At 39.8% G+C, this 288,358-nt stretch overlaps 2 protein-coding genes across 2 annotated transcripts; one reads left to right on the top strand and one right to left on the bottom strand.

Annotated features, from left to right (window-relative positions):
• Positions 1 to 88,758: 88,758 nt before the first annotated feature.
• Positions 88,759 to 96,071, bottom strand: RFC3 (replication factor C subunit 3). Its single transcript, XM_066313166.1, has 9 exons — positions 95,948 to 96,071; positions 94,672 to 94,809; positions 94,077 to 94,144; positions 93,344 to 93,441; positions 92,884 to 93,065; positions 92,510 to 92,646; positions 92,285 to 92,383; positions 91,210 to 91,279; positions 88,759 to 89,930 (listed from the first exon to the last, which is right to left on the bottom strand). The coding sequence occupies exons 1-9, from the start codon at positions 96,032 to 96,034 to the stop codon at positions 89,739 to 89,741; spliced, it is 1,071 nt and encodes a 356-aa protein (XP_066169263.1). The 5' UTR covers positions 96,035 to 96,071; the 3' UTR covers positions 88,759 to 89,738.
• A 38,901-nt stretch (positions 96,072 to 134,972) lies between these two features.
• On the top strand, positions 134,973 to 259,818 carry LOC136375022 (uncharacterized). Its single transcript, XM_066340380.1, has 6 exons — positions 134,973 to 135,144; positions 179,336 to 180,248; positions 209,369 to 209,515; positions 213,925 to 214,059; positions 258,555 to 258,588; positions 259,787 to 259,818. Exons 2-6 carry the CDS (start codon positions 179,493 to 179,495, stop codon positions 259,816 to 259,818), a joined length of 1,104 nt encoding a protein of 367 aa, XP_066196477.1. The 5' UTR covers positions 134,973 to 135,144; positions 179,336 to 179,492.
• The last annotated feature ends 28,540 nt before the right edge of the window (positions 259,819 to 288,358 follow it).

Here is a 288,358-nt window from a genome sequence, read left to right as displayed (position 1 = left end):
CTGGGCCATCACTGGGCTACAGCATCAACTAAACAGAAAACATCAGACAGTATTTTGGTGCAATGAATTTAGGTAATTTACTGGTCTCATTGGTTACATCTACGCTGGTTACATCTACACCACACATCTAAATAAAACAGATACCCACTGTCTGCCTGAGTGTAAAAGATGTGGCACAGCTCATGGTGCTGGAAGGCCAGGAAATGAGCTCCAGGACTGGTGGTACTAGCTGGGTTTTACTCACACTGCCACTCTGCCACAAAGTGTGTCAACCATACCCTGTCTTGCCCCAAATGGTGGTTCAAAGACATAAGAATAATTCTTTCGGTGGTTTCATCTTTCTTTCTTTCTTCTTTCTTTCTTTCTTTCTTTCTTTCTTTCTTTCTTTCTTTCTTTCTTTTCTTTCTTTCTTTCTTTCTTTCTTTCTTTCTTTCTTTCTTTCTTTCTTTCTTTCTTTCTTTCTTTCTTTCTCTCTCTCTCTCTCTCTCTCTCTTTTTCCTTCTTTCCTTCTTTCTTTCTGTCTATAAACGGCTCAGACTGGAGGAAATTTTGTCATAAATGGAAACTCTAAAAGGATGGCTCAGGTATGCCAGAGTTCAGTGACAACCAGATGGGTGGGTTTAGATTGAAACTTTGGGGAATTTCAGCATGTAATTTTTTTCCCTAGGGTCAAATCTCTTTGCACAATTTTCATATTACTTGAAACAGAAACTATCTTGTAGATGAAGAAAGGTAATATTTAAAATTAACATGGGGAAAAATGTACTAGAAGGACACAGAATCTGAGTAAAGGCATAGTGAAAGAAGAAACTGAGCAAAAAGGTTTAAGAAGAGAAAGGCAGAATTAGGATGGAGTGGAAGAAAATGAGAAGAATTATAATTAAAAATAAACTCATGCCACTTCCCATGCTGAAAGCTCACAGCTACTAAGTTGGTCAGCACCTTACAATTCTGCCAGGGTATTACAGAAACAGCATTTGAAGTTACCATAATGTGTTTTATGTGTTTCATAATCACTTTTGTTAATAGGAAGATGCAAGATTTCATCTGTACTGAGCTTTAGTACTTTACCACTGAAACCTAATTAGTAAATCTTGGAAGGAAAGGAAAGCAAGCTGATGCTTTTCTCAGCAAGCTTCTATGTACAGTCAGGATTAAATGTCAGATAAAGCCTCTGCTTTATTAATTTTCACTTTACTCTGAAACAAAATATATGAACCATGCAATTATTTCAAAATCCTACCAGCATTAAACTCTCCCCATCTCTTACTTCTTCCTCATCATATTTTCACCCCTAGCAGTAGAGAACAGTCTCTCCTGCTAACCTGCAATAAACTCTGCTTATAGCTGCCTTCAAAGGAAGTCCACTGAAACTTAAAAATAAATGAGACAAGACTAAGATTAATAAAATAGGCAAGGATAATTGTTCAGTTTTTTATGACCCAAATTCAATCCATTAAGGGAAGAGTATAAGACTCCCTTCTAGTTAAATTGACTGAAACATTCTGCAACAAGGGAGAATAATAAAGCACAATTAAAAGTGAAAGTGACCTGGAGCTTTAAATACCCAAGAACCATGGTAATGGAACAAGAAGGCCATTTAAAGGTCAGCAGCTTATAAACAATGTCCTCAGAGCAATTTCTCAAGAAGAAAATAATTTCAGATGGACCAACTGAGTAATTTTTTAAAAAAAAAGGCTTCTCCCATCCTGAAGGAGGGCAAGCAAAATTAAATGCCTACTACAAGGCTCTGACAGCCATTGTTTCATGTCTCATGTTCAAGAAGAGCTATTCCAGCTGGCGTTGAGCGGGATCATCTGGCAGGGTAAATCTCACAATGCCATGCTTACAGAGTCATGCATTTCCCAAAACATTTGTTCCTTTGGAGAGGACATGTGGGCTGCAGTCCATGAACTCTGCCTGCACAGCTGGCAGGGGTTACCTGAGCACCTGCAGTGCTGCAGAGCAAGGGGAAAAGAAAATGCTGATGCTCACAGTTCTCTGTGGGCAATGTGGGAAGCTGTGTCCCTCAACCCCTTGGGTTCTCTGGCACATTTTCTGTGGCCTTTCATGCACACACACCTCCCAGCACATCCTGGGGACTGGCACCTGCTGCCAAACTGGACAAGGAGTGAGTGTCCTGGCACTGCTGTGGAAGTTTCCGGTTCTTCCTTGCCAAGATCAGTTGTCCTGCATGCACTGGTCTATGACTTTGGAAATTTGCCCCTATGAGGGAAAATACAGAAATCAATCTAGAAATCTAATTTAATTTCTCATATTTATAGAGATCCCACAAGCTCAAAAGGAAAAAATACAATTCTTCTACACTTGGAGCCTATTTTCTCCCTTCATTTTTCAGACTTGAAGGTAGAACCCCATTCTAGCAGGGTCTATATACCAGAGCTGGAAACAAAGGTTACATCAAAAAAATATTAATTGATTGTGTAGGAAAATAATGCTATTAATATGAGCATACATTACAAGTCTGTCAAAAATATAAAGGTAGAAAAATATTTTTCATCCAAGGCAAGCATATTGAATACAGCAGTCCAGCAACAGCTACGTTGCGTCAGCACCTATGCAAAAACTACTAGGAAGGACTTGAAGGATCCAGCAAGTTATTCTGCATTACTTAAATCCATATCCCGGAGAAAAACTGGTGATCTTACACATTTACTTAGCCTGTGTTATATGTCAGTCATCAGGGAACACCCCTCATAACCCCGGGTCCAGAAGAAAAGTCAGCAAGATACTAGGCACAAGGTAGTATCACATGTAAGGTGTATTTTGTGTTTCATGCAGCTTCGTCAAAACTGACACAAACCTGTCGTTTCAAAAACCATGCAGTGGCAGAGAAGAATTATACTTAGGCTTTTGGTGAATTCTTTGCAGATGTGTCTTAATTCAGGAGTTAGCATAATAGTAATGCTGCCCTACACAGCACAGGTTTCACTGACTACTTATGGGCATTTAATATTTCATTAGTTCTTTTTCTGAATGCCTTTCCTCTGCTGTGTTCATTCTGTACTTTTTTCTCCATCTGCCCTCTTGCCTCCTTTTGCACACCACATGTTCACTGAATATTTTACTCCCTGTTCCTTTCATGTTCTCTTTTATACAAGCAACACATCAACTGAATGATTTGAATCTTGTTCCCTTTGTGTTCAGGTTAGTCAAAAAATTAGCTGGAAGACATCAGCCGCTTTGCTGTAACTGTGTGTTGTCTGTAAAGTAACATGAAACAGCACATTGCATAGTGCTATGTCAAGAAAAATAGTCTCTACCCTCTGCATTTTCTGCTGGTGCAGTTCATTTACAGCAGGCTGGCCATGTGCCCACTATGCACAGACAGAGCCTGCAGAGTCATAGGAACAGCTGATCAAACACAACTGAGATAAATTCAACCCAGTACATTTTCCATTGTCTATAAAAGAAATTTGGGGTTTATAGATTTTGTCTACATCTCTCTTCTGAGCCATAGGTATAAAAATAAGGCAGGAAACTGGACAGATTTTCTTCCCTCAAGACTGTAAAATCACTCAATAAACCACTTCCTATAATAAAAGCCTTAAAATGATGGTTGAAACCGTGGCTCCACTGGAGTCAATAGTAAAGCTCCCATTCACATCAGGAGCAAGTGACTCTTGCGCTAATGAAAGCCCTTTAACGGTATTGGGTATGCTTCAAAATGACTCCATATAATAACTTGCTATAAAAAAACTTGTTTTTCTCCAGATAAGGTCTCACATTCTTTCAGTAATAATAAATTTTTTAAAATACTGATTTCTCACATCAATGGAAGACAGTCAATATATAAATGCCTGTTAACACTGAGCAGCGGTTTAAAAAAGGTCTTCTAAAGACAGCATGGGAATGAAGCTGTAGGTTGAATGTTATATAGGCCAATTGGAATGGTCAAGGCTGTTTTAAGTCTCTGCTGGAAGCTGGTATATCTAGTACCAAAGTAAATGCTAAAAGCATTATTGGCCAAGATGGACTCACACTGACATCTGGCAAATTTGTACAAAACTAGGAGGAATTTGCAGTCTTCGTTTGTGTCTAACATTTTGATTTAGACTAACCAAAGCATACATGGTAAGCACCCAGATAGAAAAAAAAAATTCCAGTGTATTGCCTGCAAAATGCCAGCACAAAAGGATTTTAGAGAGAGAAATTCACATTGTCAGCTGTCAGTTCAAAGTGCGGATAAATCCTGGCATGTAATTGCAGCATTAGTCATGCTGGCTAACAAAGGCACCACGGAGCAGGTGGGGGACCAACAGTGGAGAGCAGAGAGGTCATCAGCTGTCTGAGGCACCAGCTTTCCTCACCAGACTCCAGCATGTGCTCGGCCAGCAGGATGAGGAGCCCAAGCTGGAGCTCTGCGTTGGCTGATTCCCTCTCTGTGCCCCACCACTGGCTTGTCCAGGGCTGGCTGCCAGCCCTGCTCCCCACACAGGCAACTGTGCATGGGCTCAGGTCCTCCTGCACCGCTTCTCCACCACAGAGGAGACAAATGTGAGCCTTCACTTTGAAGCTCTGTGTCAGTGCTCCCTTGGGCTTGGAACACGATGGAAGAGGAACAAAGGAAAAAAGCTTTTCCAAGACAGCCACGTGTCTGAGATGGGCTGATTCTGAATTCAGGCTTTGGGTTAACAAATGTGTGCCACTACAAAGGCATGTAGTGGGATGAAACTCACTTCTCCACTTTCAGAAAACTCTTCTTATAAAACAGGCCCTACACTTTTGTTTATTTTCATTAAGTGAGTAACTAATCTTGAATCTGGAAATATAGTCCTCCTAATGATTCCATCAGATTGTAGAGAGTAGAGGGGGAAGATTATTTCTGATAGCGACTGTCATTGTTTGCACCTATGATGATCAGAATTGCAAATGTGAAACTATGGGAATAACCCATGAAGTGATGTGCCGGATTTGCCATCACCTAAAGACGTTAAATCAAGTATGGAAAATGTTTGAAAAGCATTTTCTAGCTCAATCAGAGAGCAAGTCTGTGCCATGGGCCTGCATTGTACAGCTGAAGCATATGATGGCAACAGTTCTTGTAGGTATTAAAAGTCATGAGTATTTAAATATGCTTTGCCAGAGTGGCTTGGATTTCTTTCCATTCCAAGATTTTGGGGCTTTTCAGCATTCATATTTGTCAGCTTGCAGAGTAACATCAAAAACAAAGGTAAAAAGCCCAGCCTTTCAGGATATAAATAGATTAATGGTTTCCAGAGGGAAATCTACCTAAAAGACCCAGGCTGATTCTGAGCCATTCCAGAAGGATGCCATTAGACAAAGCCTTCCCCAAATCCCACTGCTAAGGGCATTTGAGGTGGAAAGAGGTATTGGCCCCAAGACAGACACTCAAAACACATGACCTAGGAGGGTAAAAAGTTCAGAAGAGTTTTGTAAGGAGCTAAAGGCATCTGAGGAGAATAGCTGTTTTAAAATATAGAATAAAGTCAGGAAGACTGAGGAAACTGTCTCTTTCAAATCTTGGAGAGAGCTGATATTGATGGAGAAAGTGCTTCCATGGGCCTAAGTAGAGCACCCAGCATTGCAAGTAACATAACAAAACTTCAACATTGCTCAGGTGTCCTCTTGTCACTGAGCACTCCCTGTGCACAGGAGGAGCCATGACAATTTTTCCATCTCAAATTGCAAATTCCATCTGGAAGCAATGATTTTTTTATTATTATTTAATTTCTGTCTAGTCACCAAGATCATATTGTTATAAAGACAGAGAGATTCTCCAGAGTTACAAATAAACACCTCTGCACAGAGGTAGATCCACAGGTCTCTCTGCTGGAACATGATTCAGGAATAGGATGATAGGCCAGCAGAATCTCAATCTTGCAAAGAAGTGTTCCAGGGATTCTCACTGAATCCACATAAATCCTGCAAAACCATGACATGACTCCTAAACAGGGTCTTTACTTTCCTTTAATACCTAGCACAGCAGTGGTCCTGAGACACTTGTGAGGCACTGCTACAGCAGAATTCAGTAGCACACACGAAGTAATATGAGGTAATTGACATGAGTAATCAATAAAATGTTGTCCCAAATTGTAAAGCTTTTGGTCAGATTTTCATTCTTCCAACGTGCTAATGATCAGCCAGTCTCTCCAACCATCCCAAAACCACACTGGCAAAATACTGGATCTTCCCTGTCTGTGGGCAGGGAGGAGGAGTTTGGGAAGGTCATTACTGAAAAGCCTGACATGTACAGAGAGCAGCCTGAAATTTTGGACTTGATTACTCGTGTCAGACCCCTTTGGAGTCCCATAAAGAACACATAAAACCTGACATTTCTGGGGTGATGTAGAGGGGGAAGGAAAAGCAGTAAAATGAGGAGAGAAAAAAGGAGAGGCAGTAAAAGCGATTTTCCATGGTAATGTGATTAAAAAAGAGCAGGAAGAGAAGGGCTGTGCTCCGAAGGGTTTTGAGAAAAAGAGGTTCAAATACCATGAATGAGGAGACATCATGGGCTCTCCCACGCTTTGGAGCCAAGCAGCAAAGCAGGTAAGAGGATTCAGACCAAAGAGAAAAGTAGCATCTGGGAAAGAAAGAATAAGGAAAGCTGAGGAAGTGGAGATGGGGACCAGCAAGAAGGAAATAGTATTTTCCCTTGGCAACCAGTGAATCCTTCTTACAGTTAACAGACAATATTCCCTTCCCTTGACAAAGCTGGTACATTCTCTGGAGGCTGATAGCATTTCAGCAGTGAGATGCCCCATGTACCAGGGCAGTTTGGTGCACAAACAAGCAATGGATTTGTTTACACATTTCTCTAGTCCATTGACAAAAACCAGTATGGTTGCAGCAAGACTGCTCCCCTGACTGCCTCACAGTAACCCACCAGTGGTCTGTGGGGTGCTCTGGGGCACAGACCAATACACTGGAAGGGGAACCACACCTCCACTGCCTATGGATTCGTGAGAGATCCAGGCGAGGGCCAGTCAGGTGCGTGGATTTCTGTGCATGTAGGTACAACAGCTGCCTTGAATACACCTGGCATTTAAATGCACAGGAGTGAAGTTGCTTGTAGTCTCTCTGGAGGCAGTTCTGCATCTGTCCACCAGTTTACCATAAGCTCACCATAGACCCTGTAATTTCCCAGCATCTTGACAAAAACATCTTGTTTCCTCCTCTGAAGAATGCAGCAATATAATTAATAGTGAGAGCTACCCCACAACTGTATACATTCTCTCATGTTCTCAGCCAAGCAAATCTTTCATTTTGTCGGGTAATTTCTTTTTAATGTGGTGGTTGCTATTATTTCTTGATAGTGATAAAAGACCTGAAGCAAAATTCTTTTCAGAGAATTCAAGAGGAAAAAAAATCTTTGTTGGTGAAAGGAGTACATTTAATGCATGCAGAAGGTGTTAATTAAAAATCCTTATAGCTGACACTATAGCCCTAAAAATCATGAATATTTTGAGTCTTAAATGTCTCAGTTATCATCATAGAACATGTTTGCCATGGCACCCATTTCTTTGGCCTGAGGCATTACTATAAAATTAAAAATGGGCATTTTTGAGCTGGTAAGCTTTGATCTAACTGAGTATGTGGTAGGATCAAATCATAATATGCCCATGATTTGCTGCTCTCATTCCTCCCTTCTGGTAAGGGTTTGTCGACAGATACTGATGTACTCTTATAACCTACTGCTGTTTTACAAAGTAAGCTGATTTTTGTAACTCATTTTTGTGGGTTAGCTTAACAACCCATGCCCCACCCCACTCCCCCCTAAAAAAAAAAAAAAAAAAAAACAACACCCCACCTGAAATTTCCATATGAACTCAAGGGCAGAGGAAGATTTCCAGTTGTTACAATTCAGTAGGTATGACATTTACCTCTCTGTGTTTTTCTGCAGCTGGCTTAGTGCACATCACACTGTGCAGAATTGAAAATCAATTAATTCCAGAAAAAAAAATCTTTTTATACACTCTCTTCCATGGATCCAATTTCTCATCTGTTCAGGGAATTCTTTTGGCATGAACAGAGGTAAAACTGATGAATATTAAATCTCTGCAATCTTAAAGAGAGTAGTGCTTACTCAAGATTCAGTGAAATACAGATGTGTATATACATCTACCTAGATATATACATTTTACATACATATGAAGACATGATTAATGCATAGGGGTTTTGCTAATTTGTAGACAGAAGCTCTTAATAAAATAATATTTTTTTATCCTTTGAGATGTCAGAAAAAAATCACTTCTGCAAATGAGAAGTGGCATCAGTCATCAGAGGAAGGAGTGTATAGAATGTGAAACAGCAAAGCAATTGAACATGAAAAGTTTGGCATAGAAAAGAAGGGTGAGTAATTTAAACCCACTCAGGAACAGGTGGGACTTGTTCATAAACCAGTTAAGAAAAAAAATTGTTCAATTACTCCTCTCTGGTAAATAACAAATTACCATAGTAACTCCATTTTCAGACAACATATGCATATATTTTGTTACGGAAAAGCTTGAGTCAAAACTGCATTTTACTATCATACCATGACTTCTTCCTTAATTTCAAGATCAAAATTCTGTAAGGAACCTTCAGCTCCTTATTTGCATACACTGCTTTACCCATGACCCAAAAAGAACACCTTAAAATTGACTGTATTGTTCAATCCATGCTTAAAATATATTCTGCCTCTTTGTTGAGACTGTTAGATTGAGCCAATTCAGCCAATAGCTTTTATGATAGGGAGAGTAGCTATCATTTTGGGGGTGGATTCCAAGCGATTTTTTAAAATCAGATGAGGTTTTTTTCATCACTTGCAAATTACCTGAGGCATATGCTTATATGTAAATGTATATTTAACTTTATAATTATATATCTGTGTGGTGATGGTGGCTAGAAATTTTTAAGTATTTTTGTTTTCAAGGTGGCAGGTTTTCAATTGATTTAACTGAGTGACCACAGAGAATAAAAATCTTTGCATAGAGCCCAGACAGAGCAGAAGTCCCAAACCCCACTGCTCCCCTGCAGCGGTGCACTCCACCTCCAAATCCTGGTCCAGACTTTGCAAATGAAACATTCATCAGGAACAATCCATCTGCAGCACGCAACCGTCGCTTTTGTGATTAGTTGGTTTGTGATTAGTCATTCTTTAGAAGCAACTTAAAGGCAGCCAGTGTCGGTGCCTCCAGAGCTGGACTAGAAAACAAATACATAAGGGTTATGCAACTTCAATTAGGTAACATCATTTTAACATCCTGAATCTTTAAAATATGTATGATTTGGATCTTGCACCCTGAACAGTTACTGGTTTTGTGTGGACTCATACTGAGGGTCATCTCACCTGTTCGGATTAACCTGTCCAGGCTAAAAGTAGTCTTCACTTGGTCTTCACACTTGGAGAGATGATCAGAATCTGCTGTTGTTGACAGTTTTCCATGCTGTAATCAGCAACAAATCAGACTTTACTCAATGTTCCCATAGCCATCTGTTGCTCCATGATGGCAATTTAAGTCTGGATTCTTCTATTTATGTTTATACAATTCAGATGGCAAAAATTATCAGAATGGGCAGCAGCATAACAAACACCAACACTTTCAATTTGAAAATTATCTTAGATTCATTTCTGATTTTATAAAAATATGCCAGAAGATTGGCCCAATAAAGATAAGACATGTATACAGTTGTAAGCTCTGGTACCCCATCCTGGTTTTTTCTAAACATTAAAGGAAGAAGATGAAGTAGAAAATATAGGCACTTAGATCTTAACTAGTCTCATCTCGTAGTTCATTTGAAGTCATTTTTGCATGAAGAGATGCTCTGAAGCAAACCACTCAATCATCAATAGATGCAGTGAAACAAATCTCTTCTCATTCCATTGGAAATATGCAAACAGTAATACATCTCTTGCCTGAAGAATAATTCCCTGTTCATAGCATGGTAATTTGTCTCACTGAATTATCTTGCTTTACTTATTCATTCTAGAGGATTTTAAAGGAAAAAGGAAAAAAGGGGAGGAAAGGGGGACAGAAGGAATGAAAAAAATAGCAAACCACTCATCAACAGTGCAAACACAATTAAAAGTTCACCTGCTTCCAGTGACTCAAAACAATAGAGCTGCAAAACTTTTTTCAGATCACTCTGTGTGGGCTGCATCTATAGCAGAATTTTAGTCTGTAGCAATTGTGCAGTTTTGAAAGTTGTCCTGGTTGTCCCCACCTGCAGGACCCCGGGACATGGAGGTGAGTGGAGTCACTGTGTAGAAGCTGTGCCCCTCGCAGTGGAGCTGAACTGTCAGATGCCTTTCAGGGCAGCACCCAAGGCACACTAGCCACTCTGAGGTGCTCAGTCAAAGCAGGAAGGCTAGGACTAGGCCAGGGAAGGCCTCTTGGAATGCAGATAAGCACCTAGTCCACAGCCTCAGCTCCTTGTCTTTTCAGATCCATTCCTCTTGGGTTGCATCACTTACTTATACAGATACAGGTTCTGCCACAGATCTTTGCTTTAAAAGACTTTCTTGCATGGCGTGATTATGTCAGGAGGATTTTATTGATATGTTTGGTTTCATTACCTCCTCCTACCTTTTCATCTTTGTATTCAGGTAAGAAATATAATTCTGCACAGGTATAAAGTTATCATATCCTCACCATAAACTGAGTGACATGATAACTTGTCTTGTCAGATAGTTTTACAGCGCTATGCATCAGCTGAAAGGCTGAGAACGAAGCAAATAGTCCAAGGGTTTTTTTATATCTCCCCTAAAGCCACGAGGAGATGTAACTACTAGTGATGTGAAATGACACTACATTTTGTTTGGGAAAATTTTGCCAAGTTGCTTTAGCCCACGATGGCAGCTATTATGTAAGTTGCAATAACATCTTCTCTTTTAAATTCTTCATTTTCTCCTTTTTCATGAGGAACAAAAGTACTTTGAGCTCAGTTAGTTCTCCCTTTAGATAATGAGAACAGAGCAAAGTGCTTGAATCAGCACATGAAACTTCCTGAGAAAAAGATATAAGAGCTTGTCTTATAACAGCCCCTCCCAACATCAGATAGATGTCTGAAGCACGCAGAGATGGAGTAAAAACACAGTACTAGCAGCTGGAAATGGGACAAAGCTGAAGGTGAGGAATCCTTCCTTGCAACATTTCTTTTTTAGCTTTGAATTTTCAACTCTGAAATTTGTGACCTTTGTTGAAATGACTGTCACACAGCCACAAAGCTTCTCTTCTGTCCAGGGCAGTCATCCTTTGGGCCTCAACTTCCTGTATCTCCCATGGGCAGAACAGCAGCAGTGCAAAGCTGTTTTTTTCCCTCACCTCAGAGCAACATCTAGTCTGTATGGGTACCACAATACAGCTGCTCTGTGCTGTACTCAAGATTATCACTAGCCATGTTAGTGTGAGAGACATGAAGATGGAAGTGCAGAGTAATGGAGGTGGTTGCTCTTTCTTGCCTCATTTTTGTGGGCATTCTTGAATGCTCCTTGGTTGAGAAGTTCCTCAGTTTTATTAAAGCCAGTGTTTCATTGCAATCCATGAAGAACTTTTCTCATGATTCCTTATAATATGTAGCTGCTGAGTTATGTTGCTCAGGAAAGAGGAAAGTCAACAGACACTTCAAGCTTCATAAATTTTTTTTGAAAACTGAATGATGAGACAGACCAAGGAGAAGTGCTGCTTCAGACACAATTTTCAACTTTTTTAAGCTGAAAATCACCATGTCTTTGCAGAACATCACTCATTTGCATTAGCAACCAAATAGAATTTAACCTAAACTTCAAAGAGTCATTTATTAATTCTATTTTTTGACATCCGTATTGATTCTACTTTTCCCACATTTTCACTTAGTAGCATATGTAGAAATGTGTGCATTTTGAGAAAATTTTTTAATGGATTTCATCTTTGGACCAAGTTTTGATGTCTTCTGGACCTCTCAGTCCTGAGGGCAGCAGGTTGTTAAACCCTCTTCATTGCCACTACAATCTTCTGTCGGAGACTGATCTTTATTCTGCTCAGAGACTATAAACAGTCAGGCTGCTGTAGGTTTTATGCTCACAACTGCTTTCTTTAACCTCAGCTGAGAAATCTCCAGTACCTCAAAAGAAACTACACTTTCGTTTCTTTTCTTTGTTCCAAACATTAGCTTCATTTTTAAACCCTTTCATTACAGTGACAGTAGCCTCCTTGATAAAGCTCTTTGTGGGAGGGATCCCACAAGGCCAGCTCTGTCAGTTTGGCTTTCCTGACTTGGTTTTCCTTCCTTCATCTATGTCAAAGACTAGCTTTCACACTCACAACTTATTTTGTTCTGTAGCTCCTTACAGAATGTGAAATTTCACCTAAAGGATAGCACAGCTGAGAGAGGGAGGAGCCAAACACCCTCCAAAAAGTAAGAGGATTTTCAAAACTACACACTGATTTTTCCAGTTATACTGGCACATTATTAATCAAAATTCAAATGGAAATTTTTTATCTTGCCCCAACATCTGTAGAACAGCACAAGCTTTCTCATCCTCTGCATTTCAAGAGCATTTATGGAATTCCGTGTCTGTCAGCCACCCTTGGAAATTGCCAGCCAATCTAAATAACAGCTATGCAGATATCTTAAATTCTGATTTTGCTTCATTGATTCTATTTTGCTAGTACAACAAAATGGCACTGTGTAATTTTAGTCTTTTCTTCATTCATAATTGCCCTTTTGATTTTGAAAATAATGCTTCTCACTGACTGCAATGTGAGCTGCATTCAGTTTGCTATGTTATCTAAATCTGAGCAAATATTATAAAGCTCACGCAGTTCCTCTGAGGGACAGAATGTTCTCATTTCTTCAGTTACTCACATTTGAATATAATGTTTACAAAGACTTTTGCACTTGTCCTTCTTTCTTATAATTGTAAACCTTAAGATTAGCACTGCTGTTTAAAATAAGATACGTTTGAGTCAACAAGTCTTTCTAAACTTAATTTTCTTTACTGAAGGTTACTCTTTTTGTTTATTCTAGCTTTCATTCAGACATTTTAAAATGTTCTTGCTGATTGAGGTCCAATTTGTCACAGAGGTCCTGGCCTAATTTTGACTGTTAAGACACTACAACTACTGAAAACATCATTCAAAGGGGCATGTATTTCACTAAACTCAGCAGAAATCTCCCCATTACATGGGGTGGACAAGCTGGGTCTCCATCCCGCCACCACTCAAGCGTAAATATTCTCTTTGAGACTTCTGCTAGCAGCTCCACCCTCACGTCTGCACCAAGGCTGGCTGTGCCAGAGTTGGCCATGAGGAGGGACTTGACAGGGTTCCAGTGCCAGCTTGGGATGGCTTTCCAGATTTTGCCAGCCAGGAAGCTGTATTATACTTATATACATATAAATATAGCAAGGTAAACGTTTTGGTCAATATTTAGAACTTCCATTTTAACCCTTGAGGTTGTAAATTTCTACCCTTGGTTTAGAATGGACATGGTGATGCTTTCCTGTTTTCCAGCAGGGCATTGCTGACCAAGGCCACTGTTGGCTGGAGAAATAGGACAGCAGACAGCACTGTTCCCAGGCTCACAGCCATATTCCCTGGTACCCAAGGGACACAGGCACACCTTCTCTCTTCATGGGTACTGCCCCACAATCTGTTTTACACTGCTCTGGAGGAACAAAAGCTCTTCTCTTTGAGCCCTGTTTTCTGTTTTTCGTGTGCACACCGACATATGTGTGTGTTTTTATAATCGAGATTAATTAGAGGAATGTGGCAAGTCTTGACGGCAAAAGGTAACCATAAAAAGAAAAAGTACAAATTATAGAATGCTTTCAAAAGCACACAATGTGAAGTAGGACACTGACAATTCGATGGCTGAAAATAAAGAAACACAGGCATTTTATTTAACCAGTAGGGTATTTAGTGTCACAAACCAAAGGGAAATCCAAGTGCAGAATAAATAAGATATACCAAGTAGGTTAAGAATATGGGTTTATAGCACACTTCTAAGTAGGAAAGATGTATCTATGTACATTTGAATCTGGATGCATGCATAAACAGAATGTCTATTTTTTTACACCCAAGGGTACAGTTCTGAAATGTCTTAATGAATCATTTATAGTAAATTGGTCATAAGAAACTTCATACTTGAAGTCCAGCCTCAAGTAAAGAGTGTTTTTGTCAAGACTTGAAATGCTGTGTGGCAGCCATGCCTGGCCTGAACGAGGGCATCCTTTTCTTTCTCTTTAATGAATTGGGCTGCCCTGCTCTTTATGCAGAGCAAGTACAGCCAGTCTGAGGCACGTTTAAGTAAAACCATTCCAGCAGTTATTTGCCTCAGATGAAAGAAAGTCAGGCCAGCCCTCAATGTCTTATTGGGGTTTGTGGCTGTATATCCTTTTTAAGTTCCCCAAAAGTTATGTTCTCATTAAAATGTCACCTTACAATAATTCTCTAATGTACTGGCTTCTGCCTTCATTAGCTGTTGAACTAAAGCTAGTAATGGAAAAACAGATTACCCTGAATTTACGATGGGCTAATTCCATTCCTTCTAGCCACAAAGATAAATCGTCCTTTGTTTACAACTGAAAGACCAGTAATTTTTAGCAGAATGAAGAATAGATGGGAAAATACAGTTTTAACTCTTGGCACAGATTGTTTTGAAGCCCCGAAGCAACAGTGTGATCAACAAGCAAACCATACAATCAAGCCCTGGTAATGACCAATGAGTGGCGCTTTCAAATTGCCCTTTTTTTGGTCAGTTGATTATCCCACCATTTACTTCTAAAAATGGGATTTGACCCATGAGGGGTTCTCTGACGTAAAGATATTGTTAAAGCAAAAATGAAATCCAAATCAAACAAACAAAAAAACTTAGGAGAGATAGTAATAGGAACTATTATAAAGTCAGGAGTTAACTAAAAGTTACCAGATCACAAAGAAAATTTCCACAGATCATCTTTGGGGCAAATAGTAATTCTATAATTGTGACTGTTTTATCCTGCCTTACAGCACATACAGAAAAAAGCAATGAATAAGGTTGTTATGCAATGTCCCTTCCTGAGTTAGTGTAGCATAGGAAAAGATCCCACCTTCGTAGGTATAGGAAGGAAGCAGGGATTCATTATCATGTGTTAGACAAGTAATGGTGAACACAGATTTGTAAGAATAGGCAGGAAGATTGTATGTGAATAAAATAATTCTAAAATACATTTAGAAGCTTTTCCTAAGGGCTTTTTTATGTACCTTTAATTCTGTAGAAGGTAGATGAAAAATATGTTAAAATGATCAGGTTTTAAAGTAACAGTTTTATTTTTTCTGCAGATTAGTTTCTATACATATACAAATCTAATTACCTATACCTTTCTTTCTGTTTTTATTTTCCATCAGCACTGATTTATCTGTTCTATTTCTACCAACTGGTAAAAGAATAGATAAGAAGTTAAAAAAAAAAAAAAAAAAAAAAAAAGGAAAAAAAAAAAAAGAATCTGTTGGGACAGAAGTAAGTTCCCTGAGGGACAAAATGAAATGAAAATTTTAGCTCATCAAATAAGTACCATGTCAGCCTCATATAAGGGATAGCATTTTCATTTGAGTGGTTCAAGGAAAGCAACCCTCAAAAACTGTTAATGGTCCTTTTGCTTTCCAAGGAAAAGAATGCTGTAGCTGAAGTACAGATTAAACTATTAATGTGGAAAACTTTTTATTCTTTTTGTCTGCTTAAAAAAAGAAAACCAGAAGTGAATGCTTTTAATCTTTTCTCTCTCTTTTTTTTTTTTTTTTTTTTTTCCATCTCATGTTCTGTTTGGGTTATGACCTGGACTATGGGATTCTTACAGGATTTATTGCCTTGTTTACGAAGACACTAGAAGAATAAGTGAATACACTGATAAAAGCTTTGCTAATATAAGACACAATCTTATTTAGAATATCGACAGAAATTAGTTAATTTTAAAAACATCTTGCAAGCATCTTTGTCTTAGCTTCAATAACCTAAGAATCCCATTCTTACTCTGGAGGAGATGCCAAGTATTTTCCTGCTCACTACATTCAGAAATAGGTTTAGTTTTGCCCAGAAAGCAAAGTTTATCAGAGAGATATTTGGTTTATGTCTCAGCTTATATGTGCTGCAAACTCTCTTCCTCCAAACTGCAAAACAACTGATATCTGCGTTTTATTTGATAAAGTCTCCCTGAAGGAGTCTCTCAGTAATCTACAGCTGAGACACTGGGAAAATATCTTTCTTTCTTCAACCATTTGGTTCTTTTACTTATTTAAAGCCTAACTCCTTCTGGGTATTTTGCTCTTCAAATATACACTGAGATCTTTCCTTGTACATGGTTTAAGGAGATAATCGCTGTTGTCAGCTGTGCCACTTTTATTTGGCTCACAGATAATTTGTGTTTTTCCTGAATTTCCTAAACTCTTTGGCTGAAGCAATTAAATAAGAGTTTGGAGAGGCTAGGTTCTTAGCTCTTGTGCTTAGGGGAAGAAAGTTTTAAAACTTGAACATTCAAACAAATACAGAGAATACCTTTGAAATAAATAACAAATACCCAGTACTTCTAAAAGAGTAAGATTTTAAATCCTCTCATTACTCACTATTATCAAAAATGCTGCAGTAGTAAACATAAATGATAATAAAACATTTGCTTAAAATGATCCCTCATTAGAAAACAATAGAGCTACTGATTCAACAATGAAATTAAATGAAAAACTAATAACCCATGTGCCCACACAAATGTCTTATTTCTCTGGCTTCAATTTTCCTTCCATGAGAAAATCTTGGTTCTCATTGTCTTCCATGTCTTTTTGCTGACAATTGTGTGGGTCTGTCTCTATAAATGATTGTAACAGCCCTCATCCATCAGTCACTATACAATTTTCATTTAACAAAGCTGGTTTGTCCTAACATGTATAAAATATGCTCTAAAGGTGTTTTCCAATCTCCTCTCCCACAAATTTAGAAGAAAAGTGTTGTCCTACTCACAAGACTATTTCAAGATCTGCCTCTTATGTTTCTCTGTTTCCCTCAGTGTGTTTCCACCCTTTGAAATGTCTATGAAGATCACTCATTAGAAAATTTCCTCAAGATAATCCACTTCTGATGCTGAGGTCGCTTGCCCTGCTAAGCAACCAGTTACAGCCTGTTACACCTAATGGCAGCTGTAGCTTGGTCTCCCCAAGAGCTATGTGCCTGAGTGCCATTCAGAATGCACCCAAAACTCCCTCCTTCAGCCCTCTCACACAGACTTTCTCAGTGATTTTGAAGCTTTAATTTCCTCTAGCCCGTAATGAAGGGGTCTTTAAGAGTACTTAAAAACTGTTGGGCAGGCTGCAGAAGGCACACATCTGATTTCTTTCACTGGCAGATGCTCTCCTTCTTCCCTTCTGAGAAATCCTCAGCTGCCTAATCAGGGCAACTTGAACTTGAACTTGTCTGTCATTTGTCAGGATCTAGCCTTTTAGTCCAAACACCTTTTCCAGTGACAATGCAAAGGTTTTTTTCTGATGATTTCAGCTAATGCTGCATCAGGATGTTGAAAATCTGTATGTTAAACCTGCTTCTAACTTAAATCTTTCACTACAGGACAAGTCTTCTTCCTGAAGAAAAAAGATGAATCATTATAAACAGTTTCAAATTACTGAGTGACACAACACACACAATAGAAGCAGCAGAAAGCAGGGACAAGAACATTATTAAGATCGTGACAAAAGGGAAAATTAGAATGAAGACTTTAAAAATGTTCATTAACTTTTTTAAAAAAAGTAAATTTTGCGACATACTTGGTGGTTTTGAACTTGTTGTTTAAGGAACTTACTATTGATGCTCTCCACAGTTCATTTGTTCCAGCATCCTGGTGGTGTGGCAAAAGGGATAATGAAAAAAAAATGTAAAAAACAACTTAAAGCACAGAACAAACACGGCAAACAGAGGGAAGCAGGTAGGCAGTATTTTACCAGCTGTATGCTATCACAGATGTGCTCTCCAAAGGGCCCCAGTGCTTTGCTGGCCCAGCAGGCCAGGAGTAAGGAGGCTCAGGGCTGGCCTCTGCAGCTCCACAGAGCAGGTCTTCCTGGTCACAGTGTTATCCATGTCCACCTGCTCCTGATGGCCCTGACCAGTCTTACCTGGTGAGCTGATCATTCCCAACTAGCACAATCAGTGTCCTAAAATTTCTCCTTTTTCATAACCTTCCCACGCTGTTTTTCCTCTTGAAAACCCCACTACTTCTGACCTTATCTCAACAATCCTACTTCTGTCAGTAATTTTATTTTTCTTATCTCCATACAGACTTTCTCACATCTCTTTCAGACTTGTCTGTGTGGAGGTTATGCAGCTGTGCTGCATCAGAGCTGAGACTTGGGTCCAAATACATGGTCAGAGACACCCTGGGTGGCAGGAGAGAGCTTACAACTGGGTCTGCAGAGGGGATTGGTTAAAAACAACCATAATACATCCCTAAACATATCAATATAAGTTTCTATTATCCACACACCCCAAAAATAAAGTTCCCTCTGAGTTATAAATATCTTACTCATGTAAACTAGAAAGTTAAAGCAGATTTTACAAGGCAAGCAACCTATGGCTAGGACAGGCCATCTGATTTTTCACACTAAAGGGGTATATCAAACACTCATCTAGCATCCCTAGGCACTCATAATTCCTAACCTACTCAGAGCTTTAGGGCCACAGCATCTGGAAGACCAGACTTAAAATGACAGAAAAGCTTTGAAGGTCATGCAGGATAATTTACCTAAGCTTTGAGTATTTGATAGATGAGAGGGCTGTTACTCACTGGAAATGTTAGGAGGCATTACAAGAACAAGTGAGAAACAGAAATTTATGGGTTCATAAATTTTAATGTCAGAAGAATCATCTAATCTGACCTGCATACCATAGGCAATGAAATCCCACCAAGTAATTGCCACGTGAAGCTCATCAATTTGGGGCTAAAGCAGCACTTATCTCCTCATAGTAACAATTATCATTGAGCATGAGGTAACTACTTTTTAAGAGCAGGAGAGAGAAGAGAAAGAAATTTTCTAGTGCAATTCTATCCACCCCCTTTTTCTCTACATGCCATGCCTGTTGGAAATCTTCAGAAAGCTGTACTGCAGTAAGATAACAGAGGATCAATGAGAAGTAGCTATGCAGTTTGCACATGACATTGCACCTCTTCAGTATCTAGAAACTGTAGAGAAGAGGATAATAAATTATTTTTATGCAGCAAACAAGAAACAGGGAGTTAAAATAACCACAAAGAAAACCAAAGACGACACAAAGCATTTACACACAAGAAAAATACTCTCAGTGAATGGAATGTAATAACAAAGCTGCAGCACACATTTACTTTCAGTAGCTTTGCACATTAGAAAATGACGAATATGAAAAAGAATTATAACAATAACCTTGGATACATGGAGTTTCCTTCTGAAAGGAAGTTATGGGAAACAAAAAAGCACTTCCTTTGCTTTACAGGCTCGGTAGGTATTGTGACCTACATCAGAGCAGGAACGGTGGACAATAACAGCAGTCATTGTCCACTGTTATAGTAACAATTGATTTGAGTATAAATGAAGGAAGTTGGTACATAAACAAGGAGCAAAGGAACTCTTACTTCACATGGATTTGTCTTGCAAGTGGCCAAGTGACACTTCACCCCTGCTCACCTCAAGAACAAGAGCTTCTCCATACACTACAACCCCCCCATTTTACACACAGCCTCTCCAGTGCCCCAGGGCTGCCCCATAGTGCACCGACTGCCCATCCTGGCCCACTGCAGGGAAGCTGATAACCAGAACTGAGGCATCACCAAATCCTCTGCTTTTTTCACTTAGAAGCAGAATCAATGAAATCAATGTGTTCTCTAATCAGCCTCTGATTATTAAATTTTTTTTAAGACTTCATAGTCTTTGAGGCCTCTGCTTAAATTGATTAAAAAGGGAAAAAGAGCTTGAAGAGGTGGAGGAGAACAGTGAGATAAAACAGTTTTATTGACTTTATTTCTCATGAGCTCAGACTAAAAAACTAAAATATGTAATGTATTCATTAGGGGAAAACAGAGGAAAAAAAACACCACCATCATAGGACTAAATCCTGACATGTAGGCTTAATATTTTTGCAAATAAAGTATGAAAGTCCCTTTTAAATGAGTCATCGGGATATCAACCATCTATCAATCAGAATGATTTGAGAATCTCAGTGGTATTCATTTTTTTGTTTGTTTGTTTTAATTCTATGTGTGAGGTTGGAAATCAAATCTACACATTTTGGTCAGAAAGGTGTTTGTGGCTGTCTCATAAAGGAAGAACATATTTCTAGGTGTTTCATGAGAAGAACAATATACAGTGATCAGTACAAAGGATGATACAAAATGTACCCATCTAGCAAGTGAATATCTAAGTTAAGGCTTGAGATAAATAAATGTAAAACTAGATTAATTAAATAAATGCAATGGCAAAAGCAGCTTCTATCAGAAGAAAATTATTAGCAGACAAATATGCATGTAATTTTTATTTCAAGTTCCTTATTTCCTTTAACTATAAATACCACAGAATCTCTTAGCATACACACTTACATGAGTAAGTGTTTAGGTAAATAACACTTCTATAAATATAACAAATGTTTCTATAAATGCAACTGCATCCTGATGAAGAATAATTATTTTTCTATTTTCTTGGATCTCTCAGCAATAGATACTTGAATAAGTGTGAGACAGCATCATTCTAATAAATTACTGTAGGACATGAAGCCAGAGAGATGCAAAGGAGACAGTTCCTGAATTATTTATCATTGCCACTGCTACAGTTTGTTTGCAAAAAAAATAATGTTTTAGTGCCACTTGGGACATAGGACAGAGTTTTTGCCCTCTGTCTTGGGGGAATTTGACTACTAGCAGCAGGCCCAGGACCTGTTTCAGTGATAAACCTTTGACAAGCCTTCCAGTGATCTCCTATCTGGGTGTAAAAGGACACCCAGTCTGCCTATGGAGCTCTTTTCAGAGCAGTATTTCATACCTTAAGCTTCTCTTCTAGAATCAGTTCTTGGGTAACTGCTGCTTTCTTTACAGAGAAATTGTGAATAGAGAACTTCTTCCCTGTCCAGTTCTCTGTTTTCAGTGTCCCAACAGGAGTGAAAACTCCCATCCCCCTAATGCTGAACTTCAGCAGCTTCAGTTTTATATCTTGCACTGGAGTTGTTCACTCTCACTTTCCGCTGCATTCGGTGGAGAGAAGCACTTTAGTAGTTTCTTGACCTATTTTAGGCATCAACTTCAAGTTTGAAACAATAAGTTTAAAAAAATATGCCTCTCAGGGTTGATTCTAGTTGGTTGTTGCTTGTTTGCTTGGTTTTTATCCTTGGAGGTGGGTACAGGTTGTACTTATGGCACTTGGTTACTCTAATTTTAGATATTGAATTTAAGGTTGAAATCACTTCTGCCCAAGCAGTATCAGTGTGCTCTGAACTGAGGTACATAAACTTTTGATTGCACTCAGAGATGTCTAGGAGGAAAAGGCACATTTTATAGATGTATTTATTGCAGGCAGCTACACTAGTGCAGAAGCTGTGCTGGTCCAGGCAGAAGGAAGAGGTGATCTGAGGACACACAACATGCCAGCGGCTGCAGGTATGGTATGCATGATTCCACTGACACTGAAGCTGATGCCTTGATGGAATAACTACTGAAGGCTGCAGGAAGCTGCCAGGATTCATACATATGCATCAGGAATCCTACTGAAATATGGGAGAGCCGGAGTTGACTTCAGTCCAAGTCATTGGGTGACAATGACAATCTTTTTCTGTCTTCCATGTGTAGAAAAAAAAAATGATTAATGTGTAGAAAAATGATTAGCTATTGTTTTCTTGTTTTGTATACCTTACTTCTAAAATTCCTTTGCTTTACACGTGTAGACACAAAAACCCGCTACTGAATTTTCTGTTGAGATTCCCAACCAAACTAAAATGGATTAGACTTATCAATGACAAAGAGAAAGCAGGCTGTGATGGGGAGAGAAGCAGCTTGGAAGAACCGAAAGACTTTTCCATTGTCTTGTGAAGAGATATGCATCACCTTGAGAAGCAGCTCATCTGTGAGCTGAAGGGAACACAGTTCGAAACTAAAAAGGTGTGCAAGGCAGCTGTAAAGTCTGCTATTATTTCTCCTCCTTGTACTTGTCCTAAACAGAGTACTTGGGTTCTTAGCCCTGCATTTCAGACTGGTAAGCTCGTTTTCCTAAGAGGTAAAAGTTTGCCTGGTAGACTGGCAGCTTCAAAGGAGATCCTTCAGAGATGCTGCTGAAGGTAAGGTGCTGGTGGAGTTCTGGCTGTCTCCCATGAGGAAGCACCTAGCCCCCAGCTAGGAGCACCAAGAGAGCCCCTGCTCTGCTCCCCTGAGCTGCCAAGCCAGAGGGCAATGGGGCCAAGAGCATGCCACAGGCAGGGTGGCAGGGCTGCCCTTGGCAAGCAGCAGTGACTGAGGAGCGAGCGCAGCTGACTAAACTCACTGAGTAAACCCACAGGAAACTCACCACACACAGCAGCAGGAGAGGAGCAACTCTCAGGTTATGTACACGGCCTTGTATTTTCCTGTAGGTAACTGAGAAAACCCAAGGTCTCTTTTGCTAGCTGCTGCACACGTATGAGTGCAAAGACGGCCATTGGCAGGAGATCCTAAAGCATATCTGTACAATGAAAGCGGAGATGTGAATTCTGAAGTCAAGATAAATATGTTTCGCTGACTGATCCTTTCTATTCATGGCTCTGCCTTTGTGCTTACTTTTCATAACAGGAGCAAGAGGAGGGTGCAGCAGATTACGTGTGCGTGCTTTTGGGGGAAGCAAGTGGCTGATAGATAACAATCCTCTGATTCCTTAATTCTGTTCACTAGCCTCCTCCCTCCCACAGCGCTCCTGCAAAAACGTCCTTTATTTCTTTTTTTACCACTAGATGGTAGTAACAGGTAGAGACTTGCTTTTTAAATTTTTTCCCCCTCTCTTTCTCACTCCCCTTTGTTTACTGTCTGTAGATTAGCTTTAGGACTCTGGTCCTAGTAAAAGGTTTATTGTTTTCTCTGAATGACCAAATGATTATACAGATATTAAGGATTTGAAATGTTTTCAAAATAACCATTTTCTTCCTTTTTAACACCCCTGCTTCCCACACATCCTTGCTGAATCCAGTGTGGGGTCAGATCAGAGTCAACAACCATTATGGTCATAAACAAGCCTAACTTGCCTACAAAATCCCTCTGAAGACTTTCCTATGTACAATTAATTACACTCAGCATTTTCAGTAATTGCTTCTTTATGGGTAGTAAGGGGCACCAGCAGCTGTTCTGTGGCTCCACAGCGGCCCTGTGCTCTCCTTTAGTCTGCCTTGCCTTTCTTTCCCAACTTCCCGGGCTTGGGTGGGAAGAAGCACCCCCAGCCCTGGCAGTTCTGCAGAGGGATTGCCTGACATCTGGCTGAGACAAGGACAGAGCCAGGAAAAGCGGCAGATACATTTCCTGACATTGTCAGCCTTGGAAAATTCTTAGGAGGGAAGTTACTTGACTCCAAATCATCTCTTTTGATTTCTATATAGGACACATTTTTACTCTGCAGATGCAGCCAACAATTATTAAAACATTGTCTTAAATTAGTGCAAGCTGTGCCAAAACCTCTCTAAGAGTTCATCAGTGTCTTCTGTATCAAAGCTGTTTTCGACAACCATATTAGAAAGGAAAGAAAATACAATCAGTGCAGCTGTCATTTGATAATGTCAAATATTATCCTTGGCTACTGATAAAGTAACACAAAAGCATCATTTAGCAAGTGCTTGATGACTAAAGTATGGGTTTTCAGACTGCATTCCCTCCACAGGAATTTATTATAAATGGATCAGTACAAATTAAGGACCACACATAATGAGTACTTTATATACCCTCTCTGTCCCCCGGGTACATGCTCTTACACAGTTTACTGCATTTATGAGACCCCAAGGAGGACCCTTATGTTAAAGGGCAGGTCAATTTACTGAGAGCTATATTTACTTTTTAAAAGGAAGGCACCAAACCACAATAATGATAACTGAAGGAAGAGCCATCCTTTCATTTTTGTGAGAAATAAGCCTTCTGTAATTTTCTCAATAAGCCTATCTCACAAATACCTATTTCTACACAGATAAAAGTGCCTCTTTAGCAGACTGCTTAAGACTAAGTTCTGAAGGGTATTTTCATCCTTTTTTACATAAAACACAAACCAAAGTAAAACAAAAAACACATAACACAAACACAAAAAACACGTAAAACACAAACTCAAGCAAAACAAAACAGGAAACACATATTCCTACATCTATTAATATTAGTCTGGATTAAAACTTTCATTTTCCCTATAGCTACCTTTGCTTTTGTAGGGTAATACATTAATCTTTCCTCTTCCATGCTGACTTCTTTCTGCCTCTTCTCCCTTTCTGCCACAGCAGAGGAACACTTGAAAAAATAATTAAAACTAAGAAGCAGATCCTCAGGTGCTGAAAATCAAAATTGCTCCAATGAACTTGAGTTAGATAAATTTTTATTAGCTGCAAAATTGGCCCCACAGGATTTTAATTGCACTTCAACATCTGATGTACCTTTTGATAGCAAAAGTAGGCAGTCCTAAGCAACTCTTTAATTTTCACTGGAGAAAGGTTTAACGTTCAGTAAAGCATTTTTCAACTAGAATTTCTCCTTTCAATTCATAAGTACATGCATAATCTGCTCTGTAACTTCAATACTTCATATTCATTTCCAGGTACCTGGTCCAATTATAAAATGTTCATAGAAACGATTGCATTAATAAAGAAAACCTCTATCAGAAGAGAAATATGTTCTTATAGTTAAATCATTTGTGCTGTCATCAGGCATTTTGGAGAGAAGGAAAAGCTTCCTGCTCTCTCATGGGCCTTTTGTGTGTTCTTGCAACAAGCCACCTAGCAACTGTTCCTCCAGCCTGACCACAGGCCCTCAGCAAAACCCCCAAATTGAGAATGCTGCAGCCCTCCAGTGTGCTCTGTGCTCATGTGAGGTATCTCCTTCTGCACATGAAAGGCAGCGTGGACCCCCAGCAATGACAGCTCAAAAAAATTAGTTGGTTAAATACCTAAGGTTAGTTGTGGGTATTACTATTCACAAATATTTTAAGCCAATACTGCAGTCCCACTCTTGCCCTGCCTCCTAGCACTCATCAGCACCAGTGCTTCCCCTTCTCATGTCCCTGTACAAGCAGGCAGGATCTGCCTGATGAAAAGAACTGTGGATGGGCTTGGACTAAAACTGAGGTTGCAAAAATCAAGGATTCCTACCACTCAGACCTTCTGTCCATTCTACCTAGCACGTGGGCACCTACCTATTTGTCTTACCATGTGAGCCTGTGGAATAGATCACAGACAAGACACAGAGTATGAGAGGTGTGGTGAGGTCTGCCTGTTTATGGACCCCCACTTTTTTTTCTCATCCAAAACAGGGAGATCTCATCCATACTGCTTACTGGGATGAGCCTCCTGAGCCATGGCCAAGCACAGTGTTAAATGATGCTGGCAAAAGTTAGGTGGGGTAGCCTAGTCTGAGCCTGTTCAGTTTATTAGTCTAGACAGAAAAGGAAAAATATCTCCTAATGGTGCATCAGTGCCAGGTTCATGAAATGGAGACAGGAATACCTAATTCATCTGAAAATACGTTGCTTGTCTAATTAGCGTTGTACAGCCTCTAATACCACCAGGGCATCACCGGACAAAAAATAAGAGCCACAAAAATGTAAAATATTCTCCCACATCTCCCAAGATATTGTGTTTTAACTCAGCTCAGTAGAAATTTGGTTTTGTAACAACACTGTGTTTTACAGTTGGGGTTGTAGTTTCAGCCTCATCTGTCCCTGTATCCTGGGTTGGACTGTCCCTACATGGACACAGCATTGGCTCTCTTCTCACTGCCAGCTCACCACTGCAATGAGCCTGCTCTCTTACCTGCCCAGGACAGGGGACACTACAGGCAATTCAACCTCCAGGCAGTCTAACATTGCAGAAACCTGCAGATTTTGTGCTCAACTATAAAAATATTAAATGTGAAATTGTTTCTGAATCCATGTTTTTAAGAACATTTTTTCCCATGGTGCATATCTGTATATTTTACTTCTTGTCCCAAAGTGGATGGAATTTCCAAATTTTGTTCAGTTCTTGCTGCAGCTTCTGGCTCCTGCTATAATAAAAGCAAAGCAATTACAATAAAGTAAAAATAGCTTTTAACAAACTGTTGCGTAGATGCCTTGTACAATATATCAACAGGCTTAGTATTTTAAAATGAAGCTTTATTTTTCCAGAACACAGGAGATTTCCTCAAATAAAATGGCTAGTTCCAGCTAGTTATGTTACATTTTGTGTGTGCTATGTATTTTTTTTTTCTTTGCCTAACTCATGACAGGACTTCCAATGTGTAGCACATGGTGCATTCTGCCCTCAGCTACTCTGGTGCAACCAGATTGATTTCAGGGACTGTGCTTGAGCTCTGAATTCTGTTCCCACAGCTGCATGTTTGCACACTGCAATCAGACTTGCTCTCTCTTACACTCCTTTGGGACACAATTTCAAGAATGAATCAAGAGGCTTGGAAAGTGCAGTCCTGGTTGTTGTTCCACAATAGCTTCCTCCTGACAATAGCAATAACTAATCTGTGCTTTTTACTCTCACTGACATCATGATCACTTCTAAGTTTGCCTTTGTTGTGTTGGGGTTTTTTCTTTATGAGAGAGAACTGTGGAGAGCAAAGAACATTTTAAGAAATAAAATTTCAGGAAAAGTTACTACACCATGCTGTGTTATTGCACATGGTGCTTCAAAATTGGTAGCTACACAATGTCTTGGGATCAGGTTGCTGTGCTGTTTGCTAATGATTTTGCAATATAGAAAGCACTGCTTAAAGGGTAATGGAGATAGCGAATGAGTGTGTTCTTGAGAGCAAAACTCAGATCATATGGCATATGAGAAGGTGTACTTCCTAAGAGGCTAGACTGGCTATAGCTTTGTGATTCACAGAATTGTCCCAGCTGTAAATTAGAGACTAGGGCCATCCCATTTTGGATATCAGCAGTGGAAGCAGATACCTCAATTGAAGAATCAGACTATCCTGAAACTACAACTGAAATCTTGTCTCAATTCCAAACAAATAGTGTTTACTCTGGTGCACAAGTTGATGTCTGTGCACTGCTGGAACAGGATAAACCACAGGAGCACAGGTAAGGGTATAATCAGTTTGGTACTGGCCAGTGATCAGCTGGAACTTTGCAATAAGATCTTATCATGGGGGATCATGATGGATGGGATAAGGTATATAACCTAAAGTCTGTGAAATTAAACTTTTTGGTTGTCATGGATATGGCTAGAATTTTCCCTGAGGAAGGAGGAGCCAAAAATGCCAGAGGCAAAAGATATTTCACCTTATGTCTGCAAGGTATTTGGTCTTCTAAGTGGGAAGCAAAGGCAAAACATATAATGCCAGAGTATTGAGGAAGCCTGGCATTTATAGGATGGGACAAATAGGAACTAATTTTCATCTTGATGTTGCTGTTATTAATGAGGTATTAGTGTCAACAGCTGTTCTGGAGGACTGACTTTAGCTCTATATGTCTCATGACCAGAAATTTAGGCTAAATACAAAGCAGTTTGCATAATACAGTGGCTTGCACATTTAGTGGGTTAAATGTTTGCATTTACACAGCAGACATTAACCAAAAGAGCATTTGGATACCACTGTGACAAATATCATCCAGACTGTGGAACTCTGCAATAGAACTGCAGGGGTAAATTTAAGCACTTTTATAAGAAAGTATCTAGGGAGAATCAAAAGGTCTTTCATGTCGTCACACACCCAGAAAACTGTGGCATCAATACTGAGACAGGTTCAGAGCTAGCACAGAGGAGATCACATCCTCCTCCAAAAGCAATACTACAACAGCTTGATAATGGGGGGAGAAATTCAGAAAAGTATACAATATATTATTGGTTAAGTGGAACGGGAGTTCTAATACATTCATAAAAAAATAAACTAAAAAAAGAGGAATTCCATATGTTCTGTTCTATAATGTATTGGTGAGTTGTTTTGTAAACGTTTTGTAAATAAACCTGTACTGCATGAATGCTATGAAAGCACAGGGAAAGAGCAGTCACAGGATGGGTAGGAAGGGCTGCTATTAATATTTGAGGAATAAAGTATATTTTCTGAATTTCAGGTCTCAGCCTTGCCTTTTGTCTTGATCTTTCAATGTGGAGGGGACAGTAATAGTCAATTTCATTCAGTATCTGTGTCTGAGAGTTGTATGAGGCATCCCATGTGAAGTCTGGGTGACTTTTATGTTTTGAAACTTAGTTTTTACATTCTCATACTCTTTATCTTATTCATTTATTTAATGATAGCTTCAAAATCATTACTGTGGAGATGAAAACACATAATCAAGGGCAGATGAGCCCTATAAGTAAGGAAACATAAGGATTTGAAAAATATTCATATGCCAGTAATGGATATTATACTCTCTTTCCTATCTCTTACTGCCTGTGGAAAAATTATTGTGGAGAAAGAAAAGGACTTCTTAAGATATTCAGATTAATCTATTTGCACTGAGCTCAGTAGTGTCCAGAGCTGATGACTGAGGCATTATTTCAGGAATTACCTTCTGTGATCAGACAAAAGGAGACTAATCCTACATCAATAATGGGGGAATTAATAGTGGCAGAATGTCCCTTACACACCCCACCTTTCTCCAAACTTCTCAGTTTTTCTGCTGGCACAGGTTTTCTTTAGTGTATGCATAATGGCTTATGCCTCATTTTTTCTTTCAGATCATGACTGTTCCCAGAATATTTAAATCAGAACATTTTAAGCTTAATATTAGCCAAGCAAGAAATACCAGACCCCTGGAATCCCCTCTCTGGGAGCAGTCAAAATGAAGAAGACTGGCTATAGCTACTCCCTGAACAATTTGGCACTTATCACCATTCCACATTATTTTAGCTGACATGGTCTTAAAACCTGGTCAGTGCTTTTACAGCAAAGGCATAAACCTCAGCAATGACTGATGTATGCACTCTCTGAAATCAATTATCTAAAAAATCCTACTCAGGCTATGAAAATAATTCTGTAATCATGGTAAAGATTGCAAAAGTCTGCTTAGGAAACAGGCAGGCAGGATTGAATGTTGAGGGGTTTTTTTTCTCTCTCTGCCCATCATTTTGAAAATATGAGATCAGAAGGATGTAACTGGAAGTAGCAGACAGAAAATTAATTTTGAAAAATCACTTCATATTCTCTGCTCTTAACTTAAACTAAGTACACTCCAGAAGTATTCTGTTTCTTGTAGCAGTAAATGCATTGGAGAAAGCCCAGAAAATTATTCCCAAATACATTTCTATTTGCATTGTATGGGCTTAAAGGTAGTAATAAATAGGATAGATGGTCTTAATGAATTGTAGATGTATTTCAAGTCCACGCATTCACCTGCCTGGGCACTAATGTCATTCCCAGACCTATCCCTATGTAAGATTTCCATTTATTTAAAGTCATCTATTATATCAGCTTTTTTATTATGTCTGAGTCTCATTGATTGCAGCTGATCCATGATAGCCCTACTCAGAACCTGGGATTCCTCCTTGAGATTATCTCCTTGTCTGTGTTAAATAACACTTTTGAAAAGTGGAGGTGGGGAGAGAAAAAGCCTATGTGCTGTGAGTGTTGAGTAGGGCACGTTGCAAAAACCCAAACTGTGAATTCTGTGCCCACACTAGAGCATTTGTATTCCACAGGCTTGAACTACACACAGTGCTTGACTGCAATTCTGGGTGTACTTTCCTGGATAAATTCTTCACAGGCCAGTAAAGAGTTTTTAAACTGTCATAGCAGGGATAAGCTGTGTCTAGTTTGTGGTTCAAATGGTGAATAGGGTTTTCTCTCTGAAACCCTGCTGAAATCGAAGAATCAGAAAACTGGTGGATAGAACAAAAAAAGGAATAGAATGTAAATTCAGGAAGTCTAAAAAATAGCAGTGGTGACCTGTTTGCACCACGACCACGTACCTGCTGGCCAATAAGAACTTGTTGATGATCTTTAGTAGTAACACCGGGATAAAGCAGCTGATTATGGATGCACCTAGTTGCAACCATGTCCAGAAAGAGGAGGAGAGGAAGGGCATCTTCATGAGCCTGAGCACAGAGATAACCCATTTTGCTATCATCTAAAACCACTCATCCAGAGAAAAAGCCCAAGCACTACTACCAATGGGCCCAGTCTTGCTCACAGAGGTATCCTCAGCAGCTCAAATTATCACCAAATCTGACCTGCTGGATTATCAGTGAACTTTTCTATTTCTTGCATGAAGCTCATAATACAAATTTTAATGATCGTCAAGACTATTTGCAATGCAAAACTTGTTGGAATTCTGGAGACTTAGATTTTAGGATTTTAGTATATATATATATATACATAGGATTTTAGTATATATATATATGTATATATACATGCAAGTAATGATGGAGGACTTTGGGTGTTGTCTGGGTTCTTCTTCTTCACCTTCTTCCTTCTTCTTCATGGGTTTGTGCGGTTTTCTGTAAGTGGCTGATGCAGTCCACATCGCAGAATTCTAGTAGCTAATTATTGTGTTTAAAATAAAAAATAATTTAGGTGACATTTCATAATTGGATGGATTGTCCTTGAAAAGACCTGGTAGAGATAGAGAAGTACTCCATTTTACCTCATTTCTCTAACTTGCTCATTAGAGCTCACAGCTTGTGAATCTGTAAAGAGGTAAGAAATACTAAACAGACAAGTCCAAACATGAACTTCGGCTCCTGTGTATTAATCTAGATCCTGGCAGGAAAAAAGAAGCCTAAACTATCTCACAAACTATCAGCTAAATGGAGTACAATTAAGATTATCAGTGACACAGAAAAAAACAGCAACTGATGTGGTAAAACACTTAAAAGTTCCTGATTTGCTTAACTAATAAATGATTTGCAAAAAGAAAAAAAAATAAGCAAGAGAAGCTACACATAAAACCTGAAGTTAAAAAGTTGAAAAATGAAGAAAAGGGTGTTTCCAATGTAAGATAGACACAATTGCCAAGGAAAATAGAACATTGTGATGTAGGACATGTCCACAGCACAAGAAGAGATCACAGAAGACCATGTAAGAAAGGTTTCTGTGCAGGAAAGGGTAGAGAGGCCACAGCACATGGAGGTCAGGCCTGCATGCATGAAAGCTGATAAATGGTAATTCAGTTTAAGGGTTGCACACCATGTGTTTGATTAACTGAGACATGCAGAGAAGCAAGGCGAAAAAGTGAGGTCAAAGGTGAATGAGATCTTGGGGCATGTCTGAGACTATCTTTCATTGTCTTTTGATACGAGAGAACAGTGGATTATGATCGCCTTTAGGAAGGCGGGAGGTTGAGAACTGAGAATAGAACGTCTTACTGAATTAAGACTTCCATGAAGGAAGCAAAGGCAACAGACCAAGGAAAGCAGGCAGTGTTTTAAATTCCTCACTAGCAACTCCAGAAGGAGGTGGTCCTATGAAACAAAAGGGTTTTAGTTTGATAATGTCACACTGGAAGCCTGTAGGAATAAAACTTAAATCTCTTAATGGTATGAGGATATCATAACCACAAAATGATCCATCTTCCGCTATATTCCACAGCTGCATCACCACAAACTACTGTGAATAATTTAGGAAGCACTTTGACACTGGTCTCATTAATAGGACATATAATCAAGGAGATGTTTAAATAATGACGTAGAAAAGGCAGAAGAACTCAATAACTATCTAATTCATAAGAAGTCAAAGAAGCACTTCCCAGCCCATCCCTGGTAGAGAGGGATGTTTAACTGAGTGCCTCTGAGGTGTGGACAATAGAGAACAAATGGGTTAGGTTAATTTTTAATAAATATCAAATTACTAAGGAAATTTGGGAAAACCAAACAGTGCTAATATTAAGTCAATGCTCAAAAAAGGATAGTGCACTGGCTGATAAGGCTTTCAGCATGGAGCCAGCCTGGGCCCAATAACAGAAAAACTAGTGAAAGGTTGAATCTATAGCAAGAGATAGGAAAATAATTTTAGGATGTTAAAACATTCTGGTCAAACTAATCTCATTTTTTTTGTACTACAAATTTGTTTGATAAATGATGTGTGGCAGACGTTTGTAAGGTATTTGCCTTAGAATCACATGACAATCTGATTAAACAAGTAGTTCTGAAAGCTAACAAACCTGGCTTTCTAGGGAATTGTGTCTCTCTTGGTTAATTGACTGTTCAACAGTATTACACTTAGATTTTCTGTTTACTCTGCATAAATCAACACAGGGCTATTATTTCTTGCTGCAGGGTATTTCAAAATGACAAACATTCTGTCATCTGTAACTACAGAAACTACCCAATGGATTCAAAAATTATTGAGTGATATTTGAACTCTAGTAATATTTTCCTACACGTATCAACTTTTATGAAACATATTTATCTTTAGGATATTTATCTTTCAGCAAATGTGCTTGAAAATTACAAACAACCTTAAAAAATATTGGGAGAGGGTGAAAGCAGAAATAAGCACCTTGCTTCCATGGGAGTAAGAGTACCATGAGCACTGCAAACTCCAAATCAACAACAGTCAGAAACTATCTGACATATTTCAGAAAGCAGTGATCAGTAAAAAAAGCATAAACTAATACCAGTGTTTCAAAAGAAACCTCTTAGATGTGAGTATTAGAAAATAGCCAGCTATTCAACATGTTGAAAAAGAGTAACAAGCGTAGGGAAGCCATGGAAGACATGTATAAGGTGGACCATAAAAAATACCTTTTAAGAAAACCTAGTTCAAGCTCCAAAAGCTTGGAACAAGAATGCGATCAGTAGCATGGAACTGAGAGGTGTACCTTGTAAAAGCAAATAACTTGGCTTTAGAGATGACTGTCCAGAAGGGAAGGGGACTCATCCTATTTTGGGTAATACTGGAAGAAAATGTTTTATATCTACACAAGGAAGGACCAACAAGCTTTTAAACCAGACACAGCTAACAGCCTACACCATATGTCTGTGTTTAAACTGGGCTCCCAAAGTGCTTGTCTTAGGAAAGAAAAAGCTTCAGAAGTCAGCAAATGCCCCTGAAATCCAAAATTTTTAGCTTTCTCCCAGCAATGTTGGGACAGGGTCTGTTCTTTGACATGGATTGCCATGCTCTAGCCATGGCCATACTATTTGGCTGTTTTAACTGCAAGGCAGCATAGCCATATACAACCTCCTTCTCTGGCAAGGTCTCCAACTCAAGAGTCAGCTAAACCCTGGATGCCCAAACCATCTCAGGAATTGCTCCAGCCTTGTAACTGAGGGCATATAGGGCTATATCTTTGCATTTTTGTTCTTTCTCAGTGACTCAGAATCTGCCATGGTGAGCTCTGTGCAGAGCTCTGTGTACAGACAGTTCTGTGCAGTAATTTACCCCCCTAGAAATGCTGTACCCATACTGCAAACAGCTTTTTCTTTGAAAAGCCAGTCACCATGGAACAGGGTTCTCTAAAGCCTTTGATGATGTCTCTCTTGGCATGCTCTGCAGCCCATGGCTCCCATGCTGACTGTATCAATCCCTGAATCACCTGCAGCATCCCCACCACTCCCACTGTTCTCCATGCTCACACACAGGGCTTTCTACAATGAAAGCCAGAGTGTGCTGAGACTTTTCACTCCAAATTCTGTAGGATGCAAAGCGTGAAAGGTTTAGCCCAGAGGGGCAAAGTTTACCTCAAAGCATCCTAATTTCCAAGTGCTTTATTGAGAAATGTGGGATTTTTCCCAATTAAGTCTAAGAAAAAAATCTCACATGTCGCAATTTCTTAGATAATGACTTATTGCAGAACATTACATGCTACATGTTCCTCATCATGGCAGAAATCTCTGTGTACTTCTGTATCATGCATTTTCTGGAATCTAGAGTTCATTCATATAATATTTCACAGATCTTATTTCCAATCCTGAAATAAGTACTAAATTCTATCCAACTTTTTGTGCTTGCATCTTCGTAGCTAATGGAATCCTGAAATATCATCTAATCAATAGTCACTTATTTAATATATTCACAGGAGTAGAGTGCCATAAAAATGGAAGATTTTTGCTTTTATCCATTTAATATAATTTACTATCTGTGTATAATGTACGTTATTAAAGCACCATAATCTTAAATCTGATTCTTCAGCAGACCAATGAAAGGTATATCTACATTCCAGAATGATGTCTCTGACAATTTCAATTTTTCAGCAGTTTTCATTGCAATGTGAGTGTTGTTCAGATGAAGGTTGCATAAAATGGCTTTTTCACCTTCTCATCTTCTTTCCATCTAGAAAATATGTTAACAAGGTTTTCTTTAAAAATACTGTTTCATATTTGAGAATAAGTATATCATACTTCAGCTGAAAAAGTAAAACTTACAAAAACAACATCTGATAAACAACTGAAGATCATCCTTTACATGGTTAAATAAATAATTCTAGCATAGTATTCTAGCAAATGTTAGCATATCTGTCACCTTTCATCTATCCTATGATCATCAGTCACATTATCAGCAAATTTTATGGCCCCCTAATCCTTTAGCATAAAATCCAATTAGAGTATTCGTTATTAGGCATCTGATAACATGAGTGGGTTTAGGGGGATAACTGTCAAAATATCTGTTAGAATTTATAGTAGTGGGTAAAATTTACTGCCTTTCTCATGTTCCACAACTTCTTTGAAATCAGACAAAATCCTCTATGTATTTTAGGAGCCAGAATTTGCTTATATTCTCTTTAGGCATTGTAGTGTAGGCATTAGTACTATTGCTGTGACTCTCCCAAAACCTTAACAATCACTAACACCACCAGAACACTAAGTCACTAATGTACTCCAAATTAATGGGGTTTATTGAAACAAAAAATTGTTATAAAAAACCATCAGATTTCCTCCTGTTACGGCAAATACGACATGAGGAAATCTTATCATCCTATTTATTCTATAGACAAGGTTTCAAATTCATCTCACCTGTTTAATTAACAGGAGCTGGAAAATTCACTAGTAGCTTCAGTTTCTTAGCTTATTACAGAGGCTTTTGGATAAAACTTGACACAAGCACAATTCACCAGAATACAATGGCACATCTATTGTTATTTGTTAAATATTGCCTTAAATTATGTAAATGCTAGCATGCCAAAATAGAATGCTACACTGTGCATAACTCCAGTTTGTAGCACATGTCAAGATATGTTTTCTGAGCCATTTGATTCCCAAGCCAAGCACAGCTATTCAATTCCTTTTAGCTTCTAGCATCAACAGTGCTAAGAAGCATTATTGCTTATGCTTTCTAAGTGTACTACACATTCACAGTAATGTTTTATATGACATTCTCAGTAATATATCTCAAGGTAATAGGAGTTTCCTGACTGACAGAAATGGTCTTTGAGTTTGGTTCTTAACCAATAAAAAAATTCTTGCAACCATCATTCTGAAATTTCTGATGTCTTCCCTCACTTTTTTTTTCAGTAGAAACAAGTCCCAGATCAATAAAAGAATGTCAGGAATGTTCTAGTCATGCCCTTATAATTTTTCAGTCACTCCTGTAACATAAAAATACACCACTGAAAACAGTTTTACCAGCCAAGAAAGTTTTATACTTGAACTGCATTTCAATTGTGTTTTCAGTTACAAATATATTATAAATTTATTGACTTAATATCCAATTTAGGTAAATGTGTGCCTTGTAGAATAAGGGCAGAAGTGCACAGCCAGAGGAAGCAAAGGGTCAGCATAATCACAGACCAGGCAGTGTTTATAATGAAAAACAAAAGACTACATGGTAGAGAAATAGCAAGATCATTTACTTAATTTCATATGCTAATGTTGCAGGACTTTCTCTTCCTGACACCTATGAATTCAAACAATGTATATCAAAGTGTTAGCAAGATGTGTGATGACACATCCTTAAAGACTTTCATTTTTCTACCAAATAATTTTCTTACCAGATTGTTTTATTGGTGAATTCCTGGCCTTGACAGCTGTGTACAGCAGACTTCTGGGTGACTTGGAGCCATGGTTCCACTGAATTTAGTGAGATCTGCTCATGTACCCGGAGAGTTTGCCCTCATGCTTTCAGTGGGGCTGGCATATAAATGAGCAGCCCCTTCTTTAAAGACCTCTGGAGGCTGAACAAAGAGTTCTGCTTTTGAAAACCTGTAAGTAACCGTGGTACTGACAGAGAAGTTTATTTACTGGTGAGGAGGTGAAAAAAGAGCACAGTGGAGTACAGCAGTGTAAGAATAAAAATAATAAAAAAAAAAAAATTAGAGGCTTTTAAAGGAAAGATTTAAAACAGGACAGATCCAGAAGGAGATAAGGAGATAACTGCTGTTCTTGACTAACTTAGCTGGACTGGGACAGCTTTGGAGGCTCTCCAAGGTGCAATTGACTCAAAATAGAACTTAGGACTTAGGACTTGGGACTAAATTGCCTCTCTTAAATATCAGTCACCTAGGTTGGTGACAAACACTGGTTCCCACTGACCTCACCCACTGACCCATAGCAAGGTCAATAGAATTTTTTTTTATTGCTTACAAACATCATCGGATCAAGAGTAAAAGCAAAGCTCTACTGAACTGTAGAAGCCCGTTCCCTCTATGTAGGTAAGACTTCTCTATCTGTCCAAACAAAACTACTGCCAAGAGTACATGCTGGTGGCACCTCAAAAAGCTGTAATCAGAGAAAAGTTCTGGCAAAAAACAAAAAACAAAATGAGTGGGAAGGAAGGAAGGAAGGAAGGAAGGAAGGAAGGAAGGAAGGAAGGAAGGAAGGAAGGAAGGAAGGAAGGAAGGAAGGAAGGAAGGAAGGAAGGAAGGAAGGAAGGAAGGAAGGAAGGAAGGAAGGAAGGAAGGAAGGAAGGAAGGAAGGAAAACATGGACTGAACCTCCATTTTAGATGAGTAAGTATTATTCATCTAAGCAAGTATTTGCAGAATCAGCATGATCAGGAACTGAAATTTTATTTCTAACTTCTTCAAGTACAAATGGAACACCTGAATTTGCTAAATCAAAAAGCCTACACATGCATATATTCATAGTATTGGAATCTTCACTAAGTATCTTTTAGGGGTTTTGGGGTGGGTTTTTCATATGATATCAAATAATTAATTGAACAAATGGTGAAAATAAAATATGCCTTATGTATGTTTGCTTAGTTTTCTAAGGAAGGCCAGGATTTTAAAATTTTATATCAATGTTATATTTGCTAGGACTAGTTTGTTGGGTTTGGGGTTTTTTATTCATATACTGTGTTTTCTCTGCTTTTTCTTTCAGTTAGTTTTGAAGGGGTTTGATGCAAATAGGCTGCCTCAGGAGACAGCCTTCCAGAATTTATTTATTTTTTACTTTTATTTCTAAAAACTATATTTCGTTATGCATCCATGCAAGAGAATAATTAACTGTGTACTGTTGCTGACCTGCAAGTGCCTGCAAGTCCTAGTTAAAACAAGAAAAGGACCCATATTGAATGAGGTGCTGTGCAAACACAAAGTAAAATCATGAAATTTGCCTGGCAGATTTCATGTATTAATTAAGAAGATTCATATATATTCATTTGTTCTGCTTTTCCTCCATGGAAGATGAAGCACCTCACAGGAAGGCCAAACACATTATCTCTATTTGTAATGGAACACAATTTATGTGGATAGTCAATGAATCTGAGCAATTTTGTGGGCTGGTCAGTGGTGAAACTGGGACTAGAGCTCGAGCTGCATTGAGCTGTGTCTGATCCTCCATTTCTTTTAGCTCGTGAGATGTATCAGGTCAGAAAGCTTTATGTTTTATGACAATATTCCCCACGCCCCAAGATTTTCTCTTCCATATCCACCTCAGTGACCCGAATCCTTTCTTAGACTGTGCTGAACTGAGCCAGGCTGGGCAGTGGCTCCTGTGCAGTCGGGAGGCTCGGACACCACTGGCATCTCCTCTGAGGCAGTGCAGTGACTCCCAAGGGCCCATGGCCAATCTTTGGGATCCCAGCATAAGCCAGGCCCTCAAAAGGGAGCGCTGAGTGGGTTTCCTTGGTGTAGAACCAGCGGCAGGGGAAGGATAGGCACTGGGTCCAGGGAGGGTTTGTTCCCTCCTGACCCCTTGTGAGAGGCTCCTCAGGCCAGGGGCCAGCCCCACACCGCCCTGCCCATTGCTTCCAGTTGGATATCTCTAGGACACACTTTTTCAGAGGTGTGCCTCTGCAGCTTTACACGCTCATCTTCCTTTCTGTGTGCCTTGGGCTTCCCGAGGACACAGGCAACAACTTCAGATTGTTACACCATTCCAACACCATTCCGACACCCAGCTGCCTTTGCTGTGTGGGATATTCATTCTGCGTGCCTGGCTTTGGCTGTCAGGGTGGCACAAAGGGCCTTTAGCCAACTGTGAAAGTGGCCCTCCCAGTATTTTGCCTGTTTAAATAAAATCTTCCTCTGGCCCATTATTTCCAGCTGGTGAAGCTGCTTACTGCACAGCTTTGATGGATGGATCACTTTGTGAAAGGAGGAACAAATCCCTGACCCCAAGAAGTGCAAAGCCCTGACCTAACACATGATAATGAGCAGAGGGCTGGAGAAGTCTGGCAAGGTTTGGTGTCTGCCCCTCAAGTACCTTCACAGTGTCTTCATCCTTCTTTCCAGAGGAGTCTGGCTAGGAAGCCTGCATGCTTGCAGATTCATTGACCCACCTCTGCTCCCAAGTTCACATTTCTCCTTTCCCAGAGTTTCCCAAACCCTCTGCAGTGCCATCTGGGGACACAGACCTTCCACCCTGTGTACCGCAGTATGGTCAGGAGTTTCTGCAGCACGATCAACACTGGGGAGTTTTGTACTTGTCCTTGCATTATTTCCCTTCCTGTAAACATACTTATTTTACTTTCTTGCATCCCTCCATTTGTATTCCCCACTAATTCTTCTTCCAGAAGGAAATCTGTTTATAATTTGAGCTGTCAGATGTCATTAGGTATTATCAGGAAACTATGTTGCTGTGTTTTAAGAGCATGCATATTTCAGGGCACACAGATCCATAATGTTTGCATATTTGATACATATTTGCATTTATGAATCTCCATGCCTTTTGGAGCTTTGCCAGTTGAGGAACTGCCTGACTGTGGAGAAAAAGTAGACAGCCAAAAAGAAAATGGTTCAGTGCATCATTTGGTATAATAAACCTCATTGTAAGCTGTTGTTTCTAAAACCATGACATTGATACAAGCACAACTGGAACTTCCATTGTGTTTAAAATAGTTAATGTTCACTGCATATCAAGTGGTATTCAGTTGAATTTAACAATAAAATAATATTAATAGGCACTATTACTTGTTGCAGTAATACTGACATCTATTTTTCCTTGGTAAAGCAGAATAACTTGAGTTAACATTTAAAAAAATTTCAAACCACCTTTGGGAGTCAGCAGTGCAAAATATGAAATGAGTCTTTATTGCTCAATCCAAGGTGTAAAAACCAGTTTACAATTTTGCAACTAAAATCGGTTGATGTTTTCTTTTTGACCACAGAAATCAATTTTTGCCAGTGTTAGACTTGTTTCTTTACGCAATATAAATCTCTGTTCATAAGTATGCACTCACACATGAAAAAAGGTGCATCTGCAAAGAAAAGGAGCCTTGTTCAAAGGCAGGAGATCTCTCATGCTTTCTGTATTTCTTCTTTGACCTTAGGGATAAAAGTTGATGTGGTTCAGTTTCTTTCCCTATCTGTAAAAGAGTGATTTAAATATGCGCCTGTCTTACAGAAACATTGTTAATGGTAAGTTGTTTCTTCTGGCAGTAAACTGCCTGACATATAGTGATGGATAGTTATTTTGTGCACTCCCCCTTAGAGAACACTATCCATATGAAACTTAGTCAGTTAAGAGTATTCTTCCACAGCAGCAATTCACTGGCCTCCATTGCACTAGGTGTGATGCCCTTGCAAGGGATAATTTCACTCCTGTGCTGGGGTTTACGTGGCTGGTTCCATGATCAAGTCTGGAAAGTGACCTGACTTTAACCTGGCCAAACTCAAAAACAGAAAAACGCTTTTGTCAAGGTCACTTTCCCAGTCTTGAGTTAGTGCTGACAGAAGGGAGTACACAGAAACTTGCAGACTGGGACAGAAGGGAAGGCAAGGGTGCTCATGGGTTTGCGCTAGTAAACCTGTACTAGATTTAGTCTGTCTTAGGCTGACTATAAAACTTTTGAAGCAAATATGTTATGGCGGTTTATGTACTGCAAATATCTTGTCAGTTGAAGGCTTCCTGACCACTTTTCTAGCAGTCGCTCCTACATTGCTGTTTTCTGCTGTCTCCTTTCCCTCTCTGTGCCACTGTATAAAACACACATGCAGGCACTACCAGTGCAGATAACTGCACAGACCAGCCATTCACAGCAAATTCAGCGTATTCAGAAGTACAGAATGCATATTGCATTTCAGGTTGGCTGTGAGAGCATGGAAAAAATAACATTTTGCTTTTCATGTCCAATTTAAACAGATCATGATAATTTAAATAAAACAATAAATCATTATTTACATCTGGATTAGGAAAGTGCATGATAGATTTTTTAAGAAATTAGATACTGTGTTAGTGTGTCTGGGCTGTAACAAGCATGTTTATTTAGTGTTTATATTGTGGTTTTACAGAAAAGCTTGCCAGGCTGGGGCCTTGTGGGATAGATCATAAATAACCCCAAAAGGTTTACAAGCTCAAGAATGTGCAGCAAAACAGACAAGCAAGCATTCAAGGGCTGGTGAAAATGTGTGCAAGGTAACAAAGACAGGCAGGCACAACTATAATCCAGTCAGGAACAGTAAAAAGTGGACATACACACACCAGCAGTGCCTTCTTTACAAACGAACTGCACAGGGAGACACTTGTGGTCACATCAGAAGAACTTCACCAGACCTGTGAGCACCAAGTGGCCAGTGTGGAGGCTTTGATGGAGTTTAATGTGTCGTTGTGGCTGGGAGCACCATTGGTGGGCTGGAGCAGTCAACCTCGATCTACATAAATCCCCCATGTTGTGAAATTGCTCTTACAGTGAAGGTGGAAGAGAGTAGAAAGCTGCCAACACATCTGTGTTCTGGGATTGGGGTTTTTATTAAGATCTTGAAGATTATGTATGTCATCTGCTTTCTGTTTTATTTTTCTTTAAACATTATGTCATACTGCAATAAGAATGCATAGTAAGCTTCAACCAGGTGCTGTGTTTTGTGCAGCATAATCCATGGTTCCAACTTGCATGAAAATGTCCTCCCAGAGCCATGGAACTTGCTGTTTCCAGGACAGGGTCAAAATGAAGGTGAAAAAAATGATCTAGTGGTGATTCATAGCCCATGCTCTGGGAGGGTTCTCCTGCAAGTCTTTGTGGTATTGCTGTTTTCAAAGGCTGAACCGCAAAAATTTTAACAAATTGTTCCACTCTGTAGAGAGGGTTGCTATGGAAATGAACAGGGCTAACATCTCTGAGAACCCTACTAAGAGCACTACACAAGGTGGGGAATTTAAGAAAGTAGAGCATGTAGGGGATTAACATCTTGCTCTAAATCTGTTCACCGTTCCTGTGGGCTTCAGATTTTGGCCCACTGGATAGAGATTTTTTTTTCAGTCCATTCTGCAGAAATTTAGTGCAAATTGAATTAAACAAGATGAGAGCAAATGACTTTGAAAGTGATCTCTGGGACTAGGCTTGTATAGACATAAACATCTTTATTGAATTATTTTTTTTCTTAATAATGTCTAGCAGAAAGATGTGATTATAATGGAACTGAAAAGGTTATTGAAGCATAATACTTGACATGTTTTTTTTGGATAGTTACAGTTTGCTCAAAACCTGAAGCAACTGTGGTGTTCAGAGCATTTGGATGGAAAAATATTGCTATGGCAACAAATTACTTTTATATTCACATAAAGCAAAAATAGATCTCTCTCTCCCTTTGTGGGAAGCACATATTTTAAAGTGCATGAAAGATTAAAGGTGATAGGCACAAACAGCTGCATGAATATATTTTCATTTTTCTTCTTTTGGTTTACACAATTTCTGTATAAATCTGAAATGCAGAAATAATTTGCAGCTCGAAGCATTTTGTAGTGAAAACATAGAAACATTTTCAAAAAGGGAACAAAAGTATAATAAAGTCAGAACTTCTAAATGAAGTGTAGCAGCATCAGACTTCAATTGATTAAACAAAATATTCTCCATGTCATTTAAAAAGGAGAGACAGGATCCTCTCCCATCTGCATGTACCCGGGAAACAAAAATCACTTTGTGTTCATAACTTAGGATAAGAGACTGTTTTTTATTTTTCTTTAGTCAGGCACCTTGTCAGGCTCAAGAAATAGACCTGGTGGCAAGATTACTGATTGTAATCTTTAGTTGTGTGGCTGTGTTTGGTTTTTTTTTGTTTATTTACAAGGATGCAGCTTTTACTTTTATGTGGTAAAGAGCTTCTGGTACATCTATATGCCATGGTGTGCACCATCTGCAGACGAACTATAATATGTCTACATTGATATGTCAGGTCTATCCTGAGGTTCCCTCTCAATTATTCTGAACCACGTGAGCTGTCTTACACCATCTGTATCTCTCTTCATAAGGCACAGCAGAGCAGCCCACATTTTGAGCTTCTTAGCTGCAAAATAGAGGGCTTCTCACAAGTGGTGTGTGAATTTTTTGGCTCTTTATCCTGCTGGTCTCTTCATATGGAGAGCAGAGAAAGGTATTGAAGGTCAGAAATGAGGAATATGAGGGAGATTGTGGTTCAGTCACTTATTGGCCTCTTGTTCTCAAATCCTCAGCCTAAGCAGAACAGTCAAAGGACGAATCAGGGTGAGTTGGAAGCACAGCAGTTTCAAACTGGATATGTTAGGGCAAATATAGATGCTTATGGTATAGATAGACTTGCAGGCCTAAATCTGAGGGTCACTTTTAATTTGGCCCAAAGTGCTGAACTATTAATGTCCAGTGCAAAAGAGTTTCCATAAGGGATTTCAAGGGACCACTGCACTGAAGTTCATATTGTCCCTGCTATCAAAGTTTCAGAGACGACATTTCAAGGTGAGGAAGGGAAGGCTCAAGATATAATGGACGTAGAAAAGGAAATGGAAGAATCAGTTGGTTATTCCAAATCTCTGCAACACCTCAAATGCTATTTCTGTACTGCTTAATAGGAGGGTTCTACAGAGCAATCTGAGGCAAACTGGCTCACATCCAGATTACTTGCTCTTTATCTAGTACATTGACTTTTCAAGTGATGCTTTTGAGGCCCAAAGACATAATTGATATTTTGCCTTTTCCTTTTCAGCTTGGATTGCCTGAAATAATGTGATACCTGTGTTGCATCTTTCTGCAGTCCTGTGTGCACAGTGTGACACAAGGTGCATGACAGACCCCGAGATATGTCAGCATAGTCTGAGGAGCTGAAATGGGATTGCTGTCAGCCACTCCAGGTACAGATACACCTCTGCTGCCTGCTGCAGACAGTCCCTGGAGTGAGCTCTCCTCTAAGCTGTCCCTATGTATCTTTGAGCAGTCCTGAGTCACCCAAAACAAGCTCTAAGAGTCAAGTAACAGAAGTGAGCAGAGATCCAGTCTTCAGCTTGGTCTCCGGCTCACTTCAGAGCTGTGCTGGCACAATTATGAGCATGCTTGCAATGATACACAAATTCTGACTATTGATCAGGAGCAGGCATGGATCAGGAACTGTCTCAGTGGAAGTATGAGTCCAGCTGTCTACTACAGAGGGGTAAGAGGGTTTGCATGGCTGCTCTGTCTCTGTTGCCTATCATATATTGGCTATCTGTTGGCTTCAGTGCCAGCATGGGCTCAAGCACATTCAATTACTGCTGTTGGCTGCAGAAATAACACTGCTAGATGTGTCGTCACAGTACTATGGTTAGAATAGCCCAAATAGAGAGTTGTATCCTATTAAAAAAAAAAAAAATCTCTGTGGCTGGTTTATCCTGGGTTTGGAGAGAAAATGAGGTTGAATGGGTTCCAAAATGAGACCCAGTCTGGACAGAATTTCAGTAGTTATGTTTTCTGGCAACACTGTCAGAAAATATGTGTTGGACTCTATCCACAGTGCTTTGAGTACATGAACTACGCATTTTGAAAGTTGGGTATACCCATAAAATCCAAAATTATGCCTGTGAATATTCTGTTGACATACCCTCAATTTCACTGTTGCAAGCTTCTCTGCATCAAAGGAGCAGAAGTGGGCTAGTCATATTTTTATACATGCAACCCATAAGGAGATGGGAGAGACATCATGTTATCCTTCCTTAATATGGTCCTAAAAACTGTAAGGCTTCTGCCTATCACCCCTATTTTATTTTTGTGTGTGTATGTGTGTGCAGCTGAATTTCTTCCCTCTGTACCCTGGGTGTTGTGCTCATAGATGCCAAATGCAAATTTGGTCATCAGTTTTGAATAAAGGGCAAAGGTCTTGCATTTCTCACTATGTCCCATAGACTTGTTCTAATGAGAAATTGCATGTATTTCTTTTCAAATTTTGTGTCTCTTTTCTGCCTGTGAAGATGGCAGAAAGCATGCAGTGGGACAGAGAGTGCACACATAAAATATGAGTGAAGTACTTCATCCTCTTTTGCAAGGAGAAGTGGGTCAGAATTAGGTACAAATCTATCCTAATGCAATCTTAGTTGTTTATTCACTTGTCCCTGTCCTCTAATTCTCTCACCATGCTTACTGCGTAGTTTTCTGGAGTTGTTCACCTTCTGCTGGCATTGAGCTTTATTTCGGAATGAATAGAGTTGGATGTGGCTGTTTTACCTCTTCTGTCCATATGCCCTCCAAATGAAGATGGGACTAGAGTATTTTAGTAAACTGGAGCATGGTTGCCCAGGGACTTTCTCATTGCTGGGAGCTCTGCCAGCTCAGTCAAACAAGTCAAACACAGGAGTTATTCAAAGGGAGTGATTTTTCCTATTATGTCAACAAAAATCCAGTGACTGTTTATTGCAGACCTTGCCAGATATTACCTCTAACATAAGATTAATAATACACCTCTGCATGATATGTCTTCCTCTTCAGTAGGCATAAATCAGTATGGTGGAAAACAAGGAAATTCTGGAAAAAGACTGGTTCTTCCAGAGCCATTTTTTTCCTCTCTTGATGGTGTAATCTAACAGAACTGCTGCACCAGTGGTTTTTGTTGAGTTTTGCTTAAGCAAGTTCTCGCAGAACAATGAACGAAGGGGTTTGGGGATTTATACCTTCAGTTATAAATACAGTGGCATTTCCATGACCCTGTTTAGAAGAGTAAAGCTTCTATTTGTCTCCTGCTGATTCTGTCAACATTCACACAGTAAGTTCAGTAGAAATCCCTCAGGTATTCAAGTGTCAGACCACAAAGTCATTTCTGCCTTTAAAAAAAAAACACTTTGTTTCAAGAAACTGGGACTTTTGGGAATATGCCTCTGAAGTGGAGACTTGATGCAGGAATGCAGATGTAAAGAACTGAAGGGCTGGGCACAGAAGTGAAAAACAAGCAAAATAGTGGGACAAAATATATATTTATATATCTTTTGAGTTTAGTTACCTTGGTGAAAATGTACAACAGCTCCAAAATATCTACAGAATTTCCTGGAACAGCTCAGATAAAATACATACCTTCTTGAAGATCAAATGAAGTGCAGTAAACAAAAAGAGAGGAGCTTAGGAGGGGAAAATATATGGCGTCATGAATTTTTCCTTCCAAGTTTTCACAAATATTAATCCGCTGGATCAATTCAGACCCACTTACACAAAGTCAATTATTACAGAATCCAATTACTTATTTCATTTCCTGATTTCCAAAGGATACATGGCTCATGAAACTGTGTTGCACATTCTCCTTTCCCCAGTAATTTCTTAAAGTGCTGTCTGATTTTAACCAACGGGACAAACAGGCACCAGGTTCCCAGGTACCATGTTCCAACATGCATGTTGAACTCAGTGAGGTTAGAGGAAAGAAACCCAAACCCAGCACAAGACTGACAGTTATAACTGAGCCTTTTATCATTTGGCACCTTCATGTGTTTTCTGCCCACCATGGCCTGGATATAGATGTGTGTGATGCAGTTGGACAAATAGACCACTGAAATTATGAGGCTCATATGGAACAGAACATGGAAAGCTGTTTCTTATCCACACAGAAAATAGCTGAAACATAAAAGAGGAGCATAAGGTAAGTGTGGCACAGTACTGGGGCCTGTGGTACAGTTCAGGTGCAGCTTACAGCCTGTTGAAGTGACCTCGGGGCTGTAAAGGCATAATGGACAGTCATGGCAGAAAGAGTCTGAAGCATGGAAACCATTCCTACTTATACCATAGAGCTGAATTTTATTCTGTTGTCTAGAACTGGTGCTCAGTTTCAGGAACAGCACAGGAGAAGGCCAGGATGGAGTAAGCTGCATTTCCTTTCTGCTAGGCTCTAGAAGTTTTGCAGTATTTCACAGCCTGAAAACCACTGAAACCTGCCCTGTGACCCTAAAAGGAATTTTTCTCAGCCTGAGACTGGCAGAACACAGCACATTCCATCCACAATCCTTCCCTTCTTTGGCAGATAACAGTTCCCCCTATAAGGGCTTTTGGTATTGTTAAAGTACTGACCAAGATTATCTGTGACAAGTGGGATTATTTTTTAAATTAGAGCTTGGATTTGGTTGTGTGGGATAAATTCTTATCATTGTTTAATAAGACCAGTACTCATATGGATTCTGTGTGATTTTTTTTCATACTACCTGTACAACTTGAAGTAGCAGTTCTAACACTGTTGGGTTGTTATTCATGTAATTGAGAAGAGAGGAAGTTTTCCTTTCTCTTTCAAAATACTTTCTAAAAGATTTTTTCTATCCTTAGCCTATTGAAAAGGTACATATAAACAGAATTTCTTTCTCCAATTGGCTTAACTTTTGGAACCCAATATTAATTGCAATTTCACACCCTTCAGTGATTCTTTTTTGTGTCATTGCAAAGGCAGAGACATGATTTTAAAGCCTCCTGTGAAAAAGCCTATTATTGGATATCATCTGGAGATGAAAGCATTCAAAGTCCAGATTTCAAATCCCGTTGCAGCAGAATATTTGTCAGACCTTACTTGTTGCCAGCATTGAAATGCATGTAATTTCCTGCAAGAGTTTTAGAATGTGAAGTCACAGCAGTAATGAAGGAAATTTGTATGTTGGTTGAGCTGATAGTGGGAGTGAGAGAACTCTGCATTGTAAAGTCAACACAATGCCAGCATTAGTATTCAGATGAAATTTAGTCTTCAGTGAAGAGGCTGTCATACAGTTTGTCAAGATAAAACCTCACTGTGTTCATGCACACTGTGAGTGGTTCTGCAGCATTTCAGAGGTGAAGTACCTGTACTTTTTGGAGCATCAGTGGTGTTCATCCTTGATATGGGGTGACCTCTTCTCTAGCAGGATAGTTTTAGATTGTTGGTCCCTGTCTACACAGACTCCTGCCTGTGAAGTCCAAAGATAAGAGGGCACTGTTTAACTGATTTTGGGTGAATGGTATGAATTCTTCCTCTTTTTTTTTTTTTTTTTTTTTTTTTTAATCCTTTTTTAAAAAGACGCAGCAGAACACTGTATAAAATCAGAGCTTAAAATTAATTTTACTTGGCCTGCTAGCATTCTTAGTTATTGTTGCATAGTTACAGCAGCACTTTTGGGGTGCTTAGAATGCTGGGCCAAAGACTGGCTCCCTGTTGTGCAGAGCAGTGGTCAGCTATGAACAAAAGAGCTTGCAATTCACCTCTGTAGTCTCTCGCACGCAAACGTGAATGGCCATGCTCCAGGAACTGGGTTTTCCTTGGCACAGTGCTGTGGCCAAAGAAGGAAAACTGTACTAGCTCAGCTAATTCAGTTATTCAATTTCCAGCACAATTTGATTACTCTTGCGTAACTGCATCAGACCGAATATTTTATAACTCACATCAGCAGAGAACAGTGTGCTCATGTCTACCATGAAGGTGTCCTGGGCGCTGATTCAAGAAACAGCACAGGATTTCTGGCAGGCGGGGCAGCAAAGGAAATGGAGAGAAAATTTTGGTGCACTCTCTCAACACTCTCAGACAGTGGCCTTTACTCTGCCTAGTATTTTGTGATTTCAGGATGGATTTTTTGCTTATTTCTCCCATTGGGCATACTGCATGTCAGGAAAACAGGGGTAAGGCTGGGAAGCCACTTCAAACTCTCTGCAGTCCCCTGCTGCCTCCTTTTGATTCAGTGTCTTTGTACATCAGCCTGCTCAAGCAGACAGGCCCCAGGCAAGTTTCGAAGGGAGAAGGGTGTAAAAAAAGATGAGCTTACATCTGCACAGAAAGAATTCCTTCATAGCAATGGCTATGTTCTACAGTAGGAAGATGGGAAATTTCTCCCAAACAAAAACGAAAAAACAAAAGAAGATGCTTGGTTGCAATGATTTAAACCAAATATCTGAGCTGAAGCCCAGGAGTTTTCACTTTGCTTTTGCTGCATGGAGGGATTCTACTAAGTTAGGGAGGCAGTGAAAAATAACCTCCTCTGATGAACAGATAAGATCATTGTAGTGTGTGCTCTCAGGTCCTCCTGCACCATCATCCACCTGGAATTCACAGCATCTGCTTTGATTCTGGGAGAGGCACAGTTCACAAAAACTTGGCCAAGTAGAGGCCAAAATGAAAACTAGAATACATCCAGCTGTGAAGGACTGTGTTTCTCTAGCGTCTCAGTGTTCTTTAAAAGCACTTTCAATTTAGAGTGGAAAGAAGAACAAAAGGACATAGTTCCACCCTTCTGAAAAGGTTTGATAAAAGGTTTTTAGAGGAGTTTGAGTAAACTTAAAAACCACAGAGTGATGAAGTCTTGTCATATACTAAAAACAGACTAGCTCATAGAAAAAAAAAAGTGTGTAGTAATAAACTGACCACTCTAGGCTGCAGATGAGCTTATGGTGTGTTGTCCATTGAGCTGAAACAATGGCAACTGTATTCATAGGTTAAATAGCTAATAGGCAAATATGCTAGTGACATTTATAGATTTAAATGTAACCTCTCAGATAAGTAATTGGATGATAAAGTAAACTAAGCATTTCCATTAAAATTTTAACTTATATTTTAAATAGTTGGGCAGTTTGGGGAATTGCCTCTTTAGTTCATGTTTGTACATCAGCCAAATCCTCAAGACACAAGAGTCAAAGGGGCTGGTGGGTATTTTGGCTGCTAAGGCTGACTCAGCATGTGCCTGGTCTTCCTGTAACTTGCCAAAACAGCAAGATTTCTCTGGTTGGTTTATTTTACAAGGGTTTGGATCTGATCACATGCAGACAACCTGCTTTAGCCCTCTCCAGAATCATACAAGTGATGGGAAGCAGCAAACTGCAGGAGCACAGGGAAGGAAGGAGATGGGAGTGGGGGAAGAACAAGTCATCTGGAAAATGGTTAGATTTCTTTCTTTATAAATATTCTAAATTTAACAGCTGGGCCAATTTAAGAGCTTTCTCTTTATTCACATGACAAACCTATTGCCTGGCCAACACTGATTGATTTGGAGGACAATCATTTTCTCATAGGCATCAATGAGATGTGACTGGGGCCCCAAATACTTCTGTGTAGGATTGGTGTTACAGCAGATTTAATAAAGCTGGCGTTTATATTTCTAGGAAGAATAGAACAGCAAGATACAGAGGAAGCTATACAGTAAAAGGTCATTCATATAGAACAGGTAGAAACAAGATCACAAGGTATGTCATAAAACAGAATAGAAGTAGTCCATTTTTGTAGGAAGGTAGTGAATGTTTTTAAACAGGAAAAACATCATGTAGGCTGGGGGAAAAAAAAGGATAATGTAAAATTAGTAACATTGATTTTAAACAAATAGAACTGGTATTTAAATTTGGTATTGTTAATGTGCTGACTAAAGTAATGTTAAAGTTCTTTCTCCTTTTTTGAAAGCATACTTAAACATATATACTAATGTATATATACACCAGTAAGCACAGTCTGTGACATTTAACAAATGGCTGCCTTTGGTAGTTTTTCATGCTTTCTTTCAAACCAGAGGGAAGGACATGGAGCAACCCCAAATGGATTCTAAGTAGGGTGATTATAAAGATGATTATAAAGGTTGTCATTTCCAGAAATTCAGGAGACCAGAGGCATTCTTCCCCTCCCTCCTGTGGAGCTGGGACGGTGTCACCTATGGGTTCCCCCACAGGTTTCTGGTATGTGCTACCACCAGAACCAGACCTGTGGGCTGGAGGCACCTTTGGCTTCTGCCAGTGCAGTACTTGTTCTGTTTTTGGGATAGAACTAGGGACTGCAGAAATGTTTATGAGCCATTACTGACATAATATGATCTAAATTAATCTTATTTTATATGTTCGAGTTAATGGTGCTTTAAAATTTGGTAGTCAGTAGAGAATAACTACACTTCTAAGAATTCTCAGTCTTCCAAATGCATAACTTATAGTTTGTAATTAAAAGAAAGGCACCTTTACTTTCTATGAAATAATTTTTTGGGCCTCCCAAGATATGAATGATACTGAAAGACAGACTATCTTATAATTAGCTCCAATTTACATGCATAGCAGCGCTCTGTGCTAGTGGAATCAAATCCATTCATCCATGCATCTCAGAATTTCTACTGCTAAGAGATATTTGAGTTTTTTCTAAAATATAGCTAAAAGGGAGGGGTGACAAAGGCGTCTTTGTTCCATCTTCTTCACTTATGGTCCCACAAATTCATCTGCCTTGTCATAAGCTGGTTCTGCAGCTGCTTCATTCAGGCTTGTGTGTGCCCCCTCAGGCAGCCTCAACCCTGCCAGGGTCACTCTTGCCACGAAAATTCACTTGTGCAGGAAGAGACAAAGGCAGAGGCATGCTACATTTGCCCAAGCCATGAGGTGGGACCAAGCGCCTTCATGGAAACCCTTCTGCAACAAGGCCAAGCTCCCTTCTCCCCAGAGTCCTTCAAAGAGAGATGAAAACCCTTAAAATTATCTGAATTGCAGATCTGAAACATCTATATTCTGTTATTACAAAAAGATCTTTTTGGTATCTTACCATAGTCCACCAGGAATTTCATCTCCTGAGTGGACATTGAAAGTTTTATTGTTTTATCAAGCTCTTACAGGTCATGATATCAAACATATCCATCTCTTATAAATATTTTTGATTGTCCTGGTTTCATCTTAGAGCTACAGTAGGAAACAATTCTTCTGAAGAGCATGACTGACTGTTCTAATATGGAACATATATTTCAGATTTATAGGCAGGTTTAATATCTGTCTAAGCAGCAAAGGTTTTTCCTCTCCCTTGGAAGCTTGGATTGATGACATCCTGCATGGAGCAGATGCTTTGACATTGAACTTCTCTGGTGATTTTGCCATTCAAGAAGCTATAGGCCACTTTATTCACCAGCTGATCATTATTCTTTGTCTTTTCTTGTTCCAATGAAGAGAAAGGAGAAAATGTTATGATATATTTTCTTTTTCTATTGTTTTCCTTTAATTTCAGAATATAATGCTACTGAAGTTTTGGCATCCTGTATCCTATATCATTCCTTAGGCCAAGGACACTGAGTAGGACAGATTGCACAAGCAGGAGAATTACTATTCATTGTCATCAGTTATAGTTCTGTTGGGGACATTGAAATTTCCCTTTGGCTTCAGAATAACCTTTTTTATTTTGACTTTTCAAACCATCTTTATTTCAGAATGAATTTCCTACAGCAGACTGTGTTTTTCTCATCTCTTATATTGTTTTATGTAAAGGGACTGGGGAATTGGCAGCAAGTTCACTCATGAGAAATAAATTGCTAATAACTCCTATTATTTTTTTTCTCTTTCCTGTTGTGAATCTTGTTTTGTTTAGTGATTTGTGTACCAAAACTGTTTTAGAAAATTCATTTGACTTTAAAACAATGTTCAAGATTCTATAGTGCAAGGTGACTTGCAACTTTTTACATTCATATATCAACAAATATATTTTTTTACAGACCACGTAACTTTTATCTGCTTATGAGGGCTTCTTTGTGACTTTATTTGGGGTTTTTTTCAGGCTAACTTGTGCCAACATCACTGAATTGGGCAGAAAGGAATGGTGGCCACTCTCTAGGTTTTATGCCAATATAAAATTACTTAATATTCTGCAAAAGTTGCTGAGAGGTTTTGGCTGTTCTCTGTAACAGGAGCAGATTGTCCTGTACTATTTCTAAACCATGACAACTTTTATCCACTGCCAGTGGTGGGGATCAGCCACCCAACCCTGTTTCTTCTTGCTTTTGGCTGAAGCTACTTGGGGCAGCAGAGATAAAAAGCTTTCCAAAGTCTACAAGTGTCAATTGATAGAGTGTGAGGAAAAAAATTATGAAGTTAAAGGAAAAGTAAAATCTGAAACCAGATTATGGTATTGGCTACCATAGAAAGTGAGGAGGTGATTAGGTGACATGGGAACCACAAGAACAATGCAGCTGCTCCCAAAGTGAGTCCTTGTGGAATGAATGACCACGGCTGGTTGAACTCAGCCAAAAGGGACGATATACAGTGAAGAGGTACCAGATGACAATATGGAACATACCTGTTAGAATGTTTTTTGGGGAAAATAATGAGATAAAGACATGGAGCACTCTTCAGGCAGTAACTGGAGGGTCTGATTCTTTCTGGGCTGTCTAGATATTTTAGAAAGCTGAAATATTACTGACATGCCAGGTCCTTTAAGAAATATAGATGGTGGATTTATTTCTTCCTAGTGTGATGAAGAAAACAGAGCTCTGACTTTCCACAGTTCCCTTTCCTCCATTTTATCCTGTGCTTCATTTGCCCTGATATCTCATTTTACTTCCACAACCCATGCACCATCTCTCCACAACAGCAGCCTAGGCCAGGGCTCCTTTATATCATATGAGTTCCAAATCTCTCATACATTGAGGCTTTCATGGACTGGAATTCAGTCAGTTTCTTGGCTGAGAATTACAGGGCCCTCACCAGAAGAGAACATACAGCCTGAGTCAAGCCCAGACTTCTGCTGAAAAGAATCCCATAAGCTCACTGAGAAAAACCTGGTCTTTACATTAGGCTTAGCCTCAATTGCATGCCAGAGGATAGGATTTGCTGGGATATTCACAGTCCCAGGTCTGAGTCTTTGCTGACCTCACATTTAATTTTCAGTGCTCTCACTATGTGGTTTTAGTACTTTGGCAAGATAAGATCACTCTGCAGATCCATCTTGCCCTGACTGATATGCAACAGCACACAGAGGGGTGGACGCACAGGTCGTGTCAGACACTAATTGGTAGAGGTCCATCAGTTTAAGATTTGGCCAAGACCATTTTGGCTCATATGTTTTGCTATATCCATATCCTGGATATAACTACCGCCCACTGAACCATTTTAGAACATCTATAAACCTGGGGAGTATGGCAAGTGCACTGGTGGTTTAATTACAAATGCATTCAGTGCCAGGTTGTGAATCAAGCCATGCTGGTATAAAGCCAGAGTAATTCTGTTGATGTCACTGGAGGAGTTACTTTGGCTCTACATTATCACACAGATCAAATCTCGGCTCACAAGTGGCTCCAAACTGTTTTGAAGGGTTTATGGATTCCCTTTTATCTTGTCTGTTCTCTCTATATCATGTTTGTTTGGTTTGGCTTAAGATAATAGTTCAGGATTTATGCACAGCTCTTCCTCTTTTTTGGTCTTAAGTCAGTTGTAAAGGGGTTTGTTTTGTTCTGAAATTAAAATGAAATAATAAACAAACTGCCATTCTTTCTGTTATATGAGGTAGCAGGCAAGAGCTCCCGTGCTTTTGATTTCTGAAAGGTTTTTTAAATTTTGACTTCTTTAAGATGAAAGGTGATCAAGATTTTGTCTGTTTTCATCCCAGAAAGAACCTGGGGGCTGTGCAAACTACTCTTCACAGACAGATTACATTCTGGAGGTCTGTGAGACTGAGGCCTTGCAACTGCTCTACTGTCAGAAGCAATTCTGGCCAGAGACATTGCAGCTTTGTATTCAGCATAATTAGATCAACCATTTGGAATTGTTTGTAAGTAAGGAAAAAAAACAATAGGCATTGAAGCTTTATTATTGAAAGCAGCTGCAGGAGAGGAAGTTCTGTAGCCAGGGGCTGTTCAGTAAATCCTGCTTGGGATATTTTAGTTTAAATTCTCATGATCCTTTCTGTGAGGCAGGAAGCTATTTTGCACTGTCTCCTACTTTTTTGGTTCTAATTCTTCCCTCAAGTATTAAATCCACGGAAAAAAATTCGTATTACTGGAGGCCTCACTTCAATCCCACAGCTATCTCTAAGAGCAGAACAGGTTGTATATATTGCCCCTGTAAATTTGATGAACTGAGCATTGTAAAGCCAGCAAGGGGAGGCTGCAGCTGGAATTCATTGTGGAAACCCTCACCAGCTACAGTGGGGTTTGATGTACGTACTTCAGTGGGCTGCAGTTGTTTACTATGAAATCCTTCCTGCTTAGCTGGGGCACTGGTGCACCAACCAGACTTCCACATTACTGCTTTGAGGATGGAAAGCCCAAGGAAGAAGGGGGAGTGGGTCAGGCAATAGAACTTCAATAGAACTACACATTTCAATGTTAGTGGAGAAAACTGAATACTCACATTTAAATTCAGTGCCTTTGTTTTTCCACTGACTGTGCAGAATCTGTGGATTCCATCCATGTTAATACTGCATTGCTTGTTACACTTCTGTAATGGACACCTCCATTCTGCTTAAATCCAGTATTTGGCTGTCTGAGTGGAAAGAAAGTGTAGCCAGAAATAAATCTGATCTCCATCTCCGTGGGATCCACACTGCAGACTCTTTTTCTGAGCAGACCTCAGGACAATATGAAATGTAAGTTCCCATCTTCAGCAGAGCAATTACAGCACTTCTCAGAGCACTTCATCAAAGAGATGATGGCTTCACTCAGCCTCTCTGCTCTACAGTGTCTAATATTTAGTTAGTAGGATATCCCATGTGAAAACACCAAGACTTATGAATACTTGCATCCATACTGCTAATTAAAAGGCTGACCTCTAGTCCCTAGGCCAACCCTGCTGTTTACCCCCTTCTTTATGGGCTGGCCTCCTCTTTATAGCAGTAAGACTCAGAGAAAACCAGTCAGAGCACAAGGGTGAGCTAAGACCTGCTCAGTTTGGGGGTACCTGAGGTTTATGTCTGTCATGCCAAAGGGAAGAAGTCATGGGAATGGTTCCTGCCCCACAGGTCAAGTGGAAGTCTGGTTTGTGTCCATGCTACCTTGGGCTAAGCTTCTCTTGGAGCAGGTTGGCCACATGCACACTACATAACCCATGGCTTTAGCACTTTTCCGACTCCTGGGTGAGGCTTCTGTGACAGCACATTGTGATGATTTTATTTGTGCGTATAAATACAAGGTGGGAGTGCCAGACACTTTTCAAAAAATCTGCTTGACCACGTGAAAAAAATGTCTTTTTACTGTAAGAGTGATGAATACTAGAAAAAGTTGCCCAGACAAATTGTGGAGTCCCCATCTTTAGTGACATTCAAAACCTGCCTGTGAGCTGATGCACAGCTCTCCCCCCAATTGCATCCACTCACATAAATCTTCTTTAAGATTTCTGTAGAATCCAAATTTTATCACCACTGGTTTTTTTTCACAGGGGCCCTAATATGTTGGACAACTGCTTCTTTTATCCCTGCCCTTACATGGATTATATTACCCATCTCTTCCCAACTTTATCTGTGGATGTTGTTGCTGTATTTATGAGTGCAATTTTCTTTTCTCTCACTGTCTCACCGATTGCCTCATAGTCATCCTGTCATTTTGGTGTTTTGGCTGCCTTTTCAGAGGTGTGCTTTTGGCATGCACTGTACAAGGTCATGCAGTTGTGCAGAAGATGTAGGGGTAGGGAGAGATGCTTCAGAAAATTCAGAATAGCTCATTTAAGCTGGGAAGCTGTACCATTTCTAAATGGATGTGATGTTTTAATGATGGTCCAAACTAATGCAAAAATCAGGTTATTGGCTTTTGTTTCAGGACCTGATGATGCCTCCATACCTGCTTTAATGTTTCTTTTTCTCTTTTTTTTTTTTTCAGGCTCTGCAAATAAAAGTAGGAATAGAGGTGATGAAAGGAGAAGTTTGTTAAATAATTGTAAATCAAAAGTTAAGAATTTAACTATTACAGTGACCAAATGCAGCTGTCAGTAACAAAATTAAGTACACCATTCCCTTCGGCTAAAATTGTGCCACTTCATCCAGTTTACTCTAAGATGCCTTGTTTACAATATTATTTTTTTATGAAGATAAACTTATTTCTATTTCATCTCCTCTCCTCTTTTGTTATCAGAAGGGAATATGATACAAGGAGCTCCCATTTTCCCTCATGGCAAATATCCCACAGGCTAAGCAGGGGAGTTGCAAGGCGAGAGCTTCCCCCCAGCTCAATTGGCAGGACTCAACATAATCATTTAAGCACAAACTAGATTGGTTTTCTCTCCACTTACGTAAATCCATAATGCTTAAATCCACAGTCCTTCACTGTTGAATTACTGCCAGTGGTTTCCAATACAAGCTCTTTATTAAATAAACAGGGATCAGATGACATGTGTTTGAGTGCAGATGACCAGTGCTACTATAGATTGCTTCTATCTGAAAAACACAGATTTGTAAGGGGATGCTGGATACATGCAAGAAAGGATTACCAGGTACAGATGGCAGTGATCATTTATAGCTGGAGAGCAAGGATGTAGTAGTATTAAGAAGTGAAGACTGTGATTCTCTACATGAAGGAAGTGAAACTTATCACAGGGAGATGTGGAAGTCACCAACACAGGCAACTGGCAGTATTTTCCTGCCTAGTTCATTGTAAACTATGTTAGTGAAAATGCTTGTGCTTTTCTCATGGGATTTAGCCTTTTAATCCAACATTTGTACTGTCTCGAGCCCATGAAGGGGAGGAGAAGAAGGAATTTAAGAGTATAATGCTGTGTAACTAGAGAATCTCACAGATCTACCTGCACTGCCCACACTCCACCACAACCTTGTGCCCCAGGGTCTGCATGAAGGACAGCATATCTCACAGAGATTCCTAGGAGCTGGACAGGCTGCCAGTCTCACTCTTCCACAGCATCATCTCCCTCCTCCAAAGCAAGAAGTGAAAGTGTGAAGACGTGTTACTTCAGTAATGTCTTGGCAAAACTTTCCCGTGGAATATGCATCCATGTTGGATTTGGTATTAGACAGACTCAGAATCATTTGGGTTGGAAAAGACTTCTAAGATCATCAAGTCCAACCATTAACCTAAAGACACAAAGGAAAATAAATCCCGTTAAAACTCAAGCAAGTCTGTTGATACCCTCATCAGATCTTTTATAAAATTCATAGTTCTTTGAGATCCTTACTGTAACTGTAGGGTCTGTCAGGATGGAAAAAATCAGGATAAGAACTTTCCATGTCTGTTAACCCAAACGGGAAACTCTTGGAATTTGAGTAGTACAAAAAAATTTATTTTCAAGCACATAATTAGCCACTTTGAAAAGACTACGAGGCTTTCAGATTTACAACATGTAAGCAATTTATTCTGACAAGTTTATATCAAGACTACCTGACTGATGCTCTGCTACAGAAAAACACCTGGTGTCTGGTTAACTCCAGTGTGTTTCAGCTGTAAGTTCATGTTATTTCATCTCTTTTCTTTGCATGCTACTGTGTTCACAACACAGGAAGCCTGGTAGTGGTTTGCACCTGGAAAATTATCTGAGTTTTGAAAAAAGAAGTGCTAAAACCACATTTTTCTCTGAAAATGCTATAGATAATCAAAATTTCTCTTGGAATTCTCATTGCAATGACCAGCTTGCTGAGCTGTGGTCAATGTATGAACTTGACTATCTGGTTTTTGCCTTTAGTTTTTTCTTTGTTTGTTTCTTTGTTTCTTTGTTATTATACAGAAAGTTATGTCTTGAAAATTATTTCACATGATGTCTTTGTTTCCAGCAGTCCCTGAACTGTGAAATGGTGTCACGTACTGTTTTGTTCTGCTGACTATTTGCATCTACATCTATAAAATGATTCAGATCTTCAGTGGCCAGAGGCTTCTCTTATTATTTTCTTCCCCTTAAATAAATCTTTAAATAAAACATTGAAAATTAAAATGCAGTTCATTGGTTATGGACTTTTTTAAAAACTGTTATTTTTCTGAACATAATTCACTTCTTCTAGATTGGAATTCTGAGTGTAAATATTAGCTTTATTAATGGAAATTGAATGCATAAAACCTTAAGCAGAGAGCTAGAAATCTTTCCTCCTCTTTGTTCCTAGGTACAGTCCCTTCTTAGCATCTCAGGCTTGATGGGGAAGGTTCAGCCATAATGCAACTTACATAAATATGTATTTTTTTTCAAGGTCTCTGGAGCAGGAAAAATCAAGCATTAAATTTACAAGAACTTCAGGTTAATACTTCCAATTTTATGCTTTCCATTTGTATAATCATGTCAGTTTTGTAATAGCATAAAGTAGCACTAAGACATTCAATCCAGTTTAATCTAATTATTGTTTTGGTCTCTCAGGCATGCCTTATTCTTAGACAGGAGAAAACCATCTTACCTATGATGCCAAGTGTATATGTAAATCCATAAAATCATCAAGTGTGATGATTTTATGGATTCACATATGCACTTGGCACCATAAGTAAGATATATCATTATATTTGCCTTTATTTTCATATGGATCTGTTTTTAGACACTGCAGAGTTTGCAGAGTCAATCTCTTCTGGGAGAATTTTCTTCCTGTCCCCTTTAGGGTGATGCCCTCTGGGCAGCATCAGCATTCTAAGGGATGCACAGATGCATCTCCAAGGGAAGTTTTGTTGCTTAAGCCCCCCTTCCAGTGACAGCTCCATGTCAGGAAGAGGGAGCTGTGATGCTGATGCAAACTTAGTTTATTAACCATAGCTGTGGCCAACATGTGTTTATAAAAATTCTCCCCAAATGTCCGATGAATTGGGCAAGATGTGAATTTTGTGCCACAAATGCAGCTGAGGAGAGTAAATTGTAACTGGCACAGCAGCCAAGCTTCCAGAGGTGACACTTCCTCTCCACCAGTAGGTTTTCAAATACTGTGGAGTCAATTTTCTTTCCAGGACTAAAAAAATGTGCCAGTTTTTGTTATTTTTCACGGTCTGGATTGGTTTCTTTCCTCCTTTACTCTGAGGTGGATGTTGTTACTTTCATACACTGTGTTCACTTAGATACTTGCAAGGGGGTCCTAAGAAAAGATGTGTTGTAGTGCTACATCTCCAAAGGGCTGGGATCACCAAACTGTACCACTGTGGTCTGGGCCAGTGAGCAGGAAGGCATCTGTCTGTCCATGAAGGCAGCAAGAATATAGAGGGGAATTTAATACTGGGAATGCCTGAGGTCAGGGAAGTGCAGACAGCATGGAAACAAAGCAGAAGTCCAAGAACCTCGCCCTGACACTTATAGTATCACAGAATCTTTTAGATTGGAAAAGACCTCTAAGGTCATTGAGTTCAACCACTAACCCAGCACTGCCAAATCCACCACCAAACCATGTCCCCAAGCGGCACATCTGCACATCTTTTAAATACCTCCAGGGATGGTGACTCCCCCAGATTGCATAATTTAACACTGTGAGTTAATATTTAGTTTAATACTCAGGTATCCAGTGTCCCAAATTCCTTAAACAGGTTTTGCCTTCATTGCAGAAGTAAAATTAGTTTCTATGTCGTGACCAAAGTTCACATTTTGAAAGTCACAAAGGGCATCAGTGTGTAGCTCAGCAAAATTCAAAATTCAGCACTTTCTCAAGTTTGAAGGGCCAAAAAGTTTTCCCATAGCTTCCAACCCTGCTTCCAGGTTGCATTTCAGAATCCAGAACTATGGATCAGGCTTCACAATCCAGCCTTCTATAACAACATCCATATAGCACCACCAACTTCCCTCTGGAGTTAACTTGGCCCTCATTTTCCTTTCAAAACACATTGGGCCTGTTCAGGTTGGCTTCTCTCCTTGCCCAGTCCTGTGGTGTTGGAAGTTGTATTGGGTATTGGCAATGAGTGAGACTACCCTTCAGGGTTAATTACCTGAATTAAGTGAACATGTTCCCCTGTCAGGTCTTCCAAAAGTTCTGGCTTTTTCTGAGTGAGCACTGGTTCAGTATCACACATCCCATCCTTCCTTTCTAGTTCTTCTTTCCTGCTTCTCTTCTGCACGTAGCCACCTCCCCAACTGCACTTGCAGCATGTGGGGGATTTAGAAAGGCACATACCAAATGGTGGCTTTAGGAATACGGAAAAGATGCAGATCTGCTGTCTCTCAGCTATTTAAAAGGGTGAGGATAAGGCCAATATGATGTGCTGCAGAAACTGGGAGGATGTAGGGAGGTATCACGACATAGTATTAATGTTAATAGGGTCTTATGAGGAATCCACAAATAGCTGATTAACTGTCAAATTGTGGTGCTATGCCTGTCCATGGTGGTATCTGGGAAAAATGCACCAAAGCAAATTAATTGAAATATTAACCTGAGGTTTCTCTACCTATCACTGCTTTTTTTATCCCCTTTTCTTTTTCTCAGTTTTGGTCTTCTCTTTTTCATTTACATCCTTGTCCTTCATTCTCCATCTTTATTATTTATAAAATCCCCTTTTATCACTTTCTCCCCATCTAGTACTTTCATTTCTCTTTTTCTTGTAGCAATTCTGTGCCCCATATTGCATTTCCCTTTCTGTTAATAAACCCTTCCCCAGATTCTCACACCTCATGGGAACTGTCCTTCAAGGGCTTTCAGGCTGATTTTTCCTCTCTTGTTCTCCTCTTATCTGCTTGGCAGGGGTAGAGGCTGATAGTCTGACTGGCAGAGTGTTCCTGTGGTGGCTGCAGCTGCCGGTGGAGGAACAAACTTGGTGAAGGCCTCTGAAGGGACCCTAACAAGGTCCAGATGAATTTTTGCTGTGTTTCATACAAAGGCTTGGTGCTTCACAGGCAAGCTATTTCAGTGCAGTCTTAATGTGATGTCTGTGTATAAGATGGGGATGCTGATGGTGCAGGAGGCACAGAGAGGGAGAAGGATTAAGCAGGTTTTCCAAATGTATCATCAGAAAAATGCTCATTTAACTGAGGGGAGTAAAGCATCATCATCTCTTTCATAGGTATTGGAAATAGTGTGGTCCTGGAGTTGCTGTTTTGGATTTTCTGCTATGATAAGGCAGCTGTTATGTCATTTGCTGTCACTAATTGCTGTAAGACTTAGGCTAATCTTGCCTCTGAAGAAGCCCAGCTCAGCTTGGCAGCTCCAGTTCTGTTTCTCTGGCTGGCATCAGGGAGGGCTCAGTGGTGCTGGGACACAACTCTGAATCAGCCCCATTTCCCCTGTGCTCCTGCCAGATTTTCCATGGCATATCCCATGTGCATGGGGCTCTGGAGGGGCCAGAGGGGCCTTGGCAGAGCTGGCAAGAGTTTAGCAAGAGCCACTGTGCTGCTCCAGGCAGTCTGGTCCTGTGGCTGCTCCCACAGCTGCAAGTGCTCAGGGGCAGAGAGGAAGAATAGGCTTTTCTTTTAAATCAGGAATTACTCATTCCATCTGGGAGCTTTCTGATGACACATCCTTCTAGAAAACTGTCCCTGTCAAAAGCAAGCTTATTACCAATTCAGTTTATTCTCTCCTATTAGGTTGAACCACAAAGCTGCTGAGTTACATTGACATCATAGGGTGTTACCCAAAGAATGACATTATTTAGAATTAGAAAGCCTATTCTTCTCCCTGTTGTGATTAAATCCCAAGCAGCAACTAAATACCACACAGCCAGTCCCTCACTCCTCTCCATAAGCAGGATGAGGGGATGAGAACTGAAAGGGTAAAAGTGAGAAAACTCATAGATTAATGAAGGAACAGTTTAATGATTGAAATTTGTATATTAATAATAATAGTAGTAGTAGTAGTAGTAGTAGTAGTAGTAGCAGCAGTGGTAGTAGAGGCAGGAATAAAACCCAAGAAACACAAGTAATGCATCACTTGATGTTGGGTACCAGCCTGTCCCCAAGCAGCAATCAGCTCCCCACAGTTTACACACTGGACGTGACATTCCACAGCATGGAATATCCCTTTGGCCAGTTCAGTCAGCTGCCCTGGCCAAGCTCCCTCACAGCTTCTTGTGTACCTGCTGTTAAGCAGAGCATGGAAACTGAAAAGTCCTTAAGGTCCAGTGAGCACTACTCAGGAACAAGAAAATATCACTGTATTATCAACGTTCCTGTCATACTATAAGGAAAAAAAAACTAACTCTACCAGTCAGAAAGCAAACAGTCACAAATAAATTCAAAGATAAATTTAAGGCATTAAGAACACAACAGAAGCTACCATGCCACAGCCAGAGGATGAGCTCCCATTCCAGATGTGGGAGCTAGAGTTCCTTCCACCAGCGGCCTGTGGTTCCCCCTGGGGAGCAATGCTGTGAGGTGTAAGGGCTCTCAGAAACATCAGACAAGCCTTCACAAGGCTCACATCCCAGAGGAACAGTCAGAGCCTTCACAGTGCTCAGGAGGTTAATAATAATTTATGAACTCAGGAGTTTGCAATGGCTTTTAAACTCTAATTTAATTTCACTTTCAATCAAATTGTGTCAAATTCAGCTGAAGATTAGGTGACAGGCAATAAGACTGAACTCTTGTTCTATTCCTCTTTGCTTTCCAGTCAGCCCTGGATGAAGAGCTTTGTTGGGTTTTTTTTCAAATTCCCATAAAGGTAGAGGTGAGTGCACTCAAAAAAAAACAATCTGCAATGACCAAAACCTTTGTTATGCAAGTAGGCTAACAACAGCAATGTAAAATGCCATTGTGTGACATTTGCAGGAGTGAATATCTGATTTTATGTTGGGCAGAAAACCCCTTTTATCCTGAAGCATAGCTTTATTTCCAGATTATTTTATGGCTTTCCCTGTGACTACATAAAGAATATTGGGGATGATCAAGAAACTCGAAGTCTTTGAGGTTCAGACTGGCATGTATAAATCATGTGTTTGAACCTGAGCCAATCCCCTCGAAATTATTTTCCCCCGGGCAAGATTGGTGGACATCGCTGTTTGCTTTTTGATCTTAGTTTTGGGTTTTTTCCTTGCTTCTGTGATGTGGGTCATCACCGACTTCCTCAGACTGTCAGAACATTTTTTACCTACTAATCTCAGTGTCTGTGCCCTCAAACATCTCTTTCCTCTCTTCCTCTAATACACTGTATTTTATACAGGTTTCAGCCTGGTGTACCAAAAAGCATTGAATGGAGAACTGTTGAGCATTTTGTGGTTTATAGTTTGGTAAGTGTGGGAGATGGACATCCACTGAAGCTCCCTGGGCAGATAGGTCCATAACAGGACTGCTGGTGGCTGCTGGGAATCAACCTGATGACTCTTCCCCTCCAGTCTCTCCCAGGAGTGTTATTTTCTTACAAGAACTGTATGGAAAAATTATTTTTAATAGTGCCTTTCAGAATTGGACTGTTAGATTTCAGAGAGTCCAGAGCATTTACCCCACTCTTGAAGCTACTCTTTTAAAACAAAAGATACAGTATTGTTCATAATTCTTGGTGGGAATCACAGCTGCTGCAACTTGTTTCTCTCCCTTTGCAGGGGAGACACTGCATTACACACAGCTCATGACGAGTTTCTTGCTTTTAAACATTTTTGTGCCTTAATTTGAGAAGGTGTCTTGCTACGTGGTTTCTCTTGCTAGGTGCTTTGATATACACCTTCTTTCTTTTCCTGGTAGTTAAGTATCAAGGTAATAGCAAATCCCAGGCGGTCCCTCAGCCCAAGCAAGCTATCCTGAGTGTGTGCTAGAGTTAAACAGCTCTGTGCTCTTCACTCCTGTGATCTTACATCAATTCACTGGTTATTATTTCCCCTTGTCAAATGAAGCAATAGCAAAGCTTTGAAATGATGCTGCGGCTTTTCCAAAGAGCAATTTCCTTTTCCTTCTCTAGCCTCCTTCTGCCTTTCCCCATATATTTGATAGTACATCAGCTTCCTCTTGAAACGATCCCCAGTAGAGCACTTCAGCTATTTCAGCTAGGGTCTTTCTGAAGGCATTTTTAAAAAACTGGCTTCTACAGCAGAGCTGGGTTATAATGAAGAACAATAAAAAAAAATTCCTTCTGCCTCGGAGAGCCAGTTTTGTACTCGCTGATGCATGTCGTGAACTCTGTGCCTGGGATATCCCCACTGGAGTCAGTCTCTGGTATTGTTTGCACACACAGAGTTAAACACCTGTGTAAGTGCTTGCAAGGTGATGGCTTTAAACCTCACTAGAAGCTAAAAATACATGCATCACTCTGCGGGAGAGACTAAACCAGGGCAACTCATCTACACTGTCCTTTTTATTATTATTATCTGTGTTTCTAGAGTGGCTGATATTTAGCAACACACATAATGAAAAGAACAGTGATGAACTTCCAAAGAATACTTGTCATCACTTCGATCTAGGAAATTTCCCAGTGATGCTGACTGAATATCTGATATCACAGAAGACACCAAGGGCTACAAGATTTAATCCTAGCACAGCTTTTCTTGCTGGTGCTGCAAGATTGAATTTGGGTTTAGTTTGCTCCAGTGTTTTTCTCTGTGATGAAATTGCCTAGGAAAATGCAGAACAGTAGTCTTTGAGTTGATGGGATTTAAAATGTGCATGGCTTTGAAAACAAGGACCAGATAAGGAATGTACCAGGAGTCAGATTAATGACCAGCCTACAGTGCAGAAATCTTGGGTGAGGCTCTGCCATCAATACGTTTGCCTCAGAGAATTTATTCTGCATAGAGTTGTTAGAATCATGCTAGCAGAGTGGGAGCAGTCTGTCTTTGTGGCGCAAATCTTTGATAATTAAATGAAAACCTGTCATAGACAGTTTATGTTCAATGAAGATCACAATTTTTACAGTTTATCTGTACAAAATTTTACATTGAACAGAAAATGGTTTAGGATGGAAACAGCTATGCTCAATATAACAGTACCCCCAGGGTTTTCCTGGGGGTATTGCCAATGTGCACCAATACCATGTGCACCATGCCAACCCAGAACAGCTGAAAAGGATGGATGCTTGGAAACCTGGAAAGATTTTTGTCCCCAGTAACACACAGTGACAATGAATTGTGCAGTAGGAAGTCTGTAGATATGGATACTCCTGAGTGCTGAATGAAGCAGAGGACAAACGACATGTCTTGGAGCTTTCGTTTTAGACTCTGAGATTCTTTTGGTATTTATCATCATTTTCAGCTGCCATTTTAAAAGATGTCTCTACAAACAGTGGACTTGTTAGGAAATGTCTTATTCAAGAGTGGACTTAAAAACTTTGGATGACTTTATAAAGTAAAAGCTAACAGCTTCTAAGTACAGCATAAGCAAGTTAATAAACATTGTGTTAAAGGTCATAAAATTCCTTTCAGATTTATATGAGGAAACAACACATTGTATAAAAACGTAGAACAGATGGCCTTTCTTCCTTTAAAAGCCTCAGCAATTTCTCTTTAACGGCAACATTATATTTGGAACTACTATCTCCTAAATAAACAAAGTCATATTGCTTAAGTTAAGGAAATGTACTTTGGTAACGAGTTACAGTGCATGTTTATCTCCCTTGCCTTTCTCTAGGACACTTTTTGGGTGTCACTCAAACTTTACCATACACTTTTCTCAGTTTATCACAGTCTCAATGTTGAGAAGCATATTTGTACCAGATCTTGGCAGATTTCACAATGTTTACAATATGTACAAATAAAACACACACAGAGAACCATCACATTGAATTTTTACCAATGTTTCAGCCTCTTGATTGCTGTAATTTAAGCTCAGGCTGTTGCCCAACTTTTGTGGTGTCCATTGACAGAGACGATTTTCAGATGAAACTCAACAGCCCAGAGTGGTGCCATGGCGCTGGACAGGGATCCATCTGCGGAGCTCTCCTCTGCCCTCCAGCGCCGGGAAGCAGCCTCTGGCGTTGGATTAGAGGGAATCCTTTTAGCCGCTCTTGCTCAGTTTATACGTGAGCCTATCCCTTCAAAAATCAAGAAAAAGTCCTGGAGTTCTTTTTTCCAGATAGAGCTCCCAGGTAGTCCTCTTTCTCTCCTTTCTCCTTGGAAAATTGAGTCTAATATTTGCCTGTTAGTGCTGTTTCACAGCACCTCTTCTCAGCTGGTGCTGAAGTAAGACATGGGAAGGACTGAGAGACCTCCATCTTTTCTCTGGATATCCTTCCTTCGTTCTCAGGAGATGGTATTAACAGTTAATATTAGACAAGCAGTTCACAGCAGACTTCTATTTGCAGCTCGGCAGTGATTCATCTCCCACTGAAAGGGAATAACAGATTGATGGGGCTGGGAGGGAAACACAGGATTTCAGAGCAGGTGCTATGGGACGGCTTTGACCTAAACGCAGGATTTAAATATTTGAAAGGCTCCTAAATAAATATTTTTCTTTTTAAAAAACATCTAGAGATAAAATCTGGGCTCTGACCAAGCAAGCGTATTGATGCAAGCATAGCCATAAACAGGATGTGCACTAAAATCTGCACAAGATTCAGAGTGTTATATTAGCCTGATAAATTTACCTCCCTGATTTTAAGATGAACCATGAATTTTATCATGCAAGTGAGGAGGTAAGCTTTCTAAATTAATAATCTATTCCAAAATGCACTTTGTGTTAAGATCCAGATAATTCTGCAAAGAAATTATAAGAATTTAGGTAAGATCTGCTTACTGCTGGCATTAAATTTGCTCTTATCTAAAGACATATACCTTTATTTCAACAAGTATTTCAAGTTGGGAAGATGTCAATTTCCCTGTGGCAGGCTCCATTATAAAAAGGAAAATGCATGGAGATACCAGATAAAGAAAATCCCCTGTTGCCATGGTGACAGCAATTAGCAGCAGTTAGAACAGCAGACAATGGATTTAATGGTTTGGTCTAATAGTGACTTAATTACTTGGTAGCCTAGTTTGTCTATCAGCATTTCAATACACAGGAATAATTCAGTGCTGTGCTCCCACTACATAATGCCTTCACTTAGCATTTTGAGTCTATTACAAGCAGAATTGCAGTAGCATCATTACCATAAATATTTTTGATTTCATTCATGCTGGGCAGGCCAAGGTAAATGGCCTTCTGTAGCGATCTCACTTGAGCACCTCCCGTCACACAGCAGAGAGCCTGCTAGGCAGGAGAGAGCAGCCTGTGCTCATTGTACTGTGAGGGTAAAAAATAACTTGGATTCCACTGCAATTGTATCTCCTTTAAAATGGGTGGAGATTTTCAAGCTAGGCCAGTCAAGGGTATACATCACAGCATATGTCAGGAATACATTTTCTGTTCTACAGACACAGAATGCCCTTCCTTTCTCCTCCTCATTATTCCTTCAGGCTGCAGGAATGGCAAATAACTTCACATCAGCTCTCACGTTGAAAAACTGGGTTGCAGCCGCTGTTTCCCATCAGTGGAATCAGCTCAAATCGGAGGCCATGAAGCAGTGGTCTGCCACAGCTCACATCTGCCTTGTGGGAGTGAGAGCTTCAACACTGTCATTGCTGGCAAGTTCTGTGTGCTGTCAGTGGCTACAGGACAGACTTATAAAGAATCTAAACCACTTAGGCTGGCATTGCTGTCTCTCCTAGGTTTGGGATTTTTTCAGCGACCAACAGAATATTCTGGGCTATGTAGACCAGACAAATCTGTAGTAGCACAAGAAATGTATAATATTGTAAACACAGTGTAAAACTACAAAATGGCTAAGTCACACAGATGTGAGGTTTTTTCTAGCCCAAGCACAACTAAACTACAATGTGAAAAAGAGAAGAGGCAAGACTTGTTTGTGCCTTATCACATGGCAGAAATTTTAAATGTTGTCTCTGTCAGGAAGAAAATATAACAAAGAAGCTTGCTTAGAAACACTGAGCATATTCAGAGCTCAATATTATATCCTTCTGAACCTCCACAAACACTGGATTTACTCCCATGTTCCATGGTTTGTCAGCCAGCACAATCATTTTTGCGTTTATGAAGAAGGACGACCATGACACTGATACAGCAGGAAAGTAACCCAGCAAAAAGAAAGGTTGTTTATGGCCAAATCAGTTACCTGTTCCTTCTCTGCAGAGACCTGTTTCAGCAAAACAGGGTATAATGTAGAGAAAGAATATGGAGCTGACGAAAAATCGAGCAGAAGTGCTCACTTCAGCACTGCCACATCAAAATGTTTGTTGAGTACCCTCAGATTTTACTTCTTGTCAGATTTTTCCCTTTTGATTAGTTGCCCTTTTCATCCTAATTTAAGAGTGGAGCAGCTACCTGCCTTTGGCCACATTTAAAGCAAACACTGAATGGTACCGTTAACCACTGCTTTTTCTCTTTTACATTTTGAAAGTTCTTTTGTTTTGGGAATCTTGGACTTACTCAACCACCTTTTAAAAGTTTGATATTAAGCCTATATTGATTAAAAGTTAGACAGTACTGTAAATAAATAAAAAAAAAATTACACTGCTCAGCAAACCTGATTGTCCTTTTCTCAATCTAAGGAATGTGAAGGTCTCCAAGCCTTGTTAAATCAAAGCACAATGTTAATGTCTCACATCTATTGAAGTTACTGAATATGTTGGCACATTCTATTCTCCATGTCTCAGGTAATCTTCTTTTAGTCCAGAAGGACTTTACTTTTCAAGTCCAAATCCATCTGGAAATCTGACTTTGTATCATTGTCACTGTAATATCATTATACAGGGCTGGGAATGAGGCTCAGTAACACCCCAGACAATCCTTCAGTCACCATTTAAGAAACACGATCAATAGCTAATAGTCCTTATTACTGGCTGTGGTGGTTTAGCACGGATTGTGATTGACAGCTTGCCTGATGAATGGGAGTGTTTCTACGCCTCTGGAAACACAGTCTTAAAATCACAAGCTTTCAGGTGACTCAGGCTCTTTCCTTTTCTGGTCATCGAGAAGGTAACATCACCTCGTGGGTCGGGGTCGGGCTGGTCCCCCCAGGGCCAGGCCTGCCGGGCCTCGGGAGGTGTCCTGCCTGTGGGACAGTGGGTGAGGCTGGCCGTGTCCCCTCTGATGGGGAGAGGAGGAGGAGGACTGCAGACCAGAGTCTGGCCCTGTGCCAGCACCACGGTGGCCGTGCTCTGGGCTTTGGTCGCCAGAGCCGCTGGTCCGAAGGAGGAGAGACTTTTTAAGAACTTTTCTCCAGAGCCCCAAGAAGCTGATCCAAGTTTAAATCGCTTGAAGTCTGACCAGGGGTGGAAAAGATTTCGTCTATCAATGTTCTTGAGCCTGCGTTTTCTCTTCCTCTCTCCTGACCATCATCTGTGGCTTGAGTCTGCTGCAGAAGAAAAAACTCTGAGCAAAGACTTTAACCCTTTTCCGTCCTCTGTGGAAGACAGCGTGATTGAAATGTAGAGAGAGACAAAGTCAGTGAAAGAACTGAGAAACACTATTATGAAGATGGGATAGAGGAAGTGGACATTTCTGACCAGACTTCTCTAGATGTGAATTATGGAGAAATGGATTGTTTTTGTAATATCCTAATGCTGCTTGGGGGAATGCAAGTTCTAGCCAAAGGGTTGTGTGTATTGATATACATGGGTTTTAATTAAGAATTTTGATTAGAATATGTCCCCTGGGCTCCTGGGAAAGAATAAGGAGGTTTCTATTTCTTTTGAGATAGAAGTGAATTTAGAGATGGAAGAGAATCCCTGTTTTGTACTAGAAAAGCATTCTTAAAATGATAACCCAAACACGTGGAAGCCCATAAACAGCGTGGAACACTGTTATATGGGTGGGACTGCACAGAATCTGCAGAAATTCCGGGCGGTTGCAGATCTGTGGCCTTGAAAGCCACTAGATCTTTTTCTTGCAGCGTGTTCTCCATAACCCTAGAGAGGTTCCTCTCCCAAAGTGATGTAGGATCATGTTTAAATGGTGGCAACTGACTGAAAATCATAGTTTTCTCTCTGTGGTGTGTGGGAAAGTGAACAGTTGGGCGGGGGGAGGTGTTTGAATGTCTCAGCAGGTCTCATTTTTTTTTCCTCTCTTTTTCTTTAGTGTATATTAATAAAATCTATCTATTTTTACTTTTAAGTTGTGCCTGTTTTGCCTTTTTCTCCCAAAGTCCTATCTTCCAGCTGATAAACAAAATTTGGTGAATGTCAAACCATGACACTGGTTTTTCACATCCTTTGCCCAGAAAAATCATCCCTTGCCCAAAGGTGATTTGGCATTTTCTGGAAATCCAGGGTAAGTAAGTGAAGGACAAGCCAGGTTTGTTTATAAGGATATGCAGCAATATTCAGAAGGGGTAAAGTCTATGCCCCAGGAGTACTTGTGAACAGTCTAAAGGAAAGCAGAGGATATGGCCCAATCTGATGATTTTAACATGTGCTTTTCATCTATTGCATATACATATGTAATGAAGTACTTTTTTCCGGCTTCATGGAGTATCCTTACAAGAAACAAATATAGACACAATATATCAGAAAAAGTTTAAAATGTGTTACTTTCAAATGCTTAACTTCTTTTCAAGAGGAAGTTTCCCCTGTGAATATACACAATTCATTCCACATTTTCACTGCTTTAGGAGAGAAATCATACTCACTTTCCCAGTGTATTAATTTTATCTGATAGTTAATATCACCAAACAACAGAAATCATCCTCTTTACCATCTACTGATAGATTTTTTAATTGTTAGGATGATGAAGCCATTGCTGAATTATTGAAATTAGTAGGATTTTTGCCACTTGCAGTAATGGAAAGATAACTGGCACTCTTGTTTTCCCTTTGGCCAAGGAATTTTCCAAGTCATAATACAGGACTGACATCTTTTATCATGCCTTTACCCCTGTTAATGTGTTGTGGTTATTTTTTCCTTCATATGGAAAAATCATGTTCTGAGTTAATAAAGTCTTGTATATACTGAAGTCTTGTACTCTGAGATGGGCAAGAGATAAGAAGAAGTTTTTTCTGTTAATATAGATATCAAATTTCTTTCCTAAAAATGCAAAGGTAAAGACATCATATTTGCTTCTCCAATTAAGTGTCAGATACTCAAGTCAGTAAAGTTATTTTATATTACTGAAATATCTGATCAGACTCTTAGCCCAGTGGGAAAAAGGGTTCCTGGAGTGCAGAGCATCAAATGGCTTTCCTCAGTGTTAATACGAATATATGAAAACAAGTCTTGCTTTAATCTGTGATATTTTAGTTTTGTGGTAATTTAACAGAAAAAGTGAGGGGAACCTAAGGGTCATAAACATGAGAAAATAATCTGTGTAATTACAAATAACATAATTCTTTAAAATACACAAAATGGAAGAGTCTCTTAGGAGAAAAAAACCCCACAAAGTCCAAATAAAAGCTCTGGAAGAGTTTCCTTAGTCTATAAGGTTCTGTCTTTATGGTAAAATTCAGAGAGAGCAGAGAAGAGCAAGAAGAAACCAAGAGTTAATATCAGATTTCAGTGCAGTAACTCTGCAGTGCTGTGCCAATTATTATAGGCATAATATTGCCCTGCTCTAATGACAAAGTTTCCTTATGCCATAAAAAATTTTCACGTTTCTATGCAACCTGGGTTTCTTCATAACATAGTTTTGACAGATATGTATGGCACAACTACCTGCCAGTCCTCCCATATTCCATTTTTCTGAAGGATCAATCAAGATTCTTCTAAAAGTTTTTTTAACTCTTTCCAACAAGAAGGCACTGAGGTCAGAAAATGCCTTAAACAGGCAGTATTAAAGACACAAGAAATCTGTCCCAGTGGAAAGCAGAGAGGTCTGGTGTGACAGGAACTCTTCAATGCCATAGAAGTTGAAAAGAAATCAGCAAAAACTGTTAATAACTGCACAGCCTGATGTGGTGAACCAAAATCAGGATGACTACAAAAAATGTGAATCAGAACTAGACTAAGGTTTTACAAATGTATACATAGCATACAAGAGGAAAACAACAACAACAAAAAAGAGCAAATAAGAGATGAGAGGGAATCTTCAGTTTTCTTTGGTCTTTACAAAAGATTAGTAATGGTGACCATCAAGGTAGGAATGAGACAATAAAAGTTTGGACTATATAAAGGGAAAGAATGCCTTAAAGAATATTTATATAAATTTGGTTACACAAATTGCGCGGAAATAATGAAATTAATCTTAAACTACTTTGAACTAGCAGACCATATTTAAGATTTTCAGCAAGTGTAGAAAAGCAAATATAATATTTTTTTTCCAAAAGAGAGAGAAAGGACATTAAGGGGAAGCCAGGCTAACTCAGATTTATGCAAGGATAGTAGAATAAATAATTTAAATCATCTAATTTAAATAGAATAAATTATTTAAACCTACATTGTTTAAACCTACAGAATACTAATGTAAGGAGAAACAGCCAATATGGGTTTGTCAGGAGCAAGTCAATTTGTTTTCTGTTTTTGACAGGGTAGCAGAAGAAGACATGATACATCTTGACTCTTGTGTCAATGTTGCAAGCAAAATAAGCGAATGGAGTTAAGAATATGGAAAAAAAAAATTCTCAAAATGAATCAGTGGTTCACTCTCCATACAGTATGCATTTGAAAAAGGGCATGCTCATCAGAGTCATCCTACATCTATTTCTACCAAAATTTTAATTAATAACTTTGATGGCTGCTAGAGAGCATATTGTACAATTTGTGAATGGTTCCTATATAAGAGAAGCTGGAATTCTTTTGGAAGATAGGGTTTGACACAGACAAATAATGGAGGGTTCTCAGAAACCCTTGAAAGAGACATACTGTGCTTGGCAAGGAAATATGCAATGGACAAAATGAGAAATAATGACCAGGCAAGATGGACCATGGGCCGAAATTGTGCAAGCAGTGTCATGCTGCTGCAAAACCACACAAACACCTGCTTGGGATGGTGACAGCACAAAGTCATGGAAGTCAGAAAACTGAGTCACTCTCGTGTTTAGTGTGTTTGAGATCTTAGGTGGAAAATCTCCTATCTTCCTTTGGGGACCATACCTTAGAAAGTTTGCAATCTGTATTAGAGACATTTTAAATAACTGATGATTACAAAATCTAAATTATTAGAAGAAGCTGAAGGAATTGGATTTGGTTAGTCAAGAAAGAGAAAAATAAAAGACTGAAGGAAACATAATAGTTTTCAAATACATAAATGACTTCCAGAAAAAGCTTTTCTTTGTTTGACATAGGAAGAAAAAAAAATAATCATCTTACCCTGCAGCAAAGATTATTTACCTCAGATATTAGGAGGATTTTAAAAGCAGGTTGGAGGAAATTGGGTCACATTTGGGCCAAGTGTTTAAGTCTTCCATGGAGACAGAAAGTGAATAACCTCTATTTTTCTGCATCTATTGTAATGTAAAGCCCATCTGAGCTTTTTGAGAAAAATCCATTGACTCTCCTATTACTAGTCACTGCCTAATGTTAATAAAGCTCCTCTCACAGCAGTGAAACCTCCTCCCTGGTGGAAGTCAGATGTGCAAAATATTAACAAAATCTGAATATCACAAGAGGTCTTAGAGACACAGGAGAAATACCACCCATTGTGGGATTTTCTGGTTTTGATTAGGTGACCCACAGAGTACCTCTGCTGCTTCTGAGACATCTGCCAGCCCTGATTTCATCTTTGGCCTCAACAATGCTAGTGCCTTATTTAAAGTGAATAATGCAGTATTTTCAAGCTAGTAATAACAAATTCTTAGAGAGGCAAAGAAGCTCCATAGGAGCTGCAGGCTTTTCTGTCGTTTCCACAGCTTTTTTTCTCTGGACTCATTCAGCTAACAGTGTTGTCTGTTTAGGCAATTATCACCCACAGCAAGGATTTCTCTCTCAACCAAATCAAGAACTCTGTGTTTCTTGCATTGATATTTTCATGCTGATTATAACTGATTTATCAAAAATATCCTAAGTTTATTTCCAGTTTATGAATGATAGTTATCTCAAGATGTGTTCGGGTCAGAAAACGAGACTGTGGGTTTAGTTGTTTGTTTGTTTGTTTGTTTGTTTGTTTGTTTTTACTGAAAAAACAAGCATTGCAGCAGAAGGAGCTCTTTTCCTTATGGTTCACTCTGCTGCTCCAATTTACTGGAGTGCAGAACTGGTGCAAACTCCAAATACATCCTTGTATTTAGTTTAATTTTCACCATAACAGCCAGCAGCCTGTTTATCACTTTTAAATGGAATAATTCATTTTGCACCACAATCACTGTCACCATGTTGACAGTATATCTGTCTTAAATCTCACCTACATGTTCTCAACAGCGTTACCTGGCTGCAAGGTCTTGGCCAGCTGCTGGGTGTCAATAAAAGGTGACAATTTCTCAGCAGTTGCACAAGCTGCCCGTGTACCGCTGTTTTCCTCTCTCTCTCTCTCTCAGGGTGCAGAGCAACATGGCTATGGTTGTGGAAGGAGGGAGGGCTGAACGGCTTCCACATCAAAGTTTGTCAGGATTCTGCTGTCACCAGAGAGCAGGGTTGCCTAGCAGGGGTGTTTCACACTGTACTGCCAAAAGCTTGTTGTCCTGCTGAATAAGACATTGTGATCCAGAATGGATCCAGAACAGTGTCTAGAGCCTGACCTGGGTGTACATTTACACCTTCTTCACTAAATGACGACCCTTAGCACCAAAGTCTCTTTGGGGTTGATGTCTAACAGACTATTACAGAGACTTAGCTTTTTTCTCTTTCTAGTACAGCCAAGTCCTCAGGAAGCAGAAGACCCAGAAAGCAGAAGAGCTCAATTCACCTTCTTCCACAGCTGGAGGGTTTCAAACCAACATTTCCACTCCTCAGGGATGGGCACCAGTCCTTCAGCACTTGTCTGTGCAGGGGGTGAGACCACCACCATCAACCCTTGAAATCTGCAGCCAAATAGCCCACAGGAGGTGGAAAAGGAGCCCAGTCCTGTGTCCCAGCACATAGAAGCACACCTGAAGGGAAGGAGAGGCAGCAGCTGCCTGCATTATTTTCTCTCTATGCAATGACAACTAATATAAAGTATACAAGCAAGATTAAATGGTGCTTGAAGGCAGACAGAGCCATCTCTGAGAACCCAGCCAGGTGAACCCCAGGTACTGCAGCCAGTGAGACTGCGCCAGCAGCTGCAGGAAAGGCCACACTGCTCTGTGAGGAGAAGAGGGAAGAACTAATGCAGGATAGGCGCCTCGAGGATGACACAAAGCAGGGGAGAGGGATGACTTGATGAAGACTGTTTACTTGGCCTTATTTTATTACCTTCTTTTGCTGGTTTTAGTTATAGGTGTCCCCACTTTTCTGCTGCTGTGACAAATATTTCAGAATCATCTTTAATAAATACACAAGTAATCCAGCTAAAACCATGTAGCTATTCAAATGCTTAAAATAAGGCGTATGATTCCTGAATCAAGACTTTATGAAGTTCATTTAATTTCACAATTATGATTGGTTTTATAAACTCAGCCTTATTTCCTCATGTTAACCACAAATATGCAAAAAATAAAAGAATGAACAAATTTTCCATCCTAAGTAATTGAGTTTGGTTTTCAGCAGGGAAAGTTTTTCATGGAAACACTGTTTGAAGTTTTTTCAGTAGTGCTTTTAAATAATTCTTTCATACATTAGTATTTTTCCTCCCCTTTTTATTTTTGATACTACCATAATGGAGAGACTAAAATAACATTTAGCTTAGAACCATGTCTTTATATATGTTCCAATTGTTCCCATTATTATAGCTGACAGTGATAAAGTGGCGTCTGAATTGTACATATAGTATATACAAAAGAGTCTCTGAAATAAAAATTCTGTGATCCTTAAATACTTTCTAAATGTCTCCAAAGGGATTTAACTTCAACAAAGAAATTTAACAGAGAAAAGCAATTTCTGATTATACAGATCTCTTTTTCTGCCATTTAACAAGGTTTAAATTGAATTACTGACCTAAAATATTAATTTTGAAAGTGACTTGTAAAAAAATGCAGAAAAGTTGTTTATACTTTCAGTTTCATTCTCTGAATACAGTCAAATGATACATAAATTTATCTAGCATTTTCTGCTTGTTCTAAATAATCCCTTTTAGTAGGATTAGTCACAGTATTCAATTAAGAGAAGGAGTAATTAATTATGTTGTTGTGAAATGAAGAAGAGAAGAATCTCCGAAATTTTCTTTCCTCCTCACCTTCTCCATTTAAAATATAAGATTTCATTATGCATTTTTCAGCTACGGAAAAACTTTCAGTATTCAATTTAAACAAAAGCAGTGGGAATGAGCAGTACATGACACGAAATTAATTTGGATTGATTTTTTGGTAGGGTAGAGGAGTGTATTGCCAAAATGAAAAGGATGCTTGATCTAAAATAACCAATAATCCATGAAGCAAGTCTTTGCTGCTGTGGAGCTGTCAGCAGTTTTGGTCAAGCACTCGTGCTCAACCCAAACAATTTTTTTTTTTCAATGGTTTGTTTGATGTTTGAAAAATTGAAAGTAGTTCCTACCTTTCCTCATCACCATGGCATGATTTTGCTTAGTATGATAATGATACAGTGTTCATTAGAGCCCTTAAGGTGTTTAATGAACCTTAAGACTCTTTTCTACCTTTTGTTACAAGGCTTGGACAACAACTAAAAAGATCTAAATATTCCCCTGTGGAAAAAGTAGCATGAGGATAAATTTCTGGAAGAAATAACAGTCGGTAGAAAGCTACAAAGAGCAGTGCAATAACAAGGATATATCACCAACTCTTTGATAAACTTAGAGAAAATGACCACAGATTATTAAAAGATACTACAGGGGCAGTGGGGGCAGAAAACCCGATATTGAGAAACCACAATTTTCCATCTGTAGGTTGTGTAAACGGTAGAACAGAGGCACAAAGGCTCTTGAAAAGATTAGTCAGAGAACACTCAAAAGGGAAAAAACTCTTAGTAGTCTGAAACAGTGCATCAGGCCCACATCAATAAGTAACTGTGCAAGAACCACATCCTCTCACTAAATTTAATGGGACTGTAATCAAACCACCTGCTAGAAAATGATTTAAAAATTCACTGCCTAAAAGTTTACAACCAGAAAGGAAGAAACTCTTAAGGGAAATTGGAAGCGAAACCCAGAAGGGTAAAGTGCTAGTAGAGGAGTGTGAAAGTGGTGAAGGACTCAATGCTAAATGCTCAGCATATATGTACAGCACCTATATAAAGGTGGCTCTTCAAAAGATACCAATTTATAATTACAAAGGAAATTGCTAGGACAGTAATAAAGTTTGCTGATGACACACTCATTCAGGATTACTGGCTGCAAGGAGTTGCAAGAAAAATTCTCACATGGAACTAATGACTGGGTGCAAAATCTCAGAGAAGTATTTGTGGATAACTGCCAGGTTACATGCATAGAAAAAAATAAGGGTACAGACAGAGAGGTATCCCCTGTTCTTGTTCAGGAAAGCTATTGAAATCAGCATAAGACACATTTTTATTGCCTTGAAAAGTATTAGATGAGTGTTCAAACCTGGTCAAAATAAGTATTCAAATATTAAGAACAAAAATTAAAATGCAGAAGAATGGTAGAAAATAAATACTTGATGCACCCATGTCTTTAATAATTCATGAAATTCAGCTTTTCTCCCTCTCTGGAAGAATATAGGTGAACCCGTAAAGGTCTTTATAATGATCGAAGGTGCAAACTGAGTATGTATGAGGACAGATTATTGGGCTATGGCTCTTTACCTAATTATATAGAGTATCATCACAAAAGAATCTTAAAGGAAGTGTATAATTCATACTGCTCCTGAGGGAGATAGCATCCTGGAATCCACAAACTATATTAACTTAGTAATTATTTAGAATAAGGACTAAATTTCTGTGCTTAATTGCAACAGGAGGACCACGAGGATATATATAAAAGAGAAAAAAAAATCTATATAATTAAATTGCAAGTTAGTTTGACTTGTGAATTCGTGTAATCAAAAGTACAAGTGAGTTCAAGAAAGTATCCATGGAGGGCAGATCCATCCCTGGCTATCAGATACGGCTCTTAGGCTGCTGATCACAGGAGGCAAGGGGACAGAGCGTAACTCTTCTTCCCTTCTTTTTTTTTTTTTTTTTTTTTTTTTTTTTTTTTTTTTTTTTTTTTTTTTTTTTTTTTTTTTTTTTTTTTTTTTTCCTGTACCTCTGGTACTGGCTGCTGCCACAGTACTGTGCTGGAGGGATATTTGCTCTGACCCAGAATAAGTTTCCTCTGTCTTGGTATTGTTTTCACCATCTGCAGGCTTCTGTATTTATTGCAATCTAGGACAAGGCTACTTTGATTTAAAGTACCATTTACTATAATAAATACACTTTCAAACATCGGGACCCTAGTGTTTTGATGGTGGAAAATCACCTTAAAATATGCTGAACTGATGGGGAAAGATTGCTAGGGGTAGTACTGAAGGACCAGAAAGACCTTATTGTCATCTTTCAATGATTAAAGGAGGCTTGTTAGAAAGATGGAGAGGCACTTTCTAAACTTCATTTATACTAGGTAATAGGAGCAAATGTTTTATGATGAGGGTGGTGAGGCATTAGAACAGGTTGTCCAGAGAAGTCCTGGATGTCCTCTCCCTGGAAATGTTCAATGCCAAGTCATCTGGAGCTCAGAGCAACCCGGTCTAGTGGAAGGTGCCCCTGTCCAAACTGGGGGGATTGGAAGCAGGTGATCTTCAGGTTCCTTCCAGCCCAAACCATCCTATGATCCTATTAAATATTCTCTCCAGTGCCATTGACTCATCAGCATGAGAGAAGTTGCAGGAGAAGCAGATCTGAACTGTTTCCACTGGAGGGGAGGGAAGCAAGCTCATGTCACTGCTGGCCTGCAGTCAGGCTTTGGTGTTTGTGCCTTACTGTCAGCTAAGCTCCATCTCTGAAGCAGCACCTATACTGCACAGTGCAACTTGTTCAGATTAAAAAATTTCAATAGACAACAACTTTGGTGCAAAGGAAAAGAAAAAAAAATTGTGAGCTACTTGCTTTAAGTGAATGTGGCTTAATGGTGGTCTTAGAGTCTCACGGGCTTGCCTTTGATTAAAAGCAGCCGTGTAGTAATTCACATGATAATCTGTGATTTCTGGATAGTGTGATGTTGCCCCATGCAAATGCTCTGTTTCCTAGATTTATGCATTATTTAAATGGAATACATCACCCACAGCTTTTAAAGTTATCTGACAAATTTATTGTGATCACACTAAAGTTTTGTTCAGTGTGAGATTGTATCAATAAACTGTAATTTCCTTATTGATACTTGATGCATTTTTAATTATAAAGGCCATAATTTTTCAGTATCAACATCTCAACTACTGCTAGAAGACCTAAGCTTTTGGAATTTATTTCTGTTGATCTCAGAGAAGGGAAATCTACAGGCAGAGCAGTCAAATAACTGAATGTTAAAACATCCTATTTCTTCAAAGCTTGCCTTTTGATCTTCACATTGCCACTGAGACTCTGAATGCATCATTCATTGCAGTGTTTTCCTATGACAGCTGGACTGCATGTTGTTATTCTTTTAATTGTAAAGTGTCTCTTTTTCTGAGGCAAAATGGATCTGTTGCTGAATGGCTGCCCTGATAGGCACTTAGAGGCTACACATACAGAGCTTCTGGTAGCATTTTCTATACTTATGTTTCTAGAAAGAATCAAGCCTGCACTTTATTCATTTTCCTTTAAAGACACATTATTTCTCTGTGGAAAACATAATTTCAAAAGTTTAACCAAAGGTGGCTTTTCATTGTAACCTGAAATGGCATATGTAGAAATGTCTGCTCAATCTAGCACAAAGTGTTTTCACTGAGGGAAATATAAGGCTGGATAATTATCAATAATTCTATTGGTTTTTTGTTTTTAGTGTCTTTAATATGTGCCCTTTCCAGCACTATTACAGGATTTAACATTCCCTTGATGCAGTAGAACCTTTGCTGGAGTCCCTGCTGTGCACCAAGACCTAATCAACCTCGATGTTTGTTGTGAATTGCTCCAAAGCTGCTCAGTGTGACAGCAGGAGCTAACCTGCAGCACTGTCACTCTGCAAATTCCTGCCAAAATCTGAGACCAATTGCCCTTTCTGATGCAAAAATTTTTATTGAAATGAGAATGAAATTTAAACTAGGTTCTGGCTCACAAGAAATCGTATTTTTTGAGTTTCACCATCCTGCCTATGGGTTGTCCTCCACGTCTTGCATGTTTGTCTGCCGGAAGGTGGGTAACACACAGGAGTGAGATTATTTAATTGTCTGTTTTAATTATATATATTTCTTACTGGGAAGAAATAGACAAATGCTAGTTGACCAAATGTCTTTCCATGTTGCTTTGCAGCCTGACAGATGCCAGTTCTTTCAACATTTCTAAATTCTGCTGTGTTGTTAAAATACATCAGTGTGGTAGGCACTCTTTGCAGTCAAAGCTAGCATAATGTCAGAGATGATAAAGGTAGTAAAACTACACGTAGCACCACAGAAGATAAATGATGCATTCCTGTGGTGCAAACCATTGGCTTCCAGTGTGTCAGAGCCAGTCCTCGTCCCTACACTCTGTATTCATTAGTGCCTCAAGGGATACTTATTCACCTTATCTGTTCTGTTCTAGTGATACACCATTTTTCAGCTGAAGAGAGTTGCATGCAAGTGATAAAAGAGATGGCTCACATCTTGAGAGTAGGAGGCCAGATAATGATATATGTGTGGGCAATGGAGCAAAAATGGGGAAGATTTGAAAAGCAAGACAACTTTGTTCCTTAGAAACCCTCACCTCCTTCCTGCTCGTCAGGTGAGCCTTGCTCACATGGAGTACAAAAATCAATTCTTCTCAGGGACAAAGAACTGGCTTTGAAGCAGCCCTGTCATAAGCTCGATGGGACTTCAGAGCTACACAGGACAGCAAGGAGCTCATCCTGCAGAGGGGAGAAAAAAGCACTGCGCACAGTGTCAGAGAAATCTCTGAGATGGTCTCTATTCTCAGGATCACTTGACTCAGTATTAGATTTGGGCAATCAGTGGCACCAAGAAGGGCTCATTAGTTATGGCAATTACAGTGTTGAGATTAAGGAATTAAAAAAGGGGAGAAAAAGTTGAATAAAAACCCCGAGAGCATGGCTTTCTGAAATGTGCTTCTCACTTTTTCTATGTTGCAAACTGAGTTTTTAAAATACAATAACTTTTGAAGTGGCTGTTAAACCTGTGCTGCCCATGTCACCTCGCTGCTCAAAGGCTTTCAGAAGTTGCTATTCAGAATTAGGGCAAGCAACTATACAGCTCCCTCACGGCTGCAGGTAGTCATTGTGGTTGCAGCAGTGTATTTACCTGACCTGATTTCACGTCAGAAAGAATTAGCTGTCAGACAACAACTTAAAACAGACCCAGTCCAAGGAGCTTTCTTGCTAACCTCAGAGCAAAAGCAGAGTAGGCACTTCTATGCAAAAAAAAAGCCAGTGAGAGTGCCCTGACCATGAATAACCCACAGCAGACAGGTCCTGGTGGGGCCTTACTGAGGTACTGCCACATTTCTAAAGATGAGAAACTGACCAAGCTGATATAGCAGCATATTCCTGAGCTATGCATTACTCATTTGTACTTTGACCACACCAACTGGTGCATGATCACAGAAAACACTAAAGTGTGGAAGTTCTAGGGAAAATTCCCTTATTGAAGTACACAGGGAATACTTAGAGGTTTTCTTTCTTTTGAAAGCTCAGTGCCTTTGAAAACCGTTCCTGAAATTTTTATAGCCTTGGGTATTTTGGTGAGAAGGGCATGTATGAGGGAAAAACTTTCAGATTCTGTGACTCTTTTTTTCTTTGATTTTGTTCTTAAAATACATCTTTATTGAAATTTTTTCCTAGAGTTATTATTTCAGGCTGAGCACACTTTAGCACACTGATCCCTTTTCATAAACAGCTTACAGCTGTGTTTTGTTGCTTGAAAAGAGATAAAATACAATTGGAAGGTGATTGTTGGATTATTTTTTATGTGTGCATCTATTACTATATGATCACTCATGTCAACTTTTTATTTTAAAATTTATTTTACTCTGCCACTTGACATAACATAACATGGGAAGTAATTGAAAGATACACCATTTTACTACAGTTCCACTTTGTCAGCCCATATGATAATTCCAGTCATATGAGACAGACTGGATTTTATGAGAATTACTGAGGGTACAGAGCCCTCGTGGCAGAGGCAGTAACTCATGACACTGTCACATTCCAGAGATATTTTCATAGCCTTGTAGCAGCCACAGCCAAGGAAGCAAAGAGATTTTGCCTCCCTGTATGCCACTACATGACCCCTCAAAAACAGTTTTAAAAGGGGCTTCATGTTTTAAGGATTGCTCTTTTGCCCTGCCAATATAATTAGAAGTCAGAAGAATTTAGTAACTCATTTAAATCTCTACAGTGAATGAGTACAGCACAGAAAAGTGTTCCAGCGACTGCTAGTCAACTGAGAAAATATTTATTAACATAATGCTTTTATCTGCAGATTCACCTTTTGTAAAGAAGATCAGATTCATTACCTGATTTTTACAGATAAAGAAACTGTAACTATTTACAGTTAAAGGTTGAAATGTAAAGTAAACATTTGGAAGAAAAACAAACAATAATCCCAAACAACACAGCTGCTTTGCTGATGTTTATTTATTAATGTCTGTCCATAATTTTACTTCCTGCTTTTTTTTTTTCCCATGGATCTGTGAAGCAGCAAGTCAGAGATCAAACTTGTTTTCTGAGAAATAAGCCCCTACATGTTCTTTACATGCCTCTCAGTAGCAGATGTATATCATGTTTTCAGACTTAGCATGAAATACTGCAGTAATCTCTGGTTTTTAATGCAGCTTTAATTCAATTTGGATGTAATATCTGTAATAACATTTCCTTTACTTCCTTCCATGGTACCATCATAGTACATCTTGTATTCTCAGGCGGAAGAGCTAGATAGGCTAATCAGTATCCTCCATCTGCAATGATTGCCTCTGCAGTGCTCCTTTTTTCTCCCATGGTGCAAATGGAGAAAATAATTTTCAGCCACAGAATGTTGCTGCTGGCATTCAGCTCTGATGACACAACTCCCTTCATTTCATACAAGGATAACCCAGTCCAGCACTTAAATGAGTGGCCCATATTGGGATTGAACAACCTCAGCATTATTAACACCATTCTCTAACAGCATCTCTGTATTTTTCAGTTCATCTTCAGGTTGCCCAAATCAGCTCTAAGTCCCTCCATCATATCTGCTCCCCTAGTTCAAAAGGCTGTTTGCCCACACCATACACAAGAAAAATGCCTCTGATGGTAGCTGCCAGTCCTTGCCCTCAAGCACACCTGACACTTCGTTTCCTGCTGGGAAAACACAGGCATTGTAACTGAACCTGACTACTCCTGTTGGAAGGTTTTAACCTGTTCCAGAATTCTCTTAATTAAAGGTGGTCATCATCTCCAATTCCTCCCCCAGGTGCAATGAGTCACCACTAGATTTCTCCTAATGCTGATACCTCTGTCTACTTTATCCACACCAGCTGTTTTCAAACAAGATGCATGTCACAGGGACAATACTAGCCTAGCTGGAAGGACTTTCAATCTCTGGACAACTTAGTGAATCTAAAAGCAACTCTCATCTCAAACAAGGAGTTAATGTCTTTGTTTTGAAAGAAATGAACCGCAACGGTCCACTTCTTCTGCAGGGTAGTTCTGCCTAAAGAATAGGTTAGACCTGCTTCCACGTGGAATGCCTTGCACTCACAGTGGCTGCCTCTGGGCTTCTTGGGATCAGACTTAATTCAGACTCTTGCAAAAGAAACTGCTCCCAGACATGGCCCTCAAGGTGGAAAAAAAAAGTAAAAATAAGTATTTGTTTGAAAAGATCATGTATGAATAAATCCTCACATTTATCATGTCAAAAATGTTATAAAGCCATAAGGTCTATTCTACATTCTTGTTTTGATTAGGATGCCAGTAGTAAGACCAGGATTGAGTGAATTCCTTAATTTCTTGAACACACTCTGCATTTGCAGTCTGCAGGGTAGGCACTACCTTGTGCCAAGGGATATAGGAAAGAAATGCATTGCACTCCTGAGCAGCACTTGATCTCAATTTGCTTTTCCCTCTTATGCTCTTTGCTGTTCTGCACTGGATTCTAGAATAGACAGGTACAATTTTTCTGGTTTCATTTGGGCATCAAGTCAGTAGATCTGTATGTAAGTCTAGTTTGGTACTCCTTTATTGCCTGTGGAGTTAATGGCAAGGAATAGTTTCTTTAGAGGATGAACAACAGAACAGACCTTGAAGACTTGTCTGGACTAGAAAGCTCAGGTTCAGCACCTGTTCATCTCTTTCCATTGCTTGTGGAAGGAGCATGGAGAGGAGTTCAACCTTAAACACTCAGACATTCATCATCCCCTCCACCTTTTCACCAGGCAGTGCTGACAACACATCCCTGTTTTGTAGAAAGGTTGCTGCTTTTTGTCTTATCTCTGCTTTACTTTACAGCATCAACCGCTTTGAATTTATGGTCATTTGAGGTCTCACCTCTCCAAGGGTGAGAAAACCACTTTCAGAAAACTTCTGATGTCTGACACTAACTCTGATATATCAATGAAGTTCTTTACAGATACTAATACAAATAAAATTAATGTCTTCTCACTTTTTCTGATTTTCAGGTCACAAAAATTTTCCCCATTGTTGGGGATTTCTGTTTTCTCCACAGACAGTTGCTGCGCTGTTCCTAATCTCTTTTGTGGAGCTCAGGGAAATTGTACCCAGCTACCCCATGATGACAAGCACAGCACGGGGTCCTCTGCTCTGTGCTTGCCACTGTCACACTGAGTCCCACACAGCCCATGCAAAGGGGGCACAGAAGCATCAGCCAGGGCTGCTCACATCACTGAGACATTGCGTGCACAGCAATGTTTATCCTCCTTCAGCATAAACAGGTTTGATGAGTGTGAGTCTATCATAAAAGATGCTTGCCCGCTGGGTAAATGTCTTCCTTCTAATTGTTTGCTAATTGGCAAACAGCTAACCCCACTTATTATCAAAATTCTTTCTCTGGAGAAAATGCAGCCAAGAGTTTCATAAATCCTTTTCCCTCATCCTTTTTAATTTTAAAAATTGTTTTAAGTATCATTTGGTAGCTATCACCTAAGGAGGCATTCTATTTGAGTTAATCAGCTCCTGCAAGGTTATCTGTGATCTATCTGAAAGTGCCTTAGCCAGCATCTTGCTTTCTGTCTTAATTAGCAATTACTGGCCTAAAATTGTCACTTACCATAGGCATTTGTACTGACCTCTCAAATTAAGATCATCCACAAAATTAAAACTGGAAGAAGCCTATTTTGTCACTTACTCTTGCACTTCAAAAGTGCATTTATTATTCATGGTGTGTGGCAGGGAATTTAAGTGTAGGGTATGATTGAGAACACCGCAGGTGAGTCGTCTTTGAAATGTAAATACAATTAATGAATGTACCTGTCTTCCCTCAGGATCTGTCCTTGCCTGCTTTGTCATTCTGCTTCTTTCTTCCTTCTCTTTGATGGGGCTCCTGATTTTCTTCCCTTTCTTCTCATTCAAGACTGAAATAACATTTTGCAGAAGGATTCTGAGTGGTATAAAGCACAGGAAATATTCCATGGATTTCTCAAAACACGTGCTTTACAAGCATGCTTTTCATATCTCATTGTGACCAGGAGTGAGCTAAGTGTTGCCTTTATACTTTGGCACAAAAATCATTTGACATGAACATACTATCACAAGTTTAAAAAAAGAACACCAGCTTGCTTGCAGCAAAAGCCCACATTGGCAACATTTAGCTATAGTGAAACTGTGCCATTCACCAGCTGTCACAGACCGCCAACTAAAAGCATCAATTTTCATACAGCAAAGTAGATTGTCCCAGGGAAAACCAAGAAAAATTATTTGGGGACACGAGGTCAGCCAAGAGAGAAAGCAGCACTGTAGGTCTCCAGCTCTCAGTCTTCAACTTCCCCCCATGCCCAAACTTTATAACTGCATTGTAAAGAGGTTAAAATATACAAGACCAACACCTACTCCATGTCTTGGGACAGAACTGGAGATAAATCCAAGAAGGTGCCAGGACAGAGTTGGTGGCTACTAGGAGAAACAGATAGGACCAGTGGTGTTCAGTGAAGAAACTACACCCTTGTAAATAGCTGGTGCCTCACTCTTATTTAGGAGATGCCAAACCCAACCCTACTGAAACACCACCTTAGGCTCAAATGATTGGGACACAATTTACTAACTCCAGGACTGCTGAAACAGAGCATACAATTTCTTCCAGAAGTTCAGCACACTGTATGCAACTGTGGAAGACAGACAACATGTTTGAGAAAGGTTTAACTCACTGGGGTCAATTTGCAAACAGGCAAAGCATCCATGGCTTTAAAAAGGATGATTAAACAAACAAACAAACAAACAAAAAACACCTGGAGTAGGAACCAGGGGTCCTGGTTAATGTGGACTGAAAACAATTTCAGTTTTGATGACAGAGAAAATTCTGAGTTAATTTCTCAACGTGTTGAAGCTAACGGCAAATTATTTTAATCTTAGGAATTTTGTGAAATGTAACTAATTCCTGACATGCACCTTGCATGACATACTATTGATTATCCTTCAGGGTATGTGCAAAAATAGAGGTCAAATTCTTTTAATAACATTCCTCACAGGAGTTAACACTTGGACTTCAGAGATAAGGAATAAAGTGTGAATGTAGCGTTCACCCCTTGCACAGCTGATCTCTGCAGAGCAGAGAAAGTTTCAACAGAAGTAGTTGCTGCCTTCAGTTTCTTGATCCTTTTTTTGAAACCGGTTTCACCTCTGGCTTTCCGTGCTAGCATGAAGCTGACTCCTCTGCAATCCCTCAGACACCTTCAGTGCTTAAGTCCCGTGTGGGAGGGAGCAGCTTGGAGTTTCCATTTCCACCTAGCAGGAGGTGTCGCTGGATGAAAGCAAGGGTAATCCTCTCAGCATGCAATTCAGCAGCAATTTTTAGCAGGTCTCAAAAGATGAAATCAGCTAAAGAAATGGATCACCTAGAGGTTGGGCCTGTGATAGTCAATGTTCAAAAGTCTATCTGCACTGCCTCTTCCACGAGATGCACAAGGCAGGAGTGCTCTGCCCAGTGTAGGTCCAGCACAGCACTGTTGCTAGGCTCTGCGTGTGCAGGCTCAGCTGGACTCGATCTTAGAGGTCTTTTCCAACCTAAATGATTCTGTGATTCTATTCCAGCTGGAGAGGCAGCTGTACCCACCCCAGGAGATGCTTGCTTGCCAGGCTAACATTCTGTATTTGTGATAAAAGGATTTGCATGGGAGCCCCATGAGGGGAAAAAAAATGGCAGAAAACTCCATTTTATTTCTGCCAGCCACCTGCATGAGCTCAAGGGTCCCTGCTCCCTGCAGCAGAGACCAGCATTTCAGTTCTGCATCACACCGCATTTAAGTAAGAGCTGCAACTACCCCGAAGGGAGGGGAAGCAGCATCTAAGACAGCGAGCCTCTTAAAACATTCCCAGAAAGCACTTAGTGATAATCATCACAAAATCTCTCAAGGGGGAAATCACTCCTAAGGATCATCAAGTCCAACTCTGTGCTCCTCACAGGGTGAACTAAAACTAAACCATGTGACAGAGCAACATCCAGACACTGCTTGAACTCTGACTGGCTTGGTCACATGACCACTTCTCCTGAAGTGTGCTATGGATACAGTCAAAACTTCCTAAAAAATTATTAGCAAGGAAAGACATATCAGACTTACACTGTGCCCATGTGTTTAAATTTGTGCTCTAGACTGTGGAAGAAAAGAGGCAGGTATAGGACCAGCAGGGGGAAATGCTGGTTCTCAGGAAGATAGCCATTTTCTCCCACAAAAATCCTGGCATTATACCATTTTCCCATCCTTGACTACTCTTGATTCATCCCAGGTAGAAAAGGATAAAAAGAAGCAGCAAGAATATATTGGAGTTTCTGACTCCTGGACAAAGCTACTGAGGCTCTCTGAAAGAGCAAGTTGCTCCTCTGCCTCTCCACCCTCCACAGCAACACCACTCCCGTGCATTTCGCAACCCTCTAGATACATTCCTCTTCTCCCATATCAGCTTTTGAGGGTTTTTTTTTTAGGAGGGGGAAATGTTTCATCATCCTCTGAACTCACAATTTTACTTTATCACACACTATACTTCAGTAGCAGGGAAATCATAAAAACTGTTCAGCTTTTAAAAATCAGAAGATAAGACTCTGGACAAAGCAGGGCAGTTTTTATGTGCAGTAATTATGGCCCCTCTATTACAATAAAATTTATAATGAATTTAAGCATTCCTTTCCACTATCACTGACTAATTTAATGTTTCTCCAGGATCTTTTGACAGTGAAGACATTCACAATATGACAAGTTACCAGTGTTGTGGATTTAGGTGACAAGCATATGGAAGAAAAAAATTCTCATTTTCTACTTCTTCAGGAGCCCAGTTAAGCACGAAACAAGGCAGCACCATCTTACTGAGAATGAATCTGAATGCAAGCTGTGCATTAACACCCCACAAGGAACCCTTAAGTCCTTGAGAACAGCAGCAGTATTTAATTAAGCTTTAAATACTGTGTAGTAATACCCTAAATTAGCATAATGAAAAAATAACAAACATGAATTCAGAAATTTTTAGAGTACCATGGTACATCGACGTAACATGTGAAAGACGTGCAGGACAGGTGCTATTGGCTATTTTTATCATTATTATTATTTTGGGAGGTTGTTTTTTCACTTTTTATTGTTTCTAATATTTATTAAGATTTTTTTTTTTTAAATCAGTCTTACAGTGTGTGTAGGATACGCCACCTTGTCTACATCAAAGCAGATGAATGCACCTAGGCAGTCATAGACAGTGTAAAACACCAATTCAGCATTTTTTTGTATTTTCTACAATTTATTTTGCCATGTTAAAAATGTCACATATCAGTTTAAGAAGTGAAAGATATTTATTAAGAGCTGAAACTTTGCCTTTCGTTAAAAAAAAAAAAACAGTCAAACCTGAACAGCATGACATAGGTTGAGGCAAACCCAAAAGTGTCAGACAGCAAGTGAACTTGCTTTATGAAGATATAATCCTCCTAAATGAGGTGTTCCATGTGACTTACAAGCAACACCAAAGCACTGCTCCTCCAGAATTTCAATGCAACTGCTTACAAAGAAAAAAGAAAGAAGACATTTGATGTGAGCACACCACAGAAAACACTGGGACTAAAAAAACAGAAGCCAGACAAACGCTAAGATGTATAAATCAGCAGGCAGAACATACATGTTCAAGGTGGAACTTAGCAGAACACGGAAAAAACATTTTTCCTTCAGCTTTGCCCATCTGTAATTAACAAACAAAAACCAAGCATATGGCACCTCTGTTCTCTCTTCTTAATGTCAGCTTACAAATACTGCAAGGCAGCTCTGATCTTACACATCTTCCAAGGCAATGTGTCGTCTTTCTAAAAGGCCAATGCATTTTGTATGGATCCAAAGATTGATTTGTGGCTGTCAAACAATCCATCTGGTTTCTAAAGCTAAACAAACATTGTTTTATTAAATAGCAAACAAGAAAAATTTTGACCTAGAACTAGATCCACATGTAATCAAGCACTGACAAGCAGACATTTGCAACACCATTGGTATATTGATGCAACATTCTGTGTATGACTTTGGGCATCAGAGTTAGAATATCATGTCATCCAGCCCATCCTCCATGAACTTCTTGTAAATTGCCATGAACTTTGCAACAAATGCTTCCAGATGATAAATGGCTTTGCTGCCCAGTTGCAAGCGGTGTTCATAGAAGGCTGCCATCTGTGCAACTTCTCCTTTCAGCTGTCCATCACAATTATTTAGAAGTTCTGTCAAGAGACCCTAAAATGGGGAAAAGCAGGGCAATATTTAAAAAATTATATATTTTTTGTTAAGAAGATAACCTTGGTTGTCTGAAAATAGCCAAGCATTAACCAATAGTTCACTTATTACTCCAACAGAAAATATATTCATTTACTGGAATAATTTATGCTTTAATAAAAGAAAATTAATTAACCTCATCTCCAAATACTATAAGTATTTGCAGTACATTGATGATACATTTAGAGCAGAGGTACTGCATGTAGGCACATGGCCTGAGGGGAATTCTTACCAAGAGAGCAAGTGTATTAAAACCATTTACTTCTATCTTGACAGCATCAAGCACAAAGAGAAACAACATGAATAAAAAACAAAGAAAGGGTTATTTAGAATTTAAGTGTCTCTGTCTGTATTTATGAACATATTTATGTGCAGACACACAAGACAACTTGACTGCAACACTTTTGTCATTACACAACCCTAGACAACATTATTTTAGAGACAGCAATAACATCATAGAAATCCATCTCAATTAAAACAGCTGGGAGTGAGAAGTATCTCTAGACCATTTCAAGTTTATGAAGAGGAAGTGGGTAGAGAACATGCACCTTTTTTCTCTCAAACACAGCAGTGCAGAATCTCCTAACCTACTGTAAAAAAGGAAGGTTAAAGAAACATCTAAGTACCAAAACCATCAGAAAGCAGAAATTTGTTAATATGAAAAGAAATAATGTCTGATGGCAAAGCAAACATTACTAGGCTAAGTTGCAAACATTATTTTTGATCTTTTTTCTACTCTACCTGTCTGCAGCATTCTTTCATCCTACTTAAAATAAAAACACGCACAATCCCACTTGCTTTTTTCCTCCCAAGGTGACATCTGTCTTTGAATAGTCCTGCTGGTCTAGCATCCTTCAGCACACCTCTCCACAAAGACATAGCAAATGTTCAACTCGTAACAGCTAAACTTTTACAAAAGAAAACCAATCATATCAAGATCAGCCTACACAATCATATAATCATTAAGGCTGTGAACGACCATCATGATCATCAACTACGCTTTAATATAGTAACTGGCCTGAGAAGTCCAGGGGACTAAGAATGTCCTCCTTTATTTTTACTTAGCTATGATGCTGTTTTTCTTTGACCGCTGAACAAGTTTTAGTCTGTTTGGAAAAGACACAGCTTTTCATTAAGAGCTGGATAATGTATGATGCTTTGGTGTATTTTTTTAAAAAAGCTTTAGTTGAGACACAGTATTAAAATTTATAACACATTAAAAGCTAGATAGTTGAATTACCTTCATTATAATCTCAGGAGGGATGCAGTGTGTCAGGAGTTCATAAAGCCGTCCACGGACTTCTAAAAGCCTGTTAGAAAGACACCACAAAATATGAGAAGTATGATCCCAAAGCACACTAATGTTTTTTCACAACTAGTGAAATACACGGCAGGAAAAGAGGCAATCCAAGCAAAGTTTCTTCTCTGCTTTTGGGTGTTATTTTAAAACTAAAAGCACTGCATGAGTCAATTTCAATTCAAAGGCTGCATATCACCCTTTACTCAAAAGATAAATGACATATAGTTACAACGGTCTCAGTTAATCTAGAAGCTACAAGGCTATTATGATTTGTCTCAGGATTGTTTCCCTTTAATTCTTCTTCATATCTAAGTTATTTATGCTTAAGACTAGTGAGGAGACACAAACAATTTATTAGAGCCAGAGAGCTTCTTTATGCTGTTTTTCTGTCCTCATTGTTTATAAGAAGGGGTAAGACAATTAGGTGGCAGAACTGACACGATTAGTCAATACTCAGCTTTTGATAACAGGAAGGTAGATGCTAAAAGCATTTAAAGTAAGTGACATCTCATGCAAGTAATACATGGAACAGACTAAAAGGATCAGGCTTTGGATATGAGATGGATACAGGGGTCCTCTCCTGATGTGCTCAAAAAAAGCAATCATTTCTCACTTCCAGTTCTTTTACAAAGATGCTTTATGCTGAAGATGGTCAAAGAGAAACTTCAAGTAAAACAAACCAACCAGAACAACCACACACACCCACCACACCCAACAATAACAAAAAAACCCAACGAGGAAGCACAACATGTAACTAAGCCTATGGCCACTATAGATAATTAAGCTTTGACAAGGAAAACCAACAGTTCTTCAGTTCCTGATACTCATTCAGCCCCCTCTGGCAATTTTAAAGCTCAGATCTTCTGGCTGCAAAGTACCAACTCCAGTAGAAATACAGGAAATTACACATAACTGGAGATGCCACATTTTTGAACACTACTTTTTTTTTTTTTTTTTAGGTTCCACAGTACATGGAAAACATAATTTATAGCTCTTAACAAGTGCATTCACCTACTTTTGTGGTGTTTGTTGACCAACAATAGCATTTGCAGTTTCTCTCAAATAAACTTCCCAGTCCATCTCAGGAATGTCTTGATCAGCAGTAAAAGGATACCTATAAAATAACATTTTTTAGAAATTACAATCAAAGCAAATTGCTGCCTGTTTTAACAAGGCCTTAGAGGCAAGGTAATTTATGTGTCTGACAGTATAATTTACATTAATTTTTGCCGTGACTTACTGTTGTACTCTGCAGGACTCACACATAAGTAGTGCTTTCCGAAGATTCCTGCCAGATTTCTCTGCAATCCTTTGAGCCAGTTCCTGAGGAAGAGTCAGGCCTTCTTTCTTACACACGCTGGACAAGACATGGCAGATCTAGACAGAAAACAGCAGGGAGTACAACACTTAGGAAACTGCTCAGCCCCTACAGATTCTTCAGTTAGAAAGATTTCTGGACCAGAGACGGACCAGTCTTTCACAAGCCATGCTTGGCAAATCATCCAACACAAAGGAAAACTAGATCATTACGTGAAAATAAAATGTAAGTGCACAGCAATAACTTATCTAGTAAGAATTTTAAAGTAACTTAATTTTGCTTCTGTTTCAACGTACATCTTCAATGCTGGGAGCAGGCACTCGTACAGCCAGGCATCTGCTCTGAATGGGTCCTATAATTTTTGACATTGAGTTGCAGCACAGGATCAACCTGCAGGTCGCCATGTACTTCTCCATTGTTCTTCGCAAAGCATGCTGAGCATCCTTAGTGAGCTTGTCAACTTCTGTTAACAGCACCACTGAAAAAAGGATTAAACAGAGTGGGGTTCTGTATTAGTATCAAATCTTTCTAAGAAAAAAATACTTTTGAAATACAAGCAATAACACCAAAATAAGCAATAACAACACACAGAAAAAGACAGCATGGTTCCACAGGCAGGAAAATAAAGATTAAGATGATCTGTGTGCCTTTTTGACTGCACAATCTTCATGCAATATACAGGTACAAACAAAACACTGAAGTGAAATCTCCCCATGATTAAAAAGTATTTTGACTGCTTTTAGCTGTTTTACTCACCTTTAAAATCTCGTTGAGTACTCGTCTCAAGCTGTTGGGACTGTGCCACTGTCTTCAAGAGCTCCTGAATTACCACACGGTCGTTGTTTCCCGCATCACTGTATCAGGAGTTTGAATAAATCTTGTTTTACAATAGCTTTTTTTATATCGCATACAAAATACATCCTCCTAAAGTCAACTAAATGAGCAAGAATGCCAAAAGAATTCAGAAGCTGCTGAGCTAATAGCTCCCATTAGAGCTTCTGTTGTTTAAATCAAGTCTGACCTCACTCAAGACAGGATCCACAGTATTTTGTGGTGGTCTTTCCCATGCTCTAAACACTTTATTTGGAGAGTTACAGGGTAAACCTTTCTTTCTTTCAAATTCCTTAATTTTGTATTTGTGAGAGAGCTAACAATATGGAGGTGTTAGTTCCAGCAGTAGTTCTCAATTTCAACTGAAATAGTGAAATCTGTCAATCCAGAATTGCTTCCATTACCAAGTCCTCAACATCAGCATGCTTATGTAGCCAGTTAAACAGAACATTTTTGCCTTTAGTATACAGCTACACTGATTTTTGTTCAATTAAAAATCCTCTCCCCGCTCTCAGTTGCAGACCAAGCCCATAGACCACTACCTGACTTGCTCAGGTAACAAATCAGGCAATCAGTCCCTCACACAGAAAGGCTGAAGGCACTCACCACACAGCCAGTGGATTACATTTCAAATGAGGCATTTTTACTGCACACTTACCTTGGGTTAACTTCAAGGTGATAATTACTTGCAATGGTGCTAATTTCAATCTTCTTCTTAGAAGGTGCCTATGTAGAAAATAAGCACATTAAGTTTCAGGAAGTGTTCTAAAAATCTCTTACAGCTTACACCTGGCTAAGTCACAGGCAAACTAACAGTCGCAGAGATCAAAGAATTCTTAAGACACAGACTTGCTTATCTACTACAGTCCCAGACACACGTCCAAAGAAAAAAAGGAATACTGACACATCATCCAGCCTCTAAAACATCAACAGCAGAGATTCTATTGTCCAAATGGCACTGCAAACAATAAATCTAAAAAAACACTCTGAAAAAAAAATATCTACATCACAAGAACAGCCAACCAGGCATTAAAAACAAGAGAGAATCCCACATCTTGAATGCCTAAACAACATCTAGAAAATAATTTGTTCGAATGACCAAACTGATATGATTAACTACATAAAAAGGTTTAAGATACTAGGTGCAAAATAAAAAATTAATTTTTAAAACTCAAATAAATACAAAGACCCCATAACAGAAATACGTCAGTACTTCCACATTGCTTCATAGCAGATGGGAGATTTTTTTTTACCGTTATACTCTGATGCTCAATCCTCAGTTTCTCCACTCCTGCACCATATAATTCCCTTAACAAGCACATTATTCTTGTCTTTTTTCCAGCTCCTGATGGTCCATATACCAACAGATGAGGAAAGTCGCCACATTGAACCTGAACAAAAAGAAACAAGATCAGTTAGCTACCACTGTATTTTCCTCATAAGATCACTTATCTTTCCATTTTCACCCAAGTTTACATTAAATGACTTTTCCAGCTCCATCACAACCTAGTACCTAGGATTAAAACTGCTGAAATCCTTTCCTGCAGCAATGTTTCTTATAGAACATCATATTTCTCTGAAGGCCATGTGCAACTCATTTAACTTCAAACACCTCACTGCTTGAAAAATACCCCAAGCAAAAAATACCAACAACAAAACAAACCCCAAGAACCACTCTCCAACATTTATATGCTTCCCATGGTGACTAGAGTGACAGCTATAAGAAACACATAGAGAAAAGGTTTGAAACAAAGTTTAATGCAGATGATTATATATATAGTTATGCTTAGGAATTTATTTCCTGAAAAGCATGACTTGGAACACGTTAGACCATACCCCACAGAAAGCACTTACTTTAGCTAGATATCGCTCATCCCCAAGGAAGTGAATGTGCCAGTCGGCACATCTGGCAGGGAAAGCAGGCCTGACTTCCATCCCCAGCTGCTCGCCTCAAAAATTTATGCTACCATTAGGCAAACAAGCCAAGCCCTGTTCTCAGGGACACTAAAACCAGCAGGAAGGACATGTGCACACCACTCCTGAAAGAGTCGAGCCACTGATTCCCGCGCAGCCTTTCCCTCGGCATTAAGGCCTCCCTCCCAAGCGGGGCGCGATGCCGGGACGCCTTCCCGCGGCACGGGCTGCTCGGAAAGCCAGGGCCTGCACGGAGGGAAAGCTCCCGACCCCGGCCGACAGGAGCAGCGCCACGAGCCCGGAAGGAATCCCCATTACAGCACGGATCAGGCTGGAACGGACCACAGTGGTCAGCCTCCCAGAGCACAGGGTATAGGATTGCATCCACATGGTTCCCGACTATCTCCAGTGATGGAGACTCACAGCCACTCTGAGCAATCTGCCCCGGGGCTCGGTCACCCGCACGGTAAAGTTTTCCCCCTTATTCAGGCGCAACGCCGATCGGGGGCTTCTCTCACTGCGGGGAGCAGAGGACCGAGAGGACCTGGAGGCTGCCGGGGCCCTGGGCAGAGTTCGGCGGGGATGCCGCCGGGCAGAGCCGAGTGCCTCACTGACCAGGTTGCGGAGCCGCGCCGCCTGCTCGCGGTGGAAGTCGAGGCGGGCGAGGGAGCCGGGCCGGTGCTTGTCTGCCCACAGGCTCATGGCGCTCGGAAAGCCCGCGGGCCGGCAGCGGGAGACGCGCTCCGTACGGCGGCCGCCAAGGGACAAACGCCGCGGCGCCCCGCCCCCGCCGCTCCCTCAGAGCAGCGCGGCGGCCACGCCCCAGGCCGGCCCAGGCCGGGATCCCAGCGCCGCCCGCCCCGGCCGCGCCAGGTGCGGGTTTTCTCTTCCTAAAGGGCAGAGACCCGCCCTGAGCCTTGGCAGCGGCGGGCACTGTGCTCCCTGAAGGGCTGTTACAAAAGAGCCCCTTACCAAGGGCTCTTACCTTACAGGGTGACTCTGCCCGCCAGCCCAAACCAGCGCGTCCCGGGAGCGAACCCTCCGAGCTGCTTCTGAAGTCACTCTTCTTGCGGCTCATTTCAAGGAATCACAGCATCAGTTAGGTCGGGAAAGCCCTCTGAGATACAGCCTGTGACCCAGCACCATCAACTCAACCAGACCGTGGGCACTTATCCAGTGCCTTATCCAGTGTTTCCTTAAACACCTCCAGGGACAGTGATCCCACCACCTCCCCGGGCAGCCCATTCCAATGTCTAATCACACTTTCTGTCAAGAAGTTGCCGCTCATGTCCAACCTAAACTTCCCATGGAGCAACTTAAGACTATAAAGACTCGGTCGAAGGAGGTTACAATCAGATGGTAATTTGGAATGTGCATTCTTCAAAAGGCCACAACACCTAAAAAGGCTTGGTTTTATTTCTTGTTATTTGGTGGGAGTCATGATTGTTATTGATAATGTCCACTGTGACCTGCTGATGTTCATCTAGCCATTTCATCCTTAAAACTGTATCTCCTGTGCCACTTCCTCTACTTTACTTTGTTTTATGGAAAAAATTCTTTCAGAAGGATTTGGATTATTTTCTTCCCTTTCTCAAGAACTTTTTCTGCACCCTCACTATAAATTAATGAATTGCCCACAATATATGTATCATACAGTGAATTTTCAAGGTGCATCTCTGTGTGTGGCTTTGTGTATATACAGAATATCTATGCAGAGAATTACACAAAAAAAATGTAAGTAATAGACAGCCTTATTTGGCTCTTTGTCTTGTAGCCCTAATAAATGAAGCATATGCAGAAGTGATACTATTTGAAAGTAGAATTCCTTGACGTAATGAAACATGGATATCTATACACATGAATAGTCTAAAATGTGCCAGGCTTGCTTTTTTTTTTTTTTTTTTTTTTTTTTCCCCTCATGTGATTTCTGTGGGGAAAAAAGTAGATAAAATGTTCATGTGGCTGTTCATATTTTATCAGGTCTGTGCACACATTTATTCACACAGTCAGAAAGCATAATGCAGGTAATGGCTGCTCTAACTTAGACATTGGAATTACTCATGAAGATCAAAAGAACCTGCTGGGAGCAGGAGGTAGTAGAGCACTCTTCATCAATACCATGTTACCTGTTTGTCTGAAATAGTTACATTACTGTTCTCACTGACATTCATTAATGTTTTATTTGCAGATTGCCACGAATTAGCAAATTCTACAACTACCTGACAGGAGAGTGTAGCCAAGTGGGAGTCAGACTCTTCTCCCAGGCATCCAGGCATTCTGGGACAAGAGACACAGATTTAAGCTGCACCAGGGCAGATTTAAGTTGGACATTATAAAGAAATCCTTCACATAAAGTGTAATTAGACACTGAAATGGACTACCCAGAGAGTGGTGGAATCACTATCCCTGGAGGTGTGTAGGGAAAGACTGGCTGTGGCACTCAGTGCTGTGATCTAGTGGTCAAGGGGCTGTTGGGTCATAGGTTGGACTCAATGATCTCAGAAATCTTTTCCAACCTAGTTGATGCTGTGCTTCTCTTGGTACTTCTTCGTCAGCACTGCCCTGGTGCATGACTGAGTCTGTGAAAGCTGAAGAAATAACCTACCCAGCGCTTCTGCCAAGCAGGGCAGGACCTCCTGTGCCTCTGCCATTTGCTACATTTACATTTTGGGGTCGACAGTGTTTCTCATGCACGGCTGTTCTATCTGCTTCATGCCTGCTGCTCCTCAAAGTAATTTCTGATTTTGACCATTAATTTATTTGGTATTCTCTTTGGTTAGCTGTATTTATTACTTGCCTTTTTATGCTTTTCCAGATCCTTAGCTCATATGCCTGACTTTTTTAATAATTTCTGAATGATGTGCTGCTCTTCTTGTGTCTATCAATGTCGTTTCATTGCAACTTCTTGATGACTCCTTATAACCTATACAGTTTTTCCAGCCCCCAGAGAGCGTTTGCTAACTCATACCAGCTTCCAGCAAGTGCTCTGACGGGTATTCCAGGTTTTTAAAGTACCACTGGAAACAAATCCTTTTTGCATGAGGTCAGACATAAGCAGATAGGACTGAATCCAATAGTCTTTTAGATACTTTCGGCTCCTGAAGAGATCAAGGATTGAAGACATAGCATGTCTGAAAAGCCTGAGGCTCTTTTTATTATTAGCTCTATTTATTATTAAAATTCCATAAGATTTCTTCTTATACTGCAAAGAAAATCTTGGAAATTGTGCCCTACTCTGCAATGCATTTAAGCATGGGTTTATACGGTAACTTCAGTTATTTGATGCTATAGATAGTAGTTAGGCAAATGAACAAAATTAATTTATTAACTAAAAATCTTATAATTTTAAGACCTGTGCTTGCATGAAGCATTGCAGTTGTGGTACTTTATATCTGATTTAAATGCTCTACAATGCTTTGATTTTCTGCTTCATTAATTTTTTAACTTCACTATAAATCTAAACAAAATGAAATAACTATCTAAAATGGAATGCTTTGGCCAACTGTATTACAAATAAATTAATGTGAATAATACAGGAGACTCTGGCAATTTCAGCTGCAGTCACAATTCACTCAAACACAAAGACTTTTAGAATATGTCTTCACTCATCTTGTTCAGTCCACCAGAAAGGTCAAAAGGTAAAATGACTTCTCTGCATGAATAAACTAGACAATATATCGGAAAATAGAGATTTTAACTACAAATGGCATTTTAAGCCTCTTACTACCAGCAGCCACGTTATCAGAAAGTGACACAATATCAGGTACTGTAAGAGAAGCTCCATCTTATACCCAAATTGAAGCAAAACTGTAAGACCTGTGTCCTGTGTCTAAATATATATATACATATGTGTGTGTGTGTATAATTATTTTAAACCGGCTTTAAACTAATTACTGAAGCATTAGAACAAATTAGGTAGTTATTACACTGATCTCCAAAATATATTTACAGCATAATTTGTGCTAGCAAACCAAGTAAGCCATTAAAATGCCCAAGTACCGTTTTGCTGTACAATGACTTGTATTTTTCAATCAGAAGACTTTTTGGCATCTTTTGATCCTTCAGGCTGCTTATCTGACAGAGATAGATTTTTCTTTTCAGTTTCAAATATTTCAACAGATCACTGCCACTCTGTTGGCTGTCACTCTAGGTTATGTCCCCTGTCCTCATCAGAGCACCTATATTGCTGCAAGTAAATTGTAGTACATCAAGGAAGACTAGATTACTAATTAAAAAAAGAGACCATAATACAGTGACATCTGTTCTACTGGTTACATGCTGATGTCACACAGATTGAATTTGACAGTGGAAAAAACAACTAATGGTGATAGCCAAATAAAATAAGCCTATCTCATATAGATTGGCAGCACCAAAGAAGCTGCTTCATATTATAAGGGTGGTATAAGCAAGAAATCCTTTTTCTTCAGGAGTCTGATGGTTTATCGTCCAATCCTTTATTTAATCTGGAAAATTAAAGTAATAGAAACCTAATAGAAGTTTTCCATGCAAGCATGAGGCAAAAATGTGTAAGATACTTCTTTACAACTGTCCTGGGTTGCAGTGTAGGATGTGCCCAAAGTATGTATTCTATCACCATCTTCATGAGCTGTTGAAACCAGGTGGGACAGCGTTTTCCCAGGCCCCCTCCCTCTGGGCTATCTTCAGTTAATGGCCCATCATTGCCTTGCCCTCTGGGAGCTATCTCTCTTTAATGGGCCATCAAGGACCCCCTGTATGACTCATCATCCTACTGTGAGATGCTCCGCCAGGGGGAGGAGCCAAGCATTCTCACCTGGATATAAGCTGGGATTTGGGACACTACAGGCAGCTCTCACCCACTGGATTCCCAGAGGACCAGAGCTACCAGACCTTTCTATAGGATCACTGCTTCAAGGAGACTACCTCACCTGGACTGCTTCCATCACCCTGCTAAGGCTGTATTCTGATTCTGTCAGTGTTCTTTTCTATTATGGCATTTATTTATTTTACTTTTTTTTCCTATTTTTTCCTTCCTATTAAATTGTATTTCTGACTTGGGGTCTCTCACTGGTTTTGCTTTCAAATCACTACAACAACCACGAAAACTGTATTCCAGAAAAGGCTATGGAGTCATTATTTAGTTAGAGGATACATCCTGTGCATCAGTCATTACTGTGAAGTCTTTTGTACATCTGTCCATCTGGAAAAGATTTTAAAAAGCCCTTTCATAAAGATGTGGAAAGATGAAAATAATTAGGTGTGTTAAAAAAAAAAAAAACAAAAAAAAAAAAAACACCCCAGGCACTTGTAATTGTAATGTACACTTGTAATGTAATTGGTACTCCTTCATGTTCCAAACCCTGCTGCTAAGAACCAGACCCTGCTCAGCTTCCTCAGTCTCTAATTTATCTGGAGAAACAAACAAACAAAAACAAAAACAAAAAAAAAAAAAAAAAGTGAGATATTTCTTGCTGTTCTTATGCTCTCTGTGGCCTCAACTGTGCATAGCTGTGCAAACCTAAGACCCCTTTTTTTTTTTTTTTTTCCAACAGTAAGAATTGTCCAGCTACATGTGTAAAGCAAGATTTACAGCAGCATAGTTAATCATAATAGAAAAAAATAAGGAGGCTGTTAACATTGTTTAAATAGCCTGAACATAAATTCAAACGTGTCCGGGGACAGGTAGAGTCACAGATTCAATCTTCAAATGAATTTCAGCTATGTTGAATACATGCCCATTTTTCTACTGAGGGTGTTGTTAAAAACCATTGACTATTTTTATGTGTATTTTGGGTCTTTCCCCCAGAGATTTATAAGGTCACTGACTAAAGCACACACTTATGTTCTTCAGTTTCCACCAGCCTGCATTTTGCAATAACAGAACTGGAACAGAAAGGAAGCTCTTGTCCATTAAGGATTGCAGATTTGAACTTAAGTCTCCTGAAAGTCTTCTAAACATGACTCAGTAAGTTAAGAAATATTCATCATTCATTTCTGGGTGTGTTCTACATAAGACACATAAGTACCTTATGGAAAGTAGTCCATAAGATCTTTAAAGAATGACATGCTGTCAGATATTTAAATATATAAAGAAATGTGGTGCTTGTCCTGTAATGAGAAATCAGTTTTGCGAAGATGTTGACATATGATGTTTTTTGTCTTTTTCTAGCTAAGTGTAAATGTCATGGACAGTGGCCTAAGGATTATTTTTAAATGTAGGTGTTTTGCTTCCATTCTCATCGGGACTGGAACTAGAATTTTTTATTGACCTGAGTTACTTTTACAATGAAAAAAATAATGACAAATAATGCACTTCTGCAAAAAATTAGATAAGTGTAGAGGAAAGAAGTTGCATCCTAGATATTTTTGCCTGTTATAGCCTAACTAATGTGGTGAGGATAATAAGCAGTTTCTAGATTTCTAACTTTCGATAACTTTTTAAAAATTAAGTTTTAAAAAATAATTAAACTAAAATATAATAAGCAAATTAATTTTAGGCACCTCTGAACACATTTTGGTGTATATCCAAAGGTGGCAATAAGTGTGGCACGTAAAAATCAGATTTCTATTGAATTCCTATCAAGTAAGTTGATAGAAAACAATGTAACCCAAATCTGTGTCTGTCCTGTGCTGCTGGAAAACTACATTGTTTGTCCTAATTGTGGTTTTCATACATTTACTGAAACTCAAAGGTTCTATAGCACATACTATGTTTTATGAACACAGTATATTTCACAGTATATTTATGAACGCAGTAATATTTCACATCTTGGGTATCATAATGTCACCTCCTATAAAATCAACAACTTACACTTATAGAATATCTTTTATTTAGGCCACAGCAGTCTTGCTCATGTCTCCTAATTTGTCTTTTCCCTTGTAGAGTAATTACATTTTTGTAGAATCAATGGGCATACCAAAGCTTTTGAATTTCCTAGTTTTCTCCAGAGACTCTCCATTTTCAAAAGAGCTTTCATCTTATGTTCAGTGTCAGTTTCCATAAACTTTTCTAATCTTACAAGTTTTGTTTTGATGTCACTCAGTCATCAGAGGCTTATTCAGACTTACTAGCTAATTCTGAGGCCAGCCCTGTTCATGTGTCAGTAGGTGGAATCTTAAAAGGAGTATATTCTCACATCCTCACTGTAAATGTGTGTCTGTTATAAACACATCTATAACAACATACCAAGCTACACATGCTACACTTCTTGGTTTTATACATTAAAACATCCAATACACAATGACAAAGGAAATCTGGAGTAGAAATTTAGTTTGAAAAACATTTACCACAGATTTATCCGCCTTTAGTAACAAGAGACTTGTGCCCATAACATGATTACCTAGCTGAGGTCTTGGAAAATTACCACAGTGCAATACCCACTATGGAAAGCTATTAGTATTGATAGGTCTTCCTGCAGCTGTTTTGCTATTGATGTGAATGGGAATGAACCACAGTCCCAGAGCTCCTGGTGCTGGAAGGTTTTACCAGCGGAGATTAAGTGATTGACTTTCTGTTCTTCAGCATTAGTGACACTATAGTGACAAAAGTGCTGCTTTTCATTTTGTTAAACAAAAAAAAGGACAGTATCATAAGGTCTTCTGATCATTCCTCTGGTTCTTACATTTCTTACACAAGGATGCTTTAAAATTAGTGGGGTTTTTTAAGTTGGCAATGCACAACCCAGCTCTAAATGCTAAGCACACCTGGAGGAACAGTCTATTGTGCTGCTGAATTTAAGGAAAACAAGACATAGTAGATTAAATGTTTTGCTTCTGTTCTCTTCATCTGTTTTGTCCTTCCACTTCTTCAGATATCAATCTGAATTTACACTTCCTTACAGTGAAGATAACTCATTTTCAACTGTGTGAAGGGCCTCTTTTCAAGCTTTAGTACACGTAGATTGAGTTCATATGAATGATTTGCTATACTCATGACAAAGCTGTGCTCTTATTTTGTTTTGCCTCAGATGTCTCTCATCTGGAATAACCAGCTTAAACCAACAACATATGCAGGCCTTGAAGAATCATTAAGTCCATCCTTTGGAGATGCAGCAGTTAAAGTTTATGGATTATTTTCTAGCTGCACATATGTGACTACATTGTGATGGAGAAATAAAGTGCATAGGGTAACAATTGATATATTTTTTAAATTATCGAATGAAGGACCTTCCAATTTATATAAGTCAGTTGTTTATAGGGATACTGTGGCTCTGAGTAGCATTCAAAGCAGACTGTCACTTTTTCTGCCTCTTACAGATTCTTCCTTTCTAGAACCTGTTTTGTTTTGTTTGGGTTTTTTTTTGTTTTGTTTTGGTTTCTTTCTAGTATGTCCAATGCACTTAAGTGTCATTCTATTTTTCAGTTCCTAATATCCTTCTGTGATGGCTAATTAGACATCTATATCAGAGGTCAAAACTGATAAATTCTTTGTGCTTTTAAGATTAGCTAATAAGGTGCTTGATAGGAAAGAGGTAAAGAGCAAGACCAATGTATCTTGCCTCTTTGGCTGCCACTACATCTCTTTAGACCTGGCCAATGGGTTCCACTGGAGTGCTTAGACATACTACCTGCAGATCATGTCTGGAAGGCTACATAAATTTGTACAGTTCTACTTGTGCAAGTGCAAGTGGCCTTTTCTTGCTAATCACGACAAAAACCTGTAGTAATAAATAAAAGCAGAGAATGGCCACTCTCAGTAAATTAGATGAGCTATCACCAGAGGTTATGGAGGAAGACACCAAAAAGTTTGTTCCCATCCATGGGACATGCTGAACTGTGGCTTGAGTGGCATCCCACCAGAGTAAGGTTTTCATAGTATGAGGTGAACATATGTGTATCTTGGGGTATGACATAAGTGCTTGTTTTGGGGCATGAAGGGCCTGCTAGGGCAGTGCTGGAGGGGGGCATAGTGTGAAGGAAGTTGGATGGGGTGCAGCTGTTTTATGCTGCCTGTTAGAAACATGCTGTCCTCCAGAGTGTGTCTTGGCATTGTCTTAGGAAGTATTAGAACGGGCCAAAATGATGCCAAGGAACATGCTTAGTCTTGGCGACTATGAATGAGCAGGGCTATAGTGCTGACACACTTATTTGGCCTTCGTGACTTTCCAGTTAAAGGGACATGAGTCTCATAGGACTTGCTGGTCCTAGCAACCAGATACACACTGGCCAGCCTGCTGATGGGCTCCTGGAAAACCTTCAGCACAGCAAGCAGACTGCTTACCTTGCTTCTGGGAGCTAAGGGGCACAAACTCAAAGTAGCACTTTCAAAGATTCAAAACAAGACTGTGGTTCTTCACACAGGTCATAGTTATGTTTTAGAAGTCCTTGACACAGGATACTGGGGAGGCTAAAAGTTTACAAAAGTTTAGGGTCACATAAACTCACAGAAGAAAAAACTGCAGTATTTACGGCTTTGTGGAAGATACATCTGACTCAGAGAGCCCCTAAAACAGCATTGTTGAAGTTTGGAAGAATGTTCAGGGAAATTACCACTCTATATTTTCCCCACTTATATACTCTGTTCTGTGTACCTTCTGTGGCTGCTGTCAGAGACAGGATACTGAGCTGGAGTTGTCTGGTCCAGCTGCAGTGCTCTCCCATATTTATCTTCTGTCTTGCTTCCATCACTGTGTATGCATCCAGTGAACTCAAGACGTACAGATCTGCTGCTTGGACTGCTCATTATTTTTCCATTGCTTTCTGGGGGGATTTAGTCCAGACAGGATCAAGTAATGTATTTTTTCAGCACCTGCAGACCTAGGGCATTTTGTAATTATAAGCTTCCTGCTTAGCTTAGTATGCTCCTCTTTAACTTTTCTATCATTCTTCCACTCAGCCAGAGCAGACTATTTCTTCTACGAAGCAGAAATCTGGCTTTTTAGGCCATTAGTGCCTCTGCTTGTAAATTATCTTCCCCCACCAAAAAAGCTGCTGTAATTATTTAACACTGCCAGGCAATAAACCCTTCCTTTCTCTTGTAACTTTTCCTGTCAGCACTTTGTTTATCTATTCCAGAAAGTCTGCCTTTCTAAAGCTTTGTTGGTAGCCAGTGGAAGAAGTCTTGGGCCTATTTGCATTCTGCATCAGTGTGCAGTGTCTGAGCAGCAGCATGAACTGTCTGCACTTAGCGTGTCAGATATGTCACAGCTTTTCAATTTCAGCTCTGCCACCACTTTTTACCTTCAAATCCTTCAACAGGCCCATATTCTAGAAAATAGAGCTGTAATTTACTATGACATGACTTCCCCTATTAAAAATGAGTACATCTGTTCACTCAGCTATGGGTTCCTCAACGCCCTCCAGTAGCAGCATAATTAGAGTTCTGATTGCAACCTGCTAATGATTTCTCCCCCAAATATCTCCCAATCTAATTTTAAATGCGACATAACAAATGGTGCTAATAAACAACAAGGAGAGAACATGATAAGGGTAAATGAGTTATAGCAGTATCACAGAGAAAAATTTATTTGCACATAGATACAAGTGTGAACTCGCAAGCTTATATGGGCACTAGATGTTTAAGACTGTAAAAAGACAAAGACATAGAGAGGAAATACATTCAGGACCATAACACTGCATTTATCTTGCATGCTGTGCCTTACCTAAATCTTGTTAATGCTATATATACAAACATAATTCGCTTCTGTTTCTAATAGAAATTTTCATGAATTTTTAATAGACATCTAAAGTCTTCATCTTGTTCTAGGAGGTATACTGTTATTTCAGGAAACTTGTTTTTATCAAGCTGGTGATTGTCAAAATAGTTCTGAGACCTTCCACTGACTTCAGAAGGCTGCTGATGAGCTTCACTGATCATATAAAAACCATCCTGTATCTGTAGTCAGAGAACCCCTGAGACAAGTCAGATATGCAAATTAAAAGATGATACCATTAAAGTTTCTGGTACTATCAAAAGTTTTAATTATTAAATCAATATAGAAATGGGAGGGATTTTTATCACAGTGAAGGAAATAGTTATTTTGCTGTTGATTTCCATTGGTTCAGGATTTTATCTATAATGTACAAAGGAACTTTGATTTACTAGATTTAAAATCTTACTGATGTTGCAATATGTTTAGTAATATAGTGGAGCATTCATTCTTGGGCAATCCAGCTGTTCTGCTAGATGTTATAGAAGCGCCCTCAGGTAAAGTGTCATTGCTTTCTTCTCCCTTTTGGTTTTGCAACCTGTGTTTATCATTGAATGCCATATGGTGCAGGTTCTTGACATCATTCATCAATATAGCAACATGCATTCTGTTCCCCTGTTGTACACACTAGTGTCAGTCATCTTGGCTTCAGAATAAGGGATTGTCCAAAAGTTTTTTGTTTCCAACAATCAAACAGTGTTGATTAATTATTTATGTAAACTTAAATATTATCCATTTAATTAATTTAAAAGAAAAAAAAAAAGCTATTTATATCTTATACATCAAAGAGTAAGCAGATTGCCCAAAAAGATCAGAAAGAATCATTCTTCCCATGCAGTAACTGATAAATAGGTGGGTGGTTAAGAAGAGGACATTTTTTCGTCTTGAAATATCAGATGTTGATCAGAGATTGAAACAAGTTTTTATCTGTTGATCTGCTGTCTTTCTAATTTAGAATCTTATATTTTTTAAGCCTTGGAATTATTTTGTAGGTAAGTAAGAAACACACAGGCATGCTAGAATAAGTTATTCTGCAATTCAGTCATCTTTGTTAGGATTGCCAAGGAGGAGGGCAGATGTAATTAGCAAAATTTACACTTCATCAACATTGTAAAAGTTACAAGTTTCTATAGAAATACTTGGAAGTTATTGAGCAGGATATAAGAGTTAAGGAAGTAATAACAATTTTTTTATTATTATTATTATTTTAAATTAATGTAGATCTACTGTTAGGACTGATTATTTGTTCTGTTCCAAAGTGTGTTCCATTTAAATGTTGCTTTATTCTTGATCTGGCTGAATGTAATCTTTGATTTTATATGTTTATATGTCATATGAGGAAATCCTGGATTTTAAAATCACTTCTATTACACATTTGGTTCATTTGGACAGAGTTTCATTTGGAGCAGGAGTTTCCGCAGTGTCATGGTTATCACATTTGCCTATCATAAAAGGTGGTTTGAAACTGGGTAGAAACACTGTGTTTTGGGGGAGTAAATTGCTTCTGGCTGTAAGAGAAGATCATGTTCATGACCACCTGAGGATTGTTTGTAAGTCTAAAGAACCTGCTGAGTTGCATCCCAGAATCCTGAGGGAATTGGCTGATGTAATTTCCAAGCCATTCCCCATCATATTTGAGAAGTCATGGCAGTCAGATAAAGTTCCTGGTGACTGGAAAATAGGAAACATTTTAAAAGGTTAGAAAGGAGGACCCTGTGAACCAGTAACCTCTGAGCCTCCCCTCTGTGCCTGGGAAGGTCATGGAACAGATCCTTCTGCAAGCTGTGCTAAGGCACATGGAGGACAGGGAGGGGATTCGAGACAGCCAGCATGGCTTCACCAAGGGCAAGTTCTGTTTAACCAACCTAGTGGCCTTCACCAATGGAGTGACTATATCAGAGGACAAGGAGAGAGCTATTATCTATCTGTACTTCTGTTAAGCTTTTGGCGCCATCACCCACAGCATCCTTCTCTCTAATTGGAGAGAGATGGATTTGGTAGGTGGACTATTGAGTGGATAAGGAATTGCTTGAAAGGTTACATCCAGAGGGTAGTGGTCAATGGCTCAAAGTCCTGATGGATGTCAGTGTTGTCCCTCAGAGTTCTATACTAGGACCAGGGTTATTTAGTGTTTTCATTAATGACACAGAATTATAGAATCATAGAATCATCAAGAGACCTACAAAGCCATCCAGTCTACCCAGCAGTATCACTGTAACCCCTAAGCCACTAAACCAGATCACCCAGTGCCAGATGCAAATGCCTCTCTAACCCATCCAGGAATGGTGACTCCACCATGTTCTCCGGCAAACTATTCCAATGCCTGTCGCCCCTAAGAGTAAATTTTTTTTCTATTATCTAATCTGAATCTCCCCTGTCTCAGTTTGAGGCCATTTCCTCTGGTTCACTCACTGCAGGTGTGGTACAAGAGACCAGCCCCTATGTAACTACAACCTCCTTTCAGAGAGGTGTAGAGAGCAATGAGGTCCCTCCTGATAGAGAGCAATGAGGTCCCTCCTGAGCCTCCACTTCTCTAGACTAAACAAACCCAGCTCCCTCAGCTGAGGATTCTTTATTGTATTAAAAGCAAATGCAAAGATGCAATCTAATTCAAATCTGTGTAAATTCAAGTGTTCCCACTGGTTACAATGGAGGCTGTTTCAAGTGGTCTTCATGTCACTGCAAGTAGAGTAAAAATCCCACAGATTTTGCAGAGAACATGAGATGTGTTTAAAATATTTGGCTTAGACAAGATAGCAAAGGCAATGTACAGAAATACAGGTGGGAGATTTTTTCTTCCCTTTATTCAGCTAGTTTCCACCCCTGTTCTCTTCCCCTCTGTGCCAGGATGTAATATTGTCTTGTATCTAACTCTGACACTTTGTGCTGGTAGTGGTAGTGTGATGTGCAGAGGAAGGATTTTAGGCCCTTGCTGCTTCCCCAGACTAGCAAGGTTCCATAATTACTCTTGAATCCTAAATCCCAAGTTCTTTTCCAGTGAGCTTGGGAATCACACTGATTTTGGTGTCTGGGAAACCTTGGTAGAGCAGGAAACTAAGCAGAATTTTAGGCCAAATGAAATATCAGTTTATAATGTAATTTTGAAAATCTGCTGATATATGCAGTCTCGGGGCAAATAAAAACCTCACCAGGAGTAATACCATGCTGTGCAAAAATATTGCAATTGATGCTTCTATTTTTTACTGTAATTGTCTGAGACCCTCAGGAGAATACACACCAGACTCTAAAGGAAAGTGCATTTGTAAGCTCTATAAACTGGTGCTTTGAACAGCACAGGGATGTGAAAAAGAAAAATGACACTTCATGAGGTTCTGGATGAGAAAAACAAATTAGATCCTTCTGCTATAGCTGCTGCTACTCATATACTCATAGGTTTGTTTTTGTTTAAAAATAATCTAAAGTGCTTTTTTTATTGTAAAAATAAATTATTGCTCATAAAAAATTTTCAGGAGGTGGATGTTTTATTATCATGGCTGACACAAGAATAATGTGCTGCACGAGAAGCTTCCTACTGTGGCAGAATTCAAATGTTAACAAAAATTTAAGTACTTGTCTACAGTACAGAACAGGCGATTTTATTGCACTGCCCTAAATGTTCAGGTCATTTCCTCATAGGTAAAGCGACACAAATCTGGCTGCAGCTGTGTGTGTTCCTCTGGTCCTGACTTTACTTCTTGCAAGCATTGCCTCACATCCCCAAGCCAAACAGAATCAACCCTCTACAGAGAAGGCAGAGTGTTGTGGGCTCTTTCAGGCCTTTTTCTGTATTTCTCTGCTGTCCTCTCTCTGGACTAAGGTATCAGACTCATACAATTCAGGGATGGATTTATGATGTAGATTCTTGTCAACAAGCAAGGGAAGGTAGTCCATGAAATTATTTTTAAAACCACCACAGAGGTGCTGAATTCCAGTAATGTTGATGCAGGTTGCTCCTGGTCCTAAGCAGCCTGAAAAGATGCAAATAATCTGCCTTGCTGTGTGCTTCTGCTTCCAAGACTAAAATAATCCTATAATAATATGGATGTTATGATGATGAATACTGGACGTGTTTTAAAAGGTCCAGTCACAGCCAGTCCTGAAGTGGGAAAGGAGGAGTCTTACAACTGGTGACAGAATCCAGAGTGCATTTCCTGTTTTTTCCATGTAAATGGGTAGCCAGCAGGTCCCTTGTTTAAATCTCTGTGACTACAAATACAATGTGTAGTGCTTATTAAAAAAATAACTGTCTTATACATAATAAATGCTCTGCTACTGGTGCTAGGAAAGAAAAAGGGTTTCTTCAGGATTTTTTTTTCACTTGAAATCAAATTGTAAGGTTTTGTCAGCTCCTACAGGAGATCTTTAACTTTCTGCTCCATCACTTAGAGGCTTGTTCTTGCTGTCACTGGTTAATGGTAAACAATTATCTGTATTCCTTATCCAAGCTACCTACATGACTTTTTCACCCTCAAAACTGTCTCATCAATCGTACCATTAATAAAAATAAATGTGACAATGTGTCATGTAAACTCTCTACAGTTAACAGGAAAATCTGCATTTCCTTGGGAATTCATATTACTATTTTATTTTAAAAAGCACTGCTCATTGAAAAATATTTAGTAGAAACATAAAGTTTCCTACTTTTGTATCATCACAGAAGTGTGGCTAGTTTCTAGCCCCCCATCAAGGAAGTATGATTCATCAATAAATTAAGCAGAATCACATCTTCCTTATCTACTGCTACCCTTTAATTAAATGTTAAACTGAATGTGCCTTCAACACTAAAGCAGCTATAATAGAAAAGTCACCTAGAATCTCTTATGCTTCAGTATATTTAATTTATCATTTAAAATATATAATAGATAAATGTCATTCCAAGTATATTGCTTAAGATCTGTTGAAATACACTTTTTTCTCCCTTATTTTTTTTTACTCTATTACAGTGACATCCAGTAATTCAGGCAAAATTGTCTATGTGTTTGGTCACTCAAGAAACAAAATTGGGCAATACATTTTGTGCATATCTCTTTTAGCTCCTTGTTTTCATCAGCCATTTGTCAAGTGCTCAAAATTCAGAGATTTGTCTTATAAGAAGTTGTTACAATTCCAAACAGCACCTGATGTTTGAAGTTCTCAACATAGTTGAAGTTCTTTAGAAATGACCCCTAAATGGTCACAGCTGTATGGATATATGTGAGAATTTTCTTCCAGCTTATTCTTTTTTTAAGCTTTGTCACAGAAATGACGAAGGAACCACTCCCTCTGAAAGCTGAGCATGTTTGTGTAGGCAACAATAGTCAAGCTCTGTAATAAAAAGATTAGTCCCTATAAATGTGGCATTTTCATGGACATTTTCCTCTTCCTTATTTCTCATGGTTTTTCAGTTTATATGATTAATCTAAATATTAAAGAGCTGTTTGTTCCTCTAGTGACAGGTTACCTGCAATGTGTTGGTGGGTCGATATGGCAAAAATAGCATATATGTGACTGCATATATAATGACTGCTATAGTTATGTCACCAGATGAGATTGTTGTTTGAGGTAACACTGAAACCACTATACACCAAGGGGTCTCCTCAAACTTCTCTAGTCCTTCCCATTTGGTGCTGCCAGCCAGGAAGGTTACAATCAGGATCTCAAGTCATAGGCCAAAGCTGTCTGTGCTCCTTGAGTACAGCTGTTGATTAAGGAACATGCTAAAACTGGGGGCCATGGAAAGTATTTGCTTATTTTGTCTTGATTTTATTGCTTCCTGAAAATGCAAGAAAAGTCAGAACAGTAAAACATTTCTGAAAAGGAATATCCACTGAATAATGATCTCAGCTGGAAATCACCAAGCTTGTATTTTCAACTGCTTAGTGATTATTCTTTTAAGTCAAAAAAGTTTTGTAGGTTGACCCAAACTATTTTTCCAGCTCTTCATTTCACAAGAGAGAATCGGTTTTCCTTGTTTGCTTGTAACTTGAGTCAGGTTTCTGCTTAGGTCAGCAAACTGAAAAAACCCAGTGATTTGCATGGTTCTGTGATGTTCTGTTAGAAAAAAAATAACAAACATCTACAAAAGAAGTATATCTGGGTCACGAAGCTGGGCTAGGACTGCCCCTCTCTCTGCCTGCCAGGGTGCAGCCTGTGATGCCTTGGGGTCTGTATGGATTTACGTAGCTGTGGGTCCAGGTGCCAGAGCCCGTGCCTGGAGCACAGCAGCAGGGAGCTGGGACTTGCATAGATCCAGTAATACACTGAGTATCTGCACTATATCTAATGCTTCTTTAAAAGCTGCAATTCGGGAGTTATGGTTGGAAAAATCACTTAGACCAATATACCTTGCTATCCTGTTGACATGATTTCCTTTTCAGCAAGAGATTTATTTTAATAATTATGATTTAAAGCCCTGATTTATTGAAATTCTCGCTATAATTTATTTTAGATACTGGGTCGTTTGGGTTTTTTAACAGACCCACGTCTCCCTATACAACTGTGCTCTCCTGTCCCAGACTCTGGGCTCTACCCTGTAAGAGGGCTGCAGCCCACGAGGTGGCAGAGCTCGCCTTGGAGAGCAGCCTTTGGTGAAAGAAACCTTTTTTTTTTTTTTTTTTTTTTTTTTTTTAATTCTAGCAAAGCTCCCTCCCCCGCTTTCTTCCATTTGCTCATTATTTGCAAATTAATGTAGCTTCCTTTTTGGACATAAATCGCAATTTCCTTAGACAAATAAAGGAAAATATTCAGCCAAATGTAGACATGGAGATCAGTTTTTATATTGATTTTGATTCAAAGGTTCTTCTGTCAACAAATACAGGAACTTTTGTCTAACTTCATTTACATCAGGAGCTTCAAACTAGTTGCACAAGTTGTATTCTTTTAACTTCACCGAAATTTGACTCAATTTCAGTGTTTGTCTCAAAATCTGGAAATGGTAAAACCAAGTGAAAAATGTTCAACCCTTCAGTTTTTAGAACAGCAAATAATTTTTTTAAAAAAAAGTTTGAAAATCATTCTCCAACAAGAAATGTCTGTCACTGTTTAGAAATTATTAAATCTTCATCTGATTATCACAGATATTTGACATGAGCCTACTCAATATAACTTGACCTGTAAAGAAGTTCCGGAATGTGCCTCCATTTGATTTTGTTCCTTTTTCCAATTTCCAGACATGATAGGGAGAGCAGATATGATTAACATAATTCTAAACCAGAGTCAGCGATGTTATTGTAGGAGTTAGTAGCAGTGCAATATTCATACTAAGTGTTCCAATCCCTACAACAAAGCTGAACAGGAGGGTTATTTAAAGAGATTAAATGATGCAGAATAAAGCTTCCAAAAGCTGTAATTGAAAGTGACAGAAACATTAGCTTTGAAACAAGTAACATTTAATCACAGAGATTATACAGAAACATAATTTTTGTATGTTGTTTTCTTCAATAGAATTTAATTTTAATCTATTGAGACAGTTCATCATTTTCACCTGCCTAGTGCCAGAAGCCTGTCAGAGTATGTAAATGTACAGCTACTGTGAGGAGTGGGACCTGTTCTCTCCAACATTGGCCTCAGTTTATGCATGCCTAAAACTTCAGGTGCTCCGACTGCACCTGTGGATTGCACTACTTCTTGCCTTTGTATGTACCATTTGAAAGGTTGAACTTCTGAACTTCTGGACAAGCAGTGTAGTCCCAGTGAAAGCACCATATTTGTGCAGTCACAAGTAGAACATTATTAAAGGGCAAAGGCACGAAGGATAAAAGCATGAAAAAACCTTTACACAAACACACAGAATCCAGGAGAAGGGTTCAAACCTTCTTGTAAATAACATTTGATTTCATTCTCCTGCAAGTATTCAGGAAGTCCAAATGGGATCACGGTAGCTGAAAGCAGAAAACAATTTGTGCATAGTTTCATTAGTCAGGACACAGAGAGAGTGAATCTCAGTGTAGTGCTGGAGTAATTACAGCTCCTCTGATGATTTACCAGTGCCCCCGCCCTGAGCGATACGAAACCGAGCTCTGTGTTTGCAGAACGTGTGAGCAGGAGCAAATGTGACCTTCAGGAAAGGCCGATATGAAGTGCCTTTGCCTCCTGGGGACTCAGAAGGGCAACAGACACGAGGAACTCATGTAGACACCAACCTGCTGTTTATAGCAGCCAAAAAGTACATGTGAAAGCATGTCAAAAACTCCAAGAACTTTGGATGGGTTATTTTTAAACACCAATTTTTTTTTTAGTTTATTTGCTCTTGTTATAAATAACATGTTTGAAAGTGAAGCCAGCTGTTTTAAAGAAGTGTTTGAATGACAAGGTTGTAGGGAGCTTTATTCTATTTTTCTCTAAATACGCCTTTCTTTGCTAATATGGAAGTTTTAAAAAAATAGGATTCACCTGTGTTTCCCTCTCAGCTCCTTTCAAAGTCTGAATTATTTAGAGATGCCTTTTATTTTAGAGGAGGTCGTATCAACAGCTCAGCATGGCCAGATTTTGGGAAAACAAGTGTTTTGTATATAGAGCAGTTCCTTGTGGCTGATGGTGAGAATATTAAAACAGAAGCAGTTTCAGTGTGAATTGCAGTCAGGGATCAGATCCTGACCAGGCCTGGCACTGCTCTGATCTCCCTTCCTGCCGCACAGGTCAGGCTGGGGTTTGTTCTGTTCCCATGGCATAGGTCTGGCACTGATGACTGAGCACCAGGGCAGATAAAGTTTTGATAAAGGAGCCAAAACTTCAGAATAAATGATTAGTTTATCTATATCCAAAGTAAATGATGCTATCTTCAGGGTAGGGACTTGTCTTACCACATTTGTTTGCAAATGTTTGAGCTTTTTACCCTTTGTCAGTAATAAGCGATAACATTGCAAGGAAGGAAAATGGACTTCAGAAAAGACTGCCGGCTTAAAAAGAGCAACCAGAGAGATTAGGCCTACAGGCGTAGGTTTAATGGTGATACTGTCACTGAGAGAGACACAAGCTCTTGCCAAAGGGCTATTATAACACTCTGTTTATTACAGTGTTCAGTACAGGACGTGTAGTCACCCTAGCACGGAGTAACACTTGCTATATTGTGCTCAGAATTAGTAATGAATATCATGTGAGTACGGAATGTATCAGATCTTTCCAAAACTGTGTCTGGGCAGGCAAAAGGGTTGGCTGCCTCACTCAGCAGGACACTTGAGCTACTTTGTGCTGCTTTGATGGCACAATGCTGCTAGGAGGTTTTCATGACTGGCTGCTTAGGAATGCTGCTTGTGTGAGGACAAAAGCCACTGATGGACAAGAAATCCAGCATGACCTGGTCCTGGTATCCTAATGACACACACGATCTTGATAGTCTCCGAGTCGAGAATCTGCAGGGGTTTTGACAAGCTACTGTTGCCCCTTGTGCATCACATTTTTAACTGAGGATTGTTGGCTGCAACTGTGATCAAAAGGTCATAGTTTCTGATTTCTCCACAGCTACTGATGACAACAACAGAGGGATTTTGCCAGATTATATAATATTCATTATAATGCAGAAGCAAAACCATTCCTGCTTCCCTTGTTGATGTGGTCCAGGTGATGGCTGTGGATCTCTCTGGACATGACTGGGTCATCAGACACCAGAAAGCACGGTGCAGAGAATGGAGAATGGGAGTTTACCTCTTGAACTCATGGGCCTCAGCTCTGTGCTTCCTCCTGTCCACTCATGGCACCATTATAGGAAAATCAGCAAAACTGGAGCAGTTCTGAATGCCAGCTGACTGCCACTTCATTCATGAATCAGAGGGCTGAAGATCTGTTGGTACCAAGAACAATAAATCTAAATTGGTTTTGTACCAGTGGGATAAATCTAAATTAGTTTCATACTGGTGCCTCTTACAAGGCCTCTCATAACTAAAGTCTGTGATTTTGGTGTTGCAAAGACCTGGGCAGCTCTTGCAAGGTGAGCTGGTGACACTGACCAATTGCACCCATCTCCCAAAGTTACTTTTAGGGTGTGATGTAAAGACAAGAATTATCTGCAGATTTTGAGGAATAGACGTGAATTTGGAGGATAAAGGAAATTTGTGACTTTTTATTTATCTATGTGGAGAGAACAACCATTATGTTCAGCTTTGCATAAACATCTACTAAAGCTTCTGAACAACAAACTAGACAAGGGGGAGTTGTCATAAAAATAGCAGGTATTTCTATAAAGAGTCCTATTTATCTGAGGTGATAAGAGAAAAGCTGATTAGAAAAGATTGTTACTTTACTATATTAGTTTTATAGCAGAGTAGCTGCCCATAAATTCAATGGAATTTCACCAGCATTAAAAACACAATGAAAAAAAAAACACATTCTGAATTCAAAGAGAAAACAAGATCAAGGATTAGTTTGCTTATTTTGATAATAAAACTAAATACTGCAAGAACATTGAATATATGATTAGGTTAGAAAAATTAGAAATGCTATTTATACAGAAATGTCATTGATGATAAAATCACTGCTCAGTAAACTTTTCAAAGGCTAAGAGAGTGATAATTTCAACTGCTGGTTCTTCATGTTAACAAACACTGTGCTACAGAATCTGCTATAAATGTCATCCATACAATAAAGGAAGAACAAATACTTGGCTATGAAAGGACATTTGCTCTTCTGAAGTAGCATACTTCTACTGAGTTATATCTGCCTTTTAGTTTAAAATCTTTTTTTTTTTGTAACCTGTTTTAAATATTGACAAACTTTGCATTCCACATAAACATCTAAGCTTCCTTAGTAGAAAAACAAAAATACCCTATACAAAAATTAATCCTTTCCTTCTTTTTCTCTGTAAAATCACTTTATAAACATTTTTAAAAGCTGCCAATCTAGCAATTTCCCCAGATGTCTTGTTATATTGTAGTAATTAAATTATAGTCTCTGAGCTGTCTTTTTCATAGCTAAGTTTACAGGAAATGCATCTTCATCCTTGTCTAGCACAGTATAAAAATGTTCTTCTGGGAATACAGTTGTATTTATTGATTTTTCAGAATTTGTAATTCCTTTCAAAAGAAATTTAGTTGTCTCTTTTTGAGCTTTCATGAACTGATGAAGTCAGAAAACAATGATGGTTTGAAATAATGCTTCTAGGGAATTTTATGACCTTGTAAGATTTGGCACAGGATCTGCACTAGAAATACGTTCTCCTTGGTACCCATACACTCTTTGCTATATGTAGTTACAAATAATGGCATTGCTACATTCTTTTTTAATAAAATGTGTCTGACTACAAGATCTCACAAGCAATATGCTGTGTTTAAAGCAATGTGTATATCACAAGTGCTAATGTGAATTATCTTCGCAATCCCACATCAAAAAGCCAGAGCAGTAGAGAAGATAATCACCAGAGCTGATCTCTTGGGAAGTAAGAGAACTAATCGAGCACTCTTCTGGGAGATGAGCTTCGACCTTTTTCACGTCCCTATTTAAGGACTGATAGTGGAATCTTCCTGCCTGACCTTGATGTCAGAGCAGCAGGCACAGCAAGGCACCTATGATTTTCTGTTCTTGGTGACTACTTCCAAGAGCCTTGAGCTGCACATGGCTTTTTGTTTCCCACCAGATGTCCCTTGCCCAAACACAGTCACCGTGCAGGCAGGGAAATATTCTACACATTCCCACACCACTGGGAGTGCACAGCAAGCCTAGCACTGTACTCCTGTGTCCTTGCAACCATACCTTCCTAGGGACTCCGTGCCAAGGCTTTGTCCACAGCAGAGATGCCAAGGCACCCTCAGTACCTAGCAGAGCAGTGCAGGGGCAGAGTAGCCCCCACAAGCTGCCACTGCTCTCCTCTGCCACTGTGGCAGCCAGGGTTGGCCTTAGGGACCCACAACCCTACCTTTGCATGGCAATCTAAGAAACCAGCCTCATGGGATAGGAACTGCTCATACCACCTCAACTGGGCTTGTTTTCCAGGATCTTGACTTATACTTCATGTTGGATGTGGGGACCAAGTTAAAGCTTCCCATACCCTGGACTAATATCTCAGCTAATTGAATGTGGCAAGAGGGAAGGAGAAAGTAGTCTTCCTCTCCTGATAACATGATTTCTCATGGAAACATTACTGAGAACCCAAGGCAGCAGATTTCCAAGAGGATATCCAACCCACTGGATTAGAGATGGATCCTGACACACGCACTCATGTTTCCATGTCTGTTTGATTGTGTCATAAAAAATCAACCAGGTACCAGAAGAAGGAAAAGAGAAGTTCCCATTTAAGGATAATCTAGAGGCTTGTAATTAAGTTAGGCGACCAACAAATTTAAAACTTTGATATAATTCTCTTGGAAAGCTTATTTATTCAAGTGAATTTGTGCTGGGATTTCCCAAGAAAATTTCCTCCACTCTGGAATACATAATGGTTTCTATGGGTATGAGCCAATCCTTCCTGTTGGATATGCTTGAAGTGTCTTTATAGTCAAACTGAATGAAAATCAAGAGTCTCAATGCTTTTTGGAAGCCAAATATATAATGGCTTCCCACCCAAATAAAAACATGTTTCTGCAGCAGTGACCTCCTGAGTCATTTAGCTGAATTTTCTTCATTTCTGCAGCTGCGTCCTTCCCTAAACGCCTATTAATCACACAAAAAAATTCAGTGTCTGCTTTGCATTAAACAATTACATCCATAGCAGGTCTTAAACTGCTGTACATTCAGTGCATTGTTCTTCTCTGATGCAGTGATTGCAGCACTTTTTCCAGTTTTGCCAGTGAAATCAGGAGGTCAAACTTTGTATCAGTATTCAGTGGGACTTGTTTTCATCCAACTATTTGCTTTTCAATATGCATGTTTCTCAGATATAAAGATGCATGCATCACTGAGAATCTAACATGGATTGCAACACAATTTGCAACAAGACCTCCATTTACTGCTTTTTGTTATTGCTGCAGACCATTTTAAATTATTCTGAGATTATTCAGAATGTTGTGGCTTTTCAAAGTGGATTTTCTCATAAAGCATTGCAGCAATTTTGTTCCACACTTTTTGTTTTCCATTTGTTAATTCAAGGACTTGGACTGAATGAATTAAATATGAGTCATGTACATTATGAACTATTCCATGTATTAGGAACACAGATGTTTACTGCCATTAATTATTGAGATCATTTTGGGATGAACTTTGTTGAAACTTCGAATGAGCTGATGGAGAATATGAACCAATGTAAAATTTTTCCATATCTCTAGAATATCTTTCTCTAGGAAAAGCTAGTATTTTTAAAGATTTTTAAGTATATTTAAGAAGTATTTTTAAAATAACTTTAAGTTCAAAATTATCTGAAGAATAAAACAGAAAATGTTTTCCATCTATGATAAGAGCTAAACTGGGTTCATCTGTATTTCAAGGACCAGAATTCCAAATCGTTTCTTGTCCTACTGTGTTTATCAGAGTAGAGAGATGGTCTGAATAGCCTATTGTTAGTAACAAGCTTTGCTTCATCAAGTCAATAAATGGTTGAGTTGTTATATCATGTAGTTTCAGTTCATGAATTGTGCATCTGTTGAAGCCTCAACAGACTGAGAGTTTACAGGCTGCAAACTTCTCCTAGTTCACAATTTCACTTTTTGAAAAAGAAATTAAATGTAGCACCAATTGCTAAAGAAGATAAATCAACGTGAGTTAGGCTAATTAGGGATACTTGGCAGTCGAGTTTATCTCAAACCTGTGAATCGCAACAAGCCCTGCAAGCAAAACTTCCTAAACTTACTTTAATGTAATAAGTACTGAAGCTAACTCTTACTAGTGTATTAATTTGAATGGCACAACCAAGCAGATTTCAGAAGATTATCAGCACCTTTGATCTCTTGATCCACATATGCAAACCTCTTTGATGTCAGATGGAAACCCAGCATGACTAAAAGAAAGCCTATTTTCTGAGCAACAGAGGCTGATCTGGAAAAGGTCAGGCAGAGAAAATGGATACATACGTAAGCCAGAATCATACTAAAAAAAATCCCATCTTTCTCCAACTGGCTAAATGAACTTTTCCGAGGCTATTTGCTTTGCTTTGTTACACTTTAGTGAAAGTGAAATACAATGCATAGAGAATTGTAGGTGAAACACTTTACTTCCTGGCTTTGACATTTCTGGTGGGTTATTACTGCTAAGTATTTGTGAGCGTTCGTGACCTTCAGAGCTCAAAGTGCTGCCACTGGGAGGTGGATACACACAGAGCCACAATTAGTGCAGCATTTCAGGTACCTGTGGAAGTTCTGTTTGCTGTAACTTTAATTCCAACCTCTGTCCCTGGGCCTGTGACAGTCTCTTCTCAGGAGGACAGGGTGATGCTTGATTGTCCCAAGCAGCAAGTGGTCAGGACAGTGTGTTTTGTGAGAATGTGGAATAGGCTGCTGGACATCTGCCACTGGTCTGGTTTTGATAGTACTGGGGTGGCCCATAGTAGGGAAATACCCCAAAAGAAAAAGAGGAAAAAATGTGGAGAGGAAACAGCACCATTATAGTAGATACCTGAAGAAATAATGACCTTCATTTTACTGTGTCTCTCTTCTTGCCCTAAACAAAGGAACATTTTGCATAGCCTATGTTTTGGGGCACAATAATTTTCAAGTGTTTTCATATGAAGAAAAAATTCTGCCAACAGACGTGAACATATTTATTCACAACATTAAGAGCTGTTTGTTATGGATATGCTATTTTTAACCCCATTTCTGGTCATGTTCTTCTAGAAGTTGTTATCTTAATTCTGAAAGGGAAAAAAAACAGTCCTAAGCTGGTCAGATGACAGATGCAAACTGTCCATTCTTTCCCTCTTTCAGCTGCTTATAACACTCACTGTGGGTCTGCAGATTGACAAGTTCCCTTGGTCCTTCCCAGCCACAGTGGTGAGATACTGACATAAGAGGTTTGGTCCTCACCATTACAATTCCTGTATTGCTGCTCTATCATTAGAACATTTCTCATTTACAGAGAGTATTGCCATGCTGTCTAGCATCTAAAAACATCCCAGTAATGATTTCAGACTTTCAGGCATTTTGCTATACAGCAGAAGGAATACTTGGTAAGATTGCTGTGATCTAGGGTGCTCCATTTAGGGTCTTTTAGTCTTAAAAGGGGTGTCCTTCAAAAGCAGTTATTTTTATTTTTTAAATAGTAATAACTAAAAGTTTCAGATTATTCCTTTTGTCGTGAAATGTCATGCATACTGATGCTCTATAAGGCCTCCAGAACTATCTCAGGCAATGAATGAATGGCAGTACAAGAGCATTCTTGTTTTTATTTAGCATTTCTGGAAAACTGGATGCCAGAATTTGGATTTGTACTCACATATGTTAGGATGAAAAGTCACCAAAGCCCAGATACACAGGGACCCCAGCATGATGACATCCAACCTGACTTTCCAGTGCCACCTCAGAGACAGAAATTTGCAGTTTGAATTATTCACCTTACTTATCTCATACAGCTGAGGAAGAGTTAGGCACCAGACTGTGAGATGTACAACAGTCAGAATGCCAAGCAAAGGGATGCAGAGAAAATACTAAAACAAGAGACGAGTCTGAAGCTCCCTCTCCCTGTCCCAGGGCTTCTGACAGATGAGAGACAGGGGTTTACAGCTCTGAAAACCTGCAGCCGCTTCAGCTGCTGCTTGTGTATGAATAACTGTGTCAAAAGAAGATGCCTACAGTAATGGTACTGTTCCTCACCTTACACGCAGAGCAGATGACGGGCACCATTTCTCAGGGATGTTCATTCGTATGACTTTGGAATAGCAGCAGGCACATGAGCTCCCTGCTCTGTGCTGAGCTCAGTGGTGTTGGCACGGCTGGGTGTTGTGTAACATCCCTGATAAACAAAGGATTCTAGGCAGCCCACCAAATAGTTAGAGAATGCCTAAACACACCGTGAAACAAAATATCTGCTGAGACACTCATCTCATCCAAGATAAGAAGGCCGCTGGGAATGCACATTAGAAGTACACTTTAGGTGCCTAAATAACTTTACTGATGACAGCTTAGGTGCCTTTCAGGTATGCATGCCACAGGCAGAATTGTTGTGACTCACTCCCTTGAATGCAGGCATCTCAATTCTGCTAGAGCTACGCCATAGGCACCTAAAGGCTTTTGGAATATTTTCCTAACTAATTGAGTTAATAAAAATATCTTGTTTCAATAATATGCCAACGATTCAAATGGTTTCCGATTTTTCTACGTAAATGAGTAGGAAGTGATGTTTTGGATTTTGTAGATTCCTTCATTCTCCTAACATAATTCCCAGACTAAGACTTAAATTAATCCAGCACTTGCATAGTGCTTTTCACTGTGCTTTTTCATTCACAGCTAGATGTTTAAAAAATTAAAATTTCTGGACAGTGTTTCAGGACTTCTTAAGTTGCTTTGGCAGTGTTTCTTTTGCAAACACTATGATAAGGCCAGATTTTTGTTGTCCCAGAATATTGTTTCAGATAACATCTAGGCACTGTTTTGTATTTTATATACGACCTTTACACCTCATTTGCAAGACAAGCACCCTCAGCTTGTAAATTTTTTTTAAATTCCCCACAGCAATGGAAATTTAGCTATAACATGAAAGGCATCTCTGAGTGAATGTACTGATTTCTAAAAATTGAAAAAAAGCTTTCTTTTTTGTCTGAAGTGGAGCCTTTTCATTAAAAGCTGGGACTGTAACTTGGGGCTGGCCATTTTAATGGTTCTACTGAAGACAGAGCAAAAGACAAAGGCCGATCATCTATGCAGAGCAAGACTGTGCTGTCTAACCAGGGCTAGCACTGCAAAAGCCAGAAAAATAAATCTGTTGCCATAGCCTACAATTTTGCCTGGTTTACAGCAGTCCAGTTTAATAAATCTTGCATCTTGTTGTGCCCTATGGGCATTTGGATGGTGGCTGTAGCTGCAGCTAGGTGATTTATTACTGCTACTGGCACATCCTTTTGGGTGGATGTATAACACTGCTTTTGGGTGGATGTATAACACTGCTTGCACTGGAAGTTGTTCTTCTTCCAGACATGCACACCAGGAAATGTTAGCAGGACTACATCTTCTCCCGGATCAAATATCAGTGGTAAGCTGTTCCACGTTTGTCTCTGTGGTCTTTCACATTGCTAAGGCAGAAAGCAATGAAGTGGGAGCGCATCCAGGTTTGTGTGGTGATGGCTGTCCCAGGGACAGAGGAGTCTTGGGGGTGGCAGGAGCCCACTGCTGCCATCCTCCTCCTCCAGCTGGCATCCAGGGATCACAAGGTGGTGCTCTTGTACTTATGGTAAATTATTCAAAGACCAACACTTGTGCCTGAGGATGTCTCTCAACCTTCTGCCACAAAGGACAAGCTGAGCTAAGCAGCACTGCTGGTGGTTGCACGCCTGCTTATACCAGAAGAGATTCCTGGTGAGAACAGCATCTCCAGGGATGCGCTTCCCTGTGTAAGAAAATGTTCAATGCTGCACACTCATAGGATCGGAATGTGTTGTGATACAGTGACATCTCTTCTTGGTGCCACATCAAAAGACATTCTCTTGAGCAGATGTCATAAAATCTGGACTGAATGCTTCCTTCATGTTTGCAATTCTCCAGTGGGAAAAGAAGACGACCCATTAGACATTTTCTGTAGACTAAAGACTTAGCTCTTTCTAGCCTCTCTTAAAGCTGAGCTCACCACTCCTCGGTTAAATGAAATACTTTGGCCTTGTCACATAGTGGTATGATGCATCCCATTTAAAACAGAATATTCATCTTTTTTACCCAAGATGGACTCTGTATTTTACTTCATGCATTTCTCACTTATCCATTGTCTTTTCTCCAAGGACTTCTTGGTTATAAGGATGGCACATTAAAGAATTTGTGTTATCTCAAAGGTCCTTTGCTACTGTATATACAGACCTAGTACCAGGACTCAAGAAATCACACAAAGGTAATATCTCAGGGAGCAAGAGAAGGATTAACCATGGACAATGGGTCTGAGACTGTGTTTAAAGATGATGGAACATCTTCTTTTTCTACAAATCTAGCAGATGGGTCATATTATAATGAGTTGGTAGGAGGCTATCTCAAGAGACTGGAGGATGCAGCAATCTTGTAGCTATCAAGAGCAATTGGATTACAGAGCAGGCTGCTGTGATTGCTGCTCATTGTGTACCAGAGTGAGAACTGAACATCTCATACTCCACATTTCTCTGAGCACCCCCTCTTCGTACATTCTCCTTACTACAATAGGCTGTGTCTGACAGGTGTTATTCTGTACATGAGAAAACACATTGCTGAGAGCTCTGAACTGTACTGTAATAAGGCCACTGATCTTCAGTTTCAAGCTACATACTGGAATATAGAAACCTCATGCTTGTTACTTCTGGTTTTCTTTGAAAATTTTCTCTCCTTTTCATCTTGAGTGATTCTCTTAGTGCTCTGGGTTTTATAACAAATTCTGTGTGCCTAACATTTAGATATTTCTTGAGTATTTCAGTATCACTATTCTGAAGAGAGTCACATGATAAAATGCTGTTGTCACCATTGCATCCACCAGTAATTCATATGAATGAAAAATAAAAATAGTACTGACTTGTACAAGTTTGGTACAAGGTCTTCTACAGTTAAAATTTTCTGCAGAAGGTATTACTGACAACTTTGCTGCAAAGAAATACAGAAAGAGTTTGAGCTTGCTGCAGCATCTTGGAAAATAGAAAGGGATATGTTAAGAACAAAGCAGCTTTTCTCTCTCTCACCCAACAGAATTTCTTATTCTTATGACCACCACAGTCTCATTTTACAACAACGTGACAGCATTTGCCATCTTCTCTTGAAATGTTCTCCCTAGCTAAAGGAAAATTGCTTGTATTTTCTGTGATCTTATTATGTGAGGACACTGGAAAGAGCTGTGAACAATATATTCCCTACTTGCTAGGACAGACAACATTAATGACAAGGTCAATTCTATTTTACAACCTTTTGGATTCCATAAATGCTACTATACTGACTAAAGCAGCCTGCAGTAATATTGAAAATAGGGTTGAAACAAAATTTGAGTGTATATTAGCAATGAAGTGGTTCAATGTGACTGTAAGGTTCAAATAACATATCAAGAATTTTAATGCATCCTGCCACACTTCTGGATAGTGCCATAATTCATAAAAAAAAAAAAAAGCTACAGGATTCAAGCATATAAACATGCACAAAAACACTCAAATGACCTGAAAGTACCTTCAGCAAATTTGCAGATGGTACCAAGCTGAGCAGTTGACACACCCGAGGGATGGAATGCTGTCCAGAGGGACCAGGATAAGCTGGAGAACTGGCCCATGGGAACCTCATGAGGCTCAACAAGACCAAGTGCAAGGTGCTGCACTTGGTACCAATGTAGGCTGGGGGATGAACAGATGCAGAGCAGCCCTGTCACAGACCTGGGGGTGCTGGGGAATGAGGGCCTGCATGTGAGCCAGCAAAGTGTGCCTGCATCCCAGAATGCCACTTGTGTCCCGGGTGGCACCAAAAGAAGCATGGCCAGCAGGGTGAGGGGGGGATTCTTCCCCTCTACTCCACTTTGCAGTGCTGCATCCAGCTCTGGGGACCCCAGCACAGGAAGGATTGACCTGTTGGAGCAAGTCCATAGGAGACCAACAAGAAGTGGAGCACCTCTCCTATGAGGAAAGGCTGAGAGAATTTGGATTGTTCAGCCTGGAAAAGAGAAGGCTTTGGAGTGACCCTTCAGCTTCTGAACGGAGCTTACAAAAAAGATGGAGAGGAATATCTTACAGGATGATGCAGAATGGCTTCAAACTGAAAGTAGGTTTAGATTAGATGGTAGGAAGAAATTTTTCTCTGTGAGGATGGTGAGGCACTGGAACAGGTTGCCCAGAGAAGCTGGGGATGTAGTGTTCAAGGCCATGTTGGATGGGGCTTTGAGCAACCTGGTGTAGTGACTCTGCCTGTAGCAGGGAGGGTGGAACTAGACGACCTTTAAGACCCTTTCCAACCCAAGTCATTCTATGACTCTGTGATTCTGTGATTCTATGATTTTATGATTCTATGACCTTGACTGTCCCTGAATGTGTAATATCAACAAAACTCACTTTAGGAGCCTTCATTCACTTCTCTAAGCACTTTCTTCTGTTTCTCTTCTTGAATGCAAATCCTTCATATTCCTAGAAACATTCAAGGCTAGGCTGGATTAAGCTCTGAGCAACCTGATCTAGTTGAAGATGTCCCTGCTCATTGCAGGGTGGTAGGACTAGATGAGCTTTAAAGGTCCCTTCCAACCTGAACTATTCTATGTTTCTAAGATAAAACAGCTCAGTTTTGCCACTTTTACAGAGGCACGATGCCTCCATAATTCTAGTTGAGGCCTGTGGTTAGCACTACAGGTTAAATACTGAAAATTGTCTCTGAAATGACTGACAGAAAACTTCACAATATACCAGTTGGAGGTGAAGTAAAAAAGCTGGTACTCAACTCCTGTGCTTCAGTTCAACATGATCTTGAGAACATTGAGAGTCTTGAGAGGTCATTCCACCTTGAGCAAGGAAAAGGGCAAGGCCCTGTGTGTGTGGCAGAATAACCCCTGCACCAGAACAGAGTGGAAAGAGCTGGCTGAGTCAGGCTGGCCCCACTGAAAAGAACCTAAGGACCTAGGTGCCAGGTTAAATATGGTCCAGCCTGAGCTGGAAACCATTGTAGCCCTGGTTTTGTGCCTGAGATGTTTTAGTTTTCTGAAATTCCTTTCCCAGGGAATTTGCTGTAAACAAAAAACATGTTTTTGAAAACTGTACCTATGTTTTCATTCTTTTCCCTAGGAAGGACTTCTTCTTGATGTCCCTCTGATCTGACTAATGTGATTGAATAGGTTTGTCTTTGTTTCACCAATCGAATTGGTCTGTGTAGAATAGAATAAAAGGGAGACACATGCCAAAAATAAAGGAGTCTCCTTCAGCCTTCTGAAGCCGGAGTCTGTGTCGTTGGGGTGTACAACAGCGTCACTTACATCACAGAGGAAGAAGACTGCTTCCTCAGCTCCATTGCTGGGACCAAAGCCAGCATAGCAAGGACTGCTACTATCCCCTCTGCTTGGCACTGGCCCATCCGGAACTGTCCGGCTTTGGGCTTAAAGCTGTTACCTGAAGGAGATGCTGAGGTGTCTAGGGTGAAAAGGACACCAGGAGGTGATGAAATAGCAGCCCACAGTTTGCCAATGGGTATTACAAAAATACAGAATCAAGGATTTATGGAAGTGGAAGCTATCCAGTTGCAGAAGAGGTAATGGGCCACAGATTGTGTTCTGGAGAGGTTCATGATTGAGTTTGGGAAACAGTTTGAGAGCCAGTGAGATGCTAGTGGAATCTTTATCTTGGAATGGGTCCTGATAACTCAATTAGAAAAAGCATGGCTGACCCGAGCAAGTGCTGGAGTAGGGCTGCAGGTCCCTCCCAACCAACATTTCTGGACCTTATGGTATGTTCCTGAGAATGCTCCTCTGGAAAAAAAAAAAAAGGAAAAAAAAAAAAAAAAAAAAAAAAAAAAAAAAAAAAAAAAAAAAAAAAAAAAAAAAAAAAAAAAAAAAAAAAAAAAAAAAAAAAAAAAAAAAAAAAAAAAAAAAAAAGAAAAAAAAAAAAAAAAAAAAAAAGGGAAAAAAAAAAAAAAAAAAGGATCATTATTCCTGCAAGAGTCATGTGGGGTGTTGGGACAGTACCTTTTCCATGCATTTTGCAAGCACACACAAGCCTGAAATGTGCCATTGCCAGGATGTGTCCACTTGCCAAAAAGAGAAAAGCATGCCACAGTTTTGTGCCAAAAGCAGAAAGCCATACAATCTTGGCAAGCATAATGCATAAACCTATGGCTGGCATGCTCCAAAGGTATCCACTTTCCCTTCTTTTGCTTGGATCAAAGGCAGAACTAGTTCAGCTCTGCCCAGAGCATGGCAAGGACACGTGTTTCTCACAATATGCACACTGGTGGTGAGACTGAGCCTGATCTGGCAGAATCACTGTTTTAAACACACTCATAGAACAAGGAGATCTCAATGTTACAGACAGATTTGAGAATTCTGTTTGATTCTGACATCATTAGAAGTTCTGCTCTAAGAACAAAGATAAATGTTTGGGGGCTTTGCTGCTCAGATGGCACACAGGCTGCAACCCAGGACTCAGTGATGAAACTCCAGACCACAGCTCTACTCTTGCTCTGTGAGTTCAAGAAACCTGAGCACCAAGCCAAAAGTCTATCCCTGGGAAGGTTCAGGTGGGTGTTTGAAGAGTCAGCACTGTTCTGTTGTGCCGGAACTGGTGTGTGGAGGCATGACAGGGAACTGTCTCACTTGCTGTGACTCATTTACTTTAAGACAGAGATGATCAAGGAGGAGATGAATGGAAGCACAACTTCATAAACCAAATTGGTTCAAGTGACTTTTTAAAATACGATTCATTTCCAGAATGTTTATGCTAGATAAAGAAGCTGGTGCTCTCAGAAGCAGGAACACTATATTAAATGGAATAATGACTAATAGTATATCACAGCATATAAAGAATAATGGTATGAGCCCTCCAGAGGTGCTGAAGTATGCACCCTACACATGTTGGGGCCCTGTTTTGGTAAATCTCATGCTGGTCACTTTATCTCACCTCTGCTTTCAATATAGCTATTGAAATATAACTATATCTATCCCAGTTCAGACTGGGGAGAAACAGGGTATCTTTCTCTTCTGAATCTTCTTCCATTTCCATTTCTGAGAGCTTTACCCTGTGCAAAAATTATTTGAGAATGAAAGGGCTGTCCTTCTTGTTCATAGTTCCACATGATGATCTCTTAGACATTGTATGAATTCCTACTGCTATGGCCATCAGTCTCAAATAAGCCAGAAGGTATGTAGCTGCTTTGGTGAATCAGAAAAGGACAACTGTCAAAAACAGTGCAGAAAATAAACACACAAGTGTGTTGTTGTCTGCAGTTTTATCATTAAAGAAAGATCTTATCACCAGCAATGGAGGGTTTGCCACAATTGGAGGGAAGTTATTTCAATTTTGTACTTCTTTTCAAGGTTCGTTGAGAGTTTTAAATACTTTAGTATTCCTTTTAAAAACTTTTGCCAATGCCTTGCAAAATTGGTCAGAGCTGATGGTGTCAGCCTCTGAAGGCCAACATTTCTGTATGGGGAATGTGGAAGGCTTTTAGATATGTCTGTGAAGTACTTTGTGAAGTGAGTGTTCAGAAAGGGGATAGTGCTGTGGCCAGCTGACAGGGTGGGGGTGGAGAAACAGGGACATTCAGAAGGTAGAGTTTTCTGCTTGCATTTAGAAGGTTACACTGGGTCTTTGAGGGGCACATTATTCCAGAGTGGGACAGATATAAGTTGCACGTAAGTTTCCCACCCCTGGGAGTTTGTATCCCTTGTTCTGAAACTGTGCCCAGGAAAACCTCTGAATAGTTTTCTTCTAACATTCGCTTGAGAAAAGGAGATACACATAATTTGGTAGAATTTTATTTTTATACTCTAAATATTGATTTGTTCCTGCTTACCTCTTGCATATCTATTCCTTTGGAGCCATACACTATAATACATCTTCACCTCCAGCTCCCCATGGGATATTCGAGTCACATTCAGTCCCTCCATCACCTCCACAGTTCCTTCCCTCCCACTATAACCTCTGGAGTGCAGCCAGTTTAAGTTCACACTCTATAATTGACTGGAGGCAGCTTCAGTGAAAGGGGTTAGATAATAATTGGTTTATTTCTGAGAAATGGAAACTGAAAAATGTACGGGTAGCAGGGGAGAAGTGTGTTCTGGCAAGTACATTTCATTAGACTAATTAACATATCTTATAAGCATTCAAAACCTTTCCAACCAAAATGCCCTTAACTTCTATGTCAGGGCAACAAACCTCAGCAGTCTGAGTTATCTGAGTTATATAGAAATTGAATTCCAGCTGTGCAGTGTTTGCCAATGCAGCGATAATGTCCAAAGCCTCCTCTTGTTAAGTCTCCCGTGCTTTGTCATTGAGTGAGCTGCATCAGGGGACTTCCAGGCCTTCTTGTGTGACCTAATCAGTGTCCAGCCTGAGTGATGGGATGATGGCAGGAGCCAGCATTCCTGCAAGATGAGGTGATGTTGTCACCAAGTGGAAATCTCAAACTGAATTGCTATGAAGCAATTTTATGTCACTCCAGCAAATTCAGAAGAAAATGTTTTTTGTATTTTGGGCATGTCAGAACACTTCATTTCAGTATAATTTAGTAAGAAATCTAATGTAGACATCTTCCCTAAGAATATAAAAAAAATAAAAAAATTGGTGTCTTTTGATATGAATAATGAAAATTTCAAGTCCTGTAATTCTGACTTGCAATGAAAACAGGATAATGTCAAAATATCCCACTGAATAAATTTTTTTTCATTCTCAGGTGTACTTTTGGGGAATTGGGTAGGATGACATGTTTCTATCCTAATTTTTTTATAATATCTGTGCACCCTGCGACTATTGGTGCAAATTAAAAACAGACCTTTCTATCCCAAAGTAAAACTGGCACGTAGCCTTTTGACTCAGTTACCAGATGGTGTATGGTATTTATGAGAACAGTTGCTAAATGCTTTGTAGTGTGACTCACCACACTGATAGCTGCATATTAATGAAAAGTGGACAGTGCTATCACAGTTACAAGTGCTCTATTGTTGAGGGGAGCTGGTTGAGCTGATTCATATAAACAGTTTCCGTCAGAAGTTCAGTCAGAATATTTGGATTCATCCTCAAAGTGCTGGTTTTATGCAGCTGAAAACTGCTAACTTTACTGGAAGAAGTCTTTTAAACCAGAACTTTGACCTTACTTTCTGGGAGGGAAATGCAGATCAGCAGTTAATTATATTTACTTTTTAAAATTAATTTCTGACCTAGATGATTCTTCTAGCTACTAATTAAAATTATCTAGGGGAAAATGGAGCATATTTGTTATGCTGATATCACTATATGACATATTAGCTGACATCATTATATGACATATTAATCAGACCAGCTGGAAGGCATTCTTGCCTTTTCTTGGTGTAAGTTATGAAGAATTTTGGATAGGAATTTGTTTTTCCCCATTTTCACACTTAAGAAATCATTCTAGGGCAACATGAAAGGATGGAATTCAATTCAGGTATTATTTAAAAATCCTTGCTATGAGATTTTTTGATAAAACATTTCTTATCAGTTATTTCAAGAGCTGAAAAAAATACTGAGAGCATGCCACACATTTCATGAAATTAAAAGGACCATAAAACAGGCCTAAACCAAAAGACCATGAAAACTATTGTAAAGACAAGTAGGTATCATTGTTAAACACTTATTTAGTTGCCTTTATCTTGTTGGTTTTTAGGTTGCTTTTGTTTGCTTTTGAGTAGTAAATCAGCCCTAATGGAAACACTGCAGCTGAAGTGGCATCTGTGCCCTGCTACAGCTTGCTGTAGCTCATGTGAATAAAAATAAGCCCAAATACACCTGAACTAAAATTACAGGCCTTGTTCTCTCTGGCTGCTGCATTGCAGACAGAGTCCACAAGGAACAGCCCCTGGTGGAGGAAGTTATACAAAAGGTGCATGATTTAACTTTTTCCAGGCTCTGTAAGGAGTCAAAATTCCTTAGATGGAGGGCAGCCCTGAATTGTCCTCTGATTCTTCATCATCTATGTAGAATTTCACTTATCTTAAGTTACAGTTTGGATTTAAAGGCATCCAAGAAAAAGAGTGGTTGGAAAACAGCAGTCTGGTGCAATGCCAGAGGCTCACAACAAATCCAGGAGAATTTTACCATTCCCCTGCTGCTCTCATGAGTAATCAAACCTTATTTAAACTCTCTGGAGATTATTTTTTCTCCTTCAGCTCCCTCTAAGTGTTAGTAAGCATAGTGAGATTCCAGGGGGATCCTTAGCAGAGTAAAGTACAATTTGTGCCAAAGGCAACCACGCAGTGTCTGGTGGCAAGGGTTGGAGAGACTTGTATTCACACGGTGTTGCAACAGATTTCTCTTTACTCAGATGCCTGTTTGCACTTTGGCCTTGGGGTAATGCAGGGGAGATATCAAGACAGAGACAGGTATCAGCGTGACCCTGTCACTGACCACTGACCCAGCAGCCACCTGTGACTGGTATTTCAGGCAGGGCTGAAGCTCCTCCTGGGCTCTGCATTACAGCTGCAGAAGACCCCACCTTTCTGGGAATGGTGTAAGTTGGATTCCTAGGTACCACTGAAGGTCTCATCATCCTGAGACTGCAATCACAAAACTGTTTGCCCACACACGTACCTGCCTGCCCAGAGAGCTTCATGCAAGTCAATGAATTTACTCAGGACAGTGAATTATGTATTACTGTGTTTGACAAAGGTTTGCAGCATAAAACACTAGTGATCCAAACAAATGCGACAAATAACAGGGAACAAGTATGAAGTTTAGAACTGGCCATCTCAAATGCAAGTCTGCCAGGAACTCACCTTCATACGGGTTAAATTTTATCCAGTTATTGCCCTTCTTTAAAGAAAAGAGAATTAAACTTCCCTCTGCTCTTTTAAAACCAAACAAAGTCTGCAAACTCTACAGGAAAGAGCAGCAAAAAATAGGGGGTCTGGAGGAACTGATTCATGAGGAAAAATATAAATAGACCTTGGTGAAATGGTGGCTCAGAGGCAATGTGATAAGCTGACAAATATTTGCAGGCTGTAAATACCGAGAACAGAAATTTGGTAGGACACAGTCAGACACAATCATAACTAAAAGGAGAGGAAAAAAAATACATCCTGGGAATAAAGGAAAAAGACAGTTCAGTGAGATGCAATACAGCTGGGAATTAGCAGATAGCACACCTATCCTGCAGGGATCAAAGTGCTGATAAGTAAATAGGCTGAGAGAGACTGTCCATCTCTCACTGCTGTGGTAAGGTGACTTGTTAGATCTCAGCCATTTATGTGTGTGCATGCTTAGCTTTCAAAAGCTGGTTTGGCTGCACGTTAAACACCATCTATCAGGGTGAGTTTCCCAGTCCCAATCCAAATTTGGTCCACCTGTGCCAGCCCCTCTGCAGCCACAGCAGGTGCCCACAGGCAGAGGGCTCCGGCAGCTCACCCATGAGCCAGTGCAGATTCACCATCTCACTTGTCACTGCCATGTGGGCATGGATGGGGCAAAACTGTGTCTTTGGGAGACCTGATCTCATGTAGGACCAAAAAATGAAAACTGAAGAAGGGGCCTTTGAAAGCTTGTGGGAAGCGAGTGAGCCTCTGAACAGGTCTCTGCCCCGGCTGTACAAGAAGATTTCTGCTTAGGTTCCCCGCATCGCCCCAGCAAGGTCTCAGACACAGTGGAAATACCCGTTTTACAAGGCTCAACATTTTTTTCTTTCGCCTCTCCCTCCGAAGTGCTGCCAGACAGTGCATCTTCTCCAGCAGCAAGAGGTCCAAGGTTCGTCCCAGCCCCAGGTAGAGCCAGGCAGGCTGACCCAACTCCACCCCTCTGCCCAGCCCTGGGTGCAGAACCAGATCAGGCAGGAAAATCTCCCACCAGCCTTGCCCCAGCTGCTCCCACCTGGGAAACCTCTGAACAAACTGTTCCCGGCGGGGAACGAGTTTGCTCCTTATTGCAGATTTGAAAAAGACCTTCCACACGGCAGAGACAGTCCCTTCTGGCTCCTCCCCGCCCCATCGGCGGCCGATGAAAGAAAGCACTTCCACCAGGGTTCTTGGCTCTTGCTAACGGAGAGTTATTTCCTGCTTGGGGTGTGCTGGCCTTAGCCTCTGGAAATGGGAAATTCCACCCTGAATCCGGCGGGGGCTAATTTCACTGACCGAAGTCCATCCTGTCTAGTGACATTCTATGGGAATTTTTCCTCTGAGAAACCCGTGGCTTCTGAGGGTGGCAAATGGAGCTTTGTCTAGGATTTAAACCAGCGTGGCTAATCCACCATCGGAAAACACTGTAAAATGACCCTTTAGTGAATTACCAATCTACTAAGCTAGAAATTAGAAGCAAAATTAATTTGATTAAACCAGCAAGTTATTCACACAGTAGAGACAGCAATATTTATTACAGCCAGCCCACTCTAACCTGCACCCTGAATGCAGAAGTCCGGCTGTGTGATCAGCTAAAGCTGCTGCTCCGAGTTAATAAAGCCAGCACTGAGGTGATGAGAGGTGCGAGGGGAGGAAGGCCTTTAGGTCTCTTACTTCAGCTGGAAAAGGCACGGCTTTTGCACTCTGTGTTTACTGGTTTCCCTTCCCAGCGTGTTGTGACTTGCCCTTCCAGGAGTGAAAACACGTCTAGAGAAGTCAGTTCAGCAGCTCACCTCGGCACTCTCGGAGTGTTTTGGCTTTGAGCGCTGTGCTCCCAACCCGCATTAGCAGACGGGCGCTCCTCTCAGCCCGCTCCTGTGCCGGGGCTGAGCACGGAGCAGGGCAGCCGGGGCTCTGTGTCCCTACACACGATTTCTAAGAGGTTTGCGTTTAAGTGTCGCCAAGTTAAACAGATGCAAGAAGAAAATGACCCCTCTGGCCGACTGGCACAGAGCCAAGCTGCGTGTGGGGAGCTTGCACAGAACAACCGGGCAGCTGTGGCAGAGGCAGGAGCGGCAGGGAGCCTGTGGGCAGACAGCCCTGCGGCATCAGGAAAGGGGGAAAACCCCAGGTGAGGCTGACCCAAAGGGTTAGGAGCGCTGCCCACCCCCCTGATATGAGGGGCTTTTCCACAGACATGGGTTTCCAGGGAAAAGGTTTGGAATATAAGGCTCGAAACGGGGTTAGAATAGCAACGGAGAGAAGAAGTGAAGAAGCATGAAATTCAATAGCAAATGAGATTATTTTTATTAAAACGTTAAAGAACAACACCAGAAGGGGCGAGGCACAGAGCCCCAGGCTCTGGTGCCCCTGTGGCTGCTGCAGCAGGAGCAGTGGCCTGTGAGAGCCTCCCGGGCCGGGCTGGGGACAGCCGGGCAGCTCCAGCGCCTGCTCCGCTGACACCCGGCTTCACCTGGCAGCCGTGTCCCGCACAGCAGATGCTGCCCGTGGCCGTGACCGGCGTGCCGCCGAGCAGCATTCCACATGTGCTCCCGGGGTCTCCCGATTGGTGTGCTCCGCTGAAGGGGCTGGGCCTTGAAGTCAGCTCCTGTGCCTGTGACAGATGATATTTTTATGCAAGAAAACAAAACCAGGATATCTGATGGACTGTGTTATCTTTACAGACAGCTTGGAGCTACAGATGCAAGGCAAGAAGTTTTATGCTTGAACTTCAGAACTGTGAGTGGAATTTAAATGCAATTTTAAATGCCTCCCTTTTTAAAAATTTTTATTTCGTGTGTGCATGTATGTGTGTTTATGCAACTTTGCATGAAGTATATATATCTGCGTAACTTCATTATCGAGCAAGCTGTTGTAAATTCTCCTAAGATGAAATAATTATTGCTTTGGAAAACTTCATGAAGTGTTAGCTGCATTTACATCTGCACTAAAATATGTATACACTGAGGAAGAGAAGGATGTTCTTTTCAAGTGAGTGCAATTATTCTACTTGGAAATTATTTCAAATCATCATTTCCACTGGAAAATCTGTTTGAGCAGGACTAGTTGTACTGAGGGAGAATCTCCTGGGACTTATCAGCAAATGTCAAGCTGGTCTGTGTGTCTTTGTTACAGGCACATTTGATGTTTGCTTGTGTATGGAGAAGGGATTAGGTAAAAACCTGCTGTTACCATTGTGTGGCACTGCACTTGCTGGATGAAAAATCTGTTGGTACCAGGTGTTAGAAAGCTGGTCAATTAATGATGATTGCTGGAAATTAGTTTAAGAGAATATTGTCCATTATGATGCAGATTTACAGGACTAATTCTAACAGATACATTACACTAGCACAGGGGGATAATTTCTGTAGCTGAAACATTAATTACCTGCTCTTTCTTGCATAGGAATAATGAAATGAATTTCTATGGAAGAGCTCTAGGTGTTGATATCTAGACCAGGAGTCCAAACCTGAGCAGGCAGTTTGCCACTCCAGGCTTGTGATATTTTCACTTCCTTATGGGAACTGTCCAGGATGGTCTAAAATGACCCCTGTCATCCTAGAGTGTTATTTTATATACAGTCTTGTGTGAAAAGAGCTATATGCTACGACTTCCCTTGATTCACTTCGATGTTAGTGTGTTAGTGCAAGCTGAGAAACATGCTCTAAAAAAAAAAAAAAAAAAAAAAAAAAAAAAAAAAAAAAAAAAAAAAAGTTGTCTTAAATCCTGTCTGGATTGTTCCACAGCTCTTTCTAGCTACCCAAAACAATCCAATGCCCTTCTCAATTTAACATACATTTTCCTTAGTAAGTAAGCATGTTTCCCTTCTCTTCTTCATGTTTCTCTTTTTTGGCAAGGGTGTTGCATCAGTTTATAAATTTATATTCTGGTGAGTCCAGGTGAAATCCATAGGTTAAGTGAAAATTGTGGGTAAGTGGCATGTTACTGCTAACTAGGTATAGCAGAAATCCCATCCCCAATGGATCCATCACCACTCATTCTCCGTCTCGGTGCCTCCAGATCATGCAGCAACACAAACAGCATCCAGATGAGGTGTGGGCATACAAGTGCATTTCTGCTGCATTAGTCAGAGCACATAACATGGGATGATACCAACTTAGTACAACAGGCAGTGAGGCAGTTCCATCCATTGCCTGCTAAAAAGTAAGTGTCAGTATTTCTTTAACAGATGAACTGCTAGAATAAACCTGTAACTTTTTGCTACTCTTCTGTCATTGGTTGCATAGTTTTTGTTACACCACTGAATTCTCTAAAGTCAGATATACTATATCATCAAGCCCTGTTGAGAGTTAATTTTTACTTTTTGGAAATAATACAGGGATGACAAATTTTCCTTACCCTGATTCCTTTTCTCTATCTTTTGTTGGTCACTACAGCAGGGACAACCAGGGTTTACCCAGCAGAGTGTTTTTCCCAAAACTGAATTTAGCACCAACAGAAAAGTATTCCCATAGAGAAAATCATGAAACTCAACATATTTTGGCCAGAGAGGCCTTCTTAATTGATGTGGAGGAAATCCTAAACAGAAGAGTCCTGCTTATAGATGTGTAATGAATTAGTATTCTGTGTTGAACAGATTTCAGCATTTTTCTTTCAATAATGTTAAAATAAATTCATTTTCTTTTCACTTTCTAAAATAGCAAATAAGGCTTAAAATCTATGCATATATAGAAATGCATTTCAGCAGACTGTCCTTTAAATGCTGATGAAGTCCTTAAACTAAAGGGCCTCTATAATCCTTACAATGTAAAATGTTTCCTCTTCATGTCACATAGTTTGGTTCTTCTTGTTCCATTAATTTGGCTGTATTTTCTCTATTAGATATTGCTGCCTAGATAGAATGGGCCAGATTCTCAGCTAGCAAACATGAATAGAGAATAACTTCATTGAAGTCAGTGACATGACCCTGGATTCATTCCAGTGTGACCAGAGTTGGAATGTGGTTCAATACAGGCAGCTGCCATCTCTGCCAGGCTGGTCTAGGAGGTAAACAAAGAGTTACAGCAGTTGTGCATGTTGCTAGCAGAAGGATGGTCCTGCCAGCTCTCAGCTGTGCTTTCACCTCCAGCTTCTTCCAAAAGCAAAGATTAAACAGAGCAATCTCACTTTTGTTCCATGAACTGCAGCTTTGTGTCTCCAGTCTGGGCAAGGTTGAAGCTAAATCCAGCTACGTGCCTTCATGCCTTGTCCAATCCTTTGACATCTATCTCAAGAAACAAATGTATGTGTTACTCTTTATTTGCTTTCCTCCTGCTCAGAAAGAGTTTAGCTTTTCCTTGATAATTTTTGTGTTTGTGGTGTTCTGTAGTGGTGATGTTGTTTTAGGAAGCTGGGCTTCTTGCTGTGAAAGTGCTGCTCCCTGTGATACTCCTGGAAGCTGCTTCCCCATTCCTGGAGAAAGTTCTGGTTTCCGTCTCTGCTGTGTGATGATAACCATACTGTTCCCATGGCCACCTACCCAGCAAAATAACTCCCAGGTCTTTGTCGTGGAGAGACTAATGGGATTATTTTGTATTATAGGTGGGGCTTCCTTGCGACCGTTTTGATTTCCCTGTTCTGCACACTAGAACAGTCCAGAGCTCCTGCACTACAGAGGGAGGTTTTGTGTGGCTCTCTGCAGGCTCTGTCCTATTCTCCTGAGATTCATCCCAAAGGCATTAGCTAGCCTTGTTTCAAATGGGAGAGCCAGCTCTGACTGATATTGCTGGTCAGAAGCGCCCAGTTTACACCCCTCTTGCTGCAGTTAAAGAACTGATTTCTGTGGTATTTTTGCCAATAGCAATTCATTTCAGCTAGCTGGAGCTGCCAAAGCTACAAAAGGGTCTGAAGGGGACAACTCCGGATAGGCTCTGGGGCGAGGCTGGTTTCCTAGTTACTCCAAGGGCAAACAAGAACATGGTATGTTCAGATTTTAAGGAGTTCATTACAAATATTACCTTCTGTGAGGAATTCCAGGAACACACATGTCTCTAAACCTTCAGTATCACCAAGAAATAAACACACCAGCAAAGCCAACAGGCCTGTTCTTCTTTGGTGTTTCCCAAGTTCCTAGAATGAAGTGTGTTCATATCTACCACCAAAGTGGGGATTAGATGAAGCTAAGACTCAGCTGAACTGTAGCTAAAATAGTTTCTTTTGAAGTATTTCTTATCATTTCATATCAGATTTCTTTTGCTATGTGGGCATGTTCCCTACAACACCACTCTATTAATTAAAAATAACTTACTAAATTCTGTCTATATGGGTACAAGGTTTACCTTACAAAATACTCATATGATATATGCAGCCTAATTTAAAACATTTTATTATTTTTCTTAAATTATAAAAACTTTAAAGTTTTATAAAACCTTACATTTTATAACTATTTAGTATTCTGTAGCATTTTGTTGCTGATAATAGCAACAGGCTATTATTACAACATAGCTTATAACAGCAATAGGCTGTTATTTTGGAACAAGTAGTTCCACTAGGAAACTAGAAAAATGTGCCTGATATTTTTTTTTAATTAATGTTCTGCTTCCACACGTGCATTTGTGAGATGAGCATATTTGCTGTGCATTAGTCAACAGGGGTTATGAAAATGATAATAAAGAGAAGTGAAGAGAAGCTGAAAACATATTAAAGAGTCCACAAAGTCAAGGAGTTCTGTGGACCTACAAGATAACACCTTGGTCACAACACTGCTAATATCTCTATTTTTTCAGGATTGAAAAGTATCACACTATACTCTCACAAAAGCTTTGCAAAACTGGGGCCTTTGAGTCACCTGAGAGAAGCTGTCCAGAAGCAATGTGTGAAAGGAAGGGAGTTAAGGGCAAAGGAAAGCACTGTAAAAACAGACTAGTGCTAATACAACACAAATGTTCCTTGAAGCTGAAAATGAGAAAGCACAAAAGCTGTCAAGGGGAAAGATGAGGGTATGAGTAAGAGTCATGTACCTCTGATGTTTTTTGCCCTTTGTGCTTTGTGTCTCATGCCTTAGGGTAAATTAATAATACTCTGTTTTGAAGACAAATTAAGTTACTTTAATTAATGCATTATGCATTGTTTTGAAGACAAATTAAATTACCTTAATTAAATTGCTGGTTGTGGGTTTTCAGAAAAAAAAACCCAACTGTATTCATATGTCAAAGGTAGGGATCACACATGGAAGAGGAATGTGCAGGGCTGGAAGGAGGTGCACCACTGAGCATTCTAGACCACAGGCTCTCTGGCTTTATCCAGAAAAATTAGAAGGATCCCAAACACTGTTGATCCCAAAACTTTTACAGCCACAACTGTCTTTTTCAACATTCAAACCTCAGATGCTTTAGTGCCACTCCATTATGTCCTGAAATTACAGCAGTCTGAGTGGCATATCTAGACGCCATAAAAAACCCAACCTTTTTCAACAGTTTTCGTATTATATAGAAGAACCAGAGATGTGGTTTCTCTCTGTCCTTCTGTGAATAAAGAGCTAAGAGCTCTTTCCCTGGCATGTTATTGTAGTGACACAAATAGGTGAACTAAATATATTTTAAACAGAGGGCACTTAAAGACTGGTTGTGAAAAAACAAGTGGGACTGACTCTATTAATTTGGAGTTTAGCCAAAGGAAAAAAAAAAGAAAATAATTTTGCATATTGTCTGTCCTTATCTCAAGCTGAAACTTTGAAAATTCTAATCTGTATCTTTATACCCTGATATGTATCTTTATACTATTGTATCCTTACACTTGTGTTCATGTCTTCACACCTATTTTTATTAACCTGCAGAAATTAGTCCCACCTAATTCTAATTCTTTTAAACAAATGTGGATTTATGTTTTGTGCAAGGTAGGATTGTAGCCTTGATGTAAATCAAGAGCATGTGTCTCAAAAGAAAATCCAGGCAACTGAAATGGAAAATAATTAAAGGCAGCATAAACACTTGTGATTTTTAAACACTTTCTAACGTTTTTATGGGTGGCTGGAGGAGAGTCTGGTTTTGGGCTGAGCAGTGCTGTAAATCCATTAATCTAATGGGAACAGAAATAACATATGATTAAGGTGCCCTGAAACATTCTGTAAACTCTGCTGAGAACTCCCTCCTATGTAATTTCTGCCTTTGAAATGTTCTGCACCAAAGCACAGCAACAGCGCCTGTAGGCAGCTCAGGCTGGAGAGGAAAGATAAGGATGCTCTGCCCCTTGTTGGATCAAGAGAGCAGTATCAGAAAGGAGCACTGTGACTGTGTTTGTTGGAATTTGGTAGGGGTTAGGATTTAGAACATTGCAAAACTCCATGAAAGCCATGATGCCAATAAAGGATCGGAATATCAGTATCAGCATAGTCTGACATGCCTAAACACAAACATCATTGTTGAGGATGCCTGTGCTGTTGTTATTTCATCATTTTAATTGCAATAATACCTAGAGGTGAAGCTGTGCTGTGCCAGCTGCACGCAGTGCATGACAGTTCAGCTACACGGTGTGTCTGCACTCCACTTGTTCTGCTCCACTTACAAAAATATACCTGTGACCTCAAACCTTGAGGTGATTTAAGCCACCCTGCCTGGCTGCAGGGCAGAGGTAGGGTATAAAACCCCACCCACTCTTCATGCTGAATCTGAGGCCTCTCTTGAATGCCCCATTTTCCAAATGCCTTTTCACTATTTTCATGGAGGGAAGAGAAGATTTGCGGTCTCTGTTGGGTCCTACTTGCTCTCTCTATGTGGGTGTGAATCCCTGCAGGCTGGGGAGCGACAGTACCATGTCGTGCCAGACCCACAGCGAGCACCCTCACCCCTGAGAGCATCCCACAGGCTGCAGAAGGTACAGCTGCACCTCCTGCCCACAATACCCCTGATCTTAGCAAGAGGGATCCAGGTGATACTCCAGCACTCCTTCATAGAATTAGTGGAAAAGTTTGGATGAGGTCTCTAAGGCCATTGAGTCCAGCCATTAACCCAGCAATGTCAAGCCCAGCACTAAAACATGTCCCTAAGTGCCACACCTACATGTGGAGACATATGAAGGAAAAAGAAGGGGGAACCTTCCTGAAACAGTTTCTCAAGCGATGGAAGAACACTGCGTTGTCTCTTGGGCAATGTTGCACACAGTTACTCCATCACCCCTCCAAGGAATTCAGGCATTAAAACTTCAACACCTTAAATTATGCTGCTAGGGTCAGGAGCTGTGATGCCTCAGGCAGGTATCCAAGCCAGCCATCCTAAAGCTCACACAGAATTTCCAAGCAAGTAAGTAAAAATAACATTCCTCCTCATGTTTTTGGCTCTTGCTATCTCCATTCTGACATGGATTAAGCAAACACACAGATAGCAGCAGAAGGAGATGCCAAAGAGAAGGATGTTTTATATAAATAATTGCATGCACAGCTCACGTGTAATCAGGGACAGTGATTTCAAATGCTGCCAGTGATTTCAGTGGCTGCTCAGTACTGAAACAGAGAGGAGGAGCATTCCTCTTGCAGGTCCTCAGTACAGTTTTCAGTACAGGTTTTACAGTACAGGTTTCTGCAGCACTGAGGTTGGCAGTTTGTCAGCGATAAATCTGCTCTTGATTGCTGCTCTTCACTGGCATATGACACCTTGGGATGCATGCACTGCCCCTTTTTTTTACATTTTGAAGGTGACTTTCATTTACGTTTTCCTCCAAACTTTAATTGCCAAATGCTTCTGAGAAACATCTCCATGGAACCAAGATGCTGCTCCATACCCTTTGCAAGTGTAAATTAACTAATCTTGCAAAAGTAATTGACAGAAAAGTAATTTCCCTTTGTCATGACAAAGAGTATTGTAGTATGAGAGTAATGACTACAATTTAAGCAGCTATGAATTGTGCATTAGAGACTCTAGAAGTGAATATTGCTCACAATGAAATTTAAATTGCATTTCTTCTGCATCTAGCTGTTTATAAATAACACTGCAGTTACAGCCACAATAGTTATCTTTGTCATCAATTTCTTATTGCCACTGACAATAGGAATAAAAGATCTAGCTATCTGATGGCCACTCCAATAAATGAAGGTTAAAGTACTCTTTATTAGGCTCAAATTTTGCTAGAAATGGGAACAAAACCCTAGATACAAGCACAGCATGAAATGAAAGTGTCTTGAAAATTTAGCATTTAACAGCTAGCATCTCTTTCCATAGCTATGAATTAAAAAGAAAAAAAATTAAGAAATAAAAAAAAAAGAAATTAAAAAAAAAAAGTCTCCTTGAACTTTGTAATATATATTGGGATTTTGATACAAATTTCTGGCTTGGACCTAATTCTCAATTTACCTGGCGACCATATTTAGATGCAGAAGAATATGTTGTTTAATATGCACTGTGGTAGCCTCCAAAACCTGTTGGATCCTGCACACACAAGTGCTTGCACCGATCTGCAGCAAACTCTACATCTTTCAGTGATTTGTAATACACTCTGTGCCTGCATCCTTAGTGCAACAACCCCTCTGACCATGTGTGCTGCTGGCATCCTTTATGTACAGTTAGCTTGTGAGTCTGATCTTTCTGAGCATAAGGGATAGATAAAAATAGTCCTACTTATGGTTTTGATATTTTTGCAGCTCATCAGCACGACAGAGCCCACCAGCAGTCCTCTTTGATCCTAATAGGTCTTCCTGGAGGGTTAGAACTCAGGTCTGGCATCTTTATGTGTGTTTTTCTCTGTGTGGACATGAAAGCTGTGTGGGCATTTCTCAGCAGCATCCAAGAAGGTTGAGCTTCCCACGCTGCTGTAGTCACTGTCATGTCCTTGCTGCACTTTATAGGTGAGCAGGGGCTGTTCTTTTCCCCAAGGATGGTGATGCTGGAGCCACAGGTGGGAGAGGCAGCCACATTTGCACTGGGAGCCTAATGGCCTCCAGTACTCTTCCTCCAGTCCTGGTGCCACACACATGTGCCCAGAAACTCTCTGGTTCTCAGAAATGCTCTCTTTGAGGAATGCAGCGCTACCCAAATTGTAGGAGCAGAATGCAACCACATCTTTTCTTTGTATATATTTTAAAAGTTTTTGATTGTTCAACACTTGAGCCATTGCCATCTCATTTCTCACAGTTCTTACAACAGCAATGAGTCCTCAAGACAGGGTTTCAAAGAGGAAAATGGGGTGTGTTGAGGCAGGGCCTGGTGTTAATAAATCCTGCAAAGGAGGTGACACTAAGAAATGCAGAGCAAAGTAGACATGGGCAGTGCTGTATTACGTGGGTTGGCTTGACTAAATGGAAATGAGTATCCATTACATTTTTATAAACCAGGCAAAAATAATCAGAGGTAGAGATAAACTAGCTTGAGTGTGAGTACAAGCTCTGCTGCATAATCCTCCATGATAATGGGATAAGTTACAGATATAAAAAAAATTTTTTCTGCAGCCTGTGAATTAGCTGGCATAGCTGAGTATGCAGGATTTTAAAACATACCCTGGTTTTCTAGTGGCCCTCACAGAGAATGAGTAAAGGATCTGAAAGATCAATGGGAAAAAAAAAAAAAAGGCTGAAATAGCAACACAGAAGCAAATGAATAATTTTGTGCATGAAAGACTCTCCTGTGGTTTTTTGCAAGCATCCCTAACACTCTTTTCTGCTCCTCTGACCCTTTCTTACCACGTTGTAATTTTATGGAGGTACAGATATCACAACTGGCTAATGTCTGAGAAGAAGCAAAGGAAATAAGCATCCCTGTGCTGCCAAAAAGCATAAGAACATGAGTAATGGGAAAACTAGTTTTATGTGACAACTGGTGAGGATTTACCTTGAAAAAAGGAATACTCAATCTGAAAACTTACAACTTGAAATTGGTTGTAATTGGAAGCCACTATGGTAGAGCAAATTGGAAACCTTTTAAATAGTGGCAATTTTTTTTTTCTTTAAGTGAGAGCTGTGTATTAGCTTCAGTCTGAGAATAAATATTTTGAGTAAAGAATTTTTTGATAGAAATCTATAATTACCTTTTTAATATTGCTGCATCCATCTGCTTAGCAAAGACTCTGACTTTATTAGCTATTAAATCATCTGAAATACTCTATTACCAAATGCTTAGGGAGAGCAATGTCTCTGTCAGAATCTGCAGCTGTTCAGTTGTGTGTTTAATAACCTGTTATATTTCAGACCTGTAGAAATTAGTCACTGAAACTTCTCTTCTTTTCATCGACCCCCAGGTTAAAGATATGGTCAAACGAAATCCTTTTTGAAGCTAGCTTCACAGAATTTTTGTCCTCGCCTAAGATTTAGATTGCCTCAAATTCTCTGTCAGCAGTCTGCATCCCTCAGAAGTGTTAGAAAAGTTGTTATTTTAAGGTCATGCCCTTATGTGTGTGACAGCTTAGGGGGGCTCTGCCCCAGCCTCAGCAGGAGCAGGGATGAGGAACTCCTCATGCTGGGCTTGCAGAGCTGCAGCACCCACCCAAGATCTGGCCAGCAATCCTATCTGCTGATAAGCCTCCAAACTGCCAAGAAAATGATGGAAATAAGGCCACACCTGCCAGTGAGGATGCAGCCCTGCTGTAAGTGGGATTGATTAACTCCCAGTCCCTCTCCTCCTTTTTCCATGAGGTTCTCTGCTGGAGGCAGCCTCAAGAAATCTTTCTGTGGCCTGGGGGAGTATTATTCTCTGTGCTGTAGCCAGCTCCATGTCTTTTCTCCAAGAGATGCTGTGGGGACAGAACGACTGTGCAAAAGTCTCTGGTAATTTGTCAGGACTTAGAATACATGCAAAAATGTTAGTGACCATTTCCTGGTTCTCCTGCCAGAGCTCCATTAGCAAACCCCAGATTTCTTCTGCATGTGAGGTGTCTGTGGCTGAGTTAGTTAAGAAGGCCAGCCTTTGCCAGCTGCATTATTCATCCAGCAGTTCCAGGGCTGTCATTGTCAGCTTGTAAAGCCCAAGATAGGCAAAAAAAGGCTTCTGAGGAGCCCAAACCTTGTAGGCTGTTGCACTAAAGGAAGAGAAACACTGGGATCCACAGAAGGGAGGGCAGCTCATGGTAGTTGTCATTTAAAATACCAATTTATACAGCTGAGGAAAAAAATTACCTAGTATCTAATTTGTTCCTCTGCCACTGACATTCTCTCCTTTGCATTCCTTTGCTGTGAGCTCAGTCTGCATCATCTCCCCTACACTGTATCATCTCCCTCCATTGCTGATCCCAGATGAAGCCAGCTGAAAGGTACGGAGCACAAGGAAAACAAACTGCAATCTAAGACTGCTTAGTGGGTTTCTCAAGCATTAGGACTCCAGGGACAAGAGACTTGGCTTACAGTTGGTCAGGGAAGGTTCTGCAGCTGCCTGGAGGTGGGAAAAAAAACAGGATCATTATTTTTACTTTGTTAATGAGACATCAGGGTGGGTCTCTACAGCTGGAGAGACAAAGGGTAAATGGAAGTCAGGCCTATTACTCAGATTCAACAGATGTCTCCTAGCCTTCCCGGAGGTGATGGTAATGAGAGCAAATAGTTCCTAGACCAGCCCATAGTGGAGGCTTTCCATGGTAGGAGGACTTTGCAGCACAGTCAGTGAACAGACAACAGATGGCTTCACCGCCTCACTTTGCTTCAAACTTACTTGAGGGTTGGCGAGATAAGGTGACAACCCAAAAAACAACAGGTATATTTAGAAATAAAAAGTAGGAAGAACAAAGAGGAATGAAAGTCCACATTCACTTAACCATGGTCACATGAGCATGAGTTGCAGGGTACTACAGAAATAGGTTTTGAGGATGTTATTTTGAAGATTGTTACTATGTTAGCTATGTTAAAAGGTAAAATTAAACTATATTTAAAGATTTTTAATATATAAATATATAAAAGTTTTGTTTAAAGTTCACTATGTTAACTTTACATATGAGGAAAAGGAAACCAGGGAGGCAGGTGTTAGTCTGGAAGTTGAATCTGCTGCTGTTAACTGGGAAAAGTAAGGAATAGTCAATCTCATAGTTGTAAGTTTTGATAGAAAAGATGAGCTCAGAGCAGGGAGAACCAGAAGTTTGTGTCCATGAGGAGGATAAGAGAGGCTGGCAATTCGATCTCCTGAAATCAAGATGCAAAGAGCTGTGTTTTGTATAGGTTAAGATGAGGTGGTTCAGAGGGTGGCTGAATATTACAATGAGTGATCCTAACATTGCTAGGGTCTGACCTTCACAGAGCAAGATAAAAGCATTGGCAGCCTAGACAGAGCATCCTTGTGGTTCATGGGCTGTTGCATTGTTACAGCAATAAAATGAAGGACAAGAATGTCCAACCACTGTTTTAGTGGCACTGCATCAAATGCTAAACAAGTCAGTAGCCCATTTACATCATACTGGAGTGCAGTCCAAATTATTGTAATTACTTTTTTTTTTATGAAGACTAATGTGCTTTTTGCCTTCAGGTAGTGTCCAGATTTCCCAAGTCTGGTTCCTGTACATTCTCAAAGCTTCTGCTTTCTGTCTGGACTTCCAATTTTTTGAACACCGTTTCTCCTTTTCTTGCTCTGGATCACTTTCTGTGCTGGTCTCTCTCAGTGCCTAATGCAAGTATTATCATACTGACTATGGCATATTCTCTGAATTCACATTCTTCTTTAAAGCACTTTGCTTTTGGGTAGCTCTCCAGGAAAAACTGGTTCATGTGCTGTTGTCTGTTTCATTTATCCTAAAGCATATCCTTGCTCAGGTTCAAGCACATCTGTTTCACATTTCTTTATTTGATGTCACTTCTCAGCCCTTCCTGCTTTTCTCCTTCCTGCTTCATTGTTTTAATTCTCTGTGTTCATTTGATGTACTGTGTCATCTGTGCCAAAGCTATTTGGCCCAGTTCTTATCCTAATTATGGACATTTACTCCACAAAGATGGAGTGAGAGCAGTTTTTCTGGTGTTGCAGATACACCAGGACCTGCATCTGGGTTTGATTTCTTTCTTGCAATAGCATGTGTGATTTTGGCAATATCATTGAATAATGAACCTGCTTTCATTTAGAGTACTCAATAACAAATGTAAAATTTAACAATGATAAATTCTGAAAAAAAAAATTGTATTGTAATTGTCTGTTTACAAATGATGTCATCTGGCAAACAGGAGTCACTAGAGAAGCTCCTAACAATGCAGTCATAACTGGGAACAAGATGGACTTTTCCTGGTTGTGTAAGTCATTAAACCAATGTGATAGACAGCATAGCCTTCAGCAGCCTACATCAGGGAAGGCTTTAAAGACTACATTTGCTTTGAAACCCTTAAAATATTTTTAAAGTTCAAATCTCAGGAATAAGGAGGAAGAGTGGAAATTGGTGCCTGGAAGTTGTCAAGCTACAGGAAGGAATAGCATAAATCCTTCAGTTCATTAAGGACATAAATACAGCTTGACTTTCCCCCCATGCTTCTTTTTCACCTGTTATTCAGCTCACTGAAGCTACATTTTCTGCAAGCATCATACTTTGGCTGAAAAGACAGCATGGCTTCTTGCCAGATAAAATGGCTTAAAGATATTTCTGTGCTTATTTGATTTGCTATGAATGGACAGAACTGCCTCTTTTTTCACCATCATGTCCTCACATTCCTGCAGAAAATCTTTCCTATTACACTCTGGGTCTCCCAAACTCCTTGCCTCTACAGGTTAGGGGACACTGAAAAATGCGTAACCTTGAGAGTGATGACAGCTTTTGCAAAACATGTTGTTGACTTGTACAGATTCAAGCAACGGATGAGGTCTGTCAGGGAATTTAGCCACGGACCCAGAGGCTGCCTGGGAATGCTGGCTGGGAAAGCAGTTCCCTGGCCGATGATCCTTGTGTGTGTCTGAGCTAACTCACAGGTGAAAGGGAGAGTCTCCAGAACTATTGAAATACCCTGCATGAGATACCCATACAGCTTTCCTCTATGGGACAGAGGGGAAGAAAGAGGGGAGACATCAAGTAAGTGTCTCTTGGCATCAGTAAAAGGACAAAGAAATGCTTTTGCTGAGGCCAGCTTGGTGCCCTCAGAGCAGCCTGAGGATGGGAAGCACCCACCAACTGTGTGTGCACGTTTTCATGCAGCTGCACTTGAGTGACTGCCTGTGATGTGTGGCTCCATCCTTTTCCCAGCCACTGTCAGGAGGTGACATCAATAAAGGAAATCAGCTGTGAACTGACACAGATATAACACTGACACATATAAGAAATATTTCAAAGCCATTCAGCATGTCCTCTTTTCTGTGAGCATTCACTTCTTCTGGCCCTTCGTGGTCTCCCTGACCTTGTCACATGTCTGAGCTGCTGACACTTCATCCCTGAGTAATGACAGGAGTTCTGGATTTGTCCTGTCCTGTTTTATGATGATGATTTATCATTTGTATTACAGTCATGACTAGAGGCCTCAAGCAAGATCAGGGCTTCACAGTGCAAGTCAATGTAAAAACATGTATTAGGAGACTGTCCTGCTCTGAAAAGATCACAAACAAAAGGTGGAAGGATGAAGAGACATGTGGAAATGTGAAATGCAATACCCACGGTAACCTGAGGACAAGCACCAAGGCAAGGAGCAGCAGTCTTCCTGTCCCCTGGCTCCTGCCTGCCCACATCTACACTCTGCCATCTGCTACTCCTCCCCATGTCGTCCTCTCCAGGAGCTGTGGAGGGGCTGGTACCTTCCTGCCTCTCCACAACTCTGCCCAGGAGACACATCTCTGCCTCCCCCACGGGGTGCTACAGCTGCATTGCTCCCATGTGGCTGCTGCATCACTGCTGCTGCTGTGGCACTCCCAAAATATTATCAAACTTCCATTATTTCCATTGAATCATAAAATTAAACTTGCAAAATACCTCTAAGATCACCAAGTCCAGCTGATAATCCAGCACCATTGTTGTCACCACTAAATCACATCCCCATGTGCCACATCTACATTTGTTTTGGAGCCTTACAGGGGTGGTGATTCCACCACTTCCCTGGGCAGCCTGTCCCACAGTGCCTGACCAGCCTTTCAGTGAAGATTCTTTTCCTCATATCCAATCTAAATCTCCCCTGGTGCAACTTGAGGCCATTTCCTCACATCCTGTCATTTGTTACCCTGTGAGAAGAGAGTGGTTTTTTCACCACTGAGCTGATAGCTGTTGCTACAAGCAGTTGTTGGTTGTCACCTCCAAAGTGAGACCAGATGGCTTCATCTTTCTTCAGAGCAAAATAAAACAGGTAATTTAAAATGATTGTAATCTTATATATACAGATCTAAGATATCTTTGGTGCAAGACTGACAGTGTACTAAACCGAAAGCTCAAAGCCATACTGTGGGACAGCTGCATCCTATCCCCATTTTTGCTTAAGAGGCTTAGATCTCACTTTTGGCTCTACTCAAACACTGTCCTTGCTTTGCCTCTGCAGTACTTAGGGGATAATTGGAGGGTAACATTTTTCCTCCTTTTGTAATTGTTATTGCACTTGGCATTGTGACCAGAACAGTTCTCTACATATAAAAATGCAGTTCACAGGGCTTAACCTCAAAGATGGGTGTGTGGACTAGCATCAGCCCTGGGTTTATATGAATAATACATTGAACAATGCTTTGAAAATGTTGTAGACCTAACACTCCTGTAAGTGCAAAGCTATCTAGAGAAGAAAAATGGGATGCAGGCTTGGTCTGAAGATTTTCAAAGAGGAAAAAGCCAGACTGTGCTTATGAAAAACTTGGTTATGCCCTTTAGGAAAACAAGGAAATAAAACCACTGAGAGCTGCTCAGCCTCACACTGCTCATAGGAGCACCAGTGCAGCAGTCAAGGGTAGGCAGACATGCTGAGATGGCATTAGTGTGACAAGTTGGTGGTAAATTGAGGGGCTCTAGTGGGCTTACAGTGAGAGCTTACAGGAGATTGATGCTGGCTAGACTCCAAAGCCTGCTAGAAACAGCAGAAGATGCTGCTCCCAAAGAACCTGGAAATTGTGTCTTACATCTCTAAGGGCAATGGAAACATTGATACACTGGCAGCGCTGCTGCCAATGTGGAGGGGAACCTGTCCTTCATCGGGCTTTTGTAATGAGGAGCTCAACAGAGAATGGCACAACTTGTAGCTCCAGGCAGATAGTCTGTCTTGCAACATCTGAGCCAACTTTTGGAGTTTCCATGACAGAAAGTTCTCACTCCAGCCAATATATCCTCCTTCCACTTAGTAATAACCCTGCAACTGTGGCAGGTGGCAACTGCATGATACAATCACCATATAATGCCACCAGGAGTGGAAACTTGCCCCACAAATATGTTTATAAGGAGATTTTTTTATCGCTTAAGCCTTCTGCATGGATGCAAATAATGTCACAGTAAGCAATCTGTGATCTCATCCCTAGTAGGGCCTTTGCTGCTGTTTAATTAATCTCCTTTTTTTTCCCTTTTTCTTTTTAATTTAATTTTTATAAATTTTTATTCCTTCTATAAAATGGACACAGAAGTGGTGCTGGCCTTCCTCACAGTCAGTCCAACCATTGCCCTCGTGCCTCAGCACAGATGTCACACATGTCACGTGCTGCTCTGTGCATTGACCAAGAAGCAGCCTCAGCCCAAAAGGAATCATCAAACAAATGATGATTTGACCACACAGCCATTTTTATGCCTTTTCTATGTGAGACAGCTTTTGACAATCCAGCAGCTCGGGCTGGTTTTCCTTTCCCTTTGTTGTCAGAGATATGAGGCTGATCTAAGAATCTTTAAGGGTGAGATACAGAGCAAGTAGGACACACAATTTTATGGGAACATGCTTTGCTACTTCCATTTGTCAGTGAAATATCTAGCTCTGATGTGGCATGTGGTCTGTAAAGCAGCTTGTCATCATGTTCCTTCATGAAATGTGGTGGAGCTGAGCTGCCACTGGGGCTCTCCTTCAGTGTCTGAAGCTCAGACACCCAGTCTGCCATGAGAACTCCCTCCTGAAAATGCACGCTAAATACAACACCAGCATGAAGAGGTTTGGGGGTCAGATCGTGGCAATTTATTTTTGTGGAGACACACACATAAAAAGCCTGGTTGTTACCAAACAACCTCAGGCTGCAGCATCAGCCAGCAGTGCCCTGCAGGCTGGATCACAGCTCGTTCACCGACTGCAGTGGTGCTGTAGGAATAAACATTATACCTGTGAGGTGGAGATGTGTTATTAAAACCATAAAGATAACAGCATTGCTCCTAAGTGAAGAAATTTAGTTCAGTGTATATTACTGTTAAATGGCAAAATTACAGTTGTAACAATATGGGGATGTAAATGTAATTGTGTATAACATTGTGTAATCATTAAAATCCATATACATTTTGCTCACTCAAATTAAACATAAGCGACTACTGCTTGACACCTGAAACATTAACATAATATTCATGCCATATGGCTGGCATTTTCTGTCTCTTATATGTCACTCTTCATTCTTGTCAGCTGCTCACAAGAACTTGCCAGATAATATCTACACCATTGCCAAAAACGTCTAACATCTGGTGTGGTACTGGTTAAACACTCTGTGATGTTTCAAACTTTAGTGCTCCCATCTATGCACTAGAGAGCTGGTTCTTGGAGCAGATGTTTAAGCTTTGTTTTTAAATTAACTTCAGTCTGCTTTTGTGTCAGTGGTGTGTTTTTATGCTCCATCATGCAGGCGCCTTCTGTGAGATGAATGAGCTCAGCAGCATCCAACCTTCAAATACATCAACTGTCATGATAAACTCTGTGTTAAAAATGCAGCTCAAACCACCTATTAGCAGAGCTGGTGATGTCTTCCATTTCCCTCTATCCATGTGATCCTCCTTGCAGCACAGAGATGTGCATCTGCTCGGTGCCCTACATGCCACTGGCTGCTGGAGCCCTTCTCTGATTCAGCAATTGGCACAGGGGTTCCTGATGCCCAAATGAGAATCCCAAGGGATACAAACCACATCGTGCACTTAAGGCCCCAGCACTGCATGGGCACAGTTTAGAGCTATGCCTGCTCAGCTGGGGATTGGGCAGCAGGGTCTGTACTGGCACCCAGGCTTGCACCTGAAGTAGTCCCAAACCCCACCCTCAGATTATAGGATTTGAGGCCACTAAATAGATGACTGAGAACAGGAGATACATATTTGCCCCTGTAAATACCCCTTAAAGCAATCCTAATGACTAGATCAGGAATTCTCTAATGTCTTCTGCATGGAAATCAGTGTGAAATTTGCTCATGCAGAAACCATTTAGTTGGATGATTTACATATTAAGATTTACGATGAGCCAGGCACATGAATGATGTTGAATTAAACAAACATCCAATTTCATAACCAGCCTGGTTTTATGGATAGGACATGCAGTTCCCTTGGGGCTGTGAGCTTAAAACTCTGATTTACACCTTTGGAAAAGAGGACTCCTCACTTTTTTTGCTTTGCTCTTCTTTTCCTGGAGACAAGGTGTTACCTTGCACTCTATCAGGTTCTCTTCCAATTGAAGACAGTTCCCAGTTAAAACACTGGGTTGAATTTTGAGGCACTGTGATAGAGGGCATTTATTGAGAAGGTATATTTACTGAGAAGGTGCACTTAAGATTAGGACATTCTTAAGTGCTCAGATGGCTTTGTATGGGCAAAAACAGAGAAAAAAGAATGCTGGAGAAAGGTGACCTCTTCCCCACCAGAACTGGACAGTTTTATCCTGCTGGGCTGCTTTACCTCATATAGACAATGACTTAATGCATGTCTTTTTTACATGGAGGCATTTTAATTCGGGCTACATTTTGGCACAGGCCATCCTTTCTGAGCCAGGACTCCCCTGTTCTGGCTGCCATACAGGCACACAACAAAAAAGTGACAGCTGAGTGAATAAGCTTCCCATCTAACATGAGGCAAGGAACAGAGGTATGGACAGGCAGAAAGTGTGGGTAAATATGTAAGTTTATGCTATAGGCAGTGGTCTTAGCATGCCATCACCAGCATCAGTGATTTTTGCCGTACACTCATTTTTGCCATGTGGGATGCCTGAACACTGGATATTCAGACTGTGGCTTATGACTCCCATTTTTCCTCTTCCTGCATGTGCAGACCTGCTCAAATGGAAGAAGGGCTGGCAGAAGACTTGTGCAGTACATGTATCAAAAAGTAGATTTGCAGAGGTTTTATTATTTGCAGACATTTCTGCCGCTATAATGTATCCCTGGAAATTATCCATCTTGGATAATGGATGAAATTAGATTAGAAACAAGACAAGATGCAATTATTCACTGAGGATGACTTGGATAAACTGGTAAAATGGAGTCTGCAGCTGGGCCTGTCAGCATCTGGTTTGTGTGCACACAGAGGAATCACAGGGGATTTTATCCTTGGCATTAGCTGTAATAGGATAAACATATTTTCTGTTTATTGTAATACAGTCTTTTACCCACATTAAAAATCATGACTGAGACATTCTCTATCGCATAACTGCTGGTATCACTTATTCCAATAAGGTGTTATCTACGTGAAGTCCCTAAGTTGAAAAAAAAAATTATAAAAATGAAAATAATCTTCGTCTTTGATGAGGAATAAAGACATTACCTTAGGCCAGAAAACTGCACCAGGATGCTCATAAGGCCTTTTCAGTGCTCTGGGATCCAGGGCAGGAGCAAGTGTCATCCTACTCATTTCTTATGCAGGCTCAGCTCTTTTCCTAAGGAAAGGCTTTTCCTCAAACCAAAGTTGGCAAGCTCATTCCTGAAGTAGACAACCAGATGGAATACTCTTAATTCATTTAGGTGCTTGGTGCATGCCTTAAAATTATTTTCTATTTCTTTAAGTATTTGGACATTGTTTGAAGTCAGGCCATCAAGACCATGCAAAAGGCATGATAGAGCTGAGAGCAGGGATGCTGTTAGGAGGATGCTGCCCTGCTTTTCCTCTCACAGATTGTGAATGTGCTCATTGACATGTCAAGGGTTTGAATTCAGAGGTAGGGAGCAAAGTGAAAAACTAATGGATGCTAATGGATGTTCATGCTGGATTTTTAAATTTTTGTCCATAGAATCCGTAAATATTTCATTTTACGCACAGTAATTGACACTAAAGATTTGGCACAATTCAGACCCCCTGAAACTAAAGATGTTGGTTATCAAACTATGATGTTCTCCTGCAAAAAGATGACTAAAAAGAATGACATAAGTAGATGTTCCTGGAGGCAAAACATGTAGTACAGTGCAGTTCATTACTAAGTAATGTAGCACACAAATGCGATTGTAATCCATCACTTTTACCACCGCCTTGAAAACAATTATAGCCAACTTGTAGGGTCATCCAAGTACCTCTGTGACCTAGGCAGTAGGTTCTTTTCAGCTCAGGTCATTGCAAATCCATCATTTAGGGTGTTCCATTTATGTTCTTTAGTTTATGAATGTTAATTATTTGATAGAAATCATTTCAGTGCAAAGGCAACCAGGTGATGCTTGTGACTGAGTTGGGAAATCGGTTTTGCATTTTTTGCTGCTGATAAATTTAGCTCTGTGACTCTTTTCTAATGACTCTTTGAGACATTAACACAAAGCTTTCAAACTCAACCCTTGTCCTGTATATCCTTCCTACATGTACTTAAAGCATTTGATTTGTCCCATTCTCTTCAGCAGCCTAATCAGATTCATCATCAGGAATGCTGAGCATGGTGGTTGCAACACAAAGCTCTTAAATGTTTCTTTTATGTGCTACTCAGGCACCAAGGCCCTGTGATGGACCTCCTGCCAGCGCCCCACACATCCCCTCAGAGGCTGCCCCACAGGTCTGAGGTTAGATGGCACTGGATGCCCAGTGTGCAAAAACAACCACATGTATTTAAACTCAACTGAGCCTGTAAAGTGAAGTACAGAGAAAGAAAAATAATAAGAAAAATCTGCTTTTCTTTTCGATTTTATTTCTTTCCCCCTCTGTTATTTTACTACAGCGTGTCAATGCCTTCTGCTGACATGGAAATCAATAGAAGTAGCCAAGTTTTTTGTGCACTGTAGAAGGGACACTGTGCTCTGGTTTAGGGAATCAACCTTCTTTTCACTGGGAATATTTCTAAGACCTGATTTAGAGAGGCTGAAAGGCTGAAACAGTTGTCTGTATCAACCCTAATTTTTATCATGGACTTTATCAAAACTTTTGTAGAGACTCTTTAATGCTTCATTTCTCAGAACTCCTCATGGAACTGGCTTACTTCCTCCAGCTTCACAATGTCAGAAGCAACGACTTAAAAGAAAGTCAGTCAAAGCAACACAAATAACTCACTGTTAAGAAAATTCAGGGTTTTTTTCCCCCATCCTTCTTTAAGAACTATTTTGCTGTATTGTAATGCAGGAAAACTGCTGTTGTCTATTTAAATTTCTTAGCTAACATTTAAGGCTTTCACTTGGCTGACACTTCTTGGCCTTGCATTAATCTTGGGATTGTTTCACAAGAGACCCAGGGAACACCCACTGATAACAATGTCAAACATTCAATGTATTTACTGAACGTTTCCACTTGCTTGATCATTAAGGCATGCCTTGGGTATGAGGTCACCGATGTTGTGTAAGTGTAGAATTTATGGGGTGATTTGAACTATAGGGGAGTCCTGACATGTTTTTGGCAAATACTGTCAGATACCATGGACTGATGCCACTCAGAATCGTAGCTCTGGGATATGATCAGGTTCTAGCATGAATATTTTGCATTAGAATTCAAATCTTCTGATTGCAGAGGAGTTGGGAAAAAGGTTATTTGAATAGACCATACATACATGGGAGGAACTTTTTGCTAGAACACATTTTCTTGTCTGTTAAAACAGATTAATTAAACATTTAATCTTTTGACAAACGAAAATGTAGTTTTAGAAAATCGGAGGAGAAAGATTTATATCAATGCAGCATGCAATTTGTGCTCTCTTTTTTAATCCTTCATTTAAGCTGGAGAGAGCAGCAAAGGACTAAGAAGGTGGCAGTGAGGTGGATTCAGCAGCAGCTTGGGCTGTAACCAAGTCTGGTCTTCCTAAAGAGTACTACTGGGTTTGCCAAAAGTAGGAGCCTTGCAGTGCCCATTCCTCGCCTGTTTAAAACTCATTTAAATAATGAAAAAACCTTCAGTTGGATATTAGCACATTTTAGATATAGTGATGATGACTTTAGTTGCCTTAATTTGCCACTTCTCTGTTTGGAATACTGGATTGAAACCAAATGGGAACAGGACGCGGACCTGCTGCCTTTATCGCATACCTGCCACCTGACTTTTCTGACTCTGTTTTTCTTCCAACCTCTTGTTTTGCATGCTTAAATTGCAAGGTCCTTCAGACAAGGTCCATTTCTCACCACAGATTTATGGAGTCTGTCATCTGTGGTTGTGCTGCAAGGAAAACAGCCACAAAGGCTGCAAAGGCAAAGGCTGTCACTCATGTGAGAGATTTCCGCAGTTCTATTCCACTTTGTCTAAAACACTGAAATAAGGCCACTTCTGGTGTTGTGCACATTTTAATCCTTTGCAAAGACATCAACCCTTTGACCCTGTCCCTCTAATTGGACTTTGTTTCATTATCTGAACTTTTTCCCGTAACATTTTAAAAATCAAAAAGTGTTGTTGGCTGGTTGCCAAGTATGAGAGACCACAAGTAAATGAACAGCATTTCAGCAGGGGTTCTAGAAAGACTCTCCTGGTTTTGAATTAGACTGTACTTCTTCATCCCGCCTATAACATACAGGAAGGAGATTAAATAAAAACCACAGAAAGTAGAATAAAAGAAGGAAAAAGAGATTCTAGTAGTTCAAGTACATATTTGAAAGATAAAGACTAAACAAGACTAGCTTTTCTGTGGACAGGGATTTTCATAAAGGGGGCAAGACTGAGACACAAAATACTAGATCTGACTCATATTTTGTAGGGATCCTTAGCAGAATTTTTTTTTTTAAGGATTCTTAATGGAATATGCACAGGATGATTTAAGGAACAGTCCTGCTTTTGATATGTAACATTCATGGAACTCCCCAGTTTTTGGAAATGTGCTGTCTAGCCCTAGGAGTCCACTTCTTACAGGAAGGCCCTTTGAATAATGTTTCAGAAATTCCTGACCTCCCCCCTAGAATATTTTCAATATCGCTTTTTAAAAATAACTTTTTTTATTAAACCAATTTACATGGGATAAATGGGCAAATACTGTGATCTATTTTCCTACCTTTTTTTTTTTTTTAATTTTTTATTTAATCTCTTTTATTATCTGTTGGGATAAGGACTATCCTATGACATAGAAAGGACAATCCCATTTTCCGTGGAGAACAAAGTACAAAGTCTTCTGATAAATAGCACAAAAATTGCTTTGCTTTTCAGGCAGGCAGCATTCTCCAGCTGAAAGACTGAGATATTAGAGCAATGAGTGTATTAGTGTAGTGAAGCTGACATTATCAGGTGTTGTATATGAGAAATGTCATTTATGAGTTGTCACACAGCTATTATTGAGAGACTATTCAGAGGAGCACAGTTCATCATTGTGACTGTCACTGCGCTCGCTGCAATCATCAAACAACCGGGCATCGTTAAACAGAGCATTTCTTTCAATTTCAGGGCAAATTACACTTATGGTTTATTTATGTGATGGATTTGTTGCATTCAGGCATCCTCTGTTAGTGTTTTATGATAGCTGTGGTGGCACAGACCTGCGACTGGAGGCCAGTCAAGTGATGTGGATGGGTGGATGGATGGATAAGGGAATGGAGGGATGGATGGATGGATGGATGGATGGATGGATGGATGGATGGGTGGATGGATGGATGGAGGAATGGATGGATGGATGGAGGGATGGATGGATGGCAGCTGACCTGACTGAGTGTAGCAATGGGGAACAAAGTGACACCAACCCCCTAATGCATCTGAAGGAGAGCCCTTTATTGTGGAAATCTCACCATTTTTATATCTTTAATCTCCACCCGACATAACTGAAACCAAGCCGAGACCTACAGAACTCAGCAGAAAGAAGGGCACCCATTGGCTGGCCCGGCTGCAGTGCTGCTGTGCACGCATCCTGCCATCCAATCACCTTTCTGCTCATACACTGTCCACGCGTCCGTCCAGCCAATCACAATCCCACTTCCAGCTGTCACTCCATGGACTCTCTCCTCACTCCTGACTGCCTCTCATCCCTCAAATGATTTCCCACCATCCAGCCTGCAGCTGTGCCTTTCCCATGTGGCCTTCTGGTGGGCATAAGCTTGAAACGCTTTAACAATTTTAACCTCACATCTGACAGCTGGGGAGCAGATCCCCTGCACTTGCACAGCGTGGAGGGTGGGGAGGAGGAGGTTTGGGTAAGGCAGTGGCAGTGCTGACCCTGCAGGTCCAATCCCTCTCTCTCACTTGCCCGCAGTTTTGGATGACTTTAGGCAGCATCCTGACCCTGATTCCAGATGGGATGGGAATACAAGAGCTTATCCTACCTTGCTGCCTCATCCCAGGCTCTGGAGCTGGGACTCCTAGTGTCCTCTGTCCTTGCAGCATCTTATACACACTCAGGTATCTCTCTCCAGCTGCACTCCACTTGGAGCAAATTGCAATTCTTCCATGAGCTTCCCCACAACCACAGCTATTGATACAGGTATTAAATGCACACCAAAGAATGAAAGTCAGGCCTAGATTTAGAATTTGAACAGACACTGTTGTCTGAATCCCTGCTAACATTTTTAGGTCACATACTGCATTCAGCCTACCAAGCCTTGATCCTCTAATCTCTCCACACATTGAACTTCCATTGACTTTAACCTGCCCAGCCATATCCTTTAAAGCCAGTCTCTCCCAATTATTGCACCACGTGAAGCCCCGCTGGACATCTAAATCTTTCAGAAGGTTTGTAATTTGGTGCATTCCCTAAGGAGAACTTGGAAGGGGTCCAGGGAACAAGGCTTATTTAGGAGACAGGAGAATATATCTTCTGAAGAAATGGCTCCAAGACCTTAACATGTTGGGCCGTGAAAAAGGAGCAGGTGAGATAGGATTTAATTACAGTGTACAAGTACCTAAGGGTAGAACACAGAAACTAGGTCTGCTAGGTCTGAATCTCTAGCAATAAGGTAAAATATGAGGTCATGGGCAGAAATTGAAGTGTATATGTCTCAGCAGAAGGCTTCTCTGCATATGTAATAGTCTGGCAGACAAGGTAGTGGAAATAGGTAGTAGATGCAGGAACCAATTTATTACCACTGCAAGTGTGACCAGGTGGCCCTGCTGATGGTTCTTGTCAGTTGAGAGTAGCTCTTTTTCTGGTGTTTCAATCTACTGTGCTATTTTGGGAGGCTTCTTCAAAACTGAGCTTCTGAAGATTAAAAATGGAGGCAATATTTAAAGGCGAACAGTAAGAAATACACAGGGGTTTTTTTCATTATATGCTTTGAAGTTTATGTACACAGTATGGTAGGTCTGGCAAAATGGCATCACTCACTCTATGGTCTGCTGCTGAACAAGAACACAGCTAATTCTGTGCAATTCTGCTGAGCTTCAGGCAGGTGAAAAGTAAGGTTTGTGTGACAATAGTAATGTGGTACTGACATAAATGGGAATTCCACCCTATTAATATTTATGCAGTAGGGGAAAAATAAGAGGTCCAATCTGGGAGCTGAGCACAGCATGGGAAGTATGAACTTAAGCTTCCTTTAAAAAAAAAAAACAAACAAAGTGCCTCTCCACTAACTTGCAATGGTTTGTGTTTAAGTTTTTGAATCCGTTTGTTCAGGAAACAGCCCAGTTTCAGCTGGTGCCTCCAACTTTGAAAAATACCAGAATGTGTGGAAATAACAGGGACATTGGTCTGCCCTTCTGCAAGCTGAATGGCTTCATTTTCAGCCAATCACTTAATCATCTACTAATGAAAAAGCTACTCAGAGAAAAGGTTAATGTGAGATTTAAGTTGGATTTATAGGTCATCAATAAGGAAGTTATTTTCGGCAGTCTACACCAGTGTTGCAAGTTTCCTAAACAATGTTCAGAGTTGATTTATTCACTCCACCAAAGGCAAAATAATGAGTAAGGCAGCACTTCTTTCTGCCAATATTGCTGTGTATGCTCTGCCCATTTATTTTTTTTAACAGTAGATGTCCCATTAACAAGTTTGATAGGCTAATCCCAAGACTATAGCATCTGTAGATTAATTGGGGCATCCCTAGGACCTCTACATCCTTCAATGTTCCCTGCTGAAGTACTGAGGCTTTGATTGCTTGCCACAGCTTCTCAGAGGATTGTGCTGGTGCTTTCTAGAAATGGAGATGTGACAATCTAAATCCAGAGCTCCCAGGAGATCAGTTTGGTGTCTCATCGTGGATCATGTGGCTCTGGGCTGGACAGTCCTGGTGAGATTCAATTGAGCAGCAAAGACAACCCATCGATAATTGTCATCCTGAGCTCCTTCTGCTATCCCTGGGGAGAGACAGACTCTTCTAATAGGCAGCTTATTTTCAGAAAAACAGTGAAAACTGGTCACACAGACTGTGCCTAAGAGGCCCTGTTTCCAAGCTTGGATTAAGGAGTAACAGTTTTGTCATCTCTGAGGCTTTCCTTGACAATTCTGTTCCAAGACAACTTAAGTAAAATTGAAATTGCCATCTACCAGCCCCAGGTTTTTTCTCCAGTATCTGTGATAGAAATAACAATATTTAAATTTTTGTTATTAGTGCTTCTCTATAAATTTTGTTAATTTTCTAGAGCAGAGACTATTTTCCCTAGGGTTTGGACTGGTGAATAGCAGAAATCATGGATTAGACTTTGCAAGACAATTGTAACATTTCAAAGTACATTTCACTGCAGATCAGAATGGGAACAACTTTGTTAATTTGTTCAAAAAGGAATTCCTAAAAGAATTCATAATAAAAAATACTTTCTTCTAAAATTAGTTTCTTTTATTTCTGAAAAGGCATTTTATTAATTCTGACAAAATGCCTCCCTGGATTAATTTTTTTAAAAAAAGAGGAACTAGAGTAGTTGACCTATTATAATGGTTTGGTTTGGTTTGGTTTGGTTTCTCACAGTTTTTCTCACAGTTCCATGAAAACAAATTTTTAATAAATAGACTTTGAATAGCTTTAATTTTTTTTATCCATCTTCTCACATCTTTCCTCAGCCAAATCTTTTAGCTATGCTAAAACCCCTACTACATCTAATTTTATTTTGCAGCTCAAATTGATTAATTCCCTGTGTGCACTAGTCAATAACATGAATAATGTAGCAATGACACTTTTTACTCAAAGTTTAAAGTATTGCTATGGATTGTTTTATTATATATCTATAAAATCTAGTTATATTAATCAACTTTAACAAAATGCAACTAGACAGCAGAGGCATAAACATGCCAAACCAAGACTCTGTGAGCCTCAGCAGAAGACACACCTCTGCAATCTGTTTTGCTCTGATTCAGCCAGTCATTTGGAGGAAACCACCGTGTTTAATCCTTTGTTGTTGTTGTTCTTGTTGTTGCTCTTTGGTGTGGTATCATCTGAAGAACTGTCTTTAATAACCACAGTAAATAAGAGCTGAGTAGCTAATGGAGAAAAATAATATCTCTGACCAAGAGATTTCTCATGGAAGAAATTCTAGACTCAGTTATTATAGCAAACAGTTCTTTTTGACCATACAGTTTATTTCACTAAGGAAATTGTTTTATGTAAAGGTAGTAAAAGAAGCTTGGTAAGGACATCTTTTGCCAAAAAAAGATGCATGTCTCTGGAGAGCAGTTTTCCAGAATTATTTTTTTTAAGGGTAAACATAATGACAGACTGAGCATTACTTCACAAGACGTTCTGAGGGTAAAATTCAATCCTGTGTCTAGTAACACATTAAATCAGATGAAGTGAAAAATGTACAGGTTTTTGTCTTTAAATTTGATGCAATTTTTCATTCCATAAGTTTTAAGGTACAAAATGTTCTAGAAATTATGTTCACAGCCTTTTCTTCTTTTGTTTCCTCCATGGTCTTTCCTCCATAATTGTGATACTTTTTTTGTCGAGTACTTCATGGAATCTTGGAAAAGAGGCACTAACATAGAAAATGTCCTTGAGGAGATGGAATTATCTTCATTTGAATGAATGGAGTTTAATTAATTTCTGGCTGAGAATAAGCTACTTTTTACTTGTCAAAATAGATTAAAAATCGACTTAGAAGAAAGAATAATATTGAATACGTAACAGCAAACTGTGGGGTTGCATTGACCTATCAAAACTTTGCAAACAGTTATTTTAGGTGGCTGAAGTAGTTTGAATGAGTTAAAGGATCCAAATTGCACCTAAGTCAAAATGCATAAAGAAACACAAGGCAGTAACTAGTGAAATGGTATTCCCACAAGATCACTGAAAATATTTTCATCTATATTTTGAAATTATACTTTGCTTCCTGATTCCACCTGAATTTAGAATGGTCAAACCTCCTGGAACATCCTCATGTCTTTAGTACCAAGGCACAACTCAAGTAATGCTTTTATGGGTTTTTTAAATGCTTTTAAATGCTTTTTTAAAAATTATTCCAGATGTGACTGAAAAACTAGCATTTGTGATGTATCAGTATTTCTGAAGCCTTCAGCCAACCTCATGAGCCTCTAGGGATTTGCTGGCCAACATTTGTGTTTATTTATGCCCATCACGATCTGCCTTCTGTATGGTCACTTGTGCTTTCCATAGTCCTTTGTGCCGTGCCATGTTCAGAGTTATAGGCTGTGGGTTCCTTGGGCAGGGACTCATTCCTGTGAATTTACTGCACTTCACACTATAAAGAACAGGCTCTACCACAATATAAATAACTTTTTTTTATATTGGCACAACTCCTTTAAGCCAAAGGAAGAGTCACAAAAAGAGGCAGTGAAGAAGCAAAGATTTCATCACTTTAAAATCATGTAGTGTGAAGCATGCCTTTCTGTAAGATGTTATCCAGAGAAAGCAAAAACAATATTTTGAGAATTCTACTGATTTTTTTAAATCCACATCAGCCTACTCTTAAACACATTCTGGATCTTTTAATGTATTGACATAGCAGCAAAAAAAATCCTGCCTTAGGCCACATTTTTTAAGCCACCGATCCAACTACAGATATGATGCTTTTAGTAAATTGGTGGGGGAGATGTGAGAATGGTTTAGATGATTCATATTATTCCTCTAGGCAGAGTCTCAGCTCAGAGTTCTCTGAGTCAGCTTTGGTGTTCCCTTACTGGGAGACAGGGCATTGTTAGAAAACACCATTTTGGGGCTAAAGCAACTCTCCTGTTATAAAAGCCCTCTGGCACTGCCAAATGTTTAGCTCCCTTTAAGAGGGAAGCTCCCTGTGCATCCCAGCTAAACCCAGTGTGTTGCTTCTGTGTCATCTTTGCATGAGATCTTAATTTCTGAATTTCTGCTTTAAGTGCTTTAAGCACCAATTACTCAGCTTCTATATGTCCTTGCTTTTGATCCCCAGGTTCATTGATACTGCCTGTTCATTGGCTTCCATTCTGGTTTACATGTGAAAGCAGACCTGCTGGCTTGCCTGGCATGGACACTGGGGCCTGATGAGTAACAAGATTTGGGGGCAGTGACTCCCAGTGCTTTGGCCCATTGCCCCCATCCCATGGCAAGACCCACCCAGTGACCTGTGCTGAAAGGAGCCCAGGCTGTGAATAAAGTAGGACCTTCTTTCCTGGGAGCAGATCTTCTGCTTAATGACATTCATGACATTCATGAACTCAGAAGGAATGATGCTCTAATGACAGCAGCAAAAAAGGTTTCTCATTGCCCAGGAGCTGGAACATTTGCCTTCTAGACCCACTGTCTAATGCACTGTTCATACTTTCCAGGAAAGTCCATCAGCCACCAGGCTTCAACATCTACCTGGCATGGCACAGTCCTCCTGCCAGCAACCAACACTAGTCTGAAAGGGAGATGAGATTTACAGGGCTAAACATAGTGAACAAGGTACCAGGGGCTTTGGCCTGTTGTGAGAAGAATCTCCCTGGAAAGGGAGAGCCCCAGGTCCTGCTTCTTGCTCCCACCTATCTATTTTTTGCAGTTTACTGGTGGCACTGGGGCTCACAGTCTTGATAAGATGGGCTGAGTTATGGCTCCACATGTAACTGTAGAGCTCACCCATTCTCTGAGCAGGGCCAGATCACTTAAAGTAACATATAGCTCAAAAATATCAACCTTTTACCCTAAATCTAAGGCATTTCCAACTTTCTGTAAAAGCAAGCCTTTGTGTCCATGTGAGCCATGCCCAAACTCCTCTTTCCCTGTACTAGACAATTCTGTCCTTGGATCCTTTCCTTCAGACTTTTTGCTCACTTTACAAGTCAAGACAGAGACACCTAATAACAGATGCTGTTCATGCTCAGCAAGTTTACAAATCCATGATCCAGGAACCTCCAGAGCCAAGCAGCTTGGCCTGCTGGAAGCAGCTGTGCCTGAGCTGCCTTGTGCCTGGCTCTGGGCTGCCCTGAGAGCTGTTTCTAGAGTGGAGAGTCATGGCCCATGGGCAGATCCCTCCTGCCTGCCCAACCAATGCTGCACAGAGAGTCCTGTCCCTGATTGCAAAGTATCATTCATTGCAGAGCATCCGCCAAGAGAAGGGAAGCATCAGGAGTATCAGTTTGACATAAATAGGACAAAGGAAACCTGAAGGGGTTTCTCTGCATCACTAGTGGTCAGTTTACCTCTGCTGTCCCAGCCAGTTCTGCAGGCCACAGACCCTTCTAAGCTCCTCTGCACTTCTATGGCAGTGGATTCCTCACATATCTTTTAGGAGAGGGGAAAAAAATTGAAGGCATTTAATTTAGCCACTGCTTCTGGTGAAATGTAGAAGCACCTAGTGTTTTGAAATTCCTAAGTCTCATACCAGCTGTTACAGAGTGAGAGGCACTCAGCATTGCTGAATTCATAACAACAGGCACACAAACGTGACTGCTTATTCTCACTTGTGGCTCCTGTTTGTCATAAGCTCCTCAAATATGCAATAGTGAGGCGCACCCCCATACGGAAAATGTTGCACAAAACAGAGCTATCAAGTTATTTTGAAAGATGTAGAAAAGGAGAATTCAAAAATCTTGAAATAAGTATAATTTTATTTCTTTAATTACCAGTTCTTTAAGTACCTAATCAGAGTAAACTGAAATCTTGCCACACAAATGTTAATTTGAGATAAAATGGTGTTTGATAAAGAGATTTACACTAATTGTCATGGCCATGTATGAACAGAGTACACATGCTTCAGGGAACCTTCCTTGTCATCTTTTTAAATACCCCTTAAAATAGAATATCCACAGTCTGGTAGGCATTTCTGCAGTAGCATTTAAACTCTCTGAAGAATTGCTTTCATGTACACTATTTGACTGACACCATTACATAAAAATTCTCCCAAAACAAATCCTGGAAGTTAGTAGTCCCAGTTTTTTATTTTGCTTGCATAGGCTAAAGCTCATAACTGAAAGAGTTATTTTGGACACACACAATACCGACAATGTGTTCAGCCTGAAGAATGGAAATGAATGGTGGACACTCTTTCCCATATATCTACATTGTCTAAGGAAATGGGGAGTGGTAAGGGGCCTTTGTAGCAGTAAACACACAGCAGGTAAACTCTATGGCACTCTGCCTCTTGCTCTGAGAAGAGGAAACTCGACAGTATTTCAGGCAGAAGCTCATATAAGCCTTCTACTTTTCTGTACCCTCACAGGTATGGTGTTTATTTAGGGTACTTTCAAATATCTTTGGAATTGTTTATGCAAGTTAACATTTCTTTACTTAGCTAAGGTCATCTATGACAAGAATTTATTAAAACTTTCATGTTGCCAGGTAGGTACTGCATCCAAATTAAAGGGAAACTGAACCTCCTGCAAAATTACACAATTAGATGTAAAATAACTCGCACAGAAGCAATATTAATTGCTTATCATAGGACAGAGTCAAAGATTAACATGTCTTGTTTCACCATTGCCTTTCCTGTATTGCCACGTCCTTTGTTGCCTGTCTCACGTGCAGGGTGCAGCAGGGAATCCCAGGCTACAGAATGGTGGGAACAAGTCACTAAAATCCATATGGTAATATACATTTTCAGCAGGAGCAAGGTGCAGGTCTGTCAAGCAGCTCTGAGTCTGATACTTGTCAGTCTCTCACTGCAGTGAAAACTCCTAGGAATATAAAATCACGACAGCCTTCCCAATGATTTAAAGGGATGACAGAAGTGCATTATAGCAAACACATGGGGAGTACATCCCAGGTTGTCTAATAAGCAGTCCTTGCTTGAGGATTTGCATATGTGTGAATATTCCATTAGCATATGAGATGTTATATTTTAAGAATATAAATATGCTAAAGTGCAATGGGAAAAGGTCAGTAAGTATGTTAAGCTGTGAATATAAGCAATTTTAGAGTGGTTTTATGATTTTCTCTATACACAAACTGGCTCTGATCAAGGTAGTTAATTTTCATCTCCTGGAGCAACTAAAATTTTAAATTATTACAAATCATTCATTTGTCCATTTATTTGTTATCATGCAGCCTATTTATTGAGCTCAGAGCATGGTTCTTCCAGGGCTTGTTGAAGCCTTGAGAACATATTTTTTGGGAAGTGGCACAGCTAATTTTCTCCTTACTGTGCATCCATGGTGCTGTTTCTACACAGGGCTCTGGTTTTTCCCCAGGAAAGGCTAAAAGTAACTCTGCTTTACACTGCTTTTGGGCATCATCTTGCAAAGTGTGGCTTGACTAAAACAATGCAGCCCTGTGGTTAATAATAATACATGGTACCTTTGTGGCTGCAGGCACTGCCACGTGTTCACATAACTTCTGGCGATGAAAGATGAACAAGACTGATTCCATGTTCCCCCACCAGCAAAAAGTATAAATGCTGCTCATTTACTGCAGTTTAAAGACAGAGAGGGGTGGCAGAGAAAAACCTGTCAGCAGTAAGTGCCCTGGTGTGGGTGGCCAGAGGCAGTGACATTGCTGGTTCCTTGTCATGGCCACTCTGCCTGCTGTGGGTGGTTTGCAATTTATACCTGGATGAGGTGTGCAGGGAAATCTGTATTTCATACAGCTGCTTTGTCCTGTCATCTCTTTGACTTGGGGAACTAGAGTTGCATTAGTTATAGTCTTTCACCATTTTTAAGCTTCTTTTAAAACAATGGGGACAAAGACATATTAAAAAAAAAGCCAGAGAGAGCTTGAAGTTTTGAAATGAGAGTGTTTACTGCCAGACACATTTTCCCTTTGGAGAGACACACATTTGGCTCACATTTTACAAAAGGAAAGGCCTGTAGCTTTTTGAAGATCAAGCCTTCTTATATATTTAGTGATAACAAAGACTTCAGCCTTAAACTTTCCGGAGCATTAGGTAGGTGCTTAAACCTACAGCATTTGTTCTCCCATTTTTTTTTGAGCAGAGAGGTAATAAAACCATAAACTATTTACTTCTTTTTATACTTTTAAACTAAGTATTACCAATGTGGCGGTTATTCCTCAGTGTTAAAATAAGACTTTATATCTAGCATTGCAAATATACACGAACACTTTAGACTGGTGTGATTTACAGTGTCTGAGCTGTAAATGGAATGGAAAAACTGATCTTTAACTGCCACTAAAATGGCACAGGCATCCTCAGTCCTAAGAGTTTCTCCATCAAAGTGCATGAAATAGCCACAGATGAACACACTAGCATTTTTAATGAAAGAATATTGAAACTGAATTTGTGGCACTTCTAAAACAGTTGAAGCAACTAAACTTTTTTTCTCGTCACAAGGGGGGAAAAGTTACTAATTTTGCTATTCTCTGATATCTGAATTAATGACTTACAACATCCTGAAGGAAAAATCTCTCTTATGTTAACACAAGGCTTTGTATTCATAAAAATTAAGGTGAAACACACCATGTCTGTCAGAGAGTCATTTATTTGATGAAGTTGCAGAGGCTCTTGCCTGGCCAGGGGAGGGTGTTGATCATTTGATTTAATACTTGTATGCTGTGTGGAACCTGGACATAACCATTCTGCTTGTTTAAGGGACTCAGTAACAGAATTTGCATTAATACCACGTTTCCATGGAAATCAGATTAAATTAATTTCATGTTTGTGTGAGCCTCATCCTGCCTGGCAATTGACTAAGATTAAGATTTCTACTTATCTTTTTTGTTTTTAAAGGTTGGAAAGAGATTACTTATGTAGAAAAGGAAAACTGAAAAAAAGTTAAGAAATCATTATCCTGCACTTTTGCTTTATATATCTGTTAGGCTACATTTGAAGTGTTTCAGGTATTTTTTTCTATTCCAATCCACTTTAAAAAAAAAAAATCCATGTCTTCTTTATTTGTGGACTACACTTCAGGTATAGCAGACCCTTTAAAATTTCTAGGAGCATTTGCTAGCCAATTGTATAATTTTTCATGATGGGATGCTTATTTGCCAGTTTGTGCCATGAAGTCATGTGGAAATATCCCAGGCAGTTTCAGTCTGCAAAAAAGAAAGATGTCACAGGTGGAGAAAATCTGAAGTAGTCTCCCAAAATCGCATAAGAAGCCAATCTTACAAAGGCTCCAGAAAATAGCGTCAAAAATGACCTCTGAACTTGGCATACTGCTATTGCAGGTACCATGTAAAGACCTGAGTTACTCTTTGGCTATCCCAAAAATAACATGTATCACAGCAGTGTGCCTCAGCTTCACTGCGTCATTATTTGTGAGACCTAGGCTAGTAGGCTTAGAGCTAGTTTAGATATTTTAGACTGCATTTGTCAAACCACTTGAAATGCTTGTGTTTATCCAAAAAGGAGAGCTGTTATTTGATGAAAAGTGACCCCTTCTATGGGGAAGGAACATCTGATACCATAAATCTCTTTAATTTAGCAAGCAAAACAAGAAATTAGACTAAGCAGAAACTTGGAATTAAAAAACTGAGACTAGAAAACAGATGACTGTAACTAATTATTGGAAGATCTCAAATAACAGGAGAAGAAATAACCTAAAAGCAGAAAGGCAAACAGGGAATTTGTTCAAAATAGCTGTTCAGGCCTCAAATATGCACCTTGGCTTAAGACACACTTCCTTTTGTACCTAAATAAAACTTCGAGCATCTCTAAAGCAGCTGTCATTAAGTACTGCTGGATGTTTTGCCTTTGCCTGGTTTATCTGGGAAAAAAATATAAAACAAAGCGTAACCCCCAAACAGAAGAATTTGAAAGAACTATGAGACAGTGTCAAATTAAGTGTATACTTAAAAATATAATTTTAAAAAACATATGGGAGAGAAAGAGATAGAAAGGCTGAAAACATTGAAGTACTCATCTTAGCACTTTATGCTCGAACACTTCTTTGTTCTGAAAGCTTTGAAAATGAATAAAAAGGGGTAAATATCTCCCAACATAAACATTCTTTTTGTTTTGGTTTGGTTTTTTGATTTAAAAAATGCATGGATTATCCATCAAAAATATTTTAGTTTTGAGGAAAGAATTCTTGTACCAAAAAAGTGTTGCTTGACCAACATTGTTTGAGAGAGATTCATTTTGGCCTTTCCGCATATACAGATAGGGATCACTGGAGGTTCCTCTAAAATAACTTTTGCCCTCTCTGAAATAACTGATCTTCATTGCAGCTGACACAGTCCTCCCTTGCTGCCCATTTGTATCTCATGGACCCAGCAGGTGTTGAGAGGAGGGGCTGCCCTGCAGCACGGCCTTTGTAGTAATTGACATTTATTGCAGGGTCACCATTTCTTTAGCATTCATTACAGACACTGATTAGAGAGGGTGATAAAGACATTGCTGGAGATCAAAGCCCATCCTGGACTGGGGAAAAAAAAAAAAAAAAAGAAAAAAAAGCATGCAAAGTAGCATTTTAAATGGATGCATTTATTTAATCTATTCGCTGCTGATATTTTCATGCACATGGTTTAGTGGTATTAGATTCAGAAGGTGTAGCAGAGGCTTTAATTTGCTTCAGTTCTGGTCTAATAGGCATAAAGACACCAGAGGATTCTGAAATACTGAACTCAGAGGTACTCTGACAAACCTTTGTACTCATAATAACAAGAGCTGGTGTGAGCTTATACAATTTAAAACTAATTGCCCAGCCAACGTTCTCATTACCATATTGATGCAGTTCATAAATCAAAGCCCTGCCTATTCAAGCTGTTTACCAGTCTTGCATTAAGCAGGGTATTTCAACTGAGAAATGTAGCATGTTGCCAAAATACTGCAGAAACTTTTATAAGACTGATAGGAGTGCAAACCTGGGGAGCTGAAGTGCCACAAACCTGGCACTAAAGTGCTTGTTCTTGTTTGTTTTCTGAGTGTGTTCTGATCTAGCCTTGAAAGTTTCCCTAATAATGTACTGGAGCACAGAAACAGGTCCTTAAGCAGCAGGGAGCTGCTGGCAATTTTTATCAATTAGGCTTCCTACAGCAGCTTCTTTGCTTAACCAGGAGACAAACACATTTTTTCTGGAAGAAATACAGTACTTATGCCAGCTGAATTGAAGTGCACACATAAGAATGTAGGCTTTTTGTATAGGGAAAGGAGACATTAAGGCTCTTAACTAAGAAACCTAAGCTAGTCGTCAAAATTAGGCACCTGAAGTTTAATTCTTTGAACAGTCTACTAAGAAATCTGAAAGTACAATTCATCTTCCTAAACAAGTGCCTACCTGCAGGTGCCAGGCATTGCCCCCCTGAGATGCCCTGCTGTCCTACGACAGCCACACAGTAGGCATGTCAGAGGAGTTGGAGATTTGCACCTCTCTGAGCTGCCAGCTGAAGACCAAGTGGGTTAGTTTAGGATGCCTCAAAGGACATTAGAAGCCTATGTTTAGGCAGTTGAATTTACCTGTTTTTTCCTTTCAGGTATTCATCCAGCTGGCTTAGGTATCAGAAACAATCAGGTCTTGTAAGCAGGATTAATGTACTTGGGCAGGGTTCAGAAGCTACGGGGGTCTGGCTGCTTCCCACTCTCTAGACTGGCTGGTTTCAGACCAGCTCAGGCAGTTCTTATCCCAAACACCAGTGTCCTGTGAGTTATTTTTCTCTCTGTACTTCGCTCAGAAAGCAGCAAGAGAGATGTATTTTTATGTGGTTTCTCCTGGAATGAGTGTAGTAGCTCCTGGTGGCTGCTGTGGCATCTCTTCCCCTGCACCAGGCTTTCACCGTTGTTTTGGCCACGGCCACAGGTGGCAAGGACAGAGGGTGCTGAAGCAAGAGTCAAGGCATTGAGATTACTTTGAAGATCAGGACCAGGACTTGAAATGAACTTAGTGTAAAGGAAGCTCGAAGCAGAAGCACTGCATTAAAGAGTTACTGAAAGGTGTTGGAGCTGTTGGGGGAGTAGATTATGGGAAAATCAGAAGCTTGGAGGAGTGTAGGGAGCTGCATAAGGTTATTTGCTTATCCCTATTTAAGAGAACACAGTTCAGGGGAAAAGAGGCACATATTTCTAATGAAATGCAACTCTCTTCCATAAACAATATTAGCAAGAAGTGTTCACCCTATTGAAACAAGTGCTGTTCTGCAGTCATGATGCCTGATGAAGCTTCAGTCTCTTATGTTCTTTGTGTAAATTCAATCACGATGATTAGTAAATAAAACATTTTTGACAGATGGAAGATGAAAAGTGATTAAGACAATGCTTTAGTGATAGAGAAATTTTGATTCCAGCTTACAACCCTTCTACTGCCTGTGTGGTCATAGCAGATGCAAGCATCCAATTCCTTATATGCAAATTGTGGATAATAATGGTTAAAACTGAAATTAATATGAACTGATACTTTCTCATAAAGGCACCGAGACAGTGATATGTTTCTGTTTTTCAGAGAGAAATAAATTTAAAGAAATAATTTTTTAAATATTTTAAAATTTATTTTAAATTTAAAAATAATTTCTTTCTTTTTAAGGAGTTATGAACCATACAAAACCAGATCATACCAGTTTCTGACCCTGTGAAATGCCAAAATAACTGCTTTTGGCTACTAGTTGGTGTCACAGGTTCAGCAGAGATTTTTTAGAGGGATGTGTACAATTTTGGAAGACATTTGTAGGCTGGGGAAGACAATGTTTTGTTGATAAACAATTTTGAATAGAGAAGAGCTAAACAAAACAAAACAAAAAAAACCAAACCAACCAACCAAACAAACAAACAAAAAACACAACTTAAAACTGCTTGCTATTTTCCTAACTTGTAGAGTGAGGAGTGGTGATTGTCTTACCTCATTTCTCTTCCAGGAGCTTAAAAACAGAAAGATATGAATAGAAATGTGTTATGTAACTAAATGTTATCATAGACATCCTCCAATATGAAAAAAACCTGGTCCTTCCAGCTTCTGCAAAATGAAGATTAATTTCCAAACAGTCCATTGAGCATCCCATGAACATATATAATGGAATTCACACACTTTACAAGCTGAAGGAACATGAAGGAGAAGCAGCTCATACCTGTGTGTCTTTGCTTGCAGAAAGGATGTTTCCTGACTATGGTGTGGACTGGCAGCTTAGATAAAAACTTGGCATCTTACTAATGTGAAGCTCATCAGCCTAAGGGATACAGACTTTTTTCTTTCTATGTGGTTTATCTAGTGTTATTTTTAAAATATTTATCAAGTGTTGGCTCATTTTGGAATTTGTGTTTTGGAAGAGTGTCCATGTATGGCTGGCTGCTCTTCCGATTCCACATTGGTTGCACTGCCCAAATAAAAACAAAGTCAAAGTATTCCAGGGCAATATCTTTACATCAGGTTTAATTTCTAAAGCAATTCAGAGTGTAATCTTAAAGCACTCAAAATTGCCTTCTAAAAGCATGTAGTCAAACAACCTCTGGCCAATGTCTCATCAGGAGACTGATGGTACGTTTCATACATGTAAGACAAGGCACACAAGGCAGAACAGGGAATATAAAAGTAACACATTGAATGCAGTGGTAAAAGGTGCCTATTGGCAGGAGGAAAGACAGATGTTATTCTTTGAAGATACTGTACTGCTGCTCACACATTCCTGCTATTTAGTTTTGCTCAGGATTGTAACCATACTATTCATGGGCTGCACAGAGCAGAAACATTTGCAGAATCAAGACCCACTTTATGTAAACTAACTAGAACTAAACACTGCCCATGGATCTATGCTCTTAAGAAAGGGCAACAGTCATATTGCAGAGAGTATTTTCTCACCTTATTTGCAATTACATGTGGTGTAAGGTGACAATGACAATGCCTTTGGAAACGCTGGTTTAGGCAGAAATACAATTGAGTCAGCGTACTGGCAGGATGTTTGTGCCTCTGCTGGATTAAACTCAGCCTCAGGCTCAGCAAGGAGCACAAAATGTGTCAACAATTCCTCTCATAGCAGTCTTTTCTCCTATATACTGCAAGCAGGACCAGCTGTAAATAAATTGCTGACATTGCTGTGTTTGTTAAGAAGGTGCTTGGAAAACAGCACATCTGCCACCAACAGTTGCACCTAAGACAAACAAAAATGAAAGCACTATTAAGTTAACCAAGGGTTAATTTTAGTTTATTGCATGAGAAGATATTTTACTTTCCTTGACAATGAGAATGAGCTTCTGGCAGGTGGGGGCAGTGATGGCAAAGCTGGTGGTAGACAGACCTGGTAGTGCAACTGTCCTGGGATAACACTTCTGAATTGAGACAACCCTCACTAAACTATCATATAACCAATGTAAAATAAAGTAATTTCTGAAAAATGGTTCCCCCAAGATGTGGCTTCATTTGCTGACTGACTCATTCACAACTATACCAAATTTTTTGCTGGATAAAATACTGCTTAACTTCAGTGAAGGCAATCAGGAGCATGAGGTGTAAAAGAAACCAGCATCTCAGTGCCACCTCCTTCACTCGCTGAAATGAGCCAGGATGGACGTAGATGTGGCAGCATCTGTGCCAAATATCTGTGCCTCAAGGATATCTCAAGGTGAAAAACATTATCTACAGCTACAACACTGAGTACATGAATACATTTATTAAACGAGTAGAAGGGTATTGCAGCATTTCCATTTTTGCTGTTTGCCCTGTGCAAAAGCAATATAGAAAAAAGCTTCCAAAATTTAACTATAACTCAAAGACTTCTCACCCTGCATTCCCACTGACAATACACCCTTCTCCTTTCCAGGCTGGATTTGCAAATAACTAATTTATAATCACACTCAGAGGCCCATGTGTACAGTAACTTGCACTACAGCTACATTTTGCAGCATATGCAGAAGTCTGTCTGCAAGCTATGATTCTATTAATATATATAAAAGGAAAGACTTGTAAAGCTTTGGCAGTAAATGTAGGTCTTGACGAAACATAGGCAAAAAATAATTAAAATTTGCAAGTGACATGGAAGCTAATTTTGGTACTCCTTTACACTGGCTTTATACTACATCAAAAGGCATTTCACTGCCTACTTTTTCAAAATCTGACAGCATCCAAACTGAAGCAGTGGGAACCTGACTCCAGGTGCTCCAGGTGATAAAGCAAAGAACGATGTTGAAGTCTGGCATAATGTGAAGAATGAGGTCATGCTGTATTTTTAGAAGTGCCTGTTGTTCCTATGCAGCATGCTCTTACTCTCCCTTATCATTTTTTTTCCTTCCCCTCTCCTTTTTTCTGCCTTTATCTGTGAATAATTCAGCCAATGCGTGCAGAAGGCTGTTTTCGCCCCAGGGATTCTCACACATACTTCAGTTGACAGAGTTCTTGTGCAGCAAGGAAGCTGAAACGTCTTTTGTTAAGGATCTGCTCACTTCTTTTTCTGTTCTGCCCCAATACTTGGAGGATCTTTTGGCAACTCATGCAGTTCCTGTTGTTATGCTTATGGAAATTACCAGAATTGAAAAATATGGGGTTACCATGCAAAACAGGTAAAATTATCATCAGGAAAAAAAATTAATTTTCTCTTAGTCTATGTTTCTCGGATTCCCTTGCCTTATTTGCTTAAGTTTTTAGGGGAATATTGCATAAGTTAATAGAAAATACTAAGCAAAGTGATTGTGAAAGGGCAAAAAATGCACTAGGGCCTGAGAGGTAGAAACTTTTGATTTTAGATGAGTGGTGTATTGTTCCAACCAAGATCAGGACTTGTTTGCTGGTTTACTATGTCAGCTCAGATTTAACTTGAATTTAAATGAAAAAGTTACATATATTCCCATGCTCTGTAATGCCAAAATACACAATAGATATTGAAATGCACTAATTTAAGCCATGTTTGAAAAGCTGTTTTAGGTGACTTGCTGTTAGAGTAACACTATGAAATAAATCACAATCATTTGATTTCAGGCAAAGGGGAATTGAGCCAGTAGGGTGTGATACACAGAGCTGATCTGTGAGGCTTCACTAACATACTTGCATGTGTCAGACCATATGAGAACTTCCCTTCCATGGCATGTCACTAGCTATACCACAAATCTGTATTAATTTACTGCTGATTTTTAAGGAGTTTTCATTAGTAAATAACATTTTATTTGTAAGTTTTAAACTCACATGTGTGAACAGCTGAAGTTGCTACACTCAGATATGCATTTCACATTTAGCAAAAAGAACAAACCTGTGTGTTACTTTTTAATGTTCTTGCTCTTACTAATGCTTCCTGGAGTCAGTTCTGCTTGGACAGTTACCTCTGGTAGTCCTGCATTCCCTTTTTAGTTGAAAAACCTACATATACTTTCATTATTCCACATTGTTACCTACACTAGGTTCTACCAGTAGAGCTAATGCTACAGTATATATTTAGAATTATGTATGCATACAAAAGTAATCTCCCTATTTATAAAGCCTTGAAGACCTTTTCCAGAAAGATTACTAGTTTTCAGAACTTGTATGTGCATACATTCATCATTGTGGTGAGAATTACATTCTTTTGCAGGACTGTCTTAGAGGCCTTTTGAGACATGTACAGATATAGCTCTGAGTGTTCAGAGAACTCTGAGTGACAAATTTTGCTATGGGCAGGATTTCTAAATTCTCTGCTTTGCCAAGAATGCTCCATTTTTTAGGAGCTAGAAATGTAACTCTTTAAAAATATAGAATTTAATATTATACATAAAAGTGTGGGGTTTTTTTATAGTCACTGCTAGATTGAGTAAAAAGATACGTTGCTAGATTGAGTAAAAAGGATGAACAAGGTTAAACTGACATTCTTTCTTCTCACCACTTCCTCCTCAGAGATTTCTTGCCGTACTTGCACAAAACCAGTCTGCTTTTGCATTCTCGATTTGTTCCAGTCTCATCCCAGGAAAAATAAAGCGTACAATAGAATAAGCAATTCCAGTGAACAGAAAAACTCTTTCATGATTTTTGCAATTAAATTGTAAAAATTACAGCTTTACATCATATCCTGTAAAAACCAAAACTCATTTGAGAGAAATAACTTAGGAAAGTTTTAAAAGAAGTTGGGTATTGATTTTCAATGCTAGTAATATAGAGTTATAGAGAGAGATAATGCAAAACACAATATTTTGGATGATAATTTATGTTTGGGAGTCTAAAGCATCATTCTAAAGTACTAGAAATAAAGAATATATATTTCACTTATCCTGTGCATGCCAATTGCAGAATTTGACGTACAAGGCAGAAACTGATACACAGGAAGGTCCACCTAAATATGACGAAGAACTTCTTTACTGTGTAATAACTTCTTTATTACTCTCTATTGTTCTAGTCTCCATGACTAGAACAGATTGCCTAGGAAAGTTGTGGAGTCTCTCCCTCACCAGAGATATTCAACAAGTGTCTGGACACAATCCTGTGCCATGTGCTCCAGGATGGCCCTGCTTGTGCAGGGAGGTTGGACCAGATGATCCCCTGTGGTCCCCTCCTACCCAACCCATCCTGTGATCCCGTGAATTTCTGTAACTGCTTCTGGAGCTTTTTTTTGCTAAATGTTTGGCTTATTACAGCAAAGATGTTACTATGAACACAGAGGTCCTTCTGCAGATGTCATCACAGCAGATCCTGCTTGGCAGCATTACCAAAACTAAAGAGGGTCCAGGAAATGGGCCAAGGATGGGAAGAAAGAGTGACGATAGGAAGGGGCGAAGACTGGGAAAACGAATCTCTGGAGGAGACCTGGAGACCTGAGCACTGCTACTTCTTCTGGAACTACCATCAGATGAAGAACGGGACAGCCACCAGCAGCAATGGCTGGTGATAAGAACCCACCCTCTCACCTGACATGGGCAGCCGGGCCAAAGCTCTTTTGCTGCCCGTTGGGAATTCTGCTAGAGCAGGCAGAACTTTTTGACTTATAGCTTGCTCTGTGTGGTGGGAGCATGGCTTCTTCCAGCGTGCTGGGTGTCAGGGACTCGGCAGCAAAGGTGATGGCTCATAGTGTTGACTCACAGATAAATATCACCTGAAATGGCAAGATGCTTTTTCACTGTGCCCACAATGTAAAAGGTATTATGATAAAAGTTAGTTATTCCAATCATTCAATCTAAATGTGGGAATGTTTTCTTTTTCAAAGACATTATGCTCAATTAGTTCTTCCACTTCTGGAAGTGAAGTCAATTCTGTGTTGATGACTAACCTGAAGCACCTGAGAAAATGAGGCCTTCATTCAGATGAGGCCTCAAAATGAGGTCTTCACCTTCGGAAGTAGGTTTCTCATTCATGCATAGATAATGTAATCTATCTGTGTACCACAGATATGGGCTGAAATTCTTCTTGGCGCTGTTCATCCCTGTAAAGGCAGGATGACTTGGTGTAAGCTTTTTGACTAGACATCCTCTACAGTTTTGTATTAGGCAGTCAAGCCAGGAGGGAGACTTCTCCCACATCAAAATAAGTAAACAAGATAAGTGAGAGCATTTACCTTCTGGAAGCATTTTTCCCTCTTCACTGACTCCAGCAGGAGGTTAGACAGTTTACAATAATGTGTGACGTTTAAATAGCTATCAATAGCTGAGAGGAGATATGCATAAACAGTGTGTACCTCCATGCTCACATCTATTATTGCTGCAGTTCAAATGACAAAGGTAGTACAATAAATCCAATTTTTCTGGATGTGTAACAGTATTCTATCACCAAAGGTATGCGTGTAACAGTAAAATATACACTAGCCAGCACTAAAATATGCCTAGCTGGTGTGCATTGCTCAGTTTATGGCACAAGCAGTGACAGGCACATCACATGCCAGTATCTTACTTTGCTTGCTTCCCACTTTGACAGTCACAGTGCTGCCTTCTGACACATCTTCCTTATCACTGACAGGTTTGCCACATACATCAAAGGCTTAATCTTCTCTTTTTATTTTGAAAAGCTTCTGTTCTGCTTTGCTCTCTCACAGATGGAGTACTGAAACAATCATTAAAATAAATACTATCAATATTCAATCTGTCACAAGAAGTAAATGACATGTATGGGTGAATGGAAGCGATTCAGTGATGCAAGATCGGTTCTTCAGCTGCTCCCTTCTCCCAGTGCATTGGAGGTGCACTGCTAGATGTGAGCATGGATGTTGAGGCTTTTAAAGCAGACAAGGCCAACTCCAATGTAGTACTGAAGCTCTCTGTTATTTTTAGCCTCCTCCTTTTCCTTTTTGAATCTCTTGGAAATGGGCAGGTGCTGCACTGCACTGGCAATTCACTGAATTCAAGAGAGAAAAAAATCATACCTGTACTGACATCTTCTTTTCTGTCTGTTTTCCCTATGACATTTCCCTATGTTTTGTTCCTTAGTCTTCCCCATGGCATTTTAGTAGCTTTATCAGAGCAGGGTAGAAGTTGTCAGTGATTTAACAGACAATGAAAATACAGTGAACAGACACGTTTTTAGATAACAAGCATATGTCTAACATCACTTTAAATGATTTTGAACTGTTGTGTCAATAATCAGCTTAGAGTCATTAATTAAAAAACATTTCTGCATTTGCCATTTCCTTCACAGTCTCTAAGCAAAACAAGTCAAAATTCCCATGTTTTAAGTTCATCTAATCTGCATACATGAAATATTTTTGAAGAGGCACAAATAAATCTGAAGTCAATTTGATATAGACGTTTGATGTTTCAGGGTTACTTTTGCTCATGCACTCAATTACAAGCATGTTGTCATTAATTCTTTTTTCTTTTTTTCCAGGAGCTGAAAGAATTCAGATGTTTTGTATGAGAATCCTAGCATTAATAATGACTGTGTGATAATGGTTTTGGAAAACTAGGAATATATTTCCTGACTACATATGTAGATTTATGTTTCTTAAGAAAAGCAAGAATGAACTGATTTTGATCTCTGATGGATGAAGCCCATTGGAATGGAAACTAACATCTATGAAGAAGAGCAGGGCTCACCTTATCTTACACCTGTCAAGTGCCTGGCAACTCCAAAGGAAGCCAAGTATGAAGAATACCAAAGAAAGACAGAACATCAGATGAGTCCATATGAATTTCAGAATGCATTACAGGAACCTGAACTGAGCTTGCTGTCTGTGTCATCCTTATTGGACCACAATGAGACGTCCTTACAACTTGGCATGGCTGCAGGGTGTGCCAGTGCCGCCAACCAGCCCGAGACAAAACACCTTTGTGAAGGACTATCCTGTTCTACAAGGCACAGGTCAAAGGAAAAGACTTTAGACCTTCCCATGCCCACAGAATGGCCAGTCCTCACAGGAAAAAACTCAGATAAGAAACCAGAAGCAAATTATGAGATCAGAGTCATAAAACACAAACCATGTGCTATCACATTTTCTGATTTCGAATTTTTATCACATGAAGCTGACACTAAGCTCCATATTTGTGAGGCAGGAGAAGCAGATGATATTTCTTCTGAAGAGGAAGAAGCAGATAACAGAGGTGATGATGATACATTTACAGAACTGCCATTGTATGAGGGATTTTTCAAAGGTCTTCAGAGAAGGAATGTTTCTCAAAGAAAGCAAGCTAAACATGAACTTACTAAATATCAGCCCATTTGTCCTTTAGAAGATGGCAATAATCATTCCAAAAAGGCATTGAAGGACCATGACAAGGAAGAAAAACACATGGAGCTGGAGGTAATATAAGCTACTGTTTAGTTTCAAGTGTGTTTCAAAGAAGTGGTGTCATTTAGGGTTGTTACAGGAGGAAAAGGAATTGTGTAAGTTGTTATAGGGTGATAATTATTGTGAATTACAAAATAAGGAACCTAAACCTTCAGTAAAAGTATACCAGTTTTTTTCACTAAACAAATCTTACTTCAGATTGACCACACTTCTATTAGCCTGAACTTCAAACTTTGGTTTTCTGATTTCTTTAATATTTAAATGGAAACATTGGCTCCATTTCCTACAAGATCATATGTCGTGTCACATACAGCATACAGTCTAAGGACTCTTCCAAAGGGATAGAGCTCATGTTTAGTGTTAATGCAGAATATATTTCTTTATGCTGAAAAATGAGCTTTTAGTGTGGTGGTACTATAGCACTGAGCCACCTAACCCACTTTTCCACTGTTTCCACTTAATAACTGGTTTTTGTACTATTATTTCATTAAAACAATGTAGAGGACAAGTTAAAGAGTGGTATATAATAATTTTTTGGTTGGTTGGGGTTTTGTGGTATTTTTTGTATCTTTGCTGTTACATATCATGATGTTCTATAGACCAGTGGCCAAATGAAAACAGAAGTTTCAGGACTAAATAAAAAAACCCTGTGTAATAAAAATCATCCAACTATATATACCCTTTCCAGAAAAAAAAATTGAGTAAATTAACTTTGTTTATTAGAACTGGAGGAACAGAAGCCTCCCAGCTGAATTGTCACTAGTCTGGACAATAAGCACAGTTTCCCCCTGCTTGGAATTGGTGACAAACCAATGACTGGAGCTAAACACATTTATCATTGGAGAAGTTCAGTTCTAGTACAAAAATATGAAGTGACTCCAAACAATGGGCAAAAACAAACCCTTAGAATTGCAATGTTCCTGACCTTGCAGCACAAATTGATCTTAACCTGCAGGCCAGGCATACCTCTCCTTCCTCTGTCTTCTCCTTCCTCTAGCTTTTAAAAGTTATTTTCCATGTAAATCTGCTCTATGCCTTTAAAACCAGGCTGTAGTCCTGTAGTCTTTTACCCAGTGTGTTTTGCTTTACTCTACCTGCAGTTCTCCTTTTACTTCTGGTGCTTATAACACAGAGGTGCTTCATTGATTTCTGATTAAATGAAAAGAAATAGAACTTAGACTATAATGTCCATATTTACATCAAAACTATGGTATAAAATACTTAATTGGTTCTCTCCTTTAGTACCAATCTATCTCCAGTTTGGGGTGACTAATTATGCCCTTAACTGAGTGGGAGTTCTGTGCTGTATTTCATACATATCCCAACTTCACTGCAGAAACCCATCAGTACATGAAGAAATAAGCCAGATTTTTAGAATCTTTCTCAAAAGATAATATTGGGAGACCAAGGCCCAAAGATAGTTCCCAAACAGTGCAACTTTTGATGCAATACTGACCTTGATTCTCGTGACACATAGTTTATTAAGTAATTGCATTGTTCTTCTAACCCAAGCCTCATTTACTCAGAAGCATTCACATTAATGAAAATAATATCTCTTAAAATGGATGCACAACATCCTTTGGATTTTCTTTACTGAAGGTCATTCCCACAGATAAAACGGAGACACCAGGAGATGTTGTCATTTAGTTTACTTTATGTCTATGCCATAAAATAAACTCAAGGATGCAGTTTGTGCTGCAAAATAATGGATTATAAATTGCCAGACAAGCATGTGAAATTACCTAGTAAATCTCAGTAAATGTGTCAAAACATTTCAAAAACTGGATGCAATGTTGCAGTTCAGGTTTTGATTTTTTTTCCTATGGAAATAAGTATGCATCATTCCAGAAAAACCTCCAAGAATTAAAAACAAATATTATCTTGTCTCTCAAATTTTAGCAGCAGTCATGGATTACTATGCAGACTGAAATCTCCCCCCATGACTCTAGTTGAAGCAAATGTATGTCACTGTCAAGTTACTTATTTCTGTTGTTTAGAAATGGTGTTAGGGAGAAATGTCTTTCTAGTGGAAAGAAACTAAATAAATAAAGACAGCATGGGGTAAAAATGCTGACAAGGGCAACCATTACTGCCAAACCTTAAACTTAAAAATCATATAATAAAGAGATTTCTTCAGCCATACAGATACAGACAATCATAGACAGCACCCTGCACAAGATCCTGGCTAAATCCTTGCTACTGGAGTTCACAGTGAAACTGGGTTTAAGATCTATTCTGCAGGGGCATTCCCAGCCAGATGCACCTGACTGAAAACCTCCTGTTTGAGTTCTAGAAAGGAGGAAAGGCTGTCACCTTCGCCAAGACAGAAGCACTGGCCCTTGCAGGCAGTTACCACAAGCAGAGTCAGTGTCCCAGTCTCCTCTTAAATAGATGTTACACACATTTAGGTAACAACTCTTGAACTTCTTGTTTCATTCTAATTAATAACCAGAGACAAATCTTCAAGTGCACTGAGAAGTAAACAAGTAGAGGGAAGATGGAAAAAATTCAACTTGGTATGCTGCCTACTCTATGTCAAGTGCAAGAAACTGCTGAAAACAATTCATATAACGATGCCCTTTAAAAAAAATGTTCTTTCTTTTTCCAAAGGCATACAGCTTCTGCCTCTTCTGAGTGGTACAAGAAAAATGATACTTTTGTTCCATTTATGAATTCAGCATGGTCCCCAAGTTTCCACCCTCACAGCAGTTCTACATATATTTCCTGTGCTTTCTCATAAAATCTAAATTTGGCAATCTGTTTTTCTTTGTCAGAAGTCTGTAATCAGCAGTACATTTACTGTCCAACACAGTTCTGCTCAAATTCTTAGGCTAATGGTTAGACTAAATGTTCTTAGAGGTTCTTTCCAACCTAAATAATTCTATGATTATTTGCTTAGTTCTGCCCAGAGATTCTTTTGCAGCTCCAAAGTGGCACCTTCAGCGATTTTTCCTTGCTTAACTTAAGTCTCCATATCATATTTGATCTGGTGTTTGTGCATGCAGCCAGCTCTGTGTGTAGAGGCAATAAATTATTCAGAATAGCTTCTGAAATGTAACATTTTTCTAGATTGTCACTTCTTCAAACTATACTGAGCAGAAAACAGCTGAAAGACCATATTTAACCAGGAACTACTATTCAACTTTCCATCAGTAAGCTTATCCTATCCTTACATAGCCTGAAAACTATGTGTTACTTTCATGAGTAATATTTCAGGCAAGTAAATAATTGAAGTTATTTTAGGCAGATATCAGGCAATAAGAAAGTATTATGAAACTATACCCTTGACAGTGGGAATTTTCATGGATCTTCCCTCACCCTGGGGACTGTATCGAAATCCTACTAATATTGTTGGCTGCTGCAAAGAGACAAGCATAGTCCTATCAATCAGCAGCAAACTGAAAATCCTCTCTGGGCTGATTTCAAATAGTTTCTTTGGGCAGCCCATATTAGCAATTAAACAGCCAAAAAGTTTTCTGTTGGTGTTGTCATTACTTAGGGCACCTAAAAGGGTTGTCACAGCTTCCTCTATTGTTTCTCTCTCCCATGAGAGACAAGGGGCTAAGTTGGGAAGGCCACGTGCTGGAAAGGAACTGCTTAAAGTAACCATTAGGACATGATAGGTGCTCCAGCAGCCCCTCTGCAGCCTCCCTGTCTGCAGTCATATTTGCATCATGCCTCTTTCAACGCATTTAAGAAGATCTAAACCAAACCTGCTTGTTTGTTTAAAGCATCATAATGATGGACTAATATTTGCATTGAATGTTACTTTGTTCAGCTGGGTCAAACAAAGAGTGAGATGCCACTCCCCAGGAGAGACAATATGACCAAAACAGATAATTCAGGTAATTAAGGTAGTATTCACAGGGAATATCTTTGTCAGGATTTGGCCTTCAGACTGTAAATTCAAAGACTTTTGGAGGAGGCTGCACAGGCATGGGAGTGGCCAGTACATGTCAGAGACAGCCTCTGTGTGCAGCTCTGTATTGTGTTAGCGGGCGAGCTGTGCCATCACCTTTCACCATCAGTAAATCTTCAAGGAAAACTGCAGTGTTCTAAAGGAGGTTTGTGAAAGCTTCATTGTTTTTGACATTTAAAGCTAAGGCAACTGAACTCTGGAAATTATTTCAGGAAACAGTCATTTACTGGGGAAAAAACTGGATGATCAGTTTGTCTTTCCCTGATTATTCACTTACTGTCCTTAATTTCCTTGTTCCGTCTTTGTACTACAGTTGGGTATATTTTATCTTCATTACACAATCATTGCCAAATGAAAAGTTTGATAATCATTGTATCAACTTAAATCACAAGGTTTAGGCTGAAATAATTTTCTGAAATACAATATAGGAGCTTCCATAGCATCTATCCCTCATTTTGTCTGCTTGATGCAGCCCAGGATGCAGTTCTGGGCTGTGAGCACACACTGCTGGCTCATGTCCTGCTTTTCATGCACAAGAAACCCCAAGTTCTTCTCCACAGGGCTGCTCTCAATGAGTTCCCTTCCCAGGCTGTGCTCATGTCTGGGATGGCCCCAACAGGTGCAGCCCCTTGCCAGTGGACTTGTTGGACCTCATGAGGTTCTTGTGGGCCCACTTCTCAGGTTTGTTGAGGTCTCTCTGGATGGCATCCTGTCCTTCTGTTGTGTCAGCTGCACTGCTCAGCTTTGTGCCATCTGAAAACTCACTGAGTGTGCACTCCATCCCACTGTCAATGTCAACATGAAGACATTGAAGACCACAGGTCCCAAGAAAGGGCCCTGAGGGGCACCACTTGTCAGGGGCCTCCACCTGGGCACACATTCATTGACCACAATTCTCTGGCTGTCTCCATCCAGCCAATTCCTTATCAGCCAAATACCCCACCCTTCAAATCCATCTGACTTCAGTTTGAAGATAAAGATGTCATGGGGGGTTGTGTCAAAGGCTGTACAGAAGTCTAGGAAGATGACATCTGTCAGTCTGTCTTGTCAGTTGCTGCAATCACAAATAGAGGAGATTAGTCCCTGAAAATTTATTCAAAAGCCATAGTCCTTAAAGTCAATTATGATTCCTTAAAATAAATGTATTCTTCTGTGTGACCTGTAAACATTTTAATCAAATAATCATATCTTCTGAGAAAGTAATCAGAAAGTTTTAAGTCTTTGATAATGAATTTGACCTGGCAGTGTGCTCAGGTGACCAACAAGGCCAGTGGAATTTTGGTCTTTATCAAGAATAGCATTGCCAGCAGGACCAGGGTAGCAAATGTCTGCCTGTACTCGGCATTGGTGAGGCCACACCTCGAATCCTGTGTTCAGTTCTGGGCCCCTCATTATAAGGACATTGAGGGGCTGGAGTGTGTCCAGAGAAGGGCAGATGAGCTGGGGAAGGCTGTGGAGCACAAGTCTGATGAGGAGCAACTGATGGAACTGGGGTTGTTTAGCCCAGAGAAGGAAAGGCTCGGGGGAGACTTCATCGCTTTCTACAGGCATCTGAAAGGAAAGTATACTGCAGTAGGGGTCAGTCTCTTCTGACATGTCTCAAACGAAAGGCCAAGAGGAAATGACCCTAAACTAGGAGAGGTTCAGATTAGATATTATTAAAAAAACAAAATTCACCTAAAGAGTGGTTAAGCACTGGAATAAGATGCCCAGGGAGGTAGTGGAGTCACTATCTCTGAGAGTGTTCAAGAGACATCTGAACGTGGCACTTGGGGATATGGTTTAGGGGTGATTACACTGGTGCTGCGTTGCTGGTTGGACTAGATGATCTTGAAGATATCTTCCAACCTTGATGACTGTGATCCTGTGAATTTCCTTATTCAGATTATCTTGAGTGCATTCAATTTAAATGATCAGACCAGAGCAACAGTCAAGCCTTCATCTGTGATCAGGTACGAGACCTGCCAAAGCAAGCTTCTTACCCTTATACTTGGATGGCTTACACTCTGCTCAGTGCCTTGCTTAGCCACTCCAAAGCACTTTTCTGAGAGGTACTTTTCTGTTTTCATTAATGAGGCGGTGGAACTTAGGTGGAATTCAAGCTATCTGAAAACTGTGCTACAATAGTTCCTTCTCTAATTCAGTTGTACAGGAGCAAAAACTAGAGAACATATTAGAGTGATGTACAAATTCCTACTCTCATTCCTCCCATACTTCAGAAGTTTGTACTTCATTTTACCCTATGAAACTGAGACTCCAAAGCTAGAAAAGAAGAACGTTTGCAAGCTTGTGATGACTTCTTAGTGAGGAATAATACAGTTGTTATTATTATCTCCTTTTAGTCACCTTCTGCAGACACAGGAAGTCTACTCAGGTAGGAGAGCTGAGTACTGAAATAAAAATACCCAGGGAGAACAGGCTAAGAAGTCAAGGGGAGGAAAATGGGAAATTACTTGTCTAAGAAAGGAGTGATGCACTGATTTATACATTTTAATTTCCTTTGTGTGTCTGTTGGATTTGCACTTTCTGTATTTCAATGACACATTCTCGAGAGCTGATAGGTAAGGACATGGTGACTCGAACTTTGCAAGGTTTTTAGTGTTTATGCTTGTTTTCTGCCTGCTTGGAAAAGGGGTTGGAGAACTGCTGATTACTTTAGCACTGATGCATTGTTATCAGTCAATAAATAATCACAATCAGCTCTTTATTATTAAGAGTTGGGTAAATGCTGGCTTAGGGACTTAATAATTAAAGTTAATGAAGGGATTTTTTATTAGCTTCACAAATTTGAAGGACTAATGGTGAATATAGCATTTTGCATTGAGTACTTTTTTCTGTAACCTCAGTATTCGTATTAGTGTAACGGTTTCCCATTACAATGTGGCATGTTTTGTTTCCTGCTTGTTGTGGACATTAGCTATGTGACCGTTTCTATTGAGAAATTATCAAAACTTTGGAAAATAACAGTAAAGTTATAAGAAGAACTGTAATTTAAGGATATACTTAAAGATCATACTGAAAAGAATTGCTACATTGAAATAATTTAGAAAAACATGTAGATACTATCAAAATTACTGCCCTTTATCTCTTCAGCATAGTTGCATGCTGCTTTAATAAACATCCATCACTCATTGTTGATTAATATAGAATTAAAAAATAAAAATGTATATGACACTAGAAAAGATACGCTACTTGCCATTAGCAGACACAACTATTTTAAATCACAAGATCATCTTCGGGAGGCATCAGTGGCTATGGGGTTGAGGTTGGAGAAAGGATGCACTCTGGTTTTTGTGGAATACATCCCAAAGACTAATTTGAGCAGTCTGTTTCAGCTTGGGCTCTGCCAAAATCCTCCTGGGGAAAAGTTGTAACATGAGGGGACTAACCTGTTCTTTATCAATAGTAAAGCTGATAAACAAATCTCCATGTGATGGGGTGACTAACACTCAAAAAATTTAGAGGGCTGCATTGCAGTTGATTCTTCTGCAGTTTGCAGAACGCCATCATTCTAAAAATGTGTAGTATATGGTATATATGACTGTCATAGTGAGATTTTGAGAAAATTAAAAATTCAGGATAAACTAATGAAGAAAATTGAATAATTAGTCAAAAGGACAACTCATCTTGACTTTCAAACTCCTTTAGAAAATTTTTCAAAGTACATTTCAACTTGGTGTTGAATTAGGTAATATGCATATTTCTATATAATATATATATATTATAGAAGGTGAGATTACTGAGTTACCTTGCACAATGTGAAACCCTTGGCCTGTTCAGGCTACTGTGTAGAACTTTATAGTTCTCCTACTGAGAAGATACAGCACTGCAAGCGAATTTTGTTGTACAGCCTCATCATGGCCCCATGCTCAGACATCAGCATAAGAGCCCCCAAACAGCTTTTTGAGAACTCCTGCTTTAGCATGTTCAAGAGCATTAATGCACTGTTTATTGTTTAGGTTATTGTTTTTATTTATCTGTAAAGCTGCAGAAGACTAAACAGTTAACACAATTAGATGCATTATACCAAAGGGGGGAAATATTCATTACTTGAAACTTGAGTTATGTTTTTTGTCATATATTGACTACTTTATTTGTTGTGTATTTGACTATTTTAGAATCATAAGGCCCCTTCAGTAAACAGCAATAATATTTCTGGTCTTGTCAGAAAACATAAAAGAAGATTATGTGTTTATGGTTGCACTGAGACCATAAAGAAAAGAGGTATACAAGATTCTGAAAAGTATCTGAAAATATCTGGAACCTGTGCAATGTCTGCCCATTCAAGTGTTTCATGTATCTCTGCAGAAGGGGAGAAAAAGTCAACAGAAAATATGCCCTGTCTAAGTCCTGGCTGTGATGAACAGCATTCCTCTGTCAGAGCACGGGAACAGGCACCTGTGAGAATTACAGACTGAGTCTTAGGTGCAGGGAACCAGAAGAAACATGTAGAAATCTGCTAATCGGCTTATCATTGAAATTAGGATATTTCTTCAAGAAACAGATGGAGACACTGGATAAACTGTGGGATGGGCAGTAAGCAGAATTTATGAGATTGGAAACTTGTACAAAGGTTGAGGGGACCAGGTTGGTTGCATTTTAAAGTTCATTTGGCTGACAAGTGAGAATTTGGTATGCTTCTCAAGTCAGCCAATAGAACAATATAGTAGAGAAAAAAACAACTCAAAAAAAAAAAAAACAACAAAACCAAAAACAAAAAAAACCCAGAAAGAAACAGAACATTACTGAATCAACCCTGCAAAGTATACTTTGTAATATGTAAAATTCTTGAGATGGAGTAAGAAAAATTAGTTACAAATTTCTTCATACATAGAAGTCCCACTGGAAGATTGTGGCACTTCCTATGAGGCATTTAGGTGCTTTTGAAACTTCTTCCTAGGTAACACATGCCCAGTTAATGAAAATTAGACTTTAGTGATAGAGCTAGGATCCCTCTGTCCCTCTTTGTGTGAAATTTTAATAAAGGAATATTAGCTTGTTATTTTAACAGATATATTTCTTTGGGAGTGCCACGGGACCCCAGCTGATGTAATCTGACCTGCTAAGGGATCTATAGCCATTTTGGTACTGCCACATCACAAGCTACCATACAACCAGAAACCTGTGTAAACACTGAGATCCATGACTCAACTCAATTCAAAGAAACATTAAAAAAATTCAATGTCATGAACTTCATAGAGAGTTGATGGATCTGAGATTTCATTTTATGACATTCTTGTGTGGTTACTTTCTATAGGAAAATGTCATAAGCCTTAAGCCTTTCTCCTTAACAATCTTTGCAAGTATGGAGTATTTCAGATTGTAATAAAACTGGAAACAGAGTGTTCTTTCTATCCAAGCTTTTGTTCGAACTGATGATCTTGTAAAACTCTTGCCTGGTTTTGAATTATCTCAGAGCTAAAACTTCTGCAGTGCAGTGAAGGGAAATCTCCTCTGAATTAGCTTGGAGTTCTCCCAAAGTAAATCAGACAGGACATTGAAGTCTACATCTGCGTTTGAAATATTTTTTTCTTCCAGAAATTAACTTCAGTAAAATCTCACTGGTCTTTTCTGTTGTATTACTGGGCTCTCTTTATGTGTGCTTTCTATGGATTTTGAAATTCTTTGCCATTTAGACTATCAATGCAACATTTCTAAGATCAGGTCTAGAATAGGTAATGTTTTAGCATTACAGATTTAACATTTCATTTCTAATGTATGTGCAGAGAAATTTTGTGTGGCTTTAATCTAATCTTTGTGATGAAACAATTAGCGATATAGTAGATAAACTACTGTAAGGTTTGCAGTTACTATTTATTGTTTCTATTCAAGCAGTATAATGGTGACATTTCAGTATTCACATACTGAGGACTTTTCATTGTGGCAAAAGCCTTGGCAGTTAGTCTGGGGTCTGATTTACTTAAATTAAAAAGTAAAAAAAAAAAAGCTGCTAAACCTGCCAAGAAACAACAGAACAGAACACTTCAACTCATATATATTTTGTTCTTAACGATGTACATTACATATCAAGATCAAGAGAAAAGTACACAAAGCCAATAGCTAGAAGAAAGAAATATACAACTACCTTGTATTAACATGCCAAGATAGGTGCCTTAACTGAGAGAAAGTGGAGTACTGAGTATTTGTGCAACTAAGGATCTAGACTCTGAGACTTCACCTCAAGCTGTACTTTTATCTGCTCTGTTGTAGATTTTCCCAAGGTATTATAACTAACTGGTGATATATGGAAAATTAACATGTTTGTGAGATAAAAGATGATTACCCCTGGAAGACAGAAACATTCCAAAGACCCTGGGTTTTTTAAAATAAAAGTTGCAATATTATGATGCATTTCTAATGCAAGGAGGCTATCAAGATACTCCTCTGTTTTGTGTTTTGTGTAGTACAGATCATGAGCTATCTTGAATTGTCCAAGCCTTGTCTTGGGGGATACATAATGCCACTGAGGTTAAAAAAAAAATAAAAAAATTGAAAGAAGAAATGGGATTAAAAAGCCTTAGTGGGAAACGCCCCGTATTCCAAGTAAGCAGAGATGAACTCAGGTCTTTCTGAAAAAATTATGGAAGTTTCAGAAAATGCTTTTGAAACCAAACTTTTCAGACATGACAAAGCCTGCATTTTGCATGTGAATGACAGACAGCAAACTGTAAAATTTCCACTTCTTCAAGTAAAAGAATTTATCATAAATACAAACAAAAATAACAGCAAACTCTAAAACAGTCAGAATTGCTATAAATTGGAATGTATACATTCACAGTTACCTCTGATCATCATATCCTGTGTGCAATGTTTCAAGTTTTCTAAAAAGTTCTTAAGAAAATGAGTTTAAGTTGCATTAAACAGAATGAAGATATGTAAGCTAAAAAAAAAAAAAAAAAAAGACTAGGCCTTCTTGATGGGTGCTTTTTTTCTTATATGGAAATTTTGTTCAAATGATTGCAAATGCTAAGGAGTACTCACACAAGCACCTTGGAACACACAGTATTTAATTCTAATGCAATTAAAATGAATCTGTAAGACCAGCAAATATGAGATTGAAAACTACAAATTTGAGAAGGAAAATTTGGTTTATGAATCCAATTTAAAACTGGCAGTATATATCAAAAAGCTCCAACCCCCTAGATATAGCATGACAAATAAAAGCATTCCATTTTGCAAAGGAACTAATTATTTTTAAATTTGGGGTTACTTTAGTTCAGAAAAAAACTCCCTAAAGATTCAAAATTCTCTATGACAGCGAATAATTCTTTACCCTGGGTGAGATGTGTCAGGAGCCTCCAGCAGCTTGCTAGGTGGGCTACTAAGGAGCTTGGATAGCCTAACTGGCAGGTAAAGGTATTTTCCCCAGAGGAAAGTTGTCAAAATTAAGCTGTCTTTGAAAAGTAATTCGAGTCTGATGCATTGACAAATATCAATTAAATGAAAAGAAAATCACTTACTATGTTAAATATGAAAATGCTATCACTTTGGCATTTTAAATTCAAATGTATGTTGGGTGGGTTGCAATCAGGCTGGTTTCTACACTGTCAAAGCAGGGTTTTCCCATCAGGGCTAAACTGTGCATTGATCAGTTTATGCACATTTTCCCTCTCAGAGTTGTCTAGCCCAATTCCCTTTGTAACTGTTTTGGGGTTTTGGTTTATTGTTTGGGTTTTGGAGTTTTTTACGGGTGACAATATCTCATTGGGACTATACAGAGATGAGCAGGATTGGAGAGCAATTGGGAGAACTTGTCACTTTTTTAAGTTCCTCAAGCGTTGCATTAGGACAAAATGCTAAAATACAAACTATGATTTTTCCAGCTTTTATCCTGGCATGTTTGGATATACCCCAGGTGCATATAAAGCTTTCTTCTCAAGGATATCTAGAGATCTTTCTAAACCTGCAAATCTTGCAGTTTTCCATTATACTGCATTTTGCTAGCAAGATTTTGCTTATTATTGCTACTGTTAAGTATCCTGCACTTCAAAATACACTTGTTTGAAGTATGTAACTGGAGAAACTAGCTGAAATCCTTGAATTAGCCTAGGAATTGTTTGGTTTCAGTTATTTGCAGAGTTATACCGATAGATCTCTTTATGTGGATTTTTGTGGCTGATGGGGTTTTTTAAATCTGCCATATCACAGGGAACTGAAATATTTGCAAACAGAATTATCACTGCTGGTAATCATCCCACAGCAGAGGTTTTTTTGCGCTTTCTTATAATTCTCCTAGTAATTTCAAACCATAATGTTTTCCTGTTCTTTTTAATAATCATTACTTTTACAAAAAAAGCTTACAAAATATCTTAACAAGGATAAACAGAATTTTTGAATTCTTAACTTTCAGTTAAGGTACTTCATGAAGACCCAGACAAATACAAATAAAACTAAAGTACTCCCAAAAACAAGCCATGTTAGCACTGGGAGTCAATAACAGTCAGGCTAAATCTTGGTAAGCAAAACCGTGGGACAGGCTCATGCTTTCAGCTTCACCTGCCTCAGAACTTCTTCATTTCCATCTTGAAGATTTTGCAAAACTCTTGTATATTTTAAAGTAGTTGCTACAGATCATTGTTGCCCCTCAACCCTTCTCATTCCAGGAGATGATGTCTGAAGCAAGGGACAGGGAACATGCCTGAACCTTAAAAGTTCTGGTAACAGTAGTTTTTGCTTTTTAGTGACCATCGTACTCATACAGCAAGACAGATTTTTCTGAGCTTCAGACCACATTTTCCAACTTATGTGTTATACAAAAACACTTACATGTTATAAGCAAAATGTTTACAAGCTCTGAGAACATAGAAACTTTTCTTTTCCTTCAGGGACAATTCCTAAGGCTGCTTTATCAAAATCACTTCTCTTCAAAAATTGAGATCAAACTGATTTGTTTAAGAGAAAGTGTTTTAGGTTTTTTGACTGAGCTATCTTCTTCCCAAGCTAAAAAGAACATGCTAAAATAGATAATCACTATTTTGTTTCTGTTTGTGACTAAAAATCACAAAAGAGTCTTCACAAAATAAGATGTTCAGGGACAGCAAAATGTTATGCAGTCAGTATTATATATATATGCGCAATCAGTATTATGTGGCAGTAATATTGCATTTACTGCACAGTTCATTTTTTAATTTTTTAATTCTAGCAAGACAGGGCTTCAGCTGTTTACAGACACCATTAATAATTACAAATACCATGAATAGTTAAAGTTCTGAAAGTTGTTTTGATCACTCACATGGTATTTATGTCTGTTTCTAATCTCTGAAAGAAGAAATGTAGTTCAAATTTTGAACACTTAAGGTAGATAACTAGCATTAATAATTAAAAATATAAAACTACATACTACATAAATTAATAAGGGATGAATGCACAGACAGATGACTGTTCTTGTGCATTATGTGATGATCTTAATTCAGCATTTAAATTCTACCCAATTTCTTCAGCTTCTTAGTTTCTGTATTTGTCATGGCTATTCTTGTCATTTAGAGAACAAAAAAGCATAAACCACAGCAGATTATTATAGTAGCAGACCTGATGCTGCAGCTTTTAGCATAGGCAGGTGGCAGAAATAGATACTTCAGTTTACCAAAGATGGCAAAAAATCCCCAAACAGAGACACAGAGAGGTGACTTGCAAGACATGCCCCTGGTACAGTCAATGGCTTTTTCAAAATGTTGTATGTAAGACTCTTTGCTTCTCGAGGTTAAAAGCTTTTGCCAGTTTTACTAAGCAGGGAGGAGTGAAATCTGATCTCTATAGCTTAGGCTATTAGTTCTCTGACACTCAGATATTTAAATATCTGTGGTTCCTGACCATCCATGGGGGCTGCTGGAGTAGGCCGGCAGCTCTTCTGATTTTCTTCCAGAGAAAGTGGGAATGTAGGAGGAAGACCAGAAGGAGTGGAAGTGGGGATGCAGCGCAGCACGTCTTGCCTTAACACAGAGTTAAGACATCAGTAGAATGTTATCTGGATCTGGGTGTTAGGGAATGTATCCAGTTTCCATGCCATAGAGAAAGCAGGCTGTCAAATGAAGCACATAAATTTCTTACACAGTTGAGGAAAAGACACTGATGTCTTTGAAGAGCTCCAGAGGGAGATCTCATCTGATTAAGTGCAGGCATTTAAGAAACTTAAGACAATGAAAAGAAAAATGTGTCTCTTTACTCATCTTTCTCACTTCCAAAAATTTATGCAAGGAGATTTATTTGTTGCTCTGATCAGTGTCCTTATGTCACTTTGGCAAGCTCCTTATAATTGAAATGCTACAACCCACAGCCCATTCAAAACAACGGGAGACAAAACATTAAAACTGGGCAATGTACATGTACTATAAATTATACCTGGAGCTAGTTTTTTCTAGTCATCAAGCATAATGGTATTTCTGATTTCAGCTGCATCTTCAAACTTACTCCCACCTCCCTTTAACTTTGGCCAACTCAAAACTTTAAAAATATACATAATTTATTGTTTGTGTTACACTACAGTTTTAGTTACAGAGGTATTTTGTTTCCTTCCTCATTCCCAATGATGGGTTTTTTCCAGAAAAGATTTTCAAAAATGCACTCATGTACTGCAATTTTGCCACAAAAAATAATTTTCTTTTGCATGACGGTTTTTATTCTACTATTGTTCCCCTGCCTAACATCCAGAAAGGGGACTAACTAAATCCCTGTCTTGATCCTTGGCCATGAGAGACAGGCATCTAATGTAGTTCACTGCAGTTGCTGAGTGATCTGCAAGGAGCAACCTGGCAGGGCTGACCCCTAAACAGAAGCAGTTGAGAAAGCTCTTTGCTGCTTATGAAAAAATAAGAGCATGTGGGATGAATGATACAAATACTATAAATTCAGCAAATAAGCTCTGAACAACCCTTGTAATATATTTTTATTCAGTTTCTTGATCAGATACTAATTGGCCTTCATGAGGGAAAAAAAAAAAGTCATTTATGAAATCAAGTTTCTCAGGATAGGGACTGAAATTTTATTGTTCTACTGTTTCTACAGAATTCACATGATGATCATCTCAGAAAAGTAATTAATTGTTCCAAAATGCTTTTCAGACTTAAGATTACACCCTGGCATTCTGCAGAATTAATGCTTCCTGCCTCACATCTTTCAAGACCTCCTGCTGCCCAAACTATTCCACACCTCTCACTGCTTTCCATCATACCCCAGCCCTCTCCTGTTCTTGCATTATCTCCAGTTTCTACTTCCCGCTATTTTCTCAATGCTGCCAGTATCTTCTCTACTTCCCTTCCCCCAGAATGTCCCCAGCCCCCCTCCATGGCTCTGGCAAGGGACAATCAAGATGTGCTTTACCTAGTGGTACCTTCCCACTGCCTGGCGGATTAACACACATAAATAAGTTCAAAAATTTTACTGGCTGTTATCTCATTCTTAGTTTTATAGTGGGCCTTCAATTTTGTCTCTTATACAGTCAAAAGTTTGATTAAATTTGGTTCGCTCTGATATTTCTTTTTGTCTTTCAAACTGGCTTGAAGGTATCCAAACTTTTCAAAAGTTGACAGCAGCTGAGCAACACAAAGCCAGAACAGCATGACTTGGTTCTCTTAAAACACCAAGGAAAAAAAATAAAAAGAGAGTGAAAATATGAAAAAATTACTCAAAGTATAATTACTTTATCTATAAGTACATAATGGATAAAATGGAAAAAATTGTACATTTAACAGTTAAGGAAAGGTCTATTATAAAAAGAAAATGAAACTAGAAAATCAGACTATCCAGAAGGCAAAAAACATTTTAAAAATACTTTGATTGATGTGGTCCAAAATGTTTCAGCTTTATTTATTAAGGAAGACTAGAAATTGGGAGTCACATTTATTCTCATTTGTATTGAACCAGACAACAAACAACCACAATCAAAATTAGGCTTCCCCAGCACCAAGAGCTGTTTGTTGTAACAGGATTCAAATCCATGTTTCAAAGCCTTGATTCTTTGTTCTACCAGTTTCTCCTGAGTGTCATGATGCCAGCATTAGTAGGCTGACCCTCCACATGAGGATCTGACATTTTACCAGGCTTCACTCCTGGTAATTAAAGGAACTGCAATTACAGCCTGACTAACTTGCAGTATCCAAGATTTCTATTCTTCCTCCCAACCCACATCCTTCCATTTCATGCCCCAAAATGTAATGGACTTTGAAGAAAAAAAAAAATAAAAAAAAAACCACTAACAACCCATTTGCATCACCAAAAAAGATAAATTATGAGATTTTCCAAATCTGTCAACTCAGACTCATTTAAAGATGTCAAACGAAATAATCAAATCTTTAATGTTTTCAGAAATCCTGAATTTTAGACATTCTTCTCTTGAGCTGTGCTGAAATCTAGAAGTTTGGAGAATTATCCCTCTTGTCCAGAAGTCTCCTTTTGCATTCAAATATCAGAGCTGAGCTCAGGCTGTTTCACAACTAACAAAAGTCATCAACCAACCCAAGGCAAACTGTGATACAATCAAATGGTTTGAACACAAATAATTAGTGAATTATGTGCTTCTGACAGCCAGTGATGCCTAGCCTTGACAATTTGGGCAAATTTTACATTGCTAACTGTCTGAGATTATTCATGCAGTTCCTATTATTAATGAAACTATTGAAATCAAGGCAATCTATTCGTACCTCAGATCTGACAAAATTATATTCCTAAAGTCAAACAGAATCAGTCTCAACTGAGTACAGTTTACCCATACATCTATCAGCTATGACAGGGGGTCAGATTTCCCATGCAGAAAATTACAGATTTAATTTTCAGAAAGGTGTGTAGTTATTTAGATGTGCAGTTGGCCAATTTAAAGTGCAATGCTCTTAGGGTAGCATTGAACATAAAAGCAGGAACTTCTCACCAGTGTGTGCAATTGCAGAAATATTTCTGAAAATACCTCTGCTGAGGGACACTTCACAACCCCTCTGGGCAATATGTTCCCGTGCTGGGTGACATGCACAGAATAAAAGTCCTCCCTGATATTCAGGGAGGTGGAACTTCTGTGCATCAGTCCCCTTGCCTCTTGTCCTATTGCTTGGCAGCATGGAGCACAGCCTGGTCCATCCTCTGACCCCTCTCTTCAGATACCCATTGACATAGATGAAGTCCCTCTCAGTTGTCTCTTCTCAAGGCTGAACAGGGCCAGTTCCCTCGGCCTTTCCTTGTAAGAGAGATGTTCCAGTCCTGTGATACGCTTTGCAGCCCTCCGCTGAAGAGAGATGCTCCAGTCCCTAGCAGCCCTCCGCTGGATCCGCTCCAGGAGCTCTGTGTCTCTTGCACTGAGGAGCCCAGAAATGAAAGACTTGTCTTTAGATTACTATTTAGCCGTGTACCTCTGCTTAGCTGTGCAGCCAAGGCCTCAGCAGCAGCCTCCGCATGCCCAGCTCAGGCATGAGGCAGGTCTCTTTCCAGCTGAAGTGCTCTGACATACGCAGAACCTCAGGCAGAGCGCTATGGAAAAGTCACTTCTCGGACAGACAAAGCCAGCCCCGGCTGGGAGAGTTCCCACCCCGAGGGGGAGGCTCTCGGCGCCAGCCTGAGGCAGGGCCAGCCCGGCAGACCCCCGCCCCTGCGGCCGCTGCGCCCCTGAAGGCGACAGGGTCGGGCCGGGCGTTCCCATGGGCAAGCGGGCGGCGGCTCCGGGGCTCAGCCTCGCCCCTGCAGGAGCCGCTCCCCGCTGGCAATGGCTTCTCTCCTCACAGAGCCCGTGCGGGGCCGACGGGCGAGGCACGGCCGGGTCCCGGGGCGCTGCTCCGGCAGCTCCCGCCGCCCCTGCCCGCCGGGGCGCGCTGCCCCCCCTGCCCGCTAGGCGGCGCCCCCGGCCGCGCGGCGTCGCCCGCCAGGTGGCGCTGCCGCCCCGCGAGCCGCCGGCGGCCGCCGCCCCCGCCCCGGTCCCGCCCCTCGCTGTGACGTCACAGCGCGCGAGCGGAAGCGAAAGGAGGGGGCGATGCGCGCGCACCTCGGGGCGCTGTCCCGGGCTGAGCCCCGCCCCTCCCATCCCCCCAGCCGCGCGAGAGCCCCTGGAGGGGGCGGGGCTGTGCTGGGGACCGTTGGGCGCGCGCGGGCGCCGCCATTGTTGGCGGACAGGGCGGGAAGGCGCGGCCGCCCCTCGGCGCCCCCGCCGCGCCTCCCCCTCCTTCCCCTCCTCCTTCCCCTCCTCCTTCCCCTCCGCCTTCCCCTCCGCAGCCCGGGCCCCGCTGCCCCGCTCGGCCTCAGCCCGGCCCCAGCCCGGCCCGCGCCACTCGCTGCCGGGGCCGCAGCGGTGGCGGGAGGGGCGTCTGTGCATAACGCGCCCCGAGCCCTCCTTCCGGCCTCCCTCGGCCCCGCTGACCCCCGCCCTGTTCGCAGCCCGTGTGCTGTGACCTTGAGCAGAGTGGGCGGAAACCATTTGTGGGGTTGTTTTGTGGGGGCTTTCTTGATGATCTTCGGTTTTGGTGTGGGGTTTTTTGTGAAATAATGCTACCCCCAAGAGAATGATCGAGAAAAGCAACGCTTTTGTTTGGGAGGGGTGGAGGTGTTTTTGTTTATCTGGTTTGTTGGTTTTGGGTTTCGGGATTTTTTTATAAAGTATGCTACGTAAATTATTTGGAGGGATCTGAGAAAATCTGGTGGGCTGCAGGTCATAATGCTCGCAAATTCATTTTTGATTGGAGAAACGTTTCTTTGTTCTTCTCCTCTGTATGACTTGGAGGAAGAAGCCTTTGTGCAGCCTTTCGTGGGATGGTGCTGCTGTTTCGTGTCCCAGTCCCAGGGATGTTTCCTGCTGCTGCAAGAGCTGCTGTTGCAAAATTTGGTTTCCTTGCAAATCTTATGTGACATTTTGAGTGTGCATGCTGTAAACCAATTAAAGCATGTGTCAGCTCTCATTTTGTGTGAAGATACCTGGTGTGTATAAGACTTGCGGGTGCATGTTATTTTGGGGCAGCCCACAAGAAGTTTTTGTGGAACTACATGGGTATCATAAAGTCATATTATGGTTTGGATTGTAAGGGACATTAAAATCATTGCATTCCAGAACTGCTGCAGTGGGCAGGGGCACCTTACACTAGACCAGATTGCTCAGAGCTCCTGATCTGGCCATGGGCACTTCCACGGATGGAGTATCCACAGCTTCTCTGGACAGCTTGTTCCAGTGTCTCACCACACTCACAGTAATATGGGAAAACTTGGATTAATTTCTTGTACAGCTTACACATGAGCTATAACTTGCTGTAATTTTTTAAATTTATCTAACAGAGAAGTGTAAGTTATCATGAGTTTAATGTGAGATAGTACTGTGCTGTTTTAGCAACTCTAGTAGCATTTCTTGAAGAGTTATGTGGTTTTTGCATTGTGCATGTTTTTGAAATTATGTTGGCAATATGAGCTATGTAAATTTTGTTATTTTTGTTGCTCTAGAAATTTCAGCAATTTCAGGAATGATCATGGATTGTTAAAACGCATTCAGATATCATTAAATACTTAAAAGAAGTACATAGATGGCCTCTAATTTGTTTTTGAATGATACCAAAGCCCAGTGGTTAAACCTGGATACTGGGGTGTCAGACTTCCAGGAGATCTGGGAATCATGCCTAATTACTTTTCTGGGCCTGCGATTAATGCCCTCTCTTCACTGTTAGCTTGATGAAAATTGGTTCAGGATATCATTTAGAAGGTTTACATTATTTCAATTATCCATTCTCTTGTCCTCTCAAAAATTCATGTTCCATCCATTGTCCTATCACCACTTATCCTAAACGACTAAAAATAGCATCTCTTCTGCCAAGCTTTCTGATCTTTGTCCTTAAGTACCCTTGAATTCCAGAAGGTGCATTTTGCTTTTAATTTGTTCCATTAATTTCATATTTCTGTATGGCTTGCTAACATTAATGTATTTTCTCATTAGTATATTGTAAGAACTTGGGCAGGCAACAATGTTGGATTTGACAGAATTTCATGAATGCTTGTGATTTTCAGAAAGAGCATCCTTTTAATCCTCCTTAGTGGATTTGAGGTTTTTGTGTGGCACCTTGTAATAAATACGATGATAATATTTCTCTGATTTTATTGTTTTTTTATTGTTAATAGTGCTTTTGTGAGTTACATTTTTTGTGTGTAATGTAGGTATCAAAGAAGCAGCTCACTTTCAAAACAGCTGAAGTTCCAAAGTATTTGCAGACAATCTCTAGTACCAGTTTTCTTGGAAATCCTTTCACTGTAGATACAAATTTTTAAAATTCCAGTAACTGAAAACAAGAATGTTGGTGTTTTAAGGTAAGAAAGTGTCACCATTTAAAATAAAGGTATGCTGGCACTTGGTGTCTCTTTCTTTACAATTAGGAATTAGCCAGCTATTATGAGATCTGTCTTGTCTTTACCATCCTAATCTTTAGAATCTGCTCCAGAGTTCTTCAAGGAAACACTGACGCTGGTATTTTCAGAAGAAATGACTCAGCTTGTGTGTTGGATTGCCTGGGCAGCCCCAGTGCCAGCACAGGGATTGATTCCCAGCTCTCAGTGCCTTGGAGTGCCCACACACCGAGCACCAGCTTGTGTCCTAGTGAGCTCTGACAGTTGTGACTGATCACTGTGGCTGCCAGTGAGCAAAGGCAGCAGACAAAGCCTTGCTTAATTCAGCTGCTGTATTAAACAAGATTATTGCATTACCAATAAACACCGAACAAAACTCCAGTTAACAGTGAGATTAGTCACCTGTGTGTGTGCTGTTTCACAGCTGGAGCTGACAGGGCAGGGGAGGAAGGCACCCACGTTGGCTCCTGTTGCTCCAGGGGGAGTAGTGCTGCCCCTGCTCCCCGTGGGAACACACCGCACAGCTCTCTTTGTTCTGGGGCCAGCAGCAAAAGTAAAGGCACGAGGGCTTCCTCTCTGGACGTTCCAGTGCTTTATGCTGTAGGTAAGCCCATTGCTGCCTTTCCCCTAGCACTTCTGAAGGGTTTTTCCCAAACTGAAAAACCTTCCCAAAACTGCCTTACCTTTCATAACATTTATGGATGGCATCTCCCGAATGTTTCATGGGTCACGAAATCATTTTCAGTTAAAACACCCTACTGTTATACTTTTTATTTGTTATTACTGTTTTCTACTTCATGTTGCTTTTAACTACTAATGTATTTTTTTTCAAGTTAATAGTCCTGGCTTTGCTCCTCACCAGGCCCATGTTCCTCGAGATCATGAAGAGGAAAGGTTTAACAAGAGGCTGGATGTACACTCAGGGCCGTGGTCTGATGTTGACATGGTGGTGTTTGGTCATAGGTTGGACTTGATGCACTCAGGGTCTTTTCCAACCTTATTGATTTTGTCAGCTCACAACCAGGGCATGTCCACAGCAGCCTGGACTGCCTCCAGTCTTAACCCCTTTAATGAGCTCATCCACTGTGGTGAGCACCAGGTCCAGTAGTGCTCTTCATCTGGTTGGTTTTTCCAATTCCTGGACTAGGAAGTGGTCCTTTATGGACCCTAGGATTCTCCTGGATTTCTTTTCTCTGTAGCTTTCCTAGCAGATGCCTGGGTGGTGGAAATCCTCTGCTAGGATGAGATTTTGGAGTGTGATGTTATCTGTATCTGAAGCAGGAGGCCTTGGCCTTGGTCTCCCCCTGATCAGGCCCCCACCAGCAAGTGTTCTTTGTTGGTCCTGTCTGATTTTTTTACCCATGGGCTCTCAACCTTTTTGTGGCTGTTTTTCAGAGGCAGCTCTTCATAATCTATCCCTGCTCCTCCTCCTCTACATGTATCTTTTTAAAAGCACATAGCCTTTTACAACAGTTCTGTCCTAGCATCTTTCCCTGATATGCCATAGTTTTCTAATTGCACCATGGTTTCCAACTCCAATTGCTTGTTTCCCATGATATGTGCATAGGCATAGAGGCTTCAGCTGGGCTGTGGGCTGCCCCACCTTTTGAGAGGAGCCCTCCCTAATTCCTCTGGGATGATTTATGGGTATTTTCCTCTTGTTTTCTAGTGTGTCAGTATCTTTTCGTTCTTCTCTCTCACTCAAACGTTCATCCCCTTCCCCCTAAAGCATATTAAATGTATCAGGCCAAAGGTGAAGCTGAGCCCAGCTTCTACACATCATGGACAGCTCTAACCGCAATGTTTTTTAAAGAGACAACTCTGTTTTAGGAAAACTATTAAAGTCTTACCCAATCTCTAAAGGTGCAACTAACCTTATTGGGAAGAAGGATCTGTAAGTTAATTTTTCTGGTCTGTAACTTTTTGTGGATTTAGTGGCATGATATTCCTCAGTCTCATGGAACCCAGTCAGAAACCTAGAATCTTAGTCAGGAAGCACTGCAGGAAGGTACCTGCTGTGAATAGACACAAGCTGGTTACATTCTCCAAGGCAGTCATGGTAAAGAGAGGATTTCGCAATTAGTAATTTTTCATTAAGAAATTAATTGTGTCTCAATACCTATGTGTGTAAAGTACTTTGACATTCACTGTCACTAATTGTGATGTGCAGATACAGCCACTGTTGCAGATGGTGCCAAACCAAATGAATATGGACAGTGTCAGGAATTCGACTATTGCTTGGAGCGGGTGTTTGGGATACTAGAAGTGCAGTTCACTTCCTCCACCTCAAAAGGTGGAGGAAATGGTAGCATAGATAAATGATGAGCTGGCATCTGTTGTGAAGCAGCTGAAGATGGGATAACCCAAGAGGATAATTCATGTACTGAAATAGGAGCAGATGTCAATTAAGACAGTCTGTCTGGCCATTTGGGTGCCAGTTCTGTATGTATCATCAGTACAGGCTTGACAAACGGCCTCTTTGTGAAATTTGGTTGGTTGACATCGTAATTTGTTAGAAGGTGAAAATGCTGTAGGCTTTGAGAATCTGGAAAATTTAATCATTGAAGCAAACCCAAATTCCAATTTGATGTTAAAACCAACTCAGTGCCATTTTACATTGTCATTGTGTTTTGGTCTGTTTGTTTACAGTTTGTTTGTTTTTTATGAGAAGCTCAATACAAAACTAGTTGCTTTTGCTAGAAACAAAATGAAGCTGCAAGGGAATTTTCATATTAGACTGTCTGGGTTACTGCACTTTAAAACTTATGCAGCAGTGTAGAACTGTTTTCGAAAACATTTTGTCCTGAACCTTGTCTTCAAGTGAATTCCTTTCTTCTCCCCTTCCAATTTCTTTCTTATTTTGGGTGAAACACCATGTGGATGTGGTTTGTGGCCTTCAGTCCTAAGAATTAGCTTGGGTTTTTTCATCTCGGAAATTTTCCATAAACTTACTATTTGGAAGATACAAAGGGTTCTGTCCTGTCCTGTCCTGCTTAGCTTAGAGCAATACTCCTTAAAAATTGCTGCAAGAACCCTTAAAAGAGAGACTGGACTTCAGAATTTTTTTCTTTCATACAATGGACATTGTCATTGTGCAATGTGTTGAATACAGATTAAGGGTCAAATTTGCCAGTTTACTGTCTGAAATATTAAAAGCAGTTATAAAGAAGAATTTGGTCCATTTCTGAGCTACTTTGACTTTGAAAAGTCAAGTAGTCAAATACCTGTAATAAAGTAAGTGTTACATTTCATTATTTTCTCATGGCTTCTTTGGGTTCTTTTTTCTCCCATGTTGGGCACCTATTAATCATTAAAAATATCCAAGCATATATCCTTACTGTACTATATCTTGAAGTTAGCATTTCCACAGTACTTTTTTATATTTTCCTTTACTCATTGTTCAAAGACATAGCGGTATGCTTTAAAAAAATAAAGACACATAAAATCATAGAAATGCACAGTTGAGCTTAGTGAAAGAAAATTAAGGCAGGTGTGTGGGGCCAGTGTAAGGGAAATGGAGAAAAGCTGGAAACAACCCTAAGTGTGTTTAAAATTCAGTTTTGGGTGCTCTGGAACAGCAGAAAACACAGAAGGTTTCATCATTCATACAGGTATGGCTTGTGTCACTTCTAAAAAACTTGTCTGAAGAAATCAATAGCGTGAGGCAGCAGCCTTCAGGCAGGAAAGCAGCAAAAAGAGAGTGAGTGGACAGGAATGAAAATCAAAGCTCCATACACAGATGTATTTAAGAAGTGTTATAAGTTTAGGGGGAAATGATTAATCTTGAAAATGGTGTTTCCTTTAAAATAGATTAACATGTATCTTCATGTTAGTATTTCTGTAGCTTTTCTTCAGCAAAACTGCTAAGGTCCTTTGCAGCCCACTTTAGGTGAATGTTTTGGGGATCAGAAGGATCCAGATTGCTCTGAATTTTATGTGATGCCCCTGAAGAGCTTTCATTTTCCCAGAAACCTGTGTTCATGGCCTTGCCTGCTGACTTGAGAGATGGAAGAGACTTCCTTGATAATTTCAGATATATAGCCATACTTTTCTTAGAAGTGAAAAGGTTGCTAACTGCAGAGTTTACTCACCTGCTTTGCAGGATGAAGGTGTCACAAGTTAGTTGTCCATCCAACAGCTCTGTAAATACTTAAGCAACATTGTAGTGGAATATTAAGGAACATTCCCTTTGAAATATCTTCAATAGAGAAGGCACAGATAAATCTTTATTTGGAATGAAAGAGTCCTTTCTAGTCTAAATACTTTTTTTTTTTTTTTCAAGGATTTTGCATCGGGAATCAATCTGGCTTCCTCCCCCAGTCCCTGTAGGCAAAGGCATCAGCGGCTGAGAGACCTTCTTTTACACAGGATTCTTTTAAGAACAGAGAGTCCCCATCTGTACAGCAAAAGCAGAATGTGATACTTGGTCCCTGAAATTGTTCCACAAAATCATTATTTACAGACCTAGCATGTACATCAGAGAGAATTTTTATCTGAGCAGATTTAATAGGGAAAAGGGTTAAATAGCATTGGTATTTTTTACTTGGAGGTTACTGATTTACTATCCAAAGTTGTACAGTAGATTAATTACCAGAACAGTTGGACCTATTGAAGTTCTGAAGTGAAAACCACGAATTATCAGATACATTTAGAGTTGTGTAATTTTCTCATAACCCTTCACTTGGAAAGCCTTTCTGCTTCCAGTATAGGATGAGGTCCAGCAGCAGGGTTAACCCTGACCCCTGAGTGTTCTATATGGACTTGTTCATTTCTGCCACATTCTTTCAGTTTAAATTTAGATTTGCTGAGAGCTATTATGCCTCTTGCAATAAGCCTCATGACCAAGCATTGAAACAAATATGCCTTTTATCACAGATGTTTTTGCCGAATAAGATTAGTGAAGAACACTCAAAAACTGAAAAACAATGTGCAGAAGCCTTTGGTCCAAAAGGCACTAACCTTTGAATTTCTGGAACTTATTTTCATCTCAGTGTTAGAAAAAAGCAAGTAAGTGTTTAGATGATTTGGCACAATCTTGCACCATGTTTTACCTCTAATTTGTTACTGGTAGTAATGAAATTTCAGCTATGCAGATGAATACCGAGTCAGGATACATATGAATGTACATGTAACAAAGTCATTAAGCTGTTCTAAAATAGATTGTGGTTGCTGTAGGAAGTAGCAACATAGACGTGATATGTTTGGCTGATTGCTAAATATATCTTAGTAAATATGATTTGTTGGGATCATTCTTCTATACAATCACTATCTTAAGCACAATGGCTGCATCTGTAACTGATTTGAGGAAGTTCATACCACTTAATTTTCTATTTTCTATGGAGGATGATGCTTGTTTTATGATTATGGTTTGGGTTTTTTTTTTTTTTTTTTAATATAGCATGAGTACTTGGGACTTGAGAAATCTGTATGGCAAAGGACTTCGCTTTCAAGGGCAGTAAGTTGTTCTTGGCCTAGGGTATGCCGCAATCTTCATAGACAGTGTTGCTCCACCTGGAAACACTTGCTTGACAAGTGTTTTACACTTGTAAGTGTACCAAGTGTCTTACTTGTAAAAAGACAAGTAAGACTCTGGTCTTACTTTCTACAGCTGCTCATTTGTCTAGAATAGGGCATGAGGAAATGGTCTCAAATTGCACCATGGGAGGTTTAGACTGGACGTTAGGATTTTTTTTTTTTTTTTTTTTTTTTTGAAAGGGTTGTCAAGCATTGGAACAAGCTGCCCAGGAAAGTGGTAGAGTCACCATCCCTGGAGGTGTTGATGTGTAACTGCAGCACTGAGGGACATAGTTTATTAGTAGACGTGGCAGTGCTGGGTTAACAGTTGGATTTGATGATCCTAAAGGTCTTTTCCCAACTAAATGAATCTGTGGTTCTGTGTTCGAAGGTAGCACGTAAAAAGCGTTTTCGTAAAGCACTAAAGTCATTCTGTCTATGCTTTCAAGGTTCTTCAAAAGGTAAGTGTTCCTATGCATTGCTGAATGGCTATGGCTCCAAGAAAGAAAGACCTTGAGAATATATGGAAAGAAGTGTTCTCCCTGTGACCTTTTAGGGTAAAAAAACAACTAATGAACAAAGCAGGCCGTGATTCTCTAGATAATTTAAAGTGAGATTTTTTCCTTCTGAAGGGCAAGACACAAAAGCTTCCAAAGGCGCCCTGACCCTACTGCCTCTGCAGTTGCTATGGGCAGGAAACACTGGTACTCAGATCTTCAGAGTACTTTGATAGTGTCCAGCCTAGTTACTGGGGCTGAACACTGTGGTGCTGTGTTCCTCATGAATGGATTAGGCAAAATTTATTCACTGGTTAGAAGTCCTACTGTGCAGGCTGTATATTTTTGAATGTAAGTAGCATCATGTTTTTTTCTGTTTAGCAGGAATTTCAGGCAACCTTTGAAATACATAGCCAATCAGCATTTGTTCCAAATGGTGCTTTTGTGCCAAATTTCCAATTAGTGAATGGCATTTGTTAACTAGGTCCATTTGGCTTTATCTTCAAGGATAATGAAACCCCATCTTTCCTCATCCCCTTAACAGACACAATGTAGAGTCTTACTGAACTAAGAAAAAATAACTGAATGGAGAATGCTAGGAGATTTATAGTTTGGTGAAACTCCTTAGAACTTGTAATTTTTAGAAATGACTGTGGTTTGAGTTCTGTAGCATGAAAACAAGAAATTTGTAAAAATAAGGGGGTTTGGCTCATACAGTTGTTTGAAAGAACATTAGTGAATATTTGAGGTATTGTTCCAGTAGGTAAATATTTGTCCAGATAACGGTGAATTGTGCTTCCCTGTGCCTGGAGCTGTACTTTTTATTGTAATGCAATGTCATATATGCTGTTGCATACATTTGGAATGTCTTAGAAATTTTTTGAAGTCTTCATGAATTTTTATCTTTGTATTCTCTGTGGAAAATGCTAAATTAGAGACACCTCTCCAACACCTCTCAAAATACTCTTTTCTGTTGTGGAACAGAAAGTGGTCTGTTTCAGCATGTGGAAGTTTCTCCTGTGTCTTATTAAACTCAGAAATCCAAACTTCTAATGTAACCTTCAGAGCTTGGCACCTGACAAAAATAATTTTTGCATAGCTCACAGAAATCAAACACACTTTGTTGATTTCCCTGTATGATTGTTGCTTCAGAATTGTTTACTATTATTAAGTAAGGAAACATATTCTTACAGCCCGTGTTTTCATAAATGGCATTTTAACTGTGTTGAGAAATAAAACATTTGTATTAGATTTTCACAGAATTTATACATTATTGTTTGTGTAATTTGGGCAGGTTTCCATGTTTTGTCCTTGTTGAGTTTTTTTTTGAGCATTCTTTAGTATTCGAAAGATCAGTATGTGAGGAAGCAAAACCACAGGAAAAAATTTGCTTTGTTTACAAATGAGTGTTGTGGACATGTATCAATATGCACATTTCCTGTGTGAGGTCATCTCACTTAGAATGGATTCAATATGAGAAGTGTCTTTTGATACTCATTTTGTATAGAACATCCTGTAGTTTACTTGGAAATGGCTGGGAAGACAATGGGAAGCAATCAAAGTATCTCTTAAAATAATTTTAATAGCTGTAGAGTTGAAGTACAGCTTAGTACTCAGCGGTTGTAAAAATTGTGAAATTCCAAATACAGATTTTGAAAAGTAAAAATGGGGGTATTCATTTTTCTGTGCTTTGAAACAATCCCTACGAAGATCATACTAGCACCTCTGAAGGGAACATGTGTCTGTTGCTAATATGGGACTCAGTGGCTCATGACTTGGGACCTTAATTACTGTGGAGAAGATGAGTACTTCCATTAGTAGTAATATATGCCAGTGTAATAGTGGAGTGAATCTCCTGGATTCTATTTGGAAAGGGGTTTTCTCTACATTAGTGAGCCAATTACAGTTATCTTTCTGTCACACTTGTGAAACCCTTCTAGGAAACAAAGCTCTATAAAGGTTTATCAGGTAAGAGTAATAACAGTACTCATCTATCTCCCCTGGGTCTTGAGGAGTGCTGGTGTGATGCTCTTAGGATTATGGCAGCGTTAAAATGCATTATTACTGTTTGTCTGCTCATGCTCACTATGGAATTACCTTCTGTGCAAAGATATGTATTGTTTGTGAAAAGAAGGCAGATGAAAGAACAGATGTAGCTTCAGGACAGAGAATTCTGGAGAGCAGTAGCTGCCTGTGTTGACAGGGAGGTCAGTGTGACTGGTTTTTATAGTGGATCATTAGAAGTGATGTGAATAAGGAAAACAAGGCATAATGCAGTGGTATGCATAGGCACCACGGTGGAAAGGTGCTTAAGGAGAGCACTGGAAAGGATTTTGATGAAACTAAGGAATAAGAAAAGCATGTTTGTCGATTACATTACAATGGATTAACATTTTGTTATACAGTAAAGCTCTTCAGAAAAAAAGGAAAGATGCATCTTAGTGATAGTGTGACCAGTAAAGTATTCCCACCATATGGGCAGAGGATTTCACAAGTCTAGAATTATAGCAAGGAATATAATACAGTGCGCATAATAACCTTCAATATTCTGGTTCCTGTTGGCAACAAGCAATCAGTGGAGAGATGCTGAAATAGAAGTGGCATTAGAAGAGGCACTAAAATGACTTCAGTTTTAGTCTTGGTTCTGCTTAGCTTGAAATAGCAGTGGGTCACCCGAGATGAAGTGTTAGAAAGCCATTCAGATATACAAGTCATTTGAGTATGTAGAATAACTATGAAAATGTGTCGTCAGAATTGGGGTGATAATTGAAGCTTTCTAAATGGAAAAATGTCACTCAAGGACAGGGAAAGAACTGGTCAGCTTTTTCCTTGGGGGCTGGAAGAGAAAATAAACATCTTCAAGTTACAAACAGCTTGAATATTTTAAGACTTCATGTATGTTTGATTTCTTTTAGACCAAAACAGAAAAAGAATCTGAATGGCCAGACTCTATGTCATGGCTTATGAAGAAACTGGAACAGTTGAACTTAGATATTGAAGAAGCTCTGAGTGCTAGCTCTTCTCCCTCTGGTACTCCTTCTTCTAAAAGGCACAAGCAACTGGTAAGAATGTGTGTGTGTGATCTGATACATTCTCTAACATTTAGCTACAGAACTCCTCAAGACGTAGTTTTCAGATCCACTTGTGTTTCTGAATAGGCCAACAAGCTCAGGTGTTAGGGTGAAGTCAAAAGTTTTCACTCAATAAAATGAAATCTCTAATTTCATTAGATAACTAATGGTCAAATAAATGGAATTGTGATAGGGTGAAACTTGTAAATTTTCTGTCATTATGGCTTAAAATCATTAGATACCTTTTTTTTATTTTTAGGAATATTTGCTTGCATGTTTTTCAGATTGCTGAATTAAGTGCTTGCCTATTAATACTTGTTATATTTATTTAAAGATATAACAGCAAGAGAGACACTATCTTTATTAAGAGTTGAACTAGCGTCCTGGTTAGCCCAGGCAATCAGAAAACTAGATTAATTCCCTTCCTTCCTTCTGCCCTTCCTTCCATTGATTTAGACCTGCAGTCCTCTAGTTAAGAATATTTTGTGATGACAGGTGTCATCAGTTGATGACAAACAGTTTCTCAAGCTTGTATTTTGAGGGCAAATAAGATAAAAGGAGCAATGATATTATTTTACTAATTTTTGAATAAGCAAGAGTTTTTATATAAGCAATTAATGGAGAATGACCAACATGAGAAATAAAAGTGTTTGTTCTCTGCTTCAGGCTATGATTAAACTCAGTTCTTAAGATATAATTGTGTGGCTTTTCAGCTCTGTATGTTGGCTTGAAATTCATGGAAGGTGATCTTTTGTGAATGTTTTTGCTGTCACTGTGCTTCATTTTGTAAAATTAAATTCTTAAAATAAGCATCTTTGTGGATCATCACAATGTAAGTGTTTGTGTCTCTATAGGTGGGATGTTCAGAATCTTGCACTTTGTCGGTTTTTTCCAAATTCTACAGAGAGAGTGTTAGTAACAGAGTGGCCATGGCTGTTTCTCATTCTTTCTTACTGTACATGTCAGCCAGTCAGAACCAGCTCTGTCCAACTGAATTAACTTCATCATTAATTTGCCTATTAAGGGACAGTGTTCTGTCTTCCTGCAGGAGAATGCTCAATGTCTTCTGTCAAAAATATAGTGGCAGTGTAGTCTGCTTTTCGATCTGAAAAGTGAAATCCCAGCCATCAGAGTTTAAACACTTCTCATCGTGAGACAGTCTGCAACCAGTGATCCAAACACCCATTATTTTATGGCTGTGCCTATTCTACTAAGATAAAAGCTGTGGTTTGTTTAGGCATCATTCTTTTTTCCATGATGTCTTGAAGATCATAGGGTACTACTTCAAAGCCTTTGCTGAAGCATTCAGAGAAGGGCATATTGCATGTAAACAGCAGAAAAATCTAAATAGGTGACATTTTCAAATGAACTTGGGTACGTAAGAACAGCATCATCAGAAGTGGTTGTATCGAGAATGCCATCACCAGCACCCCAGATGCTTGCATTTCTCTTACTGAGGCCTAGTAGCAAGACATCTGCTGAGTACAGAGAGGCCAGGACTTTCATCACAGCCTTTTTCCTGGGACGTATGCTCCCACCAAAAGCCTCTGCTAGAGTGTTAGGGTGTTCCTAACACCCACACCAAAATTACTGTTTTGCTTACTATGATATTAGAGCAGTTGCAGTCCTCTTTATCAAGCCACATCTTCTTCCCACTCTAAAGAACAGAAGGGATTCTTTCATTTTAGTTGTATGTGGACAGGCAAATATGTGAGTCAGCCACATTTTATTGCAGCTACACATTTTATTGTAGCCTTATTTGAAAAACTGGAAGTTACCTTTAAACCTCCAAGAGCCAATTTCAATACAGAAGCTGGACAGGTCACTTAATACAAAGTCTTTCTGACGAGACCAGCAAGATCAGAATAAGTAAAGAGTCTTGGAAAATCTGTTGTGGAACTGATGATGGGATACCATTTGCTGTCTCCTGCAAAAGAATTTGTAGAGCAAGGGAATCATTTGCTCTGATTTAAATACTAATGAATAATTTGCCTCAGAATGGGTGGCCCTAGTTTTACTTTATAGTCAAAAAAGAGATAGATCCTCATAAATCTCTCCATAAATGTACTGTGAAGAAACAGATATTGCAGATCTCAAAATTACAGTTGCAGTGGAAAAAATAAGAGTCTGCTTTTCACACATGTTATATGAGTAGTTTATGTTCTATCAGTTCCTGCTATTTGTACCATGTTTCTAACTGTAGCTTGTAATTTGTTCCACACATATCAAATGTTTTCTTCTTGTCACTTGCCATGAAACTTGAATAGAAAGACGGCCTCTCTCAAATGTATGTTTAGTGGTAACTGTGTAAATTTGGCTTCTATAAAGTGAACCACTTTTATGTTCTTCAAATGGTTTTATCCTCAGCTGGGTACTGACACAAGAAATTATGATTGACAGTGATTTTGGGTGAACTGTTCAAAGATGTAAGGCTGACTTTGGAGACCCGAGATTTCCAAAGCAGGTGACAACTGTATGAGTGGGAACATGGTTTGTTGGAGCTGCTGCTCTGGAAGTTGTTCTCTTGAGAGTGAGGACAATTTTTAAGAGATTACAGAGTTATTTCTTACATCAAATGCTGTGTCTCAGAAATATATTTTGTAATTTAATCACTAGGTTGAGCCAGTCAGTTTTCTACTGAAGGATTTTTCACCTGTTCATGGAAGTAATTCTCTGATATTGTTTTACTCTTTGCATTTTTCTGTTGTGAAGTATCTGTTATTAATAGTCATTTAAACAGATCTTTTTTTTCAGAAGACAAAATATGTGCTAATGAAAATCGACTAGGTGAATGAATATTATAGGACCTACTGGGTGAGAGTAGGGAGTTTTGCAGTATTTTGGTGAGCAAATTCAAGGTGCTTTCTAAAACATAATAACTTTTGCATGAATGCTAAGGGATGATTTATTTCTACATCTGGGTAAACCACAAATTACTACTGGTCATTTCTTTTTGGCAAATACTATGAGGAAGTAGTACTGACTGGATTCCTCAGAAGCTGATCCAGAGAAGATATTAAAAATAATTGTCTATTATAAAATTATTTTCTGAAACATTCTCTCACCAATGCTATGAACACGTGGTTTAAGTGCAAAAAGCTGTACTGTGTGAATGTACTAACAGCAAAACTCCTAGTTTTGGGAAAACTCATTTAATAGTTCCACTGCTGTAAAATGTGTCTCTTTTCTATGAAAAAAGAAATCTTAGCAGTATAGAAGGAGGCACTTTGTAAATGAAACATCAGAGATAAATCACTGTTGCTGCAGTCTGTTTTCCTGTTTAATGTGTCTGCTTCATTGCCACTTATTATCTTGTACTCAATTTCAGTACAGAAAAAGTAGGAAATCTTAAGAACAAGACACATATTTTTTAGTTTTAGTCCTTTATTATTAATGAATGACAGGGAAATCCTCTTTGATTATAGTTATCCCATCTAATATTAGAGATATGAGTTTTGTTGAACAAAACTTTATGCATTCATTTAATTCTTTTGCATTAGTATATTGCCTTCAAACTTTTTGGGGGCTGCATACTAATTAATTTGTCATTTTTTCAAAGCTTCCTCATTTTACATCCCTGCTAAATATACTAACTGTGAACTGGGCAGTTGCTGTTAAAGCGCATTTGTCATTTTGTGGAGGGGAAGAGCCTGAAAATGGGCTAATTAGAATGATTGTACCCAAGAGCTTGGGACTGCTCTGCAGTGCACCCATGATCCTGTTTCCCTCGTTGTCTGTAGTATGAATTCTGCTGGATTGGAGCATGTATTGCATCTTGCTCACTCACCCAGTTATTCTTTTGGCAAACCAAGATACGTAGGAGAATGTTGTGCAGTTGGTCTCTTTCTGACACTGCATTCAGTGTGAGCCCAGAGTTAGGACATACACCTCTTAAAAGATGGTGTGGGAATGGAACAATAGAGTAAGAACTTGCCAGGTTTCAGGGAATAACGAAAAATTGATTTAAAAAGTTCAGAATTTGTAATTTGAAAATGGGAATTTGCTGGGTCTCTGTTTAATATACATAAAAAAACCTGAAATAAAATTAAAAGATAGCTTAAAAATAATTTGAATAAAATCATTTCACTTTCTACAAAGTGATTCCATTCCTTTAAGTTCAGGGAATGTGTACAATTATTGATTAGTTTTCCAATTGTGTATACTCGATGTTAAGGAAGTGACTTCCCATAGTGGCTGGATGTCTAACTTAGCAAATTGTAAAAATGATGCAGCAAGTGCTTTTAAGAAAAAAAAGATTGAAACCAAATGTTTGCCTTACATCAGAGGGGAAAAGAAAAAGGCTTTGAAAAGATAAAATTTCAAAGTTTTTATCTTAAAGTTCGCGTTAAAAATATTTCTGACTTGTCTTTATTTATAGGGTTTTAAAAATTCTATTTCAGTGCCCTGTTCAAGTAGAGACAGGCCTTTATGGAGATCATCAAGAAAGAGGATCATGGAAAAATAGAAGAGGAGACTACCAGGATCTAAATTGTTTACCTTACCAAGTGTCAACTGGAGCACGACCTAAAACTGATGTAAGTAGCAACATTATCTGACTCACGGATTCAGAAACCTCAAAATTTACTATGTATCATTAAAATTATCTGTGTATTTCTTTGAAATAATTCATTCCAGACATATCAAATGTTTGATTCTTGCAAATATTGCACTAAATGGAGGAGTTTGGTTTGCAAAGCAGGTACAGATAAAAGTTAAGTTGGGCTTCACTTAATGAGGCTCCAGGGATGTGGGGTTCATCTAATCTGGTTTTAGATCGCTAATGAAAACTTCTATATCTGAATTAGTCACTTGGATCACCTTCATGGTCAATGGAAAGAAACAGGCACTTCCAAAGAGTAATTCATCTGGTAGTAACATGTGATGGATGCCAGGCATCAGAGCCACTACCACAGCTTTTTCTTCATGGCTTATTTTAGAAGTACTCTCTTAAGTTTTTTAGCTTGGCAGTTGGCTATGCCCAATTCATGGTGAATTCCACACCGCCATCTCTGCAAGCCTGAGTGCTCAGCTCTGGAGTTTTAGTTAAATCCTATTTCTAACCAATAATAGCAATATTTACCTGGATTTATTTTTACAAGATGATAGCTGTAGCCTGCAATCAAAGTCTGTCAGAATCTGTCAGAAGGTTTTCTCAAAAGGCTTTGATTTACTTTCCCAGTTGCTAAAATGTAAGCTACTTTAGGATCAGTGTCTTTGTTTGGAAATGTAGATAGTTTCTGTCTCCGTGTTTTAAGTTACTTGTGTGCCAGAAGTACTTGTGATCATCATACAACATGAAAAGTGGCTGCACTGGATTGGATCAAAAGTCTTTATAGCCCTGTATCCTTTCTTTGGTAGTGGCTAGTTTTGGATGTTCAGGAAAGAAGTGTAAGGACATAATACGCAGATAATAGGCCATCTCAACTTCCTTTGAGGTGTTTATCATGCAGACACATTGAAGAAAGACACTATATTGCATTTTCGTAATTAATAGCTTCTAAGAATCTTTTTTACTCTAGTTGTGCCTTTTGTCCTTCTTTGTATTTGTTTGTTCTTTTGATGTTCAATGTCTTATAGCAATTATTTCCACAGTTCAGTTGTGGAGTAGGTGATACAACACCTTTTTCTTACTGTAAATTTGTTACTGAATTATTATTTTGGTTGTAATTCTTGTACTCGCAAAAACTGCATCTCAGGCATCTTGTAAGAAATAGTGAGTACCTGAGGCTGGTTTTGTTGTTTTCTTACCCTAGCAAGAGACTATATTTATTATTGATTTACTATATTTATTGTTGATTTTTCTGTTTATTTTACAATCATTCAACACCATGAGGTCCTCTTGCAACCATATACAGTCAGTTTTTGTATTTATTAACCTCTGTAGTTGAATATCCTCAGAAAACTCTCTGGTTTTATTCTTCCATTTTCCAGTTCATTTGTGAGTGTACTGAAAACATATCCATGAGACTGTCAGGTAATATCCATCCACTGTAAAAGAAAATAATCAATTATTCTCAATCTTCTTTTTTCTCTTTTTGTTAGCAATGAAAATTCTTTTTTATTTCTTGATCTCTTTTTTGTAGTTCCTCCTTCACAGTACAGTTTGAGTTTGATAGTCAACTTCATCAGAAGCTTTTTGGAATGGAAGTGTAGCAGTCAAATTGCCTGTATCTGCATGATCATTCAAAGAAGTTGGCCTCCAAAATCCCAATTATTTTAACCCGTTTTCCTGTGTTACTGTCCATGTGTTCTTAAGCATACTTTCTGGCAGTTTTCTGCAATGAATATCAGTTCTACTAGCATCTCTTCAACAAATGACTTCAGAGGAATTTTCAGACACTGGCATTACATTTGCCACCCTCTTTTCCTCCTATTCCCAAGCCAATAGGTGTTAGCCATAATTACACGTTAAGCCAATATCTTAGCAGTTCTCTTTCCCCAAACAAGGTGCTTATTTTAAGTTATCTATGTAATTTTGATTGGAGAAAAGTCTATGATATTAAAGATACCTTGAACACTTTCGTATTCCTCTACCAATGATATACATGCCACCATAAAAATTCCCTATTACTTTAAATGAACCTACTCCTGTGAACTGAAAAGGAAATTTGAATGTTGGCTCCACTTGCTTGCTCATGGAAAACATTATTGTCTTCCTACTAGCTATTTCCTTTCCTTGGAAAATAAGTTTGCTATTTTCCATTTCTGCAGTAGCACAACCATTTGTTCTGATTTGTTGCTTGTTCTAGTTGGAATAGATAACAGAATTAATTAAAAAGAAACTTGCCAACATTATAATTTTTTTTTTTTTTACCTTGGCCAAATGTGCAGGCATGTACAAGTATTGCAGCTTAGCTCCCTTCCCACTAGTACTATGTAAATATTTTCAAAGTGGTGTTGCAGTAATAGTGTTGTTTGGCTAGCAGTATGTGGGAGGAAAGGCAGAGAAAGTAAGTTTTGGAGGGTTTTTTCCTTTTCTGAAGTCTGGTTTTTTTCCTTTTTGTTGAAAATCAGGAAACACTGGTGCAATAAAAAGCAGTCCTATGAATCCTCATCAGTACAGTCTGTGCATCGTATCAGTCATTTTTGTATACTGGAGTAAGAGCAGGGTAATGCAGAAAGTACAAATGTTTCTTAGGGCACCACGGAATCTAGAAACCTACTGTAGTGGTTTGAAAGTAAAACAAGTGAGAGGCTCCAAGTCAGAAATACAATTTAATGAGAAGAAAAGAGGGAAAAAGGTAAAATAAAATAAATGCAATAATACAAAAAGACACTGACAGAGTCAGATTACAACCTGATCAGGGTGATGGAAGCAGTCCAGGTGAGGTGGTCTTCCTGAAGCAGTGATCCCATAGAAAGGTCTGGTAGCTCTGGTCCTCTGGGAATCCAGTGGGTGAGGGCTGCCTGTACTGTCCCAAATCCCAGCTTATACCCAGGTGAGAATGCTTGGCTCCTCCCCCTGGGTGGAGCATCTCACAATGGGATGATGAGTCATACAGGGGGTCCTTGATGGCCCATTAAAGAGAGATAGCTCCTGGAGGGAGTTATCTGTGAGTCATGGGCAAGGCAAGGATGGGTTATTAACAGAAGGCACCCCAGAGGGAGGGGGGCCTGGGAAGAGCACTGCTCCAACCGTTGGGCTCATCAGTTCATGAAGATGGTGATAGAATACATCCTATACTACAACCCGGGACACCTACTGAAGGCAAGAATTTCTTGAGAGATCAGTGAGCTGTTTTTTAATTGGGCAGTGCTTTAAATTAGGAATAAATATTGAAACTGGGTGTTTGCAAATGTCATTCAGGAGAGCTGATCACTTTACTTCCTTCAAAGTGCCTCTTTTGGTTCTCTTTTTCATGCAAATTTAAATAATGTTATGTCTAGCTCCAGGTATGCAGTCTACGTAAGTCTGTCTTATCTCTCCAATACACAGATTTTCACAGCTTATTGCTTAAGATACAGACTTTTCCATATTTTTTAAAAGGGGTATACTGAAGTTGCTTTTATTATAGTAAACAGGGTGGGACTGAATTCCATCCATGTCACACCCAGGCTGCATCTGTTTAACTCCCATGATCCAGATGGTATAATACATAACTTGGGAGTAACACAGAGATAAATCAGACCTCTTGGTTTTTAATGATCCAGTTTTTCTTCCAATTTTTTGTGAGTCAGAAGGTCCAAAAGAGCTTATCTGTCTCCACTCCCCAGGAGCTTATATAGTCAAGACATTTAAAGAAACAAATACTCCATAAGTTATTGAGATTAGCAAATATATACAGAGACCAGTTCTAGAAATAGCAGGGATGTTTCAATTCAGGAATGACATGCAGAGATTAGGCAGGACACAGTTGTTCAATTCTCAATACAAGGCAGTGGTGTTAGCTGCACATTTTTCATAGATAGCAACTAGGTCAAAAGCCTAAAAGGTACAATGGTGGGTTCTTTAGCAAACTTGTCACAGTAGGTATGACTTGCACTTCTTATGATATTTTGGGGGAATAAAAAAGCAAATTGTGGGTTTGAGGCTGATGTCTCCTGTCCTTCCTTCCCCCCACAAGACTGCTTCACTGAAACTTTCTTTTTGAGGAACTACAGGAAATATGTACCTAAGGTGGCAGGGAAGTCAGGTGCTTGAGAGACAAACAGCTAAGTTTCATCTGACAATTGCTGGGATTTGTAAATCCATGTCTACGCTATAGAGCTTCCATTAACAGAGAGGAAAAAGCCCATCTACAGTAAAATACACCTTGCCTCCAAGCAGTTGCCTGAATGGAGGTCTCTTGATGTGTTTGTGCCCCCAAAAGTGCTGATGTTGCTTGGTCAAGTATTTGAAGAAGTGGCTGGCCAAGGCATCATTGCTTAGAGCTGGATAAGCTAAATCCCTCCCAGGGCATATAAATTAGAATTTGGCACTTGAGGGACAGTGCCTGCCTCTCTATGCTCTGAGCAGAGAAAACTGAATAGTGCAGAGCATACTGCAATACCTGCAAGAGCTAGAGGGTGTTTACTTGTGGGTTTTTCACACCACCATTAGACTTCTTAGTTAGACTACCAATCAGTGAACGAGCAACAAAACAGGATTTCATGTATTGGTAGAAAGGGCTTTTTTTCCTTTATCTGCTGTAAGTCTGCATTTTTTTTTTCTTTTTAAGTAGAGTTGAGGACCCCAGTTTTGAGAAATGGCCTGAACATATTAAATCAATAGGGCTAAAATTAATTATTTTACAGTTTGGGGCTTGTTTTAGCCTGGATTCACTGCCCAGACTTGATTATGTAGGCTGGTGCAGGAGAGGGTTGGAGTGGTCAGAGATAAGGCAGGGCAAACTTCTTTCACATCAGTGTCAGCATCTGGTAGTTTAAATTGTTTGTGAACTATAGTTGATCTGTGCTAAGCCACTTGGTTCAGAAAATGAGGAGCAAAATTGCCTTGCAACCTACATGACTGAAGTGTTTATGATTCCTTTAAGATTTTTTTTTCCCCTGAGAAATAGTAGTTGATGCTATAAATTGTGTTTCAGAATTTAGGTCAGAGGTTCCAGGGATGTCTGATGTCTTCTAACATTGTTTAGAAATATAAAACTAATAAGGCATTAATCTGTGGCTATTATTTCTCTGTAGTAAGTGTAATGCTTGTCTGACCCTCTGACTATGTTTGAGGCAGAGAAATTAAAAGATAAAAACAGCTGGAGCAAAGTCAGAATCATTGTGTTTCTCTTGCACTACTTGTTCAATATTGCTGGCCCTGGACCACCAGGGATCAGAGATTATTCCATTAGTGACCATGTGTGACAAGCCTTTTATCAGATAGCTGCCAAGATCCAGGGCAAAAAAGGTTCTCATGTGGCAACTCCTGACAGTTTTTACTTTCGCTAGCACTCTTTGGAATTTTGAGGATCTTCAGCTATTTACAAGCTAATCCTAATTAGCTTGAGCTAATTCTTCATTTCTCCACAAAACGTGTAAACAGTCTTAATTTTACATCTGAGATTAGAAGTGTCTAAGCCTGACTGCAAAATAAGTTTCATGTACTGTCACTGATGGATACAGTCATAAATTTATCTGTTCATGGTGAATTTATAGCAACGGTTACATCCATTATCTAGTAGGGTGTTTCCTAGGGTGAAGATTAGGCAGATCATGCTTTACTCTGACCTTGCCCCCCACTGGCAAAGTTGATAGTAAAGCCCCAGGAAGACTTGCTATCTCTGGGCAAAGATTTCTTATGCCCATCCTGGTTTGGGGCTGCTTTGTATGACCCACAAAGTGAGAAGAAGCCTAGACCTGAATGATGAAGACATAGCATTTAATGCTCCATTTCCTCAAAGAGATAGTGTGTTTGAAGACACAATTATTTGTCTGTGTTGGAACCGAAGATTTCTGTCTGTTCTTCAACTAGATGCGCTTGTAAAAGTAGCATTGCTCATGCAAAAGAGGTACAAAAATTTTTGCAGAAATCAGGTTTTCACTGACTCTCTAAGTCTCAAAACCAGATGATTGGTTGCAACATGTTCAAGAGCAGAATCTATATACAGTCTCTGGTTTTACTTACCAGATCATCCTTCCTCATAAAGAGTGCTAATTCCAGTTGTTTCCATTCTTGGAAAAAGAAATTTCAAACTGTGTCGTTTAGTCATGTGAATTGCTTTCCTCTTTATCCTTAATGTTGCTAATAGTTATGTCAGCAAAATAGCTTTCCAGTACAGATGCAGATAGCTTGAAACCTTGTCTTTGCATAATCTTTCTTCTTGTGTTCAGTACTTGATCTCACCAGTATCTCACTCAGTATCTCATGCTGAAGTAGTCAGGTAAGGTGACCCACTCCACTTCCAGGTGTACCCCAATATGGTGGATCTTTGTGCCTCTGGACAGGATGGCTGCCTTCCTGTTCTTCCCCTGCTCTGCCTGCACATTGAGACACCCTTCTTTCCCAGGAGCACTCTAGACTTGCAGTCACTTCTTAGATGATCAGGTGCTCCTGGAAGACTGAATCTTCCCTGCTTTAAGACTAAGTAGCTTCATGGTACTAAAAGAATTCATTGCTCAGGAATAGCTTGTACTGACTCTAATGAAAATCAATAATAGGGAGTGAAGGGCAGATGCCTCCCTTCCTTCCTGAGGGCTCTATATTCTGATATCTATAATACACCAGGCTTTCTCATCTGCTTTGTTTCCAGTGCACTTGACAGCACTCTGGCCAAAGTGCACTCCTAATAACGACTGATTGCAAATGTAAGAACCCAGCATAGCCCCTTCTTTTCCTTTGTGTCTTTATTCCCTCCTCCTAACAGTCAGCTCCTTCAGTGGGGAATTTAGATGAAAAAAAACACTTGTGGGTCAAGATAAAGGCAATTTAATAAAGCAAAAGAAAAGGTTGTGCATCCAGAAGAAAAAGAAAACAAAATATTTATTCTCTATTTCCCCTTAGCAGGCAATGTTCAGCCTGGGGAGGCCGGGGTTCAGGACATGTAATGGTTGCTTTGGAAGACAGATGTCATAAATAACAAAGGCCTTTCCCTGCTTCCTTGTCCTTTCCCTTAGCTTTTATTGTTGAGCAGGCGTCATATGGTATGGAATATCCCTTTGGCAAGCTTGGGTCAGCTGTCCCAGCTGTGTCCTCTCCAAAGATCTTGTCTACCCCCAGCCCACTGGCCTTTGAGAGTCAGGGGGTAAGGTTGGAGAGAGTCTTGGTGCTGTTCAAATGCTGCTCAGCAGTAGCCAAAATACTGGCATGTTATCAAAACCTTTCTAGCAACAAAGCATGGGTCTATTGAGGGCAACTTTGGGGGAAATTAACTCCATCTCAGCCAGACCCAGTACAATTTCTTTTTTTAATTAATTGCTCAATTCCATTTTTTTTTCTGACAAAAATGCTGTTGTCAGCTGAGGATGATAATCCTAATGTAGCTATGCAGCATTTAAAATTACTTTGAACTGCTATGGTTAAGTAACTTTTTATATGAAAATATTTATTTAATTTAAAATTATGTTAATGCTGTCCTTTTAACACAGTATTTTGCATCGACTTCATTAATTTAATTTTCAAAAGGATTACCTGGAGGCTAGGAACATGCTTTGTGTATTTTATTTTTAAAACTCATTGAATTATCTGTATAGGAAAGGAAAGAGTTGTCTTATTCATAAAATGCCATTTAAAACATTTAATTATTCTTAGATGGCTGTAGACAAGATAATTTATATGCAATTTTTTTGTATAGAGTATAAAGTAGAATTGAAGTTTCTAACTGATTTTGGCATAAAGTTCATTTAATGTAGTCCAAAAAGTATATGAAGTCCAAATGTTTATCAAGAGGAGTTTAGAATTGGTTATTTTTATTGCTCAGCATTACATGGTTCTTAATGTAGTTCAAACTGATAATGTCTGTTTATATTGCAAAAAAACCCTTGAACAAGGGAGGAACCACAGGAGCAGTTGGGAAATAGAGGTCAGCCACCTCTGCAAGGGCAGCCAGCAGGTACACCAGGGATGGCAGTAGCAGCAGAGCAGCTGGGCTTGGTGGTGGTTTTGCCAAAACCCCATGAGCAGAGACTGCCAGCAAAATTTATTGAGCAAGCACTTTTCTGAGCCAGCCCAATCCCTTTCTCATTATAACTGTCCCAAGCTCACACAGGGAGATTTGCCATTTAGGTCCAGCTGCAGTGAGAAAGTAAGAGTTGCAGGCTGGCATTGATTAATTAGTATATACATCCCAAATTAATCCTATGTGTGCTACTTGACTTTTATAGTCATATTTATCATATGTAAATTGAAATATTCTCAAATGGAATTTGTTGCTATGTTAATTTTTAGATCTTCTGACTGCATTATTTTGCAGAAAGACATTAGTGTTGTATTTCTGATAACACTGACTGTTTGCAGGAACATAATTTCATTTCATAGTAGGGTAGTCTTGCTAATAATAATCACTGAATTTGCTGACTTACGTTTCAGTGTTAGCATACAGCCTCAGAAGTGCATTGCTTTTCAAGACAACTGAAATGTCCTGACTCTTTGTCCGTAGATATGAGATTCAAATTGTGAAAATAAGAATCTCTATATGTGCATAACAAGAGGTGATTGGGAACAATACCAGCAAATTATACCAAGCCTATGCAAATATAAAGAGAGAGAACCTCACTTACATGCAGCTAACTTTGTACTCAGTGAAGTGCCAAAGGGAAACAGTTTCCCTCTCTTTTCTTCTCTTTGCATGTTTTATACCATCCACGAGGGTCATGCTTTTAAATGCAACACACGGTTTATATAACAGGGTGACAATACAATTTTCTACTGTGCTTTATAACACCCAGAAGAAAAACAGGTGATAGAGCATGCCAGCTCCCATGGATGAGAATGGCAGGAATGTGCTGGGTTCAACCCTACAAGGCTGTCTCTTTTATTTTTGCTTGTCAGGTTGGTTGAGCACAGTTTTCTTAAGGGAAGTATGTACAATCATACCTTATCTATCTGCCCATCTGGTCAGGAGTTTGCATTTTCTTTTTTCTGGCCCTGAGATATATTCATTACAACAGCATGGAAAAAAGAGTGAGTATGTTCTATGTTATGGTTTTACCATAATGCTTCTTTCAGAGAAGCTATTACTCATTTTCTTCATCTTAGCCTCAGTTTTAGTACTTCCGTAATTTTTATTCAGGCAGGGTTTTCCCAGCTATTTCACATGTTGATCAGATGCGTGATTGAGACGGAGCCTTTGACTTTTACAATTGTTGTTCACAGCAAGAGCAAAGCAAAGAGATTAAAATATTACCAGAGATGTGTAATTAAAGATGTGTCCTGCCTGTGTGACAAAGTGCTTCTGTGGCATTTCAGAGCTTGGGCAGAGTCAGACCCTTGGTCCCACTTAAGCAGTGGTGCAAAGGTCTCTCATAATACCAGCCTCTGGCTCTTTGTACTCTGGAGAGTCTGTAGGCTGCTCTTGCCTGTTTCCCACGCTGAGGAAGAAGGAACTTCCATCTATAACACACCAGAGACAGAGGCTGGCACAATGCACAGGGAGAGCATTTTTTATGCAAATGAATGGAGCAAATTGTGCATCTCGTCTCTCTAACAGAGATAATCCCTCTCAAGGTACAACTTTTTCTTGTGCTTCTACTGGGAGGACGCAGCTTCGTGCAACTGCCACCCCACTGTCGTGGGATGTAGGTAGCCCTTCATGAAAAGGATGTGCACTTACACAATGAAGTACAACTTCAGAAAAATTAGTTGGTGACGCTTTCTATCTTGCTACCACTCATAGGGGCTTTTTTCTTGTAAATTCCCAGAATTCGACACAGAGTGATAAAGTAGTGCTTTTGAGTTTAATTGTTAGATAGGGCTTGCTGATAATCCACTGTAGGAGAAAGGTCACGTTATCTGAAGCAGCCAAGTGTCATAACGATGATCTTCTTTAAATTGCTATTGCAATTTACAATGACTAATCATTTGATACAAAACCAAAGCGCTCAGAAATAAAAGTGGCTGAAGCTTCTTTATGTCCTAATAGAAATTTTTCGGATGAACCACTCAATTAAAGAGTGAGAACATTTGGGTTGAGAACATTTTGAGTTAGCCAGAAGGCTGCAAATCTAGCTGAAAATTTCCAGAAGGACTTACATATCTTAAAGCTAACAAACTGGAGTTTGCATCTCGGACTGTGAGTTTGCACTGAAACTGAGTTAGCACAGCCTCAGAGAACAACTGCAACAACCTACAGTCTGACAGACCTCAAGAGGACTTCTAGGCTATTCCCCTTAACCACATCATAATCACCTATACCTGTGTCACTCTGAAGTTTTTCTGACATCTTTTTTAGACCCCCACCAACAGAATATAGAGCCTGTTCAAATGATAAATTTCGGTACACCACTGATCATTAGAAGGTTTTACTATGCTTTCGTAGTGTAAAATCTCTCCTTGTGTTCATCTTGTATGCAGAACAAGTTATGTTCTTGTTCTTTGCCTTCTGCCTTCCCTCTGCAGGTCAATCCAGTTAGCCTACCTTTTTCTTGTAGGTCCTGGTTTCCAGACTCCTTGTTTCATCCAGTGTCTCAACTTGTACACTAAATATTAATTTGAGCATGTTCAGAGCTAATTACATGTCTCACAATTTTGTCTGGAAAAAACACCAAAAAGACTTTTAGCAGTTGAGGCCATAGCAGAATCTGGGCTCTCTGTAATGCCCATGGGACTGGCAAGTTGCACAGACACTGAAGTAAATGTTATCCTTCATGTTTACTTTCATCTTCTCTGTAATCATGATTGCAAAAGTCACAGTTCCATTAATGACCTTAATTCCTGTAGCCTGTTTGTCCTTACTCCTACAGTATCCTAGGAAACGTGTTTCATTTGTTTGTGTAAAATGACTAAAATTAATTCATGGTTATGCCTACACTACAAAGGATCCCTGTACAGATAAATAGAAAATTCATCAAAACAGTTCCTGCCAGATTGGTTCCCAGGAGATTTGCAGCCTGATTCAGGTGAAAAGGGAATCCTATTCTCTTTTATGTTCCTAGGCTGAATGTGTTCTCACTCCCTTCACTAACTCCAGCACAGCAGGAGGCTCTGTTGATGGAAGGCACATGGTACCCCAGAGCAGTCTGGAATATCACATGGGCAGAGGATAGTAGGTGTGGACAGAGTGACAGAGATGATGAGAGGGCTGATGCAGGAAGGCTGGCAGGACCTCAGCAGGTGGCACTCTTCCCTCTGGATCTGTGTGGGGAGAGAGCCACTCCCAGCACTGCACACCATCACTCTGCTTACACACCAGCTCAGGATGCAGTGAGAAATCCAAAGCCTTGACCTCTTTTGATGGCTGGATGTTTTTATGGAGCCGTCCTTGATTCATGTATAAAAATAGTTTACTAAAGGTTCTTGAAATTTCAACTCAGATAATCTGCCTAATGAGATGTCTATCTATAGCCATGACTCTGTAAATTATTCCTTGCTCCTTGGTCAGGCAGTGCAATCTTGGCACAACTGTGCTTTGATGTCAGACTTTCTTTCACTGTATTTCTAGACAGTGGTGGTCCTGGACTGTACAGTTTTGGAGCATTTTGAGATGCAAATCCTTGTATTCTTACAGACTGTGTTCTGTGTTGCCCTGGCTGTTCAGCCAGTCAGTCTGTTTGCAGAGTGAATTTAGTGAGAGCTTAAACAACTAACATAAACCTGAAATGTTATACAGATGATTGTACCCTTGCCTTTTAATGAACTCTTAAACAAGGAACCTGATCTGCGTGTCTTGTTCAGCCTAGAGGTGAACATTGTGGGAATATAAAGAAAAGGATATTTTGTCAAGAAATAGTTATAATGAGTTTTAATCTTCAAGCTGTAACTGTACCAAAGCCTCAAGGGTTTCTTGCCTGCTTTCTTTAAGTGTTGTTTTCTGAAGGTATAGCTGAAGTTTCTCCAAGGACTTGCGTTTGAGTCCTTGTGTCACAGCAGGAATTCAACCCAGGGTCAGGATTGTCTGATTCTTCACTGACAGAGGCTTGCACACTTGTTGACTTTGCTTAATAGGGGAGCCTCCCTTTGTTACAGTTTCTTCAGGAGTTTTGAGCAGTAGGTAGCTCTGAGTCAATTTATTAGCATTTCTCTCCTCAGGGTATATTTTTATTAAGACATATCAAAAGAATGACTTTTTCTGCTAACCACTGGTTTTTCATATGCACCTCTTTGAGAGGGCTCCGTAAGACATCTAGTTGAGTATACTTATATATAGTATATGTATAGTTATGTTCTACTGGGTGGTCTGTTCTTTTACACTGAGAGAGACTGATTTTGATGCCTAACTATCCAGCTGTGTATGCCTCTGTGATGTGGAATTCCAGCTGCTGTGAACTGATTGAAATGCCATCAGCAAGAATAACTTGTGCCTCTTGAGGAAACAAAAACATTTTTCTGCTCCCCAGAGCCCTGGCTAGGCTCTCATATCTGTGGCTCCATTCCTCTTCACTGGCATGTGTGTCACCATGTCTGTCCTCCTGCAATGCCATTCTCTTAGGATGTGGCAAAAGAGAATATGGTGGGTTTCGTTGACTGTCTGACACAAAGCACATTGGGACAGTGAATTTTTTTCTGTTGTAGCTCTGTTGGAAGTTTGTGGACAAGCTGCTCACGCAGTTACTGACTATCACTAAAGACTGATCTTTAGTGGAGAGTCTTACAAAGATGGTTGCAAAAGAAGTAAATCAGGCTTTCTCACAGTGGCTGAGGCAATGGTGGTGGTGTCCCAGGAGTGTACATCCCCAGTTTGGGTGGGCTTCTTTGGGAGTGCTGTCAAAGGAAGTATTTCTGCTTTATTCACAGCAGGTATAAACACTATATGACCTTTTCTGAGAAATACCTATAATATCCATTAAATATCCGTAATTCTCAGGTCATTTGAGATACTGCTCATGGTGGTTGAAGTTCAGGATTAATTTTTTCACCATATCGGAGATTCACGAGGTTCAACGATATAGATTAATTCCAAGACTTAATGCATGATCTCAGACTAAACTAAAAACCTGCAGTGAGGACAAGAGTAGGTCCAGATTCCCCTGACAATAAAGTCATCTGGGCCAATCTTGATATCAAACCACATTGATAGGAAGTGCATGGGCATGGCAGGGACACTTTATGGTCTTCACTATCTTTGTTTTGCAGCTGGAAGGCAGAAGGTTAGAATGGAAGTGATTGCCAAGCATCCTCCCTGAGGTCTCCCACAGCGCTGAAAGGATCAGTTAGGTCTTTTGATCTTCAGTCCTGCACTGTCAGTCACAAGATTGTCTTTCCTGATGTGCTGGACTCTCTTGTGTACTCCCATAAACACTTGCTTTGCTTCTTCCTACCTAACCCAGAATATACAAAACACCATTATTTGGAATACTTCTTGCTCCTTCCAACTTACAGTACAATAAGGTACATCTTGAGCACTGCTGTTTGAGACATTCAGGGTACTGTGATACATGTCCCATTAAAATCAGTGTCGTTGCACTTTTTAGTGACTCAGCATCCCAGTACCATGGTTGACTGCCAGTAGCCTCCCAGTTTTTACCCTGCTCTCCCTGCAAAGGTTGCATTTGCAAAGCAAAGTCTTCTGGTAGCTAAGAAGATCCCTCACTTGGCTGTAGCACACAGCTGAGGGTCTTAAGGAAAACAGTTCCCCCAGTCTGACTGACAGGTCAGTTGTGGTAGGCATTTTAACATAGCAGATCCCAGATCATCCTGATTTCCAGTGTGTATCATCTGGCAGTTCTCATTCATTGGATCAGCAGGTCATCTCCTGGAATGGCCTGTTCTTTCTCTTTGGTTTTGGCTGGCAATTTTTTTGGTTTTGTTTTTGGGGGAAAGAGGGTGGGGAATGGGAGCAGTGTTTTGTTTTTATTGCTTGTTTTGTTATTTTCATCCTTTACGGTCTAAAAAAGGGAAAGTACAAGCATAAATGAGGCTGCTGGGACCCACACATTTAGTTGCACAGATCAGCCATCTGCTTTGCATGCTCTACCATCACTCCTCATTATGCCCTTATTATGGGAGTATTTATTCTGTGAATGACTAGCTGTTTGCTCTTGATATGCTTCCATCTGCATATAAATTTGTTAAACCACTCCCCTTAGGCATATGAAAGTTTGCCTTTCCCTTTAAGATGACTATAATTATACAGTTAGATTCGCCATATCATCAGCAGCATGCTCAGCTCTGCATCCACTGCAGGATGCACACATGGGAGATGGACTGGCAAAAACAATTTGCGCAACTCCTCAGATAGGAGAAAGTTTTAGAGTGACAGCCAGTAAAGATGAAACCTATGTAGGAATTTTGGAACTCTTAGAGGTAACAATATGGTAAAAATAACTGGGGATGAGCCATAGATGCATCTGCGTATAAATAAGGGCAGTGGATTGCCAGGAATGAAGAAGTGGCTCTGTTGGATGGTGTATGCTCCATACCTGGCAGATTTGTCTTCATTGAAGCTCCCAGTGAGCTGTGAGGGGAACTATGTGAGGAGAAGACCCCATATGGGCTTTTCATCTGAGAGGATCTAGAATAAGACTGAGTTGCAGTTAAGGGAGGGAAAGAAAGGTTCTGATTCCTGAATTACTTAAACTTTTCAGGGTTGTGCCATGCATGTGCACCATGCATGCAGGAGAGGAAAGGCAACCAAAGTAAAGATTGCTTGGGATTTAAGGCTTTGTTTGCTTGCTATCTGCTAGTTTTGTTTTGTTTTTCCTGCATCAAATGACTCAAAATTACTGAATTGTTACTATTTTCTCACTAACTCTGCTCTTGTTAAATTCTAACTGAATCCTAGGAGACAAGGTGAGATACTCAGCAGTGTCCATCACATTTGGCAAATGGTACCACTTTTCTTGACTAGTTTGCACTTGCAGAAATCATGTATTTTTGAAAATCAATTATTCTCCTTCTCATGGTAATCATTATGGTAACATTTTGTCTTCAAAAAATTTTATCCCAGGAGCATGGATGTTTTAAGTGCTTGCCAGAGACCCAGGTGTCCCTGGGGAAATTACGTGTTCAGGCATATCTCACTGTGAATAATTTTTAAAATAAACACTTTGCTTTGTCTTATGTATGAGTTATGATCGTAATGACTTCTGGTTCCGAGTTTCCTTTCTCAGCGTTTCCTGCCTCCAGACTCCTGATGATAATGCTGTTCCATTTGGGAATGAGCCTGTGTATTTGCCTGACATTTTGCCAATGTGCTGTTATGCTGCTTTTTATATTGAAAACCAATGCCCTGAATCTCACGTTGTGAAGATCAAAACCGACTCCTCAGCAAACCATACAGTAGATCAAAATCTCCATTTCAGGGATGGATATAGCCAGGCAGTGGGCACTGGGCTTTTGGGAGTTGCACAGATAAAGCACAAGGCATGGTGGCTTACTGGAGGCAGTTCAGTCCCTGAACATCCTTCAGAACAATGAGCTCCAGCAGACTTTGGCACAAAATTGCAAGAGCTTTGAAGAATGCAGCAACTCTACTGATGGCTGTGGTGAAGGCCACATTTTCTCTGTTTAGCGCTACCTTATCCAAGGAACTCCTGATGAACTTTCCATATTGAAAGACAAAAGATAGATCAGGGATTTTCAGGCGTAATGGCAACAAAGATTGTCTTTGTTTGTTGTTGTTTCTACCTCCCAAGAAGACATTGGTTATAGTTAGTGGCTTATTTGTTCTGTTTGATTCATGGCTTCTGAATGAGTATATTGATGTTACACAACATCCTATCATTAACTGCTCTTCTGAAGGCTCTCTGCAAGTGTTTTGCAAATCATTGCTACATTATAGGCTCACTGTTAGGACCAATAATTTAAGACATGTACTTGTAGTTTAAAATTGCTTTGCACATGATGCAAAAGTAGGCAAAACTGTGGCTACTGGAGTATTTGAGAACAATGTTGTCAACATTGTGTAAGAAGACACTGCAAATTAAGTCTTTAGTTCTCATCCTGCATGTCTGGGGATATATTTGTTCCCATGGAGCTTCGCAGGAGCCCTTCTGCAGGAATTTCTTCAAGGCCTCAGAGCACCATGCCTGGGGGAAAGTTCACCTAGACCATAGGTTCCCAACTTTTAGATTACTGATTCCTCACTAGAGTATATTGATAATTTACTGCATCTTGTATCATCTCTTCACTAAAATCTCTCTCTGGTTTACTGTACGTCTGCTTTATAATTTTTCTTGTTCATGGACTGTCCTCACACGTTCTGCATCCTTACTTCTTCCATTGCCAGCTTTGCTGACAGATCCAGGATTGAGAGTGAGGTTGAAAACTTGACTTTATTTGGCTAACATCACCCAGAGCCACTGAGGTGTCTCTGCACCATGCTCTTACGTGATTATGATGTAGGAATACGTAACAGAGACATCCAACATTGCTTTATAAGAATCTGTATGGATCTGATCTCTGTACTTCATCTGTGACATGGTCTTGAGTCACCAGTCAGGTCCACTTCATCCCTCAGAAAACTTAGGAGTCCTTCACATTTTAACTCCAGTACAAAAACTGACAGATATGGAGTCAGTTTATTTACAGTGGAAAATAATTTATTTCTGTTTAGGTAATGTGCTGCTTCAGAGAAATTAGAAGTAATTGCAGAATAATCAGAAAGAACTTTCTGGCAGATGAAAAAGCTAATTTGTATGAAAATCAAGAGCAAAAATATTGTTTAAGTAGGCTGTATTTTCTTTGGATACATGTACCTCAGCATAAGAATTTCATTTATAACACTTGATATAAATAGTGTGATAACACTTCACAGAACCTCCACTTATCAGGGGAATTCCAACTTCTTACAGAAACTGAAGCACGCTGGTTGTCATGCCATCCTTGTAAATATTTTATGTTGGCTTAAGACTCAAGGGCAAATGTCTATTTTTACTTAGTGTTCCTGAAGAATTATAAGCTAAAAAGCTTTTGATATAAAACATTTAGCAGTAGCAAAACCAGTTCAAAGCTGTCTCTGGAAACAGAAATTGCGGAGCCCCTTTTTTGTTTGCTTCTATATTATACTTAATGTTCGCTGTACTTCTGTTGCAAACATGTGTGTAATAAATAAATAGTTGTTCCAAATAGCAACATATATATAACAAAGTAGCTTGGAAGTCAGTGTTCAGAAAGTATAGCCATCCTTTTCTGTGAAAGCGACTGCTTTGCGTTGACATCTTCAGCAGTAACTTGCTATTTGTATTCTTTTTCTTTTTCCCAGCTGCAGCCTAGTTTTGCCTTCTTGGCAAAATAATGAAATTCATAGACTGGCAGAGACAGTGCATCCTGTATTGTCTGGTGTCCCAACAAAATTTCCTGGATATCTACTGGTTTCTCAAATAAATTATATAAAACTTCTATTTGGATCATAATCTGAAGTTCTTAAAAACCACAAAAAATGTGTCATGTGCTCATGATTAAAGTGAGAAAGTTTAAGAGCTGAAGACTATTACCGTGCAGATTAACAGTATAAATGTTGAGCTGCCTGAGCCATATGGGCTGGCTCCTCTGCTGAATTCATGTGTTTGCACACAAGGCAGAGAGATTCATTCCGACACTTACATTTACCCAGCATTAATATTGATTTTAAAATTCAGATTTCAATGATTTCATGCTCTTTCTGTTTCCCTGGCAGGCTCTCAAAGCCAGGCACATTACCAGTGTGCATGGCCATACCTACTTGTCAGCTTCTGCCTGTGTGAGTGCCGGGCTCAACTCAGTGCTGCTGCGAGAGGCCAGTGTGTGACATCAGTACTAATTAAGTTTGAATACAGAGCTATGTTTGAGAGCCAAAGGAAGTGCAGGAAGGAAGCTGAGTGTCAGTGAGTCATGTCAGATGAATGCATGGCAAGCAGTTATTGATAACATACAGCCAAACCACAATGTTGATTTTGGAAGATTTGGCATGGGAACTAAAAGCAGCGTCGTGACCTCAGCTGCAATTTGTTTGTATTTAGATTTCCAATAATGCTGTTTTGGTTTATTTGGAAGAATTGTTTCTTTTCAGATTCTCTGTCTTTATTTATCTCACAGTTCTTGCTAGAATAAGAACCCTCAGGGACTGGAACGTTTAATCTGTGTGAACAAGGCCTCAGCATTTTTCTGAAGACTGTCTGCCATTTACTGTGTGAAGGAAAAATGTCTCTTTAGTGGCAGGCACCCTGCCTTGTAATTTCCGTTGTGTGAGCTTGGACATCTGTGTGATTACCCTCTGGGAACACTTGCAGCTTGACACACATGCGTCTAGTCTAGCTATTTTTAATCATTGCTTTTCAAGTATCTGTAGTGAGTTTGGTGACATGAATGGGAATAGTGTTTCCCAAAATTGAGTCCTTTGGTATTTGCTTTTTGTAATTCCTAAACGCCACTAAAATCTCAAAGTATCATAAAGGTTAATCACTTCCAACTGTCCAGGAAACTTCATTTCTTGAAAATATTACAGTGCCCACAGGACTTGAATGTAAAGCCACATTTGAAGAAATAAGAAATATCAAATTTCTGTTTTAAGTGTAGCCATAGTTATTTAGGAACATGACATATTGGGAACCAGGTAGTCTTTGGGCTTTTAAAAAGTTATTTTAAAATTAAAATATGATTGTTTATGTTTTTTACTTAATTTATAGGAAAGATGATAGTTCTGAATCATCAACAGGTACTATGATAGTGGTTCATTTTGCTGAAGAGTTTTTTCACTTTACTCTTTGGGATAAAACTGATCCAAGGTAATGATCTTTTCCTTATTTATTCCATCCTGTCACAGCTGCAGGGACTCTACCTTTACTGTTTTATTTTTTGCAAGAAAAACCTCTGTACTACATCTGCCACTGTCAGTATGTGAAGTAGCTGTAAAACAAGACCTGAAGAGTAATGATCCACTTCGGATCTCAACTTTCTAACTGACTCTTATTTTAATCAGTAAGACACTTGAAAAAGCATGGCACAGCACAGTATTTGGACTCACTCATGAAACAGTATTTTAAGTGAGGTTACAGAAGTAAAATTTGATGATATAAATCTCATTGTACTGATCAAGTAATGAAGAATACCTGGTATTAGAAGTTATAAACTGCTTATTTCAAGGGTAATAGGGCAAGAGATGACAAAAAGGCTTTAAAGAATTCCTGTAAACTAGATTTCATTTCCTTGGCCACAGTGTATGATCAGGTAGATCTATGTCACTTCTGAGAGATATTTATATGCACTCTTTTTGAAGACCTCTGATGACAGAGACCCCACAATCTCACCATGCAACCATTGTTTTTCTATGTTTTAACATTAGAAATTTCATTCTTTGAAGCGTAGTTTGAAGTTTCTTGCACATTAAATTAATTTCCTCTTGTCCTTCTCAGCTGTGGAAAAAAGATTTTTCCTTTCTCATTATAACTTACATTTAGAAACTACTCTCAGGTTTCAGCCCACTCTTTTCAGGATTAACTGTCCTACTGCATCCAGTTTTCCTTTGCAATTAACATTTTCTTTATCCATGATAATTTTTTGTTTCTGACCTCTGGTCTGTGCTCTTTTTGACATGCATTTACCAAAACTGAATTCTTCAGATAAATGCAGTTCAATAGGAAGCACACTGAAGTTCATGGAGTTCTGTCTGACACAGGAGACTCTTAGCTCACAGAAGTAATTCCCCTGGATTCAGCAGAGACACTGAACTAAATACTTCTTTGTGAGAAAGGAGTGCAGTCCTGCCACTCAGATCTACCAAACTTCACTGTAGGGATCATTTTCCCCATTCATCACTTCAGTCATAATCTTTTTTCCTTCCCCAAGCCATGTCTCTGTGTTTTGCTGCATTAAATATAAGGTCTTTATTTTCACCATTTCCGTAATAGGCTGTTCCTTTCTTATCATGTGCACTTCTTGGTATACTCACTCACCTTCCATCTCTGCATTCCCCAATCCCAAATTTCTAGATTTAAAAGCTCCTTTATGATTTCTCTTAGATGGGGCCTCACACTTTCGGAAAAATTTTTGTAAACAGCCAGGGCACAGCAACAACCTTCCTTTTAAAGCCTTCTTTAATTTCTGTTTCTGCTAAGGTAGGTGGGAGCTGGGCCACTTGTACACCACACAAGGCAGTGCACCAACCCAGCACAGCTGTGGTGCTTCTTTCTTTCTCTCTGGTCTGCATGTGCATGTTGCCTTATTGCTCCTTTATACTTACAAGGAAAGCTTTTTGGAATATAGCCATGATTTATGTGTCAAATGAGAAGTACTTCACACAATAGATTGGTCCAGAGTTAACGTGATAATCCTGACAACAATGCTGCTGCTAAATGTGCTAGAGAGACATGGCCCTATGCAGATCCTACTGTTCCTTGTACAAGGAGCCAACTATTTCCAAGACAACTCTTATATCTTCACATATGTTTTTCCAACCCATGGAATTATGCTCTAATAGTATTTCCACAGGAGAGCAAGGTGAGCCAAGGACTGGTCATTACAGAGGCTTTTCCATGTAATTGAATGGTTCAAGAAAACATTATGAAATATTACCTTGGCAAAGGATGTAAATGTGAAGAACAGCTGGTAATCCCATGAAGATCCTGCTCATCTATAAATTACTACATGCCACTGGGGATACTGACAATTTATCTTGGAAGTGAAATGGTTGAGAAGAGATTTTGGCACTCCATCAGCGAAAGATATGACACTCATAAAAACAGAACTATATTTATGACACAGTACAACAATTAAGTGGGTTTGGATATATTTATACTTACAAGAAATCAAGCATCTATTTCTGATATCTATCTGTGTGTGTAAAAATTCACTGATGAAATTTCTCCTGATGAAATTTCATTCCATCAGGAGAGAGACAAAACTTTCTTTGTTAACTTTTGAGAAGAGCATGGCTTCTACCAAAAGAGCTCAGTAAAATGTGTTTGCTATTTTGAGGGGCTCTTCTTTGAGCAAATGGTTTTCTAACAGCCCTCCTCTTACACTGCTTCAGTTTTACAGCATAATGAAAACAAGATGCAGCAAACTGTAAGTGAGGTAGAATCAGAAGAACAGTTTTAGAGGGGTAACAGCTGAAGACATTGCTTAACAGTTACATAACTGGAAGAAAGGCCCGAAGAAATAAATGTGTCTCATTTTTCCAGGCATATGTATGTATGCACATAGATGTTAAGAAAGAATGGTTGCTAAATATGCACTGGTGCCATAAATGTGTGTGTAGGTAAGTAGGTAATATAATCAGACAGCCAGAAAGCTAAATTTGCTTTATGCAGTTAAATTTAATGTGGATTTGTTGGCAGTAGGCTGTCAACTTTGTTATGTGTATACAGGAGGATTGACACTGCCTGTTTTATTGTTATATGGTACACAACGCCTCTGTGCATCCTTCTATCCAGGGACTTCCAAAGAGAAACAAGGTAGTTTTATGTATTTACTAGTGAATCCCTTCAAATTCATACCCACCTCTGTATTCCCTGCTTCGCTTCTTCCTAGAGAATGTACTCTCCCACAGAGAAGCTCTCTCTACCTATTTGATGCAAATCCCATCTTTTCAGCTTAGGAAACCTACTTTCATCACCAAAGTAAGAGTTCAGTGCTCTCGCTCTTGCTTTTATATAGCACTACCAAAATCAAAGAGTTTTCGTCTCTGTACTTTGTATCTCACCTGTCTTCAGGTCTGATCTTCTTCATTACCTCTTCTCCCAGGTAACAAGTGACAAGATGAGAAGAAAGGGCTACAAGTTCCACCAGGATATTAGGAAAAATATTTTCCCAGAAAGGGTGAAACATTGTAACACTGCCTAGGGAAGTGATGGAGTCACCATCCCTGGAAGTATTCCAAAAAACATGTGGATATGGCACTTGAGGACGTGGTTTCATGGTGAATGTGGTGGTGATACAGGGTTGACAGTTTGACTTGATGATCTTAAAGATATTTTCCAACCTTAGTGATTCTATGATATGTGTTATCTTGTTTTCTTGTTTCTGTTAATGATGGTTAGCTGAATTTAGATTTTTTTTTGTCTTACTTTTATTATGAAAAACACAGGCATCTGGTCACAGTTTTTTCTATGCTGAATTTTACACACTCAGGATTTTGCAGTATTGTTATGTGTTTGATACTTTTCTAATGTAAAAGCACCTTTTTATTGAGTGAGATGTACAAATACACCTCCAAATGTTCAGGGTTTGTACCTGGGAAAGAAAAGGAGCAGCAAAGAGAGCACTACAATTTTCTTCTAAGTAGTTATTTTTTTTCCTACTCCAGATCCCAGGCTATGACTCTAGACATAGGCTGAATTGTGATCCAGATTGTGACTGTTTCCTTTGTGGTCAAAGGCAAAAGTGCTTCTGATTGCAGACCTGCATCCCATTTTCCATCCTATAGCCTCAGGAAAAAGGGAAAGGACAGCTTTAATTGTACTCTTCCTTCTTTCCTTCCTTTGAATGTCTAGTGACATTTCCAACAAAGCCAATCCATTCTGTACCTGAGGAGGAGTGTCATCTATCTCTACATCTGCTATTCAGTTCAAATAGCCTGGGGGCTTTCTGGAGTTAGGAATCATTCTGTGAAAGCCCTCATGAGGTCTTCTGATACAGCTTCCCAGATCAAATTGATATGCTGCATCTGCCTCCACTGACCTATGCAGTGATGCTGATGGATAAGACTCTATTTCTGTTAGTTCACTTCCTTTAGCAAGCACTGGCTTAAGTGCAGCTTCTACTGTGTGTAATGGCAGATGCTGCCAAACATGACTCACATTTTCTCTTCATTCCCTGCTGCAGCAGGATCTCCAGTTGCTTCTCAGCATGAGGAGCAAACTTATTTCTTAATTAAAAAAAAACAAACAAAGAAATTGGCAAGAGCCTCAGACATCGAGATGTTTCGGGTAAAAGGCTGTGCTCATTAGTATTTCTTCAGTAGAGAATAGCAGATTTCCAAACCATGCTGTCTGTGAAACTATATGGCTCTGAAGAGGATGGAAGGTTCTGAAACTATATGGCTCTGAAGAGGATGGAAGATAGTACCTCTCCAAGAATAAACAGCTTTTCTATCACATTTTCCTTGCCGGCTGTCCTGGATGCATGGCACACAATAGTGTAATGCTTTCCTTTTTTAGAAAGAAAGACTGCAGTGATGGAACTTCTCTATGGGATTTAGTTTATAATGTGAATTTTCTGTAGTATAGGATGTCCAATTTTGTCTTCTCAATGAGATTGTCTGAGTAGCTAGTAGAGCTACCACTGCCAGAAACTGCCCACACCTGTTTACCACATTTACAGTTTCCAGCTCAGCCTCTTTGCAGATGTGCTGGAAAGATGAAGAATTCCTTTCTTTGCAATATCTTTCTTCCCTCTCCCCTTCTTCTGGAGAAACCGGGCTATTCTCTTCTGCTCACCTGTATAGTACTGCCCAAACAGGATAGAGCTGTTGTAATTTCAGAAATACAAAGTGCAGAAGTTTGTTCCAGCCACCAGCAAGGAAGAGGGATGGAGGTACTGTTAAGTCTTTCCTTTTCATCCAGAGCCCTAATGTAGTTCTTCTCTGGAGGGCTTCAGAACCGACCACAACAGCCTTCAGGAGAGTACATTGTTGTCTGCTTGGAGGATATGTGAAGGTAGCCATGCAGTGAAATGCACTTCAAAGTACCTGCTGTGCTCTGCTTTACCAAGCAGTGATAGAAAGGATTCTCCTGCATGTGGTTGAAAGTTGAATCCAGACTCAACTTATTTGATTTGCCACCATCAAATTATCTCATGTGAGCTCTGAGTTGAACTAAACTGTCTCACACTTGATTTTGTTTTGGATCCATGTGAAATGACAGAGAATACCAACTCCTCTGCTTCAGAGCCAGAGTATGTTTGCAGGATCTCTATTGCTTTTGTTTTCTTTGAGCTACCTTGCAAATCTGCTTCTTCTTAGAGACCTCAGAGAAATCAAAGCTAAATGATATGAATATGATAAGGATAGTCTAGCATGGTCCCATAAAATTCAGGTTGGCAACTTCACTCAAACTGTTTCCTTATGCATCTTACCTGCCAAGCACAGAAAGTGGCTGGAAAGACAGTTCAGTCAGGGCTGGAATTTGATTTCTGAGTGGGGCAAATAAATCTAAAAGCAGTTCTTCTAAATATTCTTCTTCTTGCTTTATATTTGTTTTTATTTTCCCTTCTGAGATTATATAATCTCCTCTTTGTCATGTATTCAATCTTCATTAAAGCTCTGTTAGATTTTTATCTATACTTTTCTCATACCAAAATATGAACCAATGTTTGGAGAAGTAGGTTTAGGGAAGAAAGCTGTAATTTAGGATCTCTTCCAATTTTAGTCTCTAGTTTAGGTTCCTCATTGCTCATCCCAGCATGCTGAGCCCTTATGAGCTGGCAGCTGTGGTCCATGCATCCCAGTCACTCTAGAACTGCTCTGTAAATTCTGCCAGTTCCAGGAACTGAGTGGCAGATTGGCCTGTTATTAGGTCTTGAACTGTGTTAAAAGCAGTTTCCAGGTTTTTCTGTTTCTGCAGTGAGTTTTGGCTCCATTTCCATCTCAGGGAAATTTTTAATGTTCTTTTTCAAAAGTTGGCATCTCTGATACCAGAACAGAGTACTTTTTGCAGTACTTGATTTGATTCCTGTACATTAGGTTGTTTTCTTTCCTCTCAAATGACTGTACTCACCTACTGATAAAATTCCTTTTCCACAGTTTTTGATTAATAAGTAACATGGACTGTGCTGGCTTGGGAGGAGAGGATTCAGAGCAAAGTGCTGCATTTTAATATGAGGTGAAAGGAATCTATTTGCACAAAAATATGTAGAAAGAATACACTTCCAAGAAACCATGTTATTGAAACGTTCCATTCTGCTTCTATTAGTTTGATCTGTAGCCTTGCTAATTCTAATTTCATGTAGGCTTAAGGTGACCTGTATTTCAATGTAGAAATACCCATCCTGCATGCAACACCATTTGAATGCAAAGATCCATCCCTGGTGATAATTCAGTACTGTACTGTTACAGGTTTTCTCATCAGCGGCAAGAAAACATGACATTATTTAGTTGGCTTTATAGAGAAACCATGTGTGAAGAAGAAGGTAAAGAAATTACAGAGATGCTGCAAAGAAAAAAGAAATTAATCAAAACGAACAAAAAAAAGTAGGTCGATTTTGGCCTAACTTTGTTCAAGTTGTTCCTTTAAATATGAAGAGCAGAGAAAATAGGCAGATGGGAGTACAAAAAAGGGAAATAAGCCAAAGTGATTAGCCTGGTGACCTTCCCTTATTTCTGGTGGATTTTGTATGTATGTGCACTGTGCCATTGTTTCTGATGAATAAAATTAACATATTCAATTTATATCCTAAAAGAAGCCTAAATTCAGTATTTCTCTCAGTACGGCATTTCCAATTTAAGGTGCAAGTTTTAACTTTGGAAATTGTTTGTTATTTTTATCTTTTATTTTTCTAAATTTTGCATATTTATGTGTTTAGATTGAAGACTCCTAAAAAGAGTGAGTAATAGTTTTATAAAATAGCATTAGGACTAATTAAGAAAAGAAAATAGCTCAGAACAGTGCCATTCTCCTGGGGTTTTGTTCATATGCCATTTTTAAACAGTTGAACGTTGAGTCACTCAGTAACAGATTAGCTTATTCATCAGCTTTCTAAGAGCTAAATTTCAATGGATTTCTTCCCTTTCTTATATTCTTTCAAATGATTTATATAAAGGAAGGTTTTCACTATGTTGGTAAGGGTTTCCCAAGAACTTTCCAACTAATGCTTAGTTAAACAGATTGAGTAGAAACTTATACTGTAATTAGTTTGATGAGTGGATTGTGTTGCACAGACCATATTATCTAGAGTTTTCTACTAAGGAAATGAAAAATTAAGGCAAAGAAAATTATCTACTTAACTTGTGGCTGTTACTTCTTATTTTAAAACATAATTGTAATTAATGATAACTTTTAAAGCGCCTTGTAGTGTTTTGCTTAACTCTTCTTTGAATATTGGCTAGGAATTTTGGGAGGCTTTTTATTTGGATGAGATCCACAGCATCTTTTGTCAGGGTGGTCAGGAACACAAATTTCAAAGGGCATCACTATAGCCCGGTGAGTAGGCCTATGTGGAGTATGCTGCTTACAATATGTAACAATAACTGAACCTCCACCCAGAAGGCTTGGCTCCTGTGTAGAAATAGATTTATTTAAGCAATTTCATTTCAAAAATGCAGTGGCTTGAAAAATAATGAATATGGATATTTCTGACATCCAAAAAGGTGTCTAAGTTCTTTTGTCTCTTTGCTAAACACCAGCACTCAAAACCTCCTGTAGAAATGTATGTCATAATATAATTTCCTGTTTCATGGAAAATCTGTTTCCTATTCCCATTTTTAAAATTCATGGCTTTGGATGTTGTTGTTCTGGGGTTACAAATTAAGACAGAGGTCTTTATATACCTTTTACACGTGTGCATTTCTGAATGTTTTCCATGCTATAATTTCCTCCAAGAAGCAATCACTCCATTCTTGTCATGGTCTCTCCATAGTTTTTAACAACTCTGAGTGGTTCCTCTGTGAATCCTCTAAAAATTTGTGATTCTTTGGGAGATGATCAAAGCTTCTTCCACGATGTGTCCCTTCATGACACTTTACACCAATTCACAGAAAGACATTGTCTTGTTATCAATGTTATTCTCCTTTCTTCTCTGTGTGTATCCTAACATCTTGTGATCTTTTTTTTTCTTGAGCAAGCCAGAGAGTAGAGTGTCAGTGAGCTGTGATGGTGACAGACTGCTCCATTTATTTAGGAAATAAGCACTCTTCTTGCTGCAGCTATCCCAGCTGCTAATGTTTCCATACTGTCCTACACTTCACCACCTGGCCACTTACTACAATCCCAGGTCTCATTTTCAAGCTGCTCATTTCAAGTGCTGTAACCTGTTTCAACTGCAGTGCTTTTAATGGTAGGTCTTGCTGCCTTTTCAGTGAAGAGCTGATGGAGGTACCTGCCAGAACTGTTCCAACAGTAAATCCTGGAGAAGTGAAGGAGGGAAGTAGGGGTAAATATGAGTAAGGTAGGGCCTTGAGGATAGTATCTGAACAGCAGAGACCAGGACCTGCAGGAGGAATGCCACAAGAGCAGAGAATTTGTGTCAGCATATCAAGGCTGTTTACCAACCTCTATCACATTATTCTGCATTACAAGGCATCACTTATTTATCAACATCTTTTCTGTCAGTTCCTCTGTAATTCACTTGCTGAGACTTCAATAAATACGTTTGTAAGGGCTAGCTGTGCTACATGAATCCAATCCTAAGTTTTAGATTGTTGGAAATAGAAGTGTTTTGAAAAACTTACACACATGTCTACTGTCTCCTTGGAGGCAGCTTTTATACCACATTTATATTTTTCACTGAGATGTATTTACACTGAAGAAAGTAACTTGGCATGAGTGACTTTCTCTATTAGCATCTACTTTCACATAGCCTTTTCACAGCTCTCACGATGCTGCTATGTTTTTTTGTTTGGTTAAAATTTTCCACATTTATTAGGTACCTTCTCTAAACTTTAGTACCAATTCAGAGAGGTGAGAAAGTACCACTGCAGATCTTCATGGGACTATTCAGTGCAGCAAGACAAATGCTGCACAGAACTGCAGTTCTGTGGAAAATGCTGTTTCTACAAAATGCATGTGATTTTTTTGACTTTTTACATGTAAGGAGAGGTGGTCATACTCTTTAAAGGCAAAACCACGCATATTTAGAGAATGCTTTGTTCAGGAGATTATTCTGTGAGATGTGAGATTATGTGAGATGACCAATATCCCATACAGAATAACTGGCTCGGCTGTAAATGTTGGCATTGTAGACACCCATTACTAGATGGAGTAAATCCCACATGTGCAATGTACTCTGATTAACTCAAAGTTTTCTTACAGCTGCCAAAATTTAACATCTTGATGCCTGGGAATAAAAAAGCACTTATTTTCAGTTAAATGTACAAATAAATCACATATTTTCAATATAAGTTCAGGGTTTTTTCATACCTTCTATTAATTTGATTCTTCATTATATATGACAAAAAAGTTGCAATGGAAATTCTGATTTTCTCTTGACTCCTCATTTTCATTTATTGTATTCTGTTCTTGAACAGAGTCTCTTCTATGCCACTGTCATAGCCACTGCTGAGGATAGTCATGTTCTGTAACAGACATCTTCCCAGGAATAAAAGAGTTTGGGTTACAAGGAGATGTCCCTTTGCAGTAAAGATTTTCAGGTAGCCTGCACTTTATTTTCCTAGCCCTCTTCATGCTTCTTTAATTAGCCACTAGAAAACAATATTACTTGCTATACTTCCAAAACAAAAAAGGCAAAATCTTATTATCTGCAATTACGAGGTCTATGATTTTGGTTTTTCAACCAAAATGAAACGTAATTAATAAAATTAAGCAGTAAATAGCCTTAACAACCTGCTTTGCTAATTCCAATTAATAATGTCTTCCAAAGTATTACTGCATCAGTATTGTGCTAGTCCAGTATTTTGAACTTCTCCAGCAAAGCTAATTTATTCTGAAATACCAGACCAGTAAGATTTACTAATTGTTTTCCGTGTAAAACTGTTAAGGTAGGCGTGCTTTTTTTACAACCATATCAGCATCTCAAAACAAATTGAGAAGACTCTCAGGGGTGACATATTTAGCTTCATAATGTCAGCTATTAGATAAAGGCAGTGACAAGGATAGTGCAGTTAAATACCTACTCTCTAATTACATTCTCTGGGAAAATTAGAAGTATATGAAAACACAAAATTGTAACAGTAATGTACTAATTTAATATTCTTGGTTACTAACATTAAATAAACTTTTTCACAAAGCAAGATCCTTAGACTCAACCTTTCTCTTTGGCTCCTAGAAAAATTTGAAGGCAAACAACAGATAGGACTTCTCAGGAAACGAATTTCACTCTTTCTAAGGATAGAAATTTATACACTTTATATACTGTAATTTATACACTTTTGCCTTCAAAGTGTATAAATTACAGTATATAAAGTGTATCCATTGCTTAGACACTATGTGATATGCTCAATATGCCTTGTTCTATAAGTTAACATAGAGCTTGCATTATAGTATGTTTAGAATATTAAAAAGCTAAACATTGCAACTATAACGCCAAAAAAAATCCCATTTTGCTAATGTCTTAGGAGAACAGTTGGTGTTAAATTATCCCTGCTACCAAATGTATAAATCTTTCAAAATATGACATGCATGTTACATAAATAGCTCATATTTATTATTCTAGTAACAGTAACTATATGATGCTATTTTTAAACTATACTATTAAACTGTTACACTCTTGTCTCACTCTTTGCCAAGGAACTAAAATTTGTAGAGTTGCATGAAAACAAAACCAACCTTCAGGTAGGTGTTTGAGAAGTGTAACTAATTTCTATTGCATTATTGTTAAAAAATGCTATAGAAAAATCAGCAGAAATCACTAGTGGCACTGTTTCACATATCCTGACTTGTAGAGTCTTTCTGTATTGACTTTTCCCTTTATGTTTCCTAGTTTTCCCTTGTAACACCAGAAGAACAAGGTCTGTAATTGTAATTAGATCAATCTGACAATGAGTCACTCTCTGGCAACTAAAGAGGAATCGTGAGAAAAATAATCTAATCTTAAACATGAGTGGTATTTGCTGGAGGGAAGGGAGGAAGAGAGGGCGTATGTATTTTTTTTTTTTAAGGGAATGTAAAACTTGCCAGGAATTCCTTAATTCATTTTCTTAATTTTTTTTCATAATCTTGTGTTTCATGATCTAGAATAGCTACTGAGTATATTGAAAAATCAGAGCAGTGTTGAAATGACCTGTAAATACGTATTTCCTTGTGTATGCAAAATGGCATTTTTCAGTTTTTAATTACATTGTTAGGGGCAGAGATAGTGGCAGAAAGATGTCCATATCTATTTTTGTATCCATTACCCACTGACACCAGTTCAGAAATTGTAAACATCTATAGTAGACACCTGAGTATCCTGATCATAGAATAGTTTATAGTGGAAGGGACCTTAAGGGTCATGTAGTTCCAATCCCTCTGCCACGGGCGGAGATACCACCCACTAGACCAGTATGCTCAGAGCCCCATCCAACCTGGCCTTAAACACTTCAAGGAATGGGGCATCCACAACTTCTCTGGGCAACCTGTGCAACTGCCTCACAACCCTCTGAGTAAAGAATTTCCTCCTAACACCTAATCTAAATCTTTCCTCTTTAAGTTTAAACCCACTGCCTGCTCCTATCAGTATGAAAAGTGGTTCTCCCTTTCTTTTTTATAGGCCACTTTAAGTTCTGCAAGGCTGCCATGAGGTCTTCTTGGAGTGTCCTCTTCTCCAGGCTAAACAACCCCAGCCCTCTCAACCTGTCTTCATAGGAGAGGTGCTCCACCTCTCTTATCGTCTTCATGGCCCTCCTATGGACATGCTCTAACAGGTCCATCCATGTCTTTCCTGTGCTGTGGTCCCCAGAGCAAGACACAGCCCTCCAAGCAGGGTCTCATGAGGGCAGAGTAGAGGAGCAGAATCACCTCCCCCACCCTGCTGTCACATTGCTTGGGAGGAAGCCCAGGTTGTGGTTTGCCTTCTGGGCTGTGAGCACACACTGCTGGCTCATGTCCTGCTTTTCATGCACAAGAAACCCCAAGTTCTTCTCCACAGGGCTGCTCTCAATGAGTTCCCTTCCCAGGCTGTGCTCGTGTCTGGGATGGTCCCGACAGGTGCAGCCCCTTGCCAGTGGACTTGTTGGACCTCATCAGGTTCTTGTGGGCCCACTTCTCAGATTAGTTGAGGTCCTTCTGGATGGCATCCTGTCCTTCTGTTGTGTCAGCTGCACTGCTCAGCTTTGTGCCGTCTGAAAACTCACTGAGTGTGCACTCCATCCCACTGTCAATGTCAATGATGAAGACATTGAAGATCACAGGTCCCAAGAAAGGGCCCTGAGGAGCACCACTTGCCAGGGGCCTCCACCTAGGCACAGATTCATTGACCACAATTCCTTATCACCCAAATAGGCCACCCTTCAAAACCACATCTCTCCAGAGATCAGAGTGCCATATGGACCTGTGTTAAAGGTTGTACAGAAGTCTAGGCAGATGACATCTGTCAGTCTGCCCTTTTCAACAGTTGCCATCGGTCCACCACAGAAGGCAAACAGATTGGTCAGGCAGGATTTGCCCTTATGAAGCCATACTGGCTGTCTTGGATCACCTCATCTTGCATGTGCCTTGATACTGGTTTCATGGAGATGTTCTCCATGTCCTTCCCAAGTACAGAGATGAACCTCTTTAGTTCTGCATGTGTTCCTTTCTTACCTTTTTAAAAATAACTAATGATTCCCTTTTTTCAGTGACCATGAACTTTGCCTGACTGGCATGTCTTTTCAGATTTGATGGAGAGTGGCTTGGTAACAACATCAGCCAGCTTCTTCAGAATCCTGGGATGCACATCATCAGGTCCCATGAGCTTCTGGCTATCCAGCTTCACCAAGTGGTCCTGGACCTCTTTTTCTCTTACAGTGGGAGAGACTTCACTCCCCCAGCTCCCACCTGGAGGTTCGGGGAATTGAGAGACATTCAGGGACTTGAGATCCTATAATGGGGAAAACCACACTTTTTGAGAGGCCTAAGTGCAGCTCCAGTCTTGGCATAGAAATCTACAGCTGGCTGTTGTGAAATGCTGAGCTCTGGGATTTTCTGAGTTCTTTGTCCTCTCTGGAGCCTAAATGCCTGACTAGACATTTTATTCTCCATCCTCTCAAGATCCAAGATTGGATTGCACTTTTGAGAATAAGCAAACTACTGAGCAAAATTCTCTTTGCAAAATGTCATATTTGGTATAGCATCTAGAATAAAAGTCTAAGCTAGGCTACGAGGTCTTCGATCCAAGCATGATTCTTTTCATCCTATACATATGCATGGGGTTTGACCCAGTTTCTCATATATTGTGTGTTCCCATAAAAAGTGACCTTATTTCTGGTTAAATCCTGAGTGTGAGGCGCTTTGTAATATAAGCAATAAAATAACATAGCACTACATAAATGGTAAATTGCTGCATTCTCTATGTTCCTGTTGCCTTGAATTTGTACTTTAATCTCATATGGATAAAGCTCTCAATATGTGCTCCAAAACACTGTGAATATCAAAAAGCTGACAGGTAGTATACTGAAAATTTACAACACAGGATCTAAAACATCTGGAGATAAGAGAGGTGGGTACCTTCTGGTACCAAATGTGGAAAAGCCTTTGTGCAGAAGGTAATTTGTGTGTCTTTCTTTCCTTCAGAGCTCTTTAAAATAAAAGTCACCATAGAAATGTCATTGTTTGATTATTTACTAAAATAAAAAGGTTCATGCTAGAATGCATTTTAGTCAAGAGAGAGCTTAGGCTTGCCCAAGATTTGATATGAATTATATTAGATTTGACACAGAATGAAGGTGAATATTGCAATACATTGCAGAAAAAATGCAGCGAGAAATCAGACTGTTATCTATAAAGAGCCTTAAGAATGTTTAGCATGAAGACTGGAGGAACTCCAGGTAGTGCATCATGGTGCTACATATACCCAGCTTTTTCTGCCTGTTTGGGCTTCTGTAGCTATGAATTCAGACTAAAGGGGTACTAAGATTCTGAAATATAAATAAGTCAGTGAGATAATGAGAGTCCCTTAGTCTCATAGTCGATTAATATGTAAGGCCTCTTTTCCTTTCTTAAATCATCTGCCTAGGGTTACATATTCTCATTCTTCAATCATGGAGATGATAAAGAGGCTTGACACTGTGCACGGCTGTTATACTTGGTGTGCTGTCATAAAGTATGTCCTTGAGTCTGTTTTCATACTCCCCTGTTTGGCTTGGTGTAAACATTAATGTTTTAATTGATTTTTCTTTTTTTTACCAGCTGTAAAATAATAGTAGGTGTTTCTAGTGATAAATGGGTTTTAAAGACAGCCTAAGATGCTGGAGGGCCCTGAATGGGAAGGTGCAAGTGGCCATGAAGCCCCAGCTATTGCTGTAAGGGATGAAACATCTGAAGTTACATAATAAGCAGATCAAAATTCTAGATATTCTGTAATTGACTCTAGGAGCTCATAGTAAGGTTCTATGTATTCAATGGTCTCCTTCTAGTTCTCATGAGTGTTGTGGGTCCTAGATTAACTCAAGACCTAGCCACCAGTTTGGAGGTACAGCTAATCCTAGGAGAAAGGCCTCAAAAATTTTTCCATCAGTTGTCAAGTGGTCAGCAAATTTTGAAAACTCATTTGCATTAATTTACATGCATGAATTTTCATGCTTCTCTGGCCAAAGAGCTACTTATAGTTATGTACATGTCCTGTCTCACTCTTAGTGCAGTAGGGACAAATCCTCACATACATGTCACTGTGAATTGTAGCACAGGCAGGAGAATGACTTTAATGTGACATATCTCCTTTATTCTCATGTCATTAGCCCATGAAGTACAAAATGATTGCTCCAGCTCCTGGAGAAAGGATTTGTGTAGGACATCTGTCCCATTACAGAGCAAACTGAGTCTGTCACTAAGTGAGAGCTATTGTTCTTTACACAGACAGCATGGAGGTCCTAGGGAATGGGGAACTGGTTCATGTTACAGTCATGAGACTTTGGGAGAACCACCTTCACTTCCCCCAATAATTAATAAAACAATGACTAATCCAATTTCTATGCAGAAACAGAATTCACTCTGTAAAGGTAGAGAGATATCTCAGCATCCACTTTTCCAGCAGCTGGTATCACCAAGGTCATTGCAGATGTGCATTCTGAGAGTAGTCCAGAAGCCCAGCCAGAGAGTATTCGAAGCTGAAAATCCTTTCTTGCATTAATTAGTAGGTTTTGCCCACTAAGAAGCCCTTTTCAAATGTTTCCATTCTAATTTTTTTCTTGGAACATTAGAGTATACCAATTAGGAGATAACTTTTTGAAACTGAATAGCAATAACTGCTTTCTGATCGCAGATGTTGCATGGTGAGTTGGCGTTATTTTTAGTTGCTGTGACAGAGTGAGTAAAACTGGACAGAAGATAGATGTGGATCAGTAGGTGCACCTCTATTGTAGGGTTTTTCAATTTTCTGGGTTGACACAATAATTTTCACTTTAAAAGTTTATTCTTCTTGGACCTGACTTGTAGCTTATATAAATCAGACCTACCTTGATTTAGGATCAGCTGAAGGAATGGGTTTTTTTTGTAAAATCAGCGCTTTTTGAAAGATGAATAGTGCCTTAAATTTAACTGTAAAAACAAATTTTAAGCAATGGCCATTAACTTGAATTACACAACAGAAAACTGAGAAAGATGATATTTGTCTCAGTGATTAAGGACAAAAAATTAAAGGTAGGCAAGGTGATAGAAAAACCTCCGTTCATTCCATCAGCATTTAGCTGTAGTCCATGATGTGAATATGATTGGTATAAAAATTGTTCAACAAACATGTCATAAATGTTAAGCAATGCTATGGAAAATTCTTTTTATATCAATTGTCTGAAGCTTGCTTAATATCACATTTTATAATTCTATAATTTTAAGTTCAGTTTATTTCATTTATAAATCTTACTGAGCTATGGAGAACAATAATACTGTGAAGAGAGTGTGGAGTTTTCCACTAAAGGATCCTTGAATATTTCTAGGAAATATGGTGCTTAGCTACAAAAAAAAAAAAAAAAAAAAAAAAAAAAAAAAAAAAAAAAAAAAAAAAAATTAGAGAGAGAGAGAAATCAGAAATTAATTGTCTGCATTGCAGAGAAGCATAAAACAAGTTCTTCATATTAGTTCTGTGAATATATTTGTTTTGGCTGTCCATGACTGCTGAGAAGTAATACATGCCAATTTTATAACCCCTCTGTGGGAGTGCAGGTCTTTTACTCCTTTTCAAGAAGTAAAATATTTGTTTGTTTGTTTGTTTGTGGGGAGTTTTCCCCTTTAAAATAGCTTTAGCCAGTACTACATATGTTGAGATTAGTTTGAATCTTTAGGCTATGCAGGAATGTGTGTGTGTTTGTGGGAGGATAAGGGGCCAGAGGGGGAAATTTGAGCTAGTCCCAAACAAATTTCTGCTCTCTCCTGTTGTCAGAGAAGGATGCATACAGGTGACTAAGTACCTCATTGTGACTTTTGCCAATGATTTTAAACATTATATGACACAGAAAAGTCAAGGTCAAGGCTTCTGTACAGACATTTTGTAATGTCTGTAAGACAGTAAATTATAAATTATAAAATATAGTTATGGCTGTGGAAACCCTAACATCTCTGACTTGCAGTTAGACTTGTGTATTAGGAGTTATACAGCTGCAGAAGTTAGAGACCAAACTGCTTAAGGGTTTGCTCTGCATAGTAGTAACCCAAGGGCCACTGTAGCAGTGGGGATGTTCATGACTAGCTGAAGAGCATACATTTCTTTGCTCCGTCAGTGCTGCTCTGATTTGCTGCAGGTCATAGATTAAGCCAGCAGCCCCTTCAGTATGTGAGCACACAAATTTATGCTCTCTCACAATATCAGCAATTTTTGCAGGGAAAAGTTTGGAAGGGTGGGTGAATCAGAGGCACACAGACACGTATATGTATATCTAAAAGTGTGTCTGTATATGTGTGCATATGCTTACTTGGGGAGGGGAAGAGGGAGTGGTTAGGGTGCATGATGTGTATGTTGTAAAGATGATTTCTAGATCCAGTGTCTCCAGAGTGCCACCCACCACCACAGTTAGTGTATAAAAATAGATGGATTTTAGCATAGTATTAACTTTGAGCATGCCTTGTCTAAATAATTTCAAACCATACGTGTCTGTTAGTCTTTTGGTGCACTGCAATCCTCTTGTTCTTAGTTCACATGTGCATAATGGGTTTTCAACTCCTGATGCTGCATAATTTCACCCAACTTTTCTCACCATGTGCATAATCTAGGCAGGTAAGGCAAAAAGTAAGGGAAGCAGCTGGGAACACAGGGCTTTGAAGTTGTTTAGGTGTTTACATGGCAGTTATCTGAATTGCACCTGGGCATTTGCTGGCAGTGAACCCCACTGCAAAAGGAAACGTATGCTTTTCTATGAAAATATTAATATTGCAACTATAACACAAATACATTGTCCTATATTTATATGTGTTCAAGTGTTCATTTTGAAAATAGACAACAATACACATCACAACCATTGGTTTTCCTATGGGCTACACCAGAATTTGCAGCGCAGTTGGCATTTCTGACACATCTTGTGTGCGTTTGCTGTGGAGGAGGTGAGGTAGGTGACATCCTCTTACCTGGTGCTGGCACACTGAAAGCCACTCTGTTCTTTCTTAGAAAGGGAGAACTATGAAACCTCCCCAAGGGAAACCATGCCACTTGCATGGGAAAAGGCTTTTCTTTAAATCTTGCATAACAGCTCTGATAAACAGAGACAAAACCAGAGGCAGACAAAAAAAATTATGACAGATCAAAAAGGATTTACACCAGGTTTCCAGTACTGAAATGTTCTATAATGACTAAAATCTATAAATTACAAGATACAAAACATTCAGAATGTCTGATTCTCCTAAGGGCATCAGTTCTTGATTGGATGCCAGAACGGGCAGAGATGCTACCTAACGTTTTCCACAGGTGTTCTCATGAAGCTGTCCACAGCTCTTCTGCTGTGCACTTCTGTATTTTCAGTAACTCTTTGGAATAAAACAATTTATTCTTCACTTATCCCTGCCTTACCTTTTACTGAAAAATGACCACTAAACAAATCTGTGTTGCTTTTTCTCAAGATGCCTAAAATATTGACCAAGATTTTAACTGATGGCTAATACATCAGTTTACTGGGAAAAGTGCATTTTTATTTAAGAATAAATTACAGTGATGAATTTTATTGACTGTGAAGGAGAATACCTGATATTCACTTAGAGCCTAGCCCTCATGAAACATTTCTGTGGACACTCAGTAGTGAAAACAAACTGCTGCTAATGGCAGTCTGAAGTTCATTCCCATCTAAGTACTGCTCTGGGCCAAGCTAAAATAACACCACAGCTGTAGCCAGAGCTCACAGGGCTTGGTTTTCATGTTATGCCATGTATTACTGCTAGCTGCTGTTTGCTTTAGCAGTCACTCATTTCCCAGAGCAGGATAGCAGTCCCCAGCTTTCATTCCTCACTTTGTTGTTGTGTGACCTCTTGTACCTTTCCCACTTCATTCTATCTTTAAAATAGATACAGTACTTCTTCCTACTCAAGAGGGTAAAAATGATAGCAATGTGTGACTCACTGTATTGTTCCAGGATTGTAAAAAGGGGCTGCTCTGGCCTCTGACTTTTGTTCATCTCCGTTTGGCAGACATTGCCCTTCTTTTTTGTCTTTCTTCCTCCCACCTCCACCCCATCACATTTCCACCTGACCCCCACGCATATGTTGTGACAACTACATTATCTCCAGTTTTTACTCATGTCTTTGTTTATACAGAAGTGTGGCTGGTTATCTTAGTCCAGGACTGAGCACTAATTGTTATTTGCACAGTTCTGGGGATGTTGATGTTAGTCCTGCTGCAGAGTCAAGAGTTCAGAATGACTAAGTTCTGGGACTTGCTAAAGGTAAAAGCATAATGAAGAGGACATTTTTTTATTTTATCAGGATGAAATTTGCTGAGACGTGGCAGAACTGTATCCTGTACGGAAGTGATCCCTAAGGGTGGGTGTTGGGAATTGGGCAGGACAAACTGAACATTTAGGACACCATGCAAACCAAAAGTGCATACATATTCCGCAAGCTGTTTCCTTGGCTAAATTCTTGAGGCTGCCTGTACCTGCTTTGCAAGAACATGATACCCAACTGTCAGGTTAGATTTTAATTAGATTTTAAAATATTCACTGCTATTAAATCATATCTAAAAGCACAAAAATGGGGAGTGCTGTTGAGAGTTTGTGTAAGTGAAAGAGAATGGGGGTATATCACCGCTTTACACCAGGTGGAACCAGACCTGTTTGGCTGCCCTGGTCACCTTGAAGGGCTGAGGGGCATCTGTTTCTGCAGTGAAACATCTGTGTTCTGTCTCTCAGGTATATCCAGCTGGCCACAAAGGGCAAAATAGTGACAACAGAGAAGCTGTTCTCACAGCTTGCTTTGGTTAGAGCATGAACTTCCATGAGCACAGTATAGAATCCTTGAAAATTTAAGAAAACAACTATGGGTATATTACAGCACAGTAGCATTCTGGAGTTTTAAATATCTATATCTCCAAAATAATATTTAAAAAATAGTAATTTTACCTGTTCAGAACTATTTTCTAAATTAATTTCAGTGACCTCCAAAATCACAGGTATAATAAAATCCTTGAAGGTGAAGAAGGTATCTAAACTTATGATACCTTGATGCACTTTTTTCATGGTTTCAAATACAAACATTGATGGAAATAGTCTTTCTGTTCTGTGAAATGCGTTGCCAGTTTGCAAAATTTGCTTATATGGTCCAAGACCAGGCTTTGCAAATTTCTTATGTAATGTAATACAGTGAGTTAAATATTAAAGTAAACACATTTTAAACACAAAAAGTATTTTTTCTTTCAAAGCTATCAAGATGAAACCTTTTAACAATTTGCTTTTTATTTGATAATTCACATTCTCTGTTCAAAAGTCATATCAACTGGATTTTTAATGGATAAAGAGTGTGGAAAAAGTCCTCAATAGTTGCAAGCTCCAAAGTACCACTTCTACTGATTGCCTTGTTACTGTTCTCATTCTTCTCTGGGATTTGTGGAGCAGCTGCAAACTACTGCAACATGGGGTTTTTTACCCTAGTGTAAATGCTGATATCTCAGCATACCTGCATATGTGGTGTGGCATGGTCAGCAGCAAAGAGGATCTTGTCAACACGGAGGCTTTTTGCTATCCATTAAATAATAGGGAAATTTTCATGTTCAGACTTCCACTAGTGGTACTAGGGCCAAATTTAGGAGATCTTCAAGACCATGGAATAGTAAACACTGTCATTTTATTCCATTGGGGAAATCATAGGAGAAGCAAAGATAATGTAGAGTGAATGACAGCAAAAAAACCCCAAGATTACAGAGTATTAAAGTGCTTGCATTAGAGCAACATGTGAGACAGAGGAAATGGAGCTGTAATGGAGCTCTTGTGATGAAAGCAACAAATTAAAGAGCAGAAACTGTTTGAGGATAAAATTAATGTTCTGCTCCTTTTGATTCTCATTTGTCAAGATGAGTGCTAGTGCTGGTGCAAGACAAATAGGCATGGCCAGCTGAGCCACCAGGATGAATGGTATCATCCAATCTGATGGCAAAATGAGCAATTGCGATGGTTTAATACAGTAAAATATACCACAGAGGCACACCCTAGCACTCACTGCAAGTAGCTGTTCCTCATGTGTTGAAACTGAATCCTCCTCGATAATAATTTGGTTATAACCCCCTGGGCTATAATTGCTTGAAATTTGGAAATTATATTAGCAGCTGCTAGAGGTAAAATCCCCCCGGTCTATTAATATAATAAATTCTTTTAGATAAGTATGATAAATTACACTTACTGAAATGCATGTTCCTTTGCTGTTAGTCTTGTAGCTCGTTTTCTTCTAATCTCACTTGGAACATTGTTGAAATGGTTTTCATTTTTATATACTTTATCATTGCTCTGCTCCACTTATTGTAAACCTTTCTTTTAATGCCATTCAAAAGCTTTCACTTTAAAATAGTTTCCAGGCAGTTTTCTACTTGATCAAAGCTTTCAAAACAGCAGCCATAAGAAATTTCACTTATTTTCTAAACTTCTATCAATAGTACATAGGCAAAATAGCTACATATTTGTAGCAGACAGAAAAAAAGCAATTGAATAACTCTTTCTTTTTATGACAGTTTTTTGAACTTGGTGCAAAATTAAATAAAATAAATATTTAGACTAAAGAAGAATGCATTTTTAAAACTGTGAGTGAGGGTAATTTTGGCAACTAAAATACAAAACTAGAGAAAATAATTTTCAGATTTTCATTAAGTGTCATTTAACAGCTGTGCACAATTTTTAAATATGCTTTTATATCTCTAGGCAGTATTTACAGGACACAGCCTGTCTCAGAGGCCTAAAGCCCCCCTTTAGCTACTCAAAGGCTGCAGTGAGGTCTCCCAAGAGCCTTCTCTTCTCCAGCTCTCTCAGCCTGTCTTCATAGGAGAGTTTTTTCAGCCCTGTGATCATCTTTGTGGCCCTCCTCTGGGTCCATTCCAACAGGACCACATATTTTCTGTGTTGAGGTCCCCAGAGCTAGATGGACTCCCAGTGGGGTCTCATGAGAGTGGAGCAGAGGGGCAGAATCACCTCCCTTGACCTGCTGGTCACTCTTCTTGTGAACAAGCAAGAAGACTTGCTTGACTGCAGGCTGGGGTTTAAGCTTCTTTCTTTGAACCCATCATGAAGAGTTTGCAGCACAGTAGCTCAGGTTCAATGGAAGAAATTGAGGATTTTGCCTTCCCTCTTCTTTCTAAGCTGGTGAGGAAGCCAATGTGTTGTGATGCAACAGGTGTGAGGCAGAATCCCCTCCAACCAAGATCTGTCTTCCATGCCACAAGTGACTTCTCCAATCGCACTCAGGCAGTGTAGTAAATATGGTCTCTAATAAACACCTCTGCAGTGGTTGTATTTAAAGGAAAATTATGAGCCCTGTTTGTCAGCCTTTGAGGATACATCTTAAGCACCAAAATCCAGGAGCAGTTTCAACCCTGTACTAAAGATGGGTGCCAAGTCTCTGAGAGAAATCAAATTTCTGACACAGCAGTCTCAGCAGTATTTTCTGTGGAAGAGCTTCAGTATTGTCATTATTCTCAACTGACTAACGTGCTCTAGGGAACTTGCAAGTGTCATCCAGATTGAAGATCTCATTGCAGGGGCAAGGTAACTTCAAGTTAAGGCCAGGATTGCTGAGTGTCATAATATTACTTCCCTTTTTGGGCTGTAGAATTTTATTTTGAAGTAGTAACTAAGATTTTCCTTCTTCTGAAAGGATATAATAAACCTGGTGAGTGAACCTGCAGATGATTGAGTTTTGCATGTGGATTGCTGTTTTCCTCCTTTAAAACTGCCTGTATGTCACTCTAATTAAAGCCTAGCAGGTTATTAAATTGCTAGAATTAAGAACCAGCATCATTTTCAATCTTTATACTTTACAATCTTTATACTTTTTCAGTTTAGAGTGCGTTCCTTTAGTATCACTGAACCAGTCGGAAGTCATATGGATTTATCCCTTTTCCTCTGCAAGGAGTATCGTGTTTCAGAGTGGTGCTGCCAGTTACTCACTGCAGAACATACGTCACAGAATCCAAAGCCTTTTTTATTAACAGCAGATGTAAAGTAGTCCTGTCCAAATGCCAGGGTTTATTTAATAGCAGTGATATTTTTGATACCATATCTATGTTGAATAAATTCTCTGGGTTTTTTATTAGATGTGTAGAAGAGCTATTTGCATGCTGAACAGATACACTAATTACCTCTTTTATTTTTCTTTTGGAGGGTGTGATTTCCTGAGAGTGAATGATGACAGTTTGACAGGTACTTAGAAATACCAATGGAAGATATGGGCATATTTGAAATGGGAGCATAGAGGAGCTAATAACTAGTAGAGGTTGATGGGGAAGAGGGAAGCAAAAGACTTGGATGCAAAATAGTCATTTTTTTCTTCGAACTTTTGTATGATATTACAGGATTCGCTGGCACTGCAGAATTCCTGTGCTGTTGCAAATTAAAATGGTTTTGAAGTTGTTCAAGTCAACCATTTCACAATCTGTGTCAAAAAAAAAAATGCTTTTATGTGACAATAAGCTTTCTGGGATATTATTAAGTCATTTAATCCAGTTGTTTGATGAGCTCCCTGTCCTGATCACTTATAACCATGAAAGAGTATATATACATCAGAGAAACATTTTTCTGTTGAATATGTTTATTTTCCTTGTTGACTTTATAATGCTGGTGTTTTGCTTCTACCTTCACTTCCACTTCATCCAAGGAGTTCATTTGAGTAACTTGTTTCCGCGCAGAATGCCTTTCAGGAAAATCACACAATCATTGAATCATTTAGGTTGTATAAGACCTCAAAGATCATCAAGTCCAGCCATTAACCTAACACTATCAAGTCCACCATTTAACCATGTCCCTCAGGTGCCACACCTGCATCTACATATCTTTTAAATACCTCCAGGGATGGTGACTCCACCCTTCCCAGAACAAACAGCCTGCCTCAATGCTTGGCAGTGATTTCTGTGAAGTTTTCCTTAAAATCCAATCAAAACTTCCCCTGGTGAAACTTGAGGCCATGTCAGGTTCTTTATAAATGCAATGTCCACTTTCCTCCCACCAATAGATCCACAGCCTCTCCTGAGCTAGCTGCACCAACACTGAGAGTACAATTGCCTCATCCTGCTCTGATCGTAGAGCACTGGGTGACACTGACTAGGCAAGATTTTGGAGACCTTTGCTCACAAAGGTGAACGTGGGATGGCTCTGCTGGGGCACGGGACTGCTGAGGCGGAGGAATGGACCCACCATCTAAACATTTCTGGTTTCTATGAGCTGGTTTACATGCTTCAGCAAATAAAACATGGCTATATCAGCAGAGTGTGTTTATCTTTGGCTTCTGTTTGACACTTGCACTTGCAAAATTGTTACAGCTGGAGTTGTGCGCAAATGATTTCTTTATTATTCATAGCAGCAGGTGCTGCAACAGTCTTTTGGCTGCAGTTGTACTCTCTTGGTCCATGGTTTCTATATATTTGATTAGCTGGTGCCATGCTGTTCAGATGGGTTGCTTGTCCTCCAATAAATGTATTTTGTTACACAATCAGTTATATAGTGTGTTATCATTTCCATAAATCACTTTTAGTTGGCAGTTTTCTGTTGCCACTTGGGATTGTTCCAGCAATAATTTGCATCCTTTTTTGTATGGCATCCTAAAAGGATCTTGGAAGTTAACATAGCCTGGGTATGATTTTAATAACTGGTGTCCTTCTGGCAGCACTAGAACATTTGATACACATATCATTTATGTATTCTTCAAGAAGTGCTTATCCAAATATTCAGATTTAGTCATCAACCTGGCTTATGCCAGAGTTGTGATGCTAAAACTCAGGTGCCTGTCCTCACATGGGGTGATAAACAACACTGCAGCTCACTGAAGAGTGGAAAGACAATATGATATGCCTCACTCAGAAAGGCCTGCCAGTCCCTTGCCAGTTGACCCAGCCTGTGCCTGAATTTCCTAACTTCTCTGTGGAAATGAGATGCTTTCCCACTAATGAAACCTGGTTTGGACTCAGCCACTTGTTATCTTCCCGTCAGAAGCGACCACTCCACTTGGATCCTTGCTGGCTGAAGATAGGTCAGCCTCAGCTGATGCTAAGGCAGACCTTGCAATGGAGCAAGAGGCTCTTTTAGAGTGAAATTGCCTTGCAGAAGGCAAAAAAAAAAATGTAATCTAGCTGTGCTTTATCTATTATTAAGAGAGATGTCTAATCCGTGCTCAGAGAAGGATTTTTCCAATATCTCAGTAAAATTCTTCATTAAATAAAAGGTAAATAAAAATCATGTTTTCATAGACAGATTCCTATCAAGGCTGCAGAAGCAATATTGGCTGAAGAGATAACAGAGCTCTTGGTGCATCTGACGGAAAGGTGCAGATGGTTGTCCATGTGGGGACAAGCAGATAACAGGAACAGGGAGTGTGTCACTGCAAGGCACAAGAGTGTCTGTCTTTTCAGCTGCTTCCATATTGGGCACTTCATACTGGTACCCGGAGGAATCTGTTACCCTTCTGTATAATTTTTTAAAAAATTAGGTGCAGTTTCACCCATTATGCTAATTTCATTTACAGCCTGCATTGCTGAGAGTTAATGGATATGTGAAAGGAAATGCATTTAATCACTGTCAACAACCTCCTCATTTGGGCACTGAAAGCTATTAAAAAGAAAAGTAATGGACCAAAAAGTGTATCCAAGTGTGGTGTTAATGGTACTCCTTTCATTTAGCATGGCAAACCCAAAGCAGTAGAGTGAAAAATACAAAGAAAGCAACATGGGAGGTCAGTCTGCCCACAAGCCTCAGGCAGAGCAACCATCTCTTGGTCACAGATGAGCAAGAAACACGCATCTACCTTTCTGAGTTGCAGTGTCGTGTTTCTTGCCCATCAGCAGAGCTGCCTACACAACTTTTCAGCAGCCTGCTTGCTCCCTGAGCCCCACCAGCACTGCAAGACCCCTTTAGGCATGCTCCAGTGTGTTGTACATCATGTATCCCTGCAGGACATACTCTCCTTGCAGAATATGCTCCTAGACTCACTCACTGCAAGACAGGTGAACCTGATTTGAGAATAGGTGCCAGGTTGTCATCAGCAATCCAAACTAGCTATTCTGCATGATTTTTATTGATAAACTCTGGATTTTATGCCTTATGTAAGGTGGTAACAATTAATAATTACATAGATTATCATCTTGAAGTGTGCAATTTATTTGAAGGAAAAAATGCACCATTATTAAATATAAATCGCTTTCTTACAGATGCTGTTTCAGAAGTTGTGCAAGGAAAAAGCGGGTAAGTCTGCATTGCTTCTTGAAAGTTTCTTGGTTGCTTGTGTAACCATGTGTGCATTGATGGAGGACCCAGGGAATCTCTGCTATTAAATGGGTGTTCAGTGCATCTGTGACAATCGTTTCCATGCTGCTGTTCATGACCTATTGGTGTAGGATTAAAGTGGTTCTTAGGAAAGCTGATAATTCATCATCTTTTGACTTATACCTTGCCAGGTAGGTTCTGAAAGTGAGGATAACCCAAGCATTTTTTACTGGTGTCAGCATAGGACTCAAGGTCTTGCCATGGCACTGGTGTGTGTGTGTGTGAGACATGAGCAAAGATGAGGAACACCTCAGAGCTTTTCTTGTCTCAGTCACTCAGCAGCTGAATCTTAGGAAGAGGCTCATTACAGAGGCATATTTTTCAAAAAATCTAACAACCCCCTGGGACCCACATGTCCCAAGTGGCAGAGTCACAATGGCTGATTTTTCCCTTGGTAGGAGCCCACTATCTGGTTGAAGCATTTCAATATTAACAGCATTAGTGAGTTCAACCATTATGGAAGCACCAAGATCAGAGCAATAAGCGGACCTAAAGACTCAGCTACCCTGAACTCCACATACATTATCATGCTAGGAGCTAAGGAAAGGTTTGGATAGACAGATATGTATGCACACACAGATCCTGGTTCAGCAAGATACTTAACACACAATTAAACCCACATTTGACAAAACCAATTAATTGCAACAGGCATAAGAAACTGCTTGGATGATTTGCTTAATTGAGAGTAAATGTCCTTATTAAATTGTAATGAAGCACAATTAAGAAGTACAGAGAAAAGGAACGGCTTCCCAGAATGTGGGTTACTGGGGTTTAGTAACAGCCTCGCAGTTTTGCAAAAAGAAATCTTCCTAAAGTCTAGATAAATCCTCCTTCCCACAAAAGTCTTTGCCAGCTAGAAGTATTTCAGTCATAAACCAACTGACCTCTGGAGTCACCCATTTCTGACTGCATTTTCTGGTTTGTTAGTCAGGATGTATGCAGTGTGTACCAATTAAAAGAAAAGCAATTGGACATCGCTGCTGTAATTATCCCTCTATCCCTAGATGACTTAGCACCTCGTTCTTGGCCTGAAGGACTAGTTTAAGCCAGTTTGTTCACTCAGTGATTTCTTCTTGCATCTGTCTCTGATCTAAACTGCATCCACTGTTCATTCCAGGGGCCAACCTTAACTTGGTTAAATTCAGATGAATGCAGCTTTTTGGAGCCATTTTCCCTGATTCAGTGGCTCTGCTGGCAAACTTGGTGGCTTAGCAAAATGCCAGAAACCCTGGGCTAGAAAACTCAGGTCTCTGTAGGCAATTCCACCCTCATGTACTTAACTTCAGGTCAAAAGAATATGAAGGCTGCTGAGCATAGTGTAAATCTAAATGTATTTTCATTCAAACTCTATACATATTAACTTTTCCTGCTTTATGATTTGGATGTGAATTTATTCATTATGGTATTTGCCAATGAAACATATGCCTGGGTTTTTCTAAAGCTAAAAAAAATTCAGAAGTTCTGAGACTGATTGAGCAATTGTTTTAGTTGTATTCATTGTTGGATCAAAACCTCTCTGTGCCATTGAAGCCTCACTTTATAAAGAAGAGGAAAACATGTCAATGGCACATGCATTTTAAATAAAACTAATTATTTTAACAATGTGCCCATTTTATAGTATGATTGATTTTTAATTGTTTTACATTTATGACAATATTAATTTTGCCACTAAAAGAGATAAAGTTTTAGCACCCATCCTAACAGAACTGTAGAATGATGGTTGAAAATCTGATGACTGCAGGCATGAAAGAAGAATGATAGGTCATTTTCTGACACAGTTTGGTCACAGAAGTGAAACTTAAGTCCTAGAAATCTAGCATATTGTAGAGCTGGTAATAAATTTATCATTAAAATGCTTCTGGCAGAAAAGGTCCATTTCTTCAAATAGAACATTTTACAGGAAAAGGTTAGCATCCATTAATTTCTATGTAAAATCATTTATGTAAAATAAGCACATGTCTCAACATGCAATGATTTAACAGTCTAAGAAGTAAGAAGTGTTAATTTTTATCTAACTTTGAATCTTTTGGCTTTGAAATTTGTTACATTAAGATATCAAAAAAAGAGAGAGAGGTAAAAAAGAGAAAACATTATTTAAATTACAAAAAAGGGCAAATTTATGTTTTGAACTGAGGGACAGGGATTATTTCCAGATTTGCAGTTGCTAAACTTTTCTGATATTTTCTGTGCTTTCTGGATAATAAATTTTCTGTTTTGGAATTTCTTGCATGAGAAGAAAACCTTCCTGCCTGTATCAGCCACACACAGAACACAGCACTCACTGTTCTACTCAAGTTTGTTTTCTGCATCACCTTTCCCTTACATCCTTACTTTTTATTCTTTCTCATTCCCTTTCATCATTTATTCTTCTGACCCCTTTCTTGGTGAGAGCTCTAGAGCTCTCAGGGGCCAAAAGAGTCTTTTCACAGAGTTGCAGTGGGTCACCTTGCCCTCCCCATCAAAGAGCACCTGTAAACCCACCCTATCAGGAGCTGCCGATGCACAGGGCAGTTCAGAGCTGCTGCAGCTGGGCTGGGAACTTCTGCAGCCCTTTCCTCAAGGTTGGGCTGTCCTTAGCTTCCAGTCATTCTTCATATAAACCATTTTGCACGTGACAGGGTAAAAACATGCCCTTTGGAATGCTGTTCTCTCTCTTGTTGAATTTTGTTATTTTTTTCCCCCTCAAATAAATGCAGCATTTTGGGGCTTCCATTACATGGATTTATAGTGGGTGCTTTGCAATATTTATTATATATTTTTAAAATAATTGTTAAGCAGGATACCCAAAATGTATCTAAGAAAAGCTACAGCTGCAGAGACCACCCACCCACACCAGGGAGCCTCATTTGAAGTACCAGCATTGCTGGCAGTGTCACTGCATGCTTGCCAGGCCTTGTGTCATTACTTCCAGATGAGATAACGTTGGTACTTATAACAGTGCATGCACTGGAGTCAATGATGATCATTCAGAGAAAAAAAAAAATAATGGTGAGATGTGATTCTAGAGGGATGAATTTATTCTGCTTTCTGTTTTCTTTAATCATGACAGGATGCAGCATGAGCCGGTGGCTCCTTGGGGACTGGGACAGACACAGGAACAGAGGTCAGACAGCTCCAGGATGAGGCCTGGGGACAGGGATGGGCCAAGGATGGGATGGGATGTCTGTCACTCTGCAAATTGGGTCACATGGCTGGGCAGGGCTGTGGCAGAGAACAGCCCTGCCACAACATCATGGGGCTGGGATGGACAGCTCTGGGTTGGGCTGAAATGGAGTTCCACAAACACTTGGAAATTTATATATTTATATAATTTCACACGATTAAGTTAATACAGTGTTATTTGGACTTAGACATAGGCTGCAAATATGGTGTTGCCCACACCCTTTAAGATGTAGTTAGCAAAGTGCAAGGGACAGTTGCAATAGAGAACAAGCAGTTTGGAGTGGGAAAGCTGGTTTCACACAGACAGGCTCACCTTTGGCCTGAGGTGAGCAAGTTGTCTGTTGGCTTTCTGTAGAAGTGGTGGACAGGAAGGCAATTCACACTGGTACTGCTTGTATGTGATGACATTAGTAAACATTACAACTATGTTTAAAACACCCTGTTCTGTGGCTTTACCAAACCTGTGAAAACACCAGATTCATCCACGGAACTCTGCTTTCTTTTGGAATTAATGTGGCTTTCCTGGTGTACTTGTCGTTTCAGCCACTAAACCACATTCCTGCTATCATTAATAGATGATGGCATTAATGGGACTGACCTTGCATCACCATGCAAGTCATCAATCTTGTTCAAGTCATCTTGAACCGTTCAAGTCATCATCATCATCATCAATGCTTTTCTTCTCATACTTCAAGGAACATAACTCCAAACCCAGTCTGTACCACCTATCTATTCTGCCCTTGCAATGTAGGAGGTCCTAATTGTCTGCTGTGGTAGCCCAGAGAACACCTTGCTTAGCTGCTCCTCTTGCTGTCAGAATGCTGCTGGGTTTGTAGGTAGCCTGTGGCAATCACTATTAAAACCTGGCTGACTAATGCCGTGTGTCCCTACTATCCCTCAGCATATGTCTTAGTAAAAAACATTCTGCTCAGATTGAGCATTCTAGCTGCCTAATGTATTTCAAAGTTATCACCACAGAGTTCAAGATGACTAACACAGAGCACACTTCATCACTGGTAGGGAAAATGAGCTCCCACTTTGCTGACAAAAATTTGAAGTCGGATTAAAAGCTGACACATCTGCTATTTTAGTGGTATGTATGAAACACTAAATATAGCAGTGTGCTGGTGTATTTGCTGATGCATGGTAATGTAGTCTGTAGCAGAACAGCAATGGGCTGGCAAGGAAGATGGTGCACTGCAGTAATATGATAAAATCCTCATGTGACCTTGGCCATTTCAGAAGTACTCCACAGATAATTGTGTGTCCTTGACTGATATAATGCAAAATTCAAACAGGGGCAGTAGTGGTCCCAGGGCTTTAATGAGCAGACTGATACTGCAATATTTGCCCAGGCATAATGCAAATTGACTTCAAGGAGAGGTCTCCGTAGTGAAAGAAACAGAACTGTGCTATATAGCAGCTGTATATGAACAAATGCCAACAACGGGCCTGATTCTGGAAAATGGGAGGGAGCTGTAACTCCAGCTGGCTTTTGTTAGAAACTGAAGGTGCTTGATTTGTCACAAAATCAAACCTGAGTACAGTAGTTTCAACTGATTACATATTTTTACATTTCCATTGTCATATAAGGTTTTATGCTCATGGTTTTATTTTACTTTTGCTGCAGTCCCTGAGCAGAAACTATGGGCTAATCACACTCTGAACAGGGAAATGGATGTGGCTCACAGAACCGTAACCTGTGCTGGGATTTTCTTCTTGCTTGTGGGGGGATAGAGGTGATCTCTTTCAGCCTTTCACTTGCCATAGATGTCTGGCAAGTGTGCTGGTGGTGGAGCTGAGGCTGTGACTGTGAAACCCCTCTTCTCATCCTCTTCAGGGAGGAGCAGCAGCTGGATTAGACATTCAGCAGTGCATTGCAAGACCTAGGCAGTACTTGTGCTTCATGCTGTCATTACTCCAGCTACAAAAGTTTACCCAAGATGAAAACCTGACCTTAAATAACTGGGGAAAATAAAACATCTTTATGCAATGATCCCGTGCACTTACTAGAAAGCAGAGCAAGGTCACTTTGACATTTTTCCAGAACAAAGTGGAGGTGCTTACTTTGGACTGAAAAACGAACAGGCTGTTGTCCTGAGGAGTGAAAGTAAACTACTGAATAAACCCAGCTGTTTGGTGGCCTTGGCCTCTTAACTAGTTATTCTCTGTGTTGCTCAAAATAGAAGTAGGTGGAGTTGGTGTTTGTCCTGCAGTCAGTGCCATCAGAGGGTCATTTAGTTTGGCTTCAGTTCTAACTTTTCTGCAGCACCAGTTTGGCTTCCAAAATTAGGCAGTGAGATTGCCTCTTCCTTTCATAATCAGAAATGATTGAACAAAGTCCTTCTTTGTTCTTCTAAAAAGGCAAATCTTTGCTAGTCAACTCTTACTGATGTATTGGAGCAGTTGAGGGCACACTGGGATCTTCTGCTCTCAAAAGCAAGAGGAAAATGAGACATTGCAGTTTCTAAAAAAACCCCTAACAAACCAAACCAGCCAGATATAGTTTAAAAATGTGTATGTTTACTGTTTTAGTATGTGAATTATAGACAAATGTTTGATCCATTAAGAAATATTCTGAATTTTACATAAGACATTTCTAAAACATTCTAAATAAGGCAGCAATGTATAAAAACACTTTATACACATGCAAATACTCAATATAATTCTAGATATCTTTCTATATTTCCCTGCTCCATGGTTCTTTCTGTGAATTTGATTTTTAGTCAAGATTTTAATTAAGAAAGAAAAATATGGAAAATAGAGATTATAAATGTTAAAAATAATACCCAGTCCATAATTGTACAAAATATGGGTCATTTCAGAATGAAGGTATTAAAAACATTTTTTCTAACTCAGTTTGGTTACAGCTTGGACTCCTAAGGAGAGCTGAACACTAAGCAGCTGGTAGATGAGCTTGGGTTTGTAACAACTCTTGAGATGTGACAGGAACCTTGCTGTAAAAGGTGATCTAATTCAGATTGATAAATTGCTCTAAAGTTTTCCCTCTGTTGGAATTAGGTCGTGCTGGTTTCCAGCAACTAAGTTCATGGAGGCACAGGATTCTTGAGTTATTTTTTTCTGTGACTGAACAATTGCCTGACAAAGGTTGCAGACAGACAGCCATATTCAGCTCCCTTGCTCCTGAGCAGCCAACTTGTTTTAAACGGGGGGCTTCCAAAAGTCCTGGCAGAGGATACATTTTGCTATTTAACATTTATTCCAAAAGCAACAAATGCCTGGAAAAATTCAGTGAATAATAATAATAATAATAATAATAATAATAATAATAATAATTTTAAAGTATATTTGTTTTCTGTTTCAATTAGACCTTTCCCTCAGACCTCTCTGATAGCCACAATGCAAGCTACGTTCTTGTGTTTTATTTCCTGTGCAAGACATAACTGCAAAGGTTTGAAGGTTAGACAACCTTTATTTTTCTGCCTGTATACTTCAACATTGGTTAAACCTTTAGCTTTTTATCATGCTAAGTAAGCATTACAGCTTTCAGAGACACACAAAGAATATGGTAGGAACCTTTTGTCTTCACCGAAAGCATTTCTAATGGGCAGAAGTTCCAACAGTTTTAGTGTTTCCCGTTGGAAAACATTTCCCTTACAACAATTCTTTAGGTTCAGCTTTTGTTATTTAACTCTTTAGTACCAGTTCCTAAGGATTAATGTTTAAGGTTTTGTGTTGCATCAGAGTGACATGCATCATCTCTCTGAACAGCTCAGCACATAAGATGGATTTTGTGCTGTTTCTTTGTTTGCAAGTCAGGCAGGAAAACTCAGAGAAAAGCCTCTGGCTGCAAAACACAGCAAAGTATTTGGGACAATGAAGCAATCAAAGAAAGCAGTCAGCTTCTGGACTTCTGCAACGTAGGACCTTTTCTGGGCTTGCAGTCAGACCATGCCACTGTTTCCTGCTATTGAACAACCTGCCATGGTGCAGCCTGTGCTCAGGGGAGGTGGCTCAAGGACTCCCAGAACCTGTGAAGCTGTGACTGGCTGTGAGCAGAGGCACCTCTTTGAGCACCATGGAACTGTGGCTCATGTCAGAACCAAAGACAGGACCTCGAGGCATGTGCCTCAACAGCTTGCAGCGGGGTAATGACTGCATAGATTTGAAGGAAGTAATCACTGCAGAAGCCTCTCCCTAAATATAATGGGGCCACTAGAGGAGGACAAAGAGCTATGTAGTGTTGATGTCAACTACTACGAAATAGGAGGGTTGCTTTAGAAGGCTTTTCAGCTGAAAACCATCCAGTCTCTGCCCTTCCTGTTCTCTGTATTAGATTCCACGCAGGCCAGCAAGTTGCTATGACAGAAATGCACATAGAGATGCTGGTATTTATTGAGTGCTCAGCACAAGGCATAAACGAATTAGTAAATTCCACCATGCTGTCAAGCCACTGCTGAAATGCAGCCAGAAGAGGAGACTGGTGCTGCATATGAATGCAAAAGACATACCAAAGCCATCCCATATATAATTCCATTGCATATAATGGCATCTGTCAGTTGTGATCTTGGCTGTGTGTCTTCATGATGGCAGAACAATTTGAAAGGCAAGTTCAAAAAAACAGATGGCCAAAAGGTTGCTTTACATGGGGGTATCATTAAGTGGATCTGAATCTGCTATTCCAGCCTTCATGAAGTGTAGACTTTTGACATAGAGTTTAGGAAGGTAGTGGCTGTAGGTTTTTATTTGATATTAATTTATACTGGGTATACATACCTACCCTGGAGCATTTCTTGGTTCCTAAAGACACTGTTATATAAGGTTTCTATGACTTATCTCTGAGAAGTAAACTGGTACTAGCATAGAATCTTGCAAGTATATCCTTTAGAAAATTAGGGATTTTCCTTTGTAGAGTGAAACTCTGTGCCAGCTGCAGTTACCAGCAACTTTTTGGGATTATAGTTAGTCTCTTAATGATGCATTTTTAGCTGTAGAGTAATTTATTTGTATTTGGAAAAAAAAAAAAAAAAAAAAAAAAAAAAAAAAAAAAAAAAAAAAAAAAAAACCTTTGCTTTTCAGAGATTTCAGAATCAAGCAACATCTCTAAGATCTCTAAGTAGCTGAGGAAATGGGAGACTCACTCTCTCTCTTTCTATATATATATATAAGGGGAAATATTATATTATAAAATTTATGCAATTCTTTCAGGAAACTCTTAAAAATGCTGCTTACTTGGATTGATAATAAGGTAATTTATTATTTTTAATTTTTTTTAACTGAGGTAATGACAATTGGCCTCAGGCCCAGAGTAGTGTCCTTGTGAGCACCATACTGGCAGAACAAAGTCCTTCCCTCACAAACCTTACAGTCTTACATTATCATCGATAGTTTTCATACAAAAAGGTGACTTAAAGCATTTACATTTGTTTCTAATTCAGCATTCAAATAATTTCTCAGGAGCTTATTTTCATGCATGGTCCATGGTCCAGGAACTGATTGGTGTTCAGGTTACAGTTCCCATCCAGCCAGGTGGTCTTTGCTGTGTCATTTATTCATGCTAAGCTTGAAGGGCTCCAGGAAGGGCTTAGAGGAGCACTGTGGCTGTATGGAGAGCCTCCATACCTGCTCATGCGTGTCCCAAAACTCACCTGAGTGGTCAGCATTGGCTCAGGCAGCTGCAGCTCAAGGCTTCTTAGTGCAGAAAAATCAGAGAATCAGTGTCTATGGGATGTTGGTGAGTCACCTCTGTCAAAGAAAGACAGAAGGGTCTGGGGTATAAAACAGGAGGGAGAGATTCAGAGAATTGTTTCTTCTGTGCCTGCTTCCCAAAGCAGTGAAGAAGGAATATGGAAAGAAATAATTATAACAACCCCTAACCAACTTGTCTTCTTTCCAGCCTTCCCCAGAAGTAGCTGCCTTACTGAGCATGCCAGGACTCCATCAAGAGAAGCCACAAATTTTGATTTCCAGGCTCTTTGAGTAGGCAAAGCAGGCATAAGGCCATAGGTCCTTTGGCATCTCTAGGAGACTACTGATATTGGGATCTGTTGGTTAGATAAACATATAGTACATAAAGTTAGCCCTTGCTTTCACACACTTTTCTTGTTTGCTGACCAACATATGGTCAAAATCTTCAATTTGCAGCTCTCTGGACTCTCATGTGATAAGAAAAAGATAAGATGAATTTCCAATGATAAAATAAACTTCTGTTTTATATTTTCACCTCTTTATAGGACAGACAGAAGTGATGCAGTACACTCAATGGCTGGGTGATGTATTGGAGAACTCAATATATTCAGTAGATAGTTTAAAGTGCACCTTTTCATTTGTTGGTTCTTGTTGCTGTGATCCTCTACTATAACCCCATATTTCTGGAATTTTTTAAGTGTAACAACAGCCTTATAGGGATGATATTCAAAATATTAAGCTACATCTAGGTGAGTGTATACAGAAATATGTGACGCTGTCTCTAATTTGCTGTGATGTATATATGATACATTGATGTAAGGATAGAATACTGTCCTTCCTTAGGTCTTGGTAAACCTCGTGTCTTATGAGGGTTCAGAAGGAAATAAATTTACTCTGCAAGTGTTCATTTGAAACAGCTACACTTTATTCTTAAACAACATAATTTGGATGGGAACAGAGTTCTTTCTAGTGGTTTTGTTCCTTTAGGTTTGATCCTTCTTTTAGCAGAGTCTGGCACACTGTCCTTGGAAATGTCAATGGAGGCCAAGTGGAGCGATGAAGAACTGGAGTTCTGGGCTGCAGGGCTGTCGGGCATGAGTTGCTGTCCTTTGGAAATGGCAGAGCCACCTCAGGTTACAGCACTAGGCTTATGTCATCAGTATTCTTTCAGATGTCACAGAGAAGCTGCTCCTGGGTTTTGGCAAGAAACACTCCCCCACACCCACTTCAGACTCCTTTCTTCTCTTTGCCTCCTCTCCTGTAAGCAAAATCTCTGTCAAGAAAGCACAATTATTTGGGCCAGGAACAGAGGCAGCCGATAGTCAGCTAGTCATTTTGATTGCCTGGTTGGTAGGGGTTGGGGGAACAGATAATGTCAAGATTTCCTCTGCATTCCAGATCCATTTTCCTCCTACAGTTAGCAGGCAGCGAGTGTGACTTTTCCCACTCAGCTTTTCCCACAGTCAGTAAGACTTATCTGACAACAGAGTTAGTGTCAACTGTCCAAAACTAACTAGGAGATATCTTCCTTTCACCACTCCTGTGCTGTTATTGCTTATCAATGTCACTCTCCAGCTTAAATGACTGGTTAATTTACAGACATACTGAGACAAATTCACTTCTGTTGCAGCTTCAGTGAGCTCAGTGGAGTTACACTGAGTTTGACCGTAGGTGTCTGAAAAACACAAGTGGTAGGAACGTGATACTAACAGAAACAAGAACATCGCAACAGTCAAAACAAAAAGGAAGCCCTCAGCTTTGGCAGGATGCCCATTTCAGATTTTGGAGTGTGATCCAACAAGGTGTTCATGTTTTACAGCTGATGTTCCAAGAGAAAAGTTGTTATTCAACAGCAAAACAATTCCTAAGCCTCCACATCAAAACACAGCCCATATTAAAAAGCAACAAAGGAAGAAACAAGTTATAGGCTTTCAGAACACAAATTCTATTGAGAATCATGATGAATTTGCTTGTAGATGTATTTGAGATCTTGAAAAGACTAGAGTGAAACTGAAGCACACTCAACCTGAAATTTTCAAATGAGTCTAAAAGGGTTGAATACTGAAATACTATTAGAATTCCACAGTAACAGGAAATGTGAGATGGAATTGATATCTCCAGCTTTACCTCCAATCCAAGATGGCTTTCAAAGAACCTCTTCTGTAATTGGGGGTGGAGAGGGATTTTCAAATTGTAACATCTTTTTCAGCTAGATCAACTCCTGCTCCATAGGCCTTCTGTAGCACCTCTTCTAGGCAGCTGGTTTGGGATGGAACGAGACATCCTCTCAAGGACATGTGTTTCCAACCCACCTTCCCACCTCCCTCAATTCTCTTTTAACAGTGGGTGTCCAAAATTCAAGAAAGGGAAATCTGTTGCTTTTGAAATTTTATAAACAATTTTGTTTCACAGATGAAGTTAAAATGAATGAAGCACAAAACTAAGCATTCTAAAGTAAACCAAATTAATTCTGTTAACCTGGACTAGCAGTGCAAGCAGAGATCATTGCATCCAGACCACTTTGTTCATTGCTCTGCTCACTTCTCTACACCATGCACAAATCCCACCTACTGGTTTTGTCTGTGATAGTCTTCTGGACTCCCATGTATCTGTTTCCTTCCTCTACATTTCCTTCTTCACAAAATCCAGTTTTAGTTTTTCCTCTTTAACACTATTTAGTTTCCTCTTAAAGTCACTGTCAATCTGTTACTCGCCTGCTCATGATGCCTTACGATGGCCTTCCTTCCTTCCTTCCTTCCTTCCTTCCTTCCTTCCTTCCTTCCTTCCTTCCTTCCTTCCTTCCTTCCTTCCTTCCTTCCTTCCTTCCTTCCTTCCTTCCTTCCTTCCTTCCTTCCTTCCTTCCTTCCTTCCTTCCTTCCTTCCTTCCTTCCTTCCTTCCTTCCTTCCTTCCTTCTCTTCCTTCTCTTCCTTCTCTTCCTTCTGCCTTTCCTGTTGCCTTTATGCCATACTTCTGTGTTGTCCAGAGCATCCTACTCCTTTCTGGTTCCCAGTGAAATGGGAAAATGGCTCTGGAAGATCTCTAAACCCATGCATAATACTTCTCCACTCTTGCTTTTCTTTCTGCCGATTAATAGACATATCATGGTCTGACATTGCATCACTCATGGGTTATGTCTTCTTAACTGACTGGGGCTTAGCCACCTTTCTGGGTAATAACAAGCAAGGTTTAAAAACTGAAGAACAAAAGCTGAAATTCCAGATTCCTGTTTATATTCCCTGATGATGACTTTTACTCCCTTCTGAAAATTGGAAAGGGACTTACAGTCTAAGTCTTAGGGGCATAGTTTATAAAACCATGAAATTTTTGTGCCTGGAAAAAGTATTTCCTAAATGCCTTTTCTTTAACAGACTGAATCTCTGGATGTGAGTACATTCTGGTGTCTTTTTTGCAAATACGAGAAAAAGAAATTTCCACTGTCAGAAATGGAGCTAAATGTAGAAGTGTTGGAACACTTCATCAGGTTCAGCTGTCCAGGGAAGATAAAATGATAGCCATATTTAAAGTTGAAAAGAAGTCATTGTGGGCAACAAAAATAATTACTGCTTCCCATATTAATTATCATATGTTTCTAAAAACAACAAAGCAATCTGTAACATTCCCAAATGAGAATAGTGATGTAGGATCCAGTGTGGGTTTGTAAAAAGAAAAAAGAAGCTTTTGCACAGAGAAACAGGAAGAGATAAAACTTATCTTGGCTTTCCAAACTAATATTCCAGAGATATTCCAAACAGAGATGAAATAATGTGAGAAATCAGTGTGGGAAGGAAATTTTGGTCACAGAACATAAACTTCATAAAAGATCCAAAGACACATAAATTGAACTTGTCAGTTTTCAGAATAAAGAGAGGCTAATAATAGGTTGCCCAAAGGATTTTACTAGGGCAAGTATCATTTAAAGCTTCATTATCTTGACAAGTGAGTGAACAGATGGCAAAATCTGTAGCAAATTCAAGATTTCCTAGAGTCCTGAAGATGAGAAAGATTTCTGAAAACCAAATTCCAATCACCAAAACAAGGTGATTTGACAACACCAGTGAAAATGGGATTTCAATTTACCTAAGTGTGAGGTAATGTTCAGGAATGATCTGAAGTATTCACTGATACTGCATACTTAACGAAGTGTTACCAGCTCAGAAAAAATATCTAGGCAGCATTATGGACAGCTTAATTAAAACTGCTCAGTGAAAACAGCTGTTCAATTTGCAGCACTAGTTGTGAAAGCAAATAAAACACTGATTTATATGAACTATAAAAACCAGCATTGATATTATTATAATGTAATCATGTAAATTCAGGGAACTATATTACAGTGATGCCCAGCATCATCAACATTACAAAACTATCTAAAAAAAAAAAAAACATTCAGAGAAGTCAGCAAAGGATGGTAAGCAGTGAAGATACAATCATCTTACTTGCCTCATGAAAAAATGTGGCACTAAATTCCCACTCACCTTTGAGTCATAGAGATATCCAATGTATGCAAGATACAGAAGAAACAGAACAGTCTCTGTGCTGGAACCTTTTTCCCCAATTAATGAGGATCATCAAATCAGCAAGAAGGAGGGCTTTATGTTCATGTATTCTGAAGAAACATGATGAAAGTACCCATACTAGATGAAATTTTCCAGTGAAGCATATGGCAATTTTTGCAATTACTTCATCAAATGAATAACTTCACCATTAATGTGAAACTGTCACTAGTGTTTGGTCTAAATTATGGTGTTGGTTTGTTGGGGTTTTTTAAGAATAATTAGAGTACTTCTTTTAGGAGTGGAGGCTGTCCCTGGTGATTATTGAGAAGACCCTAATTGCTAGGTTTAGCAATTCTGCATTAAAAGGGTAATTTATACTTGTGCAAAGCAAAGTAAGAGCCTATTGCTACTTTCTAGTAGTACATACAACCTATTTTGCATTTATCTTGCCCAGCTATAAAAGATAAGCTTAAGACAGGAAAGAAGTGGATAAACCCAAATCTACTTAAGTCCTAAAGAAGGATAATGTTTCCTAGATGAAACAGTTTTCTTTATGACTTGACTGGCAGCAGTGAAGTACTCTAGATAATTTTAAAACCATTTAGCAACATTTCAGAATATAAATAGGGAATAGCCTCCAGTATGAGTCAGAAGTAGACTAGTTTTTGGTTTCTGTATTTAATTCTGACAGGGTTTTTTCCCTTTAGCATTGACAGTCACATATTTTTAAGGCCTGAACTCTGAAAGTGTGTATCTGATAACTTTGATCAAACCAAGGATTACTTAATATAAATGTTCTCTGTCAGGTAAATTAACTGATCTTCTGTCCCAAAAGCTATCATTGTGGTAAGATCCTGCTGAGTTATAATCCCTTTAGCACCTATTCTCCAAGCAATTTGCATGGGTTTTTGTAATGTAAATGAGTCAAAAATAGTCCCTGAAATGTAGAACAATCTCATGTAATTACTGCTGAACAGATTTGTGTCAGCCCAAAATGACAAAAAGGTGTTGAAATGAATCTGCATGACAGTAGTGTAAGTAAACAAAGATGAGCAACAGCTGTACCTGCAGCACTGTAAAGGTGTTCCGACATCATCTGTAGAAAGTGATTTCACTAGAAGTCATTGCAGTACTGAAAAAAACAAACTTTGGAACCAGCAATATGTACAAACAAAGTAACAACGTTTTCTTGCCTCCTGGAACAGTCCTGAATGCATATCTCCTTCATTTGCATGGCACTTAAATAACGTCAAGGAAAATGTCTTGGTGGAGTCTAAAAAAAGTGTCTATTAATAAGAGGGGGATCAGGTCAGCAGAATATAGTGTTTCAGGGGCATGCAAGGAGGAGCTGAAGACTGCTCTGTTCTTTCTGGAATCAACTTTTCAAGTAATTATAAATAAAAAAGGTGGTGCTTTCTGGCAGGCAAGTGGTGGCACACTCAGTAGAGGGCTGCAGCTGTGATCTCTGTCATCATTCTGGTCACATCAGTCTACACAGCAGCAGGTGATGGGGAAACACCTCCTCAAGCTCTCTCTACCTTTGGTACACTTGGCAAGCTATAGAGCATCCCTGCTACTGCCTTTCTTGGGAATTAAGTTGCTTTACCATTTACTGTTTTCAATCCAAAAGAGAAAAGAAAAATATCTTTATATTTTCTAGCTTTCTTCCATAGTCTTTGAGGTTATTATTTATATAATAGTCACTTAATGTCACTATTAAAATCCAGTTATGTGAAAAGCACATGAGTGCATAGCTTAGATTTTTTGCCTCTTGCATGCAGAAATTGGAGCCTATTTGGAAGACTAAAAAAAGTTGTGTTTTAATTTCTCACAGGTGATTTCTTTTACATAGACTGTAATTCTCCAGCATCACATCACTGCTCCTATAAAGTCTCCTGGCTACTATGCAATGACATTTTATGGCTTACCTCTCTGAGCATATGTAGTATAGTCCACATAAAAATATAGCACAGCTTTGTTTCCAAGATAATGAATCTTGAAACTATGCCATTATTCCCACCTCCTTACATGCAGAAGGCAGGAAGAGTACAAGCAAACAAAACTAAGGTGAAGGAGCTACAAATCTGTTGTCACAAGTATTTTTTAGACTTGCAGTTCATAGCTGTGCTTTTGCCTACCTGATTATGTAAAGGCGTTACTGAAGCACTATTGGACATCATTTGGTAACTTTTTTCCCCAAAGCTTTCTGTAATGGTTTCAAGGGAAGTACTACAGGACTCTGTGTTTCAACCAAAAAAAGTAAAACCCTCAGCAACTCAGAGTAAACCCTTCTCTGCATAGCTCTAAAAACTGAGACTGCAGTTGTTACTGCTGACTTGTTAATATAACACAGACATGGACATTTCCTGGTTACTGTAAACACTGAAATGCTTTTGGAGTTAATGGAATACAGGTGCTGCCTGACACTACCAAAACGTTCTCACAGAAACAGGGACATTTTCGGACAGAGAGAGCTACAGATCCACCTAGTCCAGCCCCTTCTTCACAGCATGAATATCCTGCTTCTCAGTGGGAATACCCAGATATGTTTAAATGTCATGAAACAGGCATTATTCCTAAGCTTAAGCTCCTTTATACTGCCAGGAATGGCCATACCACTCAGCCTGCTGGGACAGAGAGTTCTGTAATGCCAGAGCTGGCTGATGGAGTGGGCTTAGGCAGGCTCTGGGCCGGCTGGGAAACCTTCCCAGTGGAGCTGAGGGAAATGATGTGACAATCGAATCGTCACCAGCCTTCACTTCAAATGAGACTCAGACAATACTGTGAACAGACAATTAGCCCTTCTTTATTGTGGCATCAAGAAGAGATTTAAAATCAGCTTTAGTGGTTCAAGATCCTGTAGAACTGTTTAGGTTAATAGGGACTGGCTTGGTCCCCAGCTAAATTTTGATTCTGGACATAATAATCTTCCTACCTGAAATTCTATCCCCTATTTCAACTGGCCACAACACTCTTTATTTACTGGCCAAAAACATAAGTGCCATTGCTTTTTGATTCTATTAAATACACATATTTAAAATACGTTAAATAAGCTAAAATAGTAGCTGTGTGGCCAGTGATGAAGGTTGCAATATATTGATACTTGGCAATATGCTGCCATCAGTCAGAAGCCTGATTACTCAAAACGTGTATGTGCAGCGAAGTATTTGTTTATCTGAAAAGAAGTTCTTAATCCTATAAGTAAATTGGTTTGGGGAACAATTTGCTTGCATTGTTTTTAGAACCTGCTGTCAAGACTGATCATGTTTTCCTGTGTAATCCAGGAGAGTTATAAAAAAAAAAGAGAAAAAGCTCCCAGGTCTCTGAACCAATATCCTGCTACGGTGTGTGCTAAATTGCCATTGACTGCTGCAAGGCAGGCTTTTTTACACAAATGTTCCAATTATTTCTACTGTGATGGTAATAACAGTTGGAAGTTTAGAAAAAAAAAAATTTAAAATGTTGTTTAGACAAGGTCCCAATACAATATTAAGGAAGCAAGCACTTTGAGAGCAAAGAAAGATGTTGTTTAAAACAATTTATTTTTGTCAAGTGGCTGAAGAGGAGGGGAAAAATCAGACACCAGAAGCTGGAATGAGAAGAACAGGGGCAATATTCTGTGCTGAAACATTTTGTGTTTCAACATAGCTGCTCACTTATTCAAGAGCATTAATCACTTCAAAATTTCAAGCTCAGCTCCAGAAAGAAAGCAATATATCTACACATGTAAAATGTAGTCCGCTCTCCCAGTTGCTTAATCATTGAAGAACTGGCTATTTCTACAGAGACTGGCTTTGCTCAGCACAAGATTTGAATGTAATATATTTTAAAGATGTCCACAGAGCATCTTACGAAAGGAAGTGAAAGTTTATTGGCACTTGGTTTGTTTTGTCTGTTCCTCTCCTCTGTTATCTGAGAAATGTGCAAGGGCTCTTGTGGCTGCAATTCTTCAGGATTTGAGCTGAAGCATCAGCTTTGTTGTCTACTGTTCCATAGAAGTGCCCTGTTTACTCAAAGGGCAATCCATCCAATCATCATTTGTACCACAGATGCCTCCCTGTGCCCTTCTTCACCATTCTCATATAACAGAGCAACCTCCTCCTACATGTCACACAGGACCTTTACCTGGAGTTTATAATGTCCTGTGGCAATTTAGGCTGTGTTAGTACAAGAGACTGGAGAGGTAGACGGGTTATTAAAAAATAATCTGCAAGAGCTAGATATAAGCAGAATGCAAGATGGAGAGAAAAGTGCACATTAAAGCTGGCCAGAATGTGAAAATCCTGCTGTGTTAAACCCAGGAAAATAGCAGTTATTTTCCATAAAAAATTATGATTTCTCTTAATTTTTATTCTTTAAGAAACAATGGGTTTTGTCAGAAGGAGGTTTTCCAGGTGAAAATTTTTGATTGCTGTACAAAAAATTTTCATCCCACATTTACCATTTCATTTTTGTTCCCATTTACTCTGCCTTGATAGACACAATCTTGTCTATTGCACTGCATCCCAAATGCAAATACCCTGGCAGTTCTCTGCTATCCCTGCTCATTGTAGCTCATCCTGCCTGTATGGTGCATCAAGTAGAGGCTGCTTGACTGAAGTCTGAAGGGCCTTCCCTTGCCTCATCTATTTGTTCAATATTAAAAGCTTTCTTCCCACAATCGGGGTGTGTACAGCTTTTGCTGTCTACTCATTACGTTTTCAAATACACAGTTGAGTGCTTTTGCTAAAAATGACTCTGATTCTTGAAATTTGGTCCTATGAATATATAAAAGATACCACATTAACCTCCTTGGAGACTCTCTTGCTAACTCACTTTGCATCAGTGCCTCCAAACACGAATTCTGGTGTGCCAGAAGTACACCAGTTGTACTGTTCTATGGCTCTCTTGTACTCCACCCTTCCTACCCCAATCAGGTGTCCTGTTTTATATTTTGCTTGCAATCTCCTGAGGGCAAAGATTGTACTTCAGCAAAGATTGTACTTCAGCTCCATCCAGTTTTTGGTTCCAAGCACTTTGAGAACACAGTTTGTTATTAATAATAACAAAAATAAAGTACCATCCTTTGTATGAATAGAATTAAAGCTTAATTTTCCCCCATGCCCTCCATGCCTGTTCTAGCAAGGGAGAGGGAGCACAGTCAAACAGCAGACACTTTGTTACTGTAGTCTGTATCTGAGCATACTTAGAGTCTTTTCACAGTGAATACTGCAAGAAGTTCCATTTATTTCAGCATTAATCACTGTGAACAAAAGTGAAAGAATTTGGCCCCCACTAATAAAAGCCAGCAGTGCTTTGCTGTTGGCAAAGTGCAGAGCAGTCTTTTCCCAGAGCTTCAGAAAGCTAAAATGAAGTAGGATGAACATATAGGTTCCAATATCTTGATAAACCAAAGAAGAGTGAAACTAATTAATAATTCTCAATAAAGGTACCTTAAAATGATAATAATTTGTATATGTAAATAAAAACCAAGGAGAGAGTGCCAGGGCACAAGCTAGAACATTTTGTCCTCATTCACAGTAATTCTTATTTTTCTCTATCCAAAATATTTGTTTGTTTATTTAAATGTCAAAGAGGACACCTACTCATATGCCCTTGGTGCTTTCCACATAACTTCAACCACAGAATTAGTATGAAATTCACTGGAGTCTGCTATTAGGAAAACAAGCAATGGTAAACCTCAAATCTTTTCTTCCCTTCAGGGGTAACCCAGACTTACAACATAGCACTCAGACCATTTAACCTGTGACAGAAAACAAATGCCAAAGCTCTAGAACCCCCCAAAAGATAAAGACCACTGCCAAAGTTATAAATATTACTTGATGTGCTTATATCTAGGCTGTCTGAGCTACTATTTGAAGCTACAAAAGCACAGCAACACCATTTTGAGTGTAGTAAAGTTCAAGGAGCTTCATTACAGTCAGTTCCTGAGGAATGAGATTGATTATAAAATTTGGCATTGCATTGATTAGCATCAGACTGCATCATTGATCTTGTAGATCCTGTTATTTCCTCTTTAGCTTTAGCATTACTACTTAAGGGATGCTAGAGTAAGGAGCCTGTGTCCTCTAAACAGCACATAGTAACCGAGGATGCACTCTTCCCACATTTTCCTCCAAAAGACATATCCTGTTTTGATCTTCTACAAGCAGGCAAATACTGTGAGGTGATTAGACTAACAAAAAATCCTGACTCGTGATAGTTAAAAACAAGAGGATGGAAAGGAAAGAAGCTGTACTTTTATCATAGTCTTTCAGTAGTTTACAAATTGCAAACCAAGATGTAGTCATGTTTCTCTTTCCTTAGGTCTGATTCTCTTCTGACCAGGTGCATTGGAGTTTGTACAGTGACTTTACTAAGACTACATCAGGCTGCATATTGGAATCTGTAACAAATTAAAAACACATGGCTAATTAGATGCCAGAATACTACACAGTATCAATTAACTTGGTGTTTAATTACCATGGTCATTGGAAGGAACTCTAAATTGCTACATATATAATTAGTGTATCAGACTTTTGTGCCACAATGGCATCAGGACATGGGTATAACTAGTTTTGACTTTTCCCCAATATTTCACATGCTTGCAAGATTTAAAGACAGTATTTTCATTCCTGCCAATATTCTGTTATCAATGAGCAAAGACAAATATTATAGTTCAGCTTCTTTTAAGGTCACTGGGAACTTCCTCCTTTCTGTTCATCATATACAGTGGTTTCACTGCAATAACTCTGAAAAGAGCCATCTTCGCTAGAGTAGTATCAAGCAGGAAAACTGCATTCTCTGTGGGAAATGTGCTTTCCTTTAGTTTTCCCCAGAAATGTTACCCATCTTGTTCTGGATGTCAGAATGTTTCAAGCAAGAAACATGAGTAGTGATCAGCTGTCTACTTGTACACTTAACCAACATATGCAAAATGTGTGAGAGACCAGAATTTTACCATTTTGTCAGGTTTTCTAACATTCTAAAAGGAAATGAAGCATGTTTGACCTGTGAATGATTCCTAACATGTACCCTCCTTCAAGCAGATTCTGTAGAATAGCTCTAATTGTAACTGCTACTTTGAGGTATAATACATCTAAAATACTCACGATGGTAATTCGAGTTCTGAACAGCTGACTATGATTAAAAGCATAAAATAGGAATAGGCCAGTTGCTGCATGAGATGTGTTCTCATTACTCAATAGCATTGTTTTCTTTGGGGAGAAAACCACAATATCTGATCTTGCCTCTGGATTTAGTTTTCCACAATAAAGTACCTGAGATTGGTAAGATTTTTGTCAGTGCCTGCCACAGAGTTTGGTCCAGGCTTGCCAGTTCAGTTCTGTTGCTGATTATGAAATACAGCCATATCACTGCAGTTTATCTTAGTAACTTGTGGTGAGATAACATGGGATTAGCAATTGCTAGTATCTAGTAACTAATTATCTCCTTTCAGTAAACCTGGAAGTCTAGGGATATTTTTGATAAGGTCAGATCTTCAAAAATGCTACAGAAGGGAAGATAATATCTTTTGTTCTATTGCTACATTTTGGCCACTGCAGACAGCAGCTGAAGAAAGGGAAATCTATCTTCCAGACAGGCAGGGCACACTAAGATGGTAAATCCAAGTGTGGCTGCCAGAAGAGCACTGCTGAATGTTGCAGTACTGGCTGACGTGGGCTGCTGTTTGTGGGTGGTGGCACAGCAGTGTGATACAAAACCTTCAAAACTGAGTTTATTATTTCACCTTCAGACAGTGTGTCATGGCTCATCTTTATAGGACAGCTGAGTACAATATCAGGAACTAATTTCTCATGTCTGCCTGGTTCCTAACTGATAAAAGCCTCTGGCAGAAAACAGGCGAAGTAGGGTCTTATGTACTGGTAATGGCTGTGTTGGTGAGAGATTAAATAAAGAGAGGCAGAGGTCAGAGGCAGATTTACTGGGCAGAGGAGCTGATTGTAGGAACCGTAATCCTCTCTTCTCCCATTAACATCAGCAGGTGTTTGCTCTGGGTCATGGGATGTGGGAGTATTTACATAATTATGCTGTCTCCCTTCCAGATCTTGAATGCATCCATCCCTGGAAGGCATCCCTTTTCTCAAAAGTGTTTATTCAGTCATTTGGAGGACACTGTAGCTGGAATTGCAGGCAGAAGAGTGACATACAACATCTGCACAAGTTCTGGACAAGCACATTGTCTCCACTATATCAGCTAGAGTAGTTTAGTCGTTTAAGATGAACCTTTTTAGATGAACCTTTTAAGAACAGGGACAAAGAAAAACAAATTCACATCACAAAGTAGGCAGAATACATTATTAAAACATGGAATACATCTGTCTGTTTGCTTTTAGCTTCTATGGGTTTTGCTGACATTGCAGTTACAGTTTAAATCTAAACAAGATGGGAATATTGATAATGTTTAACATGAGTGCTTTACCTGGGCATGCAGTTCTTTCAAAGTAGGACACTCAGTTGCAGGACCATCAGCCTCTGCGTTGCACACCACAAATACTCTGCCAAAAGACCAAGCAGTAAGTAATTGATTGCGACTAAATGAAATTAAGCCACTGTTGTCCTTCTCAGCTATCAGACTCTCTGCCGGAGGAACATCCAGGATAGGGAAGGGACCACAGGTTAAACAGTATTTCCCAGGACACAGAAGAACCAGAGACACAAAATGGCTTTCCTAAATGGGGTAAGGGCCCTGCTATTGTTTTCTGGCTAGTCTACGGATGAAGAAATCAGGATTCATTTCAGTCTATAAAGTGTGCAAAAAGTGTCTGCCAGGGTTTAATTTTGAAACCTTTTCAAAAGCACAAGAGCTTGTAAGACAAGAAGCAATGCAAGAGGAAGGAGGTGGGGAGTAAGTGGGTGGAATGCAGAGAAAGTGAGAAAGAAACGGGAGAGGCTGTCTTGTGAGGACTATGGCTTGATCTTGGGCGGAGAGTTGATGAACCTAGGCCTCTGAAAAAAACACCTCATTTTCTTTCCGCAAAAGTTGAAGCATGGGCGAAACACCCATTACAGCCTCCCGGGAAAAAGGCAGCCCGTTGCCAGCCAGTTTTTCTGTCACCTCGTGGCGGGTGACCTCTCCCGGAGCAGCGGAGCCCGGCCGTTCCCAGCGCTGGGGCTGCAGGGCTGGGGTGGCGGCGGGCAGCCCCCGGTCGCTGTCCAGGGAGCGCAGAGGCGGCAGCGGGAGGCGGTGGGAGCTGACAGCAGGGCACCCGCGGGGGCTTGGCCGGATAGTTCCCAAATGAGCGCCACGGACACGAGCGGGGGCACGGAGTTCAGGCGCGGGGCCGCGGGACCTGCAGGGTCCCGGGCCGTCGGTGGTGCCTGAGCCCGAGGGGCGCGGGGTCCCGGTCAGGGCAGGAGCCCGGGGCACCTTCCCCGCCCCGCGGGGGCCGAGGCGCGGGGGAGGGAAGGAGGGCGGAGGGCGGCGGGGAGTCGGGCGCGGGACGGGGCGCTGAGGGAGGCAGGGAGGGAGGCTGGCGGCGGCAGCGCTGCCCCGGGGGCCGGGGCGGGCGGCGCTCAGGTGAAGGAAGGGCCGCCCGCCCGGGGCGGCGGTGACGCGGCTGCGGCGCGGCGGGGCTGCCCCGCGGCCCCATGTGGCCGCCGCCGCCCGTCCCCGGCGAGGAGAGCGGCCGCGGGCGCTGAGCGGGGCTGCCCGGGGCGGCATGCGGAGCCGCCGAGGATGAGCAGCCAGCGCCGCCCGGCCAAGGCGCAGCTCCGGAGGTCGCTGAGCGAGCAGCTGCGGGACTCCACCGCCAAAGCCTGGGACTTGCTGTGGAGGAATGTCCGGGAGCGGCGGCTCGCAGGTCAGTCCCCGCCGCGCCGCGGCCGCCGCTACCTGCCCGCGGCCGCCCGAGGGGACGCCCCGGGGACCGTCCCGGCCCCGGCGGCGCGGAGGGGTCCCGCTGCAGGGGGACGTCTGGGGGCACCATCTCCGCCGCCGCCGGAGCGAGGAGACCCCGCGGCTTCGGCCCGGGCGGGACGGGGAGCTCCCGGCAGGAACGCGGTCGGCAGCGTCCGGGCGGGTCGGGCTGCGGGCAGGAGCCGGGTGCAGGCAGGTCGCACCCCTCAGCACCTGCCCCGGTGCTGGCGGGCAGCGCGGGGATGCTCACACGAGCAGTCGGGCTCGGGGCTAAGCTTCCCAGTCGCTCTGTGTCGGAGGCACCTTGTGAGCATCTCCGAAATGACGAGGGTTGGCTTTGCCTCCTGCAAAGGCTCACCTGCTTCTCTGATCAGCTTTTTGAGTCTAACCAAGTTGGTTCCTCATAGGGTTTGCATGTAAGAAGTGCCACAACTCCCAAAGAAAAATGATCTGTTTCATTTCAGGTGCTTCTATAGCTTCAGGTCACCTACCTGCTCTGGAAAACCGGCCTCCTGCAGCTTTTCCATCCCCAGGTGGGGACCAGAAGGACACAGAGCAGAGCAGCTGCTCCAGGAGGTCGGGTCTCATTTAGAGCACTGCTATTGCAGCAGCACAGACGCTTTATGCACATAAGCATACATCCAGTGTGTATTTGTAAAATACTCTGTGAATTAGAAGATCTAGAGGGTACATGCACGTGCAAGGTAGAATTATTTTACTAGAAAACAATATATCAAGATTTACGAGTAGGATCATGTATAATGAAGTCTAATTTGTAAAGATGGATTCCTCTGTCACATCCTACAGCATTGTTAGGAGTTTGGTGACCTTGCCTAGGGCACTGTGACATGCTGGTATTGTATAATACAAAGGTAAATGATGCAGGTTTTCAGACTGTGTCTACATCACATTAGTTCTTAAGTACATACAATTAAACTAATAGATAAAAATTGTATGGTAGATTTTTTAAAAATAATCTAAACTGGGTAGCTTCAATAATCAACTACTAAACCGACTAATTTTGTAATATTATGGTTAACCAAAATACTAAACTTTCAATCTTTTAATTTATTTTAATTCCCTTATTCCTATATTGATAGCAGATTCCAGCAGACATTCAGCAAGGATACTATTGGCCATTTTTTTCTTTTTTGGTCAAAGACAACTATTGCTTGATTGAGCAAAGAACCTGGGCAGGCTGCCATGGTACTGTAGCCAACTTCTTAAAGCAACTGGGTATTAAAATTGATGGAGTCAAAACTTTTTATTTAAGGTGGATTGAATACTAATATCCTGGGTTTATGCACTGCCATAATTTAAGTGTTATTCATAATACTCTGGTGAGATGCTGATGCATTTTCCCTTTAATTAAATTACTTATCTGACAACATAATGAAATGTGTTCAATGTGTTCAGGTATGTTCTCTTGTTCTGTTGCTTTTCATGCTCTGGCATTTTTTGTCCTTGTTTTTATATTTCTTTGTGATGCTGACCTGCATAGCTGTAGTGTATATTCCTTGGCCTCTTCTTCCAGCTTTTGTTGATGAGAAGGTAGGAAATTTAAGCTGATCTAAACATGTCAATTATTTGCTGGTTGCCAGCCCAGATTCTTCTCCATTGCAATAGATCTGATCCCAGTCAGGCAGACAGTTGTAGAAGGGGATCTCCATCTTTTTCCTCAAAGTTGGCATTGTAGTTCTGACTGGCCCTCAGAGCAGCAGTGTGACTGGTAACTCATGTTAAAGAGCAATGATCAAAATGAAATGCAGGTTTTGACCATCAGTGTGCTGTAATATTCCAACCAGCAAGCCAAATAAAAACTTGTGATTAGATCCTTGCTGTGATAACAGCTTTAGAGACGCTTACGTAGTTACTCTTTTGGTCTGCTTTCATCTTTTTTCTATTTGTTAAGGATCAGGAGGCCAGTTATCCAAGATACACCTGCAAAGAAAGCAAACACATTTTTATAATTCATAAAAATTATAAGATTGTTAGGGTTGGATGAGGTGTTGAGAATTCTCGGGTCTGGTCTCCAGCTCAGAGCAGGATCAGCACTGGGAGCAGAGCAGGTTACTTAGGGCTTTCCCCAGTGCTCCTTGGGAAGAGTTTCTGCCCTGACGTCCATGTGCTAGAGCAGAAGGCAGCAGGACACTGTTAGGCAGCAGGGGTGTGAGCTGGAGAAAGGAGCTGAATCCTGGCTAGAGCAAGGAGAGAGCTGAACTTTGATTCACCTGCTCCCAAATAGGCAGAGAGCATGGCTGGGTTGCTGTGGAAAGTAGGTTGTGTATAAAAAGACTGCTACAGTGTGCTCCTTCATTCCCTCCCTCACCCTTCACAGCAGAGGTGATGAGCAGCAGCCTGGCTCCTGGCATGCTCCTGGACAGGGCTGCTCCAAACTGTCTCTTATTCAGGACAGATCCATGGTGCCCAGCAGCTCTTAGTCACTTCTGATTCACTGACTGGGATTTGTTTTTTAAACAATGGGTGTATCCTCTACAGTGCCAAAAATTGCACCCTTAGGGGTTTTTTTTGTGCTTTTTGTAATTTTTTTTACCTTATTTCCACTATAGTTGTGGTTTAATTTGGAATTCACTAACTGTATGGGAAATGTACCAGAATTTTAACTCCCTATGGGGACCTACTTCCCTGAAAAGTTATATAAAATACTGTTGGTTTAATGTAATCCTGAATTACTTTGTCATTATTGAAAACCACTGTTTAAGGATTTTGACTTAGGTATTTAACAGATCCTCCAATAGTGATTACCTGAGATCTGCTCTCAGGTTGATTCTGAGATCCCTGCTCAAATCATGATCACCTGTTACAGTAAAAAACAAGAAGTTGTAGTTCTTACATTCCATTTATGTAAGGGGAAAGTGCCACCTTCTCTCTGGCATTCTTTCAGTTACTATACACCAAAACTAAAATTAAAATTTAGTTTTTAAATTCAGTATTTTGAAGTCAGGAAAGACCAGAAGTAAGCACCCCTGTTGCTGTAATGCACAGCCCGCTCACAGGATTGTCATGACTGACATGACTGACATGATTGACTGACAACCTTTTTGTTGCTCAGAATTTTTCAGCCTCATTTACTGCAGGAAGTGATGATCCCCGTTGCTGAATCTCTTAACTTAGAGCCTGCAGCTTTCTGAAATACTGGACTAAGCAGAGAATTACAAATTCCCTCAGGTGCTCGTGAGCCTGGTGCTTAGGAGCGCTGTCTTTCCTATGTCATATCATTAATGTTTCAGTTGTTCCTAGAAGCTCCAAGGTTACATTGTTTCCATTTTACAGATAGAAACAAGAGGCAATATCAGCTCTTGAGGGTTAGAACTTGAATTATCTACTTTAGTATTCAAATTATGACTCTCAGTAGCTGCTGTTGTGCAACATTTTGTACAAATCAGCATTTGGGGTCTAACTACTGCACCCAGGGAATAAACAACTTGCAGTTTCTGGTGGTCTGGTCAGATTTTGTTTCAAGTGACTTGGTGTAGAACAGAGAATAATGGGAAGTCCTGTGCCAAAGGGGCACCGTTTACTTGTCATAGTCTCAGAAACCTGGGGATTTTCTGTCTCTCACCTGCAAGAGCTTCAGCAAGGCTGATACATGGCCACTGCCCATCATCAGATGGGATCCTTGGAAACCGCATGTGCAGATGAAGATGAGACTTTGTCTTATTGCCCAGTGGAAAGAGGGCTGGGTTAGAATTAAGCAGGCGACTTCAATTCTCAGACTAACTAAAGGTGGCAATATTAATTTTGTTACCCTAGCATTCCTCTGATAAAAGAGAGGTTGCCTCTAGTTTCTGACGTTTAGCTTTTAGCTGTTCTTTAGCAATCTACACAGATTTCTGTCAGGATTTCTACTTAGTAAGGCTCCCTGCACTGTGTCTGTGGCACAGATACACCCTCTGTCTTTTTGACAAATCTCTTCTCACCTGAGCTTCATGTCCCACAGTCCTTTGTACGTTCTGTGTTCTCAAAGAGATTAAATCTCTACTTGATCCCTTCTAGCTCTTCTGGTACAATTCCTCTTATCTATCCATTGACATCCTCTCTACTGCCTGCTGTGGCAGCCCTATTAGACAGGACACCCTTGAGCACTGTCCCAACTCATACTCAGCGACAGAACTCTCCACAAGCAACTGCCTGGGATGGTTTTGGGGACCAATTTCAGATGCTCCCACTGGTTTTTTGGTTTGGCTGTGCTTTGGGTAAAAGGAATTTGGGATCAAGTTTGCCATCACACCTCCAGTGGTTTGGTCAGACTGACATTTCAGACTGTTTTAACTTGTCCAATTTTGGACAGAGTTTTAGGCAGCAGTGTTAAACAGACTCTTGAACTTCGCCTGTGAAGTTTCAGGGTTTTGTTCGAAAGGATGAAGCCCTTAATGTTTCAAATCAAGTAGAAAGAAAATGTATGGTGGGACAACATACCATGGAATAATTTTTTCTTAGAAATTGATTACCTGAAGCTCCAAAACTGAAACAGGAGTGAGGCAGGCTTGTGAGTAAAAGAAAATCTCAGTCTAAAGCCCAAATTTAGACCTTTAAATGGAAAGTTTTAGAAGTCCTACTCTTAGGTGTCCTTAACTGTTCAAGAGGACCCTATAAATTGATTAGCAGTGACAAGTGTCTCTTTAAATGTGACCGAAATGCATTTATATCACAGATAAAATGAACACTATCTGATGTACAAACAAATTGGAGAATAATTTGTCCAGCAGAAAGTAGCTGCCACATTGAGCATGTGGCAAAGATGGCAAGGCAATGTACCTGCTCCTTTCAAAAATAATTTGTGGTCGGTTTGTGGGTTATTTGGGTTTTATTGGGTGAAAATGAACAAGCCTAAGTTTGTAATTGCACCTCTGACAGCATGGTGCTCCTTGGCACCTGCTGGTCTGTTGATCCTGGGGAATACAGAAATAAAAAGTGGGTCTTACAAAACTAAAACTAGTGGTCACAACCAGAACTATGTGAATTTTTAGTGCAGTTTTCTGTCATGCCTGTATGGAAACAAGAGCAGCTATGTTTCTGCGGCCTAATTAAAGAACCATCAAATCTATAGCTTTCTCATAGTTTTTAGTTTTCATTTAAAATGAAGCATTTTCAAGAACTTGTTTTTGAAGTTTTTTACTCTGCAAAGCTGAAGTTTATTTTGGGGTGAAGTCACTGGAAACCCCAAAGGAAATACGTGTACCAGGCTCCCAGCTCCTCCGAGAACCCTGGAAGAGCAAAGGCAGCTGTCCCAGTATGGGACCAACCTTGAGTCTGCTGCATCCTGGTATTATTACATTACTGAAATTTATTCTCAATTAAGACCCTTGTACAAATGTAGCAGATTAATTTACTTTAAAGCCATTCATGAAACAAGTGGATTTTTTTTATAAAACCATTTTGCAAACTCAGTTTTCATTAAGGAGTGTGGGAGATGGATATGTGGAAAATGTGGTGTTTGGTGGGCATACTTTTATGTTCTATTTTTAAAACATGCACATAAAATTTTTAGAAAGCAAGGTAGAGATGTTGCAGTCTGTATCCCCACTAGTGCACTGGAGAGTACAAGATACCGATTCTCATGTATTTTGATAACATGTATATGTGTAAATTCCTCCCTAACCCAGCCCCATCAATGGGAAAAGACTGTCCTTTGTCAAGGAGAAAAGCTATGAAAGACATTCTTTATTCATGATGGAGTGCTTTAGGGAAGAAAGAAAGTGACTTATGAGTGATTCATTTGGCCAAGCATGCCAGGAAATTTTCTGCTCTCGGTCCTAAAGAAAATGTAGTAGCTAAAAAAGTAGTCATTGATCTCATAAATTAAATTCATTGTGCCATACAAACTCCATTAATATGAGGAGGGTTTTAGATTCGTTTAATTAAAATATGAAGAGGCTTTTCTTTGCACCTATGTTTTGTGGGTTATGTCAGTATCCTGTAAGTTCCATCTGCTTCTCCAGGCACTCCTTGAAGGCCAGTGGTTTGAATCTGGAAAGGGGGCAGTGGTAGCAAAATGCCACCATTGTTAGTTCTGCTGCTGCCAGGCTCTCATGACCCTCAGCAACAAGAAGTTAATTCCAGAAGTACAATTACAAAAAAATACCAATATGCTTGACCTGCCAAGTATTTCTGTATCAGCGTGAGACTGTGAAGGGGGGGTGATGGAGGACTCCCCACTGTCTCAAAGTCCAGAGAAATATGTATTTTTCTCATTCCCATGGCTCTGCTGCAATTTGCCATGTAAGATTTGGACTGATCATGGAGAAGTAGCAGAGGTTCCTAGGATGACAACAATATTCATCTTCTGGCTTTGCATTTAATACATAGAACCTGAATGGGTACTGTTTCCATCAGAGAGAGTTGTATCAGGGATTATTTTCCTAAAAGAAATTCAATTTTGAATGCTTAATTTCCTGACAGTAAGAGATACACATCTCAGCTGATAAAAGGGGGAATCTGTGCTGGCAATAGAACTGGATACCATTTAAATCAGTCAGTTTCTATTTGGTAGCTTTAAAAATA

Source organism: Sylvia atricapilla, chromosome 2, assembly GCF_009819655.1.
Source record: "Sylvia atricapilla isolate bSylAtr1 chromosome 2, bSylAtr1.pri, whole genome shotgun sequence".
NCBI classification, from domain to species: domain Eukaryota; kingdom Metazoa; phylum Chordata; class Aves; order Passeriformes; family Sylviidae; genus Sylvia; species Sylvia atricapilla.
The sequence above is the reverse complement of the archived record's forward strand: the minus strand, read 5'-3'. Positions and strand labels throughout refer to the sequence as shown.

Bases quoted from the DNA above. Each gene is read 5' to 3' on its own strand.
- LOC136375022 (XM_066340380.1), top strand. From the start codon at position 179,493: ATGAAGCCCATTGGAATGGAAACTAACATCTATGAAGAAGAGCAGGGC. The intron at 209,516-213,924 runs GTAAGAATGTGT...ATTCTATTTCAG, and splicing joins CTAAAAGGCACAAGCAACTG to TGCCCTGTTCAAGTAGAGAC. The intron at 258,589-259,786 runs GTAAGTCTGCAT...TGTTCATTCCAG, and splicing joins GTTGTGCAAGGAAAAAGCGG to GGGCCAACCTTAACTTGGTT.
- RFC3 (XM_066313166.1), bottom strand. From the start codon at position 96,034: ATGAGCCTGTGGGCAGACAAGCACCGGCCCGGCTCCCTCGCCCGCCTC. The intron at 94,810-95,947 runs GTCAGTGAGGCA...CTTTTTGTTCAG, and splicing joins CGGCGCGGCTCCGCAACCTG to GTTCAATGTGGCGACTTTCC. The intron at 94,145-94,671 runs GTAAAAAAAAAT...TTTTCTACATAG, and splicing joins TTGAGCATCAGAGTATAACG to GCACCTTCTAAGAAGAAGAT.